This window comes from Notamacropus eugenii, chromosome 4, assembly GCF_028372415.1.
Source record: "Notamacropus eugenii isolate mMacEug1 chromosome 4, mMacEug1.pri_v2, whole genome shotgun sequence".
NCBI lineage: Eukaryota > Metazoa > Chordata > Mammalia > Diprotodontia > Macropodidae > Notamacropus > Notamacropus eugenii.
The window spans coordinates 229,250,243-229,538,600 of NC_092875.1; the positions used below are offsets into that span (position 1 = coordinate 229,250,243).

Below are 288,358 nucleotides of genomic sequence, written 5' to 3' on the forward strand. Positions count from 1 at the left end.
CTTCCTTCTGTTTTTTCCTATTTATGTGGTACATAGCTTGCTTTGTGTAGTTTGCTTGTTTCCATTCAATTGTAAGTTTCTAGATGCCAGGGATTGCCTTTTGCCTTTCTGTATCCCTAGTAGTTAACACAGTGCCTGATACGTAGCAGATGTCTAATGTTTATTCATTGATTCCTATCACTTATTCTATACAAATTATATCTATGTTGTATTCCCCCTTAGGCCTATCTTGCTTTTGCCTTTCTATCCCATTATGTCTTGCATAGTTCCTGGCTCATAGTAGGTATTTAAAAAACATTTGTTGATGGATTGATTTCCAAATTGCATCTTATTAAGGTAAAAAACTGACACTATAGAAAGTTGGTTTATTGTATAAATGCCACATTGCTAATTTATCCCCAAAATATATTCAACATGCCATCAAAAGCTGGAAGAATAGTAGGGTCAAGCTACTGTTTTCCTTAAAGAACCTTTAGCTTGTGTTCTGAAAAACTTGTGCAGCTCAACAATTTCAGTTTTGTGGTAAAAAGTTCTTCATAAATGGTGTCGATAGGCTGTCTTTAAAGATGTTGTTGCAGTGGCGGTGAGATTGCAGACTATGGTGCAAGAGAAAGATACTTGATTTGAAATCAAGGGACCTGGGTTTGAAACTCAGCTCTGCCAATTTATACCTGTATAAACCTTGGGCAAGGTACTTTAGGTTTATTTCTTCACCTTTAAAATTGGACTAAATGACAAAGCCCTTTTTAGTTCTAAGCTTTTCTTGATACATTCAATTGATGCCCTACTTACTCTGTATTTGTTCCATTTTTATTTACATATGTCCATGGCTTCCCCAATATAATACAAGCATCTTAAGAGAAGGGAGTATTTTACAGCTTTTCTGTACCTGACGTACAGGAGGCACATAAATGCCAGTTCAACAGAAGGATTCTTTCATTTATTTTTATTCATTTATATTCCCTTGTAACCTGTCATAAACCTAAATGGAATGAAGGCTATGGTCTCAAGTTTTCTTTTGGAAATGATGAAACCTATGAATTGGCTACAAAAGCAGTAAGTCAAGCTCTACTGGAAAGAACAATGGCTACACCACTCAATCTCAGCATTGATGATTTCATGGAAGAGCAATTGTATTGCAAAGTAGGGTAATAACAGTGTTAAAATGTTTTCTGGAATGTAGATTATGAACTGTCCCTTTTAAAGGCAGGAAAAGTGGTTTCTTTTTCCTCACTGTACATGGCAAATTTAGCTATGTTTTTAAAACCTGATTCTGTATATGAAAAACCTGAATAAAAAGAGCCTAGACATACACTTTCAAGAAATTATCAAAGTAAAATACCCTGATATTCTAGAACCAGAGAGTAAAATAGAAATGGAAAGAATCCACTGATTGCCTCTTGAAAGAGATCCCAAAACTCCTAGGAATATTGTAGCCAAATTCCAGAGTTCTCAGTCAAGGAGAAAATGCTGCAAGCAGTCAGAAAGAAACAATTTGAGTGTTGTAGAAATACAATCAGGATAAAACAAGATCTAGTAGCTTCTACATTAAGGGATTCAAGGGCTTGGAATATGATATTCTGAAGGGCAGAAGAGCTAGGATTAAAATCAAGAATCACCTACCCACCCAGCAAAACGGTATAATCCTTCAGTAGAAAAAATGGAATTTCAATGAAATAGAGGACTTTGAAGCACTCTTGCTGAAAAGACCAGATTTGAATAGAAAATTTGACTTTTCAGATACAAGAATCAAGAGAAGCATGAAAAGGTAAACAAGAAAGACCAATCATAAGAGACTTATTATAGCTGAACTGTTTACACTCCTACATGGAAAAATGATATTTGTTAACTCACGAGACCTTGCTTAGTATTAGGGTAGTTGGAGGAAGGAGAGATAAGATAGATAGAGCGATAGATGGAGGGCACAGGGTGAGTCAAATATGAAAGGATGATATCCTTTATTTTAAAAAATAAAATTAAGGAGAAATATATTGGGAGTAGTAGAAAGGGAAAGATAGAATGGGGTAAATTATCTCACATGTAAGAGGCAAGAAAAAGTTTCACAATGGAGGAGAGGGGAGGTGAAAGGGAATGAGTGAACCTTACTTTCATCAGATTTGGCCTAAGGAGGAAATAATATACACACTCAATTGGGTATCTTATCATAAAGGAAAGTATGGGGGAAGGGGATAAGGAAGTAGGAGGAAATGATAGAAGGGAGGGCAGATTGGGGAAGAGGGCAGTCAGAAACAAACACTTCTGAAAAGGGACAGGGTCAAAGTTGTAAACAGAATAAGCTGGGTACGGGATAGAAGGCAGGGAATTATAATTAGTGACTATTAAGGAAGTGTTTTGCATAACTAAACGTGTATAACCTATACTGAATTGCTTGCCTTCTCAATGAGGGTGGGTGGGGAGGGAAGAAGAGAATTTGAAACTCAAAAGTTTTAAAAACAAAAGTTAAAAAATTGTTTTTATATGCAATTGGGAAATAAAATGTACAGGCAATGGGGGTATAGAAATCTATACTGCCCTACAAGAAAGTAAGGGGAAAGGGAATGAGTGAGTTGACGAAAGGGAGGGCAGACTAGGGGAAGGGGTAACCAGAATGCATGCCATACGGGCAGGGGGGAGGGGAGAGATGGGGAGAAAATTTTGAACTCAAAATCTTGTGGAAATGAATGTTGAAAACTAAAAATAAAGAAATTTTAAAAAAACACAAAAAGACTTTAATTAGTTATTTTTTCATTAGGTTAAGTTGGTGCAAGTGCCTTTAAGCAGTTGATAGTAATACTATGGTAGTATCCTGACTTTGAGAGGCAGACAGGCATATTATATAGAAGAGGGATGGCCTTCAAGTTAGGAAAAGTCTCTGACACATACTAGTTATAATCCATGAGCCAGTAATTTGTCTCCATTGATTGAGGGCATTGATAGGCTAAAAGTTGCAGATTAGTTGCTGCCTTGTATCCAGCTAAAATCCAGCTTAAAAAAAATTCTTACTAATCTAATACTTTCATTTGCCACTGCTTTCATAACAATTTTCTGGCTTGCACTGCAAATCAAGTCCATTAATAAGGACATTTGTCTCCATTCCTCAAATGGTGGAAGATAGGTTTAGCAAATTCAACTTACTTCCTCAAGGTCACACAGCTAAAACTTGATACTCAGACCTAGAATGTATGACTTATAAATCAATATTATTTCCACTATAACATGTGGAAAATTTTGTAAAAAAACCCAAAAATCTTGTGCAATATTTACTAGGATTCAGAAATCTTTATTGCTGTTATGGTCAAAAGTAGTAACTAGTAACCATGACCAAAGTAAAAATGTGCTAATCTACTCTCAAAACTATCACCACAATACTGCCAATACTATCTCTTAATTATGAAGTGTTTAATCTACTCCATACAGTATCACTCAGATAATTTTTTAACTTCCATATTGATATAACCTTCTACTTCCCACTGTATGTTCCCTCTAAGTCATACTTTAGAGCAGTTGGCTTGCTTCTCGACCCTTCGTGACAAAAAAGAAAAACAGTAAAATTTGACCTATTATCTATTACAACAATGTAGATATTTGCCTGAGAAGAGAACTGGAAGTGATTGGAGGGTTAATAACAAGTCTCATCCCTCTATAACAAGCTAAACCCCAGGGTTCTGATCTCTGCCTTGACTATCTGGAGTTGAGCTGCCCTATGATACTCATTCCCTCCTCCTCCCAGGAGAGAACTGAGAATTAAGTCCACAAAAGTATTGCCTCTTTGAAGGAAATGCTAAGCTAAAGCTCCCTTTCCTCACCAAATACATTTTCTCCACATACATCCATGTCAACCCTATGTACACCCAACCCCTTCTTACTCTCAATACCCTTACACTACGCCCTCTAGTTCTAGTTAACAAATCATTCTCTAGACATGTGCCTTTCCCTTTAAAATAATTCTATGCATTTTTTATATTTAGTCTTCTACATACATGGTTTCCTTCTCACCCAGCCCCATCTAGAAACCTTGCCTTTGCTGGCAAGGATTGTTTTGTTTTTGCATTTCCTGGGTCTAGCAAAGTACTTTGTACTTAAGTACTATGTGCTTAATAAATAATGGTTGGAAGAAATTGGAAAATAACAGCTTTGGATGGGTAACCTCCTTTACTACACAGTGCATTAAGAAAAATGGTAATTCTTCTACAGGAGGTATGTGATAGGGGAGAAAAGGGAAGACTGCTAAAGAGCAAGAAACAGAAAACGTCCAGGGACTTAAGAGGATTAAGAAGCAATACACAGCACACAGCAACAAGGTAACTAAGTCTTGCACCCAACATCAATAGAAAACTATTTACTTCTGAATACAGTGCTTTAAAATAAATACATCTTTATTGACAAGTCATAATCAATGTAAAAATAGAACATTTTCCTCCTTTGTAAAAATGATTATTTACAATAATATAAGAAAAACATGATATATTTCAGTAGTCTTCAACATTAGGACAAAAACAAAATTGTTAAAACACAGCTCAATTTACAATACAAAACATTTACAAAAGTATTATTTTGGCACAGAAAAAAGAGGAAGCTATTATAACAATTTATTTTACACAAACGGCTTTTCAGCTAAACTTTTTCAAGAGCTTCACCAACCAGTCGAATACCAATACTTTTGCCTTCATCTGTTTGAACCACTAAGAGACCTTCGAATTTTCCTGCTGACTTTGGTTTGAATTGGACTGGCATGTTGATATAATGCTGAGCTCTGTATCAGAGAAAAGGAAATATTAGCTGCATAATTGTAATAAAATAAATCATCCACTAGATTTTTCAAAATACCATAAGGCTACAGTAATAACCCAAGGAAAATATGTACTCTTTAATGCCATTATTTCATACATCACTGTCATGGTTTCAAGTATCTTTTGCTAATCCGCAATTATTGTTGAAAAATCAATCAAATAACTGAAATACTAAGATAGTATATGGGCTGAAGGGTAAGAAACTCTAAAAAACATTTATTTCTAGAGTGAAGTATTGATGTTCTGGGCTTCTGAATAAGTTGGGAAAATGGGTTTGCCTGATGGTACACACAGGTAGATGCTATATCTCTTAAAGCAAGTGGCAACCTGCCAGAAGTCAATGTTAAAAGATATTATCCCCAAATGATCTCTTGATAACTTGAACTTAACAAAGGTGTAGCATCCTATGAAAGTACAAAGATAATGAATTAGGAATTAGAAGATCTGTCTTATTCCTAGCTTTGCAGTCACATGACTTCTTTGTGATTCAATTTACTTAATGTAAAATAGACAGCTCAAAGGTACCTTTCAGCTCTAACTTCTTGAGTCTATTAATTTATCTAAACGCTTTTTAAGCCAAAAATTTCAGGCTATATATACCATCTTGATGAAATTATTTCTACACAATGTGCAATTATATTAGAAACCATGTTAACATTCATAAAAATAAGTACAATTACCCTTGCACAAAATAATGCTATACTAAGACCCTATCCAATATCTGTAGTATGGAACTGACTTAGATTTTCAAAGGGAAGCTTAAGGTCTGGCAGTTACTACTACAAGCCAAAAAAACTCTGAATGTGGGTTTAGATTGTAAGTCCCTCAAAAGGACTACAAATCTGTCCTATAAGGATTGGTCCAGTTCAGAAAAGTTCAGCATCGAAAAAAGATTAGTGTGATCAGACAAATAATTATTTTTGACTACAATATCTATATTGACTTATTACTTCACAGACACAAAATGCATCTTTACCTTAAAACTTTCCTACCTGAAGAATTCTCACTTTAGTCTATGCTCAGAGAGACTGAATTGAATTTATTGAATTGATGCCATTCTCCATATATATTGTTCAAGTCTAGGTACCAGCAGATCAACAAAAAAACTGTCAAAAGTTCCTGCCCTTGTGAAGCTTATATTCTACTAGTTTCTCTTCTCTGGATTAGGTTTTAATGATCACAAATGTGAAAAATTCTGTTTTTTTAAAAAATAAGAATAATGTACTATTGTATTTCTAAAACTCATTTGAAATATCTTTTTAAGAGCCACCAGGAAACTTCAAAAAATAGTTTACATTAACTTCAAAGGTCTGTATCACTAATAGTTCAAGTCAGCTTACAGCTTCATTTATTTTTCTATTAAGTGTGTGTTTAACTAATAATATAACCACTTCTTTTCTCACTTCCCCCACCCCCAACCCTATCCAATCTGTCGTCAAGTCTTGACAATTTTAGCTGTGTAATATCTCTCATGTACACTCTCCTCTCTCTTCTGCCATGTCAATACCTTGGTGTGGTAGACTTCCTCACCTCATGCCTGAACTAGCGGAAAAGCCTTCTGAATACCTTCAAGCTCCAGCTAAAGTCCCACTTTCTACAGAAAGTCTTTTCTGGTTTTCCTTAATGTTACTACCTTCCTTCTGTTGATTATCTCCACTTTACCCTGCAGTTATCTTGTTTGTACATAGTTGTTTACATGTTGTTTCACCCAACAGACTGTGAGCTCCTTGAGAGGAAGGACTGTCTTTTGCCTTTCTTTGTAATTCCAGAGCTTAGCACAGTGCCTGGCACATAGCAGTGGCTTAGTAAATGTCTGAAAATAAATAAATAGAACATCAAAGTGGATTTTACCACTTTTCTACGATTTCAGCATTTTACTACCTATAAGAATTTGGTGTAATTTGAAGGGTTTGGATTAGATTTCTGTACTCAAGCATTATTAAATGCTAAAAATAATGAAGCTCTTACTAATTCCTAGAGTATAAAACTACAAATACTTTTCTATCCATCAAATATTCAAACTTTACTGTCTAAGTCAGTTCCTGCTCTTTCCTAGACTAAACATTCACCCCAGAACCACAATAATGTTAGCACTGTCAAAGACAAATACAAGTGTAACAGTACAAAATTTTGTAAAAGAAAATTTTTTTTGAAGCCTAGAAAAATTCTTGCATTCCAGATACAACTGAAGAAAAAATAAAAACTGGAGTAATGCTTTAATAAGCTATAGGTTTAGAATTTTGAAAAAAAAATTTTAATAATTCATTCTAGAAAGAAACTATAAAACGTAATATTGATACAAAGTCTTCATATGCAAATTTTCTATCAACGTAAGAAACAACTTAAAAGTATTATGTTGTTACCAACACGAACTGAATTTAACCACATAATTACACAGATCAGAGAAAAAGGGAAAAATAAAGTGTACTGAACTCCAATGGAAGAGATATAGTTTAAAACCTCTTAACCACTAATGACTAATTTCACAGCAAATACAGGAGCAGGAAATGCAAGAAGAGATGACATAAAAAGCAATCGTTAGAAGTATGCTCTAAAAAAGGGCTTTACAGCCTTCTCTCACTACATGTAGCCATCCCATTTACATTCAAAGAGTTTCTAAAAATCTACAAATCACAAAATGCATTTCTTTTCACTCTTCTAAAAAAAAAAATTTTTCATTAAAAAATGTTTGCATATCTCAAGTAGGAACCATTACCACAAAAACAACAGTAATGAACAGGAAATATTTAAGTCACAACTATCACAAGGAACAAACATTTCATCTGATGTTTTTTATTCCTTGCCCTGCAAATGCTGATTAACTAAGATTTGTACTTAAAAAACAAAACAAACCCTCCCCGAAAATAGGACATCCAATTAAATACCTTTGCAAAAGGCATACATTTATATAAATGAATTTCAACTCATAAAATGTCTTTTTTCTGTCACTCCCTCTTCTAAGTCTTCATTAAGATGCTTTGTCTATTTGCTCTCATTTCCTTTTATATAGTTGTAATAAGTACCTATTTTATTATTCTGGTTTAGCTCTTATTATTTTGCATTATTTCACAAAGGCCTTTCTACCTAACTTTTTTAGACTTTTTTTTAAAATTAATTTAATTTTAGTTTTCAATATTCACTTCCATAAGTTTTAAATTTCCTTCCTCTCCCCAAGATGGCATGCAATCTGATATAAGGTCTACACACACATTCCTACTAAACAAATATTGACTTTAGTCATGTTGCATAGAAGAATTATAACGAATGGGAGAAACCATAAGAAAAATAAAACAAAACAAAAAAGAAAATAGTCTGCTTCACTCTGCATTCCAACTCCATAGTTCTTTCACTGGATGTGGATGACATTTTTCATCCCAAGTCCCTTAGAATTGTTTTAGGTCCTTGCACTGACAAGAAGAGCTAAATCTATCAAAATCAGTCATTGCATACTGCAGCTGTAACTGCATACAATGTTCTGGTTCTGTTCACTTCGTTCTGCATGAATTCATATGTTTTTCCAGGTTTTTCTGAAGTCTATCTGTTCATCTTTCTTATAGCATAATAGTCTTCCATTACATTCATATACCACAACTTGTTCAACCACTCTCCAATTGATGAGCATCCCCTCAATTTCCAGTTCTTGACGACCACAAAAAGGGCTGCTATAAACATTTTTTCTACATATCTTTATAGCCTACAATATTTTAATAATTTTTAATAATTATAATTTAAGTATTATACTATTTTATAACATTAACATGCCAAAATTAACCATTCCCTTATTATTGAACAATTATGTTGCCAGGGATGCTGCTACAAAAATTTCTGAAGAGAGTAAAAAAAAAAACAAAACTACTATGTAACCTCAACAATGTAATCATTAGCCAAAAGATATTTTTTGTAACTTCACTCCAAGACTTTTCCAAAAAGACTCTATAAGTTTGGAAGAAAGGTATAACTATAAAGGTCCAATTACAATTGTTTTTCTTTCTTTGGACATTTTGATAAGTATGAAGTGGTACCTCTGAATTGTCTGAAATTACATTTCTGATTATTCGTGAGATTTAGTATTTTTTCATTTAAGTTATCATTTGTTTTTCCTCTTTTGAAAACTATCTGTTCATATTTTTGATCATTTAAACAATGTGGACTGGAAATCATCTTTGCTCATTTTAATAATTCCTTACTTTTTAAGTTTTTAATCTACCATTTGTCAATTGTTTGCTCCAATCTGTTTTTAAAATTATTTTTTGTTTATATTAAAATAAATTTCTTAAATCTACCTTGTCAATGATACTATCTTATGTTTATTCAATTGGAAAAAAGCCATCTCCCTTTTACAACTGAAATGAGGAAACTATTCTATTTTTTGGTAGTTAAAAATATTTTTTATGTCTATTAGTCAGAGAAAACTCAATGAGATATATGGTGAAATATTATAAACAATGTTCCCAAATGTGTTTGCTAACTAACGAATCTCTTTTCTACAGTTTTATCAAGCAATCTTCTGTTTACATATGTAATATCTCTACTGTCTAGTATTTGGTACTAGCTATTTATATTTGAAGAGAGAAATAAAAAAGGGGGCAATGGCTATAATGGAAGGAAGGATAACAATTTCAGAGTGTCATAATGGCTTTAAAACATTTTTTCTTTTTTATTATAAACTGAAACATCAACAAGAATATTTCAATATAAAGAGAGTATATGAAACTGTGAATTAACAGTCATGTGCTTCTTAAAAGTGCATACATTAAGTTTAACAAGGAAAGAACAAAATTGTCCTCTGTGGTGGTGAGGCTTCTTCTCTGAGAATTTTAAAATGTTTTATTAATGCTCTTTCTTTTCTCTTTTGCATCACTATCATACCCCACTAACTCTATCCCAACTCCCAATGGAATCCCTATCTTGTGAATCACAGGATTTAGAATGGAATGAGCCTTACAGTTCATATAATTCAACCCTTTCATTTTACATAAGAGAAAACAGGCCCAGAATGGTTAAGTGACTTGCCTAAAATCAGTCACTTGACTATAACTAGTAAGTGGCATATCTCAGATTTGAATGTAGGTCCTCGGGCTAAATGGAATGTTCCTTCCCCTATGTAACAATTAATAGGATAAGTTGTTGGGGGTGTAAGCTCAGTTCCATGTGGACAGTCTCGGGCGGGTAAAGGTGAGAACTTCTAAACCTTAGAGTTCTCCTGAGGCCCCCCAGGAAACAGCAGGGAATTGAGGAGTGAGATCTCGTGTATTTCCGCCTCTTCCCGTGAGAACGTGATGGGAGAGAGCATCCCCGCCCTCGAGACTGGCCCGGATCTGGGCACACCTATTGTAATCTAACAGGCACGGTATTCAGGTGCAAACTATGCGGCAGGAGAGCTTAAGTAGGGTCAGGAAAGCCTGAAGGCGCTCTTAGCGCTGAGGGGCCCTTACAGGACAGAAGGCCCCTCTTCCTTCTCTCCTCTCTTCGCTTTTCCCTCTCCCCTCTCTCCCCACTTCCACTTCTGCTTTCATTCTCTTACTGTAAGATCTTTGCCTCCTTGGGAGATTTCTCTCTCTCTCCTAAGGAAGAGTTCCCCCTGCACATGTAACCAGGACCCTGAATAAAGCCTAACCCTTGTTCGACTCCGGAAAGTCTCTTCTCTCATACGTTTATCCGGTTTGGCCAGCCGAAGACCTGCGATAGGTAAGGTAAGACTCGGGTAGCCCTCAGGCCTCTAGGCCTGGCAGTTGGCGCCCGAACAGGGACAGGCGCAGATATCCTGGGTGGTTGGGACACCCGGAAGGGGCTGTGAAAGACGCGAGTCCCGAATCCTAGATTCGGAAGGAGAGAAAGAGTGAGTAGCTTCCCACACCCATGGGAAAAGGGCAGGGATGGGGAATCAATTGCCAGTAATAAAGCCAGAGGAACAGGAGGTCTGGGCTAAGATACTTTACAGGGAATGCAGGGAGGCAGGGGTCACTATAGAGTTAAACGACCTCTGAGAATTTTGTAAAAGGATTTGGAAGTTCTCTCCCTGGCTCGAGCGGACCAGAATATCAAGAGAAAGATGGGGAGCGGTCGGAGAACAAATGACCGCTTATGAACAACAATGCCCCGGGGAGCTGGAGGATTTAGATTTCCTGATATTCGGTGTGATTAAAAGCCTTTTGGAAGGCCCAGAGAGACCAGGGCGGGATTGGAATGAGAGTGGAAGCGGAGAGAGGGGAGGGGAGAACCCTGGCAAGCAGAAAGTTAAGGAGTGTAGAGAAAAAATAGGTTCAGAGCTCCATCTAGCAGATGGGATAGGCGAGGCAGGAGAGCATATACTTCCCTCTGCGCCTCCTTATAGCACGCTCCATACTGGAGCGGATAGGACCTGCCTTAGCGGTCGCTCAGTACCCCGGCACTGGAAGCTCAAAGAAAGCCAGAGACCAGTGTGGGGAATAGGAGGGTGCCAAAATACCTTAGAGACAATGCACCCAGTAAAATGGGAGGCAGAGGATCACCAAGGGACCGTATGGCCGTTGGTGATTCCAGGACTTAGTTTTAACATCTGGGGCAGAGACATCATGAGCCACCCGCGGATGAGGCTATCAAATTTTTAGTAAGGGCCATTGCAGTTGCACTGGAGTCCCCACCCTTGAATTGGAAGTCAGACACCCCGATTTGGGTGGAGCAATGGCCCCTGACTCCACAAAAACTCCAGGCACTACAAATACTGGTTAAGGAGCAATTAGCACCCTGGAATGCTCCTGTGTTTGTTATAAAGAAAAAACCTGTAAAATTCAGGTTCCTTACAGATGTTAATCAAGCATTTGTAAGCACCAGGCAGCAGCAATACCAAAGTAAACAGCCAGTATGCAGCCTTATCAACTTCACCTTAAAGGTGATCCTCGCTAAACAAAAAAGGGGAAGAGGTCGCCTAACACAATCAGAGCTTGATACAGCTGTCTCAAAAAACTCACATACTACTCCAGCTATGAGACATTTTGTGACTATTCCACGACAACCCCGCAAGGAAAGTAATACCCAGGCTGGAAATAAGGAAACATGGGCCATGGTAAAGGATATGGCCTCAGGGAAATGGCAAGGTCCGTATAAGATACTAATATGGGGTCCAGGGTATGTTTGTGTCTCCACAGGAAAAGGGGACACGTGGATTCCCATTAGAAGGATCCGTAGGTGGAAACCGGTGTCAGAGACGACGGAGACGCAGGAAGCGGAGACCCCGGAGACGGACCATGCACCACCTGAGTCTGCTGCTGACAGCTTTGACCTTGCTGCCCAGAGAGGAAGCAGCACTCATCCCAACCACTGCCACGCTGACATAACACTGGGTGCTCCTAACTGACACATTGCTGCCCGCTCCATCTAGGCATCTCCTTTCAGCGGCTGAAGGAGGACTTTGATATCACGAACCCAGGACACATGGGGGGTGACCAACTTTTCGCCTGAACACCACAGGCTTGGCCGTGAGGTCCATTTGCATGACTGAGGGGGTGGTGTAGTGTAAGGCGCCAGCACTGAGCTACTTCTCTTAGAATATGCTTTGGAATTAGTGATTGAACTTCCTCTTGTTGTAATTCAGCCATTTAGTTTCATCTTTGTTTTGTTGGATGCCTCTCTTTGTCAGTTGTGCTAGCTGCAGATTTCTGTGTAAATGAAGTTCTTGTTGTGGGGTACTCATATGCTAAAGGCCTCCCTAACCCACTTAGCCTCCAGCCGCTATTTGCTGTAGGGCCATGTGCGCTCTGCGCAAAACAAAAAAGGGGAGATGTTGGGGGTGTAAGCTCAGTTCCATGTGGACAGTCTCGGGCGGGTAAAGGTGAGAACTTCTAAACCTTAGAGTTCTCCTGAGGCCCCCCAGGAAACAGCAGGGAATTGAGGAGTGAGATCTCGTGTATTTCCGCCTCTTCCCGTGAGAACGTGATGGGAGAGAGCATCCCCGCCCTCGAGACTGGCCCGGATCTGGGCACACCTATTGTAATCTAACAGGCACGGTATTCAGGTGCAAACTATGCGGCAGGAGAGCTTAAGTAGGGTCAGGAAAGCCTGAAGGCGCTCTTAGCGCTGAGGGGCCCTTACAGGACAGAAGGCCCCTCTTCCTTCTCTCCTCTCTTCGCTTTTCCCTCTCCCCTCTCTCCCCACTTCCACTTCTGCTTTCATTCTCTTACTGTAAGATCTTTGCCTCCTTGGGAGATTTCTCTCTCTCCTAAGGAAGAGTTCCCCCTGCACATGTAACCAGGACCCTGAATAAAGCCTAACCCTTGTTCGACTCCGGAAAGTTTCTTCTCTCATATGTTTATCCGGTTTGGCCAGCCGAAGACCTGCGATAGGTAAGGTAAGACTCGGGTAGCCCTCAGGCCTCTAGGCCTGGCAATAAGTGATGATTTGATTTGATTTTTTTAAAGGTAAAGGCTTAGGACAAGAAGAATGAAATTAAAAATGTAAAAAATCCAAATAAACTTGCTACAGATGTTTCCTCTTCCTTGGTTTTCTTTATATGGCACTCAGGAATGTTCAAACATTCTTTTGGCAGTTGTAGGTCTTATACATGCTCCCATGCCTCTAAAGTGTAATTGTCTTAAAAGTAGGATTATATGAGCTCCCTATTATGTATTGTGCAAAAGTTCAAACTTCTTTGCTTGGCATTTAAGACATTATGAAATCTGGTGCTACTCTAAAATCCCAGTCTTTTGGTACACTACTCTCCCCTCCATGTACACACAATCTTGAAACCTGGTAAATATTCCCATTGTGCTCCTGACAAATTTTTCTTCAACTGTCTTCCACATGACTGGGGTTGTGCTATGATCCATGGTACATATGACTAAAAATGCTACATACCACCCAGTGGTTCAAAAAACCTGAATTTTGATATTTTTAATGGATGGTAGAAACTGTAAATACAAACATTTGATCAAATAGGGCAACTATATTTTTTAAAAATATTCATCTAAAAGAAACTGTTTCAAATGTTTAAACCATTGCCATATCTTTCAAATATTTAAAAAGATCCAGAAATCCTCCTGATACTCAATGCTTCCTTGTAAAGAATATTTTAAGTCACTTAAGTTAATATCAATGTTCTTCTCTAACCAAGTAACAGAGACACTGGCAATAAAGTCATTGGCTTTTCTGTCATTACAAAAAATTAAAACTGACCAAGAATTTTTGCAGGTGTTTGGTCAAGCTTTTCATGAAATAACAGAGTTTGGTTATACAGATCATAAAGTTAGATTTCTGTGCTTTTGCACATAAGCTCTGCCTAGTCAAATTTAAGCTAAACAAAATCAACACAATTAAAACTAACAGACTGGATGTGTGACTTGGTGCGGGGAGGGTGGGTTAAAGGGAGTAGAGAATAGGGAACCAACTCCCTTAATCATGGAAGCTGCCACCTTTTCTGTAACTTATGAGAGTTGCCTAGAATGCAGAGAAGATGACTTGCCTACAGTCTCACAGTGTCAGAGACAGAACTTGAACCCAAACCTTTTTAATTCCGAGGACACTGCTAATATGTTATGCTATCTCTTTGGTCCTCTTTGAAAATGAAGGATGAACACAACAATGTTATCTCTCATTGATGGTTTTCCTAAATTTGATTGTAAACACTTACAATAGTTAATATATATTTATGCTACTGTTGTAGGTACTGCTTGAGACAGGAGTATTTTTTGAAGCCCTTCCTGATCAGAATCTCTATCAGTGGTAGATATTTAAGCTAATCACAAGAATATAAAACCTAAAATAAATGAATACTCAACTACAAAAATCTCAAAGTATACAAGAATAATAAGGCGGTAATTATCAAAACTATTTGGTATTGACTAAGAAATAGAAAGGAGGGTCAGAGGAACAGAGCAGATATACAATACATAGTGGCAAATTATTCTAGTAGCCTTGTGTTTGACAAAAGAAAGAACTGTTGGGAAAACTGGGAAGTAGTTTGACAGAAATTGATTATATATCATTATCAGACTCAAAAGGTCAAAATGGATACATGAACTAGATATAAAGTAGATATAAGAAAATTAGAAGAACATGGAACACATTTACTTATCAGACTTATGGATAGGAAGATTTTATAAATGAACAAGAAACAAAGAGCATTGCAAGATGTAAAATGGATAATTTTGACTACGTTAAAACTTTCCGCACAAATAAAAACAATGTAGCCAAGATTAGAAGGAAAACAAAAAAATTGGGAAAAAATTTCAAAGACAATTTCTCAGATGTCTCATATCTCAAATACAGAAAACTGTTAAGTTTATAAGAATGAGTCATTCTCCAACTGATAAATGGTCAAAGGATATGAAGTCATTTTTTTCAAAGAAATCAAAAACTACAGTCATATGAAAAAATGCTCTAAATGACTATTGATTAACGAAATACAAATTAAAACAACTGAGATATTTCACACCTATCAGGATTGACTAAAATGGGAGAAGGGGAAAATGATAAATGTTGGAAGGGATGTGGAAAAATTAGGACATTAATATACAGTTGGTGAAACTGTGAACTCATTCAACCATTTTGGAGCAATACGGAATTAGGCTCAAAGAACTGACCTAGCAATATCACTGTTAAGGTTTGTTTCCCAAGGTAATCAGGGAAAAAGAAAAAGAACCTAAATGTTCTAAAATATTTATGGCAGTTCTCTTTGTGGTATGATAGAACTGGAAACTGAGAGGATGTCCATCAATTGGGGAATTGCTAAACAAGCTTTGGTATATGAGTGTGATGGAATACTACTATGCTGTAAGAAATGACAAGCTAGTTGGTTGTAGAAAAACATGGAAAGATGCATGAAATAATGAAAAGTGAAATGAACAGAACCAACAGAATGTCATACACAATAACAGCAACATTATTCAAAGAACAATTGTGTACAAACAACATATCCTGAGCATTATACTTAAATCAACTAGAAAGGACTCATGAATAGTATGGTTTTACATATATTTATAAATCTGTGCCAAATGGTGACCTTTTCTACTGCAGGGTGGGAAGGAAGGGAGGAGAAACTTTGGAACTTAAAATATAACACCACCACCACCCCCCAAAAAAAGAGAGAGAAAAAAACCAAAAGAATAATATCATATAACAAGTACAGTGCTACAAAACATCAAGACTTGGCCTAATTTTTGGTTTTATTTGCACACAATTTCTTTTAGATGCATTAAATTATTTGTACTTTTCATTATTATTATATTAACCAGCATTTTCTCTCCCTCTTACCCCCTAAGTTGAAAGGAAAAAAAACCTCTAACAAAAATGCATACAGTCAAGCCACATCACTGATGTCCAAAAATATGTCTCATTTGACATGTTGACTCTATTGACTCTTGACTCTGTCAAGAGATGGGTGGCACAAAGCCCTCTGGAGTCATGGATGGTCACTGTACTGTTCAGAAATATTAAGCCTTTCAAAGATGTTAGTCTTTAAAATGTTCTTATTGTATAAACTGTACTCCTGGCTCTGCTCACTTTATTCTGCATCAGTTTATTCAAGTCTTCCCAGGGTTCTCTGAACCTATCTACTGATTTAAAAAAAAAAATTAAAATTTTTTCAATCAGCAAAAATACACCTTCCTTCCTCCCTCTTTCCAACTTCCATTGAGAAAGAAAAAAACTGTTACAAATATGTAGTTAGGCAAAATTAAATTCCATATCAAGCCATGCCCAAATGGGAATGCGTGTATATTTACACACACATATGTCTCATGCTGTACCCTGGAGTCTTTCACTATTATGAGGTAGGTAGCATGTTTTATCATTAATTCTCTGGAACTATGGTTGGTCATTACACGGATCCTAAGTCTTTTAAAGTGGTCTTTACAGCATTTTTGACACTGTATAAATTGTTCTCTTTGTTCCGTTTACCTCTTTTGTATCAGTTCATATGAGTCTTCCTAGATTTCCTGGAAATCATCTACTTTATCACTCTTACAGAATAGTGTTCCATCAGCAATTCCCCAATTAAGGGTATCCTCTTAGATTCCCATTTTTTGCCACCTCAAAAAGAGCTGTATTTCTGTTCATTCTTAGAATCTGTTTTGCTTAAGACTTATCTTTCCCTTGGTGTGCACTCCTAATGCCCTGTTTCCCTCCTATTTCCCTTCAGAGTGAAGTCTATTTCTCTAAAAAAAAATAACTACGTGTATTCATCCCTACTCTGACCAGTTCAGATAAGAATGATGTTCAAGTATCAGCTTCACTCCTTCTCCTTATAAGTACAGACTGTACAGATCAGGAATGCCAACAAGTCCTGTTTCATTAAAAGTCAATTTTTCCCCCTGTACAATTATACTGTTTCAGCGGGTGAGTTATTCTTGGTCATAAGTCTATGTCTTTTACCCTCTAGAATATCATATTCTAAGCTCTCTGTACTCCTTTATAGTGTTTACTGTTAAATCATGTTTGGAATTCTGTCTGTGGTTCCTCAGTACTCGAATTTTTTTCTGGCTGCTTGGAAATAATTTTTTCTTTGATCTGGGAGCTATGAATTCTGGTTATAATGTTCCTAGGAGTTTTCACTCTCCATTTTCTTTCAAGAAATGATTGAGACGCTCTATTTTTATTTAGCCCTCTGGTTCTAAGACATATGAAGTTTTGTTTTGTTTTTTAAGTTATGGAAATATAAAGTTTAGGCTCCTTTTGTTTGGTTCATGATATTCAGTTAGTCTAAAGATTACATTTTTTGTCCTCAAATCTTTTTTTCCAGATTGCTTTTGCTTTGAGATTTTTTTTCCAGTTGTTCTTGCTATGAGATATATTACATGTACTTTTTCCCAATCTTTTGACTCTGTTTTAATATTTCTTGATGTTTCATGATTTGAATTATTCTTGTCTTCTGGGTTTGTGTTTTCAATGTCCCTGTCAACATATCAGCTTTCTTATGATGGGATATTTTTTTTTTTTTGGCTTACACATTAATCCAATCCTCTTCTCAATTTCCAATTTGATATTAAGGTCTGGGCTCTGTGAACTTCTAGAAGTTTAGGCTTGGTCCTATTGCTGGGGTTACTATTTACTTTGTTCTGGTATCTTGGGAATAACTCAGGCTGGGAGCTTGCAAGCTCAGAGTGCTCTAAAAGTCATCTGTTTTAGTTATCTGCTGTCTTTCTCCTTCCCATCTGAGTTCTGCAAGTTCCTGACCTACACAGCATAAACAAAGTGCTCCCAGTTCAGAGTCGGAAACCTGGAAACTTCTTGTTGGTCTGGGATTCCTGCACTATTACTCTGTAGGATTCAGACTAGGTTAGAAGTTGCAGTTGAGACACTGCTGTTTTCCTGAGGTCCAAGACACACTGCTGCTCCTTGCTTCTTGTGAAGGTTGGAAGTTCAATTCCATGTGGACGGTCTCGGGCGGGTAAAGGTGGGAGCTTCTAAATCTTAAGAGTTCTTACGAGGCCCCCCAGGAAAACAGCAGGGAATCGAGAAGGTCAGACCGAGCTAGCTCGGCTAGCTCGGGTATTTCCGCCTCTTCCCGGGAGATACGTGATGGGTGGAGCCTCCCTGCTCTTGAGGCTGTCCCGGATTGGACACACCTGTTGTCTCCTAACAGGCTCGATATTGATATGTAAACTACGCGACAGAGGGCTTAAGTAGGTCCAGGAAAGCCCGAAAAAGCTCTTGGGTGGAGGGGAGCGGAGCGGACAGGACAAGGCTCCGCTTTCCCTCTTTCTTCTCTCCCCTCCCCCTCTCTCCCCGCTTGTACTTCTACTTCCAATCTCTTATTGTAAGATCTTTGCCTCCTTGGGAGATCCCTCCCTCTCTCCCTCCTAAGGAAGAATCCCCTGCACTTGTAACCGAGACCCTGAAATAAAGCTCAACCCTTGTTCGACTCTGGAACGTCCTTTCTCTCATACGAGCATCCGGTTTGGCCAACCGAAGACCTCGGGATAGAGGTAAGAAGACTCGGGTAGCCCTCAGGCCTCTAGGCCTGGCAGCTTCTGAACTTGCTTCTCTCTTCAATACACAGTCTTGGGCTTATGACCCCTCTTTGTCCTGAAATTCTTCCCCTGGATGCAAATCCCTTTCTCAGTCCACCCTGGATCAACCAGCACTGGGTTGTGGATGACAAAGGTGTAAGTTGGAATTGTTCCTATATCTTACATGAACAAGATCACAGTGCTCTGGGATCTCCCATTGTTGTGGGGTACTGCCTCTCCCTAGGTGCTAAAGTGTTCTGAGCAGGACAACTGTGATTCAAACCTATCCCTAGTGTCAGAAGGCTTCTCTCTATATACCAACCTGGACTGGAAAAATCAAGTCTAATGTATTTTTCTAGATAGGTCTGCAGGAATTTTTTAGGTGGAGAAACTCACTGTAATTTTTCTTCCTACTCTACCATCTTGGCTCCGCTGCCATTAAAACACACACTAAAATACACACACACACATACATACATACACACACACTTGCATGCATGCACACTCATATTAAAATAAACTCTAGGTTATCAATGGAGGAGAGAAAGAAAAATGAATAATTTGACATCCCTTTTCTTTGAAAGTTGTTTTTATATTTCCATTTCAATGTGAGTGTAAAAAATTTTTAAATGTTTATCACTTACATCAGACCTGCACAACTTGATAGCAAATAGGGGTCAAAATTAAAATGCTACATTTTGGGCTGCAGACAGGTTTTTAGCAGCTTAGTTTCCAAGCAAAGGTGTAATTAATGATTAAACTATTTTTCAAATAAACCATATTTTTTTTAAGAAGGGAAATTTCAATTAATATTAATAAGTAATAATTTCAATAATTATTACTTAAGATTATACTTCTTGTCAGCAATCAGTTTAAAACTCTGGAATCATGTTTGAAATCGATTTCTTTAGAAATCTGAAAACTAACCTTAGTAGCGCCTTGTTTTCTGAGTTTACTTTCTTGAAAAACCATTGTTCTCCACTTAGATTTTTCAACCATTTGGATGCTTTAATTTGTTTTTCACTAGTGTCCAATTTGCTTAAGTCAATTTGTTTTGATTCAAAATTACAAGGAAGACTGCATTCCTTTGGAAAGACTGTTACCTTCTCAGTAAACAAGGCACAATATGTTGTCTCTTATGTAAATAACACCAGTCCACTCCAAATTAAACACTCTGTGTTCTAATTTGATCTTCTGTTTCTTTTTATTACCCATTTTACAAAGTCTCCTCAAAAATTTTAATGTTAGAACCAAAAAACCTCCACAGCAACTGCTCACATACAAAGAAATACTGAACTGAGTGTGACATTGGAGAGTGAGCCAGACATTCATGTAACTTGGATGGCGGCTGCACAGTGAGGGAGGGGAAGAAGCCTTTGCATTGTTGCCACTCATCACATAGCAGGTGTCAGCTGTGTTGGTGCATCCCTGTACCCTGCTCTGTTCCTGTTCAATGCCAGCAATGACTGAAAACACAGCAAAAAGATACAACTCTCACTCCTCTCAGACTAGAAACAGACTGATGGTGGTTGGTTGCTATAGATCACATGATAAATAGGAAAGTACATGCAGTGGCAACCCAACCACCAAGTTACATGACAGGCACAATGACTAGTGGAAGGAGGGTTAAGTGGGGCACAAACAAAGCATTTGTTACATCTTTGCTTTCTTTTACATCCTCTACATTTTTGGGGGTGCCATCTGAAATCCTTTGGCAGGCTGCAAGCAGCCCATGGGATGTATGTTGTGCAGATCTGACTAATATGCATTAAAGAGATGCCTGTTTAGATGCAGTTTAGCATGTGGTGAATACATATAAAAACTTAAGGCAGGGGATGCCCATCAATAGGGAAATAGCTGAATAAGCTGTAGTATATAAATACAATGGAATACTACTGTGCAATAAGAAATGATGAGCAGACCAATTTCAGAAAGACATATAAACTGATACAAAGTGAAATGGTAAGAACCAAGAGGACACTGAACACAATAAAGATAGTATTGCATGATGATCAACTATGAATGACTTAGTACTCCTCAATGATACAATTATCTAAGACAATTACAAAGGACTCATGATGGGAAATGCTATCCACCACATCCAGAGAAGAACTGATGGACTCTGAATACAGAGTGAAGTATATTATACTCACTTTAGTTTTGGAGGGTTTTCTGGCTCGTTTATTCTTTCACAACATGATTAATATGGAAAGGTTTTACATGACTACACATATATAATCCACATCAATTTTTTGCCCTATATAAATTTCTTAACATCTTAGGAAGAGGGGAGAAGTAAAGAGGGAGGAAAATGTGGAACTCAAAATTCTATAAAAACTAAAGTTAAAAATGGTCTTTACATATAATTGGAAAAAATAAAATACTATTTACAAAAGAAAAAAAGAATTAACAAGTCTTATGTAATAATTTTGAAAAATATTAACTTGAAATTTTTAAAAGCATTTCCTAGGGCCATCCATATTATAATATGGAAAATCAAAAGCTAAACAATATCAAGAAAATTAATAGCATGATAGTTGTCTTCCCAGAACATGGAGAGTATTTCAGAAAGATGAGCTAGTAGTACAACTCAGAATACATGAAACTAATGTTTAAGCATTGTGTGATCACCATTCCTGAACTACTTTTTTTTTTTTTTTTTTACAAAGGACACTGATGATGAAAGTAGGACAAATGCTTAATACTTTTCCTGAATAATGGCAAAAGATTCGTCTACAAATGGCTCATGTGACTCCTCTCTGTCAAACTATTTATAAAAAGGTTGATTAGGGTAAGTGATGATTCATCTATGGTGGAGTGAATAAGAATACTTTTATTTTCACTTTTCCAACCTGATTAATGGGGGAAGTTTAACTGTGTAGTCTTTTACAATTTCATATAATCTAATATAATAATAAAAAGCTCTTAATTCTGTAATAATGATCAAATTTTAGTTGTAATGATCTCTCTGTTTAAAATAGACAAAGTTCAAGCTAAGTTCTCAAATGTGTTTAGTTTCTATTTAAACATTTGTGATAGTTGGATGCATTTGCTCTAAGTTATCTAATTCATCAATGTAATTGTGCATTTTATTATTTAGAAAAATATTTCATATGTATATAACATATGTCCATATACTTAGTTAACTTGAAGAGAGCCATCATCTATGTATAAAAATATTTGTAAAGTTAACAGGCTTTGTATTTCTCTACCTAACAAATGAATTCTTCAATTTAGTCATTAGTTTCTATTCTATATACAGAGTTCTATATTACTTCTCTACAATTATATTGTATTTATCTGCCATATAAAGGTTCTGTGAACTTTCTGTTAAGTGCTATAAGGCATCAACTAACTCTTGTGGCTATGACATGTTGCCATATTTTATGGAACCTTTACACTTGCTTGGGAGGAAAAGGGTCCTAAGTATCTACCAGCAGTACCTAGTATCCAAGTAATCTTTATAGGAGACAAGAGGATAAAGTCACAGTAGGCATTATAAGTCAGCCATACAGTTCTAATTTAATGAAGGACAACCCAGTTGCCAGTTTCGTATATAAAATACATTAACAGGAGCAGTTAGGTGACACAGTGAATAGAGTGCCAGCCCTGGAGTCAGGAGGACCTGAGTTCAAATGTGACTTCAAACACTTGACACTAACTAGTTGTGTGACCTTGGGCAAGTTACTTAACCCCAACTGCCTTGCCTTCCCACCTCCAAAAAAAAAAAATTAATAAACAAAAATAAAATAACCAAATCTTAAAACAAAACAAAACAAAACACATTAACACATGGTACTTCCTGTTACAGGAGTTAAATACTTATAGCCAAATGGCCTGATTAAAATGGAGTTCTAAAGAAAAGATACCTGTCTTTATACTGAGAAAAATATAACTTAATGATTTAAGCATTTAATTTACAATACTGCAGCGGTGACCCAGTTCTGAAATTTAGGACTTCATTTTAAGTGGCTAAACAAAAGATAGGTAAATTATGGCCAAATCCAGTGAGCTATCTGCAGTTGTTTAGCCCTGAGCTTTTAAATAAAGTTTTGTTGTATTTAAAAATATAAAAACTACTCTTAGCGGCCAGATCCAATCTTCTGCTGTAGTTTACCCTCTCCTGGGTTAAACAAATGCAGAGCTAACTTAATATCCATGGAAAGAAAAGGGGAACCACCCTGAGGACCATCACACATATGCCAGACAAGATGAAAAAAGATTAAGCACCTAGCTGGAAAACTATACAAAACTGACTGAAAAAGATAAAAAACCAAATGGCAAAACAATTAGCACAAAACTTTCCAAGATAATTCTAGGGAGGGTATTCTTTTTAATCACAATTAAATCTTCTCTACTTCAAAATATTTATTATTTTGCTCAAATTGAAGAATTCCAAAGCTAAAAATGGAATCTAATGTAAATTTCAGCATGTCCTATTTCCAAGAGAGCGAAGTAAATAAATAAAAATAGGTAAATGAACAATATTATTCTCTAATCCTTTCAGGAAAATCAAAGTATACATTTTTACAGTATTTTTGGAAATCTACAAAATAGGCCCTGTTCTATCTACAACCATGATGTTCTATCTCTGATTAACAGATATACATATAGCAATGTTTGGTACAGAATGCTGGATTGATCATTATCATTGATAAGGACATGATCCTAGAAAGATGGGCGGAACACTTCTACACTGTTCTCAGCAGACCATCAATCAATGCTGAAGCCATTGACCTTCTACTTCAGGTTAATATAGTCTGAGATAACAGTCTGTATAAAGAATACAAGTAGCAGATTATGAGGTTGAAAACATAAGGTAATAGTGACAGACAAAACTACAGTAGTATCTAGAACTAATAGACACTTACATATATTCATATAAAAGAACTCTGAATTAAACAAAATTTTAGTTTATATTTAACTTACCTCAAAGAATATTTTGAATGCTTGACGTAGAAAGGCTCTCTGGGACTTAAAAACTTCAGCTAGAATTTAATATGAAACACTTTAAGAAACAGCATGCAAACTACTTAACAGATACTTGCCATATTTTTAAAAAACCATGCATTTCATAAACTAAAATTTTATTTCAGTAAGATTTCGATACAATCAGAGAATAAAGGCATTGTCAGGCAGAAGTAGCATTGAAGAGCAATTGTTTTGTTTTTTTCTCTAAGTTCTATGAACCAAAGTTATACACAAATTTACTCTAACTTAGATGATCAATTATGTTACTCAGAAAAACCTAGCAATTGTCAGTAAAATTAATTAATGGAAAAAAGATAAAACAAAACAAAACAAAATTCAATATATACATTCAGTCACTTTCAATTTTCAATAAAGTATCAGTGTCTTCCTGTGGATATTTAAAATTTCTTCAAGTGAAGAAATATCTTAAAAATACATTTTTTTTAGGCTTTAAGTTTAAAGTTTAGAAACAAATATCCATCTTTCATTTTATAGGTACAGAAAATAATAAAAATAATCAAACACCCTTTTATCTATTTAGCTTCCCCAAATTCACAGTTCTATGTCAAACTTACCAAGTGTGTAGAGAAAGAATTATTCCGTAAATTGACTTTTACAGTTCTTGTTTCTCCAACTCTAACGGGAAGAAATATGTATATGTCTTGTGGAGCATTTACGCCTCGCTGAGCCAAGTCAACTTGCCTGGTTTAGAAAATGGGGATTAAGTTAACCTACTTAAAATTAATAGGAATTTAAATCCAAATTATACCTTTAAAAAGTTAGTTTTAATCATTTCCTTTATAAGAAGTTAAAAATGGCTTGGAGCAGGTGTGCTAAACTTTAGCAAATGACATCTAAATTGAAATAAGTGCTAACAAGGTTCACTAACTTTCTCATATCAAGTATGCCCTTTCAAGCAATTCCTGTACAATTTCTATGGTTGTCCTTTCCACAGGGAGTACCTCTGAGAGAGCAGAAACTATTTTTTTGCCTCTTTGTATTCTCAGTGCTTAACAGTGCCTGGCACATAGTAGGTGATTATTAAATGCTCATCAAGTGATTAAGAAGAGGTCCATGGGCTTCATAAGACTTCCAAACACAAAGAGGGTTAAAAATTCTTGGAGCAGAGGATAATACAGAGCTCAAATGGTTCAACATTAATATTGACATTGGAAGGGAGGAAAGCAGATTCAGTGAAGGGATAATGGTGGGAGGGCTGGAGGTCAAAATGTGGATGAAGAATATGGTTGAGGACATAAAAGCATGAGGAAATGCAGAATAATAATTATGACTGGATAGTTTGGTTTCCTTTTAATATGCTTTTCATTTACATGATTATAGTGGCGGTATATACTGTTTTTCTGGTTCTGTTTACTCCACACTCTATTAGCTTATTTAATGTTCCCATGTTTCTCAGAATCACTTATATACATTATTTCTTACTGTATAAGGTTTATGAGCTCTTTTTATCATGTTTTGGTGATTGGTCTGCTTCAATTAGACTTGCCTAAGAAATAGTAAATAAGAGTTGAAGTCATTATTTACCATTTTTCAGAGTTGACAGTTTAACTAGGTCATACTCAAGAAACTGTAATTGTGTGTTGTTTCTTGTCATCTTTATTCTTTCTCCCCCTATGTTATGGATTTTGAACCTTTGCTTTAATGATAATCAAACTACATGCTTCTTCTGTATCCAGTATTTTCACACTTGTTAAAATCAGTCAATTTCATTTACTATGACTTTAGTTTGATTATTGTCGTTTCTATTATGTTCCTACTTGCTTCTTCAAAGAAATTAACGACAGATATGTATAATGTTTCTGAACAGTCATTAAGTCCTTGGTCTGTCATTCTTAATTCTGAACTGTATTTTCCAAAACATTTAATGCCATCTTCCCATGTTCGTATTTGCATTAAAACCACTGAGTATCAATGTTTATGTTGACAAAATGTTCCAAATAATTCAAGTTCTTCATAGACTCTATTTCTTTATCCTCTAGAACAAAGAATGGCACAAACAGCTGTGTTCAAGAGTGTTTGCTTATATTCATAACAAAAAAGAAATAAACAGGTTCACAGTAAATTCAACAAGTGATTAATAAATCAGTCATTCTTTAGTAATAAATCATATCGTCTTAGTTCTCTCCACGCACTAATGTACTATACTTTATCTTTCTATACTAAGTGTCAAACTTACTACAAGGGAGTGAGTTAGACATCAGATCTGAGACCAAGTCTCATACTTCTTCACATTCCATACTGCTAAACATAGTACCTTTCTCTATTAAGTCATTTTAAGTATTTTGAGAGATGATAATAAAAAATATTTTTTCCATTTGTTAAAAGTGCTCTGAACATTATACCTAAGGGTTTGTTGAAAAGAACCTGCTTAAAAAAATATGCCATCATTAAAACTGTGTACATGAAATTGGTGCTTTCTATGAACACATGTCTCTGAAAATGTATAAGCATGTCACAAACACATACCTAGGGGGAGGGACAGAAGCCTCAGAGCCAATCCGTCTTCTGGGCCTCACTAGATTATCTGTTTTTACAAAAGCATTTGTGGGAATTCTTTCAGATCCATTTTCTGAACTGACACCCTGTTAGAAAGAAAGATATAAAGAGAAAAAAAAATTTCTTGGTCATGTAAGGACAATGGACTTGTTAGGCAGCTACTTCTTAATACCACTTTACAGCTGGTAAAACATTTTCATACAGACTTCCTAATTTGATCTCGCACCAACACCAAGGTATATAAATATGGTAGTTATTATCCACACTTTTATCAATGGGGAAGCTGATGCTCTGGTAGGTTAAGTGACTCATCCAAAATTGCACAAATAATTAATGGCAAAGTCTATAAATAGAGCCCAGGTTTCCAGATGCCCCAAATGTCTTTAGTACTTCTACATCAAAGCTTTTAAAAAGAAGCAAAGATGTAAAATCTCTCCAACTCAAAGCATTTTAAATGTGGTGCCAATGGATTTATTGCTTGACATAGTTAATACCTTAAAATAATTAAGTCACTAATTATCCTTCAACTCGGTTTTATACATCTTAACAGTACATCTAATTCATCTACTATATATATGCATATGTATACACACATGCACATACATATACATTTTCATTGATACAGCTAATAAAGGGCAGTTAAGAAAACTGCCTAGAAGGAAAGCAATCCTTTCCCACCCCCTCCACACCAAAAGGAACACAAAGAAACTTTTATTAATAGCATCTAAAAACATAATTTTCACTTTTAAAAGTTACTTTATAGGAATTAAGTTACAATATGTGGCCCATAGTAAGCATTTAATAAATGCTTTTTTTTTCATTCATAATACTCACTAGCCCAGATAGCTGAAATCGCAATGTATGTTTCATGTGAGGTGTTGCACTGGGATAACACTCAACATCCCAAAACTGAGCATAATTCCCTCTATCTCTTGGTAAAAAAGTGATGGCAACCTATAAAACAAACATAAAAGCTTTTGTGACATTTTATCTGCTGTAATTACTAAAACTAAAAATTATCTTTCTCTCTTAGGTTAACAATAAGAAGCCTTTATATGAATGTGTAGAACTGGTCATATCTGTCACCTCTCAGGAAAAAAAGCTTGTTCAATTCTATTTCAAGTGGACTAATTCAATTCTGGGTCCAAAATACTTTATATAAATCAACACCTCCAAAAGTACACTGCTGGGGGTGGCTCTGGGGGTGGCTCTCAAATTGCACTACAGCTGATGCGTAGGAGAGCTAAATGAGGAAGCAGGCTGGAGAAGGTCTATTAGATTAAACCACAGAAATATAATCAGGAGTTGGGGATATATTCATTTTATTGTTTTCCTTATGCAACCCTCTACTGGCCAAAAGACAACCAAAATTTAGGTACAAGGTACAAGGTAGAAGATTTTAAGTATGTATATGGCATTAACTATTTTTGAAACTTCACCATATTTATAATGAATTTTGTAACTGACATGACTACTCTGTCAATAAAGGTGCTAACATATTTTTGAACACCTTATCTGTTCACATTTTTAATATCTGATTCCTAGCAAATTATCAATCACAGTACTGTAGGAACTGAACTACATCCACAATGACATTTATTATTCATTAAACCAAATCACTTAAACAAGTAGCATTTTAACAGAAGGGTAATTCATAGGTTCTCCCTGAAAAGGTAAATATAAGAGCCGGTAGAATCTTTTCATCATACACCCCAAAGTTACAAGAAACAACTGGACAAAATATTTGGCCATTTCACTTTACTGAATTGAGTATATGCAAAAATTCATTCTGAAGGATATAATAACTAAGTTATATAATAAAGACTAACAAAAATCTTCCTAAACCAACATACACTTAAATATTCAGTAACAACAATGTGAAAGTGAGTATGGGAAGAGGGAAATGGTGAAAAATCATTTGGGAATCAAGGAACTAAAGAACAAAAATTTACATAGACAACTTAGAAAATTCCTATTTGTATATCATGAACTTTTCCTTAGGCGTCATGAGTCACTGGAAAGTAATAAAAAATAATACATGACAAAATAAGGTTACTTATATTTAACAGAGAAGATGTGACTAGATATAAACATTATAGTTACTTTAGAATCACTGAGTATGCTGTCAAACCACTGGCTGGTTGAAGTAAATATCCAAGTAAACACTTTAAATAAGAGAAAGGAATGATGAGAAGAAACTGAAAACAATCATCACAACTAAAACTGGGGATCCAAAAATGGATAAAAATAAAGGAAAATGACTTCATTACTACTTCCAGGAGAAGATAAACTGACCTATAATAATCACCATAAAAAGCCACAACAAAACCCAGAAATCACATTAATGAGAATCCACATTCTCTAAGCTAATTAGAAAGATATGGCAGGGGCCATAGAATACAAGCACATATGCAAAACACAAGTGAGGGGAAGATGACTTAAGGTTATAGATCACTATTTTCACAAAATAGTGAAAAACGGTGAAATATATAGCCAAGCCAGATTATCCAGAGAAATTCTGTACATGAAATTGGTAAGAAAATAGCTAGTTAGGTGGCACAGTGGATACAGCACCAGTCCTGAAGTCAGGAGGACATGAATTCAAATCTGGTCTCAGACATTTACTACCTATATGATCTTGGGCAAGTCACTTAACTCCCAAAGCCCCCAAAAAACAAAGAAAAGAAGATAGATGGAAAACAGGACCAACATTTTGGGGGTTTCATAATGATTCTGACAATAACTGTGGGAGTTCTCACATTTGGACTCTGAGACCTCTGTATCTAGTTTACCATCTGAAGTAGAAATGGCACTGAAAATGACGATAAAATCAGGAAGAAGTCAGACCTGATTAACAACATAATAAAGAAATCCATCTTCAAATTCATAAACTTTAAATTTAAAGGCAAGTAGACTACTTATGAGGGGACAGTTTTTAGAAATGGGAAAGATTATTAGCTATAATTTTTTTTAAAGGCAAGACATCAACTACTTCTGAGCATGCACCTAATTCTCACCTTTGTAAAAATCATCTTAGGAATAGTCTACATAAACATTCAGATATGCCTGATAAAAATATAAAATATATGGGTTTTTTTACAGGCAATTTTTAACAGTGGACCACATTTCTGTGGTCACTCAACTATCTGAGAACTGTACAAAGTATAATAAGACCCCAGCATGTTTTCTAATTTTGAGAAAGCATCTGACTCAGTGAAGCAAATAAGAATTCATAGCTTTCTTTAAAAAAGCTTTTGTCTCACATATCTATCACAAGATCATACAAAACTCCATTAAATACAGGACTAACATTTCAGTGTTATGCTAAGTTTTGCTTTCAAATGAGTTCTTAAACAAGTTTCAAATATGCTGGTCAGTGTTATAGAAGATGTCCAACCAAAGGATTCCCCTCTGAATTTAGAAGAAACTCAAAGTGATGGCATATCATTTACAAAGTAACTTTGTTGAAATGTGCAACAACATGAAAGATGCTAATTTAATCATTTTACTGAAAAACATAATTAAAACATATTGTCCTAGCCTCTCATAGGCTATGAGAGCAACTAGATGAGTAGACTATTGAATTTGTTCATCAACATGTATATCTTAGACAAGTGCTACATATGAAAAATAAGCTAGTTCTAGAACTAAATTTCTGAACACCTTATTTTTTAGTAAACTAAACTACCTAGTAAACTAAATCAACCGTCGTTCTAGTAGGATAATATCAGGCTACACTGTATTTAGGGAATAACTCAGCACCTACAAAGACTCTAAACCATTCATATCTACCAAAAACTATGTCTAACAGAAAATATTTCTTGATAAACACTACACAGCTGTGAATCACTGAAGACCACAACCTTGAAAGACATCTTACAGAACAATCAGTTATCATGGATCCAGAGCAATGAGTATCCTCCAAGTTGTACGGCATCACTAAGTCTGGAGTTCAAAATAAAAATGTGTCCTTCTCTATAGAGAGAGATGATGAAACCGACCTGTTTTCCAGCACTTAGGCTTTTAAATGGTCCTCCATGTCACTAACTATGCTTTTGTAAAACAAGCTTCTCCAAAGCATGGACCAGCCTGCTTTTGTACTTCTATCAGTAGTCCAGCAGTTAGGTCACAGATGTTGCTTAATAACTATTTACTGACTGTTGATTGAGAACTGACCAGGGTTAGGTGGTATGACTTATGATTATGGGGAAAATATTCATCTGTATGAAGCTAACTGCCCCATACAGGGTCAAGTCTAATGAAGCTGATTTCTTTAACAGTGTGCTCAACAAAGTGATTGGCCTCACTTTTTGTTTTCCATGACCTTGTAATATACCAGAAATGCGGGAACATCTGAAAGCTGCGTAAGTAGCTCTAAAGACATCTCCACTCTCATCAACATCCTACAGAAAGAAAAAATAAAAATTATAAAAATTAAATAGTAACAAAGATGAATTCCACACTAAATTTCACACTAAAAATAACATTTCACATTTGAATAGCATTTTACAAAGCATGTTCATTAAGTCATTTAATCTTCACAGCCATCCCATGTGGCAAAAAAGGAAATCTTAGAAAAAAATAAAATAATTAACAATTAAAATAAAGTTCACTGAGCAGTGAGACTGACTAAAATCCAAGTCTCCAGGCTCTTAATCTTTCTACTGTACATGATTACCTTCTGCAAAACTTCTAAATGGGCAAACAAGAAGGGGAACCCACTGAAATCAAATGACAGAACAAATAAAGCTAGTAGATTGATGTTTGAGCATGTGGTAGGATCAATTTAAAATGCAGCAACAAAAAAATGGAGCTGATAAATTTTCTGGCAAAAAAATAAGAGGAAATAAATAACCTATTTTGTTTACTGTTTCTGACCTTGACATAAGGGGGAGCAAAAGATGATAAATTCCACTTTACTTCTTCATCACCATGGTTTTCAAGTTCTAGATAATTTTCTAGAAGGAAAACACAAATCCTTAAGTCAAATCCAACTCAAGTAAGTTACCCAGATAAGGTAAATACGATGAAGAGATTTTAAGTCACATTTCATTTCTGGCTTCCTCTGAATTGTTAACAACCTTTCCCGAGACCTCACACAGCACTCTTATTTTGCAGTTCTGACGTATTATTTATCAGACAATATTGTGTTTAATAGTTGTGATGATGAGTTATCTCTCGAAGAAACTATTAAACTCCTTAAATAAAGGGACTGTCTCTCATCTGAACTTTTTATCTCTCTCTAGTGTCTACCAACGTCCTCTGCACACAGCAGGTACTTAATGAATGTTGGCTTATTATATCTTTTTCTAAAAGTAGTATTTATTACACAGTACTACTGCAGTTACATTTGCACATATATATATGGATTTTCTTGCAACATCCTTCAAAAGTATGAAGATATACAATATTTCATTTATATATGGGACATACACATTATTAATATAGTAGTTATAAAAGAAAATTATAATTAACATAGTGTTATCCAGTTTGAGAAAGGCAAAGAATAGTGAACCACAAGGTATTTTAAGGAAGAATTTATGAGAGATATGTTACAAAAAGGTTATCTTTTTCCCAAGTCCAAATCAGTATCACTACCATTACCTGAAAAAAATTTAACATCTTTGAAACTGTTAGCTCTCAAATTTTATAAAGATAGATAGATGAAATAAAGAAAAAAAGTCCAATCTGAAAGCTTGGCATGGGATTTAATTTGAAAATGATTCTGATTCTTTAAACACTTTCTAATCTTTAGGCACAATAAAATGGGATTTTGACATTCCTATTCATTACAAAGTTATCATTTCAACTCCAGATTTAAGGAAATAAGACTTGTATGGATAGAAAAATTGTGTTATCATTGCAATACTAGGCAGAGAATAATTACTGTGGTAGAGAGTTCTTAACCTTTTTGATGTCATGAAGCCCTTTATTTTTTTCCTCTGTATCCTTAGCACAAAGTAAATGTTTAATGAAAACTTACTAAATGACTGTGAGTTTCAAAACACACACACAGTATAGATTCCTACATATCTTTCGGATTAACCTTAAGTTTAAAAAATATGGTCTCTCCAAAAGTATCTGAACAGACATAACAGTGCATAATCAACTTTAGGATTCTGGTAGAAAAGGGTGGGGTGGGGGGAGTCAAACAAACATTATAATTACCTCTAAGTAGAATGTTTCAAAGAATTCAACTAAATAAAACTGTTTCTCCACACCTTTTCCCTTCCCTAAATGACTTTTTAAAATTATTTTTCCTCCCCAAAGCTCTGCAATTTATTTTCTAATATTAAGTTACACAATGAAAGAAGCACATTAAATTCTCTTAGGTGATACAACTACAATCAGTGCATGTAGTCTGCTTATATTGCTAACCCATCATTGGTTTATTTTAGGTCTGTGACACCTAGTTTTAGGAGACAAAGCTAGGAGGTCCAAAAAATAGTTGTCTCAGAAGCTAGGTAGGGGTAGGGATGGCTGACAAGGAGGACTCATTAAGAGCAAAATGGTGGACTTGAAAATTCCCCCATGTAGGCTTCAACTTCAAAGTTTTAAATGTTTTAGATTTGACATTCACAAAACAAATGATCCCAGGACCTTCAAGTAAAGTGTGATTTAGGATCTAATATTTAGGTGGATGGTCTTGGCTGTTTGTTCTCTGATTTCACTGCACATTCCATCTGTTAGAACATTTCAGCAGGGGACATGGTTCTAGGTGCAACTATGACCAACATACCAACATCCCATAAGCATTGTTTTGTATCATTATCATCATCCTCAATCCATTAAAACTAACTTCACAGTAACAGCATGAAATACTACTGCAGCATCATTTGGCTAAAAGTTCCAGATGCAGCATGCATTTTGAGTGAGTAGGCAAAATGCTTAAACCTTAGCAGTTGGTTTGTTTCTTGTCACCATATCCTTATGTACTGAACGTACATAAGCATATATTTCTATTAGTTTCCTGAACCAATAGGTGATGTTTAATTATATTTAAGAAATTGAAGTTTCCTTCAGTATTAAGTATATTTATAGTATGTTTAACATTTATTACCATGATAAACATAGCATCTTCGTCATCATAATGCCTAAGATTTATATATAATTATACTATCTATATATTAGGCATTCATCATCTTTTCTCCCCACAACAGTCCTGGGTAAGCACTATTATCCCCATTTTACAGATGAGGAAAACTGAGGTACAGAAACATTAAGTGACTTGCCCAAGGTCACAATTAGAAAGTGGGAAACTCAAGTCTTCCTAACTCCAGGTACACCCTCTATCTACTGAGCCATCATAGTCTTAGAATTCCGTAAAGACCTACTTCTAGCTCTTATAATCTGAATTTCTCTGCCACAACAGATCTGCTATCTTATATAAGTTTTGCTTAATATTTTTGTGGAATTGATAACGATAAGTAGTCATCATCTATCTTTGCTAATATGAGGTTCTTGAAATATCTGTAAATTTCAATTATTTCTGTTTTCCCTGAACCCATTATTACAGATAGCTAGCATTTATATACTATTTTAAGGTTTAGAAAGCACTTTAAATAAATTATCTCATTTGTAACTATGAGGTAGGTGCTTTATCCTTATGAGGAACCTGAAGCTAGGAGAGGGTAAGTGACTTGCCCAATGTTACACAGCTTTTAAGTGTCTGAGATAGGATATAAACTCAAGTCTTCCAGAATCCAAGCCAAGTGGGCAAAACTCCTCAGAGGCCAAAACCAGATTATATGTAATTGGGAAATGTTTAACAAAATAAATTAAAATACAACAGAGTATAGATAATGTTAATTTGTAGTTTTCTAAGTAAATATTACGCTCAAAGGATGTTTCAGTTTTAGTTCGACACAAATGCACTACAGCACCCAATTCCTCTGTCTATCAAGAAATTTGAGATTTCAAGTTTTTTAAATCCCACATTAAGACATGACATAATTTTGATGTTGACATCTCATTCTCTCCACTTCCTCCTCCCAAAAATCCCACATACAAATTATTACGTCTATCACTGCTTTATGCTTAACAACAGAGAACATATAGTACTAAGCCTTTTAATTAAGTGATTTTAGGATTTAATACCTGAGGTTTCACCAGGTTCTGTTTCAGGAAAAGTGATGGTTTTAGTTTTTATTTCAACTTTTGTTGAGGGTGGTTTTGTACCCGGTTTCAGCATATGACTCAATGGAGACTCAGATGTTAAAATTTGTTTAGAGGCCAAGCAGGTTGAAGGACCTTCCTTAGTAATGTCTTCTCGAATCTGTACTTTTACAACCTTTTGAAATAAAAAAAGGTAAAGGAAATAAAAATTTTAAAAAAACATGTATTTGTTTTTAAATTTCAACATGCAAAAGCATGCTAATAAACTTAAAAGAGAGGTGACTGCTTTTAATCATATATTCTTCAAACAGAACTTAGACATCTATGCAAGCATTCTTTCATATAGAGAATCAGTTAAACTATCCCTTCAGTGTTCCAGGGAGTTAATGCATCTCCAAAACTCAATTCTTTTCTATTTTATAGCCTATACATTAATAGATCTCTTAAGATGCCTAATTTACAGAAAGCAATTATTAGATAGAAAACTTATTTTAAGATAACTAAATCTTCAGAAATCTCCCATAGATGCTAAATATATAAATGAGGTTGGTTTTATTTTCTTTAAAGTATATCGTTTTGGTGAAAAAATACATTCAGTTCAACATGTATCAATTCTATAAGCATAAAAGGGAAAATATGGATAGATAGTAGTTATTTTGAAAAAAAGTCTTGGGATTTTAGTGGATTGCAAGTTCAAAGAGTTAAGAGTTAATGTGATATCAGGCTGCACTGAAGTACACAATTTCCACTTTAGTGTGCCCTCATCATACTTCATCTAGAGTACTGTGTTTAATTCTGGGCACCACACTTTAAGGACAGCAATAAGATAGAGTGTTCAGAAAAGGTCAACAAGGGTGGTGAAGGGCCTTAAGTCCACATTTTAAGGAAGTAGACATATTGAACTTTGAGAAAAGACTCAAAGATGTCTTTGAGAAAAGACATTAAATGTCTTCAAGTATCTATAGGGCTACAGTGTGGAGGAGAAAACAAATTTGTTCTATTTGGCCTCAGAGAGTCTAAGTAGAAGCAAAGGATGGAAGTTGCAAAGAGGATAATTTAGGCTTGATATCAAGAAAAACTTAACAATTAGAGCTGTCCAAATGTAGAATGGCCTGCCTAGAATGGTGGTGGGGTTCCTCTCCTTCCAAGTCTTCAAAAGCTGGGTGACCACTTGTATATATTACAGTGGGAATTCCTTTTGGGTATGGATTGAATAATATGGCCACTGAGGTCACTTTTCAACTCTTAACTCAGTGATTCTGCATCCCCTCCTAACAATGGAAGCATTCCAAGGCTCTAATCCTGGAACTTCTTTCTTCTCTACACTCTCTGTCTTGGTGACCTCATCAGCTCTCCATCAGATGAAGACTCCCAGTTCAGATTTACATAACCAGCTGTCTCACTCTCCTCAAACTCCAGTCTTATGTTACCAAATGCCAACTATTATTTTGAATTAGATATCCTAACGGCATCTCAATCTCCATGTTTCTACATTCTTTTCCCATCCCCCTCTTTCAAAGCTATTCCTCTTCCAAACCTTTCTTTTTCTGTCAAGGGCACCAGTATCCTTCTAGTCATCTAGGTTCACAACCTCAGAGTTATCTTTGACTTAATCTTTTACCTCACATATCTAATCAGCTGCAAGAGTTTTTCTTCTACCTTCATAACATCTCTTTCATCTGTTCCCTTATCCCTACTAAAATGGCCATCATAATTTAAATTCTCATCACCTTTTACCTGTACAATTTCCACAACCTAGCAGGTTTCTCTAAATCAAGTCTTTCTCCTTTCCAATCCATCTTTCACATGGCTGCCAAAGTTATACTAGTAAAGCACATGTCTGAACGTGCCATGCCTTTATTATAACATAATAAACTTTAGTGGCTCCCTATTACTTCTAAAGTCAAATGCTAACTGTTTTGGCATTTAAGCTCTTCCTGATCAAGCTCAAAACTATCTTTTCAGCCTTTCCAGCCTTGCACATAATCTAACCTTGCACATAATCTTGCCAAACTGGCCTTCTGGCTGTCGCCCACATTCTCTCGTATCTCTGGTTTTGCATTAGCTATACCCTTCACTTGTAATGTACTCTTTCCTTAACTCCCCACATTCTATGTGAAGATTTTCCTGAACCCCACTCAGCTGTTAGTGTCTTCCTCCCTAAAATTACTTTATATATATTTCAACTGCAAGAGGGTGCTACAGTTTTCAAATAACAAGAGATTCTATATTTAAGACTTCTAGAAGCTAATAAGATGAACTCTGAGCTAAATTATACAGATTCTATGAATATCTGAGCAATTAAACAATTAATATCCTGATTATTACTAATTTCTTTTTAAAGTTAAAAAATATTCCAACAAATCCGGCAGTGGTGGTATCTAAAATGGTTTAGACAACTGCTATCTAGTAAACTTTGACTTACATGTTTAGACTTGACTATATAGAACATGCCTCTAAGAGGCAAAAGAAATATACATTTTTTAAAGCCCATGCATTTGTCTCCCACAAATGAGGTGCATGCAGCACTATTCTCATGTAAATATGCACTAACTTAGGAACCTTAATTTTTATACATAAAAATAATGATCTTATTAGATTAGTTTATTGGTTTTTCTTTCCATACCTCTCAATAATCAGAGAGAGAATAGTTGTAATACAGTAACATAACTGATTTTCATAAAGGCAAAAAAAAAAATCTGAGAAATTTGCTTATGAAGAAGGCTTCACTCCTTAATGATGTTTAACAGTTGAAATGAAGTGGTTTTCTTTTCTTCTTTTGAAAAAAAAAAAAAAAGACTTTTGCGGGAAAGGGAAGTTTGGAAGGTTTACAGGACTGGTAATAATTAAGGACCAAAAGTTACATCCTTTCCCCTGCTCTTTTCTTTTAAAAATGAAGCATATAACTTCTAACAAATGCAAGATTCAATTTTTGAGTAAAAAAAAATTCAAAATAAAATCTTTACAAGTTACCTTTTGTCCATTGTCACAATGTATATAAATCAGACCACTCCATGGAAATGTTGAGGGTTTTGTGGCAAGTGACGAATTAGGACTTACAAGAATTAGCAGTCGACTCCTAAACAAAAAAATTTCAAATACATAAACATGTTCTATACAATAACAACAATAATCACAACACAAAGCCAGGGCATAGACAGCAATCAGTCCTAATCCTGGTAAGCATTGCTTTGAATTATTTTCATTTTCCCCATAACTACTAAAAAAAATTCGGTAAATTCATTCCATATTACAACTCCTACTCTTCACTCAACGCTCACCATGTTTTTATTGTTTTACAATCTCATTAATTTCATAAAAATCTCCAAATAAAAACTGAAGAAAATGACTAAATTTTTAAAATCTTTAAAATAACCTATATACCACAATGTGAAAAATTATATTTAAAAAAATTTTTCCACAACTTCTGAACACAGAAAACAGTGCCAAGAATACACTGAATGCCTCCAGGAAAAATATCCTATGCTGCCAACTCCAAGTTACTCAGTGGCAATATTTCACAATTTCAATGACAAGAAATTCTGCAAGTGACCAGGAAAAATACCTTTAAATACAGAGGAAATGAAATTTGAATAGCACAAGATTATTATGCATCTAGCAGAAACTACAGGAGGGAATAGAATAATATGTCCCAAAGAGTAAAGTTCAAGATGCAATTCAAGGAAACATACCCTGCAAGACCAATCATAACCAGTAATGAAAAAGAGGTAAATTCAACACAGAAAGGTATCTGAAATATTTGTAGAAAGAAAATAAAAAATGAACAAAATTGTTTTTCCTCTAACATCACAAACAATAGAAATACAAGAAAAGTAAACAAACAGAGCAACCAAAGACCACATAATTAAAAAAATAGAGAGTTCTTTCTTAAATTATACAAAGAAACAAAGAATAAAAATGGAAGCCAAAGAAGAGATAAAAAAGGGTCTAAAATATCATGGAGTAAACCTCACATACAAGTGACTGAATTATGGTGAGATTAAACTGCAAAATGAGAGGGTGCATAAAAGAGGACAAAGGAATAAGAAGATATCAGAAAATACATGATGTACTCTAAGCAAGTCAAAGTTTAACAATGAAGGGAAAATAACTTTTTGTACCTTCTCAAGGAAAAAAAATTCTATGGGAGAAGAAGAAAAGAAGCAAAGGCAAGGACTGGAAAAGGGGATGAGAAAAGGGGAAATCTTGTTGTAGTAGTGGGAATGTGTCCCACTGAAGAAATGACCACATTGAGGAAAAGAAAATTTTATAATGATGAATTACAATGAATATAATATACAGAGATTTAGTGCTTTGAAGGACCACTCACCCTGTTTCAAGAAAAGGACTTAGAGCTCTTAGAAGCAAATTACACCAAGAAAAGTGAAAAGGCATGGATCCACGAAGATTTCATGGCAAGTGAGAAAAATGACCATGTAGAAGGGCAAACGGCAGTAATGAACAGTTAGGAACATAGTAAAATTCCTTCCATGGATCAATACTTCTTTTCTCTAATAACCTGGCGGCATTAGTATTTCAAAGAGTGAGGTACAACAGAAAAAGATGACAAAGGGGCAAGACTTACAAGGCAGCATAACATAAATTATATAGAAGAGACAACTCAAAATAGGTACCTTATAAGGTTTAATTTCATAAAGAATACAGGTGCTAAAGAAGGAATAAATAAATGTAAACTCCATGAATCAAAGAATAAAAGTCTAGAATAGATGGAAAGGTAAGAGAAGTAATGAAAACAAGAAATACTTTTTAGAAAAAGGAACAGATAATTAAAATTTAAAACTGAGTGGAATAGGTTTAGTGAAGACTTCTCAGATTGTAATTCTTCTCCCAGGGGTGAGGTAAGACTGAGAGGCTCAAGGTTACTATATTTTTAGAACAGAATAATTCCATATAAGGATATAAAACTGTGTAGTACATTAGGGTCTCAATGATTGGATAAAGTTTACCTAATTCTTCAATGTCTTCATTTCAAAAGGGATTAGTTAGATTTCATGTCTAGAATGTAAGATCATATTCTCAGGTAATGACAATAAAGGTCAGTGGCAGGGGAGGGACTTGCGCTTAGGGTCTATATAAATCACTGCCTTTTCTTTGTCTTCGGCTTTCCTACTCCAGGTTAACTGGTATAGGATTTTCCTGCTTCTCGAGAATCGAATAAATAAACTTTCTGTCATCACTGTGAGAGGCCTCTGAGTAATTGATTTAAGTAGGGATCCGAGCCATCCCACACAAAACTAACAATCCATATAAGTTGAAGAGGAGAAGGGAGATTTTTTGAGCAGAACTCCAACACTACAAAAAGGGCGTTTAAAAAGAGAGGAGGACTTAAGAGCAAAGAAAGAAAAATTAGCTTCCACTGACTTATTTCTTCCTGTGAGATGGAGACACACGAGTTCTTACTATTTGCTCTCACATTGCTTCCTAAGGTCACGCTGGAGTTACCACTTGCCTTATTTCTATGTCCCTACACTGACCTTCTAATATAACCAAAGGACTCCTGGGCTTTGCCACCCATCACAATGAAATACTCTTAGGATTTCTGGTCTATCTGCCCTGCAACTGACCTTTGTTTTATCTATCTCAATTAGAATGTGTGAGCCTCCTTCAAGGACAGCACTGTCTCCCTTTTTCTGTCTTTTCAGCACCTGACAAGCAATGTTTGGTACATTTGATACTTTTTTATTCATTTATCCACAAAAGAGGTAGAATCATATAAATTCTGCTATCCATAGCCATTAACTGCATTTCTTGTCAATAAAATAATGAAGAGATACTTTGGTCAAGTTAATAGTGTAGGAACTACTATGGATTATAAGGACATACCATCTGAACCTTAAATATTTAAGAAGAACTAAAAAAAAAAAAAAAAAAAAAAAAAAAAAAAAGGAAAAGTCTTACATACTCTGGGTCAATAACTCCATGCTGTGGTGTCACTGTAAGACAATGGGCGGGCCAAGAGAGTTCAAATTTCAGCAACCTAACAGAATTATTTAAAATATGCAAATGTCCAGTTTTTGTCATGCTACCTGGTGTATAAAACACAAAGGAAATAGTAAGTATTTAATTTGAGCATTTTTTATTTTTAAAACTCAGTGCTTATAAAATGTAACTGTACAATTACATTAACAAAAGAAATGTTATTTTATCCCATTTGTTGTTGAGAAGGCTGCTCTGATATGGCCAACTCAAACGGCCACATCCAAGTGCATATTTTTACTTCCCCAGGAACAAAATATGGCAACAGCAAATTAAAAATAAAGGGCAGTGGTAATAAGAAGTGTGAAGATTCTCATGCTGTATTACTTCCTCTAGAATGTGGCACAGCTAAATATTTCACTGGCCTAAACTGTTGTTATTTACAACATACATGGAGGTTTCATATCCAAAGGGTGTTAAAGGCAAATATGACATATACCACCAGTGTCTGAACAGCTGAAGAATGGTTACTAGAAAGGTGAGAATCTGTAGAGAGTCTGAAGAGTTAGGAGGGTTTGAAAATTACAATCCACAGTGTTATTCCATCAAACAAATGAACAGAAAGGAATGCTATGACTAAAATCTAAGAAAGAAATCTGTTGAGGAGCTCAGTAAGCTCTTAAAAACAAACACCCAGTATAACACCCAGTTAAAATGAGTATATACATGCAGAGTAAAATGAACCAAAGGAGAAGATATGACTTGATATATCTACTCACAAACAGAAGGAGCTTTCAGAATTAAGTGCTCTGGTTGAACAGTCCATATTTGTTGAGAAATTAATGTATTTTGACCTGGTTGGGCAGTAGCTTGTGAAGGAAGAGGAGGACCTTGAGGTCCTTTAACTGGAAGAACATCCAAAGAAACATTGTTGATATGTCTCTCAGAATTTCTGGATTCACTTTAGGATTTAAGAATCCCAAAGGAGGGGGAAAAAAATGGAAAAATGAGAAAAAAATGCATTAGCTGACATGCTGTACAAAAAACCCCTTTAATATCATGGTGAAAATTCACATTTCTAACAATTCACAATTACACCATTTCATAATACAGACAGTATGCTTCATAGGTCAAAGTCCATAATAAACACTTTGACTTAACACTTATCCTATAATGAAAAGAAATTCCTTTTTGGTCTCAACTTTTAGGAGGAGACACAGTCCTTATTCCAAGATAATTAATGACTACAATACACACTGTTCTCTCTGTTAAGAAATGGCAACCTAAGTTCTGAAAATTCCAAATGAAAATCCCATCAGGCTAATTTGCTTAACTTTTTCCACTTTTAAAGGGAAGATGAGATACTAAGTTAATTTAAAGATTAGTTCAAAAGTAACAACATTAACATTATTAGAATATAAAACACAATATTAGAAATAATTAGGTAATATTACGGACTTTAAGGATTCATTTTATACTTTTAAAATTCTAATAATTGACAATTTGAGTAATTCATACATTGTGATCCTTCAAGATCCTAAATGAGATACTAGATAAAACGTATGATTTGAAAGATTTTTCAACAAAAATAGAAACAAAATTTACAATGAAACTATAACAAATTTTACTGAATTCAGGCTATCCCATTCACCTAGTAGTCCACTGAAGTATATATGTGTAACTATACTTTTCATAATGTAATTTTAGTCAGGTAATTGCTATTTAAAATAATAAGGCCATTATTAGAAGTTTGTCAATATTTTTCTTGAGTTTTGATTTTTATTGTGGCAATATTATTGTACTGATATTTTTATTTATTAAGTTTGTTTTCATTGTAGCAATATTTCTGGTAATGGAATTTAGTTGGGTAAGAGAAATTATACTGCATTTAGTCTTCTGTTTTAAAAAAAATTACTCAACAAGTTTATACTGACCTGAATTGGAAGATTAATAAATAGTTATGTGAATTCTACACTCCTCTCACCTAACTGAATCCTGCTTTTAGTAGTTAAGTCTAAATTAAAATCATAGTCCCTAATATATAGTTCCTAACTAATAAAAGTATCCATCATTAGTACTTTCTACTAACAGAACAGAGTAAGAATTATTAGTAAAAATAATATTAGTAAGTATAAGTGCTTTACAGGTTATAAAACATTACACACACAAAACTGTGAGGCAAATAGTATTAAGTATTTATCCCCATTTGAACAATTAGAGCCTGGACAGTAAACTGAACAAAATAATTTCAAATGTGTAGTGGAGGTATTCTATCAACACAAAAACAAAAAAACAAAAACCAACTCTTCATGCCTAATTAAGAATTATGCTAACTGCAATGGTTAAGAAATTTAGTACCTGAAAGTAATCCTGGGGAGGAGGACCACGGGAATTAATACAACTCTTACTGAGGCTCTATGCTGGGAAACAGTATGGTAACTTGATAAAAAGAATAGATTGTCAAAGAATAGATTGTCAAGAAGCTCAGGTACTTGGAAATGAATTCATTCCTTCCAATGCACAGTGGAAAAGACAAAACTATTTTTTTCAGTTCTTGTGCTTGCTTGCAAAGGCAAACCAGAAATCTTTTTTAAAAGAATCCTGCCCCAATTTCACACTTATATAGCACAGATGTGACTACTGTCAAGACAGATTATGAAAGATGAGTCAAAAAACTATTAGAACTGAGGGGAAATTAATGGAAATCTCAATCTAACTAGGCCAACTGGAAACCAAAAGAAACATTCAAATATGCAAAGGCAATATGTATATGGGGAAGGCGCAAGAGTTCAGGAAGAAAAAAGTAATAGGTTGGGTTTCTTGGAGGGGAGGAGATTAGAGAAGGGGAAAAAAGTTCTCTAGCTTTTATATAGGGTTCGGGCCCTGGGGTCCAAGATTCACACAGTAATAAACATTCAGTGTTAAATCTCAATCTTCCGGGGCTTATGCTGTGCCTTCAAGAATCCAAGATCAACTCACCACAGTAAGGCACCAGAGAACGACTTCAACTGAATAATAAGTAAAAACTACAGACATTGTGACTGAACGACATCAGAAAACTATTATATAGCTACCATAATTTTCTCACACTATCAAGGTCTAGAGAGGATCTTAAAGATAATGTAATGTAAACTCTACCTTTTACAGATGAGGAAACTTGAAGGCCAAAAGAGGTTAAATAGATTTAAACCCACTTCCTCCAAGATTAAATCAAGAGTTTTTGCCATTTCTATTTAAATGAAATAAATCTGAAACATGAAAGAAATAAAAATAATAAAATGGCATTCCCTTCTATCCGCAACCAACATACAATGGAGCTACATCTTATATCAAGAATTATGCTCTGTATTGGCGGCACATCATATGTTGTCAAAATTATAATACAAAGAAAAATTAAGCAAAACCTAAAATGAACATAAAGTCTCCGTATTCTTAGAAAATGGTGGACTTGGGGGGAGGGGAAGTAGCGGGAGGGGTGGAGCCAAGATGGTGCAGTAACAGCACGGACTTTCTAGATAAATACCTGTAAAAAATGGCTCTAAACAAATTCTGAAGCTGCAGAATCCACACAATGACAGAGTGAAGCAAAATCTCCAGCCCAAGACAGCCTGGAAGTTTGCCAGGAAGTTATCTATCATGCCACACTGGGAGCAATGTGGGCTACAAGTACACAGAGGGCACTTGAGCAGGCCTTTGGGGGACTGACTCTCTTGCACCTGTAGCAGTTTCCAGACTTCCTGACCCCAAAATGCTGAGGATAAATTGGGGGGTCAGTGGAAAAAGCCTGTGGGAACAGTGCAGGAGAGTGGAGTAGTCCATCCCCAGATCCAGCGCGTCAGAGGGTGGAAGGGGCGGAGAAACCCAAGGCAGCCACAGCAGTAGCAAGGGCAGCTACAGCCACCATTTCTGGAGCTCTAAACCCACAGATTGTAGGGCGATGGAGGGGCTGATTATACCTCTCATCCCCACTGGAAGCAGAGAACCACCTTGACAAAGAGCTCAAAAGTCAAGTAAATGGCTGGGGAAATGAGCAAAAACTGGAAAAAGAATCAGACTATAGAATCTTACTTTGGTGACAAGAAAGACCAAAGCATGCAAACAGAAGGAAACAAAATCAAAGTTCCTCCATCCTAAACCTCCAAGAAAAATATGAATTGGTCTCAGGCTGGGAAGAGCTCAAAAAGGATTTTGAAAATCAAGCAAGAGAAGCAGAACAAAAACTGGGAAGAGAAATGAGAGTGATGCAAGAAAATCATGCAAAATGAGTCAACTGTTTGCTAAAGGAGACCCAAAAAAATGATGAAGAAAATAACACTTTAAAAAATGGCAAAAGAGATCCAAAAAGTCAATGAGGAGAGGAATGCCCTAAAAAGCAGAACTGCCAGATGGAAAAGGAGATCCAAAAGCTCACTGAAGAAAATAATTCCTTAAAGATTAGAATGGAGCAGATGGAAGCTAATGACTTTACGAAAAATCAATAAATTATAAAACAAAACCAAAGGAATGAAAAAATAGCAAACAATGTGAAATATCTCATTGGAAAAACAATTGACCTGGAAAATAGATCCAGGAGAGACAATTTAAAAATTATGGGACTACCTGAAAGACATGATCAAAAAAAGAGCCCAGACATCATCTTTCATGAAATTATCAAGGAAAACTGCCCTGATATTCTAAAACCAGAGGGTAAAATAAATATTGAAAGAATTCACCGATCACTTCCTGAAAGAGATCTGAAAAGAAAAACTCCTGGGAATATTGTAGCCAAATTCCAAAGTTTCCAGGTCAAGGAGAAAATATTGCAAGAGGCCAGAAAGAAACAATTTTAGTATTGCGGAAATACAATCAAGATAACATAAGATCACATTAAGGGACTGAAGGACTTGGAATAAGATATTCCAAAAGTCAAAGAAACTAGGATTAAAACCAAGAATATCCAGCAAAACTGAGTATAATACTTCAGGGGGAAAAATGGCCATTCAATGAAATAGAGGACTTTCAAGCATTCTTAATGAAAGACCAGAGCTGAATAGAAAATTTGACTTTCAAACACAAGAATCAAGAGAAGCATGAAAAGGTGAACAGGAAAGAGAAACCATAAACAACTTACCAAAGTTGAATTGTTTACATTCCTACATGGAAAGATAATATTTGTAACTCTTGAGACTTTTCTCAGTATTTGGGCAGTTGGAGGGATTATATACATATAGACAGAGGGCATAAGGTAAATTGAATAGGAAGGGATGATATCTAAAAAAATAAAATTAAGGGATGAGAGAGGAATATATTGGAAGGAGAAAGGGAGAAATGGAATGGGGCAAATTAGCTCTCATAAAAGTGGCAAGATAAAACTTTTTCAATGGAGGAGAAAAGGGGGGAGGTGAAAGGGAAAAAGTGAAGTTTAGTCTCATCACGTTTGGCTTAAGGAAGGAATAACATGCACACTCAATTTGGTATGAAAAATCTATCTTACACTACAGGAAAGTAGGGGAGAAGGGGATAAGTGGGATGTGTGGGGGGATGATAGAAGGGAGGGCAAATGGGAGGGGGGGTAATTAGAATTAAACACTTCTGGGGAGGGACAAGGTCAAAGGAGAGAATAGAATAAATGGGAGGCAGGACAGGATGGAGGGAAATATAGTTAGTCTCTCACGTTATGACTTTTATGGAACTCATTTGCATAACTACACATATATAACTATATTGAATTGTTTGCCTTCTCAATGGGGATGGGTGGAGGGAGAGAAGTTGGAACTCAAAGTTTTAAAAAGAATGCTAAAAACTGCTTTTACATGCACCTGGGAAATAAGAAATACAGGTAATGGGGTATAGAAATCTATCTTATCCTAAAAGAAAACAGAAGAGATGGGGATAAGGGAAGGGAGGGGTGTGCTAGAAGGGACGGCAGATTAGGGGAAGGAGTAATCAGAATGCACATAGGTATCTTGGGGTGGGGGAGGGGAGAGATGGGGAAAAAATCTGGAGCTCAGAATCTTGTGGAAATGAATGTTGAACACTAGAAATAAATTAATTAAAAAAAAGAAAATGGTGGGTTTTTCTTTGTGCAATAGAATTCTAACTGTGAACTAATGAGGTGCTGTCATTCCTCTACCTGGCACTCTACTGTTGCCCTGCTGTCCTTCCTTCATGTGATAGAAAGTGAAGCAAAGGTATGGATTCTTCCCCTTCTCTTGCAACTATAACTTTATACAATACTATTTACATACACTTCTCTCTATTATTTACTGAAGGCATACAGTTAACTTTTCATAACTTAAATACACATAAGACACAACTCTCCACTGTGTATCACAGTTAACAAAATCTAATCAGCTCTACAAAACTGAACTACTTTTCATCATCAGAAAGTAGATCATTGACCCATTCAATTACAGTCTTTTGAAAACTCCCAAGTACAAAGTAAATATTACACAAACTCATTGTCTGATAAAGATATTTTTAAATTCAGTTACAGAATTTATACTCATTACCTTTTAGAGGCTAAATTGTGTTGTAAACAATTCTGAAGAGAACCAAGACTAGAACTTGAATCAGCAAAGTCACCAATTACAGAAAGAATAATTTTACGCATGTTTCCATAAAAGAACTGGACATCATTTGGCCGTTCAGGAAGATCATACACTAAAACAGAGAAAGATGTTGTGATGTATACAAATCTTCACACAAGCGCAATACAAGAAGCAGATATTTACAATTTGCCTAGAAGCTATTTATTGTATTGCCAGAGTTATTTTCTTAGTTTGGGGATCATTATTAGATGACCAATAATACTGATTAGCTATAACTACCGAATACCTTTGGGACAGGTATGAGGACAAATCTACAGAACCAAGGAAAGGTATTCAAATAACCCCCAGCAATTATAAATCTGATAATGTAGCAAATCTAGATCATTATACATCAGGCAAAGAAAATCATGGCTCACAATTAGCCCACTGCAGTCCACGTAAATCAAGAATTTCTGTCTTCTTCCCAGGTTCTGCCCCCCAAAATAAGATAATTTGTGCATTTTAGGGAAAAGCAATTCATAACAGGTACACTCTTTCTAGTTTGTTTAGTTCCCTGAAGGACTGAATATAAACTACCTATATGGACAGAACAATATTAAGATTGTAAAACATGCTGCAAACACAGCTTCAAGCTTGATAATCTGATTATATAAGACACTTCATTAAAAGCTTTATCAAAATCTAGGGAAACTCCACTAAATATCCTACTTATCTACTAGCTGTTTGGTAAAACTGACTAAAAAGAAAATGAAGTTATTCTAGTTTGAGGAAACAAAACTATGCTGGCTCTTTGTAATAATGGCTTCCCTATTTAGATGTTTGCAAACCATTACCTTAATGATTCATTCTAGGTTTTTCCCAGGAATCAAAGTCAAGTTCACTGACCTCCATTTTCCATACTCTAAACTCTTTCCTTTTTTAAAAATTGGGGCATTTGTCCTTCTTTCTTGTTTTACACACTCTTTCAGATACTGGCTCAGGAATCATTGCTTTCTACTGTCTTGAAGACCTTGAACTATCAATTACCTTGCCTTATTCCAGTATCTTCAATTTCCCTCTCCTTTTCCTTTGCCTACCAACATCTCTGCTTATCTGGTCTATAAACAAAAGTGCCATCTACCATCACAAATTCTACTGAAATTTTTCATTTCTCACATAGCCATTATTCAAGATCTTCCCTGGACATCTCTCAGAGACTGTCAGAGTATACTGTACAAACAAAGTGCTTAAAAAGTGATTTGAATTTACTTAATCTATCCCCACCAAATAATTTTCATCTTCATTCATATTTCATCACCTCAAAAACTATCCAATCTCTACTCTTCCAAAACATCACAAATACTACTGCCAATTTAGTCTTCCTAATTCACCACTTGATTATGTAATTCCACATCCTAAAAACTTTCAAATGCACTACCCACAAGGTAGTGTCCAAATTTTTTAACTAGATTATAAAGACTCAAATTTAAAATTCTGTGGATTTAATTATTAATGGATTACCTTCCAAAAGCATCTTTGCCTTATAGCTGCCTTAACAGTGGTCAGTGAACAAATATTAAACTCTTACAATTTGCCAATTTAAGTGCTAGAGATACAAAAAGAGACAAAAACAGTCCCCTTCCCTCAAAGAGTTCATGGCCTAATACAGGAGACAATACACAAACAAATAGGTATACAAAGATATGTACCAAAAAATGTAAGCTCAGAGGGAAAAGTATCAGCAGCAGGAGAGACTGGGAGAGACTTACAGAAAGTGGGGTTTTAGCTAAGTCCTGAAGGAAATCAAGGAAGATAAAAGGAAGAAATTACAGGGAGAGAATTTCAGGTATAGGAAGGCAATTAAAGCAAAGGTATAGAGATGGGAGATATAGTGTGTTACGAGGGAAAGCAAGAACGCTGGTGTAGCTGCTGGGAGGTAAACAGAGTGAAAGAACCCTGGAAAAGTAGGAAGTTGGCAGGTTATAAATAGCTCTAAGTGCCTGATGACTGAAGGGAAAAGACCTGAGTTTGTGTTATGCCTATGCCACTATCTATCTAAGCATGTCTCGGGAAGTCATCATCTTACCTTGCTGAGCCTCAATTTTACCTGTAAACTGCAGGTTTGAGCTAAATGGACTCTCCAAGCCCTAATGAATTAAAAGTCAGGTAATTGGGATTTTTCTGCTGCCATTGCAGACAGTATGGGCTCTGCCAAAGGATAATCCTAAAAGTCAATGGAATTTCGGTAAGAATGACAGAAAGGCTTTGGAATAAGAATGATTTAAGTCTAAATTTCTTGGCTGGTGAATGTTACCCTTTTCTTCACTTCTGCAAACAATAAAGTATACATGGGGGCAGGTGTAAATCACAAATTTGAGCAAATGTACACCATGCAAATCAAATACAGCAAATCTACAAAATTTTTTTTAAAAATACTAACTTTAGATACAGTTAAAAATAGCAAACAAGATTTGTCTTAAACTTTTATGGTGCTTTGGGGTTTTTTTGGTTTGGTTTTTAACAAAGAAAAGTGTCTACCTTCAGTTATTAGCTGCTCATCTTGAAATGCTTCATCAAAACAAATTTTCTTCAGCAAGCTGTGTTCTGGAAGTATTTGTTCTACTATTTCTGGCTTATGTAACAGAGCTCTGTGAAAAGATTTTACGTAAGGTATGTTTAACATATTCATATCTTGAAATACATTCTTATATTTGCTTGACTGTTCTTTGAAAGCATTTATGGTCCTCTTTGAGAAAGAAGCACAAACAACAACATTTTTCATGACATTCATAAAAAGAGAGGCAAAGAAAAAAACTTAATTTAAAAGGGTGTAACGTACTGAAATGAACAGAGTACTAGACAAAGGAATTTCAAAGTTTTGGGTCATGAAGAGGAATGGATAATGCAATAAATATAATGCATAAGGATATACATAAGTCCTAATAGAGGTCAGAAAGAGGAAGTCAGTGAGTCACGTTCACTAAACACCTTGGAAAAGCAAGAAAAGAGAGATAAGGTAGGTAGATGACTATACGAAGAAATACAGTAGGATTAAAAGTAGGAGAGGTCCACTGAGTGATGACAGCAAAAGGAAGACCTGATAATGGTACTGAGGAGCAATAATGTGCCTACTATTTCTCTGGGCCCAGTGTATAGGAGAAAACAAGAACACCTAGTACAGAATGAGTAGCCAGGTAAGTAATAGGGTTACTGAAGGAGTCAAGTGTCTATGGTTGCAAAAAGATGAAATAAGTATGAAAGAAAAAGGTTTAGGGTGAAGGGAAGGATACTAACAATAAAATTGGGGTTGAAGAGGTTATAGTGAAAGGAGAAGCAAAATATGGGCTTAAAAACTAGGATTAAGTAAATAGAAATGAGTGGGGATGGCACTGGGAGAAAGTGTTTATTCCTTTTTTTTGCCCTCAAATGAACTGCTGTACCTAACCATAATGCTGCAATGTTTATGGATTTTTACAAAGATTTGTAAACTTCAAAATGCTATGTAACAGCCTCTTAGATTACTATTTATATCAAACAAATAAAGCAGATACTAAGGACCAGGCAATTTTAAGGTCCCCCTGCTCAAAAATCCTGACTACATAGTCCATGATTTAAAGATTAATTTGTATAAGAACTATCTTCTTTTAGGAAAATTTTTTTTGCTAAATGACTAGCAATCCTTATCAAATCCTCAAAAATTTCAAGGGGATGGCTATTTACTATGTGATTATAATTTGTTTAGTGATTCTAATTATGACATTAAGAAGCAGTGTGGCATAATTGATAGAAGGCCAGCACTGGAGTCAGGAAGACCTAGATCCAATTCTCACTTAGCTGTGTTTACCAAAGGTCAGCCACATAACTTCTTGCCTTAATTCTCCAAGAGTGTAAGTTGATTTGTGTTGGTGGAGGGAATTTTCCTAACAAGAGTTCACCATAACAATGAAATCACAGATCTAGCTTCCTCCCCAAAAAGCGATCCTAATAATGGTAGAATTATTCACACATACCACATGGGCATAATGATACAGGTCTAGATTATGTTTCCACAGACATCTAAAAAAGTGTAAAACTTCTCTCAATTGGTCAGCCTTCTAAGCTCCTCACTTATTAGGAGTCTAATTGTATAGGAGGGGCCCTTATATAGCTAACTGCATATAAAAGAACACAGCAGAATAGAAATAATAATAATTAAATAAGTAACAATCTATAGCAGAGATTAGACTTAGGATAAAAAATCATATGTATCTTGGTAGCATCATTCTATCAGGGCAAGTAGTAATTGATTTTTGTGATGTTATGAAAAAGAGATCAGTTCTCCTTCTGGATTGGAGATGTGACTGTAAAGTAGTAAGACTATTTTGTTAACCTGTATCATTTTGTTTAAGCCAGTGAGAGAAGCATCTCATATGTTTAAACAAAAAAAAAAAAAGCTTTTTATTGGAAAATGTTAAAATTTTTTCACTTATAAAGAATAGTGTGTTTTCTGATGATGCAGGTTAAGTGAGGTATTACTGTCTATGCTATATAAATATTGATGAATTTAAAGGAATGATCAACTACTAAAAACCCCAATGTATTATTAGTTTACTGCATATTAGTAGATGAAGGGCAAGTGATTCTGACTCATTACCATTGCTGTTTATAACTCTTCAAATTTTCCAGCAATAATGTTGTATAAACTTTTGGAACTCTTCAAAATCATAACAGATTTTAAACAACAACAACAAAAAAGAAATATCTTCTTTTTAGCTACAACGCCCCTTGGAAGTTAGATTTCATTCACACAATTAAAAATTAAACACTTAATGTTAAATAGATTAAACAACACCTGATTCTTAGAAAAAAGGATCAAATCAACACACACATGGGCATTCAGGAATGAACAGAGGTAAAAAGGAATCAGTAAAAATTTGGCAGTTTGAGGCTAGGCTGAGAGAAAACAGAAGAGCATCAAGGGCAAAAGCTGAAGGGGTAGGAAACCTGCAGCCTCAAGGCCACATGTGGCCCTCTAGGTCCTCAAGTGTAGGCCTTTGACTGAATCCAAACTTCACAGAACTTCTGTGAAAGGGCTGTACTTGAGGATCTAAAAGGCCACATGTAGCCTCAAGGCCAAAGGTTCCCCAACCCTGGATTAAGTATTTTTATAATGTCTAATATGTGTCCTGCACTGTGCTAGGCACTTAAAAAATATTACTTCATTTGATCCTCCTAACAACCCAGTGAAATAGCTGCTATTATTACCTCCAATTTACAGTTGAGGAAACAGAAGCAAACAAAGGTTAAAATGACTTGCCCAAGGTCATACATTGAGGGAAAAAGAAAAGGAAAGATGAGTTTGCCCCCATGTTCTGTCTTCTCTATCTTGAGTAAGAATAAACAACTTTTACCAACCTTCGATATTGCTGTCTCAATATTTCATCTCCACCAAAAAAGTATATCGTTGACAATAATGATGGTGCAGTTTGACAATTTTTCTCCTTTTCAGTTGGATTATATATTAAAGTGATCATCTGATTCCAACAAAAATAGGAACTTTTAAAAACAGCTTTGTGTCAATTACTTTCCTTTGAAAAACTTTCTATAAACTCAAAGAGGTTACATTTTTTCATTGAATGGAAATTATAAATGGTCCCAGTTATGCTCTAGACATCTTCTCACCAGCTGCATTAGCACTATGCCCTGAAGGACTTAACCCTTTAAGCTCTAGGACTCTAACCCTGAGGTTCCCCAATATTCTTATTGGTGAGTGACTCACATGGTTCACTCCTCTTCGGAGTTCCTAATCATCTTTTTATCAACACTCTCAACTCATTTTATTGTTCTGGAGCCATTATAAAATTAACATGGATATTGCTATTGAAAAGAGAATATCAGTCTTCTCTTCTCTCTGGCTCCAATCACAACTCTTGTAACTTTTTAACACCAAAAATACTTCTCCTTAGTCCTCACTACCTACATGTGTTGCCTCCCAAACTCCTTGAGGGAATGGACTGCCTTCACTTTTGTATTCCCACTGCTTATCATCTAATAAGTACTTTTAAAAATTTGATCATTCATGTGTGCAGATATCATTTGTGTGTACTTAATCTCTTATTAAATAAATATCTAGCTATAAAATTTAAGCCTCTTGAAAATATTTTTAAAAATTAAATTTGGAAAAATTAAAGTTTTCATGTGGAAATTACACATACCTCTTGTGCTCTTTCCTTGAGAACAAATTTATCTGGTAAAATTCTCATCACTTGAGGATCCAAAAGAACTTTTCCTTGAGAATCCTTAAAACATACTGCTTTAACATAGGCTGCTCGAGAACCTGTATTTCTCACAGAAAAAACAATTCTACTTTCTTTTCCAGGTATTGGGCTATTTACTGTAACCATGTAACTATCTGAGAGTTTTTTAACATCCTCCAAAATAAGATTACTTGCTCCTCCATATCCAGACAATGGTATCTAAAAAACACAAAATATACACCTAAAATTATATTTTGTAGAATCAGAAGATAGCGAAACAGTCATTTTATAAAACCACAAATCTGGTAAACTTTAAGACACAACAGTTTTTGTTCTTTGGTTACCAGTGAAGACTTAATGCTAAAAGAATCTAAGAATTGCAAAAAATGCACACTGTCATCACTGAGGTTTTGTCCTAAGAGGAAAAATTAAAAAATAATAAAGTGAGTATATTTTATACAATTTGCTAAACAAAGTGATACCCTTAGTTAAAGTAGTCTTCAGAGTTAGAGAGGGGCAAGTCAGATGCAGAAAAAGTCATAAACACAGTCCAAGTTCAACCAACAAAAGCTGGCAAAACAAAGATAGGTCAAATTGAGGTTTGGTGAGGTTATTTGCTGAAGTTGAACAAACTTCAAAAAACCCCAGAGCTGAAAGGAACCTACCTATAACTGATCCTGAGCTGAAGAAGAAATTCTATTTTTCCCTGTCTTTTAAATCGTCTATACCACAAACATTCCCCCTTCTATTCCTTTAAAACAAAGCTTAAGTACCTTCTTTTTTGCATGAAGTATTTCCTAACTACAAAACTGCTAGTGCCTTCCCTCTCCCAAACTACATTATACAACTTTAATATTTATGCTGCATATTCTTAGATAGGTACCTGTCTCCCTCATATATAAGCTCCTTGAGATTAGAGATCATTTTTTTCCCTTTGTGTTTGCATCCAGAGTTCTTAGGACAGTGTGGGTACATAGTAGTAGCTCAATTACTGACTGCTAAATAACTGACACAACATACTCAATATGGCAAATTACAAGGAATCACACACAAACCAGATTTTTCTGCCTTCTAATTTAGGGATCCTCATACATCATAGTGCTAAAACCAGAGCTTATAGTTTAGGAAAAAGTGTTTCCTATGCAAAGGATATTAAAAAGACTACTGAGGAACTATTACTAGTGAACAAACATTTCAAACACTTTTTTATGAGCAAATAAAAAATTGATGGTTCTAATATATTAATAAAATTGGTCCCCCAAAGACCCTCTATAATTTATGTTTTGTTTCTTAGGAGTTAAAATCCCAGGCTTTCGCTTCTTGGCCTTTTTATATTTAATCCACTACACAATTCAATTCAATCCACTATTATATGCTTCTAAATAAGGAAGAAAAATCAGGAACAATAAGGAAACTCCTTCTACCAATGCAGATCCAAACCTTTTCTGCAACTTATAGCCTTACAGCAGCTATGTCAAACTCAAATTGAAACTGATCTCTGTGGCTGCATATTGACTTAGAATCTAAAATCGCAATTTAACTATGCTGTACTGTATCATTATCTATTTTGTTAAACATTTCCAGAGTTTGATACCTCTGTCTTAGAGAATAGCGGTAGCTAGGCTCAAAATCAGTCAGGCATGCCATTGGTGTGACCTGAAGACAAGTTTTCCCAGCTTCCAGGCTGCCTCTTTATCTACCATATCATGGCTACTACCCATAACTATTATATTTTGGGGGATTCCTTTAAATTCCTGAAACTACAAGTTATAACTTGGAGACTTACAGACAAGATAATGAAAGAAGAGTCTAATCTAAGGTGTTCCTCCTTCTTTATTCATTCCAATTATCTGGGAACACACAGCTTAGTGAAAAGTATACTGGCTTTGGAGTCAGATGCCACTCCTAATATTTACTACCTTTGTGACGCTAAATCACAGAACCTTCTTGGGCCTCAATTTCCTTATCTGTAATGTGTTGGATAAGACAGCTCCAGGGATCCCTTTCAACTCAAGATTTATGATCACAAGAATTCTTATGTTTTGAACACCTTAGAGAAAATATGTAGGCTTTCCTCTCCCAAAATTTCAAAGTTAGACAATTATTAGTAAGCAAAAAAATTTTTTAATAAAGACAGAAGAGTATAGTTTAATAATCAGATACGTCAAAAAATCACGAACTTGAATAAAAACCATTTGACTCTATGTAAACTTTCAGAAAATTTGCAATACATCGATTTAAAATGATCTAAATAATGAAAATACAGTGGGATAGAATACTACTTCTAAGGAAATCCTGTAACTGAACTTTCTGCAAAGTGAAAAATCCTAAACCATCTTCCCCCCTAGGCTGGACCATCACATACCAGATTCTACTTAGTTTGGAAGTAAGTTAGTAAACAGGTAAGCCACTGTTAGGCAACTCAAAGAGAAAGAAACTATATTAAAATAAAGTTTATCTTACACTGAACTTAATGCCTGGTTGCGACTGAATTCCTAGTTGTTTAATTTCAAGTTTAGCCAGCATACAAGATATTCGCGTTGGTGCAAACAATAAGAAGATGTTAATATCCTCTTTTGGACGAATTATAATTTCACAGGTACTTGTTAGTCGCTCTTCTAAACCGAAGGTGTTCTGAAGCTACAAATAACAAAAAACCCACAATTTTTATATACAACACATAATAATGCAAACTGAAATTACCGTCATTACAACATTTGACATTTAAAATATAAATAATGAAAAACTAAATTTATTCACATGACGGAATATGGTATAAATATTATCAAAGTTTGTGACCTACATGTTTTTGCTTAATTGTTTTTCTGTCATATGAGAAGGTTCAATGTGGTACAGGGGTGGGAAATGAATGATATAAAGATAAAAGAAAACAAAACAATTTTTATAAACCAGCTAATTCTCCAAAGACTACTGTTACAGATTTTCCTAGAAGTGTTTTTCAAATTAACAAGCGCATTCTACAAACCTGAAAGCAATCCTGATCCTGTCCTCTTATCAGAAGACGTAAACGCTGAGTTGTAGATGAAGAGTTATTTCTGAGTGCCAGTTTCTGAAGACTTAAAAAAAAAAAAAAAGTTTTAACAGGAACTATCGATAAGATAAAGATCGATATATCGATAAGATAAAACTAGAAACAAAAACTTTTCACAAATCCATGCTACTTACTTCCTAAAAAACAAGGGTTTTTAAAAGCTTTAAAAACCTTTAAAAGCTTCTGTTTAAACTTTCAATTCTCATATACAATCATTATCCCTTTACTCTTTTTTTCCCCCAAGGCAATGAGTGTTTAAGTGATTTGCCCAGGGTCAGATGTCTGAGGCTGGATTTGAACTCAAATCGTTCTGACTTTCAGACCTAGTGCCCCATCTACTGTGTCACCTAGATGGCCCATCATCCCTTTACTCTTAACATTTATCTTATGTTACATAAATACCTTTACGTAAAGGAAATTTACTCAAAGGAATCTCAAATAAAGAATTTCCAAATCAATTTGACCAAAAAACACTCCTAGCTTGGGCATATATTGACAGAACCCATGAATACTAATTCCCTCTCCCTCTACCCCAGTCAAAATGTACTTCTGGAAAAAAGCCAGTAAGTTTAAACGAAAGAAAAAGAACATAAAATGAGAAACAAAAGAAACAATAAGATTACAAATGTAAAAATCAATCTGAAGTTGTTGTAAAATAGAGATGTCAAACACATGGTTACCACAACATTCTCAAGTGTCACTCAAACCAGATTAAAATGTAATTAGGAAATATTTAACAAAATAAATTAAAATGCAATAAAACACAGAAAATATTACATTTTTAAACTTAGTCTATATGGGGCTCCTAGGGAATCCTAATGTATGGACTACTGGCTCCTGTTTCTGATGTAAAACATTTTGAAACTAGTATAGTGCCCTCCAAAATTTTAAAATTAAACTTAACAGGGAAATAAGATTCAATAATCAGAAAAACTTTCAGCTGTCTGCTGGAATTCATCTCTTCCACCAAGACTGATTCCTGAAGTAATTTATAGTCATTTTTGTGGTGTTCACTAGTGTTACACCTTTTTGAGCTGTGTACTTAAAAATACCTTGAAGCCAGTGATGTGGTCTCCAATTTCTTTGACCTCTATATATAATATTCATCGAAGTATTAACTTAACTTTTGCTGACTGCCTGATTCAACAACGAGATGTTCAGCCAATAATTAACTTATGATTTTGTGAGAGCTTCCTGTAGTTCATGACTTTTTCATAAGATCTTTTTTAATAAACCCAAAAGGTTATTGACAAGGCAACAACTGAAGGTGAATATACAATTATAACTTTTCAAATAGATGCACAAAATAACACAGTAGAGAAGAATATTAAACTATACTTAAGACTTGATGTGTTGATACTTACTGTGTTCTTCCAACTACTATACCTCCCCATGTCATGAACTGCTTGTTAGATAAAATAGGTGGAACATCTGAGTAGTGAGATGGAGGTACAGGTGTCTGATATTTGTTTCCTGAAGAATCTACCTCACCTTTCAACACTACTTCATACTGAGGCCCGGACGGCTGCACTAGTATTTTCAAGTGGCTATACAAAGAAAAATTTTAACAGCTTGCATCAGACTTAGTAACGTTTATTTAATTAATGATTTCTAAATATATCACACTGAACCGTGATTTTCAACATTTAAGCAAAATGATCCCTATTTAACATAAAAAAATATCACATAGTTTATGATATTCAAAGTATAACAGTAAATGACAACTGGGAAAACACTCCTCTGTGGCTCACTTGGAAGGGTATTCAGTGGACCAAAAGTTTGGAACAAAGGTTTAAAGAAGTTACCTAAGAACTCTGTAAAGAATGACCTACTCGAAACTTGAAGAGAGTCAGTTTTCTGTATGCTTGTTTTGTCTGCTGAGATGTTTTTTTAAAGGGGGGAGGGTGAGGGAAAACCATTAAAATATGAGAAAAATCAATTTGTCTGACCTACAGCCATCAGAATAAATTCCTATTACCTTAAATTTTATAATAAATTATATGATCCCCAACATGGAAGTGATCGAAGGATGTGAAGGAACAGTTCTCAAAAGAAAAATTGCTATTAGCAATCATATGAAAGAATGCTCCCAGTAAGTAGTAAAAGAAGGAAAAAAACAAGTCTAAAAATTTCAGACACTCAGCAAATTGGAAAAGATAGGTGAAAAAAATAGAATAGTCAGTGTTGGAGGGATTGTAGAAAGATAGGCACAATACTATAGCTGTGAAGTGGTCCAACCTTTCTGAAAAGCAATTTGGAGTCATGATAAAAAAAAGTGACCAGGATGTCCATGATTCTTTGGTCCAGAACTCCTGATAATGTGCATTTAGACTAACAAAGTAATAACTGATATGTACCAAAATATTACAGAAGAATTCTTCGTAGCAGAGTTGAGAAAAAAGCAGATATTAACTGACTGTGGAATGGCTAAATCTAATGTCGTACATGATGTACTGAAATATTCCTGTGATGAAAGAAATGACAAACACGATGAGAAAAGAATGGGAAAATCTGCATCAAATGATGCAATGAGGTAAATAGTAACAGAAAAAGTTTTTTAAATAACTAAAACAATATAAATGAAAAAAATCAACCAATCAAAATGGAATATGATGAAATTATAACAGCCATTTTATTTTCCTGCATATAGTTTACTTTGTATAGATTTGTGTCCATATTGTCTCCTCTATTAGACTGTAAGCTCTTCAAAGGCAGAAACTGTCCTTGGGCTTTTTTGGTATCCTCAGCACTTAACACATAAAGTTTGGCACATAGCAGGCTCTTAATAAATGTTATTTGACTGGCTGATGCTTGATGCTGAAGAAGAAATATGAGAAGGGGTAACTCCCCACTTCTTTACAATAGTGTGGGAATACAGGTGAGGAAAACTATCATGTAAGATTTTTTGAGGTGGTGATTAATCTGTGCTAAATTCTCCCTCCCCCTTCTATTTTATTTTTTATTAAAATTCTTTATTAAAAGGGATGACTCTCTGGGGCGTAGAAAGGATATTCTGGAAAATGTAAATCACATAGAAACAAAATGTATATAAAAATGAAGGAGGGCATTTACACCAAATAATCTAAAAATAAAATAAACATTAACAAAATAATTCTAATAATCTCAAAAATGATATGAGGGCTGAGGAAATACTTTACATGTTACACAATGCCTAAGAAAAACAATTTCATTCTTAACAATAATTCTGAAATGGAAAAATGCTTCCTTCTGATCAAAGACATAAGAGAAGCAAGGTATAAAGAAAAGAAGGCTTGCTTTCAAATTCCACTTCTAAGGCTTATTGCCTATGTGACTAGGGGCAATTCATTTACCCTCCCGGGGTATCAAAAAGAGGGACAAAGGGTTTGTACTAGATTACCTCTGGGTTCCCTTTTAGTTTTAAAGCTATTAACTTCTGATTTCAAGCCCCAGAAAGGTAGAGAGGTCCTTACTCTTGAAAATAGATTAAGTAGATATGTGTCTACTATTATTTTTCTGAAGAAGACCTACATGTATTTCTAAGAAGTATGGAGATCACCTACAGAGAAGGAAAGGAGGATCAATGGGATGTTGAAAGAAATCTTGGGTTTGGTGAGGCAAGACAGTTTACTGATTGGTGGCAGTGTAAAATGTCTCAGCAGAAAAGATAACCAAATACTTCTCCTGTAGCCCCCTCACTAATGGGAATCCCAAATGACATTGGCTTATTTATAATAATTTTGTTAATATCCTAACTGGTTCTTTATGGGATATATGAAGGAATCTGTCCTCTTTCAAATTGCTATTTAGAACATAAAGGACCAGTTAGGAAATAAGTAATAGGTTATTCAGAAAGTGGATTAAATTTGGTGTGAACTATCCAAAAATTGAATGGGTTGACTTAAAAGAATGGGTTCCTCTTCACTAGAAGTTTTCAATTCAAAGATTTCATGTAGAGGCTTTGTGAAAAGTGTTTGGATTCAATTGCTCTCTCTTCTATTTTTCTTAAAAGTGGAGGTAAGGATGCAGAGTTTCAAAGAGCAAAATTGAAACTGTAAACCTTATGAAGACATTCCCTTTAATCTAGGTTAACAGTGTAGTTGGGGAGATACAGCCCACCTGTGGCTGAAAAGGGTAGCCAACCACTGAGAAAATATATAGCCCAGGTTACTATAATAGCAACATTGATTAAAAACTGATAACAAATCAGTAAGATCTAACTTCAAGATGAGATTATTATTCTTTGAGCATCTATGAGTCACATAACTGGCTAAGCCTGAGATAGAAAAACTTTCTAACGATTCACAAAAGTATGGAAATAATTAAGCTAAAGCTCGACAGAAATAGACTATCTTGAAAGAACTACATGTTTTGTTAAAAATGTACCAGATACTTTCATTGCTCAAAAAGTTTATCTGCAGTATTTTTAAGATTTAGTTTTTAAAATTATTACAATCAGCTATTACAATAAAAAGGTAATCTGTAATAAATAAGGAGTGGAAAATTGATGGTTTAAGTTAAGAGCTTATTACTATCTGAAACCTTGGGAAAAAATACTTTGTAATTTTTGACTAGGTGGTTGCAGCGCAACACCATTTGATGGTAGCATATTCAAAACAATGGATTCACTTAAAGCTAGAGCTAAAGATTTCAAGTAACAGTGCGTATGAGGCATGAAATATTTTACATCACCTTTCTTCATAGATTCTGAAATCCTTCGGAGTAAATGAAATTGCAATTTCTTGTTCCTCTTCAGGTTTAAGAAAGAGATTCTCTGGGTTTACAGAAAAGTAACTGAATTGATCTGAAATCTATAAAAATGTATATGATTACCAATGGAAGCCACTTAATAGCCTATGTGACTATACTTCTATTTTCCTGGACCATAGTTTTTTTCCCCTGGTACAATCTTTTGTACCTTCTTTTCCTCTACGTGCTACTTTGTACTATCTTTGTGTCTACAGTCTCCTAGTCTGGATGAAAAAAGTTTCAATGGTATCTTCTCCCCAGTTCCCAACCTTTGAATACTACAACACATCTCTACATCTCATTCATCTCTAATTCTCCCTTATATACTGAAACCAAGGTTTTTGGTACTTATATGTAAAATCTTAGGTTCCAACTAATAAGAATATTATATTTTTCAACCAATTCTGAAAACCTACCATTATATATTTAACCTACTATTATCATGCTACCTGACTATACTTATGAAGTGACATTTGCAAAAGTTTACTTTGAAAAACACTATCACCCAGCATTATTAGTAAGTCTTACCTTAATATTTAAGTGGACATCAATATTTCCAGCATTTTTCAAAGGCAAAAATTGCTTTGTTGATGAACCCACACTGGCAAGCAAATGCATACTCTAGGGGAAAGATAGCAGATTTTTGTTTTTTAATGAAGAGTGAGTTGTTACTAAAAGAAAAGCATCCAATGTGTTTGTGTTGCATGAATTCCCTTAACTATGGTAAAACATGGATCAAAATCAAACTAGAGAATGCTATGAAGGCATTGTCACCAGCATCACGAGAGAGAACTGGGGTAAAATAGTGCATATACTGTCCAACAAAGCCAATGGGTCAGTTTTGTTGAACTTCTACTTTCCCATTTTTCTTTTTTAATCTTTGTGTAAGAAAGGGATCAATAAATAGAAGAACTATAATTCAAAATGAATGTAATATTTAAAAAAATAACAAAACACTGAAATGAAAAATCATAATACTCAATTATCCAAAAAAGAAGAATATGAAATTTAAAAATTATACTACTTAAAAAAGATAATTATAGTACCTGTAAGTCTTTTGGAGCATGTATTCTAGCTATTCCTACTCTTGCTCGAAGAGCAACACTTTTAATAACAGTAGTAGGGCTTGGGCTATCAACTTCCACATCAATTCTTGCCAAAAATTCTTCTGCTGCACCCAAGTTCCCTGTAAAACAACATTGACAAGAGAGTTGATTATATTACCATCTCATTTTGGTAAAACTTCCCCCAGTCAAAATCAGAAACTAAAGTTTCAAAGTGACATGACTTTTAACATGTTGCAAATTATCTGACTAAAATCAAACTGAACTTTGGGTAATGCATGAACACTACTAAAGTTCAAAACACTACATATTGTGATTTTAAAACAACAACAACAAAACCCAACAGTTCCAGTCCTCAAGGAGTCATCCTCACTGGGGTATATATTAAAGCTGACCATGGATAACTAGGACTGAAGAAAAAAAAAGCTCAACTACAGAGGAGTCTGACAGTTATCATTTAAGAAAAAATATTTATCAGAAGGTATTACAGGTTAAAGATGTACATGCCCAAAAAGTTAAGAAGAGTAAAGGAGGATCTAAAAAATTCTACACAAATAAATTCCATAGGTCAGAGGAAGAAATACTAATAGAGATGTTAAGATGAATTTTAATTAAAGGACAAAAACTATACTCTTTTATAATTTCACTATGTGAGGGAGGCCAGATATGTACCTGGAAAGAGACAACTCTCAAATAAAGAGAAATTTCTTGGTTTTTAAAGAACCTCAGACACTATATTTAAGGGGCAGACACTATATTTCTTCTGCTCAAGAACAAAAGGATCTTGGGAGAAAATATGTAAAAATTACATAGTAATAACCAAATTGGAATTAATTCATTTGTTTTCAATTTAATAGCTTATTTCAATCTGCATCATGAAGTCACATATACAGGAAACAAAAACTTCAGATATGAAAAAATTTTGAAAAACCAAATAATTTTTTGGATTACCTATCCCAGTCTACTGTATCACAGGAGATATATGAAGAAAGCACACTTGGAAAAGTTTTTTAAAAAAACTCATGCACTGATACACAAGAAAAGCCATATAACCTTTGAATCCCCACTTCTTTTAAAAAAAAATGAAAACAAACCAAAACCAAACACTCCCCTAATCTGATCTTGGCCCATAGCGCAGCTACATTTCCCCTGACTTTAAAGACAAATTGAACTGACTAATTAATCAATAAGCAATTATTAAGTAACTATTATGTGTAATCAGGAACTGTGGTAGGTGTTGGTGACACATCTACTAAAAAGAAACAGTCCTTGTCCTCAAGGAGCTTATATTCTATTATGGAGAAACATGCTCAAGTGTGTGAGTGTGTAAATATTAGGGAATTTGGGGGCAGAGACATTAGCACAGGAGAGGATCAGGGAATGCCTCATGGAGAAGACAGCACTTGAATCGAGTGGAGAAAGCTAGGGATTGTAAGGGTCAAGATAATTAAATTTTGTGATAGGATGTTGGGTAATTAATATGTAGTTAATACAAAGAAATGTATAGTTAGTACAGCAAGAAGAGTTCAGTTTTATTATCAGCTCCAAATTTATACAATTCATTTAACCTCCTTGTACCTCAGTTAGGTATACGTGCCCTACTTATCACATGGGGTTGATGGAATGATCAAATGAAATAATTATAATAAACTGTAAGGCACCATTATGATTAGTGAAAAGTTTCAAATGAATTTTTAAAAAAATCTTTGTAGCAACTTCCAACACACAAATGAATAGCTGTTTTAACATGACAACAGTACAGTCCTAAAGGCAAAGAGTCATACAAATAATTGAACTGAAGTTGCTGGGTACTGGTTGTTTTCACTGATTCTCTGGTACCACTTCAATGAACAGAGTCAACATCAGTTTCTGCATAATGTTGTAAAGATCTTAAAAATGATTAAGTAGGTCTAATGTCCCTCAACAGCAGTACAAGCAGAAGCAGCAGCAACAGGAAACTACAGAAAATGGAGATGTTACTGTTGCCCTTTTTAGGTACAAAGCACATCCTTCACAATAGCTCTGTGATATAGTCAGTCCAAGTATTGTTCCTACTTTGCAGATGAGAAAACAGGCTTAAAGAGATTAAATAATTTTCCTAAAGTAAAAGAGATCTTAAGAGAAGAAGCAGGAATTGGGTGCAAATCTTCTCATTTTAATGACTTCTTTGAACCCTTCTTTTTAGGTAATATAACTTATTAGCAACTTTGGATAAAATTAAGTTTAGCCAGGATATAATTATCACAAATTCAAAATTACTAAAGTAGAGAGTAATGATGTTTTAACTGTAATGATTTCAAAATTCTGATAAAAAAAAAAGTAATTCACTGTCCATGAATATATGTAGCTTTCTTTATCTCTACTTATCCCACTCTACCCAATGCACACAGTCTTAATGTTATTTATTTAAAATGTTCACGCCATCATATATATCTAGATTAAAAAGTCTTAAATTATTCAATAGTGTTAGTAAGAAAATATATAAATTACAACAATAATCTCAACATGCCATTAATAAATACCTGAAGGAGAGATCTGTTTTTTTGGACCATGGAAAATAACCCAAATCTTCAGAAATTCTGGATCCTGGAAATGAAAAGATATTAAACACAGACACTGTTAAGATTATTTAAAGAAAATTATAACTTTGTTTTGTTTTTGGCAAAATGGACATTCATTAAAAATTAATTTGATGAAAGAATTCTTTGGAAACTTTGTCCCCTACTTAAATGTTAAAAACTCCCAACTTACATGTCCATCACGACTGGCATACATCACATGGTTTATAACAGAAGGAGCTGTGAGCTGAGCAATTATATCACTCTGAAGAGCAGTTTCTAAAGAAGCACTAACTGGTTCCTTAGAAAATGTAAAGCAACGCCAAGCTATAGCATTCTGTTTGGAAAACACAAAAACGAATTTCAGCAAGACTAACAGTACCTTCTTCTGTTTAAATGGCCCTTTAATTTCTTTTTTTAAATAGTATTTCATTTTTTCCAATTACACGTAAAGATAATATTTAATGTTCATTTTTTAAAAATCTGAGTTTCAAATTTTCTCCCCCTTCCCTCCTCCCTAAAAAAGTAAAAATCTTAAATACATCATATATGTGCAATCACATAAAAAATATTTCTACATTAGTCATATTGTGAAAGAAACAGACCAAAAGGAAAAAAGTAATACAAAAAAAGATAGAGCTCCTGTGTTTGTCCTTTGTTCATGAAGAAGACCATGACATCAAGATGATGACATGCAGCTGACTTTGATCTGAGTGAGGGAGGGCTATGCAAGGTCACCAACCTTACTTTCTTCCCCAGAGTTATCTGGGTCCAGTAGCCTGATATTCATCAGGACGACTGGAGATGGCCCAGGATGCAAAGTACGACCCTGGTCCTTTTAGGCTAAGGTCTTATTAAATACCTTCTTTGAGTGAGATACACCCATTCAAGGAATAGGCTTAAGTAGTTGCTCACGGGATGGCCCCTTTAATAAAAAAAAAAAATCAAACTGGGAGAAGACCCTCAGGGTTCCTGGATAAAAGAGAAACAGTTACTAATTAGTATTTACAGTTACTAATTAGTATTTACATTCACTCTGCGCTAGGTGGGCAGGGACCTGTTGTCCAGTCTATGAGTAAAGAGCTCGTAGCTCCAGCTGAGATTCTACCTCTATCAATGTACCTGTTACGCAACCTATACTCTTAATAAGTTTCCTGGGAGCAACTAGAGGTCAAATGACTTGCCTGGGATCACAAAACTAACAAGAGGCAAAGGTTAAACCTGAACCCAGGCTCTCACTGATTCTGAAGCCAGCTCTCTACTACACCACACTGCTCTCTACACTTAACATGAGAGTTACATGAAATTCTAATGTCCAGATATTGCTCAACCAAAATTTAATGAATTATTTTGGAGGGTAGGGGAGAAGGTGAAGCAATCAGGGTTAAGTGACTTGCCCAGGGTCACACAGCTAAGTGTAACATGTCTGAGACCAGAACTGAACTCAGGTCCTCCTGATTCCAGAGCCAGTGCACTGTCCCCTATGCCACCTTGCTGCCCCTAATTTAATGGATTTTAAACTATTATTTGCATACTATTATTCATAACAGAATTTTATCACAACTTCAAGTCCAGTTATTTCTAAAATTCCAAAAACAAGACAGGTTCTGAATTTGCTTCAGATATCAGGTATACTTACTGCATTGATGATTAGCCTAACTGGAATAACAGCGTGAGTCTTGTTTACCAACTTTAATGGTAGAACTTTCCAACTTCCATAAGTTAGATCTCCAAAATCAAGGAAGTTTGTATTGACTGGTTCCACCTTTTTTTCACGATAAAAGAAATAACTTTTTTTACACTTTGATACTGAAATGTTGCATTAAGAATTACAATATTATGATAGGCATAGAACCACTGACAGGAGCATCTAATTCACAGACGAAGATGCCATTATGCTTAATTCCCAATAACCTCGGCACAAATAAATAGCCCTTGAATACTTTGCAGAAATTCTAATTTTAAATTCTACTTCTGAAATATTCAAGTGTATATCAAAATTTATCAGAAAAAACTACCAAACTTAGTTTAAATTCAAGGTGTGTCCAAAAAGTCTTAAAGCCGTTTTAAGATCAAAAGAGAAGACAATCTACACTAAGACTTTTTCAACACCCTGTATATATACTGTCATTGTCATTCAGTCGTTTCAGTTTCTGACCCTATTTGGGGTTTTCCAGACAAAGATAATGGAGTGGTCTGCCATTCCTTCTCCAGCTCATTTAACAGATGAGGAAACAGAGGCAAACAGAGTTAAATGACTTGCCCACAGTCATACAGCTACCAAGTGACTCAGGCTAAATTTGAACTCAAAAAGATGAGTCTTCTGACTTCAGGACTGGCACTCTATCTACTGCACCACATAGCAGTCCATATACATACTATTTCACCCTAAAATAAAAACTACAGGTTCAAAATTACATAGTTGCTTTTTGAAGAGTTCACAACAAAATGGAAGGTTCCTTCAGGGCCTGTATTTTTTGTGTTTTTGCACACGATAGTGGGCACATAACTGCCTAATAAATGATTACTGTTGCATTTAATTCTATATCAGAATACATAAAAGAAGTTACTTTTCAGACTTAATTTGCTCCTTAAATACTGAAGGTATTTATTTAAAATGATGACAATCTGAGGTATGGTCACAGCTCAAATCAAAAAGGGAAAAAGTAGCACATGTATGTGTCTGTATATTCTTTTACGATATATGGAAAATAGTGGAAGAAATGATTGCAATTATATTTTCCCAAACACATTAAATCAGATGGGATAAAATGTAGGTTTAAATTCTAGATTTTCCAGAAAAGCATTTTAAAAGGCAAACTTTCTCACCCCAGAATTTCTTCTCATTTCAACTATGGCACATATTGGCACTAAATTCATTTTTTCAAAAATTAAACTTTGGTTATATCACCTCTTACAACTTTTCTACCTACAGGATGAAGTCCAAAATCCTTAACCTAACATTGAAGGGCTTCCATAAACTAGTCCCAATTTATTTTTGCACAACAAATCCTCAGCTCAGGTCTGAATGGCCTACATCTATGAATACATCTTTTGAATTGCTGCCAACCAAGCTGAATTTGTTTCATGCTATTTCGTTCAAAACTGCTTGGTGCCTAGTCAAATCCTACTCATTCTTCAAGGTTCAACTTAAGATTCACTGATATCATGAAGTTTGTGCCAATTATTCCAGCCCATACTAAATCTCCTCCTCTGAGCTCCTACTGTACTTAACCACTCATTGAGCACTCAATCATATACTTCTCTAGATGTTTGTCTATATACAGGACATGCCTCTTCTCAATAATCACTGGTGTGTTTATGCTAACTTTTCTTTTAAAAAAAATTAGAAAGACTGTCAAGGTGCTAAATCCCATAGTATAGTGCCACGTATGCAATAGGTGCTTAAATCAATATTCAGCAAATGAATGAAAAATACCCTTACCACACATGGTAGAAGGCCTCTAACCACTACCGAGAATTTTACCCAACATTTAAATATATACTTAAAGGCAATAAAAGGCAATCAGGAAGGTGGGTTAAGATCTTGAACTGCTTGTAAAACTAACTATGGAATGGCTGTCAATCTTCTCTCAGTACATCTATTCATTTCTCAAAAGTTTGGAGATGCAATGTTTGAGGATAAAAAAGATCAATCTATAGACAGTAATCATTTTAGTCAACTTTTATATATTGGGTTGCTACAAAAATCTTTGAAACAAGAAACCAATTTTATATATTGTCAAACCTGATTTCATCATTCCAATTTTATAAATTCTAGGATCAGATTCTTTGCTTTCCAGTGTCAATAATCCTTCTACCCTAAAAATCTCTCCATATGTCCTAAATATAACACATAGTCATTTAGCAATTGTTGAAAGAAAGAAAAAAAGAAGGGAAGAAAGAAAAAAACAGCTACAGTCTTTTAAAAGGTAGCATTCTTTAACTTTTTTTAGCACTTCCAGAAATGTAAACTACTAAAGTCTCAACTCATAGTTGAGTATTATAGTTCTACATTTAGTATTTTATTTTAGAAGCCTTTCTGGGTTTTCTAGGCTTCTCTCAATCAAAAAGTATATACTGACTATAATGCTGATATTAAATATTTATTGCATGTTGCCTCTCCCATTAAACTGTAACCTTCTTGACAGTAGGGACTATCTTTTGTCATTCTTTGTAATGTAACCTCAGATTCTTTGTAACCCTAGACCTTAGCAAAGGGCCTAGAATATAGTAGATGCTTAATAAATGTTTACTGAATGACATTAATTTCATGTTACCTACCCATATATGTGTATATGCACACACATATACATATACACACATACATACACATTACACACATGCATATGTGTATTTACTTCAGATGGTTTTTATACATAATTCTCCTCATTTTAAGCTGCCTAGGATAAAATGCCAATAATGACATAATTGACCTTCATATAACATTTTTACACTCTTAAGTATTTTCCTCAGAATAACACTGCTATGTAGGTGACAAATGATTACTATTTGATTTTGAGATAAAAAAAATTGGATTGGAAATGAAGTGACTTTCCTGAAGTCTCTTAGTTACTAAGTGGCAGAGATGGAAACTAAGCCTAAGTATTCCAACTAAAAACCCAATGCTCTTTCTGCTAAACCACTAATAAATTGATCTATTTTAAATTGCCTGAAACAAACTATTACTTACCTCCACAACAGGATTTTCAGCAACAGCTGTTAAAACAATCCTATTTGCTAAAGCTTCTGCCTGTGCTATTGCATCTAGATCAGATGAAACAGGCCAGGAAGAAACTCTTAACACACATCTGAAAATCCCAGGGTGGGCTGGCATGAAAAGCACTTTTATCTCTTCTGTAGTATGTGGTCCTATAACAGTTTTGTTCTTGAAAACTAAACAATGGCATGTTGAAAGATCTACCTTTAAGGAGAAAAAAAACATTGCTAAACAATGTCGTGGACTCAGTTTAAACAGTTATTAACTGATAAGAAAAAGTAAAATTAAACATAAGGCATAGCATTCCTACTTAATTACCAGTCTTTAAAAGAAATCCAAATTAATTTACAAATGGGAAAAACAAGCTTTCTTCCACTCTTTACTAACCACTCTAAGTCCCCTTTCAACAACCCCAGAGTACCTTGCTCTCTTCTCGATATTAATCCTTGCCAAGGCATCAACAGTGATTTTGACCTGAAATAGTCTCAACTCCCAATACTCAATAAGTAGAATTGGCAGGCTAGAAAGACAAGGAGACTACTACCTATACTCATGCTACAGTGAGGAAAAATGTACAATGTGTCCCCAAAATTTGAGGTCTCAATACATTTTCCCATAAAAACACTGTCATAAATAACTGTCAGATATCCTAGAGTACCATAACTCAGATACAAAATGGGTAAAATATGTTTTTCTGAGAGAACTAATGAATCAATATTCATAACATGGTTTCTATGAAATAACTGACAAAATAATTTTTGCAATGCAAATTGGTAACTACTTATACAAGCAAGAATTAAATGGAATGGTGGTAAGAACTTTGTATTCTCTTCCATGTAAATATTCATACTAACTGAGGGAAAGTAGCTATCAAAGGACAAATGAAAAGAGGGACATTCTAATGGCTTGTGTCTAAGTTTACTCTCAGTAGCTTACTGGCACTTTTAGTCAAAAATTCAAACTAGATAACTACTACCCAGTAGGAAACTCAGAAAATATTGCTAAACATTGAAATGTATGGGACAAGAAAAATAGAGCCAGAAGTAGGTATTCTATATGAAGGAAATCAGAACAGAAAAAGTAGCTGGAAAGTGAACAGCTGGTTAAGTAGATAGTGTCTAAAAATGAGATTGAGATTTGTGGACCACACAAACAATGGAAATGAGGGTAAGAAACCAGGTATGGATTAGAAAGTGTGAGAGGTCTGTAAGAATATGTCAGAGGTACTACAACTGAGAGATTAAATAAAGCTGGTGTCAACATCTATAGAAACCAAAATTGATTTTCAAAGCTATATCCTGGAAAAGAAAAAAAGCAAAGAACCAGCAAGACTCCTGCATGTCATGGTATGTAGAGAAAAAGCATAATTGTTTAACTCATTTTGTTTTTTCTGACAAAGTATAACTTTTGAACTGGAAAGGAAGAATAAAATGGGTAGTTAAAACCCAACACACATAATAATAGTAAAAAGTACAACTAGCAGTCATTTGATGAGTTCGAGTCACCTGCCCCAGATGAATTACATCCTAGAGAATTAAAGAACTGGCAGATATGATTCTTAAGACACTTTCAGTGATCTCTGAAAAACTGTGTAGAGCTGGAAAGGTAACAAAAAATTAGATAAGGGAAAAGTCTAAAAATTATAGGCCAAGGAATTTGACTTTGCTTGTATTACACATTATTAAGGGAATGATTAGTGATGAAGGTATAGGAAATAAAGTTGTGTAGAAATAGTTATCATAATCATGTTTTCATCAAGAACAGGTCACAGTAGATCAAACTGTTTTTTGAAAGTCTTACTAGACAGATAAGTGGGAGAAACGCAGTAGATATAATTCACTTATGATTATTTTAGCAAAATACTTAACAAAGTTTCTCATACTATTATTGAGGAAAAGATAGAGAGATATGGGCTAGATAAAGATAGTACAACAAATTCAGGTTGGGTTGAATGATCAGACCCAGAGAATATTCATTAATGGTCTGATTCCAGCTAGGGAAAAAGTCTCCAATGGAGTAGGGATTTATACTTGACCCTGTATTATTTTGCAATTTTATTGATGATTTGGATAAAGGGATAAAATAGCAGGCTTATCAAATTTCCAGATGACTGAAAGCTAGGAGAGGTAAGTTAATACACTGAGTCAGGATCCAAAAAGATTTTGATACAGCAGAACACTGGATCAAATAGAGTAATGCTTAAAACATGTGACCATAAAATCAATTACACTAGTATAAAATGAAGGTAGTATGGCTAAGATCTGAAGAATCTTAGTGTACTGAAAGTTTGGTCAGTGTTTGCACAGGAAATTCTTTTACAGGTATGGGTTGGTGTAATGGTAAGGGAATTTGAAGATCTTCCCTGCCCCTTAATAAGCCCATGTAACCTGTTTTGAGCGTTGGCCCAGCCCACAGCCTGAGTCACATGGAGCACATTGTGGGAGGAGTGGTTGTCAAATGGGTAGAGCAGGAAGAGAGAGTATGAGATGGAGCTAGGAGAGAGAGGAGGCAGGGCAGAGCAGAAAAGCTAGCTTGAGTGGGAGAGGGAGTAATTTTGCTTAAGTGAACTTGTTTGTGGGGAGGCCCAAAGGAGGGAAGGCTTGGGGATGGTAGTGCTCCCTTTATTGGTAATGTGTACAAACTTCATTGTTACCATGATGGAATTTGGCTTTCTGGTATCTGAATAAATATTTTGGTTTTGTCTTTGAAAGAAAGTTTTTATTTTGCAAATTTACCTGGAAATATACATGCACATCCATAGCAGCTCCTGTGGGTATAGCACTGGCACTACAGTTAGAAACAGCATGCCAATGCAACATTCACAGGAAAACTGCCAGAAATACTATAATGCAAGATGTACTTCCTAACCCCAAACTTAAGGTAACTAAATAAGCTAACAAGTTAACATCTTATTTTGTGGCCCTGTGATAACAAATGTTTTTTAGCTGGGGCAAAGATATGTCATTGAGTTCTTTCAAATATGAATAACAAACTGAATATCAAGTAGAAAACAGAGCTTATTACTTTCAACAAATGTTACCAGAAAAAGCAAATACTTGAATGATTGAAAACTATGAGTAAGGAAAGAATTAAAATATTTTACTGCCTGTATTAAGAATTTCCTATTTCAAAAGGACAACTTAATACAGTTTAAGACACATAACATAAATAGTTGAACTGAGAAGGAAGAAAGTAAGGATTAATTCCTGACAATCTTTAAGTGATCCTGATGATAGACAGAAAAACTTACCTTTTCACCATCGACAGTAATGCTAAGTATTCCAATGGTGACCTGTAACCAACGGTCAGTTGGATTAAAAATACTAAGATTGGTTTGAGAAGCAATGCCCACACAACATGCATGAGGAAACTTCAACTCTTCTGGCACTCTGACATTCCCTGGATAATGATAAAACATAATAACAGAAGGTATGTGGTTAATTTTTTCCTTCATTTGTCACTTCCTTCAATTCAAAATTAATTTTACATTTTAAATAGGTTCATTTAGTCATGTTATCATTCAACATCAATACAGAACAGTATCTTCTGGTTCCTTATGAGTTTTTAACACTACTTTTAAAAAAGCCAAAACAAAATTCAGCATTACTAAAAACATTTTTTCTTTCTTGGGATATGAGCTTAGAAAATGTTTTAAATCTTTAAAAATTATAAATTTTCATTTAACAATGTTTTGTTTCATGATTCACTTTTCATTTCATTTCTATATCAATGCACAAGGTATAGATAATTTACTACCTTAAAATTTGCAGAGAAGCTATATAATATATACATTAAAACTTCACCAAAAAAAAAAAAAGTTTACCAAAAAAAGTGTCTTAGTTGCTTCTGTTGGCTGTGTTTGTTTGTGTTGGAGAGGGCAGGGGGCACAAAAAAGAGGAAGAGCCTCACTGGGTTTTTTTTAAAGACCAAAAGAGAGGTGAAGCAGTAAAGAAAAGGTACATATAACAATTATGTGTCTACTTGTGTAGTTAGGAGGCACAGTAAGAATGCTAAACCTGAAGTCAGGAAGACCTGAGCTCACATCCGGCTTCAGACTTTCATTAGCTGAATGACCTTTAAGGAAATCATTTAAGCTGTCTGCCTATAACAGCACCTACCTCCCAGGGTTGCTGTAAAGATCAAATGAAATGTGTACAGCGCTTAGTATAATGCCTGGAACTTAGTAGGTAGTAGATAAACGTTTATTCCCTCCCTTCGTCCTCACTGTCAAGAAAAAGTAAGTCATAGTACAGAAAAGGTAGGAGCTCATGGCTTATTAGTTCAGTTATGTGCTTACTGAACACTAGGAAAAGAACAGAGATGAAATGAATGAAAAAGAAATAGGACAAACCAGGCTTCCCTGTGGCTTCCAGATATGGAATGCAGGAAGAATCATTTTATTTATTTTTCCCTTTGTACTTTTCATATCAGTAAACTCACACCAGCTCCTCAGGATAGTCAATTTTAGCAGAGAATGAACTTGGTCAGAGACATAGGAATATATTAAAGCATTTGCATTTCTCAACTAACAACTGAAAGTACAGAAGGCTAAAAAAGGAGGGGGGGAAACAGAGAAGGGTAAAAAGATTGAGAGAGAAGCAACTTGATAAATAGCTTGAATTAACTACAAAAACATCTTGCAAAGAAATCTTCTGCAATTGCATTCAATTCAACATACATTTACTAGCACCCATTTGGAGAATGCTTTCAGGTGGTAAGGAAGAACAAAATTTATACAAGACAAAACTCATTTTCACAGCATTCATTAGCTTTGTCAGGCGGACAACCTAAAAATAAATAAAATTATATAAAAATATATGGAAGATGATCAAACTTTTTGTTTTAACAATGACAGCTAATGACATAAGTGGAATGCAAATTAACCCTGCAGCTGGAGTTGAGCAGAGCTCAATCAACAGATAATGTGTCATATGACAGGGTCAGTATGCACAAAGATCTTAGCACTGGATCAAATCTTAAAAGATGAAACTTAATAGGGATAAGAGTAGTCATTTTTTAATCAACTTACACAAACAGAAAATACAGCCATTTCTTAGTTCATCTGAAAAATATAAGGGGGACTATAGCAGACTGCAAGATCAATGAGTCAGCAGTGTGATATGGCAACCAAGAAAATTAATGTAAACAGTCTACATTTAGAAAGCTATAGTGTTCAAGGATTTGGAAGGGGGATAGATAGCAATGCTATACTCTGCCCTGATCACACCAAATTTGCTGGATATTGCATTTTAGGAAGCATATGACAAAGTAAAGAGAGTTCAGAGGAAGGCAACTTTAACAATGAAAAACCTTAAGATTATGCCATGAGGATCAGGTTAACTAATTGGCAATGTTTAGCTCTAATATAAAAGAGTACTTCTAGAGGTATTTCAAAGATAAACACATAGAAAAGAGAGCCAGAAAACACTAAAGTGATAAATGGAGCCACCTTTAAAATAATAGGTAGCATCTATCTAAAACCATCAACAAGTATTATATGTAATGGGGATAAGCTAGAAGTATTTCCAATAAGACTGAGGGTAAAACAAGGATGTACATTATCATCACTCTTATTCAATGTGGTATTAGAAATGTTAGCTTTAGCAACAAGACAAGAAATAAACTGAAGGAATTAGAATAGGTAAAGAAGAAACAAAGATACTATTCTTTGTAGATATGATGGTACACTAAAAGAACCTAGAGAATCTAGTAAAAAATTACTTGAAATAATGAAACTAATTTACCAAAGTTGCAGGATATAAAATAAACCCACATAAATCATTGGCATTTCTATAATATTACTAACAAAGCCCAACAGCAAGAGATAGAAAGAGAAATTGCATTTAAAGTTACAGAAGACATTCTAAAATATTTGCGAGTCTACCTGCCAAAACACACTCAGGAATTATATGAACACAATTACAAAACACTTTTTCACACAAATAAAGCCTGTTCTAAATAGCTAGAAAAACATCAGTTGCTCATGGGTAGGCCAAGCTAATATAACAAAAATGACAATTATACTTAAATTAATTTACTTATTTGGTTACGTACCAATCAAACTTCAAAAAAAATTATTTTACAGAGCTAGAAAAAAATAATAACACAATTCATCTGGAAGAATAAAAGGTCCAGAATATCAAGGGAATTAATAAAAAGAAATACTAGGGAAAAAATGCTAGAAGGTGCCTAGCTGTACCAGATCTTAAACTGTATCATAAAGAAGCAATTATCAAAACTACTTGGTACTGGTTAAGAAATACAGTGGTGGATCAACGGGACAGGTTAGATATACAAGACACAACTTGTCAATGACTATACTAATCTACTATTTGATAAATCCAAAGACTCCAGTTTCTGAGATAAGAACTTATTATTTAACAAAAACTGCTGGGAAAACTTGAAAATACTTTGGCAGAAACTAGGAATACACCAACATCTTATACCCTATACCAAGGTAAAGTCAAAATGGGTACATGATTTAGTCTGTTATAAAGAATGATACTATAAGTAAACTAGGAGGGCAAGGAATAGTTTACTTGTCAGATCTATGGAGAAGGGAAGCATTTATGACCAAACAAGAGATAGAGAAAACTATAAAATGCAAAATGAATAATTTTGATTACACTAAATTGAAAAGTTTTTGCACAAACAAGGCCAATGCACAATCAAGATCAGAAGGGAAGCAGAAAGCTGGGAAAGAATTTTTACAAGCAGTGTCTACAATAAATGCCTCACTTCTAAAATATATAGAGAACTGAGTCGAATTTTATAAGAATATAAGTCATTCCCCAACTGATAAATGGTCAAAGGATATGAAGAAGTAGTTTTCAGAGGAAGAAACTAAAGCTATCTATAGTCCTATGAAAAAGTGTTCTAATTCACTAGTGAAAAGAGATATGCAAATCAAAATGACTCTGAGGTACATCACACTACCAGATTGGCTGACATGACAAAACAGGAAAATGATAAATGCTGGAGAAGATGTGGGAAAATTGGAACATTAATGCATTGTTGGTGGAGTTGTGAACTGATGCAGCACACTGAAATGCAAGCACCTAAAGCTATCTATGACAGATAGCTTTAGTTTTTAGTCTATATAAATCTTTCCAGGTTTTTCTGAAGTCTGCCTGCTCATCATTTCTTCTATCACAACAGTATTCCATTACATTCATACACCACAACTTGTTCAGTCATTCCCCAAATGATGGACATTCCCTCAATTTCCAATTCTTTGCCATCAAAAAAAGAGCTGCTATAAATATATTTGTACATGTGGGTCCTTTTTCCATTTTTATGCTCTCTTTGGGATAACAACCTATAAATGTGACCAGCAATACCATTTCTAGGTCCATCATTTCTACACTATAACAGTCACTTTATGTGATGACTGACTTTGATAGACTTGGCTCTTCTCAGCAATAAAAGGATCTAAGACAACTCCAAAAGACTCACGATGGAAACTGTTACCCACATCTAGAGAAAGAATTTTGGAGTCTGAATGCAAATGGAAGCATACTATTTGCTCTCCTTTTCTTTTGTTTTGTTCTGTTTCTTCTTTCTCGTGATTCCTCCCATTAGTTCTAATTTTTTACATCATGACTAATGAGAAAATATGTTAAATATGAATGCATAAATAGAGTCTATATCAGATTGCATGCCATCTTGGAGAGGGGGGAGAAGATGGAGAGGGAGAAAAATTAAAACTCAAAATCTTATGGAAATGAATGCTGAAAATGAAAAATAAATAAATAATTATTTGGGAGGGAAAAAAGAGAGAGAGAGCAAGATTCAGATTTGTTCAATCTGACCCCAGAAAGCAGTACTACGCATAAAGGCTAAAGATGGAAATCACAACGAAGAGAAAATTTAGGCTGGATTTAAGGGACAACTGCCTAACAATTATAGTTATCTTAAAATTAAATAGTAGGTTCCCATTCACCAAAAGTCTTTGAGCTAAGGTTAGACTATCACCATTTGCAGAATATGATGTGGAAAAAATTCTTGTTTAGCTATGCTGTGGCTTAGGTAACTTCTGAGATTCGTTCCCCCTAGGATTCTATATTCCATGACACAAATATAAGTATTTGAGGTGGCAAGACGGAAAGGAAACTATGTATACAAAGTTGCACAGGCCCTAGAATTTAAAATAATGATATGATGTGAAGAAATTATCTACAGAATAAGCCACAAGAAGTGGCACCAATAGTAAAAGCATGAGGATTTCAGTTGAAATACGAAGGTTAATGGAAACTTTCCAGGGACCTGTGAAGAGTATAGTATGCTTCAGAGACTATCAAGTATCAGTTATGTACCCACAAATGCCAAATGGGCACCCTATGCGAGGAGAAGAATGTTTCTCTAACTTTTCAGCTTACTAAGGAGAATCAAATGGTTAAGAATGTTCTCAATGCTTCAAGGCAGGGAAAGGAAAAATAATTCAAAGAAGTAACTGGGAAATCTACATATTATTAACTTGAGGAAAGAATGTAAAACTAAGAGTGGAAGGACCATGGAAACTTCAGAGCTATATATACTATGACTGAGATGCTTACTAAATAGAAACAGTGAAACACCTCATTATTCAAGAAATGATAACAACCATTATGATCGTTCATATAGCATTTATATAGGTTGGCAAAGCACTTCTCTTTGAAACAAGTTGGAATCATCAGGGACTACCAGGAACTAAGACACTTATAATTAATTAGAGAAATAGAAAGAATTATGTACAGTGGTTGGGAACATTCTGATGAGGGAAGGACCATGTGTCAACCACACATGAACTCCTCAGTAGTGGAAAAAGAAATCTCCCCAAAATCAATCAAATCTTTAAAAATATGTCTACTTCTGATCCACGTGGAAACAACAATACAGCTGAAGATTTGGTGATCTACAGATAATGACTTATGAGTTAGGGATGATGAACTGAGGTTACAGGTCAAATGACATTAACAAGGAAAAGTAAAATGCACTTGGCTAGGGATTTGGCAAGAATAATGTAAGTTAGGACACTACTTTAAACTGAACATACAAGAAGAAAGCTGCCCATTTGAATCTAAGCAGTCATAAGGCGAAGAGTAGCAATTAGATTACATCACTAGAAAGAGAATTTGGAGTTGGAAGGGATATCAATGACCAGTTAGTGCAATACACAACTGACAAAGAATGTCCTTTACAATGCATATGATGAAATATTATCCAGCATTGCTTTAAGACCTCCACTGAGAAACAATCCACTAACTACAGAGGCTAATTGTCTCTGATATTCTACTTTTGGATAGCTCTAGCCATAACAAAGATTCTCCTTATATCAAGCCTAAATTTTCATTACTGAAACTTCTATCCAAACTCAAAGCCTGTCTTCTTATGCCAAGCAGAACAAATCTAATAGCTACTAGCATTTAAAAAGAACTTTGCAGATATTATCGTTAATCTTTGTCTTAACTTAACAACCTTTTAAATATTTGATACTAAGTTCCCAGTAGTGAGGACTATTTCTTCTCCAGGCTACAGTTCCTTCAACTGATTCTCATATGACATGAAACAAGGCCTTTCACCATTCTGGTTGCCTTCCTGTGTACTCCTTTATAATTTATCAATGTCCTTCCCTAATGACATGAAACAAGGCCTTTCACCATTCTGGTTGCCTTCCTGTGTACTCCTTTATAATTTATCAATGTCCTTCCCTAAGATGTGGCATCTAGAAAGTAACAAGCTACTCTAGATATAGTCAGACAAGTAGATCTATCACTTCCCTACTCCTTGGGTCCAATATCACACTACTAACCATGGATGTCCCACAAAGTTCTGTCCTGAGTTCTCTTTTCTCCTGATGTACTACAGATATCCCTTTCACACCATGACTTTCCCCATCGCAGTTCTGATATATCACGGGTCAGCATTAGAAATAAAATGACAGTTCTGGGGTAGTTTTGTGGAAGTCACAGACAACACATGAAGGCCAGCAGACAATACAGAAAAAGTTCAGAAACTCAGAAATATATATGCATGGTATTGTATAATAAGAACTTTTTTTTATCTTTCAATACCATAATAATTCAAACTTCTCTTACAAACTTTTCTTACAAAGGGAGTGCCAAAAAGTTTTGCATGGATTTTCCAGATCACAGAGGTGCTATGTTCCTAATTTCTGAGATATGGAAAGGATAACTTTTTTCACCTGGTGATCTCATCAGCTCTCATAGATTCAATTATCGCTGTTAATGATTCTCAAAATGATTTATCCAGCCCTAATGTATCTGCTAACCCCTTTAGTCTTCTGTCTCCAACTGTCTACTGAATAACTCAAACTTGGTGTCCCACAGACAGCTTAAACTCAACAAGTCCAAAAGTTAATTCGTTATCTTTCCCCCTAAAGTTTTCTCTCATGCCCTTCCAAACTTCCCTATTATTATTAGAAGGCACCACCCTGGCTCCCAACCTAGGTGCTAATTCTTGAATCCTTATTCTCTCTCATACAAGCACACCTCTTACCCCATATTATCCAATCTGCTGCTAAGGTCTGTTTTATCTTAACATCTCTCACATACTCCTCTCTCTTTTAAACCTGTCACCACTTGGTGCAGGACTTAAATCACCTAATCCCTGGACTACACTGCAAGTGCCTGCCTTTTTGGTCCCCCTGTCACATCTCTCCCCACTCTAGTCCATCCTCCACTCATTTGTCAAACTGATCTTCCTAAAGAGCAGGTCTATGTCATATATACTCCACCTCACCTTGGCCCCCCTTTCCAGCTGCCCCTGCCCACCCCTGCCACACAGAGAAAACTCCAGTTACTCCTTACCATTTCTAGGATAAAATATAAAATCCTGTTTGGTATTCAAAGGAATTCATAACCTTCCCCTGACTTTTCTAGTTTTCTTATACATTATAATCACATCCCCACCCCAGCACTCTTCATTCAGTGACACTGGCTATTTTTCTCACAAGACATTTCTGACTCAATTTTCATCAGCTGTCTCTCACACCTGGGATGCCCTCTCTCCTCCTCCTGGCTTCCTTCAAGTCTCACTTTCTATTGGGAACCTTTCCTGATTCTTTTTAATTCTAATGCTTGTTGATTCTTTCCAGTTTATCTTATATATAGCTTGTTTGTACATGGTTGTTAGCATGTTGTCTCTTCCATTAGACTTTGAGCTCCCTGAGAACAAGAATTATCTCTTACTTTTCTTTGTATTTATTCCCAGTGCTTAGCGTATCTGCCACACAGTAATGCTTAATAAATGCTGACTGACTATATCCCTAACCCACATGTCCTTTTCAAAACTACTCATCAGCCATGTCTCTTACTGTGCCATGGTATTGGTTAGCACTTAAAATGTAAAATTTTTATGTTTATTAGATTCAGCCAACTACCTTGTCAAAATTCTACTGAAGATTTTCTTCCAAGTTTTGAACTATTACTAAATATTCTTTGGGTACTATGAATCTACTAACTACGCAAAAATCTAGTTCACATTTCTCCATTCTTTTCACAAGGAGAACATGAGAACATGCATCATATGCCCTAAAATCTACATTAACTGTCTATTGCATTTTCCTGATCTCCCAGAAAATAACACCTTCTTAATAATGCAGTCAAAATAAGAAATAAAGTTTGTCTGGCATTTTCTTTTCTTCACAAAGATATGATTGTTCTGTGATCAAAACTCCTATTAAAATGTCTCCTAGGTTGTCCATCCTAGAATTTTGGAAAGAAATCAAAATCAAGGCTGTTTGTCCTCCAAGGCAGAGGTGTCAAACATGCTGACACGCAGTTCAATGAGTGTCCCTTAACCAGATTAAAAAGAAACTGGGAAATATTTAACAAAATAAATAAAAGTACAAGAGATATACTACATTTTAAAACTGAATCTAACAAGATGAAATTTGATAAGGAAGGATGGAAAGGCTTACAAATTTGAATTAAAATCAGTTGCACAAGTACAAGAAGGGGGATGGGGAAAGGGTCTTGACTAGACATCATGTACTTTGAAGATCTGGACTTTAGTGAATTGTAAAGCTCAATGAGTCAGCTATGGGACATGGAAGCCCCAAAAGCTGTGATCTTAGACAATTTATTAAGAGAGGCATAACAAGATGACAATTTCTCTCTATAGTCTGCCTAGATAAGGGTACTGTGTTCAGTTCTGGGAGCCAGTTTAAGATAAATATTGATATGCTGTAGGTTCAAAGAAAGGCAACGAGGGTGGTAGAAGTCTGCAACACACAAGGCTACTAGGTTGAAGGAACTGGACAAGTTTAGCAAGAAGAGAAGATGTGGGGAGAAAATAAGATTTTCTGGAACACAACTAGATGACAATAATGTGGAAGAAAAATTAAATCAGAAAAGTTTAACTTTTTTGTAGAACTGAATCCTTTGTCAGTCTGGTGAAGCCTATGTATCCCTTTCATCAGAATATTTTTAAAAAACAATCTAAAATATATAAGATTACATAGAAAACCAATTATACTAAAATCATTTATCAAAAATATTTTTAAAAATAAATTCATGGACATCTCAAGTAAAGAACCCTTGGTTTAGATGCTCAGTTTGACCTCAGAGGGCAGAACCAAGAATAATAGAGGATTCAAAGAGGCAAATTTGATGTCAGGAAAAATTTGCTGTCCATAAGTGGAATGGGCTACCATGTCAGATGTTTGCTCAAGGAAGATTATTCTGGCAGCTATGTGGGCAGATAATAAATTGGGAATGATGGGCATCAGGGAATAAATTAGATACTTATTTCAAGAGTTCAGACAAGTACCGAAAAGAACTTACACTGAGATACACTGGTCCTACCACTGAAAAGATGCCTGGAGTGAGAAAAAACATAGGAGATTGCTTAGCTGAGATGGAATGAAGCCAAAAATAGAATAAAATTAATTATCATAGGAATATATTATAAATTTACTAGGTCAGGAGGAAAAAGAGGATTAGTTCTGGGGGAAAGAAAGATTACAAGTCTATTAATGCTGTATGAGGGGAAGCTAGGTAGCACTGTGGATAGAGTGGTGGACCTAGAGTCAAAAAGACTTGACTTCTGGGTTCAAATCTGGCCTCAGACACTTACTAGGTATAAGACCCTGGACAAGTCATTTAACCCTGTTTTGCCTCATTTTCCTCATCTGTAAAATGAGCTGGAGAAATAAATGGCAATCCACTCCAGTACCTTTGCCAAGAAAACACCAAATGTGGTCATAAAGAGTTAGGTACAACTGAAAAACAACTGAACAAAAGATCTATGATAAAGTAATAATGAAGGACCCCACTTATTTGGTGTTCTATTACAATCTACTATCCCCATTTTAAAGTTGAGGAAACTGAGGAAAACAGACGTTAAATCACTTGCCTGGGGGTCATACAGCTACTAAGTGTCTTAGATGAGGCTTGAACTCAGGTCCTCCAGGTACAGCACTCTATCTACAATGCCTAAAGCTAACAATAGAGAGAAAGGATGATTAATACCCAAATACAATATAAATTGAAATCAGGGATCAACAAACTATGGCCCAAGGGAGAAATGTGGAAGAAGATAAGAATGGTTTTTACATTTTTAAACACAATAAAATATTACTTTAAAATGTAAAAACCATCCTTAGCTCCCTGCAACTATACAAAAAGCAGACAGCAGCTAGGGCAATTTACTGAGATAGGGCAGAGGTGTCAATCTGGTGACCTGTGAGTGCAACCTGAACCAGATTAAATGTAACTTGGAAATGTTTAACAAAATAATAAAAACACAAACATGATATAGATAAAGGTAATGTGTGGTTTTCTAAGTCATTATGTGGCCAGGAGAAATTCATTTCTATTTCGAGGTTAACATAAAACTGATCTAGATTACATAAAGAAAAAAAGGAAAAAAAAATATGTATGTGTATATATATATATATATATATATATATAAATATATATCAGTTAAATAGCATCTAATAATAATATCTAACTTTTTATAATACTTAACATTTACAAAGAGTTTTAATTCCTAGGAAATGAGTCCAGTATAACAGTTATAGCAGTTTCAGAGACCTATGTACTAACGCATAAAGCATGTGTAACAAAATACAATTAAAATGTCAACAATTAAATTATTAGCAGTGGCAAATATAACCACCAAATACATGTGAGCTATTCTAAACACTGATAACTGAAAATCAGTATGCCAACAAGATAAAACTTAACAAGAATCAAAGTATACTATTTAGTTGTGTTTTCAATCAATCAACAGGCCTATTACACATGCCAGGCACTGTAATACCTACTTGGGACAGAAACATGATGAAACAATACCCACTCACAAGGACCTTATACTCTAACTGGGGAGACAACTAGTTTCCCCGATTATCTCTTTTAATGAGGTCTCTTTTTGCTTTTCCTTTGTTTGCAATGATTGCTACCCTTGTTTTCTCTTCAGCTAAAGCATAATAAATTCTGCTCAAGGCCTTTACCTTTGTGTGGGTCTTTATATGTTTCAAGTGTGTCTATCATACACAATATACTGCTGGATTCTGGTTTCAAATCCATTCTGCTATTCACTTCCATGTTATGGGTTAGCTCCTCCCATTCCCAAAGTTATGATTATCTCTATCTTATCTTCTTCTATTTATCCTTCTCTCTATCATGTCTCTCTGACCTCCCTTAATCTACCCTTCCTCTCTTCTATCAGCTTCCTCCCCCATATCTCTTATTCTCTTCCCCTTCTATTTCCCTGTTGGGTAAGATAGACTTCCATATCCAATTGAATGTTTATATATTGTTCTCTCTTTGAACCAATTCTGATTAAAGTGAGGGTCAAGGACTGACCAACTCTTCCTCCACTTACCCCTCCACTATAAAAGTTCTTCCTTGCCTATCTGTTACATGAGAAAATTTCCCCCCTTCTATCTCTCCTTTCCCCCTTCTCACCTCTACATTACTTTTTTAGAGATCATTCCAACATAATCAACTGCCATCCATGCCTTCTATTTAGAATCCTAATTGTCTTAATAATCATAAAATTCTTAGGAATTACATGAATCTTCCCATATAGAATGGTAAACAATTTAACTTTGAGTCCCTTTTGAGTCTTTCATGTTTACCTTTTTATGCTTCTTTTGAATCTTGCATCTGAATATCAAATTTTCTATTCATGTCTGGTCTTTTCATCAGGAATGGTTCAAAGTCCTCTATTTCACTGAATATCCTTTTTCTTCTCCTAAAGGATTATACTCAGTGTTGCTGGGTAGGTTATTCTTAGTTGTAATCTAGCTTCTTTGCCTTCCAGAATGTCATATTTCACACCTTCCGCCCCCTGAACAGGAAAGCTGCTAAATCTTGTGTGATTTCTGACTGAGGCTCCGTATCTGAATTGTTTCTTTTTGGCTGCTTGCAGTATTTTCTCCTTGACATTCTGAGTTTTGAAATCTGGCTCTAATGTTCCTAGGAGTTTTCATTTTGTGATCCCTTTTAGGAGGTGATTGGTGGATTCTTTTAATTTTTATTTTAAATTAAATAAAATTTTTAAATTAATTCTAAATATTGAAATATATTGGATATATTATTACATATATTATATATTTATTATAGTATTAACATAATATATTAAATTATATTAATATGCAATTATAATAATGTGGCATATATTTAATTATATAATTATAATAAAATATTAAATATCAAAAATATTTTAAATTAAATAAAATTTAAACTAAATAAAATTAAATAAAAATTAAATATCTGGATCTAAGATACTGGGACTGTTTTCCTTGATAACTTCTTGGCATATAATGTCTAGGCTCTATTTTTGATCATGGCTTTCATGTAGTTCAATAATTTTAAAATTATCTCTTCTCAATCTATTTTCTAGATCAGTTTTTTTTTCCAGTGAGATATTTCATATTTTCTGCTATTTTTACATTCTTTTGACTTTGTTTTATTGTTTCTTGAAGTCTCACAGAGTCATTAGCTTCCAACTGCCCAATTCTGCTTTTTAAGGAATTATTTTCTTTAGTGAGCCTGGATACTTCTTTCAGTTGGTCAATTTTGCTTTTTAAGGAGTTATTTTCAACAATATTTCTTGTGTGCCTATTTTTCCAAGCTGTTAACTTTCTTTTCATGATTTTCTTCCATCACTGATTTCTTTTCCCAATTTTTCTTCTACCACATTTATCACTTTAACTTTCTTAGGAATTCTTACAGGTCTTGAGTCAATTAGCATTTTTTTTTGAGGTCTGCTTGTGGCTGTTTTCACACAGTTGTCATCTAAGTTTATTGGTCTTCCCTGCTACCACAGTAGTTTTTTTATGATCAAGTTCTTTTGTTGCCATTTGCTCATTCTCCTAGTTTATTTCTTCACTTTGAACTTTATGTTGAAGTTAGCATCTGCTCATATGGGAGTAGAGGCACTGTATCAAATTTTAGGCTTTTTTATGCCACTGTTATCACAACTAGTTCTACTACGAGTCTAGTGCTTTAAATGTGGTGTAGTCACTGCTCTCTTGGTCTGCACTCTGATCTTTATCTAAGGAGTGCCCCTGCTCCCTTTCAGATGCAAGCACTAGCACTCTTCTTGGCCCTGGAATTGAGACCAGGTCCCCTGTTCCCCAGTCACTGCAAATGATGGTGATCTTCTTGGCCCTGAAACTGTGATCATGGTCTGTAACCAATCACAAGCACTCCTCTCTACCCTGGACTGTGACCTGGAATTGCTCATGAGCAACTGCCAATCATGAGTTGTTAATCAGCACCAGCTGTACCCAGTAATCTATTTCTGATCAGCTATCTGATCCCCTTACCTGGCTGACAGCCTCCGAAACTGCTGTTGTCATGCCTACCTCCCTACAAGGCCCACTGCTGGTGCTCCGACCATGCTCTGGACTTGTGTGCATTCTAGTGACACATACCACTTCTGCCAACCTCCTAGGTTCTCTTAAGTAGAAAAAGTGTCTCCCTCTGACCTTCTCTTGACTCTGCTGTTCCAAAATATGATTTGAAGCATTATTTTAAAGTTGTCTGAAGGAGAATGTTGAGAAAGTTCAGCTGGGTTCAGGCTGTAATCCGCCATATTGGCTCCTAGATAGGTTTTCTCAAGATAATTACCTATTCATATTACTGGACACCTGCTGAACTCAGCTTTTTGGGATTTCTCCACAATCACTCCAGGAATGGGTAAAGGATTTGAAAGGAATGATATATTCAGTAAGTGCCAAAACAGCTGACTAAACTACAATAATTATCTGGGTGAGCACAAACAACCTTTTCTCATCATAAAGTGTTTTAAAAAAACTATTCTTGATTACAAGAGAGGGTCCAATGGAAAGTTAAGGGAAGATGTGCTACTAACCTGGGATTATTTATCTAAGATTTAAGGTACCAACAATTTTTTTTTTAAGTAATACTATTAAGAAAAAAAATCACAAAAATATAAGTATTTATAGAAATAAAAAAAGTCACAGGAAAAAAGTTTAATCTAAAACCAAAATATTTTAAAAAACAGATCTGGAAACAGGCTGGCAAAGCACAAAGAACACTGCTTTAAATTTAGATGACATAGGTCTGAATCCTCATTCTGCTACTTATGAACTTTGTGATCTTCAGCAGATCATTTAATTTTCCTGAATAACTCAGTTTTCTCACTTGGAGAAGATAATTAAACTAGATGAATTCCCTAATAGCTATGAATCTATACTCCTATGAAAAACAAAACAATCAGTAATAGAAAACCTGAGGAGTGAAAGGTAAATACAAACCACCACTCATTTACTACAGCAGAAAATATAAACAACAAACACCAAATGGAAAAACAAGTTCAGAAAATGACTATTAAAAATACATAAAAATTACTCATGCTGGGTCAAAGATGATACAAGTACACAGTGGGGAACTGTTTGTTGATCACAATAAATATAGCAGCAGATAATTACATGATCAGTGAAAGGTATAAGAATGGTTGAAATTTTAAATTAAACACTACTTGTTATAAAAATGAAAGAACACAGCCAAGGTGATGACCATATGAAGACTACATACTCACTGACACACAACCATATGAAAATTTATAGTGAATGCAATGCCCATATCACCAGAAAAAGTGAGACTCAAGTTCAGTCTGCTCCTAAAACACGTAGAAAAGAAATAAAACAATATGCTAACAAATAAAGGGAAATAACCAAAATTATATCAGAGTAATAAAACTGATGTAAAAACATTTCAAATCTGAGAAAGAAAGCAGCAAACTCAGTTCTTTCTGTAAGAAAAATATGCTTCTGATTCCTTTATCCTTCTTTTAAAAAGATAAAGACAAAACTAAGAAAAAAGATACTGGCCTAGAATTGATCCAGAATATCAATGTAAAATTATTTAACTCCAAATCAGAAGTATATGAGTTACTTATGACAAACTAGAATTTATGAAATTAAAGTGTAAAGACAGTGTAATATCAGATGATAAATATCAATTACAAAAAAAAGATATCTCATTTAGCCTATAATAAAAGCAGTATACACTTATATTTAAAATATTTTTAAGTAAGAATACTGAAATATGTTCTTGAAACAACAGAAAATATTTTCAACCCTTAACTAATCACAAACACTTAAATCATTCCTATTTAAAAAGCAAGTGTAAAACATGGCTATTTACTCTCTCTAGTCTATGAAAAATTTGAAAAAATAAGTACTGGCAACAAAGATATAACTGCAGGTGATATAATACTATAGGAAATAAAATAGCAAGGTATAATAGAGAGCTGAACTTGGAGTAAGGAAGACCTGTATTCAAATTCCTCTTCTACAACATAATGGATTCAGATGGCTCTGGAGGAGAAAAGTGAGGCTGGTGACCTGCACAGCCCTCCCTCACTCAAAACAAAGTCAAGCGCAAGTCATGTCATCATTTCTCTGATGACATGGTCTTCTTTGGCAACAAAAGACGAATACAATCCTGCGACTAGACACAGCTGGCTGAATGGGAACCCAGCTCCTCCTCTTCTGTCTGCCTCCACTCCCCTTCCTTCTCCTCTCCAAAGGAAGGTAAATTTGGATGGCCAAAAGATGTCCAGTTGACTTGGGTTTTATTGGCTAGTTTCTTTTCCTTTTCCCTTTCCTGTCCTGTCCTTTCACTGGGATGCCAATGGGCCCCTCCCTAAGGGCTCTTCTGGACCCTCCTAGCTTTAGAGTGATTATCAATAGTCACTGTTGCTGTTTCCCTCCCAGCCTGATGTCTTTGTTTTTCTTGGCCTCATTAAAAGGGCCATGCCCTGGCTCCTTCTTAAACAGGACTATTCAGTGAATGGGCATTACCTCACCCTAAGTGAGTACCTCCAAAGACCTTGGCCTAAAGGGCCCAAAGTCTCCCATTGCGTCCTGGGTCATCTTCAGTCATCCTGATGAATATCTGGTCACTAGATTTCAGATGGCTCTGGAGGAGAAGTGAGGCTGGTGACCTGCACAGCCCTCCCTCACTCAAAACATAGTCAAGTGCAAGTCATGTCATCATTTCTCTGATGGCATGGTCTTCTTGGGCAACAAAGGCTGTAATCTCCCTAGGTCCACATGCTGCCCAAAGGAATAAATTTTCATCACAGAAATCAGGCTAGATTTCTTTCTGAAAGAAGCAAAGATTAAACCCAAATCACTGGTTCTCACAGATTGGCCAACAAGATTTGGTCAACAGCAACTGGTCTCAGCCCAAGCTCCATTTAATCATTGTTAGGGCCCTAATCACTCAGAATGGATGCAAATAACAACTGCTTCTGTCTGGGCCAGAAACCCTGAGGGTCTTCCCCTCCCAGACTGATCTTTTTTTTTTTTTTAATTTAGATAAAAGAGGCCACTCTTTGCCACATTTCTTACCTAGCCTTAATCACTGAATGGGCATTGCTTCAAGCTAAGATCGAAGAAATACTTCAACTTAAAAAGGTCAAGGTCTCACACTGCATTTAGGGCCAGCTCCAGTTCTGATCTACCTCTTGCCACTGGACCCAGATGGCACCAAAGGACAAAGTGAGGCTTTGCACAGCCCTCCCTTATTTAAATTCAATTCACTTGCAAGTCATGGCCTCACCATCCTGATGCCATGGTCTTCTTCAAGAAGGACAAACATCATCTTTGTAATCAAAGGCAAGCCATAACCTCTCAACTTACACTGTTTATCCTTCTATTAGATGGGAATAATACCTATGGTAATCTTTTCAGAGGGTTGATGGTAGGCTGAAAAGAGATGTATGTAAAGCACTTTGCAAACTTTAAAGGCCTAGGTTTTGGTTATTATAATTCTCATCGTACAGCGAAAAAGACAAAACAGCCAATAAACACATTAAATGAAGCAATAAATGATATGTGTAAAGTACCTGGATGTAAGAAATCCACAAAAATTAACCTGCATTTCCATGCCCCATTTATTATCAAGGGAATCATGGAAAGGATCAAAGGAAATTACAGAGCAAGCATTCTCCTGTAATGATATCAAATATCTGTGTGTGAAATTACCAAAGTGACACAACGTATACAGAACTGGACTGTGAGTCAATAAGGCTTGCGTTCAAATCCGGCCTCTGACAATTACTCAACTGTGGGACTCTGGACAAGTCATTCTATTTCCCTCAGCCTCAATTCCCACATTACTTAAATGGGGCTATAATAATATTGTGTTGTAAGGATCAAATGTGATAAAACATAAAGAGCTTTGCAAACCTTAAATAAAATATTATATAAATGCTACCTCTATCATTAGAGGGGAAGGAGGAAGAAAAGGAAAAAGAAAAGCATTATGTAGTGTCTACCATGTGCCACCATTCTGCCAAGAGCTTCACAAATATTATTTGATTTGATTATTATAAAAGCAGAGTATCACAGTAGAATATGTACTCAATTTGGAATCAGAAGTCCAGGGTTGAGATCCTAGGTCTTCTGCTAACTCCCTGTGAGACCTTGGGAAAATCACTTACAACCTTTCTAGGTCTCCATTTCCTAATCTACAAAATGACATGGTTAGACAGCATAATCTCTAAAGTCCCCTCCAGTTATAAATGGACCATCCTGGAACAACTTCAAATTAAGCCTCACAATTAACTGAACAGCTGGTGGTATATCCCCTGTTCATGTTTGCTGGGAACAAATGTGGTTAAAAGTTCAAGCATTTTTAAGAACGCTTTTCCTCTTCTGAGTTTTTTAGCTTCTGTTAATTTACTTGGTTCTAACTGTTAAATGCTAATGGTTGTATGTTAAAATTGATTCCTTATTTTCTATGTTATTTCTATTTGCTGATGAATATTAAGTTCAAAGCAAAAAATTTTGCAAAGAAACACATCGGCTGGAACATAACAGAGCACCCAACAATCAAGCCCAATGCACATCTGAAGATGATGCTTGATAAACTCCTTGCCTAAAAAACATTCAGGAAAAGAAATACCATTTCTATTGGTGGGAAAACTGATTGGCTCAATAGTGAAAATGGGTTTAGTCTGCTATTATAAATGTAACCTAAATGTTTTTTTAAATGGGGGAGGGGGAGAAGGAATTTAAATTTCTTTCAGCTATGAAGAGAAACTCATCCTAAACAAACAGTAAAATTATCTAAGACTGAATTTGATTATACAAAGACAAAACATTTTTGTACAATGAAAAATTTTAAAACTGAAAGAACAGAAGCAGATTGGGAACAGAAATATATTCCCACAACAGGACAAAGGTCAAAAGATGAACCCTTTCCAAAAAGAAGAAATACAAATATATAATATTCACAAAAAGACATTTAAATCTGTTAACAATCAGAGATATCTAAAATTAATACAGCTATAACATACTATTGAATAACAACTACAGAGGCAAAAGTAGAAACAAATAGTATTCTGTGTTAGGAAGTTTTCAGGGAGAATGGTTATTATGTTGTTAGCAAAACTTCATGGGCATGACTTTTTTGGAGAGCAATATGGAAAGAAGTTACCTACAACAGTTTTATCATTAAAACTCCTGTCTTTCATCTGAGTCAAGTATTTCATTTACAGGAGAAAAACTGCCTCTACCAATGTAGATTAGCACCTGCTCTCAACTTAACAGACAATTTTGCCAAGGGCATTAAGAAATGAGTTGCCCAGGGTCACATAGTCAGTGTATGTCAAAGAAAAGCCTCAAACCCAGGCTTTCTCAGCTCTGAGGCCAGTTATTCTCAGAATATCATGAAAAGGTTAAAAAGGACCTATTTTTCACTAATATCAGTATCTATAATAGCACTAAACTAGAAATAACACATCTAGCAACTGGAGACTGAACACATAAATTATGATTTATGTAATATTAATGACAAAATATAAGGACACATAAAAATACTAAAAGTGATGTAAAAAGATAAGCAGAGTCAAAATAGTATATATACACTGACTGAGGCTCAATGAAGAAAAAGATAAAATGAAGCAGAATTTCAAGATAGAAACAAAAAGATAATTTTTGTCCACTGTTAATTTGTTTCTGCTGTTAAGATGCACATTAAAGACTTATGTAGTTTTTTCCATATGCTCCTTCTGTTTTGTTAATGATTAAATTCATAATTTAAAAAATCTTAATGTGCAAAAAGGTCTATTTCAAAATAAAAATTCTGTGATTTAGCTTTATAATCTCTTTATACAATTCATTTCTTATCCTACATTAAGCAAACTTATAACAAAGAAAAAAGTTTCTTACCAAACCCTGAGGCAATTCGTGATTCCCAGAGTTCAATTCCGTAAGTTCCAACAGGTGGCCCAGAAAATGGTTTTGTGGTACTTATAAGATTCTGACTTAATGTATTAGAATGAGCATTACAAAGGGAAGTAGGACCCAATAATCCAGAACCAACATTACATCCTAAACACATTCCCACTGCAACAGAATTCTGAATGTGTTCTCCTGGAATGGCAGTACAAGAATATCCTCCTGAATAACCACAAACTGTAGAACTGCCAATATGATATTGAGGCAAAGCAACATTTCCAGTTGAGACAGGTCTCAAATACTGCTGTGCATTAAATGGTGCTGTTGTAATAGAATTCCTATTAAGGAGTGTGGGAACCGCACCAGACAAATCCTGCATTTCAGAAGCAGGTCCCTGAGAGTTAAAGCTGGAAACTGGCACATATTGGTCACTGGAAGTATTCTGAGGCAATGGAATATGGCTACTTAAACCACTCTGTGGCAGTAACACATTTGTAGACGTTAATTCTTGACTTTGGGTCACACAGTCCTGGCAAGACACAGGTATATCTATCTTAGTTGACAAAGGTGGATGGAAGAGACATGATTTACTTGATAAAGACTCAATTACTTGGCCCAACTCATTACAAGAGAATGGCTGGGCACTTCTAAGAGAAGAATGTTCAGAAACTTTAGAGTTTGATAGTGCATCTTCAATTTTGCCACCTGAAGTAGCAGGCTGATCTGTTTCTACGTTCTTATCCAAGCTGCTTGAATTAACACCTGAGACTTTATCACTGTTTTGTAACGGCACCGTCTCTTTGACATTTTCCACAGCCTGATCTTCTAAAAGAGTTGGACTGGATCGAACAATTGTTGTGCTTAGTTCACTGGGAGCATCACTCTAAATGTAAAAAAAAACAAACTTATTTAAAACAAAGTACAGAAATATTGTAAATGATAGAGTCAAATTGTCCTCATATATTTATATGGGTTCCTTAGATAAATATATACGTAATTCCTGTATTAATCAGATACCATCTCCACATTAAAATCTCCAAACTCAAAAAACTAATTTTGCATCTTAAAAAATTTGCATATTATAAAAAAATTCATCTGTGCTGCCATACATGTATCAAGTGGCATGTACAAGAGGCATTCAGCTCATGCCTATGTGAATTGTCTTTTCCAAACCAAATAATTTTCCACATTTGTATTTCAAATGCTTTTCTTTCTCTGTGGGGACTATATATAAACATAAACACACCACTTCCATGATCTTTAAGGTCTTTTCCACTTCCAAAATTCTATAAAGTCTGTGATTTGAAGCACAAAACAGTGATTATGTAACTACCATGAAGCATGCAGACTGATAAAAACTAGATGTATTACCTGACTTTTCCCAGAAATATCACCATCAGCTGTGGCAGGAAAGGTGCTATCACGGACAGAGACATAAGTTAACCTAGCCATAGAAGGACTTGAACATATAGATGGGGGTAATGTACCATCACAGTGTCTCTGAAGATGAACTGATGAGCTAAGAAAATTTGATTCAGGTCTGAAAGAAAAAAAGAAAGCCTAGGTGTTATGAAGTACAATATCTGTTCAATATCCTTAGAATTTCTGCCATTTTCTTAACTAGTCATATTTCAAAAGAAGTATACCTCCTGAATCTTTATAGCCTCTTTAAATAGTAATGAATACAAATTGAAGTAAACTGTGACAAAACTATTGAACCACCAAGTTTTCTTTAAATTACCTCAAAATAAAACTCCCATTACTATGTGGTCTTTATCATATTTAAAAGACTCAACTGAAAGATACAAGGACAATACAAGTAATCTATTTAAGTAAATCAAATGACTTCTTTTTTAGTAAATGCACTTAAAATTTCTATTCTACAACTGAATAAAACATTTTATCTAAAGCTTCAGATTGTCTATAAATTTTACTTATAAAAAGCAATCATTTCATTACATATAAATTAACTATTTATGGCTTTCTAAAAAATCTTTCCCAAAATTATAACATACTGGGTACCAATAAGTAAACCCACCCTCCTATAAGACATTGCTACTATTGAGTTCACAGCGTCAACAGAGATAAAAACCACAGAAACTTGGATAAGGAAAATCTGTTCATCAGTAGCTACTCAGGCAGTAGGCTGGAAAAAACATGTTAATATTAACTGAGCAAGTACAGTATTATGAGAGACTGATCTAATCAACAGAAAGATTAAGACCATTTTCTAAGGCCTCATTTCAAATAGCTTTCTCTTGAGCAGAGAAAATATGTCCATAAATAACTACTGTAAGGTAAAATGCGAAAGTTCAATAGCAGTTCAAAAATATTATAAAAGGGAAAATTGCTAGAAAGGCTATAGGAAGACAAACAAGTTCATTACACCGCTCATCGGGTTGTGAAGTGGTTGAACCATTCTACTAAACAATCTAGCATCACATAAAGGTAATTCCTCAATTGTCTATATCCTTTTCAAACACTTACAGTCTCTATTATTAAGACTATAAGTGAAACTATATGCCAATGAATTTATTGAAAGCAAGAAAAAATGCTAAAGTACCCAAAAAGTGTATAGCTGAATTATTTCTGATAGCAAAAATAAATCTAACTGGATAATGGCTAAACAAATCTGTTGGTAAAATAAAGAGCTTAGACCAGACGGCTTCTGTGGATGTTCCCAGCTCTTTATCTATTATTGAGAAGCAGCTAGGTAATGGAGTAGTTAGAACATTGGACCTGGAGTCAGGAACATCTAAGTTCAAAACTGGCCTCAAATACTTACTAGTTATTTCATGTGAGCTAGTCAATTAAGCTGTTTGCCTCAGTTTTCTTACGGAGAGGAATAATATTAGCACGTACTTCCCAGGGTTGTTGTGAGGATCAAATGACATTAAATGTCTGTAAAGAGCTTTGGAAACCTTAAAACACCATGTAAATGTTAGTTGTTATTATTTTTATTATCTTAAGTTGTGATAGAAACAAAATGGAATACTACTGTGCTCTAAGAAATGACAAGTATGAAAAAATTTTAAAGAAACAAGACATGATCCAAAGTGTGGGAAGAAGAGCTGAAAAGAGTATAACAATTACCACAATAATGTAAACAAAGTCATTATGGAGTGGTAATAAATATGCTGGCCTATTACGATGGTTCTTTAAAAATACTGTCAAAATGAAAGGACAAATGGGGAATATATTTTATAAGGGTATTTGGAATTAGAACAAGCATTTTTAGTTGTTGGAAAGTATTCATCATATGGTACCTCAGAAGAATCTGTATGGTAAAAATAGGTCAAAATCTTTATGTTCACATTTCTAGAAACACAAACAAGGAGAATGTGAATCACATACAGATTCTCAGAACTCAAAAAGACTATCCTCAAAATGATTAGGAAAGATGCTTGCTGATTTTCACAGTCTCTTTTATTTAAATAATTTGTTAATTTTAACTTTGTTTCTTTATTGATTTAACTATCAAAATAACAGCCTGGAACTAAGGAAGATGAAAAGAAATTATTAAATTTTCTTCATATCTGTCAACTACTAGGATAGGCCTCAAAATCAAAATAATTATGTCAAAGACAGGTATGTTACCAAGTTTAATGAAAGGACAACACAGAATAGGTACAGAGCTATAAGAAACCTCAAAGAAATTATCTAATCCAAATTAGATGTGAACAGAAACACACACTATAACAGGTTCAACAAGTGGTCCAGTCTCTTCTACTTTAAAATGTCCAACTACAGAGAACTCAGTTTTCCTTATAACCTCCTTACAAACTCTTACAAGCTCTGTGCAACTTCCCTATGTTCCTTTTCCACTGAGTGATGTTAAGCCAAATAAGATTAAAGCAAGACTTGAGTCTGATTCAAGGCTAGTATTCTTAAAAGATAAGGCAACTCAAACGTTTAATAGTGTTTCTAAAATTTTATGTGCTCATTATTTTGTGCAGTTTGAATGTTCCAAAGTACTTCCTTTTTTTAAAACCTGATACTTTAAAGTTTTATCTATTTCCAAACATACCCTTTTCTCCATTCCAATCTTGCTCACCCCCTCCCAAAAAGAAAACTATGGTTCAGCAAAATCAATAAAAGTATCAACCACATCTAAACAACAATACACATCCAAAAACCCCTACTTCTTCAATGAAGAAAGGGGGTGCCCTTTCTCATTCTTCACTGAGAATAAGTTCAGTTGTATAATTATGGAGCAGTTAGCTTTGTAAATTTTTTTTTATTTACTCTGTTAATCAAGCTGTCTGATTTTTTTCCTGGTTCTTACTTCACTCATATTAATGTACACATTCCTTCCAAGTTTCTCTGAGTTCTTCAAATTTGTTTATATGTGGCAGTAAGATTCCATTATATTCACATATCATAATGTGTTTAGCTATTCCCAATTGATGGGCATCAAGTTTGCTTACAATCCTTTGCAATCTCCCCCCAAAAATTTGCAAATAAAAATTTCATTGTACAATCAAAATATATTTTTAACTGTGTAATGCTGTTTCCTTCCATTAGTACAAAAAATTTGAATTGCTGAAGCAAAGAATTCTATTTATAAAAAAGAAAACTTACAGAGTTTAAATGAAGAATGTTTATGCCTAGCGTTCTCCTTAACAATTTTTGTTGTTGTTGTTCCTTCATTTCAGTTGTATCTGATTCTTCAAGACTTCATCTGGGGTTTTCTTGGGAAAAATACTGGAGTAGTTTGCCATTTTCTTCTCCAGCTCATTTTACAAATGTAGAAACTGAGACAAACAAGGTTAAGTGACTTGCTCAGGATCACAGAGCTAACAAGTGTCTGCAGTCAATTTGAACTGAAGTTCTCCTAACTCCAGGCCTGGTGCTCTATGTCACCTACCTGCAATTTCACAATGCAAAAAAAGGTTCCTCTTTTTCTGTAATCTGCTTAAACTAAAATCTTGACTGCATGTGCAACAATTCTAAATAGAATATATGTACAGTGTTGCTTATATCCATGAAATGATATATGTTGAGGCTGCACCTAAAACAATTAACAAAGAACACTGGGCCTGAAGCATTCAGTTCTCTATTCATGCTCTCAAAAGTTAGTCATTACCATGTTTGGGAACAGATCTACAATAATACAAGGACAGTTTATGGAATCTACTATGAACACCGAAAACAAATTAATTTCTAGGAATCAAACTTAGCTGTTTATCAAATCACTTGATTACTAATTAGGCAAAATTTTCTCCCTTTTATCTTTTACAACTAAGAGATCTGTCAAAATTTAAGCACATTTTTCAATTTATATTCTTAAAAGTGGGATATAAGGATGTGATATACTTAACACTTTAAAAAATACCTACCCTGTTTCAGAAACTTCACTAGGAGAAGAATGAATCAGTGGTGAAGCTGAAGGTCTAAAGCTGAACTGTTCATCTTCTAAACACTGTGCATCCCGTTCAGGAGAAGTGTTTTTCAAATCTGTTAAACAACAGTTTGTTCCTCCAAGAAAACAGGAAAGAAAAACACTATGGAATGTGGTGAAACTGATCACATAACACAAACACACATGTGTATACAGGAACACTTACCAATATTTTGGAGGCGAAATTCAGAAGATTTGTCACTGCTGTGTGGATCACAATTATCCTCATTTTGCCTTTGGGTTTCTCTGTCATGTATTTCTTTACATTCTACAGATGTCCAGTTGAATGTTGTGGTGAAATTTCTCACTGGCAAATAACTACTAGGCTTTGGGGTGCTGATCAGTGTGGGTTTTCCACCTCTACCAACATCTGGTATTTTGGCATTATTGGAAAACATCTTATCAACTGTTTCTCTATCCACGTTAGCAAGGAATGAATTTAGAGGGTTCATGGTTTTGCCTGCAATTTGCTTTAATGAAGAAGATTCAGTTTTGAGTGACCTTTCATTTTCTGTTGTATCATCCATTAAGGATTCTCTTACGTTACTTTTACCAAATGCCAACATTTGTTTGGGTGATAACTGTTTAGCAATCATTTTATCAGGAGTATTTTCTGCACATTGTTTGTTATCCCAGTGTTTTTCAATATTTTTACTTAAATCAGATGCAGCAAATGACTCCTGATTTACTACTTCTGTTTCTTTATTAAAAATAACATCTGGATTTTCTTCTGGTTCCCTAACATTTACACTGGCAGTGTGTAAATCTACTTCAAGAAAATCTTGTGTAGTTTGTTTATTGGATAAGGATAAATCCCAGATACTAGATAACCCAGTTTTCAAAAACTTATCAGAACTGCCTTCATATCCACTAACTTCTGTTTTTTTGAGGTATTTCTCCATATCAAATGAATTGGCTCCATTACTTTCTAAATGATTAGGTAACATTTGATTCACGGAAGAAAAATCCCTCTCTTTATTACTAGCTTCTAGAAAAGTCTTCTGTTTGTTTTTATTTGAAAGTGCCATCATCATAGCAGCTAACTGGGAAGGATCAGCACTCACTGAAGCATTATCAATAGCTGAAGCAATGGTACTTATATGAAGTATAGTATCACTACAATCAGAAATCTTGTCCTCATATTTTTCATCGTTGCTTTTGTTGACCAAAGCGTCCTAAAAAAAATGAAAAGAATTCATATTCAAGGTAAACTAATTCAATTGAGATGTATATGCACATATATATGTAAGTATTATATGATCATTATGAGTGCATCTATTTATCAACTGTATATAACATCTAAGTGGCCCAATAAAACATCAGTATTTATGTATTAGCTTCAATCATAGGCTCTTAAAGGGATTTACAAATCTAAACAACTTCAATTTAAAAAAAGCAATACACGCAGCAAGAGAAAAATGCTATTGAAAGAAAGGTTATGATTGATTCCTTCAATGCTTCAGATGAAGGACAAATTAAAGTAGGGATAATTAAGACCCAGAAGTTTAAAAAATACCCACATCCAGAGCCTGCCATCTGAACAGGCAAAACAGGAGCTGCTAAGAATATACAAAGGTGAGAAGGAAAAAGAGAAGATACTACTTTTTAAATAAATGAATATATTTTTAATGACAGAGACTTAATTTTCCACAGCATGTCACATTTTATTTTGTGAAAGGTCATATGGGTTATCCTGTGTGTCTGAAATCATTCAAATCTACCCTGTACACAATTAGGTAGGAATAAGCCACTAAGTTAAGCAAGTTCTAGGTTTAATCATTAGATAAAATTATGGTAAAAAAAAAATAACTTTCAGGGGTGCCATCATAAACTGTTACAATTAAGCCTAACATAAAAATGAGAAATATATTTTACATTATACAGAAATAAGCATGTTTACAAAGTAATATGTGCAAGCAAGTAACATTCTTAAAAACATGCATTTTGTTCTCTTTGAATGCTAAAGATAATTTTGGGGAGGAAAAAATAAGTATCAGCTATCCCCTCTTCTATAGAAGAGTAATCAGTAACTTTTCTTAAATGTGATTTATTCATAAAAAGATCAAGATACCTCTGCTCTTCCTTTAAAAATCTTATCATTTTCATCTATTTGTGAAGTGGTCTCCAAATTGTTAGTGTTAAATGTAGTTGATCCATTACATACTGGCTCCCTGGATCTGTCTTTTACATCTTCTGAAGACAAAAAAAAACTTTTTAAGATTTACAATGTAACGTAGAAACAACAGAGTTGATATAGTTAATCCATGACAGTAAAGACAAAGGGAAATGGCTACTGCCAAAAATGAAACTTCTATCTTTCACTAAGAACGAACTGAGATAATGAATAAGATAGCAGCTGTTGTTAAGACCTATTCTGTTTTGTTTTGGGGGCAAACTCCTAACTCTACAGTTTGTTACATAATGTGAATTTTAGTTCATCCCCTGAAAAAAGTTTCAAATCAAAGTAATCCATGCTTTACAACTGCTAAGTCTTACACAAACGCAGGGTAAGAATTATGATTAAATCAGAGCACTTTCTTATACACAGGTATTCAACTAATGCTTGATATTATTAACAATGAGTATCATGAAGTTGTAATATTATTTAAATAGAATCACAACCAGTGACTAGAAACAATATAAAGTACATGTAGATTGTAAGCATACTATTCACAGAAAAAGGATGACATAGAAAAATATTCCTAATGAATGCATATAAAAGTTTCTGCTTTCCTTTCCTTTACCCCAGCTGATCTTCTATCTTATTTCACCTACTAGGTTATGAACTCCCTGAAGACAGGGATTACTTACAATTTTATAACCCAAGCAACCATTAGCACAACTAGTGCTCAAATATTTTAAATAAGTAAAATTTGAACTTAAAATAATTTACTTAAAATAAGGTATAGTTTACAGACTCTCACAGCATAAATACAATTTAAAGACCCAATACCTTCTGCTGTTTTCAAGGTAATGAAACGCAAGCCTTCAGTGATGAAGTGCCTTGTTCAAGGTCACAAAGCTTATCTTACTATCAGATCCAGGATCCAATCAGTTTTCTGGTTCCTGTAGTACCATTATACTATGAAGTTTCACTTTTGACTGCATTCCATTCTTCAGTTTGAAAATCCCATTGGCCATGATAGCAACTTGGCTTTTAACTAAATCAAAGTGGGAAGGGCCCTCGCCAAGAATACAGAGGGACTTAGAAATACAGTTCCAGAGGTATCAGGAACCTGACATGGCATCTAGTCCAACTGCCTCATTTTACTGATGAGGAAACTGAAGCCTAGAGCAGTTGAGTGACTTACCCATGATCATAAGTAACTGATCTGGGATTTTAACTCAAGTCTAACGACTCTAAGTTCAGTGAACTTTGCACTATACTACATTGCACAAAATACAGTTACACAATAGCATTTATTAAGGACCTAAAATATATAAAACAAAAGTTCCCTGGGAGGGTTTTCCATTTAAAAAAAAATTTCATTTTACATTCCTGAGTCTAACACTTAGAAGACATTTAATCAAGTGCTAGGCTTTTATCTCTCTCCTTGGTGATAGTTTGTTAGTTGAGGAAGTTTCAAAGCTCTTTTGTTTTCACTTAAGGTAATAAATTTTATTTACTCAGGCAAAACTTCTTTAAGAAACAAAAGGTCTACATCAACCTCAATTGCTTTCTTTTTCCCACTTTCAAGCATCAACAGTTTGATTAAAAGGTTAGGCTGGAGTTGGCTAAAGCGCATGTCCCAGCTTCTCATTTTTATTCTTCTCATTTGGTTGGGAATGACTTTGAACTTTGACTTAAAAGCTAATGGCTTAACGCTGTCAATATGCAATTAACTTCCATACATGTAATCATTGCTTTTCTGTTAAAATATGATCAATTTTCTTCACGTTATTTAGTGCTAACCACGTCTAGCACCTCCCAAATCTTTCCAAAGAAAATGTTCACAATATAGGAGAGATTTCTGTGCAGTCTAGAAGTCTTCAACTTGTTCTATTTCTTACTCCTGAGGGATGTAACATTTTTAGCATCCTCTCTTAAGCATACCTTTCTTTATATCTAAGTTACCAAGTACTAAAGTATATGTTGATTTAGCCTGGAAACTTTTTTGACTTTTTTGTAAAACTTCTGCTGTCTCACTACCCTCTGCCATAGAAACTGGCAAGTAAGTTATAGTTGCCTTCATGGTAGTCTTTTAATAAATGTATCTCAAGACACATTTTAGGAAACTGGAAAAGGAGAAAATTAAAGTTTACTAAGAAATTATGTTTATTTTTTCCTTTAGACATAATAAAACCAATTGTCAAATCCTTTGTCCCTCAAGGAAGGTCTCTGAACCATCTTCTCCGTGCGTGTGTGTGTGTGTGTGTGTGTGTGTGTGTGTGTGTGTGTGTGTGTGTGTGTGTTCGTGTGTGTGTGTTCGTCCTTCATTCCCAAACACCAAGCCATCACACAAATAGTGACATGACTTGCAATTGACTTTGTAGAATGTCAAGATTATTCAAATTAACACACACACATACTCACCGCACAGTAAACAGAGACCTCACATGAATTCTTAAGATGAACAAAAACTAATTCTTGGCATCCTTCCCTGTCTTACTTGTTCTGCCACAACCACCACATAAGACACACAATTATGGTAAGACTGAGGTCCATTTTACATTTTTCTTTGTGTTGGTGGTTGCAACACCAAAGAATCTGCCATCTAATTAAATGGCGGGGCTAATGGATCAACCTCTATTTATCAAGGTACAGAATGCGGGTAACTCTCTGGTACCAAAACTGTAATCTAGCTACCATAATGACTGAAGTCACTAACAGCCACTACAAATCTCTAAAAAGCAAATATGGATCTGGGGGTTGGGAAACCTAAAGGCAAACCTTTCCTGGGTCCAACTAATCAACAAGCATGTAAGATCTAAAGTCCTAAAGTAATCTAAATAAATTTTAATATAAGGAAAAGGAAAATTGAGTATTTTTAAAAGAGAGACTGCTCAGCAGCTATCTCTCCCAATATTTGAGAAAATATGGACCTGAGTGAAAGCAACTATTAAGATTACAATATTAAGAGTTAATTAGGCCCCCAAACTTCAACCATTACCTGAAAAGACAACATGCTGCTCTCGATCTTGCTTTAAATTGTCTGTTGGTACATCAGATTCCCTCAATAGAGCTACAGGTTCTCTTTTTTCTGGAGATGTAATAAAGTAACCAAACGATGGCTACAAAATAATTGGACATGTTATTTTCTTAAATTTTCAAACTGTAATAGTTCTATGAAATTTTACTATAATGCAGTTCATTTTACAAAGTAGTTCATAAATCTTACAGTCCATCATGCCCAACCCTCCAAGAAAAATGTCCTTTAAATAACTCATACCATATTTCATCAAAACATCATTTCAATTTGATATACCTTGCTTTACAGTCCTGAAGTTATGTGCATTTCCTGATGGATTTTTATCTGACAGTTCCTCTCTTTTATCCTAGTTTCTCTACAATATATGTATAACCAATTCAAATAGTACTAGAGAAAAGTGTTTTGTACAACAATACCATTTACATAATCTCACAATTTGATGGACCATAAATGCCTTGTTCATAAGGTCAATAAGAATTTCTTAAAATAATCCCACTTATCTCTATTCCTATTTTGCAGAACACTAATAGAAATGCACGATAGTACTTCTTCCTCAATTTACTCATTCTACCTATTGGTACCTATCTCATCTCTGAAGAACCAAATCAAATGCTACCCCTTTCATAAAGCCCTTCCCTGACTCCAACAGTAGTAGTTATATGTCCCGATGCATTTATAATTTTGTATTCTATTTCATCCATTTAAATGTAAACGAAGTTCAAATAAATCTCTCCTTACAAGGTAATAAAACTCAAATTTACTTGTCATCCTAACTCTCTCTCTCTCTCTCTCTCCATATATACACACACACGCATATATATGTATGTGTATGCATATATGTATGTAGATATATATTTATATAAAATGACACTGTATATAGAAGGCACTTAATAAATTACTGGTTTTATTTGATTGTTAGTGTACCATTTGTCTGGCCCTTAGGGAAGAAAAGGAGAGGGGCGGAGGGACGCTAAGCTAAGTAGTATTCTTCTGTTCTACCAGAGTCATTATCTTTCAAACATTTTATTTCAAATATCCTCATCATCCAAGAGAGGAAAAACCATAACACATATAAATTCATCAAAGAGCAAAAGTGAAACGGTCCGAGGCCATTTCACTCATTTCTCTGGTCCTGCAAACTATGATCATGTAAAGCAATGTATATGCTATTTTTTAAAAATCTAACTAGAAATCCAGTTCTTAGTGATTTCATATGATGTTATAAAATGGTTTTGCTTGGGGAAAAAAAATTTGTCCAGACAACTGATGCCAGGGCTGACAATGGTAATAAAGCCAAGTCTCAAATCAGATCAAGGTGAGAAAAAATGATTGCATGTTGGCAGATAAGTTTTGTGAACTTAAATCAATCTGAGGAGATATTTTATAAAAATAATTCACTCTGCTTAAGGTAATCTGTTCTCTGAAAGGTATGAGCTAAATATTGCCCTATAATTTTACAGTTTGTTCCCGTAGCTATGCGATAGTCAATAAGGTATTTATAAATCCAACCAACTAACTTATCAGTCCAAAGATTTATTACAACATTTCTGGAAATATTTAAGAAAAACATTCATCTTCTAACTCACAGTAGAACAAAAAAACATTCCTTGTAATGAACACTTGTCAATTCAAATATTTATTAACCACCTATGTATGAAAACACAGTATTTTACAAATCTCTCAAATTAACTATTTCTGTAAATACTGAAAAAAACAAAAAAATTATTTCATTTAAGCAAATTCATACAACTTTTTCATGCAATATAACAAGCTTTCATTTTAAGGTTTGGATGCAATAGAACATTTCTGATATTCCTTCAAGTCAGTTAAAAATAGATTACAAGTCACCTGTAAGTCCTGAGACCATGTTTTCACTGTCAGATTTTAGATATAGTTCATAATTTATTTTTTTAAATAGTGAAGTTTACTGAAGTGAACTTTCAATGAATTCTTTTAATAATGCAAAAATGTTTCTACTTTCCAACTTGGATTTTGATTTCCATATATAGGAATTAATTTCCTTCTATGAAAATTCAGTGTAATGTACATTTTTAAAGGTTGTGAAATACAAATAAAGACAAATCTTTTATTATTATTTATATTTAAAAGGTTTGAGGCAAATTATGATCTATTGATAGTATTTAAGTAGACAGCTAAAAAAAGCACAGCTAACAACATAATTACTGCCTACTTTGATGTTTCTTTGCATATTCTTATACATACCCTTTTCACATTAATACCTCCTCCAAGGCAGCCAAGTGCTTCAGATCTCTGACCAAAAAACTCCCCTAAAGAGAGCCACAAATAACTGGCATCATCACCAGCCATATCTGATGTGGTGTGTGATCTCCTTAATAGATTATAATTAACAGATGCACTCCATGATGTATCCCCTAGGGCATCTGAAGAGTTCTGAAGATCTATTTTCTCTTCCTATGAAGAAAATAATTTTAGGAGTGTTTAAATTTTAAAGATCTTTGTAAAGTAATTTGTCTTTTGAAGTCAAAAATAAACAAGAAGAGGAAACCTGAGTACAGGTATATTTAAACTCAATGGCATATAATTTTTTGTCTGCTTGCAAGCCTCAAGATATTGAGTCTTCTATAATCACGTTCATTAATAAAAAAATTCTTTATATAAGGAAAATGCATTAAAATGAAAAGATTTTCTATTTCTAACAGTTAAAAATCAGAGAAATACTATTTAGATCCTTTCATGATAATCTGAACTGAACTGCAAAGAAATTTTAAAAACTCATTGAGGTTTAGTCACTTGTTTATTCTGCAAAGAGAACCCCAAAACATTCTAAGTATAAAGGAGTAAAAGGGGGCTTCAAAAGTACACAGTGTTTGATATTCTACAATAAACATGCAATAAGCATGGTCCAAAACCATACCCCATTAGAAATTATCTTGACTACATTCTAGAAGCACTACAGATGTGGAATCAGAAAAAAAATCTAGGTTTTAATCCCAGACGTTACACTGTGTGATACTATAGGCAAATCACTTAATTTTTTTTTGTACCTCAGTTTCTTAATATACAAGAAGGTTATTATATTTATAATATCCTAAGAAGGTTGTGGGAAAAGTTTTAACTTTTTAAAAAAGTTTAATTGCAAATGTTAAAGCATAAAATAAAAATTTTTATTCATATAGAAATTTAAATTTTACCTTCATTTAGACTAAGACTAGACTAACATTTAGAGAACATCAGGTCCAGAGTCAGGAAGATCTGAGTTCAAATTCAGTCACAGACACTTACTAGCTGTATGACCCTAAGCAAGTCACGTTATCTCTGTCTGGCTCAGTTTCCTCATTGGTAAAATAGTACTAACAACAGCAACTACATCCCAGGGTTGCTATGAATATCAAATAAGATAATAATCATAAAGCTCTTAGCACACAGTAAGCACAATATAAATGTTAGCCATTATTAATGACTTGAAACAAATTACTAACCTGCATAAATCTGTGTTCTCTTTCAAATTCTTCTTCATCTTGAGCAATCAAAGCCATTGCTTCAGCTTAAAAACAGTTTCGCAAAACAATATTAATGGTGATAACAACTATTCATCTATAAAACTATGTTATTTGACCAAGGAAAAAGCTGTGGAAATAAAACTAGTTTCAAGTATCCAAAAAATTCAAGTATCCAAAATATTGTATCTGGCATGTGAAACTGTCAATTGCTATCTTTTGGTTAAACTCTATCATATTTGGGTAAAAAAAGCTAAAGCAGAACACTTGACTAAATTTGGAGTCAGAACGCAATTATTTACAAATCAGTCAATGAATGGCTTTAAGTGAAATTTTTTATAAGTAAATAAAATCACTTTACCTACCTACTTTACTGGAGGCTGCTAAGAATACCTCATATGGCACAGTGTTATGGCCATAAAAGCACATTATAAGCTCTAATATGGATTATTACAGGTTTCCTGTGTAATCCCCCTATGCCTCTGGTTTCCCCAGACTCCAGTTCAACCTATACAATGCCACCAAAGTAATGCGCCTAAAGCATAACTGTGATCATATTACTCTCTTCTCAAAAACATTTAAGTTTTTTAAAAATGAGCTTAATGAGCTTTATTACTGACAAATTTTATTTTAAAAAACATGTAATATATATTTTTTAAATGTGTATAGCTATCCAGTGCCCCCAAAGTAAAATCTAAACTTATTTTTATTCAAGGCCTTCCACACTTTGGTGCTAGTCTACCTTTTCTACTTACCTTCAATTACCTAAGCAGTCAACAAACTGGTCTTATAACTACATAACTTATAACTATACCTTTCCCTTCCTGTAGTTACCTAATGAAATCCATACAAGGTTTAGTTAGATTAGTGCCTACCCAACAGCCAGAATATAACTTTTCATACAGAACTCCTGTAATAGTCCCTCATAACAATTAGTGCATGAAGCTTTACATTTGTGTATGAATCTTATCTTCCTTACAGAAGTGTAAACTTACAAAGGATAGAGAGTTTGTATTATTCATCTTCGTATTCCTGAAGAACTAAGCACACCAATAAATGCTAAAAAAAAAATGCTGAATTTTTGCTTCACTGCTTCAGTGACTCATGGTCTTCATAACAAACTTCAGCTGTAGTAAATGTGCTATAGTGGTTATGAAGTTATTACAATTGACTTGGCTTGCACTTTCATTAATTTGCATCTCCTGCATCTCAAATGAAATATCATGGCTAATGTACCTTTAAATATATCAATAATTTAAAGGAATGATGAGGTTCTTAAAGTCAAGGCCACAAACATTCAGTGCTTATAATTTATCAAGCACTGTGCTAAAGCTTTGGGGACACAAAGAACCACTTCCCTCCAAAAAAACAAACAAAAATACAAAAGGCTTTGCTACCAAGTAGTTCACAATATAACAGGAGAGAGACTACAAGAAAATAATTATGTAAAAACAACACATTTAAAGAACAAACTGAAGATATCAAAACAATCTAATGCAGGCCTGCATACAACACACAGCCTGTGGGCCGCTTGCTGCCTGCCAAAGGATTTTGGGTGGTTGTCACATCAAGTTAATGATAGTTGGTTGCTGTGGGTCACATGATAGTTGCCTGAAACCCTTTGGTGGGCCGTATGTTGTTGAGGTCTGATCTAATGGTAGGGAATGCAAGCAAATAATTATGCAAAAACAAGATAAGTAAAAATTAAGTTGAAGATGATCAAAAGAAAAAAAGCATTAACATTAAGGCGTACTGGGAAAGGTTTCCTGTAGGTGGGATCTTAGCTGAAAATGAAAGGAAACCAGGAGATAAAGAGAAAGAATATTACAGACACAGGAAACAATGAAAAATGCACGGAATTCTTCCTTTGCTTTCTACCCCTTTTTGTAAAAGCTCCCATAATATTAAAAATCTTTTATTTTCAAAAGGAATTTTATTTAACTAAGTCCTGTAAAGTTTAATCTAATTCATATGACATTAAAACTATAAATTAACTTTGGCAGAATTGTCCATTTTTATTGCATTGGCATGGGCAAGCCATGAGCATAAAATTTTCCTCCAACTATTAAGTTTTTCTTTATATCTTAAAGTTTATAATTGAATCACTTTGTAGTTGAATCTATACAAATATTTTGTGTCCTGGCAGAATGACCTCCAAATGTTTATTAATTTTATAGTTATTTTGAAAAGGAATTTCCCTTTCTAATATTATCTGTTGTTTTGTTGTTATATAAAAATGGTGATTTTTGATGGTTTATTTTGTAGTCTGAAACCACAATTAATTAGTCTCAATTAATGACTTTGGATGAAACCCCAGGATTTTCTAAGTAAACGACCACATCATCAGCAAATATGGACAGTTTCCTCTTTTCTTTCCCATCTTTAACACCTTCCTATTGTCTTCTAGACAAGACATAGCCTTTGTATTGTCTTTCTAGACTACATAAAATAATGGTAAAAGTAGGCAATCCAAAACATAAAAGATATAACTCTAATTACATGAAACTGAGAAGCATCTAAACACAATAAATGTACTTAAGAAGTAGGAGGAAAAGATCCATGAAATTTCTCAGATAAGCGCTTAGTATTCAAAATATATAATTAACAGAAAAATAGAAGAACAAAAGTGATTCTCAACAATTAAGTGGTCAAGGGATATGAACAAAGGAAGAATTGCAAATTATTAACGACCATATGAAAGAATTTTCCAAATTACTAGTAAGAGAAATGAAAATTAAAACAACAACAAAGTTTCACCTCATACACTGAAAACCGGCAATGATAACAGATGGCAAGTGTCCATGCTGGAGGAGTTGTGCAAAGAGGGGCACCACTGATAGAACTAAATGAATCAGCAAAACCATTTTGGAGAGTAATTTGGAATTATTCAAATAAAGCGAGTAAAATGTCTATTCCTTTTTCCCTAGAGATTCTGTGCTTACTTCAAGGACAGACACTGATAAAAATAAAGTTCCCACATACTTGGCTAGAAGTCATTTATAAATACTTATGAAGTGTTAAGAAGGTTTTATGCTAGAAGGAATAATAAAGTAAGGATCCAAAAGGATTTGGCTGAACAGGGATAAATATATATTATCCTACACTTGGAGTCAAAAAATTAACTATACAAGTTCAAGATATAGAGAAGTGGCTAAACAACAGTTTCTATGAAAATGTTCTGGGAATTTTAATGAACTGTAATGTCAATAAAAGTATGTCACAAGAGCTAATGCAGCTCAGGCTGCATCAAAAGAGGTATAGTACCAAGAGTACACTCTGCTGATTCTACAGAATATATCCAAAGTATCATATTGCACAACATTTTATGAAGGACATTGACAAGGTGGAGCATATTCAGATAAGAGTGACCATCATAGCAAGAAAGATGAGACCATGTCACACAAGGGAACAACAGCTGACAAAGCTAGAGATGTTTAAACTGGAGAAGACGGAGTAAAAGAGAGAAGGGGAGAAGAGAGCTGTCATCTTAAGCTATTTATTGGTCTGTCCACAAGGACAAGGAATTAGACTTGTTCTATGTGGTTCCAAAGAGCAGAACCGAGGGTTCTACTGAAGGGGTAGAGGTACAAAGGGAAAGCTTTTAATTTAATAATTAAAAAAAAAAAATACCACTTCCTAATAATCAGAGCTGTCCAAATGTGAAAAGACTCTCTTAGAAAGAAGTGAGTTCTCTATTAATGAAGGTCTTCAAGCAGATACTGGGCTACCACTTGTCAGGTAACCTTAGGACTAAAAGACATCTGAGATTCTTTCCAACTCTGAAACGTTCTTCCAAGTAAGATCCATTTTGATCCTGTGAAAATTCCTCATTAAGTAGTTTTCATCACTACTTTTGCCACAATGCTATAATGAAACAACTTAATGAGATCAAGACACCACACAGCTCCCATTCCCCTTTTTAAAAATTTAAAAAATCTATTATTAAAGTTTTTAATATGTCTTAAGAAATCATGTTAATTTTCAGTCTGTATCATTTTTAGAAACTTTTTATTGACCTCAAAATCTTTAGGGGCAGGAACTGTCTTATTCATCTTTGTATCTCTTTGTACATGTTTTGTACACAATGGAGATTTAATAAATGTAACAAATATTCCTGAATTCAAATGGAACTAATTTTCCATTAAAATGCAATTTTTATTTTCTAACAATTTCTCACTGGTGATATGAAAGAAATCTTTAATGTGAATGAATACAATTTCCTTTAGGCAGCAAAATTTTCAGAACTGGAACATATAAAATGACTACGTTTCTGTCAGCTTTAAAACTTTCCTCATTGTAAATGAAAGAGGAGAAGAACTGATTTAAAATTAAAACCTCTTAAAAACTAAAAAGCCCAAAGGCTAACCTTTTACTTCCACTGCAACAAAATATCAAATCTATTAAAAAAACCTTTGAAGAAAATACAGTTAATATGTATCACATTTATCATCTCTAATGACACATAGTGGGGGAGGACAGAGGGAGGTGAGAATAACACATACTTACATCCAGTTCTGAATTCTTCATTTATTTCATTATCTCTACAAAGATTTAAATCTTGTACTTCATTGAAAGAAGTATAATAGGCAAGGTCAGTCACCCATTTACCTTCTTCATTTTGATAGACCACACTATGTGGTAGAGCACCTTCTGAAAAATAATTTGAATTATAACAAAGTCTACTGCCAGAGAAAGTAATTAAAAGGTTAGATCTTTAAAATTCTAGAACAAGTTGAAAAGTTGTTGAACTCTTTAAAAAAAAAAAATGTGAGATTTAGATTGTACGTGGTAAGAATGTGCTTCACAGTAGATGACCTCTGATTGATCCAAGTAGAGTAAGACATTTTCCTTTTGGCAATAAAATTCTTGGAATTAGAACGTATAAAGTGACTAGATTTCTGTCAGCTCTAAAACTCTTTATCACTCCAAAAGAAACAAATAAGAGTACTCTCTCTCTTATTTAAGGAGTAGTTAAAATTAGACACCATAAAGGCAAAACTTGTAACCTGCTTAGTTAAAATATACATAACTAAAAGATCTAGGAAAAATCCTGGGAAAGCCTGTTATAATTAAAGGGAAAATTTTTAGCTTTGTGGTTTTTTACACCCCCCCCCACAAAAAAAAAAAGATTAGTTGAGGATACAAATTGTCAGTTTCTAATTTTCACACAATTCCAATACGTAGTATCAAACAGGCATTTAACCAAAGTTCTGAATTGAAAATGGAATGAAATCAGAACTTTAGAGTTATACCAGCCTTTTTAAAAAAGCAACCTATCAAAGACTTTTTGTACATATCTTGTAAATAACTATAAGAAATGTATATGGTATTAGATTGTAAACCCAGTGCAGTGGCCAAGAATGGTTTCATTTTCGTCCTTTTGTCCCAAGCATCTATAATCATCTTGAAATCTACAAAATTCTACACTTGTTATTCTGGTATGACAGGGGAGAACATAAGTCATCTCTTTAAGGCTCATAGAATTTCTCTATAGTTTTGCATGATATGAGACAAAAAAAAAAATCTATTTATACGCTTCCAACTAAAATGCCTATCAATGAAATATGTGATAAACACGATTTCTAAAACAAACAAAAAATTACCTTTATTATTCTTTTCATTGGAGTTCCAATTCTCGCAAATTCTCCTTTCAGTAGTAGGTGACCAGTAAGCATCAACTGGACTAAATTCATTATCAAGAAGTTCCATAGAATGTGTATCCACATTTTTTTGAATGGATATTTTAGGAGTTATATTATTTTGATGAGCAGACTGTTCCCCCAATTTTAAGGGGTGAAGAACAAAATTTCCTTGATTGATATTTGTGTCCTGAAAATAAAGTAGATCAAGTTTTATGCTAATTTCATCACCTGTTTTCAGTGTAACAATATCCCCTGGGTGGCCATCTTTTTTTAAAAAATCCAAGTAGTGAAACAGTCATACCAACATTCTACCAAGAACTCTTCATAACAAACCATCACAATCAAAACTGCCAATGAATAAAAAAGCAATGGGAGACAAATGGCAGATACGAGTAACCTACAACATATTACCAACGGTGAATTGAGCTCAAGAAAGGTACAAAAACTAATTAAGAAATTTATCAGAAAAGGAAATGGGCCAATCATTTAGCAAAAACAAAAAGATTACCTGAGTACTACACTGGCTCTTACAAAATGCTTCAAAGTCTAAGGAAAGGCCTTGTACACAAAGGTATATATATCTTCTAAGACACTGTCAAGATTCCAAAAAGACATCAATAGGATCACAGATTTAGAAACTGAGCCTCAAAGAGGGAAACTAAATTGCCCAAGGTCCCAGAGGCCCTAAACAGCAAAGTCAAGATTAGACCCCAGCTGGTCAAAGGATATGAACAGGCAGTTTTCAGAGGAAGAAATTAAAGCTAGCTATAGTCATATGAAAAAATGCTCTAAATTACTATTGATTAGAGAGATGCAAATCAGAAAACTCTGAGGTACCACATCACACCTATCAGATTGGCTAACATGACAAAACAGGAAGATGATAAATGCTGGAAAAGATGTGGGAGAGTTGGAACACTAATTCATTGCTGGTGGAACTGTGAGCTGATCCAACCACTCTGGAGAGCAATCTGGAACTATGTCCAAAGGGCTACAAAAATGTGCATACCCATTGACCCAGCAATATCACTTCTAGGACTGGATCCCAAAGAGATCATAAAAATGGGAAAGGGTCCCACATGTACAAAAATATTTATAGCAGTGGTGGCCAAACTGGAAATCAAGGGGATGCCCATCAACTGGGGAATGGCTCAATAAATTGTGGTATATGAATGTAATGGAGTACTATTGTGCTACTATAAGAAATGATGAACAGGAAGATTTCAGGGAGGCCTGGAAGGACTTATATGATCTGATGCTGAGTGAAAGAAGCAGAACAAAGAGAACATTGTACACAGTAACAACCACAGTGGATGAGGAACTTTTCAGTTAGACTGAGTTAGCCCTTCACAGAAATACAAGGACCTAAAACATACCCAATGGACTTTTGAGGGAAAATGCCTTCCATATCCAGAGAAAGAACTATGGAATTGGATCACAGAATGAAGCAGAATATTTTCTCTTGTGTTATGTTTTGTTTTTTTTCTTTCTCATGGTTTCTCCCATTCATTTTAATTCTTCTATGCAACATGACCAATGTGAAAATGTGTTTAATAAAAATGTATGTGTAGAATCCATATAAGATTTCACACAATCATGGGAAGGGAGGCGGAAGGGGGAGAAAATCAAAGACTTATAGAAGTGACTGAAGAAAACTGAAAACAAATAAATTAACTTTTAAAAAGTGTCAATGATTAAAAAAAAAAATACTAGACCCCAGGATCTCAGACTCCAAATCCAAAACTCCCTTTACTACAGAATTTCCATGGATCTGTACTGATGAAAGACCTCTACAATGACAAAATCCACTAAACTCACATACAGCACTGTTTCTCATTTTTTAAAAATCCTTAACTAGACTTCTCATTAATCAGGGTGGTACATCCTCTATTTAGATATACAATAACTTCTTCTCTTACCAGCTCCAAAAAATGCAATTCTTAACCACTTTTCCCACAAATTCTTCAGAACACACATACCCCCAAAGCAACAGAAGGCTTCTACTGGTTATCCTAATTTTCTAAGTAAAACTAAGTATTTTTATTAATAAAATAATACAGTATGAAAAGTAAAAATTTCTAGATAATCAGCTTTCTAAAAAACATAAAAAGCCATAGTATCACCTATCAAATGTTAGGCCAACCTAACTTTTTTATTTTTTCTCTTCCCCCCTTAGCAGCTGCCATTCCTTACTTCTTGTTCTAATGGTGTAGCTGCTTCTATGTCTCTCTGCTCTGATTGGCTGTTTCTAATGTGCTAGAGGACAGAAAGTTTACAACCAACTTACTAATTCATAAGCTAAGAAAAGATAAACCTTGAGTGAGGACATTTCCAATGAAGAAGTACATGAGCTTTAATGCAAGGACTCTGTGACGTTAACTTCAGCTGGCCAAAAGACCTTTTTGCTCAAAGTCAGGTCTCAGACATTAGTGGTGTGGTTGAATAAATAAATACGATTAAAGGAAGTACTAAATAATGAGACAGAACAACAACCTGACATAGGAATGATTAGATTATATAAAGCAAGGTAACTTAGTTATTAGGGAATAAGAAAGATCTGAGTTTTGTCCTCTGGCAAATAAGAAAATCAAAAGCAAGAAAGAACGTGGTTTGTGCATAAAGGGGAAGTAAAAAGTCAAATCATGGAAGGCCTCAAAAAATTCGAACTTGACCCAAAAATTAAGAGCTATTTATTTTGTAGAGAGCCTATTCAGACAAGTAGTAGTTAAATCTCAGAGTCTATATGAACTCTATCATAAAAATGATTCAGTAATTTTGGAGAAGAGAAGCAGCATAATGAAGAATGCTTTAGGAAAATTAATCTAGCATTTATGTAACAGAACAAGGATGGAGGTAACAAAAATTCTAAAAGCTAAAGAAACAAGAATAATCCAATTCAGGCAGGAAATTAGAATGATGCCAAAAGAAATTGGAGAAGGGACCAAAAAGATACTGTAGAGCTAAGGTGCCATAGTAACTAGACCGCATTTCACTGTAACCCAGTTTCATCATACTAAAAATATATGTATCACAAAACTGAACTGAGCATAAAAAGAACACACAAAAAATTATCCCCACACTCTACAAAATAATATATTAGGAAATAAGGTTATATTATTACAAAGATAAAGAATCAAAGTAGAGGTGTATGTACACATATGTGTACATAATTTTAAACACGTTAGGGTTAGAAGGTGAATACCAATGAGATAAAATAAAAGCTGAAAAAGAGGATACCTCCATACCTTTGACCAAGGTGTGCCATTAGTGTTCATATACTCCAAGAAGTCAAAGACTGAATCAATAATTCAATATATAATAAAATATATACAGGAAAACTCTTTGTGAAAACAGTAAATTCCCATTAAATGAGGAATGGCTAAAAAAAACCCAGGGCAAGTGTACAAAGAAATGAAGAACAGAGGGAATTCTGAGAAGGGAAAATTTGTATAAGTTAAAGCCCACTAAAACAAGCAGAATGAAAAGAACATATACAATCACTAAAACTATGTAAATGAAAACATTACTAAAACAAAGTCCAATTTTGAATAACTGGAAAACCAACAAAGGTCTCAGGAAAACTTTGAAATTCAAACATATCTTGTCCATGATCATAACAGAGGAAGAGGACAGCCTAAGAGCAGATTATAGTATACAACGATAAATATAGTCATTGTTTCAGATATTTTTGCTTATTAGATTTTTTTGTTTTTAAGGCAGTAGGAAAGCTTAAATCAGGAGAAAGAGAAGGGTGCTGAATGACTAACAACGACAAAGGCATCAATAAAACATTTTAAAAGGTGAGAGTTAAATATGACTAAATTTTGGACATGGAGGTGCAGAGTGCTGGACTGATCATAGACTTATCCTTTCCAAGCTAAACATTCACATTCATCAAAAGTGCCGCCCCCAAGGCAAAATAACTACCAGAAGAATTAATGTCAACAAATTAGAGCTCTTCTCTGAGCATGAACAGTTTGTTGCTGACTTGGAGGGAAAGTTGAGCCAACACGTAGCTGGCAACAGTGGAGCAGAAAAGGAATGGGCAGCTTTCAGAGATTTGATATAAAGCACTGCATTTGCTCTTCTGGGTCACAACACTGGCAAAAACCAAGAGTGGTTTGATGAAAATGATGGGGAAATTCAGAGGCTGCTAAATAAAAAAGGAGAACTCCACAGGATCTAAGCTCACTTACCTTGGTAGTGTACTTTCTAGGGATGTACACATTGACAATGAGGCTGATGCATGCATTGCCAGAGCTAGCTCAGTGTTTGGGAGGCTTCGAAAGAAAAGTTTGGAAGAGAAGAGGTATTAGACTGACTACCAAACTGAAGGTCTACACAGTCACTGTGCTGGCCTCATTGTTATATGCTTCTGAAACATGGGCAGTCTACCAGCTCCATGCCAGGAAACTGAATCGCTTCCACTTGAACTGTCTTAGGAAGATCCTGAGGATCATCTGGCAGGATAAGGTACCAGACACTGAGGTCCTTGCTTGAGCTGCACTGCCAAGCATTCAAACTATGCTTCAGAAAACACGACTCTGATTGGCTAGCCATGTTATTTGAATGTAAAATGTATGCTTGCCAAAAGGACTATTTTATGGAGAACTTGCATGGGGCAGGTGATCACATGGTGGCCAGAAGAAACGATACAAGGACACTCTCAAGAACTACAGATTTGATTGTGCGACATGGGAGACACAGGCACAGGACCATTCAGCATGGTGTGCCTACATCAGAAAAGGTGCTATGCTTTATGAGCAAAGCAGAATTGAAACAGATACAAGGACACTCTCAAGAACTACGGATTTGATTGTGCGACATGGGAGACACAGGCACAGGACCATTCAGCATGGTGTGCCTACATCAGAAAAGGTGCTATGCTTTATGAGCAAAGCAGAATTGAAACAGCACAAAGGAAATGTAGGATTCGTAAATCTGGAGTATCCACCCCAAATGCTCCCATGGACTATCTGTGCCCAATCTGTGGTAGAGCATTTCAAGCTCGTATTGGTCTGATCAGCCACAGTCAGACACACTGAAACTTGACTTTATCATGGTAATGTCATTTGGTCCTCTTCGAGAACAAAGGACAAACACCACCACAATAACACTGAGTGAAATAGTTTTTAAACTTATTTCATCTGAATGATCTAAAAGAATTTCACTCAAATATTTTCCCCATAAAAACTGAAAAAGAAACCAAGGTTGACAAACCTCACAATATGAAACATTATTCACTGAAGGATCATATACTGAAGTATCATTTTCTTCTCTTGGTCTGTTTTTTTCAATTCCCCATATATTAGAAGGCAACAATGGCCCATCATTTCTATCTCCTTTACCTTCTTCAATACAGTCTTCATTCTCTGCAGAGTACAAGAAAAAAATCAGTGTTGTAAAGCTTAAGTTTCATGCTTAATTTTACTATCCTGTAAAAATTTATTAGTCAGTTGATAATGTCATAATATGCTGAAGGCATAATAACAATAATGGCTAGCATTTATATAGTGTCTTAAGGCTTGCAAAGCACTTTACAAATACCTTGGTTGGTCCTCACAAGAATTCTGAGAGATAGGTGTTATTTTACAGACAAGGAAACTGAGGTAGGCAGAGGTTAACTGGCTTGTTTAGGGCTACACAGAAAATAAGGGTTAGAGGCTGGATTTGAACTCTAGTCTTATGGATTATTCTCTTAAGTCTAGATCTTTATTTTCTGTGTCACCTAGCTGCCTTACTGTATTAATTTCCTATTGCTCTTAGGATTAGGTTGGATGAAGAGTAGCAGGAATAAGTATGGCTTAAGTGTAAGTGGGAGTAGGGACTGTAAAGCTACAGCAGTAATAAACTTGGTAGACCAAAAGATTTGAGAAGCAAGGTCCTTGGGAGATCATATCAGAATTAATAGTACAAATATAACTTAAAATTTATTTTCCAAGACTAAAAACTTAACAGCCAGATACAAACAACACTGGATAACTATGCTAATCTAACTTGATAAAAATAGTGAATGGTAATTTTGCAAAAAATATTGCTACTTTATTTTTTTTCGTAATGTGGCACTATATATTTGATTTAAATAGCCTTATTAACAAAGTATTTAATAATTCAGTACTTAGAGGAATTATCATTTGCAAAGGCTCTTTTTAAAGAAATGTTTACCTTTAAAGTTTTGGCGGTTGCTCACTTTTTAAAAACCCCACAAAAATTTCAGCAATGCCTCTTTTCTTCCCCAAATAATAAGTCACACAATTTGAGCACAAAAGAAAAGCTAAAAGGAATTCTAACAATGAAGGAAAAAATTTCAATACCTACCAGAAACAACTGGATTAAAAGGACTCTCTTCACATTGTCTGGAGTTAAGTTCAGATTTCATAACAATTTGTGTTCCAAGAGAATATACAGAGATGCTATCTTCTGATTTGGGTCTATGATTTTCATTTACCTATTTAAAGAATATCAATGCTTTAATTTATAAATATGTGATTTGATATTTTTTAAAAATCAAACTTGAAAATCCCAGAGGAACACAAAACATAGAGGAAGAAAATGCCTTAAAGACAAAATAAACCTTTTTCCCGCTATAAAGAAATGTCATGATTTGTGGGTTTGTTAAATGCAGTTTTACAAAAAAAAAGGAAATCTTTTGAACAAAACTGTGTGTGTGTGTGTGTCTTAAACAGTCAAAGATATACGCCATTAATATGCTTCTCATTTGAAGAGACACTTTTTTTTTCAGGAAAAACATCAATTTAAAAATGTCCTTTAATATCAAGACACCATGCTCCTTTGACTATTACTAAAAGTGACAGCTTAAAGAGAGGAAGTGTCACTTCAGAGCAGGGGATGTAAAACAGGATCATTTGTGATACAGGATAAAAAAGGGAGTACCAAAAAGCCAGGACACTTAAACCAAAGACTTCCTAATTTCTCCACTCTCTCAGAAATATAAATATGCCTTCAAAGTAGTAAATTACAGCTATTTTTCACTCTCTTGACCTGGGAATTAAGTATCTACACCTAATATATACAAGCAGTAGGCAATTTACTACTGAATTAAGAGCAAATTCTGATTCCCTAAAAGACTGCATTTTATAACACTTATATTTATGTAATAGTCCTTTGAAAGTGGACCGAGGGAGGGGCAGCTGGGTGGCGCAGTGAATAGAGAGAGCACAATGACTGTGAAGTCAGGCAGGACCTTACTTCAAATCCAGGCTCAGACACTTATTAGCTGCAGCACCCTGTGCAAATTACTTGAGCGCATTGCACCCCTTACATACACACCCGCAAAAAAGAAAGTAGACCAAGTTCATAAAATAGGTTCATTGAGAAGTTAGTTGCTCAAAGCTTTTATCAAGAATGTGGTAGGCCTAAAGCAGGCACATATGATATCAAATCTGTGGAAAATAAAGTTTAAAAAAGTTACTTGAACTTCATAAAAACATAAGAGATTTTTCTATAATTTAAGTCAACGAACCAAGTAGTATGATTTAGATATACCTGGCTGGGATGATCATTTGATATCCTTCTAAGAGTTGGGCTAGATTCTGGAAGTTCCTGTTCTTCTTGATCTTCTCTTAACTTTTCTGGAGATGCTAACTGCTGAAAATATGCTTCCAAATGATCATCATAAAATTCTTCATCATCAATATCTTCATCTGATGATAATGCAAAAAAGAAATGGGTTTTAGAAGCTCTTAGAATAAGTGAAACTTATGAGAAAGTGACACAGTTTAATCTATCTCAATGGCGTAAGAAATTTATTTTACCATCACAACTTTCAGAAAAACTGACAAAAATATTCACTGTGACCACATGGAATTTATCCCAAGAATTCAAGCATAGTTCAGCATTACAAAATTCATTTAAATAAACAGCAATGTGAAAACCATTAAATTATTTTATATAAGGGAATACAAATAAAATATAGCATATCAAGGTTTTCTTGAAATTTAAGCACAAGAATTGGAGGAATTTCCTTACTATGAAAGGAAGGTGGCTACTCTCACATTAGTAACACTAAGGCTAAAAGTATTTTTAGAGAGGACATGATTATACACCAAGAAAATATAAGACAATAAGAAAGTTAAGATAATAAATTTATCAAGGCCAGTAGGTACAGATAAAGTCCTTTTGCATTTTGAATCCTAAAAATAAAATCCATGAAAAAGTGAAAGAAAATCATTTGAAAGTCTGAAAATAATCAAAGACTCAACTATTAACCCATGAAGAAAACTTCTATAAAGTCAACTTAAGCAGTTTTGGCAGAAATAAAACAATGATTAGAGGAATGTCCACAATAACCATTATGTTTAAGATGGCCCAACATGGAGAAAATTGCAATACTTCTCAAATTAAATTATGAACTCAACACAACATCAACAGATAGTTTTACAAAAAACAGATCAAACTTATACGAATCCACAAGAAGGCAAAATAGTCAATGGAAACTCTTTCTAGTGGATGAAATACCCTGCTGAATTTCAAAATATGCTATTGTAGATGTAATTATCAATTCTATCTAGAACCAGATTAAAAAAAGCAGAATGATAGAGAAGAGAGTTTAGAAACAGAATTAAATGTATATAAATCAATGGTGCAGGGAAGTTTTAATCTCACAAACCAAAGAGACAAGAGGGAGCTTCAACTAAATAATGTAAATGTTACACAACAAAGAATATAATTTAGATAAGAAAGAAAAACAAAGCTGGAGAAAATCCTTTAAGGTTAAGCATATCTAACAGTCTATAAGAAAATTATACAAATTCATACAAATACCCATGCCCCAACAGTCTAACGATACGAACATATCATTTCATCACCTTAAATAATCACTTCCTCAAGATTTCAAACTCTCAAGAGAAATAGAACACAAATACAATACAAATTCAAGAGAATGACAGAAACAAAGCAAGAATGCCAAAGGTATCATTTTCAATCCACTACAGGAATCTGGATGAAGGCATGAAAAGAGGAAAAAGAAAAGACAATCCTAAGAACAAGAATGAGAAAACAATGCCTTGGTTATCTGCTTAATGCAAACCCAAGTGATTCCTAGAGTCTGAATCCTTAAACATCCCCAAAAGGAGTTAGGGGATAATGATAACCCAGAGTAGTAATGTTATGTCTCAGAAAAAAATACATGATTCTAAAGACTGTAAATTTTTTCAGTTATTTTAGATGAAAACAAATGTTAAGCTAAAAGTAGGCGGCTAGCTGGCACAGTGGCTAAAGCGCAAGGCCAAGAATCAGGAAGACCTGAGTTCAGATCTGGCCTGAGACACATACTAACTGTGTGACCCTGAGCAAGTCACTTAACCCTGTTTGCCTCAGTTTCCTCATCTGTAAAATGAGCTGAAGAAGAAAACAGCAAATCACTCCAATATCTTTGCCAAAAAAAATCCCAAATGGGGCCATGAAGAGTTGGTCACAAATGAAACAACAAATAAGATAAAAGCAATATAGGACCATTACTTATTTTCTTTCTTCTTTTAAGCCTAAGTCAAAACTGGATAAGTATTGGTGAGTACTCTGTATAGAATGCTGGACTTGGAAGTAATAAAAACCTGAGTTCAAATCAAAAACAGAATTATACAGCTAACCACTTGCTATGTAACCCTGAGCAAGTCACTTAACCTCTCATCCTCAGTTTTCTATCTGTAAAATGGGGATAATAACAGCACCTATTTCCCAGGGTGATTTTGAGGATCAAATAAAATAATACAGGTAAGCCTTAAAGTGCTGTATAGCTACAAGCTATCATCAAAAGTCAATAAAAATTTGTTTTATTTAGCACCTACTCTGTGCCAGGCAATATGCTAAGGATTAGGGATACAAAAAGAGGTAGAAAACAGTCCCTGCTTTAAAGGAGCTTACACACTAAAGGGGGAGATAATATGCATACAAATAAAGACAAAGAAAGCTATATAGAGGATAAATGGGAAATAATTAAAAGAGGAAAGGCATTAGAAGATAGAATGGGAAGGCTTCTAATTTAAAAAAAAAAAAAAAAGATATTAGGACTTTAAAAAATCCAGGGCGGTCAGTAGGCAGAACTGAGAAAGGACAGTGTTCCAAGAATGGGGAACAGCTAGAGAGAACGCTCAAAAGTGAGAGACAGAGTATCTTGCTTGGGGAACAGCCAGGAGGCCAGTGTCAAAAGACTAGAAAGGTAGAAGGGGGCTGGGTTTTAAAGGGCTTTGAATACCACAAAGAGTATTTGTATTTGATACCAGAGGCAACAGAGCCACTGGTGCTTTCTGAGTAGCAGACTGAAGTGACTGGACCTGCACTTTAGGAAAATCACTTTTGTGGCTGAATGAAGGATGATTTGGAGTGAGGAAAACACTTAAGGCAGGCAGGCCCTCTAGCAGGCTATTGCAATAATGTAGACAGGAGGTGATAAGGATGATGAATGGTGACAGTCAGTTATTATCACTGTTATCACCATTATTATGCAATCAAGATTGATACTACATTACACAAGAAGGGAAAAAACTGAGGGAAGACTATCTTATTGGCACCATCCTTCAAATAACAGATCATGGCAAATGTAACTGGAAGAACAGTTTTTAAAACCCTCAAGTTCAAAGAGAGTTCAGTTCCAATAAACAGGTTCACCTAACTCGAAATCTAGTTTGTTACTAATCTAGAAACGACCATTGTATTTAGTGAAGAATTCTAGGTCTATACTACAGTGGACCTGAATGAAATGACTGTAAAGAAACGAAGTGAGAATCAATTTGTAATAAGAAAGCAACATAAGCTTTCTGCTGAAAATGGATGCCAGTAGCCTCCTATAAAGTTATCTTTAGACAAAAAAAGGGTCTAATTAGGAAATCTAGAGCAATAGAGAGTCAAAAAGAATAACCACAAAAAGTCCAGCTACTGCCAGGCTAAAAGAACCTTCAAGAATCTGGGTTAATTTTAATTCTTCTGCAAAGTGACTGCAAAAAATGATTAAGACAGAGTGAAAGGAGCAGAACTTTGTACACAGCAACAACCACAGTGTGCAAAGAATTTTTCTGGTAGACTTAGTACTTCATTGCAATGTAAGGACTTAAAAAATTCCCAATGGACTCGAGGCAAAATGCCTTCCAAATCCAGAGAAAGAAGTATGGAATTCAATCACAGAATGAAGCAGAGCATTTTTTTTTTGTATTATGTTTTGTTTTATGATTTCTCCCACTCATTTTAATTCTATGCAACATGACTAAGGTGAAAATGTATTTAATAGGAATATATGTGTAGAACCTATATAAAATTGTATGCCGTCTCAGGGAGTGAGTAGGGAGTGGGGAAGAAGGGGAAAGATGGGGAAAAAAAAATCTAAGATATATGGAAGTAATTGTAGAACACTGAAAACAAACAAAATAATTAAATTTTTTAAAAAAATAATAATAAAATGATTAAGACATTTATAATAACCTAGAGTTCACCTGTATGTTATTTTATAGTCAAGGGAATTTTAAAAGGAAGTTGCAATAAATTGTGGAATTCAGACCATCTAGGGTATCCACTTAAATTATTTCCCACAACCACCACCAGAGAAATTACAAAAGAAAGAAAAGCTTTAGAAACATAAACTGGAAAGATAGTGAGCAAAGCAAAGAAAATGCCCAACCACAAAAATATATATTACATGAGACAATTATGGGATAAGACTACTGAAAAATTCATGGTAATATGACAACTATCCTAACTTGTGAAACACTGGAAAACATACTGGAATAGAAAATTGATATACAGAAGAATGGAAGACATGAGCTGGGCAATATGAGAGAAATACTTTTGGAAGTAGTAAAAAGCAAATACAGTGAAGTCAAGAAATCAATAAGGCACAAAAACAAAATGAAAAAAATGATCTGTAACTTAAGACAAATGATAGTCATGCTAAAATATAACTGATCTCAAATATAGATCTAGAACAACAAATTTCAGAATAACTAGCATTTCCGAAATGGGAATTAAAAATATTATGTTTGAAGAAACAATCTGAGGAAAAAAATCGAGATGATGTTTTTAGAGCTAAGAGATGAGATAACCTCCAAAGCAGCCATTTATCTGGATGACACGCGTGTTTATGCTGATACACAGCCTTTAGCTATTAGCATTTTGAAATCACATTTATTATTTGAGGTTGTCTTGGTAAAGACAATGAAGTGATTTGCCATTTCCTTCACCTGCTCACTTTAAAGATGAGGAAACAGAGGCAAACAGGGTTAAGTGACTTGCCCAGAGTCATACAACTAAATCTGAGGTCAGATTTGAACTCACCAACATGAGTCTTCCTGACTCCAGACCTGGCATTCTATCCACTGCACCACCTAGCTGCCCACATTACTGGTAGTAGTCTCAAAAAAACATTTCTGTGGGCAAGATTTCTGATGGTTAATAAATCTGCTTCAATTCAAAACAAATTCAAATGAAAATGTCATAGTGAAGTTTGCTATTGGAAGTGCATTTTGTTTTACTGATTTTTTAAATGGTTGCAGAAAACGAATCACTTACACTAAAATAAACTCCAAGAAACATTGGAAATAATTTAATGTTGCAATGATACAAATTTTAAATAGGAAGTTATTTTCAGGAGATGCAAGGTATAGAAAAGCTATTTTATCCAGATTTGTTACCATTACATTTTTCAAAAATTAAATTATATCACATTCTTTTAAGTTTAATAAATAGGATGGGTTAGATAGAACTAATATCTTACAAAACATTTTTAGAGGATAATATTTTGTTCCTACATATTTGAGAAGAAAGTACTGCCTCAGGAGACCAGATTCAAATCCTACATGTGATACCTACCTATGATTTTGGGACAAGTCATTTTTATTTATCTGGGTCTTAGTTTTCTCATGTGAAAAATGAGATGGTTTGACTAGACAGCCTATATGTATATATCACGATTTCTTACCTAAGAGTAAAGAGTCAGTTTCTGGGTCAAAAAGACCCAAATTCAAATCTTTCCTCTGACAGATTCTGTGGGGCCATAAGGAAGTCATTTAAGCACTCAGTATCAAACAACTAAGACTGTACAAGGCACAGAGCCACTGCCCATCAGAATCAAAAGGGATTTCCACAGGCAGGCATATTGCTGACATCACAGCTTCAAAATATGTGCCACCTCTTCTCCAAAGTCTTGGAAAATAAGCAGTGCTAAAGATTAAAAATTCAAGTTAATTAAATACATCATTATTTTTAAAGTCCAGATTTACAAAGACAAACAACTTTTTAAGTTTCAAGATAGAAAAAATGTCAACAGTTGAACAAGATACATATTAAGATTAAATCAGATTACTCAGTGGTTCATATTTTAGGAAATACATTAACCAACTAAAGTATCTCCAGAGAAAGAAGAAGGGCACTGCAACCAATATTATAGGAAGAAACGGTAAAAGGAAAAAAAAGGGCGGGGTGGGGAGGCCTGCCTACAGAAACACTCAGAGGAAGCATGATAGTTGTTTTCAAGTATTTGAAGGGGTGTTGTATGAAAGACATGATAGGACTTATTCTGATTGACCTAAGAGGACAGAATTAGAATAAGAAGTTACAGACGAGCAGATTTAGACTCAGAGTAAGGCAACACTAGATAACAATGAGAGCTGTAAAAATTTAAATGGAGTGCTTCATGAGAGAGCAGCCTCTCCATCACCAGAAGTCTTTCTTCAGGCAAAGGCCAAATGACCATATTAGTGAGGTTGCCAAGGAGATTCGTGAGAGGGTTATAGCCGGACTAGACAGTTTTTGAGGTCACAACCAATTATGAGACTCTGTGATGCCATACTGGCTATAAATATGAACAAAAGGCCAAAATCTGAAGGAACTATAAAACAAGGTTAAAAAGCTCAAATGGTGTATATATTATACCAGAAGAGTCTTCCAAGCTTCTAAATGATAATAACTTCTCATTTTCTAAAAGGCTTCTTTCTTCTTCAAATAATGGTCTTCGGGGATCAATCTACAGGGAAAGAACAAGAAAATAATTCTTCTGTTCATTTCTTAAGAAGTGATAAAAGACAAAGAAAGACTACACCACAGCTTTTCCAGGAATGCTAGTAACATTTAATCAACTACTTAGAAGACTCTACTGAAATAAATCAACAAACGTTTATTTAACACTCTCTAGATGCCAGGGATAGATACAAAGCCAAAAAAATTAAAGCATCCCTACTCTGAAGGAGCAAGATATTCTATTAGAGAAGACAATATATATTATGAATAATTGAAAAAAACATTTATTAAGTGCTCATTATGTACAAAGCACTGTACTAAGAGTTAGGGATACAAACAGAAAAGCAAGATACTTCCCGATCTCAAGGAATGCACATTCTAATGAAGGAGACAATAAATGTAAGGCTTCAGCTACAAATCAGATGAAAAGGCTTCATGATCCTTAGCGTACAAACACAAAGCATAGAGTAACACATCTTCATTAATGTTGTTTCCACTGATAAAATCATATCCATTTCTGAATTCAAATTCAGTGTTGCTAAGGACTTTGATGGCTGTGACTCCCAAGTAGGCAAGGCTACTCCCAAGTAGGCAAGGCTGCACCCAATGTTCAAGGGGTCTCAGGCTTACATCCTCATTAACAGCAGACATTAGTGGTAAGAAAGGTGGGTCCCTTTTCCATAAACACTTCTCCCCTCAATGACGGCTGTAGAGCCTAGGCTGGAAGCAAGGCAACTATTCTCAGGGGCAAAGTCCTAAACTTTCTCCATCACGACTGAAGGGAGATAGTAATTGGGTGATGGCTTTGGTTTCACTTGCCTGGCATATGTCGTCTCCATTTTCTCTGCTAGAAGGCCTTGCTGTTTCAACTAAGCTAACTTGCCTATTCTGTAGGATGTAGCCAGAAATTGGTGGGTATAAAAGAGTGGCTTCTCTGAATGATGACTGAAGGGAGAGAGTTGGCTGGACTAGAAAGCACAGCCAGTGGTCCAGAGCGATGTCAAACAAACAGAAATGGGGACCACTAATCAGCATGTAAGTACCCCTATGGGCTGCACAGTGACTCAGTTTTAAAATGTAGTATCCTGTATGCTTTATTTTATGAAATTTTTCTCAATTACATTTTAGTCTGGTTTGGTCATACTTGGGAGTGTTGTGAGCAACATGTAGCCTGCAGGCAGCATATCTGACATCTTTGGTCTAGGAGATACTGCTATCTATGTAAATATAAATGTACATAATGGATAAATATTTAAGAGAAAAATACAAAATAAATACAAGGTATTTTGGAAGAGAAGGCATTACTAGTTGGAGAGATAGGGAAACACTTCATACAGAAAATAATGCTTGAGGTTAGTCTTGAAGGAAGAGAGGAATTCTGTGAGGCCAAGGTGAGGAAGGAGTATTATTCAAATTTCAGAGATGGCCAGTGTATAAAGATATGAAACTAGGGGATAGAAATGTCTTATATGAGGAGCAGAGAGGAAGCCTATTTGGTGAGAAAGGAAATAATGTAAAATGAGACTAGAGAGAGAGATTTGGGACTGAGTTGTGAAGGACTTTAGAAACCAATCAGTAGTTTATATTTTATCCTAGTGGCAACAGGGATTCACTGAGTAGGAGAGTAAATAGGGAACTTTGGCAGAGAAGACAATTTAGAGAGGAAAAATAATGATCTGTCTTGGACATGTTCATGTTTGAGTTGTTGGGAAGTTGCTGGGATTAAAGTCAGGAGAGGGCCTAGGGCTAGTTCAAATTTGAGAGTAAGAAAGACTATATTGGCAATTATGTGGAAGATAGTTTGAGGTAGAGAAGAGGCTCAAAGGAGGAAGATCAATTAGGCAGCCATTCAAATTTAAGGTGGTGACTATGTAAGTAAAGAAGGGAATGAATGAAAAGATGATGTGGAGGTAGCTATTGTAGCTAGGATGGAAGCAAGGCTAGTGAGGCGGTCTGGTAGATGAAAATGGTCTTCACAAGGCTCTTGCGTTCAGGGTCCTGAGCTCAGCAGCTCAAGGAAAAAAGGAAGGCTTCATTTAGGAAATGGTATTTGAGGTGAGCATTGAAGCAAACATTTGTTTATAGGTTTAATTATCTATGCAGATGACTCAAACTGAAGGATTTAGTTAGCTCCAGTCCCTCTCCTGACTCCAATTCTAACAACTGCCCGTTAGATTTTTCGAACTGAATGTGTCACTAATAACTCAAATTTTAACATGTCCAAGACAGCTTCATTATTTTTCCCCTCCCAATCGTCCTCTCTATCAAACCTCCTAATTTCATAAACATCATCATGCTTCCAGGTTCATACTCTTAGCATTATCACTGATGCCTCATGCTGCTTTAACCAATCAATAACCACATTATGTCACTTCTACTCACACAATACTCACTAAATTGAATTCACCTTGTTCCTCCCCAACCCCTGTCCCTCTTAGGACACTATCTATATGCAGTACAGCAAGATAAGGCTTGATATTCGAGGTCAATACACAAGGCATTCCAAGTGTTAGTGATGTTTGAAGATACAAAAACTGCATATATGTGTGTATTCACATAAACGTGAATATATACATGCATGTGCGCATAAGTATATAAGCTATTTATTTGTAGGAACGTTATGGATCTCAATCTTTCTATGAACCTATTCATGACCCTGTTAAGACCCCTCACATCATAACAACAATGAAATCATCCATCACGTGCAATTTAAGGAATATAAGGATCTTGGTGCTTCAATGCTTCCTTTAACCACTTAAAAATAGCAATAAGAAAATTAAAATAGAATAAGAATACAACTAAATTCACTTAGACGTACTATAAGAAAAGAAAGCACTATAAAATCATTAATTTTTGGTTCTCAATTTCAAACTGAGGGACATGATGCAGTAAATAGATGGCTAGACTTGCTCTACCCCAAAAATTCAAAGAAAAGGGAAAAGGGACTATATATATGCAAAAATAGTTTTAAGAGTTATTTTTGTGATAGCAAAGAACTAGAAATTAAAATGGTATTCATCAATTCCCCTCTTAGATCATTACCCTGTCAAGATGGAGGGGCTTACGTAGCTCAATGAAACTATGAGCTATGCCATGCAGGGTTACTCAAGACAGAAACGTCATAGTGGAAAGTTCTGACAAAAGGTGATCCCTGGGAGAAGGAAATGACAAATCACTCCAGTATTTGCCAAGAACACCCCATGGGCAGTATTAAAATGCTAAAAGATATGATATTGGAAGATAACCCCTCAGATTGGAAGGGCATGGCATGCCATGGTCCCCGAGGTCAGGAAGTCACACAACAATAAGTGAACTGAATAACAACATCAATGGGAGAACAGCTTCACATATTATGACATAATGTAATACAACTAAGCTATAAGAAATGACAAAGGGTAGAATTTCAGAGGGATCTAGGAAGATTTATATGACATCTGATACAGAATTAAGTGAGCAGAACCCAGAGGACAATTTATAGTGTCACACCAATTTCAAAACAACTTTAAAAGACTTAAGAACTCCGATCAGTGAATAAACAACCATGATTGTACAGGACCAACAAGAAAGAATGCTACCCACTTCCTGATAGAAAGGTAATGGACTAAATATGGAATGAGTCACACATTTTTAGAACATGGCCAATATGGAAATTTGTTTTGCTTCACTCTTTATACAAGAACTTTTTCTCTTCTCCTTTCTCATTCCTTTTGGAGGCATAAGGGGAGTGGGAAAGAAAATAAATGTTAAATGGAGAAAAAAAAATTGGAATTAAAAAAAGATACTTGGCCTTGAAGACAAGATCTGGGTTCAAATATTGCTAAACATACCAGTTATGTGCCAATATTGACTTACTATCTTGGTACCCTAAGCAGTAAAGGACCATAAATTAAAAATGAGCTGCCAATGTACATTAGTGGAGAGAATTTCCACCCCAGGAGATGGCTTTACCACCAAAACCAGCAGATCTGGAAAATATTCCCTCCCAAAAGGAAAATTAAATCATAGCAAATGTCAAAGCTGCTTTCTTTATAGCTATATTTTTATTTAATACATGAAAATTATTATTATTAAAAAATGTCAAAAGTTTGGTCAAAAGAAAAATATTAAAGACAAAAAACATTACTATTCATCATTAATTTCTGCTAGTTAGCAAAATATTCAATATTTTACCTTGTTTTCTCTGCTTCTCAAATGTGGGAGACACACATCAGTGGATATATCTGTAAATAAATACTAACATTGTGTAACTAGTAACTAAGTTTTATAGACAGAAAAATAACTGACATGTAAGTCAAGACAAATAACTGTTTCTCTCAAACAGAAATATGACAATGTGGCACAAGTATGTGTAATACCAAGAGACTAGACGTGAAGTGTATAACCTGCCTCTGACATTTAACAACTGTTTAACCATGGGCAAATCAAAGCTTCTCTATTTCAGTTTCCTAATCAATAAAAACAGGAATTATTCCACCTCATATTTTATAAGGTTAACGTGGGGAAAGTATAGGTTGAGAACTGATCTGGACCTCAGAGATCCTGCAGTATGACCCCTTCATTTTAAAGAGGAGAAAATTAATGCTCTGAGAAGTAAAATGACTTCCTCAGGGTTACACAGGTAAGTTAGTAACAGAAGATCTAAACCCAGACACCCAATGATAAATCTAGTGCTTTTCCCATTTTACCATGACTATCTTTCTCTAAACTACCAATACTATATAGTTAATTCCCAAATGCCTGCCTCCAGTTCTAACAGCTCTTCCCCATCCCCAACTCAGATTGTCAACTTTAAAGTGCTAAGGACAGGTGAGGTAAAATTTATTAATTCCAGAGAACTCAGCATTTTTTGTTTTTTATTTAACCGCATCACAGGTCACCAAAACTAGATCACACAAAAGAATGTAACATATCTAATGCATACAATATCTCTATGCTAGGGAATACCTTTCACCTGATCCAGTGGTGAAATTCTTCCAAAACTATCTTTTCCCTGAATGGAATGTGCAGCTCTGACACTCTCAATTGGCAATGTGTCAATACTCTCTTGCTGGTAAGACAGTTCTTTCATGAAAATATCTGATATGCCTTGATTTTCAGCAAGTCTACTGACATCTGGCCTAGAAGGAAAAAAAAAGTTTTCTAATTACATTAATTAATCAATATAAACCTAAGTAACTGCTATTGAATTGTTTTACCGAATAATTCATTATCAGATTAGAAGTGGAGTTTCTCATTTAAAAATGGATAAAGCAACAGGAAATACCTCTCATATATCTGGTCAAATGCCAAAAGCAGTGGCCAAATGACCTTCCATGTTAGGCATTTTTAAAAATGTAGCCAGTCTTTTGAGATACTGCTGTACAATCTAGTACTATGAAATAATCATAATCTCATTCAAGTCTACCATCAATGCACCAGGGTAGTCTCACAAACTCATCACTTCCAATATTTTCCAACGCAAGAATTACCCCCCTCCTAATCAAGAATTGCTCCCTCTTAATGGAAATCTTGTTTCTTTCTACCTCAACAATTACCTACCTCTTCCACAATTGTTCTTGGCCCTCCATATGATCTTCAGCCTCTATTCAATTTTGAGCCTACCATCAGCCAATTCAATAATGGCTGACTCCAAGATGGAATCCCTGCTCCCCTTAACCTTTCAGATTTGTCTACTCACAATTAACCCCTGGCATCCCTCCAGCTGCCAACCTTTCCCAAAAGAAATTATGGAATCATATTCAAAAACAAAGATTTGTTATCAAACCTCAACTGGGTCTTCACTATTCCATCAAAATCCTTTTACTTATCTCTTACTGACTTTTCCACTGTAACTATTCCAAACCTCATTTTTCCTCAAGCCCTCAATTTCACCCCCTCCTCTGGGATCAACAGAAAACCCTACCTACTATGTTACTGAAAAGACAGAAGTCATGTGATACGAACTCTCAATTGTCCTCCTCTACTCCTTTCAAACAATCTTACCCCAATCTACTCTACTCCTCCAGTATCAGGGAGAAAAGCTGGCTCTCTTTTATTATTCTTTTTCTCTTTTTTATTTATTTTTTTCTTTTTAGACTTATTTAAGTTTTCAACATTCATTTCCACAAAACCTTGAGTTCCAAATTTTCTCCCCATCTCTCCCCTCCCCCCACCCCACCCCAAAACACCAAACACTCTAATTACCCCTACCACCAATCTGCCCTCCCTTCTAACATCCTTCCCCTTCCCTTATCCCCATCTTCTCTTTTTTCCTGTAGGGCAAGATAAATTTCTATACCCCATTACCTGTATTTCTTATTTCCCAGTTGTATGCAAGAACAATACTCAACGGTTGTTCCTAAAACTTTTGAGTTCCAATTTCTCTTTCTTCCTCCTTCCCCACCCATCCCCACTGGGAAGGCAAGCAATTCAATATAGGCTATATATGTGTAGTTTTGCAAATGACTTCCATAACACTTCCATAAACTATATTTCCATCCATCCTATCCTGCCCCTCTTAGTTCTATTCTCTCTTTTGACCTTGTCCCTCCCCAAGAGTGTTGACTTATAATTGCTCTCTCCTCCCATTGCCCTCCCTTCCATCATTCCCCCCACCCTGCTTATCCCCTTCTCCCCCACTTTCCTGTATTGTAAGATAGGTTTTCATTCCAAAATGAGTGTGCATTTTATTCCTTCCTTGAGTCGAATGTGATGAGAATAAGCTTCATGTTTTCCTTCTCACCTCTCCCTTTTTCCCTCCTTTGAAAAGTCTTTTCCTTGCCTCTTTTATGAGATAATTTGCCCCATTCTATTTCTCCCTTTCTTCTCCCAATATATTTCTTTCTCACCCCTTAATTTGATTTTTTTAGATATGATCCCTTCCTATTCAACTCACCCTGTTCTCTGTCTCTCTGTATGAGTATGTGTGAGTGTGTATAATCTCACCAACTACCCAGATACTGAAAAAAGCTCCAAGAGTTACAAATATTGTCTTTCTATGTAGGAATGTAAACAGTTCAACTTTAATAAGTCCCTTATGATTTCTCTTTCCAGTTTACCTTTTCATGCTTCTCTTGATTCTTGTGTTTGAAAGTCAAATTTTCTTTTCAGCTCTGGTCTTTTCATCAAGAATGCTTGAAAGTCCTCTATTTCACTGAAAAATCACTTTTTCCCCTTTAGTATTATACTCAGTTTTGCTGGGTAGGTGCTTCTTGCTTTTAGTCCTGGTTCCTTTGACTTCTGGAATATCATTTTCCACACCCTTTGATCCCTTAATGTAGAAGCTGCTAGATCTTGTGTTATCCTGATTGTATTTCCACAATACTTGAATTATTTATTTCTAGCTGCTTGAAATATTTTCTCCTTGACCTGGTAACTCTGGAATTTTGCTACAATGTTCCTAGGAGTTTCTCTTTTTAGATCTCTTTCAGGAGGTGATCAGTAAATTCTTTCAATATTTATCTTTCCCTCTGGTTCTAGAATATCAGGGCAGTTTTCCTTGATAATTTCATGAAAGATGATATCTAGGCTCTTTTTTCTGGCCATGGCTTTCAGGTAGTCCCCTAATTTTTAAATTGTCTCTCCTGGATCCATTTTCCAGGTCAGTTGTTTTTCTAATGAGATATTTCACATTGTTTTCCATTTTTCCATTCTTTTGGTTTTGTTTTGTGACTTCTTGGTTTCCCATAAAGTCATTAGCCTCCATCTGTTCCATTCTAATTTTTAAAGAACTATTTTCTTCAGTGAGCTTTTGAACCTTCTTTTCCATTTGGCTAATTCTGCTTTTTTAAAGCATTCTTCTCATCGGCTTTTTGAACCTCTTTTGCCAATTGAGTTAGCCTACTTTTAAAGGTGTTTTCTCTTCAGCATTTTTTTGAGTCTCCTTTAGCAAGGAGACTCGGTTTTAACTCACTTTTCATGATTTTCTTGCATCTCTCTCATTTCTCTTCTCAATTTTTCCTCCACCTCCGTTACTTGGTTTTCAAAATCCTTTTTGAGCTCTTTCATGGCCTGAGATGATTGAATATTTATTTTGGATGTTTGGGATGCAGAAGTCTTGACTTTTATGTCTTTCCCTGATGGTAAGCATTGTTCTTCCTCATCCAAAAGGATGGGAGAAGATATCTGTTCACCAAGAAAGTAATCTTCTATAGTCTTATTTTTTTCCCTTTTTTGGGCATTTTCCCAACTGGTTACTTGACTTTTGGGTCCTTTGTCAAGAGTGGGGTATACTCTGCAGATCTGTAAGATCTCAGTTGGCACAACCAAGTGTGTACACTGGTCTGGGAACAACCAGAAACTTTTGTGCCCAGAATCTATGAGTAGTAGTTTCCTCTCCACAACCACCTGGCCTCCAGTTCTACTAAGCCAGCACTGGTGGCTGAGATTCAGATCAGCTGCTCAATTCCTCCAGGAGCATTTGGTAGGGGCAGGGCCACCACACAGGGCTGAGGTATGTATCAGCAGCTCAGTTCCCCTAGGGACTCTACGATCCAACAATGAATGCAGGCTGCTGTGAGAGCTGCTGCCACCCCATGTGGCCTCTGCCACTGCCGCCTGAGGCCAGAGCTATGGGAAGACCCTCCTCCCTTCTCAGCCAACTGAAAAAACCCTCTCACTGACTTTTGGTGTCTGTGGGTTGAGAGATCTGCAAACCGCTGCTGGGATTCCACCCATGAGGCCTGCTCGTCCTCCTCCCAATGCAGTGCCAGGCCACACAGCCAAGGCTGGGCTGGGTTCTGCTGCGTGTCCAGTGCAACAGACCTTTCTCATCAGCCTTCCAGGTCACCCTGGGCTGGAAATCTCCTCCATTCCACTGTTCTATGGCTTATGCTGCTCTAGAATTTGTTGAGAGCCTTTCTTTACAGGTATTTTATGGGCTGTGGGGAAAGAGCTAGTATATGTGCATCTTTCTACTCTGCCGCCCTCTCTTTTGTTAAAGCTAATAAATGAATCCTCTATATTTCTTCCAATTTTCTCCACAACTGTGCCCAAGCATCCAGTTTTTCTCATGTATCTACTTTCTATGGATTCTTTTTACTCAGCTAATAAACATGGTCAAGCTAGCCCTAACCAAAAAACAAAAACAACCACTACAAAAAAAAAAACAACAAAAAAAACCTTTCCAATGACACTGCTCTTAAGTTATTTTCCATTTTATTGCCAAAGTCCTAGAAAAGATCTCTATTTACTACCTAATATCTGCCTCCCCAATCATTTACTCCATTTTCAGCAACGTGGCATCATTCTACCAATCCAAACTGCTTTTGCATTGTCTTTTTCCTTCAAATCCATTTAACAAACATTTACCAAGCTCTTATTACATACAAAGTACTGGGATACAATGACAGAAATGAAAAAGCTTACAATCCACTGGAAAGATATTATACATATACAAATAAACTATGTGAATTATACATATACAAATAAATTGGAGAGGGAAGGGAAGGGGGAAGGGGTAAAGGGGAAAGGGAAAGGGGGAAGGGGGAAAGGGGGAGGGAAGGAGGATTTCTACAGCACCAACTATGTGTCAGGCATTGTGTGCTCAGCACTTTTACAAATATTATCTCATTTGATCCTCACAACAACACTGCAAGACAGATGCTGTTATAGTATCCTAATTTTACAGTTGAGGAAACTGAGGCAAACAGAGGCTAAGTGACTTGTCCAGAGTCACACAGATAGTAAATATCAGAGGCTGGATTTGAACTGAAGTCTTCCTGATTCCAGGGCCAGAACTTTTATCCACTGTGCCACCAGAGAGGCCTCCAGTGTACTCTGAGCACTAAGAATTAGTCTACAGAGGGCGGAAAAGGAAGGGGCAATCAGAAAAGCCTTCACAAAGATAGTAGCACCTCAGGTGAATCTTGAAGACTCTGAATTCTAAGAGGTAACAGTGAAGAAAAATATTCTAGGCACTGAACATAGCTCCAGCAATCATGGAGAGCAAAGCAAATTTTGCAATGATCTGCATAATTATACTATTGTTGTGGCCAAGAAATAACTAAATGCTCAAGTATAAGTCAATCTCTCTCCAAAAGAAAATGATACAGTGGTACATATAATGTGCACAGCCCAATGATTGGAATACAGTAGTCACTTAAAGAGGCCCATGCTGGTAGAACACTACATATGGGAATCAATCCCTGGTATCCTATAGTGATCAGCTCAAATGCAACTTTCTAGATAAGATCTTCTCCTGATCCCTCCTCCACGCACCCACCCTAACCCACCCATTGGCACACACAAAAAAATTATCTTGCATTTATTTTTTATATTTTTTGAACATACGTACAGATGGTGTCACCCAATACACTGTAAGCTCCTTGAGATTGTTTCACTTTTGTCTGTGAATAGAAAGCTAGACTTGAAGTCAGAAAGACTTGTGTTCAAATCCAGCCTCAAACATTGTGTGAACATGGGAAAGTCACTTAACTTCTCTGAGCCTCGATTTCCTTACCTGCAAAGTGGAGACAATAGAGAAGGGAGGGAGGGAGTAAACATTTATATAGCACCTACTAATATGTGGGAGGCATTGTGCTAAGTGCTTTTTGGCAAAAAGTTATCTCATTATTCAAGGAATCCGCAGAACACCGCATGAAAGAGATCCAAAAAGAGAAACTCCTAGGAACATTGTGGCCAAATTCCAGAATTCCCAGGTGAAAGAGAAAATATTGCAAGCAGCTAGAAAGAAACAATTCAAGTATTGTGGAAATACAATCAGGATAACACAAGATCTAGCACCCTCTACATTAAGGGATCGAAGGGAATGGAATAGGATATTCCAGAAGTCAAAGGAACTAGGACTAAAACCAAGAATCACCTACCCAGCAAAACTGAGTATAATACTTCAGGAGAAAAAATGGTCTTTCAATGAAATTGAGGATTTTCAAATTTTCTTGATGAAAAGACCAGAGCTGAAAAGAAAATTTGACTTTCAAACACAAGAATGAAGAGAACCATGAAAAGGTGAACAGCAAAGAGAAGTCATAAGGGACTTACTAAAGTTGAACTGTTTACATTCCTACATGGAAAGACAATATTTGTAACTCTTGAAACATTTCAGTATCTGGGTACTGGGTGGGAGTACATACCCACACATGCACACATGCACACATACATAGAGACAGAGTGCACAGAGTGAATTGAAGAGGATGGGATCATATCTTAAAAAAAAAAATGAAATCAAGCAGTGAGAGAGAAATATTGGGAGGAGAAAGGGAGAAGTTGAATGGGGCAAATTATCTCTCATAAAAGAGGCAAGCAAAAGCCTTATTAGTGGAGGGATAAAGAGGGGAGGTGAGAGAAAAACATGAGGTCTACTCTCATCACATTCCACCAAAAAGAATGAATAAAATGCACACTCATTTTGATAGGAAAACCTATCTCATAATACAAGAGAGTGGGGGACAGGGGCACAAGCAGGGTGGGGGGGAGGATGGAGGGGAGCACATGGGGAGGAGAATGCAATCCGAGGTCGACACTCATGGGGAGGGAAAGGATCATAAGAGAATAGAAGTAATGGGGGACAGGATAGGATGGAGGGAAATATAGTTAGTCCTATACAACACAACTAGTATGGAAATCATTTGCAAAACTACACAGATTTGGCCTATATTGAATTGCTTGTCTTCCAAGGGGAAGGGGTGGAGAGGGAGGGAGCTAAAGAAGTTGAAACTCAAAGTGTTAGGATCAAATGTAATGTTCTTACCACTGGGAAATAAGAAATACAGGTTAAGGGGTTAAGAAAGCTATCTGGCCCTACAGGACAAAAGAGAAGACGGAGACAAGGGCAGGGAGGGAGGATAGAGGAGAGAGCAGATTGGTCACAGGGGCAACTAGAATGCTTGGGTTTGGGCGGGGGGAGGGGATAAAAGGGGAGAAAATTTGTAATCCAAAATTTTGTGGAAATAAATGTTAAAAGTTAAATAAAAAAAAAAGTTATCTCATTTAATCATCACTGTCATAATAACCCCAATAACACTAGAAAATATCTCATTTGATTGTCACAACAATATTATTACACCCATTTCACAACAGAGGAAACTGAGACAAATAGAGACTTATGTGACTTGCCCAAGGTCACATCACTATTAAGTGTCTGGCTCTGAACTGAAATCTTCCTGACTCCAGATCCAGATCTTATCTATCATGCCACCAGTTGCCTCTGCTAACAGCACCTACCTTATATCTGCTGTGAGGATCAAAGGAAATTAGGTATTTACAGCATTTTGCAAGCCTTCAAGAGCTATAATTAACTACAAACTATTATCTGTATTCCTAACATGTTGCACAGTGCCAAGGACATAGTAGGCACTTCATAAATGTTCGTTGATTGAATAAATGACTGCTTATTGAGAAGTCTTAAAAATTCTGATCAATACAATGATCAATCGTAATTCCAGAGGACAAATGATGAAATAGACAACCCACTTTCTAGAGAAAGGGATGATAGATTCAAGTCAGAGAATGATACATATATACTTTTGGAGATGGAAAATGTGTGGATTGGTTTGGCTTGACTTTAGCAGTTACAAAGACTGTTTTTCTTTTCTTTTTTATAGGAGGGAAGGACAGAGTTGAAAGGGAAGGTAGAGATAGTGTTTAAAAAACAACAAAGAAAAGAGGAGTCATGGGAGAATTTTTTAAAATACACAGAAGACAACAAAAGGAAGTTCAGAAACACACAAGGAGAGCAGCTATTGAAAACAAAACATATAAAAAACAAGCTGTTCATAATAGAGGTTCATAATTTCATGTATAATCTTTTTTTCTATTCCTCTGCAAATGGAAATTTTCATTTTGATGAGTTAAGTTCAGAATTTTTTAAATAAAAGTATTTGTTGAATTGACCACCAACTTAGTCCTTGAAGCTAAGTCTCTCTCTTAATGGAACATAAGACTGCATTAACCTTTTTGACTGTGACATTTTGATAATTCATATGGAACTTGTAAGTTCAGTAAAACCCCCAGATCTTCTTCATAACTCTAATCTAAGTATGTCACTCCATCTTACACTTGTGAAGTTGATTCTTTGTACTCAAGTATAAGACTATATATTTATCCTTGTTGAATATCATTCTGCTGGTTTAGCCTAAGTCTACTACATCTAGTAAATGTGACTAACCCTCTCAGTTTGGTGCCATTTGAAAACTCTGAAGAGCCTTTCGTTTCTAGCTTTATCCAAATAATTAATCAAAAATGTTTAACTGTACAGGACCAAGGATAGATCCCTGGGGCATTCTAGAGACTTCCTTTACACTAACACTGAATCTTTAACAAACACTCTATAAGGCTAGCCATCCAACCAGTTCTGAATCCATCCAAAGTTAATAGCAATATTAGATGACAATCAGCTGTGAATGACCTAGCTATACTCAGCAATACAATTATCAAAGATAATTTCAAAAGGTTTATGGTGAAAAATGCTATCCCATCTCCAGAATCTGAATGCAGGTCAAAATATATTATTTTTTGCTTTATTTTTCTTGAGCTTGAGGGGGTTTTTTGTTCTGTGTTTTTTCTTTCACAACATGGCTAATATAGAAATATGTTTTGAATAACTACACAGGTATCATCTATATCAAATGCTTTACCTTTTCAGAGAGAGGAAAGGAGAATGAGGTAGGGAGAGAATTTGGAAGTCCAAATTTTTTAAATGAATGTAAAAATTTTGTTACATGTAATTGGAAAAAAAAATGTATTTTTTAATGAAAAGCTTTACTGTCTGAATGCAGAGCAAAGCAGACTATTTTCTTTTTTGTTTTTGTTTTCTTTCTCATGGTTCCTCCCATTCGTTCTAATTCTTCTATACAACATGACTAATGTGAAAATATGTTTAATAGGAATGCATATGTAGAGTCTATATCAGATTGAGTGTCATTTTGGGGAAGGTAGGAAGTGGGGAAAATTTAAAACTTAGAGAAGTGAATGTTGAAAACTTTAAAAAAAAAAAAGTTTTACTAAAATCTAGCTCAACCACGACCATAGTGTTCTCATCTACTATTTTAATAATCCTACCCAAAAAAGAAAATGAAGTTAGACATGCAGAGAACATTCTTGTGAAGTCATGGTAATCTTTTCTAAACACCACTTTACCCTTCCTAGATATCTGATCATATTTTAATGATCCATTCAAGAATTTTATCCGGAATCAAGGTCAAGATAAATAAGAGACTAAACAGCACTGTACAAAAAGATACTGGAGGAAAACTTGATAGGGAACATTCAGGTTAAGACCAAAAGGGGAATAAAGTGAATCCATACAGTCAAAGTATAGTACACATCAATTGGACAGAACGGAGAAAGAAACTGGGAAACCATAAGTTTGGCACAGAAACATGATATAGTGGTGATAAAAGACTTCACTGTCTGCCAAAAACAAAAGAACTAATAAGCTCTTAATTTGCCTTAACAACTGCATCTTACAAAAGAAGAAGTTGAAAGGAACTAATACTCTGGAAGAAATGGAGAACAAAGAGAAACTAATGAATGAATTAGAAATAAGAACCTTACAGGGAGATGATTATTCCACCTCAAAATTTCTAAAAGAGAAGAAATACCATAATAAGACATATGACTGAGATTTTGGAAGTTCATATTTCCAAGAATTTAGAAAAAGATAACCACCATTGGGTAATATTCTAAAGAAGTCAGCCCAGAAAAGATACATCTTCATGAATGAAATTTAGAAGACACAAATGTTAATAAGGAAAAAAGATGAGGCAACTATCAAACAGAATGATGCTGACATATAGTGAACACTTTATTTTTAAAAAGACATGTACATTTTAACCACTTTATTCCATTTCAAATTGACTCTTAAGAATTATTGCATTATTTCACAGCTTCACCAACAACTGATTAATGGACTTTTCACAACCCCTCTAGTATTGACTAGTCAAATCTTTTCTCATCATTGCCAAATGGCTGAGTGTTTAATGAAACCACAGAAGTTGTTTTAATATGCATTTCTATTATTAGCGATTTAGGGAAATCTTTCTAACTAGTTGTCAAAAATGTGTAATTCTCCATTTGAAAACTGTTTGATCATTTCATTTAACCAAGTATGCGCTAGAAAATTTCTTTTGTTCTGACATATTTTTGTTAATTCCTACATACCTTAAGAATTAAATCATTATCAGAAATATTTGATACTAAGGCTGTTCTCCAATCAAGTTTTCTTTTTTAAGCCCATTTGTATTTTTCCTTATACAAAAACAGCTCTTTAAAAATTAGAATGGAACAGATGGAGGCTAATGACTTTATGAGAAACCAAAAAATCACAAAACAAAACCAAAAGAATGAAAAAATGGAAGATAATGTGAAATATCTCATGGGAAAAACTGACCTGGAAAAGAGATCCAGGAGAGACAATTTAAAAATTAGGGGACTACCTGAAAGCCATGATCAAAAAAAGAGTCTTGACATCATCTTTCATGAAATTATCAAGGAAAACTGCCCTAAGATTCTAGAACCAGAGGGCAAAATAAGTATTCAAGGAATCCACAGAACACCGCCTGAAAGAGATCCAAAAAGAGAAACTCCTAGGAACATTGTGGCCAAATTCCAGAATTCCCAGGTGAAAGAGAAAATATTGCAAGCAGCTAGAAAGAAACAATTCAAGTATTGTGGAAATACAATCAGGATAACACAAGATCTAGCACCCTCTACATTAAGGGATCGAAGGGAATGGAATAGGATATTCCAGAAGTCAAAGGAACTAGGACTAAAACCAAGAATCACCTACCCAGCAAAACTGAGTATAATACTTCAGGGGAAAAATTGGTCTTTCAATGAAATTGAGGACTTTCAAGCATTCTTGATGAAAAGACCAGAGCTGAAAAGAAAATTTGACTTTCAAACACAAGAATGAAGAGAAGCATGCAAAGGTAAACAGCAAAAAGAAGTCATAAGGGACTTTACTAAAGTTGACCTGTTTACATTCCTACATGGAAAGACAATATTTGTAACTCTTGAAACTTTTCAGTATCTGGGTAGCTGGTAGAAGTACATACACACATACACACACACACACACACACAGAACACAGAGTGAATGAAATAGGATGGGATCATATCTTTAAAAAATGAAATTAAGCAGTGAGAGAGAAATATGTTGGGAGGAGAAAGGGAAAAATGGAATGAGGCAAATTATCTCTCATAAATGAGGTAGCTAAAAGATTTTTTCAGTGGAGGGAAAAAGAGGGGAGGTGAGAGAAAAACATGAAGTTTACTCTCATTACATTCCACTAAAGGAAGGAATAAAATACACACTCATTTTGGTATGAAAACCTATCTTACAATACAGGAAAGTGGGGGAGAAGGGGATAAGCAGGGTGGGGGGGATGATGGAAGGGAGGGCAATGGGAGGAGGGAGTAATTTGAAGTCAACACTCTTGGGGAGGGACAGGATCAAAAGAGAGAATAGAAGCAATGGGGGGCAGGATGGGATGGAGGGAAATATAGTTAGTCTTACACAACACGACTATCATGGAAGTCATTTGCAAAATTACACAGATGTGGCCTATATTGAATTGCTTGCCTTCCCAAAGGGAATGGGTGGGGAGGGAGGGATGAAGAGAAGTTGGAACTCAAAGTTTTAGGAACAACTGTCAAGTACTGTTCTTGCCACTAGGAAGTAAGAAATACAGGTAATGGGGTACAGAAAGTTATCTGGCCCTACAGGACAAAAGAGAAAATGGGCATAAGGGAAGGGAGGGATGTTAGAAGAGAGGGCAGATTGGTGATAGTGGCAATGAGAATGCTTGGGGTTTTGGGGTGGGGGGAGGGGAGAAATGGGGAGAAAATTTGGAACCTAAAATTTTGTGGAAATGAATGTCAAAAGTTAAATAAATAAATTTTTTTACAAAGTCCTACTCTTTTGAGCGTATTTGATGTTCAGAAAAGCTTTTTCTCATCATAACCAAAATCCTCTAGAAACTCCACTTTTTAATGAGAAAATGTAATTCTCATTTATTAGTCAATGGACCATAACTTTATCAAAACAGGTAAGAATATTTTCTTCATTTTGTTTGAGGCAGCTGGCAGGTACTTTGATTTAGTGAATTTAGCTATACTAACAAAGACACATCCCTCATCTATCTCCTTAACTAATACATATTTTCCCTTAACAAGTATATTTTATTTCCTTTGTATGGTCAGTTGGATTATAACGAGCAGTCATCTTTTTTTTTCCCCTTTTCTTCTGTCATATAATGTATAAATACTACTAGCTGAATTGTAAATGACACAGTGGGGTATGTCACTTTGAGTATAATAAAATCTGTTCTTCTCATTTGTTCTGGCTTATTAGTTTTAGTTGGTCAAACTGATAAGAAAATTCATGAAACAACACCCACAAAAACAATTCATTGAACAAAAAATTTCTCATACTGATGAAAAATCATAAATCCTTTGTGATGACAGTTACAAAAAAAAATCAGTTATGTAGTGTCATACCTATGCAAAATTAGTGTGACTTCTTCTACAATTAATACCACATCTTAGTTCTAAGAAAGTAAAATGAAGTTGGCACTTACATCCTGTCCTCCCGGTAGATAAGATGAAAGTTTCCTTTTGGTTCAAAGTCTAACTGACTACTATAAGAAGATTCAGAAGCAACTGAAAATCTTTCTCCTCCTAGGTAAGATGCCTAAATACCATAATGTCTACAGACAGGGAAAAGTGTTTGTTAAAATTAGGTCAAGGTTAAACTTTAAATATGCAAATATTTTATTAAATAATGTTCTAGTGAAGATATAATCACAGAGGTTCAGTAACACAGACCCTCAAAGTTGCACAAACCATTTTTTTGTATTTTATCATAAAAGCCTCACAACTGGACTGTCTGTAAAAATGTCATGGTAAAAGTAAAAAGAAGAATCTCTGTCAATAAATTTTGAGTAGAGGAGGAAGAAGGTAAAGCAACTGATAACCACACAGACATGGGCAAAATTTACCAATCTGACACATGGATTCCATGAGCAATGGATCTATTGCATAGACCCCATTTTCACATACAAAATATTTGAGTATCAAGTAATGCAAAGAAACATCTGAGCATCAAAATTAAAAAAATTAAGAAGGAAACTGAGAAAAGCAACTAAAGACTACAGAAGATCATACAGGTAGATAATCAGCAACATGGAGGTGTGCAAAATGGTTTGAAGCTCAAAGAGTTATCTTTCAAAACAAAAATTTAATCTGGTTGGAAAGGAGGACCCAAACAGAAAGGGAGCCTACTAATAATGTGAAATAAAATGGTTAGTAGAAAACCTGAGTCACACAAATAGCAGTTTTGTTCAGCAGGTAACCTAAGCCATCAGAACAACCAAAATACATTGATCAGTCACAACCAAAAGTCTAAATTAAGATGAACTTCAGTTTTGTAATATTTTGCTGTAGATAAACATCATCATCAAAATCATCATCATGCTGCAAAGCCCAAGGTTGACTGAAAAATGTCAGTAACATCAAGAGATCTCCCTGAATCTAAAATCCTGGGCGGCAGCAGGTACAGTAGAAAGAGCAGAGGATTTAGAGTCAGAGGGTCTGGACAAAATCCCACCTTTCCACTTACTGTGTAATTTTAAGCAAGTAATTTCATCTCTTTGAACCTCCATTTCCTCATATATAAAATGAAGAAACTGAACCAGATGTCTCCCCATCTCTAAATCCAAGATATTATTATGATACTTTACGTAGAAATTCCTACCACTTCACCATTTAAAAGGATAAAAACAAATATGGACAGACCTTTAAAAAAAAGAAATGTTGATAATTTATATATAGTACATATTTTCTACAGGAATGTACCATCAGAAAGATTAGAGATTTAGAGTATACTTTTGCTAACAAGCAAGAACGACTCTAATGTCTCTGTGATGAAGAAGAGAACCCAGATTATCTCTCTACAAGCTATGCCAACAGAACTTTAAAAATTCTACACCAATGTAGAAAAGGCCTGGTGACAAACTTTTATATCAAAGGATAGACTAATGTATAGGGACCTCAACACTGGAAGGTTGGTCAGCAGGTCACATTTCTTGCTACCATAATATAGAAAACTGACAAAAAAATAGAACAGCTCTCCTAACTTGGGTTGAGCCCAATATCTTATTCTCAAAAGATAGCTGCACAGTTGTGGAAAAGTAAAAAGTGATAAAAATTACAAAATTCTTAAACTATTGTCTGTGGGTGATCTGTGAGTACTTAAGTGACTGATCTTTATCCAACAATCAATGAATGCACACTACTACAAAAATTTTTGTGATAGCAAATGTTGTTGCCCTTCATCTTCCAAGAGGACTAAACTGACATCACCATGATAAAGTGAAATTTCAGTGTGGCCAACTATGGCTGATCAGACCAATACGACCTTGGAATGCTCTACCACAGGTTGGGCACAGATAGTCTATATGAATATTTGGGGTGAATATCCCAAATTTGCGCATCCTGTGTTCACTTTGTGCTGTCTCAATTCTGCTTTGCTCAAAGAGCACAGCACCCCTTCTGATGTGGGCACGCCATCCTGAGCGGTCCTGTGCCATTGTCTCCCATGTTGCACAGTCAAATCCAAAGTTCTTGAGAGAGACCTTGAGAGTGTCCTTGTATTGCTGCTTCTGGCCATTCGAACAATGTGGCTAGTCCATCAGAGCCATGTTCTCTGAAGCATAGTTTGAATGCTTGGCAGTTCAGCTCAAGCAAGGACCTCAGCGTCTGGTACCTTATCCTGCCAGGTGATTCTCAGGATCTTCCTAAGACAGTTCAAGTGGAAGCGATTCAGTTTCCTAGCATGGTGCTGGTAGGCTGCCCATGTTTCAGAAGCATATAACAATGCGGTCAGCACAATGGCTCTGTAGACCTTCAGTTTGGTAGTCAGTCTAATACCTCTTCTCTCCCAAACTTTTCTTCGGAGCTTCCCAAACACTGAGCTAGATATGGCAACGCATGCATCAGCCTCATTGTCTATGTGTACATCCCTAGAAAGTACACTACCAAGGTAAATGAACTTAGCTACACATTCAAAACTTCTCTATTTGTTGTAACTGATGGTTTCACCTATGGATGGTGTGGTGGTGGCTGCTGGAGCACCTGGGTTTTCTTGGTGCTAATTATTAGGCCAAAATTAGTGCAGACAGCAGACTATTTGTTGCATCTCAGCTTCAGAGGTTGCATTGAGTGCACAATCATCTGCAAACAGAAAATCATGCAGCAACACTCCCTCCAACAGCAGAGAATTTGTTGCCTCTCAGCTTCAGAGATTGCACTGAGTGCACAATCATCTGCAAACAGAAAATCATGCACCAACACTCCCTCCACTTTGGTCTTGGCTTGTAGCCTTTTCAAACTGAAGAACTTGCCATCAATACAGTAGTTGACCTTGATGCCATCTGTGTTCATCCTCATTGAAAGCATTTGTCAACATGGCTGAAAACATCATGCTAAAAAGCATGGGGGCAAGCACACAGTCCTGTTTCGCTCCATTGGTGACTAGGAAGGCACGAGAGCACTGTCCATTATCCAGAACCCAGGCAAACATGCCATCATGAAATTGGGTTTTGCAATCAAAACTAATCTAATCAGCAAGCTGGTATGCCTACCAAAAGGAATGAATGACAGGCTCATGATAATGCAATTGCTACTTACAGGAAAGGGAAAAGAATGCAGCTTCTGCCACTACCTTGCTCCTCCTCTTTGGAAAAGGTTTTGCCCTTTTTCTACCCTTACTGCACTTTTCCCCTTCCCATGCCATACCCCTTTAGGTAGAGTTCTGTATTTCCTTCTCCTTTCCTTTCCTGCTTTCATAAATATGCAAACTTCTGTATGGATAATGATCTCTTTGGGTTCCACATGCACGCTCATTTCTGTTATAATAAACCTAGTTTTCACATAAGTTTCATGATGTTGTGATTGCCTGTTGATACCTTCAATCCAGAGTCATGCCCAAAATTTATCTTCTCTGATTCTACTTCTTACGTACTAAATAATGCAAGATGAACTCAAGAAACTTAAAGACTAAACCCACAAAAATTCATGTTCTCTAACCTCAACCAGGTTCTCACGGATCCACATATGACAAACCTTTTACATCTCTCAGGCAATTAATATGGTCCCCAAAATAGGTGTTCCAAATCTTCTGTTCAAATCTTTAACTCCAAGTCCACCTAGATTACTAGATGATCTCATCTCCTACTATGCTGAGAAACTAAAGCTATCTCCTTTGAGAGTTCCCTCATTTCCCTTCCTCACCTCAAAACCTCTAGAACTTATCTCCTTCATGGCTCTAGAGCAAAGGAAGAGGTAGCCAAGGCTAACTTCATCACCTATGCTCCTGACTCTTTCTTTGGGTGAATGGTCATTCTATCATTACCTTTCTCATACTCATGTTCACACCATGAGGCAATGAGTATTCTAAAGTCTTCCCTATGCTTAAAGAACTTTTGCTTGGACTCCACCTCCTCAAGCTACAATGTTCTTTCTCTTCCTTTTCACTTCTCTATCAAAAAACAGCAATTACCTTTCAATTGTGTTCCTCTTCAGTTTCCTATAATAGCAGTCTCTCTTCCCCAAGTTCTGTCTCAGACCTTTTCTTTACCTTCTCTCCTTCAGTGAACTCATTTACTTCCCTCTCTCCTCTCTCTCTATCCACATGGAGAATTATACCCTTACATGTGGGTGCTCTGCACAAAGGAATATAAATTTTAATCACTTAAACCTTGCAAGATATCTTGGGGTTTAGAGGCTAAGATTTTTTTTTCTTCTTCTCTACATATTCATTCTATATTTTTTTTTTAAACTGGGACAATTAAGTTTTTTGCCCCATGTAGCTTCATTTATGATTTCTTGAAAGAGAGCTCTGGAAAACAAGGTTTTAATTAATAAAGTTCACTGAGATTCAAATGGAGCTACTTGACTGTGCCTTAAACCCAAATCACTCTGGTTCTCACTGATTGACCAGTAACAGGTCCCAGCCCAAGCCTCACTTTGTCATTGTTTGCATTTTTATGGCGAAGAGTGAGGGTAAATAGTCATCTGTTTCTGTTCTGTTCTTCCCCTCCCAGATTGAGTTTTTTTGGGGGGGGCAGGGGGAAAGAAGAACTAGGCAAACTAGGCCATCTTTTACCTCATTTCTTACCTAACTTTACAGAGACCTGGAGAAAAACCTAAGCTTAAAAAGGTGAATGTCTCCTCCCACTGCATCTGGAGACACATTCTACGTCTTTCCACTGGATTCAGACGACTGCAGAGAACCGTGAGTTGACCATGTGGGACTGGAATTTAAGTATGACATCAGGGCTAGATTTATAGATATGGGAGTCTCATGTATGGAAGTACTGTTTATTGTTGTTCCACCTTTCTTCTTATAGAGTAACAATGACATCAGGAGGGTGATGTCTTTACTTGGAAGTGAATTGGACTTAAGTGAGACTGGGCTATACGAAGTTATCAGCCTCACTCACTTCTCCAAAAAAAAAATAAAATAAATGGAACATTAGTATTCCTCCAAATTTTCCCTTTCACTCATCTTCCCTGTTCATTGATCAGATCACTATCTCCTCAGTCACTAAAACTCAAAAGCCTATTAAGTTTTCTTTAAATCTACCCTCTTTCTCACATTCAGTTCTGTCAATTGTGCTGTGTGTGACACAATTCAGTTGTGTCAACTCCACAACATTTTTCACATTTCTTTCCCTCTCTCCACTCGTACGGCCACCATTCTAGTTCAGGGCCCTTACTATTCACCTCTACAATTTGCTTAAATAGGCCTCCTAAATGGTTTCCTGCTTCCAGTTTCTTTGTTCTCAAATCCATCCTTTTCTACACCATCATAATAATTTTCCTTAAGGACAGACCATTTCAAAAACAGACCACTCAAAAACCATCAACAGCTCCCTATTAACTCTAGGGCAAGGTAGAGACTCCTAACAAACTATATAACCCAGCCAAATAGTACTAACTATTCACCAATCTCATCTCATCCTCTTCACTTCAACAGCCTGTCTCTCTATACCTGAAGTATACTATTTTCTCAGTTCTAATTCTGGAATCATTCCATTCCTATCAAGACCAATGCAGGTGCCAGCTCTTCCATGAAGCCTTCCCCAATCTCCCTAACTGGGGAGGAAAAAAACAAACAAACAGTGGTTTCCCTCCTCACATCTTTCTAGAGAATCGTGCCTTGAATTTCTCCTTGGTGTCTACAATACATACATACATGTACATTCTTATATATACATATATATACATCTGTAGAGATTCTAATTCTCTCCCCTTCATTGTTCCAATGAAATGTAAACTTCTTAAGGGTATGTCATGTTTAATCTCTGAATTACCAGTACCTTGCACATAATAGCACTTAAATATTCGAAACACTGAATAAAAGCATATTTTCCAGTTAGGACAGTTCATTCATTTCAGCTTTTCCAATCATCAAAAATACACTGTATTTGTAAGGGAGAAAAAAAGGCCTTACCTATCATTATGACAATATCTATTTCGAGCAACTGTCGAAACAGCAACAGGTAGGCCAAGATTTGAAGAAATGCTGATATTTTCCAAAATCCCGCTCTTGTTACTGGTCAGTGAATTAGTTAATGAGCTTGGAAATGACTCATCAACTATGCGTCTAAAGTTTTCCATCACACTGTATAAAATATTTTAAAAATCAAGTTACAACATTCTTCCAATAATTAAATGACAAGTTTTAGAAAATCAAAAAGAGCATTTGCTACATATATCATGAAAAGGTTTATTCTCTCAAATATTTCCAAAAGAATCTTGCACGAAAATGCATATATTTTTACGTTCACTAGCTATACCAAGTAATCTTATATTTAACAAACCAAGCCACTGATTTAACTTTTTGCAGAAAATAATGAATTACTACAATAAGAAATTACTAGAGCATGCAATCTTCACTTAAAGTATTCGTTGTTCAGTATTGTACAACTCTTCTGGGGTTTTCTTGGAAAAGACATTGGAGTGATTTGTCATTTCCTTCTCCACTTTATTTTACAGATGAGGAAACTGAGGCAAACGGGTTTAAGTGACTAGCAGGATCCCACAGCTACTATGTGTCTGAGGTCATATTTGAACTCAGGTCTTTCTGACCACGTTAACAAATTATTGTTCTCTAGGACTAATTTTTTACAGGACCACATTTCCCTGAGTAATCCTTAGTAGCTGGCTGACTTTAAAAAAAAGTAAGACAATTCTGTTTTAAAAAAAAAAAATCTTACCAAATATGCACACAATAATTGTTTTCTCTCTCTACCTAGCATCTACTGAAAGTATTAACTTGAAATTTCAGATCTGTATCATTTCAGCACTTAATTATTTTCAATGTTTCTTCAAGTTTGTCATATTTTAGCATAACTTGCATAAATAATTTCATGCAGCTATGTATTAGGAACACACTTTAAAGCTTCTAACAGAAAACTCAAGCTCCAGAAACAACCTTTCCAACAACTTATTTGAAATATTATAATTAAGCATGCGTTAAATCAGACCCCACCTTAAATTCTACCCACACAATTCAGGCGGTAGAAGTGGATTTTTCAAAAATGCCACCAGAAGGTAAAATCAAATGGTAACAGCGAAAGGAAATTCGTCAAGACGGCCACAGGTGTCATCCAAAGGACTGCTTAGCACGGGACCTCATCCTTACCACAGAAAACCTGAAAAGAGGAGATAAGCTTTTTATCTGTATTCCCACGCAGTAAGCGCTTCATAAAAGCTTTCATTCACTCAATCTCACGTCTCACAAGCTGGTTTATGTAACCATTGGGGTCAAAATGTTGCCAAGCAGTTACCGAGCCACGGCCTCTCGGCTGACACCCTCAAACCCCAGAGGCTATGAATGACACCCCTCTCTCCAAGCAGGGGAAAACAACAAGCCCACGCAAACGCCGGTCTCGGGCCCGCGTCTCACCCAGCAGGGGGCCGCAGAGCGGGCCCCGAGCTGGGCCGCGAGCGCGGGGAAACGACGGCGGAGCCGGCCCCTCCGAGACCAGCGCCTCTCGGGGGCCCCGCCGCAGAATGGGAAGGCAATGGGGAGCCATCCAGACTCACGTTTTCCTAAACGCTCTCAGATTTACAAAGCGCTCTCCTCGTGACCACCCGGGGGGATAAGTGGGGTCGTCACATTAGCTGAGCAGCGCCGAGCCGAAGCGCCGGGGAGAGCCAGGAGGCTGTGACGCCCGCGTTCCACTAGCCCCGCCCCCACGCGAGAGCGCGAACCCCGCCCCTCTCCCTTGCACAGCCGCGGGCAGGCGCGGCGGCCCTCACCGACAGCTGGCCCGAGATCGGGCGCCCGGCAGTCAGCGCTACACGGAGCCTTAGGGCCAGGCGCCAAACCGACAGCTGGAAACGGGCCGCGTCCTTCCCTTCCCTCCCCTTCCCTCCCCTGGCCCAGAGCTACAAGGAGACCTCGGCCAACTTAACCGCCCCTCGCTCCGCGGGCGGCCTCTCCCCCACCCCCGCCAAACGGGTAACGGCGAGCCCGGGGGCGACGCTTGGCCTACCTCTAGTCTACCCGAAGCCCGGGCAGAGACGTGGAGCCAAGAGTAGAAGGGAAGTAAAGCAGTGCCCTGAGGCGGCCGACCTCCTCGTCTGTCCCTCGTATTGTGCTCAGTAGCGGCAGGAAGATTGACCGACGATAGGGGGAGAAAGATGAAGGCAACAGGGAACTGGGTCATTGTGCGCAAGCGCACAAAGCTTCTTCGAGACTCCCCCAGTATTCTGTGATACGAGGCCCGCCCTTTCCGCCCGCGATACGGTCAAGCCCATCGAAAAGGCTACCGGTTGGCTGGCGCCCGGGGAGGGGCGGGGCAGTCGGTCGCCCGCGATGCCTCCTGATTGGACAAAGGGAGCACAGCTGTGGTATTTGAAGTAAAGTGGAAGCGCGCCCCCAAAGGAGGGAGACCATAGTCTACCTCGAGGAATTTGGAGCGCCGTCCTTCTTCTTTGGGCGGAGACTTCTGGTTGTAGGCCAGGCTAAGTCTCCGCGCGGCGTAAAGAGAGCGCATGCTCCTCCAGTCCTTGCTGTAGCGCTCCTCTACCGTACGAAAACTCCGTAGTTTCTGTGAGTGATCTATCCAAGCTGTAGTGTTATTTTAAATAATGCTTTTTACTTTACAAAACAGTAAACCACTTCCGACAAGAACCCTGTGAAGTAAGACAAAAGAGGAAAGTTCACATGGAAAAGAATGCAGCGATCTGTTACAGGGGCTAGTGAGTGATAGATACATCATGATTAAAACTTCCCGAGTCTCTGGACCAATGTTTCCTCACTGAAACCAGTAGAATAATGATTCTGGACCACAGACCTGCCTGCGCTGGGCAGTTCATTAGGAACCTTACCTTTCAGCAGTTCAGCTCGAAAGGAACCTAAAGTGGGAGGCGTACACGCGAGGCTCACCTGGGGGCCTTGAAGGTCAGTGTGTAAACTCTGGGCGGTCCTGTTGTGCTGGAAAAGCTTCCACTCAAAAACCACTTGTTCAGAACCTATTTGGTGCCAGGCACGTAGCTGAACCAGGGACACAAGGACAAAAGTGAGAGTCCCTGCCCTGGAGGAGTTAACATTCCGAAGGAGGAGGAAACATTTACTTACAAAGAAATGTACACATGTCACACAGAGGTGGAAGGAACGTGTGCCATACATGGAGGGGGCAGCGGAGGCGTGCAGCAAGACGGAGGAGAGGAGAGATTAAAAGAAAGGAACTGGGCTCCGAAGTGATGTGTGTGAAGGAGGATACCAAGTAATAAGACCAGAAGAGTGGATAGGAACCAAGCCGTAAAGATCTTTAAATGCCAAAGGGATTCTATTAGAGGCTAGAAGTGATAGCCACAGAATTTTAAGTAGGGGGTGACATGGTCCTACCAACACTGTAGAAAAACCATTTCAGCAGCTGTACAAAGGATGAATAAGAGACCAGTTGAGCAATTGTAATTTGAGTTCCTGAACCTAAGGCATCTACAACATAATGAAAAAAAAACAACTGGTGTGAGAGATGTTGTGGGGGAAGAAACTACAGGATCTGGCATCTGACTGGAAATGTGGGGTGAAGGATACCACAGTCAAGGATGGCACTTAGATTGCAAACATGAGTGAGAAGTGGTGCCTTTAACAAAAATGTCAAATATTTTTTCAGAGTGAACTTTTAGGGGGAAATAAGACCCATTTGGGATATGTAGATTTTGTTATGGTCACCCAGTTTGAAATGCACAAGGAAATTGTTGAGGCTAGATTGTGACAAAGAATATTTGGACCAGATATATAGACCGTGGAACCATCAACATAGTGATAATTAAACCCATGGGAGTTGATGAAGTCATCAAGTTACAGACTCTCAAGGGTGGAAAAAAGACAAGAATAGAGGCTTGAGGTACATTAACAGGTGTGCATTATGGATAAGCAAAAGAGAAAGAGAAGGAATGATCGGACAAGATAGGAGAATCAAGAGTACAGTGTTACCAAGAAAAAAAAGTTGAGAATTCAGGAGAAGATAGGGAGGCCAAAAGTGTCATGTAGTGCAGAAATACAATCAAGAATAAGCATCATTGCAAACACTGAAGAGAGCAGTTTCGGTGGAATGATGAGGTTGGAAATAACCTGGAGGCAGCAGATAACCTTTTCAAAGACTTTGGGTGAGAAAGGGAGCTATAGAGGAAGACAGTTTGAAGGGATTAGTAGGTCTAGCAATATTTAGCCATGTTTGTGGGCAGCAGGGAAAGAATCAGTAGATCAGAAGAGAATGAAGATTAGAAAGAAAAGTTATGATTATAGGGAGAATCTGCAAGAGAAAACTAGAGGATGCATGTAGCAAAGTTGTTCCCATAGGCCTAGTGAGATGGACAGTACATCTGTAATCAGATGACCAATCTACCCAAGTTTGGAATGACATCATCAGGGTTACCACATAATGAATTTTTCAACCTAGCCATTACAATACAGGAAAGCCATATACTAAATTAAAGAGATATGACGCGATTAAAGGTGCACCCACACTGAAGAAATTACAGACAGCTGAAGTATAGTTAACAAGCACGTATTAAGGTAAGTGCTAGAAATACAAATACAAGAGGGAAAAACAGCCCTTTTGCCCTCAAGAAGCTTATATTCTCCTGGTGAAGACCACACATAAAAGGTAAGGGAGGAGGTGAAAGAATGGTGAAGTCCAGAGGAGTGCAGCCTGGTGGGAAATGAGATGGTTATGCAGGGTACCCTCTTTAAATGGAGTATCTGGGAACCTCAATTAAATTTGTAATCTTATTTTGATGATGAGCAACCTTTTAGTTCTAATCTTAACTACTGTAACTACAGGAAGGCACTTCCAAAGTAATTCTGAAAGTTTTCTGCCTCCTTAGCCCCTTGGATCATTGCCTATCAATATAATTCAATGAGCATTTATTAAGTGCCTATTCTGTTACATACTATGGATACAAAGACAGAAAAGTCCTCACCTGAAGGAACTTTAAATTGTAAGGAAACTAAACCATATTCTTCAATTATAATAATATATTAAATCCTCATTACCACCTTCCATTCTTTGGCAAGTTAAAGACATCCAACATATAACATCATAAGTAAACATCCTCCTTTCTTTATATCATACCAATAGGTGAGTCACTGCTATGTAACTGAGTACTCCCCTAACTGAAACCACTTTGTTGGACGCATATTACCTGGCCCTGAAGGAGGCAAGATCTTTTGAAATACTTGAAGTGTAGTGGTACATGCCATTTATCTCTGCTGAGGCTCAGAGTGGTCTATCTCTTGAGCTTGGAAATTCTGAGCTGCAAAGAGCTAGATCAATGCACTAAATTTGGCATTAATGTGGTAAGTCTCCCACACACACACACACATAGTAGGAGCTACCAGTTTGCTTAAGAAAGGGCAAACTGGCCTCAGGCAGAAAGAGAACAAGTCAAAGCTCCCAAGAAGAAAAGCAGGGGGTATTGGACCCATAAATATACTGCCCCTGCATTTCTGGCCTGGGCAAAATGGAGGGACCATCTTAAAATATAACAAAGGGACCTCAGAAGCTGTATCATGAAAATCATATCTTAGACAACCATTTCCTCTATAACCTACCTTGCAAGTGGTCATCCAATCTTTGAAGATTTCCAGAGTATGATAACCTACCATCTTCCAAAAGCAGTCCATTCCCCTTCCGGATAGCTCTAATATTTTGCTTTGCTTTACTCCCTTAAAACCTTTATTTGGCTCTTTGACTTCCACCCATCATTTTTAGTTCTGCTTTCTGGGGCAATGCAAGACAGATGATAATAACAGTAATAGCTAGCATTTATGTAGCACCTACTAAGTGTCAGTCACTATGCTAAGTGCTTTACAAATATTATCTCCTTTGATCCCTACAACAATGCTAGAAAGTAGGTGCTATTATTATCCCCATTTTACCTTTGAAGAAAAGGAGAAAACAGGTTAAATGACTTGCCAAAAACCACAAAACTAATGAGCATTGAGGAGGGATTTCAGTTCCACTCCTCCTGAATTCAGATCCAGCAGTCTATCCACTCCACCACCTAACTGTCTCTAAATCTTCCCTATAACAGCTCTTTATGTTGTTATCATGCCCTTCATGTAAGTTTTCTCCAAGATGAACACCCCAAGTTCCTTCAACCAATCCTCATATGACATGATCAAGGTCCTTCACCATCTTGGTGGCCATACTCTGGACACTTCAGTACAACATCTAATTGATGGCCTAACTAACTTCTAAAATGATGGTGCTACTTTAGAATGCTCACATTCTGGAACTATCAATTTTAATTAAAATTATATACATCCCCTAAAATCTAATGTCATATGAAACCAGTGGATAGTAAGAAATGCATTTATTGAGTAATGAGATCACAATTATAAAATTCTATATTTATGCTTAGAGTGGCAGCTTCTTTAAAAAAACGACCAAACACTACAAATTACGTTTTGCTGCATTATACACAGGAATGGTTTATTTTGTTTAACTAATCAGTTCCAATACCAGCCTTTAGAATTCAAAAACAATTCCTAATATACGTTGCAAAGGCATGTTGAACTTTATAATTATACACTTTCACACGAATGTGACAAAGCAAAAAATCAAGACTGTGATAATAAACTATGTACAAAATAAAATGTAGAAGACAGGCACTTTGAAGTAAGCTATTTTTCCACATAGCTTTCACAGTTGATAATGCTTGTACATGTCATATTTCATCAAAGGGTATCAACCAAAGAAGCAAACAGTCCTTTGATGCACAAGCACAAACATATTTAAATTCAAAATTCTGCATCCTATTTGCAATACATGCAAGAAGATCCCTGAATTGAGAAAATATCTGGAAAAAAATGAAGGAAAAAAACAAGCCAGGAATGAAAACATTTACAAGCATCTGAATAAGGCCTTTTAAATTTTTAAGTGAGTGTTTTAAACCCCTTCATTCTCAGGTAAGGGATTAAGAGGCCGAGAGATATATCGTCTGCGAGGGTGAGGATACTGGAGATTGGCAGTGTCAGCATCGCAAGAGTGCTCTATCAGAGGAGGAGGAGGAGGAGGAGGAGGAGGAGGAGGAAGGATCTGGGCATAACTGGACCATCTCGATCCAGCCCGTGGGGAATCCAGAGGGGGAAAGAAATACCTGAAACAATGAAGACAGGAACAAAACACCAAAACAAACAAACAAACAAAAAAAAAAACAGAAGAAAAAAGAGAAAAGTAGTAAATACAAGGAGAACCAAAGAGGAGAAAAGACATGCTGGAAAAAAAAAGCTTTAGTATATCCATGCCAAAACTAATAGAACATAATAGCAGAAATCAAGGCCCTAATTCAAAATCAAGATTGCTTAAGCAAATCTGGAAACTTTAAAAAAAACACATACACACACAAAGTACAATCTTTTAAACAAAATGCTTTTTAAATCCCAGTACAGGCTTTTTAAAAAAAAAGATAATCTTGAAAATTTAAAGGATTTTCTTGTCCAATTACCCACACCTTATTTGATGCTCACTTAGCTGAATTTGAGTAATGCTTCATTTGTAGCAGCTGCATGAGGCACACATTTTATGCAAGTGCATACACAATACTAAGAACCAATTAAAAAAACTTTCACATAATATAGGTAGGTATCACAACACTTTAATGACTATCTCTCACAGAAATACAATCATAATGTGTACTTACATGTTTTTCCTGTAAAAAACACAGTATAGCTACAGATTTTTAAGTGAAAGACTGAAAAAATTATGCCATATCATGTTGTATTCTCTCATTTTATTATAACTTACCCGTAATACTTATGCACTTTAGTACACTTGAATTATAGATATTAAATGTAAGACTTAGAACTCTGGGGAACATTTACTGAATGGAACAGCCAAATAAATAAAAAAAAAATCCTGGGTCATGCCACCTTGAAGCTTCATATTTACATGCTGCACTTTTAGTGGAATTTTAAGTGCTTCCCAATTTACAGTACCTTTTAGAATTTGTACTTGGAGGAAACCTTACTCCATGGAATCACACCATAGGAACATACAAGCACATGGTAAAAAAATTCTCTTTAGTGAACACTAATAAAAATACTTACAAAAGCAGTTTTATAATATATAAATGAATACCAAACAATTTAACTATCAACTGTACAGTTAAATTACTGTCAGTGCATTATAACTCCTTTAATGCTAACAAATTTTAAATGTTACAAACTAATTAATTACAAGTTATACCAAATATTAATATAGCTAAATCAAGACTACAAAGTGTAAAACAAATTAGCACTCAAAACAATCTTTATGAAAATTGATGATTTATTCAATCTTCAAATTTAAAAATTATAAAAATTCACCATCCTGTTTATATTGTTTTGGGAAACAAAACCAACAAAAGAGGTCTATTATCTTCCAAATGGAGTAATGTGGATTCTCTCCCCCCACCACACCCACAAAGACCAACAATCCTTTTTTTCTATACTCATAATATTTAGTTTTACAAACATTCCAAAGAACTTTAGTGAAAATGTGTCTCAACAAGAAGCCTCTCCATTTAATTTTCAAAAGTTCCATTAGTGTCAACAAATGGCACTGGCTAGTACAGAAACAGTGTATTTTTTTAAAGGCCTTTAGGACTGCGTTTAGGAGTGAGCAGGCTGCTGGTGTATCTTGGGAGAGGTCAAATGGCGCTGGGGAGGGGAAAAAGGAGCTTGCTTCCCATTCCTGTGTGCATGCAAGAAGCAGCAAAACTGCAAAGTTACTCCAGTTAAGCTTGAGATCAGCTGTGCTTTCTGTTAAAGGACATAATACAAATGGAGAAGGGAAAATGCATCACAGATCTAAACACACATGGTTATTACTGGCACAATAAGACTATAGACTAAAATTTGAGAGTTACTGACAAGCTTAAAATTAAAACTACACAAAAGGACTGATAACCACTCTTGCTTAGTCATCATTAGACCTTCACACTTGGCAAAGCCACCTTCATGAATGAATCTCACGCTGAAATTAACCTTACTTTTGGTGAAATTAAAAATAAACTCCAGAGTCAAATCATATGGCTTTTGGATATAACTTTTGCAATGTGAAAATTGTTATAAGCTAGCTTACAATTAATTAAATTGCACTTATTTAATAAGGCCAAAAAATAACCAGATGTCAGGTCACTAAAGTTATATAATCTGACACCTATCTTCACAAGGGCACAATTTAAGCAATAATAAAGTAATATCCTCATTTCTATTTAATTTGGAATATGAAAATAATTATTCCTCTTCACAGAGCATTAAGCATTATCAAAAATTCAATAAAATGGAATCATCAGATATGCTATGTGAGATACCAGGAATATTCTGTTAGCTACTAACATTCTAAAACTAGGAATTAAGAAATCAGATTTTCCCTGCTCTCTCCTATTGTAGTTTCTACTCTAGTTCCTTAGCAAAACTAAAATAATTGAGTTCAAAAAATAACAGAAAACCCTACCAACTCAGTACCTCTACAAGACTTTAAGTAATGACATTCTTTTAAAAGAATAAGTTAATCTGCCTAGGTTCACTGGCAATACAAATAAATTCTCTATAACAATAGTACTAAAGCCATCGAGGACTACTTCATTTTTCTTAATATTTCAAAATCAAAGTAGTACCTTCAAAGTAAGCCATTTAATTCCTAAAGACAGATCATTAAACTCCTAAAGTTAATTCAGTTTACTCTGTAGCTGTGATAACTTTATCAACTAAGTACAAAATATGTTGGAATAGTCATATTATTAAAGATTAATTTCTAAACAACAAATGAGTAATTTTGAGGGTTTTTTTAATTCCATCTTCAATATCATAAAACAAGCATCAAATTTCTTTTTAGTACAGCTACTAGAATGAAGATGTGAGAAGAAACTACTAAACTAACGTAAGAAACAGCCTACCTGCTAGCCGATGATCCATTTAATGAATTTTGTAGATTTGGATTGTTTGACCCTAAAGAAGCATTTGAGATTCCCTGCTGAGAAGAGGTCCCATTGACTGGGCTCCCATTACCTTTCAAAATACCAGTGCACTTCCAATTGTCCATATAATTAGCTGGGAAAAGAAGATAAAATAACATTAATATTCAATTACTCTGGAGGACAAATTAATTTCTCTCCTAAAAGAGTACATCAAATAGACAAAAGTACAGATGACATTTACTTTAAGCCTAAGCATTAATAATTATGATGAAAAGAGAACAAATTCCCCACCAAAATTTTAAAAAGTTGATAGTTCATGCTACTCATTTACCATTACTCCAAAAGATACTAAGTGACAAAAATTAAACTACAATAGCTGGGAATTTCTATAAATATTTACTGTTAACTAAATGAAGCAATATAGAAAATTGGGTTAAAAAGACCATTTCCAAAAAACTAATGATAACTTTCGAGAGAAATTATTTTTTCTATTATGTTAACAACCAATTATTAAATTAAAATTAAGGCTTTTTTCTCTTTTATTTCCTCACTCTGGGTCCAGCCCCTGTAGGTCAATCAGTCTCTGAAGTACATGGCTAACAGATGAGATGTCCTACCAAACTAGGAGACCTTACCTCTGTTTACAAGAGGTGAAAGAATATAATCTAGGCAAATTCTTGCCCCAAGGAAATGAGCCCCAGTTCTAGAACCCCTTTATTAGAGTTTAGGTGAACCAGATGATAAAGGAGAAAACCAATGAGAATGGTTTGGATGAAGATTAACTCCCCTGTCCAGATTGCTGGAGGTGGCTGAGTCTCATGAATCAAGCCACATTCTAAGAAGCTGAAGACTTCTAGCCCACTTGCTCGTTAAATGAGTTGTTGACTTCCAATGGTCAGTGGCACTCCCTTTCAAAAAAATATTTAAGGCATTCAGTGTGTCCATTAGGGGTCCCCAAAATCTCTCTCTCTCTGGTTTTTCATTCATCACACTTTATTATGCTGTCCAGTCATTCAATTTCAACTCTGTGACCCCCATGGACCATGCTGTCCATGGGGTTTTCTTGGCAAAGATACTGGAGTAGCCTGCCATTTCTTTCTCCAGTAGATTAAGGCAAACAGGTTAAGTGACTTGGTCAGGGTCACACAGCTACTAAGTGTCAGAGGTCAAATTTGAACTCAAGTCTTTCTCACTCCAGGTAGCACTTTATCTACTGAGCCACTTAAAAGCCGCCTATTTTTCTTATTATAGATACAGTATATTTTGTAATAGTTTAGCCCATTCCTTTGTTTAATAGAAACTTGGTAAAAAATTCTTTCAGTTGTTACTGCCTCTTAGGTATGAGAAATAACTATAAAAAGATACTCTATTCATAATGTCATTAAATGAAATCTTACCTTTCCACAATCTTACACAGCCATCATCTCCAGATGATGCTAGTACTGTCCCTGTTATATTCCAACTCACTCTCCAAACCTGAGAGTTGTGATTATCAAATTGAGCTACTATATGAATCTCAAATTTTGTTGGTCCACCAGAAGAAGTTAATTCTTTCCTATTAAAGAAAAAGTCTTACTGAGGCATTCTGCAAAGGGATTTAAGAACATGCTGTTCAAAATGAAAAATCCAAATTACCCAAAAATGTAAAAGATTACATCCCAAAAAAGATTAAAGAGTTAAAAGGATTAACAAAAAAAAAGCTTCAGTTAAAATATGCAGTCAACTTCTTGACTTTCTGCCATAAATTTATTAATACCTGAAACTCAGAATGAGTCTAATCATCAATGGATATATGCCTAAGGAATTTAAACCACTGAAATAACTATACTAAGCAAAATATATGGAAAGTAAATCTACTCCCCCACTAAAAATATGATGCATTTCTACAGAATTTAAATTTTCTTTTAATTACTGTTTCATATTACCAGTACTTATATCTTACCAACCAATTGTAGCAGCCTATTTAAAAACAGCTTCAAAAACTCACCTTACAGGTTTTAGCGTGAAAATCCTCACATCTTTAGTTGCTACTGCTAGGATATGGAATGATCTTCCCAAGTTTGGAGCAAATGAGATATCATGTACAGGATCGGTGACTGTCATAAGGGATTCTGCTTTTGCATATTTTCTAAGAAAATTCAAATCATTTGCATGAAGTACTCCATGAGAAAAATAAAATCTTTACTTACATATCATGTTTTATCATTTCAGACTTCAAGCACTCTGTAACAGAATTATTTCTTATAATTATTCTCTTCTATAATCAACTAATATTTAATCTAGATTACCAAATGGCTTCCTCTATGATTTAAAGTTTAATTTAACACACTTCAAATAAAATATCCAGAGTAAAACTACATCAAAATTGTGTCTCAGTTTAATGGTCACTAATACCTGTTAATATGAGAAAATTTCTCAAGAAGTATAAATCATACAGGTCTTTCAAGATCCTATCATCACTCAGTACTGTAACAGTGCAGGTACTCATCAAGACCACAATCTTATTTAAACTACAAAATAACTTTCTGACACAAACAGAACAGGTTAATTTGCTAATTCCTGTTTCCTGTAAATGAATTGGGTTAATATTTGCTAAAGATCAACTCTGCACTGCCAACAAGATGAGGTACAATATAAATTATTCTCAAGTTTTTTTTCAGGGAGCTATATTACCTACACACTAGAGTATAAATAGACATGATTGATTCAATAGTCAGTCAAATATCATTTACTTAAGCAAAAACTCTTTAAAGATAAAAATGATATACAGATCAAAAAGTAAAGAAAAGCAAATGTGGAGTCTCTAGACTGATTAGCTTACCTGGTGTTTTCATTATATTCATAAATCTGAACCTTAGCAGACACATTTGGACTATTGTCATCACTTCCTACAGCTATCATAGGGGAATGAGCACGAGAACTAGAAATGAAAAGTAAACAGATTACTCACACAGACAGATTATGATCATAATGATAACAATGACTGCTAACCAACTTCATGTATCCACTTTCACCTCATTTGGCAAAACAGAACTTGGACATACTTAGAGTTAAGTGTCTACATAATTAAATTATAGAGCAATTACCTTGTGACCCGTCTGGGATTCAACTATCTTTGAGGGATAGGATCTTGCAATGAAATTTAGGGATATATTTATTGATTTTAAAACAGGTTACTGGGGCAGCTAGGTGAAGTAGTGAATAGAGAACCGGCCCTGGAGTCAAGAGGACTTGAATTCAAATCCAACCTCAGACACTTGACACTTACTAGCTATGTGACCTTGGGCAAGTCACTTAACCCCAACTGCCTTGCTTCTCCCCTCAAAATAAAAAAAATGTTACCAATTATGAGCTATGGAATGTAATAGATACAAAGATAATACATAATATGTATTTTCAAAAATTTACAATCTAGTTAATAATTGTAACAGTTCTTTGGGATATCTGAAGTGATATAATAGAAAGAACACTAGATTGGGGAGTCAAAGGACCTGAATACATGTAGTGCTGCCACTTTCTACCAGTGATGGGAATAATAATAGCACTACACACCTCCCAAGAGCTGTTGGAATGGCTTAGTAAATAATTAAATACTATAACCTATTATTACTACCTCATTCATATCAGATCTTTCTGGATTTGCCTTTTCCCACAAAAAAAAAAGGCTTTAAATATTTGACAATCAAGAATAGAAAATATAAGAATACGAAATACTTTCCTCTTATTAAGGCGAAGGACTTGATCAAATCAACATATCATTGTAAGCAGCCTTTTATCCCCCTCCCTTCTTTGTGGAGATGGGATTCCATGGGTGTAGCATACTGCATTTACTGTCAGATACAGCTGATGTATTGTTTGGTTTTGATTTTTAGTCTTTGTTACAAGGAATGAGTTGTTAGGGAAGAGGGGAGGAAAATATTTAGAAATGTTAGGTTATTAAAAACAAAAGCTATCCATAAAATAAGATTTTAAAAAGTAGACTCTTAGGATACAGACAAATTGTGAAAGTACACAGAAATAAACTAGCTATTTTGGCAAATGAGAATCCAGATCCAAGAGCAACACCAGTAGACACCAGAAAACAGCCTCCTTCCCAGATGTCACTCTTAGTTCCATATTTATCCTATGACCAACTGCACTTCCAGAAGGAAGAAGGGGAATTCAATTTAATCAACAAATACTGAGTACACACTCTGCTAGGTGCAATAGGAGATTCAAAGACAGTTAAGACATAGTCCCTACCCTTAAAGAGTTTACACTTTGGGAAGCATGCTTCTATTCAGGGTACCATTTGTTATGAATTTATAGACCTTCACTTTTGTATCTTCTCCATAACTAGATTCTCAAGACATTTCTAAAAAATTCAATACCTTGGCTTGATTTTCACTGACTTTCCTGCCCCTTAAAACTGAAAACAAAATGGTGTCATGAAAGTCAACATAAATGAAGAAGCTGCTTGTTCTATCCTCAATTAATAAAGGCATAACTAATTTAAATAGTCAAATAGTTTTAAAATTGTGGAGGTAGATTGTGGGGTACCAGGTCTGATTCACAAAATCAGTATATGTTTTACTTCTCACACTGTCAATCTATAAGAACGTAAATTACATTTACAAACACATCCTATGAATCACGAAACTAAAAATTTTAAAAGGTTGACTGTTAAAATGCCATGCTGTTATTTCTTAGAGCATGGTTTGAAGAAAAAGCTCTTTAATTACAAAGCATTTATTATAGAGAATCTAAAGTGCTAATATTAAAGGGCAAGTGTCTTTTCTACTATGAAGATGTGACAAGTTAGATTGCTGATTTCCACACCAGGTCATTCAGAAATTAGATTTTCTAAACTTAAATTTTTTTTCTAGATTTTCTTAGACAGACAAAGCAAATTATCAAATCACTGCTTTCTTTAAAAAATTAAGGGACTAGGATATGACTTACCTTGAAGGATTCCATGAAATACAACTACAGCTTAGCTTACATGAGATTTCATGCTGCAGTGACCACTGACTAAGATTCATAACATCTGGAGCCTCATATATTCTCACTACACCATCTGCTGAACAGGTTGCTAACATAAGACCCATATGCTTAGGAGCAAACTTCACATCAGTAACTGATGTTCTGCTATCCACCAAAGTGGTCCTCTTAACCTAAAAGAAATGAATTAACAAATCACTAAAGGATATCAAGTCAACAAGCATTTTATTAAGTGCTTACTATGTGCCAGGCAATGCACTAAGCACCAAATAACCTTTTATTCTCTATATTTTCCACAAAGTCCTAATTAAAAGGTATGCAGGTGACCCTTGTTTCTTAAAGGCCGGGGCAGAACTGTTACTGTTAAGTAAAACCATGCTGCAAAAGCTTCATGTTCAGTCCTGGCAACAGACTGAATCTTATGTCTGAAAACAAACCCAGATAAATAAAAAGAAACATCTCCAAAAGGCTGCTGCTTGATGATAAACTCTTTGAACACAAGTATCTGTAAAACAAGAAGACTACAAAAGCAGCCCTCAGTTTTGTGTAATCCTTTTCCCTTTCCACAATAATAGTGGTAGAATAGTGGCAAAAAAAGAGGACCAAGACTACAAAGAATCACAGTTTTTAGACCAACTATAAACATTAAGTACTCTAAATGTGAGATCTTTGCCAAATATTGGTAAATGGAGATACTACTGGAAAACTGAACAATACTGATAACTTTGATAAAAAACAAAACGAGGACAATAAGAAAGTGGTTTACAGTTTCTCCTTGAAGAGGAGAAAGGAACAGAGAGAGCTGGTTTCACTATGTATGTACCCAAACGAAAGAAGAAACATTATTTCCTGGGACACTAGATGCAGTGTTTGAGATAGGCATAAAATAAAAAGATGACTAAGGAAATAAGTGTAGCTTATGTACCAATAGCTTTTATAGAAGATAAAGAAGTAGAGAAATTCTATGAAAACCTTGAGAAGATCCTCCCAGTCAGTAAATATTTGGATACTCCTTAACTTCAGTGTAAAAGTAGGCATAGAGAAGAGTTTAAAAAAAAAAATATGGAGTAAGTTTGAAAAAAAAAAAGGACAAAGGCTTGTAGAGTTCTCAGAAGTCTCATACCTATTTATCATATTTTCTTTGAAATGCAAAATGGATGATTTTGGTCAAATCGAACTGAAAATTTTTAACCCAAAGTCAATGCAACAAGAATAAAAGGAAAACAGTAAGCTAGGAAACAATTTTTACACCCAATGTCTCTGATAAAAACTTCACTTCTAAAATATACAGAGAACTGAATCAATTTATAAGAATACAAGTCATTCCCCAGTTGATAAATGGTGAAAGGATATGAACAAGCAGTTTTCAGAGTCTCTTGGTTAACATCACAAAAACAGAAAAATGATAAATGTTGGAGAAGATATGGGAAAACTGGAGTACTAATGCATTGTTGGTGGAGCTGGGAACTGATCTAACCATTCTGAAGAGCAATTTGGAACTACACCCCAAGGATATAAAATTGTGCATACCTTTGACCCAGCAATACCATTTCTAGGTCTGTATATCATAAAAATGAGGAAAGGACCCACATGTACAAAAATATTTATAGCAGCTCTTTTTGTGGTGGCAAAGAATTAAAAATTGAAGGGATGTTCACCAATTGCGGAATGACTGAACAAGTTGTGATATATGAATGTAACGGAATACTATCATGATAGAAGAAATGATAAGCAAGTAGACTTCAGAAAAACCTGGAAAGACTTATATGAACTGAGCAAAACCAGGAGAACATTGTGCAGTGACTAACTTTCATAAACTTGGCTATTCTCAGCAATGCAAGGACCTAAGACAACTCCGAAAGATTCATGATGGAAAATGCTATCCACATTCAGTGAAAGAACTTTGGTGTCTGAATGCAGATGGAAGCATACTATTTGCCGTCCTTTTGTTGTTTTGTTTCTTCTTTCTTATGATTCCTCCCATTAGTTCTAAGTCTTCTTTCATCATGACTAATGTGAAAATTTGTTTACTATGAATGTATAAATACAGCTTATATCATATTGTACGCTGTCTTGGGAAGGGGAAAGGAAAGGCAAGAGGAGAAAATTTAAAACTCAAAATTTTATGGAAGTGAATGCTGAAAACGAAAAATAAATAAATTATTTTTAAAAAACTTTTTAAAAAATTTTTAAAAATTTTTTTAAAAACGATTTTCTTCCAGAAACAAGTCCAACTGGACAGTTATTGAACATGGTGAGTGAACACTAATTACAAAAATAAAACAGACTATCTTAACACCAAAGAAATAACTGGTTACTGATATGGAAGTCAGATCAGAATCTGCAGTCTATGAGTAGTTAGACTATCAACTAGCTACAGCAGAGATGAAAATTAACATCAAATTAGAAAAAAAAAGATGAAATGACCCCCCCTAAACAATCACAGCTTCAACTAGATCTATCCAAATGGACCATTAGTGCCAAAAAATGAGAAATGTAAAAAGGCAAAGAGATTTACCACCATTTTGTCAGGAGTTCAAATGATGTAAAACAGTAACTACAGGGAAGACCAAAAGTCCAGAAACCAACTTAGCCAATAAAGCCCTGATCTCCTTGATTGGTCTTGCTCTTCCATGAACAATACACAACAAGTTGAAAAGTGAAGAAAATGTCAGGAAGATTAATCAGAAGGTGAAGGATGAAAGGAAGGAGGAAAGGAGGAAAAGAAGGAGAAGGAGAGGAGGGCAGTGTGTTTTAATGGGGTGTGGTAGTGTCATAGATAATAATTTGCAAAGCTTCACATCAATGCCATGTGATCTACTAGCACATGACTCACCCAATGACTCTGTCCTCGAAGTTTATCATTGGATTCTCCCACTATTTCTTCCCAAACAGCAGCAGTTCTGTCAAAAGAACAGGAAGCCAAAACCTGTCCAAATTCAGGATGTGCCCATGTCACACGCCACACAGAACCACTGTGAGTCTGAAAGAAAAAAAATGCATTCTAAGAGGAAAAAAAAAATTTATAACAATATTCCCAAATTTTTTTTGCATAAAATTACTACCACCACCACCCTTCCTCACCCACCCTCCACTGTGATTCAGCACCAACACTACTGAGTAGGAAGGCCATTCTATTCCCTCACCTCCTTCCTCCCCTTCAGCTCCTATGCTCCCAAGAACAGCCAAGCCTATTTTTTTTCCTGAAAAATTGATCTTACTCTGGTCCTTTACACTCCCAAAGAAACACTATCATTTTCTATATGTACCACTATATTTCCCTACAGAAGCTACATGGGGGAAAAAAGAAAAAGGAAATGTGAAGAGTTTTCTATTTTTGTTTTCTATTTTTGCTAATGCTCAAACCCTTGAGAAACCTCAAAAGGATTGTATGTGTGCTTCAGAAACTGAAGAATAGGGGAGAAACTCAGATACTGAACTCCATTTCACAGAAGCTAGAGAAGACAAAACTACTCTGATTAGATAAGTGAGGCCAATCAATACCTGGCTCTCACTGAGAAGTAACTGAAGTAGGATGTCCTAGACTGGCACTACTCTTAAAGAGTTTTATGCCTCTTCAAGAGTCCCTGTCCTTGATACCTTCTCAATCCCACTGGAGTCATCATTGCTACTTGGAATTAGAAGAATCTTCAGTCTCACTGTATAATGGAAAGTGACAAGAGGGAGTTCTTGATGCTGCTGCCAAGACTGCAATATGCAGAAGGGGGAGATAAGGGGAGGAAAAGGGGGAAGGCATGGTCTTGGCATTCCAAGTAGGATCTCTGAGTGCTGTTTCCCAAAGTAACATCATTATATACTGGGCTTAGGTCATAGAGTACAAATACTATGCTTGAGCTAAAAGTTAAAACTTTTGTGTTCTGGTCACGGAAACTATCATCTATAACAACATTGTTTTTAATCGGAAAATGTATTTACGATTCCATATAACTGACTTACAAAATTATCTTCTGGAAGAGAGTCTAATTCTAGGTTGATATGTTTCAGAATTACAGACATAAAGCTTTTTCACATTAAATTACAAATCAGAGCACTTCACTTCATCCCAGTATTTCCTACAAGATGCAACTGCCATCACTCAAAGCTGAACAAGCTATCTTTACTTCACGTCTGGTGATCATTTCATCTAGGAATTGACTAGTACTTTAAAAACAAAAAACACAGTAGGACCGAGACTTTGCCTATATATGTAACTTTAGACATTACCCAGAAAAACTGCCCTATGAAAAGAGATTCTCTTTAATCTTAATACCTTCCCTTTGAGACTACCCCCAACTTATCCTGTTTTCAGCTTGTTTGTACAAAGTTGTTTGCATATTGTCTCTCCAATTACATGGTGAGCTCCTTGGGAGGAGGTATGGTTTTTTGCCTTTCTTTGTATCCCACACTTAGCATAGGACCCAGCACAAAGTGGGCACTTAATAAATGTTAGTTGACTACCTGTCTATAAAATGGTAATATTAATTATCCTCCTAATAGACAAATCAATCTTTTCCTAATCTTGTGCTCATACATTTTTAGTTTTTTCCTTTCACTGTTTTAGATCTGCGTACTGAGACATGGTAAAGAACAGGATAGCTTTATTACATCTCATGACTACTAGGATGGAATTCAAAACACTGAAAAAAGTCCCACAAATATTCTCTCCAAGGAATGAACAGCAACACCATTAAGTCAAAGTTAAATATTTAAATTTAGCACAGCATGGCAAAATAGTATCCAAAATAATAAAAATCATTTTTAAAAATTTCACTTAAAATCAGTATTTACCTTCCAGCTAGCAGTACAATGCCAATCCCCACTTTCACTTTTGTCCCAGACCTGTAAGAAAATCAAGATTTATCATCAACACCTATATACCTTCAGTAAGAAAAGTATTTTAAAGAGAACAAATGTCAAGTGAATACAAAACACACTTGAATGATGTCAATGTAGTCAGGACTTATAATCAGAGGAACTGGATTTGAATACCAAAGTTCTGCCACTTATTACTTTTGTAATTTTGGGCAAGTCACTTATCTAGACCTCAATTACCTCATTTGTAAAATGGATTTAGATTAAATAACTTCAAGGTTATTTTCAGATTTAAATCTATGTTATTATAATCTTTCTTTGAAAACTTTGCATTTGTCCTATGTACTTCTTTATAACGCAAAAAGAAAAAAAAGATGTGGTAAGATATCCCAAGTTACTCAATTATTCTAAATAATAAAATGAAAATAACTTCTACCCTCTGAAACAACATTTGACACCATTAGTGTATTATGAAACCAGTATTAAAAGTTACTACTTTTTAAGAATCTCGATTATATGTCACTACACGCGCCAATAGATAAACGGTGAAATCCAAGCTATTAACAACCACCAAATGAAGAAATGCTCCAAATCAATAATAGAGAAATACAAATTAAAATAATTTTAAGGTATCACCTTACGCCCATTAGACTAGCAAAGACAACAAAAAAAGAAAATGAGAAATGTAGAAGGTACTACAGGAAAGGGACTCTAGTGCATTGTTGGTAGAGCTGTGAGTTGGTCCTGCCATTCTGGAAAACAATGTGGAACTATGCCCAGAAAGCTACTAAACTGTGCATACTCTTTGGCCCAGCTATACTACTACTAGGACTATGACCCAAAGATATCAAAGTTAAGAGGAAAATACACCTATCCAAAAATATTAGATAGTAGTCAAAAAACTGGCTACTATCAAACTGGAAACTAAGGGGCTTTCCTACTCTTCAAAAATGGCTAAACAAATTACAGTGTATGAATATGATGGAATATTATTGTGCCTTAAATGATGAAATAGGCAGTTTTAGAAGACACTGGGAAAACCTCTGTGAACTGAGAAAGAGCAAAAGAGTAGAACTAGAAGAACAATTTATACAATAACTCTGTAGAGAAAAACTTTGAAAGAATTTAGAAGTCTATGCAGTGACAAAACAGGAATCCAGAAAACTAATTCAACTGCTGCCACAGAGATGATGAACTTAAAATGTAAAGAGATATACATAGGCATATTCCAGTTTGAGAATCTGTTTTCCTGGACTGCATGTTTATGATGAGGGTTATATGGTCGCTGTTCAATGATGGAGATGGGGGAAGACAAGATTAGAGGTAATGGGAGGGAGAAATTACAAATGCATGTAAAAAAAGGTTTTTTTTAAAATAGAAAAATAGTATGGGTAGCTAGGTGGCACAGTGGATAGGCCTGAAGTCAGGAACACTCTTCTCCCTGAGTTCAAATCTGACCTAAGATACTGTGTGACCCAGTCAATTAACCCTGTTTACCTCAGTTTCCTCATCTGTAAAATGAGCTGGAAAAGGAAACAAAACCTCTCCAATATCTCTGCCAAGAAAACTTCAAATGGGGTCACAAGGTCAGACAACTGAAAATGACTGAACAACAAAGAAAATAATATAAGCAGATAACTGAGAAATCTCTTAGAATAAGAAAAATCTAGATAATCCTCCATTATGGACACCATAGAAAACTAAATTATGTAGAAAAAATTAGAATTGGAAAAGACATTACAGGTTAAGAAAAAAATCAGCTATGCTCAAGTGTCCTTCACCTGGATGTACGTATTACTAATCTTCAGTCCTATATCTGGTAAGTTCTGAAACTTTAAATATAGGTGAGGATTCAACACAATTTTGTCACATTAACTTTAGTTATACCGGCAGCATATAAAAATTCTGCAGTAGTCAAGCTCATAAAATTAGAAGATCTCTAGGACACACTTCAGATCATATTTAAGTAATAAATGTCTTCGCATCAAAGAACTGGATTTTAAAAGGAGCCTTGGAATCATAAATTCACCTGTATAAACTTATTTACTTATTTTTTTCAGCATGAAAACGATATTAACGAGATACAAATGGAGTAAAAGTTTCATAACAAAGATTCTTCTGTTCTAAATCGGAATATCTGACTATTCTAAACCTTTTCCCTTAGTCTCACCAAATCAGTCTTTAGTTATGGAAGCCTACTTTATACATATATGAAACCTAAACAGACAGGTCTGACGAGTTTCCTGAACTGGACGGGAAAAGGTGGTCCCTTCTAACCCCAACAGGCAATAAATATGGCCACTATAGGTATTGGAATTAATCTCATGAAAAAGAAATTCTATTAAATGAGGGAATATATCGTTGTGTAACTTCGCACACAGTCCCAGTTCTCGTTCTTTGATGAACATGACATCCACAATACAACGCGTTTCCTTGGTCTGGGGAGCAGCTCCTCTTTCTGAAAGAAAGCCCTCCTCTGTGGCTGAAAAAGCCGAGGCCTGAGCAGGTCTTAGTAACTTGAAAGTAGAGAAACGTCCCAGCCCGCATCCAGTGCGGGAGGAGCGACAGATACTCCCTGGGATCACGCAGCAGAGCCCACCCCGGTGAGGGGCTCCCAGGCGACCTCAGTCCTACAGGTCTGGCGGAAGCCAGAGCAACAATGTTACCCCGAGTTCTCCCTCCCCGCCCCCATGCCGTCGCTTCTGCGCACGCGCCCTGAGCGCCCGCGGTGGGGCTGCGCCGGGAGGTAGCCCGAGAAGCGGCACAGAGTCCGGCGGACTGAGGTCCGCGCTCCCAGAGCGGGCAGGCCGGCGCTCCCAGAGCGAGGTTCTGGCCCCACGCCGCCGCCGCCGCCGCAGCCTAGAGCCGGAACTCATTTCTCTCTGCCCAGTCTTTTCCCTCAGGCCTCTGTCCCTCACCTTCACACTCTGGTCACTGGAGCAAGTTGCCATCCGCCGCCCGTGGAAGTCAAAGGACACATCATGGATTAGATCTTTGTGATCCGCCGCGATACTGCGCGCTACGAACATCGCTGCCGCCTCGGCGGGGTTTCCGCCTATTCGGCCCCTGCCCGGAGCCTCAGACTTCCGAAGGCCGTCCCAGGCGCACGCGGGCCCTCCATACGCTGGGCGTCCCGAGAGGCGCGCAGCCCGAGGAAATGCGCATGCGCGCTCCCAGCCCCCACCTCCTACGTGGGAGAAAGAGCACTTCCCGATAGTGCCAGCCTGGGGCGCTCTCGCTACCCAGAGTCTGGCGCGGGCACCTCGTCTCCTGCAGCTTCCCTCCTCCCTTCCCCCCAACTCGGCGAGCTAGGGGCTAGAAAGGACTGGAGTCTGTATTGTTTAAATTTCCTTTTTCGTGATGAACCGAAAAACGGTCAATAAAAACGAACCTTTCCGTACGCAAAGAACAAGGAAGACGTTTGGATAAACTCAAGTTCTGATTGTGCTTTTTTTTTTTCAAGGAACAAATATATACGCGAAAATGAAGGCAGCCACGCCACTGCTCAGCCTTACCCTTTGCGCTCTTCTGTTTTCTTCGGGGCAGCTTCTTGTACAAGTGTGACCCGTGTGAGCGATGTTCTTGGCTGTCACGGTGACCCACCTGGGTCAAACATTGGCATATGCCTGACATTGGGCAGATTATTTAATCTCTGAATGCCCCACGCGGCTCTGGGAGACTGTGAACTGCAGGTGTGCCAACCTGCTGTGGTGGAGGGAATCTCCTCATCCTGGAGTCTCCTCTGCTCTCCCCTCCCAGTGAAACTGGAGATGGAGACCCTAGCCTGCTATTACCCTAACCCTTCAGTGGAAAGACTCCGTTGTGATACTGTGTGTAAGCAGTGTGTGTGGGATGGCTCAGGTCCCTACATAAATCAATTCCTCAGAGGCCTCTCAAAGTGATGACAGAAAAGAGATTTATTCGATTCTCCGAGAATCTGGACAATCCTAGAGCAGTTCACCTGGAGTAGGAAAGCCGAAGACAAAGAAAGGGCAGTGATTTATATAGACTCTAACGCAAGTCCCTCCCCCCCCACTGACCATTACTCTCATTAGCTGAGAATATGATCTTACATTCTAGACACAAAATTTAACCAATCCCTTTTGAAATGAAGACATTGAAGAATTAGGTAAACTTTATCCAATCATTGAGACCCTAATGTACTACACAGTTTTATATCCTTATATGGAATTATTCTGTTCTAAAAATATAGTAACCTTGAGCCTCTCAGTCTTACCTCACCCCTGGGAGAAGAACTACAATCTGAGAAGTCTTCACTAAACCTATCCCACTCAAGTGGGAGGACTGCCCGCTGACCCTGGAGTCCAGAAGCTTCAGATCCAGCCTCCAACACTTGCTAGCACATGTGTCCCAGGCTCAGTCACTGGGTTCAGTTTCTTCACCTCTCTTTTAAAGTTGTTTTCCTTCATTTTTTTTTTTTGTTGCTGTCTTATAAATTGTTCTACTCATGTTACTACATCAGTTGGTACAAGTTTTTAAAGAAATAACATAGGAATTGTATAGAGACCACAAAATGACTTATTTAGAATTCTAAGGAACTGTTGAAAACCCAAGTTGCCTACTTAGGGACTGGAAAGGCTGAAGTGCGTGCCAGGAGTTCTTCATCAGAAGCCCAGGGATAGACTTCAAGGGATCCAGGAACTTGGAAGGGGAAAATATTGAATATTTATTTTCACTAACCTTTGGTTTACTTTGTAATCTTATTTATGTATTTAAAAATATTTTGAAAAAGAGTCTATAGGTTCCACCAGACTGCCACAAGTGGTCCATGACCTACATGCAAAAGATTAAGAACTCTTGGTCTAGGCGAGGGGAGAACTTGGAACTCGATCAGTATTGGAAAACAAATAATGTATGAAACGAAATTGTACGGACAAGATAAGATATTTATGCTAGTTATATAATCATATGTCATGTTTGATGATATATATAATATGTAATAATACAGTAATGATTTAAAAAGTTATCTAATCTCCTACCCTATTAGTAGCAAGACCTACCAAAGGCTTCTATTTAAAGTCAAAGAATACACCAAGAATACAATCAAGAATAACATCCTCCAGAAATGAATTTAATCCCATGGAAGGGGAAAGAAAGAATGAACTTTTAGTGGAATAGAAGACTTTCAGACCTTCCTGATGAAAAGATTAGAGTTGAGGAAAGGTGGAGATCAGTTTTTAACTATTTCCAAAATTCCCATACATTTGTTTTTATTAAAAGTACTGTCCCCCGCCATACCTAACCCCTCACAGACAATTGTTGGAAAGGCTGTGGAGGGAAAAATACATTAATGCACTGTTGCTAGAGCCATGAACTGACCTAGCCATTCTAGAAAACAATTTGAAACTACACCCCAAAGTCATTAAAATGTGCATATTCTTTGGCCCAGTCATAGATCCCCAAAAGAAAGAGGAAAAGTATCCATATATACAAGAATATTTATGATAACTCTTTTTGTTATAGCAAAGAATTGGAAAATAAAGGAATGCTGATAAATTGAATGGTTGAACAAGTTATTAGGTATATAAATAAGATTTCTTGTACCACAAGAAATACAGAAGTGATAGTTTCAGAGAAACCTGGGAAGATTTTTATGAATTGATGCAGAATGAAGCGAGTAGAACCCAGAGAATGATTTACACAATAAAAACAACATTGTAAAGAAAACAAAACTTTGAAAAACTTAAGAACTCTGATGAATGCCATGACCAAAGGACAGATGGTAAGGCCTTTATCTACCTCTTGACAGAGAGGTGATAGTTTTTAAAGTATAGAATGAGATGTATTTTTGTTACATGATCAATGTAGGGATTTGTTTTCTTTGCAACCATCCCTTTAAGGTACCACCATTCACGTGGAGCAGTTTAGTGCTGAAAGAGACAGAAAAAGTACTTTTGAATTAGAAAGAGAGTCAACAGATAATGTGGAGGTGTGGCCTTCTAGAGACTGCTGGTGGTGGAGTGGATAGAATGCTGGGCCTGAGTTCAAATCCAGACTTAGACATTTGCTAGCTATTTGACTGGGCAAGTCACTTATCTCTGTTTGTATCAATTTCCTTGACTGTAAAATGGAAATAATTATTATTCCTACATGGGAGGATAGTTGTAAGGATCAAATGAGATAATATGTATGAAAAGCACTTAGCATAGTAATATAAAGGATGTAAGATGATGCCTCATTTGAATGTGAACAGTTTATTGATTTAAAGAACTTTTAACTTATTAAATATTGATAATGTGAGGATGAAAAAACACAATTTAAGCACACAAACTGAAGCAGTAGAGATCAGCCAGCTATTTCAACACATAGCTGAGAAAAGTCAAGAATATTATAACATTTTTTATTTTCTGATATGCTTGACATTTTTCAATTATTCCTTGATCTTTTCCCTTTAAACCTATAAAAATGTGAAACTATGATATATATAATTAAGGCAATGCTCAGAGCAATCCGATTTCCCTTTTTAAACAAAATATCTTATTGTTTCTGTGCCTGTGACTAGTTGCCTGGTTGTTTTGTTTATTTGTTTCTGTAACAATCTATTAACAGCCAAATCTCATAGCCTTTTCTCAGTCTTGAGTCTTTTTGACTTCTCTGTAGCACTGGAAACTATTGGTCACTTTCTTCTCCTGGATACTCTCTTCTTTATGTTTTCATGACACTGATTCTCCCTTCTATCTACCTTTGCTATCTTAATTTTCTTTGCTGGTTCCATATGCAAATAGTCATTAACTGTGATTGTTTCTCAAAACTCTGTCTTGGCCCCTCTTCATTGTTTTTTGGGGGTTTTTTGCTTTATACTATCTTTTTGGTGATCTCATTAGCTTCTATGTATTTAATAATTTATCTCTATGAAGATGATTCCCAGATATATATATCTAGCACTAGACTTTCTCCAATGCTAGAGTCTCTTAAGATTGACATGTCCCATAAATATCTCAGACACAGTATCTCCAAGAGTGAACTAATTAACTTCACTCCAAATTCTCCCCCTCTTCCATACTTACCTAATATCAATGAGGCCATCATCATCCTCTCAGTCAATCAGGCTTTTAACCTTGGTGTTATCCTTGACTCTTCACTTGCACTGACCCAACATATCCAATGTGCTGTCAAATCTTACATTTCTGCCTTCAAATCTCTCAAATAAACCTTGTTCTCTCCATTCATACAGCCACTGCACTAGTCCAGGTCCTCATCATTTTCCATCTGGATTATGGCAATAGCTTCCTAAATGGCACTAGTACCCCAAGTCTAATCCACTTCTAATACATCTTTCATTTAGATTCCAAAATGATTTTTCTTTTTTTAATTAATTTTTTCAAGATATTGGTCTAAATTTGTATAATGCTGATTTTCTTTCCCTCTTCTTTGATAGTTCTTTTTCTAAAAATTTTTTAATTTAGTTTTAGTTTTTGACATTCATTTCCATAAGCTTTTCAGTTTTCAATTTTCTGCTCCTCTCTCCCTTCCCTCATCCCCAAGAGAGCTTGCAATCTCATATAGGCTATACATATACATTCATATTAAATATATTTTCATATTAGTCATGTTGTAAAGAAGTATTTAAACAAATGGGAGGAACAACGAGAAAGAAGAAAGGAAACAAAACAGCAAAAGAAAAAAAGAGATCAAATAGTGTGCTTTGATCTACGTTCAGACTTGATAGTTCTTTCTCTGGATGTGGATACCATTTTCCATCATGAGTCTTTTGGAGTTGTCTTAAATCTTTGCATTGTTGAGAAGAGCCAAGTTTATGAAAGTTAGTCATTCCACAATGATGCTGTTACTATGTACAATGTTCTTCTGGTTCTGCTCACTTCACTCAGCATCAGTTTGATGGGGTTCAGACTGTGGGAACCTCCTTGAATTCTCCTTGAATCTTCCCATTTGATCCAGTATTTTCCAGAAGGCCATGGGCTTTTCCTTATCCCTGTACCCAGTTCTCTGTTGCACTCCCCACCCTTGATCCTATCAAAACCCCATTCCCCAGGCTGCTGACCACTCCCATCAAGATATTTTTGTACATGTGGGTCCTTTTCCCATTTTTATGATATCTTTGGGATAAAAACCTAAAAATGATATTGCTGGGTCAATGGCAAGATGAAGTGTAGGTCTGACCATGTAACCTTCCTTCTCAGTGAGGTCCAGTGGCTACTTAATTACTTCCAGAATCAAATATAAAGTCCTCTTTTTGTCATTTAAAACTCATAATCTGTTTTCTTCTTATCTTCCCATTCTTCTTACATTTTCTGTCATTAGTCCTCTTCATGAATGAAGACTCAACAACAATAACATGGATTCTACAGGAGATCTCTGCACAGAGAGAAGGACTCCCAGAGCAGGTGTTATATGTTAAACCTTATCACACATATTTCTTACACATGTGCCTGACTAGTATTATGGTGTAAGTCAGGGATGGGGAACCTGCAGTCTAGAGGCTACATGTAGCCTTCTAGGTCCTTGGGTGTGGCCTTTTGACTGAATCCAAGTTTTACAGAAAAAATCCTTTTATTAAAGGGATTTGTTCTGTGAAGTTTGGATCCAATCAAAGTTGCACCTGAGGACCTAGGGGGCCACATGTGGCCTGGAGGCTGCAGGTTCCCCTTAGATCCTTGTTCTAAGTTTAAGCTTATTCCTCTCATGGATACTGTATTTGTGAGAAGGATTAAATCAAGTTCTTAGGAGAAGGTTTTCTATTAACTGTTTTTACCATGTTATCTGAAAGTTACTCTCTGGAGAACAAACCTGCCAATTTGGACAAAAGTTAGGAAATGCTATTTTTTCTTCTTTTCCTCATCCTTTTTATTCTTTTTCTTCTTCCTCCTCTTATTGTTATTATTTTTTTCAAAAAGCTGGGACAATTTTCTAGTGCGAGTTTTCTCTGCCCTGGGTCCTCTGTCCTTCTGGTTTGCCTCTGCCACAGTAGGAGGAATCGCCCTTACCTATTTTCCTAGCCTCAGGTGTTATGAGACTATTTGCCCCTTCTTCTGTCCCCACTGATCCAGGATTTTTCTGGGGAAATATTTTATGGTTCTTTCACTGTCATCAAGTGGGGAGGAGAGAGCATTTACTGATCACTCCGCCATCCTGGCTCCTGGAAGTTCAAGTAGGTGAGCTGCTGCGCTGATATCTGGCGCTCAGTGGCTCTCCGTGGCTCAGTTGGACTTGTCTCCCACCCTCCGTGCCACTCCGCTGGTTCCGCCCGCCACTGTCAGGTTTCTCGGGTCCCTTTCACTCCTCTGCGCTGACCGGGCTGCGCTGTGCGCTGGGGGCTCACCCCATGGAACATATCCTTCCTGTGGACCTTCTAGTCTAACCTGGGCTCCGAATCCGTCACAGTCTGTCTCCCACTGGATTCTGCACCTCCAAAATTTGGTCAGATTCTCTTTTCAGAGGTATCCGAAGGAGTTTGTTCAAGAGCTTAAGTGAGTCATTGCTCTCACTCCACCGTCTTGGCTCCACCCCCTCTGGGACAATTTTCTTATTGCCCTGGGTAGTTTTCCATTTTTGATTTCTTGAAATATAGCTCTGAAAAAAAGGCTTTAAAAAAACCCATTATGTTTTAAATGGAACTACTTGGCTACCCTTTAAACCCAAGTCATTCTGGCTTTTATTGAATGTCCAATAATAGCTCCAGCCCAAATCTCTGGCTCATTGTCTAGGTTTGATGACTTAGAATGAGTATAAAAAGCATTTGTTTTCTCTTGGGGAAGGGGTAGAAACTCTGAGGGTTTTCCCCTCCCAGATTGATGTCTTTGTGATGGTAAATTGGGCCATCTTTTGTCCCTAGTCATTGAATGGGCATGGCCTCAGACAACCTGAGACCTGGGAAAGGCTTTAATTTAGAAAGGTCAAAGTCACGCACTGCATTTGGGGCCATCACCTGTAATCTTGACTTTTGTCTTGTCACTGAGCTCTGATAACTCAGGAAGACAGAATGAGACTGACGGTATTCTTTGCAACTTTGCATATTTCTGCCTCACTCAAACCCTATTCATGCACAAGTCAAGATATCACCCTTGTGATATCATTGATTCTCTTCAAGAACAAAGGACAAGCAACAACATTTCCTGTTCTCCATGAATTCTGTTATGCAGTTACACTAGCCTACTTACATCTTCTCAAACACAATGTTCCATTTCCCATCCTTGCATCTTTGCACTGACTGTTGCCAATGCCTGGGATGTTCTACTTCTCTCACCTTGAGTTCTTGGTTTCCCTGCCCTCCTTCAAAACTGAGTTCAAGTTCCATCTTCTGTAGAGGCTTTTCCTAGCCTACCCTTATAGAAGTGCTCTTATGTGACACATGGTAGGCACTTGTTGGTTGATTGAGAGTATATCACTTGATCCCCTACCATCCTTATGAAGTAGGTACAGATGTCATTATTCTTATAAAGAAACTAGGATTCAAAGAATTTAAGTGATTTGCCTATTTATCACATGGTCATTATATGTTGGAAGCATCTTTGAACTCCTGGGGGATAACCTCCTCTTGCCATATAACCTGGAAAATTTCAGTCAGTTTTTGTATGAGCAATGGTTCCCCTACCTTGTAAATCTCAGTTGGAATAGAATCAGCACCAGGTGCTTTGCCACATGAAAGGAGCCTAATGATCCTTAAAACCTCTTCTTCAGTTGGAAATTCAGCTAAGGAGGGATTGACTTCAACCTGAGGTAAATGGTCAATGGCCTCAGCATTGATTGATGATGGTTTGTTCAGAAGACTACAGAAGTGTTCAGCCTATCTCTCTAGGATCATGTCCTTATCACTAATCAATGTGACTCCATCAGCACTGAGTAATTGTGATGCACCATAGGTTTTTGGTCCATCAATAGCTTTCAGGGAATCATAAAAGCACTTTGGATGGTTACTGTCAGCAAAAACCGAATTTCATCTGCCTGCTTTCTGAGCCAGGAATCCTGCATCTCCCTAAGCTTTGCTTGTACTTTGCTTTTGGTGAAATAAATGCTGCCTTCTTAGAGGTGGTTGAACTATTCTGCTGGTAAATCTTGTGGAGTTCTTGTTTTTCGTTTAGCAGCTTCTGAATTTCCCCATCATTTTCATCAAACCAGTCTTGGTGTTTGCAAGTGTTCTGACCCAGCTGAGCAAATGCAGTGCTGTAAACCAGATCTCCGAACACTGCCTACTCCTTTACTGTTCCACTGTTGCCAACTGTGTGTTGGCTCAACTTTCCCTCTAAGTCAGCAGCAAACTATTCATGCTCAGAGAAGAGCTCTAATTTGTTGCCATTAATTGTTCTGGTAGTCATTTTGCCTTGGAGTCAGCTCTTTGTTCATCTCTAGAAAGGTAAAGGGAATAGGATGTCCTGCGACAATCACAGGGGGATCTCTCTCTTAGTTATTTCTGGCAAAATTCTTGCTAGAGTCCTCCTTAATAGGCTGATCCTTCACCTGGAAGATGGTCATATACCTGAGAGTCAGTTTGGCTTCAGAAAGGGCCGAGGAACAGATGATATGGTGTTTGCTGCCTGACAACTCCAGGAGAAATGCCAGGAGCAGAACAGAGGTCTGTACACAACATTTGTAGATCTGACCAAGGCCTTTGACACTGATAGTTGTGAGGGCTTTTGGAAAATTATGTCAAAATTTGGTTCCCTGGAGAAGTTCATCAATACTGTACATCAATTTCATGATGGCATGTTTGCCCAGGTTCTGGATAATGGACAAAACTCTTGTGCCTTTCCAGTCACCGATGGAGTGAAACAGGGCTGTGTGTTTGCTCCCATGTTTTTTAGCATGATGTTTTCAGCCATGTTGACAAATGCTTTCAATGAGGATGAACACAGATGGCATCAAGGTCAACTACTGTACTGATGGCAAGTTCTTCAATTTGAAAAGGCTAGAAGCCAAGATCAAAGTGGAGGGAGTGTTGGTGCATGATTTTCTGTTTGCAGATGATTGTGCACTCACTGAAGCCTCTGAAGCTGAGATGCAACAAAGTATGGATCAATTCTCTGCTGTTTGTGCTAATTTTGGCCTAATAATTAACACCAAAAAAACACAGTGCTCCATCAGCCACCACCACACCATCCATATGTGGAACCATCAATTACAACAAATGGAGAAGTTTTGAATGCTGTGGATAAGTTCACTTACCTTGGTAGTGTACTTCCTAGGGATGTACACATTGACAATGAGGCTGATGCATGGATTGCCAGAGCTAGCTCAGTGCTTGGAAGGCTCTGAAGAAAGGTTTGGGAAAGAAGAGGTGTTAGACTGACTACCAAACTGAAGGTCTACAGAGCCATTGTGCTGACCTCATTTTTGTACGCCTGTGAAGCATGGACAATCTACCAGCGCCATGCCAGGAAACTGAATCATTTCCATTTGAACTGTCTTAGGAAGATTCTGAGGATCACCTGGCAGGATAAGGTACCAGACACTGAAGTCCTTCCTCCAGCTGAACTGCCAAGTATTCAAACTATGCTTCAGAAAGCGCAACTCTGATGGGCTGGCCACGTTATTTGAATGCCAAATTTATGCTTGCCAAAAAGACTATTTTATGGAGAACTTGTATAGGGCAGGCTTACATGGTGGCCAGAAGAAACAATACAAGGACACTCTCAAGAACTTTGGATTTGACTGTGCAACATGAGAGACACTGGCACATGACCACTCAGCATGGCGTGCCCACATAAGAAAAGGTGTTGTGCTCTTTGAGCAAAGCAGAATTGAGATAGCACAAAGTAAATGCAGGATGCACAAATTTGTGATATCCACCCTAAATGTACACATGGACTATCTGTGCCCAACCTGTGGTAGAGCATTCCAAACTCATATTGGTCTGATCAGCCACAGTTGGACACACGGACATTTCTCTTTACAATGGTGATTTCATTTTGATCTTCTTTGAAGATGAAGGACAACAACCAACCAAATATCATATGTTAGAGACTTGATTTGAACTCAGGTCTTCCTGACTATAGATCTAGAGCTCTATTAGTGATACCAAGCTAGCTATCAACATAAAATATAGCAACTTTCCAATCATTCTCTCTAAGTCTCTATCACAATTCATTTTTCTTAATTTATTCTCATTCCTTTTTTCTAATGCAAAAGGTCTTTGGTCTCACCCACATAGGGCAATGAGTTTAGGAGATTAAACCCCATGAAACAAATAAATCCCCAAACTATTTAACCAGATATTCCAGGTTCCACATTCTGCTCCTGGTGCTGAATGAGAACTGACTTGTGGGGGGAAGGAGGAGGGTATTGGGAAAGCCACTGTAAAAGTGACTGGTAGGATGTGTGATAAGGGCTGTTAGACATCAGGATATCTTGAGCAGGGTGATAATATGAGTCAAGGGATGATGGAAATGTTCTGACTGTGAATCATGGGCTGGACTTAATCTGATTGATGACCAGGATGATGTGGAAAGAAGAAAATAGAACACTCTCCCCCTCCTTTTCTTCTTCTCCAGGGAAAAGCCAAATGTCTATGTGTGCCATTCATCTTCTTTCTTTCCCTACTCTTATTTTGACCTTGCTAGCTTATTTAAGGTGGATGTATGGGAAAGACTAGAGGTAGTGACATTGGTGAATGACCTTTGTTCATTTATCAAATGTTTACTTTCTGTATTTTCATGAACCCTGTGATAAGATTGTTTGGCACTAAAAAGACTCACAGTGTTTGAACTATTAATTAATGCGAAGATGGTTACGAGGAGGAAAAGAAATGTTTCCCTTTAAGAGATGAAAATAAGACTGCATTGGAGCTGGAACCACAGAGGCAAAGAGCAAGAACCATTTCTATTTTCTACAAACCTTGCTAAACTACCCAAGACAAATATATAAAAAATAAATTGAGTCAGAAGCAATGTGCTGTGGGGAAAAAATAATAAACCACTATCACTTCAATCTGAGAGGCTTGGACATCAGTTTTGCTACCTACATTTTGAAAGCATAACCTCTAGGGGAAAGAGGAAGAGTCAGGATTCAGTATATGTATCCTATAGTTTGAGGGTAACTACAGATGCATGGTTACCATAGTGATTCTACCACAGAAGCCTAGCAATTTTCAAGGTCTTAAGCAGCTCACACTCTCCCCCTGGTGGATAGTTTCTTATATGATTCTAGTTAGTGTTGACTGTACTGTCTCCTGGTTCTGTTCTTTTTGGTTTTGTTCCTTTATTCTTTGCATAATTTCATAAAAGTCTTTCCAGATTTCTTTATATAACTCAAGCCCACATATTTTCCTCTTGTCCATTTAAATTATTGTTCCCCCCCTGCCCAGGTCTGGGAGATCTTGGTGATAATTTAAAGAGAGCAAATGGTGATAAGGATAATGATAATCACCCTTCTCCCTCTCTTATTAGGAGTCCAGTATCTGATTTTTGTTATTTTTTTCACTTCCCAGGATTAGGAGAGTATATGATTACTCTGAGTCAAGCCAGTTGGGAAGACGAAGACATGATGAAGCCAAGATATGGAAATGCAGGATTGGATGCTTTTCTCTTTCCTCTTCTTAGCCTTGAGATTCAGATTTTTTTCCCCTTCACCATGAAGGCAGTTACCAGCTGTTGCTATGGCACTGAGGGGAGCAGAGGGAGAGAAATTGTTAGGTTTTGTTGTTTTTGACAGGATGAAGGGGTCCTGATGGTGGTGGTAGTCTCAGAAGTTGGTAGGATATCTCAATCAAACCAGGAGCCAGAGCAGTCAGGGGCTTAGCCAAGTCTGGACCAGTTGGAGGATCAAAGAAACTTCCAAAAAACCTCAGGAGCTGATGATAAGGATCATATATTGTTCTGACTCCCCAGAATTCACCCATTTCTTTGTCAGATCCTGGATTCCTGCCACTCCTATTCCCTTTTCTAAGATCTGTATGTCAGGGAGGTTATTTTGAGAAATGCTTGGCTAAAGACTGATAAGAATGTAGCATTTTACACTTTCTTTGAAATTTTGCTATGTTTAATAAGCTATGTGCCCCCAAAAGATGATGATTGCTTATATAATATTAATATAAATATAAAGATAGGGACTGGTCCTCTGATTTTTTTGCCATAGGGAACTCCCAGATGACAAAACTACCTCCTATCAATGTAGATTTGCTCATTTCTGTAATTTACAGTCTTAGAATTTTCTAAAGTACTGAGGTTAAATCACTTGCTCAGAGTCAGAGGCAGAGGGGTCAAAAGTGAGACTTAAACAGAGTCCCACACCCATCATAATCCCTTCCTGCTTCCAAGATCAGCCTTCTATCCACTCTGCAACTCTGCTTCATAATACAGATAAAGTGGTTCAAAACTGAGCAAAGAAGTTTTCCAGTGGAGGGGTGAAGTCAATACAAACATTTTAATAATCCCAAATCTTAATTTTTTTATAATCCTTAAATCAGGGATTCTTGATTTTTTGTGTGTTAGGAACCCCTTTAGCAGTCTAGTGAAATTTATGGATGCCTCAAATTATTTTCTTTAAATACAAAAAATAAAATATACAAGATTACAAAGGAAATTAATGATATTGAAAAATAATTATCAAAATATTTTTAAAATAAAGTTTGAATATAATTTATAGACCCCCTGAAATCAGAGTCTTTGAACCTCAGATTAAGAACTTCTGGAGAACGGTGCCAAGATGGTGGAGTAGAAAGATGCACATACTCTAGCTCCTCCCCCACAGCCCATAAAATACCTGTAAAGAAAGACTCTCAACAAATTCTAAAGCAGCAGAAGCCACAGAAAGACGAAGTGGAGGAGATTTCCAGCCCAGGGTGACCTGGAAGGCTGATGGGAAAGGTTTGTCACACTGGACACAGAGCAGAGCCCAGCCCAGCTTTGGCCATGTGGCTCTGGGAGGAGCAGGACCAGAGCAGGTCTCAGGGGTGAAATCCCCAGAAGCAGCAGAGGTTCACAGATCGCTCAAACCACAGGCACCAAAGGTCAGTGAGAGGGCTTTTTCAACCAGAGCAAGAAGGGAACAGGGTCCTCCCCCAGCCCAAGGTGGGCAACAGAGGTGGCAACAGCAGCGGGAAGCAACAGCTTCTGGTGGCCGCAACATGTAGGCAGCAGCCAGGGTCCATTGTTCTGTTGTTAGAGTGCTCAGAATAAAGCCTCTGGGGGAAATGAGCAGCTGATATGAACCTCACCCTCGAGCCCAGCTAGGGAGTAAACTCCTCTCCCTGGTTGTACCACCTTGGAGGAACTGACAACTTGCAGGTACCCAGAGTATACCCTACTCTTGACAAAGGACCCAAAAGTCAAGTAACTGGTTGGGAAAATGCCCAAAAAAGGGGAAAAAAAATAAGACTGTAGAAGGTTACTTTCTTGGTGAACAAGTATTCTCTCCCATCCTTTTGGATGAGGGAGAACAATATTTACCATCAGGGGAAAGCATAAAAGGCAAGACTTCTGTATCCAGAACCTCTGAAATAAATATCCAATGGTTCTAGGCCATGGAAGAGCTCAAAAACAACTTTGAAAATCAAGTAAGAGAGGTGGAGAAAAAATTGGGAAGAGAAATGAGAGAGATACAAGAAAAGCATGAAAAGCAAGCCAACAGCTTGCTAAAGGAGACCCAAAAAAAATAATGAAGAAAATAACACCTTTAAAAATAGGCTAACTCAATTGGCAAAAGAGGTCCAAAAAGCCAATCAGGAGAAGACTGTTTTAAAAAGCAGAATTAGCCAAATGGAAAAGGAGGTTCAAAAGCTCACTGAAGAAAATAGCTCTTTAAAAATTAGAATGCAACAGATGGAAGCTAGTGACTTTACAAGAAACCAAGAAATTACAAAACAAAACCAAAAGAATGAAAAAATGGGAGATAATGTGAAATATCTTCTTGGAAAAACAACTAACCTGGAAAATGGATCCAGGAGAGACAATTTAAAAATTATGGGTCTACCTGAAAGCCATGATCAAAAAAAGAGCCTAGACATCATCTTTCATGAAATTATCAAAGAAAGCTGCCCCGATATTCTAGAACCAGAGGGAAAAATAAATATTGAAAGAATTCACCAATCACCTCCTGAAAGAGATCCAAAAAAGAAACTCTTAAGAATATTGTAGACAAATTCCAGAGTTACCAGGTCAAGGAGAAAATATTGCAAGCAGCTAGAAAGAAACAATTCGAGTATTGTGGAAATACAATCAGGATAACACAAGATCTAGCAGCTTCTACATTAAGGGATTGAAGGGCTTACAATATGATATTCCAGAAGTCAAAGGAACTAGGATTAAAACCAAAAATCACCTACCCAGAAAAACTTAGTGTAATACCTCAGGGGAAAGAATGGTCATTCAATGAAATAGAGGACTTTCAAGCATTCTTGATGAAAAGACCAGAGCTGAAAAGAAAATTTGACTTTCAAACACAAGAATGAAGAGAAGCATGAAAAGGTAAACAGGAAAGAGAAATCACAAAGGACTTACTAAAGTTGAACTGTTTACATTCCTACATAAAAAGATAATATTTGTAACTCTTGAAACTTTTCTCAGCATCTGGGTAGTTGGTGAGATTACACACACACACACACACACACACAGCACAGGGTGAGTTGAATAGGAAGGGATCATATGAAAAAACAAACTTAAGGAGTGAGAGAGGAATATATTGAGAAGGGAGAGGGAGAAATGGAATGGGGCAAATTATCTCTTATAGAAGAGGCAGGAAAAAGCTTTTCCAATAGAGGGGGGAAAGAGGGAGATGAGAGGGGGAAAGTGAAGCTTACTCTTATCACATTTGGCTCCAGGAAGGAAGAACATGCACACTCAATTTGGTAAGAAAATCTACCTTACACTACATGAAAGTAGGGGAGAAGGGGATAAGCAAGGTGGGGGGGGGGGTGATGGGAGGGAGGGCAAATGGGAGGAGGGAGCAATTGGAAGTAAACACTCTTGGGGAGAAACAAGGTCAAAAGAGAGAATAGAAGAAATGAGGGGCAGGATAGGATGGAGGGAAATGTAGTTAGTCTTACACAACATGACTATTATGGAAGCCATTTGCAAAACTACACATATATAGCCTATATTGAATTGCTTGCCTTCTGAGTGGGAATGGGTGAGGAGGGAGGAAGGAAGAGAAGTTGGAACTCAAAGTTTTAGAAACAACTGTTGAGTATTGTTTTTGCGTACAACTGGGAAATAAGAAATGCAGGTAAAAAGGTATAGAAATTTATCTTGCCCTACAGGACAAGAGAGAAGATGGGGATAAGGAAAGGGAAGGGTGTTAATAGGGAGGGCACGTTGGTGGAAGGGGCAATCAGAATGCAAGGTGTTTTGGGGAGGGGGGAGGGGAGAGATGAGGAGTACATTTGGAACTCAAAATTCATTTAGTATCAGTAAGGATTTTTCTTTTTTTTTTTTTCTTAACATTCTGCAAATGACTTCCATATTTCTTTCTCTGAGTGTGGAAGGCATTTTTCCTTGGAAAACCACCATTGGGATTTTTTTTTAATAAGTTCTTGCGTTATTATGAAATTCCAAGTCTACCAGAAAAAACTTTCACACACTGTGGTTGTTGCTGTGCACAATGTTCTTCTGGTTCTGCTCCTTTCACTCAGCATCAGATCATATAAGTCCTTCCAGGCCTCTCTGAAGTCTTCTTGTTCATCATTTCTTATGGCACAATAGTACTCCATTACACTCATATACCATAATTTATTCAGCCATTCTCCAATTGTTGGGCATCCCCTTGACTTCCAGTTTTTGGCAACTACAAAGAGTGCTGCTATAAATATTTTTGTCCATGTGGGACCCTTTCCCATTTTTATGATCTCTTGGGGATATAGTCCTAGTAGGGATATTGCTGGGTCAAAGGGTATGCACATTTTTGTAGCCCTTTGGGCATAGTTCCAAATTGCTCTTCAGAATGGTTGGATGAGCTCACAGCTCCACCAACAATGAATTAGTGTTCCAACTCTCCCACATCCTCTCCAGCATTTATCATTTTCTTGTTCTGTCATGTTTGCCAATCTTATAGTTGTGATGTGGTACCTCAGAATTGTTTTGATTTGCATCGCTCTAATCAAAAGTGATTTAGAGCATTTTTTCATATGATTATAGATATTTTTAATTTCTTCCTCCGAAAATTGCCTGTTCATATCCTTTGACCATTTATCAATTGGGGAATGATTTGTATGGTTATACATTTGAATCAGTTCTCTATATATTCTAGAAATGAGGCTTTTATCCCCGAGCTTAGCCATAAAAATTCTTTCCCAGTTTACTACATCCTTCCAAATTTTGGTTGCATTGGGTTTGGTTGTGCAAAAACTTCTCAGTTTAATGTAATCAAAATTATCCAGGATTTATTTCTTACTGGGCCTTTTGAAACCAATGATTTTACAAGATTGGGCTGCCTGCACATATCCTTAGAGGAAAGCTTTTTCTTCAAAAGAGTCTTTCTATGACTTCCAAACTGGTTATTGGAATAGCACATGAGCTGGTGGGCAAAAATATAAACTGGAGGCAATGATAAAGTGATACCCAGTCTGTCTATAAACTTAAAGAAGGCAGGACGTATGGACTATTGAAATCATTGCAGTACTGTTACCTGGGATACAGGATGTAAGGAGTGTTCAGGGAAGGCTAGCACCTCTGGTGTAAGGGCTTGCTGGGGCCTTTCCAGGGCTGCCCATCCACCTTTGGTGTCTACTTCTGTAACACCAATGCGATATTCACAGCACCCACGGTAGTCATGAATATCCCAGTGCAATTCTTAATTGTGAAAAACAAGAGACTCTCCACACGGAAGATAGAACCAAAACATTTATTCAGACACCAGAAAGCCAAATCCATCATAGTAACAAAAATCTATACACAATAACAATACAGAGAACAACATCATCCCCAAGATTTCCCCCTGATAGTCTTCCCACAAACCAGCTCCACTGAACAAAGCACAAACAAGCTCTTTCACTCACATTAGCCAGCTGCCTGTTTGCCTTCATCCTTTCTAGCTCTGACTGCTCTCTAATCAATTTCCTCTCAATTCTGTTCTAGCTCTGCCTCTTCCTGTTCCACCTATTCAGCAAACTCCTCCCACCACAGTTATCTTCACGTAACTCAGACTCATGTGACTCAGGCTTCCATGTGACCCAGGCAGGTCACATAGGCCTATTAATGAAAGGGAAAGATCTTCCCATTTGAATTACCATTACAACCTCTCACCCAACTTTCTGTGACTCTAAGAAGCTGTAGTGTGCACAGTGGCCATACCTTAGTAAAACCAGGTTGAGGATAACTGACAGGTCTCAAACTCATAAGTGAGTTTCAGAGATATCTATTCCCAGCATTTGAAGACTTCCCCAGCATAATGGGAGGATGAAAACTATTTATTCCAGTGGTCATGAAGATGGCTAAGGCAGGCACTGTGGAATGCTTAGAGCTTGGTCAGACATGAAAGACTCCAAGATCATCCACTGCATCCAGACCTATTACCAATCTCTTGACTTTTGTCCTGCCACTAGACTTCTATGATTTTGGAAGACAGAGGAAGACTGGCAACTTTGTACAACTCTGCCTCACATAAATCCAGTTCATGCACAAGACATTACCCATGATGTCATTGGTTCTCTTTAAAAATGAAGGAAGAACAATACCCAGGATACCCACAAAGTATACATGTAAACCTCTACTAGTGGTGCATTTGTACCCCTCCTACCTGTTAGTACAAACTTTTGTTATTGTATTTCATTACGTTGGACATGTAAGTTGCTTTCAATTTTTTCGTATTATATATGTATACATACATATGTAAGTATGTATACACACATATGTATATGTATATATATATAATACTACTATGAAAATCTTAGCCTTTTTGAGTTTTTGAGAGCACTTTCAGGGAATATTTACACCAGTAGAATTCTTGGGTCAAACAGTATGATTATTTCTGCAATTTTTATTGAATACTGCAAGATTGTTCTCCAAAAAGATTCTAAAACAATGAATGAATGTTCGTGTTTCCCCATGATCCCATCAGTCCTGAGTATCATTTATGTTAAGTATTTTTGCCCTTTCAATGAGTATGAAGCAGTCCCTCAGAATTGTTTAAATGTGTATCTTATTATCAGAGAAGTTGAGCATTTTTTCAAGTGATTGTTAACTATAGGGTTTCCACTTTTGAAAATTTTCTATTCATATTCTTTATCCACTTACCAATTATAGACTGGAAGTCAATGTTCACAAGTGTATTTGTTAAGTGATTAACATCTTGTCCCAGTTTTTCTTTTCTTTTTTTTATAATGTAATTTATTTTCAATTTCAACATTCACTTCCACAAGATTTTGAACTTCAAATTTTCTCCCTATCTCTCCCCTCTATCCACCCCAGGACAGAGTGCACCCCAACCACCCTTTTCCCCAATTTGCCCTCCCTTCTCACACACCCTTCTCCCATACCTCTCCTCTCTATTTTCCAGAAGAAAAGATTGCCTGCACAACTTATTTCTCAGTGGCATGCAAAAACAATTTTTAGCATTCATTTTTAAAGCTTTGAGTTCCACATTCTCTCTCTTCCTCCCTCCCCACCCACTCTCATTAAGAAAGCAAGCAATTTGATATAGGTCATACATGTATAGCCATGCAAAACACTTCCATAACAGTCATCTTGCAAAAGACTAATCACATTTCCCTCTATCCTGTCCTAGCTTCCATTTATTCCATTCTCTACCTTGACCTGAACCCCCCAATAGTGTTGCTTCTGATTACCCCTTCCCCCAATCTACCATCCCTTCTATCATCTTCCCTCTCTTGTCCCCTTCCTCCCTGCCTTCCTGCAGGATAAGATAGATTTCCATACCCAATTGAATGTGTGTTATTCCCTCCTTCAATCAAATTTTATGAGAGTAAGACTCATATTCCCTCTCACCTCCACCCTCTTCCCCTCCATGTTGAAAACTCTTTCTTGCCTTTTATATGTGAGATGATTTACTACATTCTACCTCTCCCTTTCTCTTTTTCCCAGTACATACCTCTCAACACTTAATTTTATTTTTTAAGTATCCTCTGTTCATATTCAGCTCACCCTGTGCCCTCTGTCTATACATATATACACACATATATATACATATACACATATATATGCATATATGCACATATATATGCATACACATATACCTATGCACATAAAATATACACATACATACATACATACACACACACACATATATATTCCCTCTAACTAGCCTAATACTGAAGTCTCATGAGTTACAAATATTATCTTTCCATGTAGGAATGTAAACAGTTCAACTTTAATGAATCCCTTATGACTTCTCTTTCCTGTTTACCTTTCCATGTTTCTCTTGTATTTGAAAGTCAAATTTTCTATTCAGCTCTTGTCTTTTCAACAAGAATGCTTAGAAGTCCTCTGTTTCATTGATATTCTATTTTTTCCCTGAAGTATTATACTCTGTTTTCCTGGGTAGGTGATTCTTGGCTTTCATCCTAGCTTCTTTGACCTCTGAAAAATCATATTCCAAGTTCTCTGATCCCTTCATATAGAAACTGCTAAATCCTGTGTTATCCTGATTGTGTTTCCACAATACTTTAATTGTTTCTTTCTAGCTGCTTGTAATATGTTCTCCTTGACCTGGAAACTCTGGAATTTGGCTACAATATTACTATGAGTTTTCCTTTTGGAATTTCTTTTAAGAGGTTGTTGGTAGATTCTTTCCATTTCTAATTTACCCTCTGGTTCCAGAATATCAGGGCAGTTTTTCTTGATAATTTCTTGAAAGATGAGATTTAGACTTTTTTTTATCATGGTTTTCAGGTATACCAATTATCTCTCCTGGATCTATTTTCCAGGTCAGTTGTTTTTCCAATGAGATATTTCACATTGTATTTTATTTTTTTTCATTTTGGGGGGTTTGTTTTATAATTTCTTGATTTCTCATAATGTCATTAACTTCCATTTGCTCCATTCTAATTTTTAAGGAATTATTTTCTTCAGTGAACTTTTGGACCTCCTTTTCCATTTAGCCAATTCTGCTTTTTAAGGCATTCTTCTCCTCCTTTTGACCTCTTTTGCTATTTGGGTTAGTCTGTTTTTAAAGTTGTTATTTTCTTCTGCAACATTTTTGGGGTCTCCTTTAGCAAGCTGTTGACTTGCTTTTCATGATTTCCTTGCAATGCTATCATTTGTCTCCCCATTTTTTTCAATATTTCTCTTACTTGATTTTCAAAATATTTTATGATTCTTCCTTGACCTGATACCATTTCATATTTTTCTTGGAGGCTTTGGATTTAGCAGGCTTGACCTTACTGTCTTCCTCTGGTTGTATACTTTGATCCTTCTCATCTTAAGAAAATACTTTTTCACCAAAAAGTAACCTTCTATAGTCTTATTTTTTTCCCTTTTTAGTCATTTCCCCAGCCAATTACTTGAATTTTGAGCTCTTTGTTAAGTGAGGGGTGTACTGCCCCAAGTTTCAGGGTTTTGTGCAGCTGTTTTCAGAGATTTCTCTAGGGACTTGTAAATTCTCAGTTACTCCAAAGTGGTATGATCAAAGGAGAGATATTACTCCTCCCCTGGCCTGCACTCTGGTCTGTGAGCAACCACAAGCACTTTTTTTTGCCCTGGAACTGTGAATAGTATACCCTTTCCACAGCTGCCACCAGCTCTGCCATGCCAGCGCTCCTCCCCAGGACTGCTACCCAAGACTGTGACCCAGATAAGCTGGTCTATTCACCCATTGTCTATAGGTTGAGAGCTCCAGAAGCAACTGCTGATGCAACCCACCAGGCTGTTGCCACCCTAGGGTTGGGGCTGGGGTGGGATCATGTTCCTTTCTCACCCAGGTGAGAGAGCTTTCCCACTGAACTTTGAAGCTGTCTTTGGTGTTTATTGTTTGACAAATCTGGAAACTACTACAGCTGCCAGTGATTTAGTACCATGAGGCCTGTTCCAGTCCTCTCTGTGGTGGCTCTGAGCCTGGCACAATAGACCCTTCCTGTTGGCCTTCCAGATTGTCTTGTGCTGGAAATCTGTTTCACTCTGTCATTTTGTGGCTTCTGCTGCATTAGAATTTGTTTAGAGTAATTTTTTACAGGTATTTTGAGAGATTTGGGGGGAGGACTCAGTCAGGCCCCTGCTTCTACTCTGCCATCTTGGTTCCACCCCCCAGTTTTTGTTTTCAATTAAGTTTATTAAACAATAATGTTTTCTATAAATATTTGGGTGGATAGTTAGTGTATCTATTCTATTCCACTGATTTATTTCTCTAAAAATTTTTTTATCCCAAGAACCAAATAGTTCTTATGAAAACTACTGTCCAGGTTCCAATAGGAGCAGAAGAAAGCTAAAGGACAGAGTGTAGGTAGCATAGGTAGGAAGACCAAGACCACCTTTTTGTTCTTTTCTCTTCAGTGTGCCCCTTGCTATTATTGCCTGTTTGTCTTATATTTTTTTGCTCAACTCATTTACTGCCTTCATTAAGTTTTGGTTGAGATGGTCAGTTCTTCTGGGTGTACTAGTATGTCATTTGAAAATAACGATAATCCCCACATCTTTTTCAGGCCAAAATTTATTTTTAACTGAAATGTAAGACTTTATCTTGGTCAACAAGCATTTAATAAGCATCTACCATTGCCAGGCATTGAGCTAAGAACTAGGGTTCCAAATAAAGGCAAAATATCCCTATGACATTTATTTCTATTAATTTTCTTCATAATAGATATGCCTAATGATCTAGACTGTAAATATCTTTTTTAATCTGGTTTCTGATATCAGTTAGTTAGCCATTCCTATTCTTTCATGTACAAAACTGAAAAATGAAATGATATATCTTGCAAAGTATGAAAAAAGTATATATTTCTATGTACATAAAATTTTCTGTACTATATTAACTTGATACAATTAGCACAATGTTGTCTAGAAACAAGAATATCTAGAAGATTTCTCCACCTCAACAGACTACATCTTTACCTACTACAAGCTACATCATTAGTGGGAGAGAGCATGTGTACTTTCTACTGCTGTGTAGTAGTGGGGTGATTTGGTTGGATAGGTAGGGTGGGAACAGATAATGAAGAACTATGAAAGGCAAACTGAAGAATTTAGTTTTTCTTTGGCAACAGAGAGACACTGGAAATTCTTCAGCAGAAAAGTAACATGAAGAAGTCTGTCTTTTTTATGTAAATAGTACTTAACTTTTTCCAGTTACATGTAAAGACTTTTCAACATTCATTTTTTCATAAGATTTTGAGTTCCAAATTTTTTCTCCCTTTTCCCTTGCCCTTCCCCAAGATGGTAAACAATTTGATACAGGTTATACATGTGCAATCATGTAAAACATAAGGAAATTGGTCTTTTAGGAATTTCAATTTGTAGCAATGTATGGGACAGATTGGAATAAGAAATAACTAGAGGCAAGTATATGACTTCCTCCTTTAGCACTCTTTAAAGAGATGTCAAAATAGAGAACAGTAATGCTTCATTTCAAACACAAAATGTTCCTGGAGCTAGGTTGAAGGAAAAAGAGAACAGGACTATAAAAGTAGACTTTACCTTTTTCCCACATAGTCCTATTTTGCCAAGCCTTCATTGTACATATATGAATTTTCACCTGTCTTTCCATTTCATATTTTTTGGTTTAATGGTTAGAGAGTATATCTCCCTAGTAGTTCTGTTACATAGGCCTAGCTCAAATGTCATGTCAGAATGGGACTGCTTGACCTGAAAAAAGAAAATTGAGTTTTAACTTAATAACATATTCATTGTTCCTAGGATCTGGTTTTTTAGGTCATGTGATACATACTAATATAGTCAAGGGAGATAGAGACAATTTCCTGTAAGTCACCTTTAAGAAAGTTTTCATTCCAAATTGCAGTAGAGGTTTAATAAGGCTTTAGATATCCAAGTGATAACTATAATTTGATGGTTAGGACTGACACTTTTAATTGAGCAGGAAGACTTCCTTCAAGTTTTTCCAAAGATACAATGTTTTTTCCTCCATCTATTGGGTCCTGAGTAATGAAAAAATTTTCAGTTCCTGGTCTTCCTCCTTTGTCTAGATTGCAGGGAGGAAAGAATAAGTGGATTAACTGATCATCAAAGAAAAATGATACTAGAAATTTTTTGTCTTCAGAAACTGTCAAGGCTTTAACTTTAAAAGCTCATATTCCCTAGAAGGCAGCTAAATGACACAGTGGATAGATCAATAGGCTTGCAGTCAAGAGAAGTTGAGTTCAAATGAAGCCTCAGGCACTTATTAGCTGTGTGACCCTGGACAAATCCTTCTGTCTGCTTCAGTTTCTTCAACTGTAAAATAGGGATAATATTGACACCTACCTTGCAGAGCTGTTGAGTGGATCAAATGAGACAATTTTGTGCATATTAGTGCATATTAGGCACTTAATAAATACTTGTTCCTTTTCTTACTAAAAAAAAAAAAACCCTATTAGTTACAGGAGACTTTTTTTAGGGCTAAGCAAAGTATAGAGATTTCTTGGGGAATTTTTTCAAACAATACCATTAGCAAGAGCCCTAAAACCCTGTACTTCCTAATTATCTCTAAGCCTGAGGGGATGAGGGGTGAGTATGGCTCCATCTCAGAGTGAGTCACTGCCAGAACAGGGCTTAAGGAAGTTGACCTAGGCAGTTCTGGCCAGCAGGTGGCACTGGAGGGCCATTAACTGCTAATGGAGAGTCCTTTGGATTGTGTTGGAAATGGGTCTTGACCGGGGTGGAACAGGTAGAGAAAATATGTAAAAGGCAAAACTGAGGCAAGTAAGCATCAGGGAATGAAGGAAGTAGATTGAAGGGAAGAAGGTTCTTAGCATCTGGATCTAGAAGAGATCTCCAGATATCACTCAATCTATACCCTCTCCTTTTACAAAAGAAAGCTCATCTATCAATTGGGAAATGGCTGAACAATCTGTGAAATACGGAACATTATTGTACCGTGAATGAATGGATGGATAGGTGGATGAAAGAAGTATTTAAGTATTTACTATGTATAAAACACTGTGCTAAGGATTGTAGAGGCGCAGATAGAAAAGTAAGATGGGTCCCTGTTCTTAAGGAGCTCATGCTCTAACTGGAGAGATAGAAGATATGGAAGGTTTTAGTTGAAAAGTCCAGTGAAAAGGTCTATTGTTTCTTAGGATATAGCAGTAAAGTAGATGGTAATGCCTCTGTTTTACTGTCATTTTCACTGATAAAATCATATCAGCTTCTGCTGCTGATTCTTCCCAGCCATCCAAGGAGTGGGAGAAGCTGTCTGCTTGGGGTGACCCTAAGTTACGGACCCTGAGGCTGCATGAACTCTGACCAATGCAGCCACTGTAACTTCTCTCAACTCTACAGTGTCAGATACATATTTGGACCAGAGAAGGAAAGCACAAGAGCCAAGAAGAGAAACTGAATAGGGGGCCAGCATATTTGTATGGCCATACTGGGCCTGAAAGAAAGGGGACTGAATCCAACTAGGGTCAGATGTGTTCTCTTAGAGACTATATTGGGCAGGGACTAATACTAGTGAACCATAAAGCCCCTAACTAGAGTGGATGCTGAATCAGCTTTCTAGTTTGTGTGACACATCCCCACACACCCAGCAAAGAGGGAGGAGTTACAAAGTGAGTGAGAGTGGGGGTGCAGGAATTGAAGGAAAAAAGGCTGAAACACCAAAGATTTCAAGAGGAAGAAAATTCAGTAAAATCCTAAAGAATATGCAGATAAATCAACAGTGAAAAGTCCTACAACTAGAAGGATACACACTGAATATTATAAAGTTCAAACATTACAAAACTCTCTTTATAAAGTGTAGAAAGTATTCTCTGTGTCTCACTATGGTAGAACCTGAAGAGTTTGTGGATGTCTCTACTGCCAATGGCTCAAATCTGCACAGGCTATGTATGTTCTCAGCTGTTAGGGGCTAGTAAATAGCACTCCCTCTTTTTATTTAAATATTTAATATCAATTTGCTTTGAAAGTTGTTGTTGTGGTGATGGTTGTTGTGTTTGTCCTTGGTTCTCAAAGAGGACTATGACATCAAGATGATGACATAACTTACAGTTGACTTTAATTTGAATGAGGGAGGGCTGTGCAAGGTCACCAACCTCACTTTCTTCTCCTGAGCCAGGTGGATCCAGTGGCCTGATATTCTTCAGGAGGGCTGAAGATGGCCCAAGATGCAATGTGAGATCACATTTAGCCTTTCAGGCTAAAGTCTTACAGCATTCTCACTCTGAGCGAGATACACCCATTCAATGACTTGGCTTCTTTATGTAGTTGCTCAAGGGATGGCCCCTTTAATAAAAAAAAAAAAAATCAAACTGGGAGGAGAAGACCCTCAGGGTTCCTGAGTAAAAGAGAAACAATTACTGTGTATAGCTTTGAAAGTATGTTTGCTTTGAATATGTATTAGAATTAGGTGCAAACATTTCTGAACAGTATCTTGGAGGCATACTTTCTCTTACATTACTTTGGTCTCTGGGCAGAGTGGGCTCAAAACAGTTCAGTTTTTACATCACATTGATCCCACTAAATGTGGCATTTATTCCAGACGGGTCTAGAAGGTCATTCCTTTGTAGCACTGAGGCTGACTTGGCCGTGAAACCCAGACACCAGGACTCCAGGATGCTGCTCTCCTTTCATCTGAAATGACAAAGAACAGACATGAAGGCAAGCCAAAAGCATGGCCATGGACAATGACAGCACTGTCTCTCCATAAACATATGAGTGAAAGAGTCAGAGGTCTACCAGGGCTGAATAGCTAAAGAGTAATGGCAGGAAGATATTAGTCCAAGGTTGACTCAGGCCTTTTAAAGACACTTCCACTTGCAGCTATATAGTCAATCAAAATGGCTTCTCTTTTATCACATGGTTAGCAAACCAGAACCAGTTATAGAATGTATATGCAAACTCAAATATCTCTCCAAGGTAACTTAATTATGCTTCATGAGAAGCGGGTTCCACAGGTTCTTCATGTAGGGAATTTGTATCAGTTAAGCAAGCTGACGCACTCTGTGCATGCATCAGTATTACACAAGACAAGTGAAGCAAAATCTGATGAAGCACAGAATCCTATTGAAACTATGAGAATATAAATTAACAGGAAGAAATTCCAAAACCATTCTATGGAGAAATGAAATATCTAAGAAAGGAAATTAGGAGTAATTATGTCAGAGGTGTGGGAAACAGGAAGCAAGTTTCATTTCCACACTTCCAATTGATGGGGGTGGGGAGGATGTAACCTAGTACAGTGAGGTGAAGGTCAGAAAACGACTGCCCATGCTCAATAAGTTGTTTGAGGGAAAGTCAATTACAGGAGAACAGGAAGCCACATGGCCAGGGGACAGGATCTCTGGACATCCGAAGTTTGTATTCCACAAGGGTCCTGTCTCATCCTGACCTGGTTGTAGTCCTTCCAGTGGCCATGCTGTAAGCTCCCCATTCCTTCAGGGTGAGGAACACAGAAGGCCTTCCCTCCTCTGAACTCCATTTTTAATAAATTTTTCTTGATACCTTTTTGTGTGTCAAGTTCATCTCCAACAAAAATGATGCCCAATGTGGAGCACATTCAAAAGGGGAAAGGGGTTCCTCCAAACATGGGGGCTGGACTTGCTGCCTTAGAGGAAGCCAGATTAAATTTATGGGAATGAACACTCCTGTAAAAAGGTTTTTTTAGAGTCCCTGTAAGTTAGATCTACTCCAGTCCAAGCACACGACATCGGACAGTGGTCAGGGAGTTCAGAGGAAGGAAAGGAGAAAAATTTGCTGGCACACCAGATGAGTCAATATATTGAGCAAAGATCAGGTCACCCCCTGGGAACTTTCAGTCTGGATTGGTCTTTTACTGAGGAAGTGGAAGTTCGATGTGGCAAACTCTTTGTTGGTCTCTTTTCTTATCCAATTTCTTATTGGCATTAAGCAAATAGAGAACTTGTACAAAATTCTGGGAATTCGAGTCATGGCAGGAAGGAGAGCTCCTGGGGATATCGGGAGGATGCAATTGGCTCCCAGGTCAAAAGAACTATGGTGGTCCCTAGGATTCAGGGACATTAGTCCCAACAGTGACCAATGGGCATTTCCCTAAGACATGTGGTGTCAGGACCTCTAGGTGTTTTTTTGTCACAGAAGGTGGAGTGAACTTATTAGGGAGGAATTTAATCCTTAGAATTGGCTAGAAACCACAAGTTTTTGACCAGGCTTGAATTCAAATTCAAAATTGGTGTGCACAATGTTTTGTTAAATGTTTGTGAAGTATTTCATGGTTGTGTGTAAATGTAGGCAGCCAACAAGTCTTCCACATTATCTTCCCCTTCTTCCATCCCCATCTGGAGCAGTTTCAGAGGAGTGAGTGGGGTTAGACAGAGGGAGAGAAGGAAAAGAGAAAAAAGAATCTTTCTTTCTGTATTCTTAACCCTGACCACGTTTTTGAATGTGAAAAGAAAGATAAGGGAAAATGAACCTCAGGCAGTCCACAGCAAAGACTTGAGTTTTGATTTGATGAGATCTCAGAGCTAAAATCTGTACTTTAGGTGTGAATTGGGTCAATGTATCTGATACCAGATAGTGTGTTTAAAATTGCAAGTTCACTTTGGAATTTCAGTGATTTCTTTTGGGGGCATTGACTCTCTCCAGAGTCTGAAGGATGAAGACAACCTTCTGCTTGGGAAGACTAGGAGTCTTAAATTAGGTTCATTGGGTCTCTGCCTGGATTTTGTGCTAACCTGCGGAAAGCAGGTGGGATTTCAACTCTTTGTACAAACTAAAATTCCCAAGGCAGAAGGATATGGATGGGACAGCAGTGCCTAGACCATGTGCTCAGGGGAGGTTACCTCCTCCCCCTCCCAGTCTGAGTTAATTGGGAAAGCTCCTTGTCTGGTGGGCCTCAGAGTGGGGAAGGGAGCCAGAAGATGGCATTTCAACTCTTTAAGGAAGTAGAGTAAAAGGAAGAAGGCTATTCAGAGCTGAAAATGGACCACAGCTACGTGGTCCTTCAAGGGAAATTTCCTTTTAAGTAGCAAGAGTATTTGACTTAAGGAAAAAAAAAGGTTAAAATATTTATCATTAGTGATTATAAATCCAGGTTTGATATGATTCAAGTTAAACTCTGTCCTGAAGGAATATAAAGCAACATCTGAGAATGCTCTTCCTATCGGGATTCAGCAGAAAAAGATATTGTTATTTGGCATTTATGACTGTAAAGCACTTGACACAACGATGGGCATATGTTAGATGCAGCATTAGTCTAGTGAAATGGTTACATAATTTTCAAATTTGGATTTCGTTATATATAGATTGGGATTTTAAAAGGACGTGATAGAAATTTGATAATTTGAAACTTATATTTGATTAACTTGATTTAATAGTTAATAGCTCAATCAAATTTGAGATTTCTTTATCTGATCAGGTGATAGAGTGTGCCCACATGGTGGTAAGGAGATGAATTACTGTGCAATGTTAAATTAATGATGAGTTAGTTAAGTAGCTGCTATGAATTTTGTGTAAGAGTTTTCTTGTTGTAGAATTTTTATTGAGAAAATGAGAATCCTTTAAATATATATATATACACATGCACACACACATATCGGTGTGATTTTCAAACCTGTTCTATCTAAGGATGTTTTAAGTATGTTAAAAAGTTTATTTCTGCTATTAAGAAGGAAGCTCTAACTAAGATTGTTTTTGTTATAAATCAAGCATTTAAGGAAACTGGTTGAATGTACAAAGGCCTTGGTTTTAGGACTTTTCTTGTAATTTTTGTCAATTAGGTTCAAGAGGGTTATGTGATAAATTGTAAACTGTTCTTAAGGGAGGAAAATATTTGTGGTATGAAGAAATACTCTGTAAAATCTTTTACATGATTTTTGGAAGGCCTACCCAATTTGTATTTGTAAGTTAATTTGTTGTATAAAGGTTTTATGGGAGTTGGAAAATAAGAGACAAAGACCCCATTAGGGTCAATCTTCTTCAATCCCCAAAAATTCACTTTTGGGTTTGCCTTTTACAAAATTGAGAAAAATTTAGTTTCTCTAAAGAATTTAAAAAGAAAAAGCCCATGTTCTTTTGTGACACTGTTTGACCTCAGTATCTCCTAGAGGGCCACAAAGCATGGCCCAATTTTGGGACTTGAAAAATACTCTTTTACAGTAAGAATTATACTGTGGGTCTAGAAGGAAAATGGGTAGAAGTTTCCTATATAATGGTCAAACTCTCAGAACCCTGTTTTCAGGAAAGATTGTGAGATGCTCATAGTTAGAACTGCCCCTCAAAGGAGCAATGGGGGTCAACCAGACATTTTTGATGATCCCCCTTCTTATGGCCCTCAGGGCTTTTGCCCTTGCCTCTCTCCCTCCTCCAGCCCCAGTCACTGGTCTGGTTGTGGTGTGACCTTCTGTAACCCCTCTCCCTGAGGCAACCACCACTTAGGCTTCAGGCTCCACTCCCACAGCAGTCTCTGGGTATCTCCCCCTCTGACCCCTTCCTCTTCTCAGGTGTCAGCTGATCTTTTCCCTTGCCAGTCAGATCCCCTGGCCTTGCAGCCTAATCCAGTTCAGGCAGCATTTACCAGCCCCTCCCTCACAAGAAGTGGGGCTTCCTATCTCTCTAACCAAGCCCCCATCCCCACAGGGCCATCAGGGCTTTTTCCCCTGAGGGAAGTGCCTGCTTCCAGTGGGACAATTAGAGTGCATGTTCTATTCTCCATCTCAGAACTCATACAAGTTAGAGAGAAACTGAGGAGATACTAAGAAGACTCCACTTCCTACAACTGGAGTTTTCTTGGGGTGACAAGCCTGAAAGTTTGGGGATCATTTGACTAGAGATGACCCCACAAAATATCCCCCAGAGTAGCTGCTGTTCCCACTAGTTCCCTATAATCCCATCCAGGATGGGATTATCAGAAGAGTGAGGATAAGGGAAAGGGAGATGATGAGATAATTTACCTGTTAGAAAGTCTAAGAACTGCATTTCAAAAGCAGGTAAGTTTAAAAAAAAATTTAGGGAAATTACTCAGGGAGAAAATAAAAACCTTGCCCTTTTTCAAGACCAAATAATAGAAGTTATTAAAAGCATACAAATTCGGATCTTGACTCCATAGAAGGGGCAGTAGCTACAGCCTGGAAATATCTAGATTCAGCACATAGCCGTAGCCCGGGTAGGAGGTAAAGGGGGATGGTTCAAGATAGAGAAGCCAGTCAGACACTGCCTGCACTTGGCAAGATAGCCCATACTTCTGTCAATAATTTTTATATGATTTGGAAATGCAACTGATGTCATCTGAAGTTTATTGTTCGTGTTTACGGCTAAAACAATTTGGTTATCAATTATGAAAATTCTAAGTTTGCTGTTTATAGTTTTAATGCTAAAATCTAAAGCTGGTATACTATACGTGTATGTGTGGAAAAGAGCAGTCCTCAGGCTAGTCAAAAAGTACAGCCCCAGAAGCTCTAAGGTGATTGTAGAAAGAACTTGCTTTGGTGAGAATTGGAAAATGTATAGAAATGATCTCTAGGCTTTTAGGACAAATTTAAGATCTAAGATGTAAGTCCTGGTAATATTCTTGATTAGTGAAACCTGCCATCAAATACAAAGTCTCTGGGATCATTACAAATTGTGTTCTGTTACTCAGAGGGGAATGTGACTGTTACAAGCAGAAGTTTGCCTCAGGGGACAATTGTGTCCTTAGCCTAGAATGAGATCCTTGTGGCTCAGTTTCCCCATTTTGTTTCTCTGAAAAGGGATGTTTTCCCCTTTGGCTATTGCTGAGTCTGGTTATAAGGTGGAGATGATATCTAATTAGGTCCTTGATTTTCATCTACATGGCATGTTTCCATAATCAAAGCAGATAATTTAAGGTGTAAGCACAATGCAAGTAGTGGAATCTTGCTGTTTTCAATTAATTGGGTCAATGGGTACTCTAGTGTGAAAAATAAAATCCCTGAAATAGAACGTGCTTTCTAAATGTTATGGGAATGATTAGACAAAGGAAAGGAAACCAAAGTATAAATGTGATGTTGTGCCATTGTTCCATAGAACAGGATTGGGATTTAAAATTTACTGTAATGCTATGGAATTATTGAGATTAGGGGTGCTTGGGACCCAAGCGACTTGGGACCCAAGTGACTTGGGACCCAAGTGACTCACTGGGTCCTGCTCAAACGAATTCAACCCAAACCTTTTTTCAACTAAAAAAGGTCAAATTTTGTTGAGATTTCTTAATATTGGGTGGACTTTTAGGGAATCTGAGCATTTGTAATGCTAAAACAAGATGTATCTTACCTACAGAGGGACTCTGGGGAAGGAGTCTGGGGGTTCCAGGGATGGTCTTGATGGGAAGGGCCAGTAACTTGGAGATTTGGATTGATAGAATCAAAAGTTGGAAATAGAACAGAGATTTGGGCATAATGATAGGGAAAAGTTTATGGACCTCTAGAGAGTCAGTTCATGTGGGGATATCTAAAGAGCTCTCAAGGTAAAGTTTTCCAGGGCCCTTTTAGACAAATGGAACTAAAACTCTTTTGGGGAAATGAACAAAGGTCCCAACTTGGAATAAGGTCTTTACATGCTACAAAATGATGTAAAAGCAATTGGTATTAAAACAATTGACTGAATTAATTACTGAGACTAAATCAGAGACATCTTCAGTTTGGAGAAAAAGAGTTTCAGTCTAAGTTTCTTAGAGGCAGGTAACTTCTGGTAATATTTTGCATTGATGGAGAAGTTAAATGTTTCTGTTTTGATTTGAATTCATTTCATGAACATAAGTTGAAGTTAGTGTTTGAACTTATATGTGTAGCTCATTCTTTCAAATTGAGTAGGGTTAGAAAGGTATAGGGAAGCTTGGGAAATAGATGTAAATCTATTAAAGCAATAACTTATGGTTTTAATGGTAAATTTGATTTCATGATTGTTTCTTAATCAGGAACTAGAACAAGTATAGAAGGCATGTAAGCTACTTAAGACTTGCTTCAAAAGATGTTTCTTAGCCAATGTGAAATTATAGTCATATCTGAAACTGATCATTGGAGCTTTCTGTTTTAAGATTTTACGGGACTAATAACTGACTGTTCTTCTGAGTCTAAGTCCAGGTGTGGATAGTAAGAAAGGTGGTCTGAGCCACTTATTCATGATGGCAGTGAGCCTGTGAGATGCTGGTATGAATTGCAAAGGAGTGATCTCATGGGAAGGTTGGGAGAACTGCTGTTCAGCCTGAACTGAAGTAGGATTCTCCTGACTCAATTTCCCACTGATACCTGACAGACTTTAAGCCTGGCTGAATGTCAGTTGACAGTCTCTACTCCTGCCTGGAACTGACATGAAGTTAGGGAGATGTTTCCCTGAAATGTCCCTACACTTAATGGCAATTTCCTATAATCAAAAGTTTTATAAGCATAATACCAGATCTATTAAATAATAGATTGTTGGTAGGGGAACATTTGAGGTTAAGTCTAAAATTAAGCTATTAGGCTTAGGATTTTAGAACAACAACAAGTGTCCTTTAATTTTTAGTAATAGCATGGAAACAGATTGAGGACCTATGAGGTTAGCATACATAGTCATTAAGAGTGATTATTTATTGTATTTGTGTAAGTACTGGAGCCTGTTATTGATTCCTTAGTGAAATCTCATCCTCCTGATAGGGGAAATAAATAGGGAATTAATGTAAAATGTAAAAGTTGAGTTCTAGTGTGAATTTCTTAAATGTGACAACTGGCTAAAGTTCCAATTTTGATTTTGCAAGAATGATAAGTATATAAAGCTTAGAAATGGTAATCTAAAATTGTACCAAGGTCAGTTTTGTAGGAGAGTGGACATCTGGATTTCTACAGGAAGATAAAGGGAAGAAGATGCAGAGATGCTATGCTGAAGATGACTTGAACAAGCATCCATACCAGAAAACTGCATCAGATGGTGCTCCTCCCCATACTGCTAAAAGGACAATTCATTAATTTACCTTTTTCTTTTGAATCTCTGTATCCATACTTATAACAAGGGAACTGCCCCCTTGTAATTTGTCAATGCGTCGGTCAACTTTGCTCCCTTTCCATATTCATATAAAGGGGGGATAGATGAAGGGAAGAATTCATTTGGGAAATAAAATGATGAGGTATTGATTGGATTTAGGTGTGGAAACAAAAATTTTAATAAAGAGAAAAGGGAGGAATTTGTGGGAAACAGGAAATAAGTTTTATTTCCACACTTCTGGATGATGGGGGGGTTGACCTAGTACAGTGAGGTGAAGGTGAGAAAACTACTGTGCATGCTCAATAAGTTGTTTGAGGGAAAGCCTATCTCAGGAGAACCTGAAGTCACCTGGCCAGGGGACAGTATCTTGAAAAATCCAAAGTTCAGAATTCCTGCCCCATCCTGACCTAATTGTAGTCATTCCAGTGGCCGTGCTGTAAGCTACCCATTCCTTCAGGTGGAGGAATATAGAAGGCCTTCCTTCTTCTGAACTCCATTTTTAATTAAATTTTCTTGATACCTTTTTGTGTGTCAAATTCATCTAACAGAAGTCATAATAATTACTTCAATGCAGTAATGAAAAACTCAAATAGTAGACTAGAAAACTTAAATTTATGTTAGAAAATTTCTCCAAAGAAATTGAAGAGATTAACAAATTTGAAATTAAAAAACATTGAAACAGAAGAAAATACAGCATAAGAGAAATGGAAGTCAACAAAGTTAAATAAATAATCTCTATACAGTCCAAAAGCACTGACCTTGAATACAAATGTACAGAAGCAACTTAAGGATCAGAGATCTCCCAGAAGAAAGTGACAAATAAAAACACTTGTACACCAGAGGTTTTAACCTTTTTGTATCATGAACTCCTTTCACAATCTGGAAAATCCTATGGATTCTTTCTGAGAATAATGCTTTTGAATACATGAAATAAAATAGGTAGAATTAAAAAGGAAACCACTTATAATAAAAAAGTAGACTATAGACAGGAGGACTATGATCATGTTTGATTTAGCAGCAATCTAATAACTACATTTCACAGTAATGATAAGCACAAATGACATTTTGAGATTTACAGCAACTATAATATTATATAAAGATACCTGTGACATCCACTGGTGATGAAGATATAAGTACTGCTAATATTAATGGGATTTTTTGCCTACATTCATATTTGAAGGAAATGCTAAATTTTAGTTAGAGGTTAGTGATAATAAAGATGTAATGTTTGTCTTGTCAAAGTTCCTATACTCCCTGAAATCTATACAGGTTAAGGACCCCTAAAGTAAACTAGAATGAAAGAAATAACTAAAGAAAATTACTTGTAACTTCTGAATATATCTTTTAAAAGTTCCAATAGAAAGAATCTTTGGATTATCTGCAGAAAAATCAAAACAAAATAAAAACCTATACTTCAAACTCCAGGACACATAATGTTTAAATTTAATAGTTCCAAAGCCAAAGAAGAAATTCTACAAATAGTCAAATATAAATGGAAAGAAACTCAAACAACACAAAGTTACTTCATACTCAACAGAAACCCCAGGAAGAAATAAAATGTTTAAAAAAAAATAAAGAAGCTCAAGCAGAAACTAAAAAATGATATATCCTATACACATGAGCCTAATTATCAACAACAAAAAGGATAGATATTAAACAAAATAGAGGCATTTGAGACATTTCTGCACCACAGCAACAAAAGAAAAAAATGAGAGCAGAACATTCAACTTGCAAGCACCTCAAAATGAGAAAGATAAATAAGCATAATTACCAAAGAAGGAATAAGTAATTAAAAAAACTACCCTATGTATTTTTTTAAAACCCCAAGGTTTTTCAAGGGAAATAAATTGAAAGATTGACCTCTATGGTAGAAAAAATAACAAAAACAACAGTGATCATAAAGATAAAAATGCAAAAGAGGATAAAGATGTAAATAGATTTTAAAGAAACAGGAAATATGAAGGTAAAGAAACAGAATTGAAGTATCATGGACCAAACCTCACAACCTATGTACAAATTACTCAAGGTATTTTATAGAACAAAATTGCAGAGTGAGAGGGAATATACATGGGAAGAAAAGAAGTAGAGATCATGCAGGAATGGATAATGTCCCTTTATCAAGATCATGGCTGAACATCACAAGGATAATGAGTCTTTTAGTCTCTTATTAAGTAGAGAGACTGCAAGAGAATGGAAGAGGCAGTAAAAAGGAGAGATTCAAATTGAGATAATAAAATGGGAAGTCTGAAGTAAAAGAGTAGAGGAGAGGACCACTGGAGAGTACTTTTTGTTGAAGAAGAGATATATGCATATGCTGAAAAATGTGGTCCTCATGATGGGTTTACTCTGGGGGTAGTTGGTGCATTAGGAACCACTTTCTCTGAGATAGAAAGTGCCTCCATGGATAATATCCTGATCCAGTAGAAGGGATATATGAGTTCCCATGGGTAGTTGACCCTTAGAAAAGTGAGGAAAGCAGGAAACATGGAGCTAAAAATGACATGGCAAGTGGGAAGGAGAACAATTATTTAGTAATAAGAAGATAGAATTGAATAATGCAATTTTGGACATAGGATAATTTTTACCCCAATATATGATATCTATCCACACTACTTCCCTCAGTAATTGATACTTTTAAGAATAAGGTGCAACAGAAAATAGGTCAATAACATAGAAATTAGTTAAAAGAGAAATCCAATATTTCAGAAGCTTTAAGGCAGAAAAAGAAGAGATTAAAGAAGGAATAAATAAGGACATAGACCATAAATCAGGGAATAAAATTTCAGAATAGTTAGGGATGGAAGAATATCAGGGAAGAGAACAAAACAAAAACATTATTTGAAAATGGTGAGGAAAATTAACAAATGAAAAAGATTGGAGAGGAAGAAAGATTGGGGGGAGGGCAGATTTTGACTAAATCACTTACCTGACAAGAAAAGATAATAAAAAAAAATTTTTTTAAGAAGGCAAAATAGATAAATAAATAAAAGAAACATAAATAAATAACTTAACTGAAACCCTCAAACTAAGGAATGGATGGAAAAACTAGAATAGGAGGTGAATGGGTGGAAAAGAACCAATGAGAATAGAAAAGGGTTGCATCAAAGTAACTTACATTAATCTAGCAATGGGGTCAAAGTATTGAATTAAAAGAGAAAGGAAATATATACATATACAGATATGTGTGTATATATATAATACTATAATTAAATGGAGGAAAACATATTAGTAGCTCACAAAATTAAATGTTGATGGATTAAATCAATCAATTGAAAGATTGACAGACAAGAAAAAACCTTAACAATTTGTTGCTTACAAGGAGAATGCAGAATCAAAATAAGAGACTGAAACAAAAGTTACATGTGTTATGTAAACATATTAAAAGCAGGAGTTGTAGTCATGCTGTCAGACAAAGGAGAAATAAAAATTTCACAATACCAATAGAGATAAACAATGAAATTATATTGTTCTCAAAGATAATGAACCATTTTAATGCCAAACATATATGCACTAAATGATATAGCATCTAAATTTATAAAGAAAAGTTAAATGAATTACAAAAAAATTTAGATTACAATTCAATAGAAGTAGGAGACTTTAATACTTTAATGTCCTTTCAGAGATGGACAAATAAAACAAAAAAAGGGGAAACATAGAGCTAAACAAACTGTTAGAGAATTTAGAATTTAAAGACTTGTAAGACCATCTGAATGGGACTTCTAAGGAATGTAGATATTTCTCAGCACCATATCTATAGTTTTACCAAAATTTATGTATGTATACAAGCACATATATACATATATAATACATTTTTGTAATATATGTGTGTATATGTATATTATTTATATGTTTTATATATATACACATATATATACATATATCCTCGATGTGTGTGTTTGTGTGCAACTGAATGAACAAAATAGAAGAGAGGATTAATGAACTAAAACCTCAGCCCCTCCAAAATGTAGAAAGCCAAACAAAATAAAGGACTTTAAATGTAGAGGAGTTTGCTTTTGATTCTAGACATAATAGAAAGTTACTGAAATTTATCAAACAAGAAAGTGACATGCTCAAACCTATACTTTAAGAAAATCACTTTGTCAGCCATGTTGAGGTTGGATTGGAGGAGAAAGACTTACAGGAAGATCAGTTAGAAGTCAGTCAGTCAATACATATTTATTAAGTGCCTACTAAGTGGCAGGCACTGTATTAAGCATTGAAGATACATAAAAAAGCAAAACACAGTCCTTGCTCTCAAGGAGCTCACAGTCTAATGAGGGAGACAATATAATAATAGTCATTTAATATAAATTTTGGACTTTAATAAGGGTCCAAGCCTGAACTAATCAATCAGACTGCTTTGCTTTGTTGTAAAAATGCCCTTTTCTGTGTCAGCAATTTCAAAGAACTGTTTATGACAAGATGCCTGCAACCAGAGTGGTGGGATTTTTTCTTATCGTGTCACAGAGACATATGCTATATAGAGGAAATTCACACATCCTGGAATCATAATTCCAACTGACACTACTTTGTTAGTTGTCTTGTCTCACTAAATTTACAACTTGTTCAACTAAGAAAGTTTGTTTCTCACGATAAAGTGTGTTTAAGCCTGATCATTCTTGTATCAGACAGTCAGAAATTTTTCTGGCTCCGTGATCATACAATCACTAAGTTTAAGGGAATAAACTGTATGCATTTAGCCTGTTTGACTTTTCTTAACCAAACTTTGAGATCGACAGTACAAACAATTATGTACAAATAGGTTAAACTGGAGATAATCAACAGAGAGAAGGCACTAGAATTAAGAGAAATTGTAAAGGCTTACTGTAAAAGGGGAGTTTTGGCTGAGACTTGAAAGAAGCCAGAGAAGCTAGGAGGTAAGGATGAAAAGGGATACCATTTCCAGCATAGAGGACAGTCAGTGAAAATGCCAGGAATCAGGAAATTGAGTTTCTTATAAAAAGAACAGCAAAGAGGGCAGTATCACTGAAACAAAGAGTATATGGAAGGATGTAATACATAAGAAAACTGGAAAGATATGGGGAGAGACAGATTATGAAGGACTTTGAATGCCAAAACAGGATTTTATATTTAATTTCAGAGGTAATAGGGAGCCATCACAGTTTACTGAATAGGGGAGTGACATGGTTAACCTAAACTTTAGTAGCATCACTTTGACAGCTGAGTCTGTTGCTATACATGAGGCAGAAGATGATGAGGAACTGAACCCAGGTGATGCTGTGTGAGTAGAGTGAAGGATATGCGTGGGAGAAATGTTGAGAAAGAAGTGACAAGAATTGTCAACTGATCAGACATGCATGGTGAATGAGAGTGAGAAGTAGGTGAATACCCTTGATAGAAGGAAAAAAACCACATTTCTTAAACACCCATTATATGCAAGGCACTATATCAGGTATAACAATGAAACAATCTTACCTTCAAAAAACTTACATTCTATTAGAGGAATACAACAGGTACAAGGTAAAAACAAGGTAATTTGAGAAGGGAATACCAGGCTTATCTTAAAAGTACTCAGGTTTCAAATTTTAAAAAAATTTTTTATTCATAAAGCAATGATGGCAGTAAAGGACTTGTACCTGAGCTCCTAGAGAGACAAGCAATGGCTGCACCTTTTTAGAGCTACCTCTGTCCTATGCCCAGAGATTTGCACTCTTTTCCCATCCTTGCCTCTTAGAATCTTTACCTTCTAAGCAGAAGAGAGAAGGAAGGGAAATATTTATATAGTGCTTGCTATGTGCCACTTTATTCTGTCCCTTATCAACTCAAGTCTTGATTACTACAACAGCCTGCTGGTGGATCTGCCTCAAGGCTCTCCCTACTTCATTCCATTTTCCACTCAGCTGCTAACATGATTTTCCTAAAACACAAGTCTGATCTCATCACTCTCCTATTCAATAAACTCCAGTAGCTCCCTGTTGCCTCCAGAATCAAATTCAAAAAGCTCTATTTGGCATTCAAAACCCTTCATAATCTAGCCCTCCCCCCCCATACCCTTCCAGTCTCCTTACACCTTGTTCTCCTTTGATCCAATGACACTGGCCTCCTGGCTGTTCCATAAACAAGACACTTCATCTCTCAGCTCTGAACATTCTCTCTGGCTATCATCTGGTTGTCCCCCATGCCTAGAATGTTTTCTCTCTTCCACTCTGACTTCTGATCTCCTTGGTTTCCTTTAAGTCCCAGACAAAAACTCACCTTCTACAGGAAACCTTCCCTAATACCTCTTAATTCCAGTGCTTTCTCTCTGTTAATTATTTCCTGTTAATCCTATACATAGCTTGCTTTGTTTATATTTGTTTGCATGTTGTCTCCCCCATTAGATTATAAACTCCTTTGAGGACAGGAACTATCTTTTGCCTCTTTTTGTATTCCCAGGATTTAGCACATTGCCTGGTACATAGTAAGCTCTTCATAAATGTTAATTGAATTGAATTTTTATAAATATTTATAAAGCACATTTTTAAAATATTGTTTTTATATAAAAATATTTTAAAATTTTACAAATATTATCTTATTTGAACCTCACAACAACCCTACAAGTTGGGTACTATCATACCCTCATTTTACAGTTGAAGAAACTGAGGCAAAGAGAGGTTTACCGAGGATCACACAACTATTGTCTGAGACTAGATTTGAATTCAGTTCTTCCTGACTCCAGGGCCACTGCTCCATCCGCTATGCTATCTAGCTGCTTCAAGGCTTCTTCAAGATTTAACTCAGGTCTTACTTCTTCTGTGAAGTGTTCCCTGATCCCTCAAATTATTAATATTCTTTCTCTTCTCAAATTATCTTGCTTTTTATCTAGATGTATACATGTTGTATACTCCTAGGATTGAATCCAAATGTTGAATGGGAAAAGTCATATTAAATTGTATGCTTCCTGTCATTTCCCTGAGATTTTCATGTGTAGCACTTGGGATATTCTCCCTCTTACAGCGAGATCCCCAGAAAAGCTTGTTCAGGTTTGATACTCAGAGGGTCCACATCCAAAAAAAAGTACAGTTCAGAAACCTCCATCAATGCATTTACTTTTAGTAATCTTGAACATATAATTCAAGTCAAAAGCATTTAACAAGATTGCAGTTTTTAAAAAAAGTGATGGAATTATTTCCCCCATAAACATGAGATTTACTCTACCACAAGTATATACACAATCAGTGAAAAGAATGAATATGTCTAAGAAATGCATATGGAGAGGAATATAAATAAGTAATATGTAGCCAATGTACATGTTTGGAGGGACGACTTAGGCCTCTGATCCTGCAGGGCTAAACAACCAAATGAGTCTATGACCGTACTCTCTTAGGACACTATTCTGTTATACAACTCTGGTACACTTAAGGTTTAAATTGCATCCAATTCTAGAACTAGCTGCTAAAATTCTCTAGCAAACTTGCTGATGTAACATAGTTAAAATGCCACCTTCTTAACCCTGAGTAGACATTCCTGGTTAATTTTTAAGGGCTCCCTCCTTTCTGCTTCTGATCCTTGTTTCCTGACCCCCATTGCTCTTCTGGCAATGTGACAAATCCCAGAGCTGGCCTTTTGTCTGAAATCCTTTTGTAGACCTGGACTCTAATGGTCTCTATGCCTTCAGTCAAAGAGTATATCCCACCACTTGTCCAGGTTTTACTGTAATGTGGTTGGGGCAAGGAAGTATATATATGACTCTATCTCTGACCACATCTTTTCATACGCTCCTATGCTGCACTTGGCTATGATTATTGATAAAGCATTCTGACCTTTCCTAGTATCTAAGCATTCACCCAAATTGTTGCCTAAATTTTCATGGCAAGGAGCCCCTGATGTCTTCTAGTGACTTCATGGTTCTGCTCTCATTGGACCAGCTTCTCCATCATCTTGCATTGTAGGTCACACGATCTCTGCTGGGTGGTGCTCTCACTGATCTCATAGTCACTGTTAGTCTTTGCTCTGAAGACATGTGTTTGTGAAGCTTTTTGCTGCTTCTAGCTTCTGTTTTTACCTGCAGTCTTTCACTGATATGTTTCTTCTTCCCCATAAAAGAAGTATACTCTACCATCTCTCTTTTAGCTCAGAGTCTAGAGGTTTAAACTTCAGCTCTTTTAGTGAATGAGTCAAGTCTTTCATAACCCTGTATAAGACAAGGGAAAAACCCTTAACCATTTTCACTTCATTAATGGGAGGATACGTCCATTTCCAGAGTTTAGCTGTGTGTGGCTTTTATCCCTAAGGGTAGAGTTATTTTGGAACATGGAGCATGGAACCAGCTAGGAAGAAATAACAGGCACTCAATTTATCTTTGTACTCTCTGTCTAAAGTTGGTTGGCAGTTCATTTCCCCAGAAAACCAAATGATTATGATTAGTATAACTGGAGGGGGTGGAGCAAGAGGGGAAAGAGGTGTGTGACTTGTCCAATAGGCCCAGTACTTAAGAGTATTTAGAATACTACTACTTGATTGATTCCCCACATTGAATAGGTTGGAACACTTGCTTCCAGGAGTCATGATCAAATGTAATGGACGTGCCTGGGAGAGACTTTGAAGCTTATGCAGATTTTCTGTAACTGGTTCCAGTCTGCTGACCATGTTTTGGAGAGGAGCCTTTTGATTGACTCTGGATACAGATTTAGAACTAGAGAGACATTCAAAAGGCCTTAGTCAGCCTTGGCCTCACCTCCGTTTGGCACACCTTCTCTTCAGCTGACTTCCTCCAGCCAGGAAACATCTTGTGTGAGACAATGCTATAAAGTGAGTTGCTCTTCAATATAGTTCTTTGACTACCTTGGCATTTTTTCTTTTGCTTTAGGTAAAAGAGCTAAATTGGACACTATGTTCCTATGAGTTTCAAAAGTTCAGAAAAGAATGTTGTCTGGTGGTCCAGGAATTGAATCTATGCCAGGTTTTGTTGCCAGCTCAGCATCAATGGATGGAGTAGTGACCTTCAGGAGACAGTGCATCTGGAGCTAAGACAAGGATTCATCTGACAGCTATGCCACATTTAGATATGAAATTAGTGAGATCAGTGCTATATAGAAACTGACTTACATCTGAGCCCAGACCAAGGTGGCATAAGAGAAAGTACGTTCTTCAAGGTACCAGGGAGCAATGTTTATACTTTCGTTCTTATTGTTTTTTCTAAATATAAATATCCTTTCTCAAAAGCTTATTGACATAACTGGTTAAAAGAAACTGGTGTGTTAATCATTGGTGGCTCACATTGGGGGCTCAGGCTGACAGTTTTAGGGAAGAGATACCCTAACCCCTCAGAGATATCCCTTGATCTTTGAGGGGAAGATGTACCTAGCCTCTCCAATCATCCAGAGACTATATTTAATACATTAGAAATTCATTTTATTTCCCATTTAACCTCTCAATGTGAATTCTGTATACTCATACCATTTCTCAGATGCCCCCCCCCCCCCCACACACACACACACACAAATTTTATAAAATCTGTAGGGGATCAGGCCCAAGGGGTTTTTCTCAATCCCTCAAGTTCCTCCAGTCTTCTATTCAAATGAAAGTGAATAGGGTAGGAAACTCAAGTGGATCTATGTTGAGGCATTGCCTTCTATCTCTGTCCAGAACATATGACTAAATAGCATCTGTAAAGGAAGTGGTGAATACCAGAGCCTGCAGGGTGTCATGTTGTCTAGGACAGGCCACGCTAAATGAACCTTTTTCCTTTTTTGACATGGTGACTAAACTAACAGATCAGAGAAAGGCTATAGATACAGCTTACTTGACTAACAGATCAGAGAAAGGCTATAGACATAGCTTACTTGAGTTTTTTCAGTAAGAAAACCTTAAGTTTTAGAAAAAACATTTGATAAAGTATATCATAATATTCTTGCACAGAAGATGGAAAGAGGAATTGGATGATACAGTTAGATGGATTTGTAATTGGTTGAATGGTCAGATTCGAAGAATAGACTTAATGGCTCACATCAGTTTGGCAGGAAATCCCCAGGGGAGTGTCCCAAGGTCTTGTGTTTAGAGTTATGATATTTAACACTTTTTATAAGTGTATTGAAGAAAAACATAGGCATCATGTTCATCAGTTTGCAGATAACACAAAACTGAGAGGGTTAGTAACTCACTGGATGACAACAGAGTAAGGATACAAAAAGATCTTGACAGGCTAGAATATTGGGATCAATATAATAAGAGGAAATTCAATATAGATAAATGCAAAATATTAGATTTGAGTCCAAAAGAAATCACCTTTACAGTTACAAGATGAGAGGCTTAGATAGTGATTTTTCTGGAAAAAAAGAGCTAGGGGGTGGTGGTGGATTAATGGACTTTAAAGTCTAAATGCAATCTTGGGCTGCATCAAGAGAGAAATAATTTCCAGGAATAATTAGATAATGTTCTTTGCATATCCTCCCCAGGTCAGATGAGATCTGGAGCATCATGTTCAGTACTGGTTTCCACAGTTTAAGGAGGTCATCACTAAGATGGAGGGTGTCCAAAGGAGGATGAACCAGTATGGTGAATTGCCTTTAATCCATGCCAAATAAGAATACATTGAAGAAGACAGAGAAGAGTAAATTCAGGAGAGAAGGGACATAATAGCTTTCCTCAAGTATTTGAAGGCTTATCATATGGAAAAGTGATTAGATTTTATCTCTTTGGTCCTAAAGGGTAAAACTTGGTGCAATACAGTTGCAAAAGGATGAATTTGGGTTAATGACAATAAAATGTAGCAATTAGAAATGTTTAAAAGTGAAATGGGTTGACTTTGAGGAGTTGTTGGTTTCCCTCTTATTAGGTTTTTGAGGTTAGATCATTGAGCCCTAACTAGATAGTCACCAATTGAATATATTTTAGTTCTCTGATGACTCTTTTGGGAGTATGAAGTGGATAAGATGGAGCCGGAAGTTTCTTCCAGCACTGAAATTCTGTGAAATTTCTACCTTTATTATGTTTTTGCACCTGACAAGTCTTCCTGGCTTTGAGCTGTTCTACAAATGTAAAACCTTCCTCTTCCTCTTCTTGTTTGTCCCTCTTTCTAGAAAAGAACCAATGACATCAGGAAGATGATGTCATGACTTTCAAGTGAATTTGATTTAAGTCAGGGCAGGGCTGTGCAAAGTCACTAGCCTCACTCTCTCCTCGAGAGCCACCAGGGTCCAGTGGCAAGATATAAGATCAGGACGACTGGAGATGGCCCCAGATGCAGTGGGAGACCTTGATCTTTTTAAGCTAAGGTCTTTCCCAGGTCACAGTTTGTCTCTGGCAATGCCCATTCAGTGATTAAAGCTAGGTAAGAAGTGAAGCAAAAAATGACCTCCTTAAACTAGTTTTAAAAAATCATTTTGGAAGGGTTTCTGGCTGAAAACCTAGATCTTTCCAGACAATATGATGTCCTGGTTTTGATTCTGGTCTATGTCTATCTGTGCTAGGTTTGGTTCTCTTAATGTTATATGGAAAAATGCTTCAGGACAAAATTATGTTAATCTATTGAACTCTCAGATTTTGCACAGTGCTGGTGGAATGAGTGGGTAGAAAGTATGCTAATGTGAGCCTCTTGTTTTATAGTTTCTAATGTGGATAGAGGAGTCCCAGTTTCCGTCCTTTCAAACCACGTACGTCACTCGCTGCTGATTCAGTTCCTTGGGGTTGGCTTGAATCAGGATACTCCTAAGTACAGTAAGTATAGTCCTGGGCCACAAGAGAATAATTTGCCAGACAATTATTAAGCGTTTTCCGAAAGTGATGTTGCTTTGCAAAATGTGTTTTAAAATAAATTGAATGTGCACTTCCATTTAAGCATGGAGAGAGGTATATCATTTGGTTTCACTTAACAATGATTTAGATGGTGGTAAGAAGAGCAAATAAATTCCAATTAAGTTATTGATTTCTACTATAATAAATGAGAACTACAAAGAGGATAAATGAGATATTTTTTTCCCATCAGAATGACTAAATTTTAATTCTTAGAAAGTGGTATGGAAAAATGAGGTCTTTTTAAACAAACTGCAATGACTACAATGATAGGGGCATTATTGTTTTACAGTATTTGTAACGTACAGAGCTCTTCATGACATAATTATGATATGGTCACTTTTCTAAGGGACAATGACAAATTAATGGATTTCTTAAGCACTGCTCATATTCCTTCCAGTTCAGTACTGTGATCTGATGGATGTTTTCCAGGCAACTTATAAAATTTGTTAAGAATTACTCAAGATTCATTGAGCAATCTATAGTAACAATGAGGTTCAGTTAGAAAAGAAATCCTGTCCACACACATTCCATTCAATTCATCAGCAGCCTGAGAGCATTCTTCACACTTGACTAGTTTTAATGTGGATATTCCATAGGATTTCATGCAGGGAAAAATCTTAATTTAGTCAGGAAGGAGCAAGCCTTCTAATCCAAAAACATGCAAGTCCATTTCTGCAAATTTGCTTCCTAGTATACTGAATGTGTGTTGACCAGAATGATTATTTCATTCGTGTCAAGGGGAAAGAGAGCAGTTTCAAGAGAAGGAGACATCTCACAGATTCAATATTCCCACTTCTGGCCATGCTAAAGGCAATTACCATTAAGGTTTCTTACAATTCACTACACCCAGGTTGGTGGTGAGGAAAGATTTATGAACCAGGCTAAAAGGTATCTTGGCAAACATAAAACATATGTTGAAATCATAATAAAGTAGGGAAACTCAGGGCAAGGTATCCTCTTTTCCCCTAAATTATCAATCACTTGTCATTGCTTTCCAGGCTTCACTCCAAATGTCCTCTACCATGTCCCAGCTCTTCATTCTAAAGCCTAACTCCAACCTTGGAATTCTATACTGTAAAGACTCTCCTTTATGAGGTTTCTCCTCTGATTGGATGACTCCTCCTCAGAATCTCCATTTAAGGAGGGCAACTGAGCCAGCTATGTCTCATATTTCTTTGGGTTGCACTCTACCATGAACCCTTCTTTTACCCCCCCATTCTCCAAACAAAAGAGTAAAGAGAAATGCATGACAGAATAGGTAGGATTCAGGAGAGGATATTTAGCCTCAAGTGGAGAAGACCCTAATGTAGGCTTGCGTCTAAAACCAAGAAGGATATACAGACATTCCAAATCTGGATTGATCCTTACGGGCATCACCTCCCATGGATTTAACTATCATCTCTATGCTGATGATTTTCAAATCTACCTTTCCTGCCACAGTCTCTTTGTTGACTGTCAATCTTGAATCTCTAATTGCCTTTCAGGCATCTAAAACTAGATATCCACTAGACATCTTAAATTCAAAATGTCCAAAACAGTACTCATCATTTTTCCCCAACTTCTATTTCCCTCCCCACAACTTTCCATAGTACTGTAGAGGGCAACACCATCTTCCCAGTCCCTAAGGCTTGCAACCCTCACTGCATCTCATCTTCCATATCTAAGCACTTGCCAAAACCTGTACCTTTGCAATCTCTCCAATATGCCCCCTTCCCTCCTCTGATACTGCTCCCATTCTGGTGCAGGCTCTCATCACCTCATACCTTGATTATTGCAAAAGCCTGCTGATGGGTCTACTTGCCTCAAGTCTCTTCACATTCCAATCCATCCTCCTTTCAGCCACTAAAATGATTTTCTTGAAGCAAGAGTCTTACTATGTCACATGCACCTCCACAATAAATTCCAGTGGCTTCCTATTGCTTTCAGGAGCAATACAGAATACTCTGGTTGGTATTTAAAACCCTTCAAAACCTAGCCCCCTCCTACCTTTCCAGTTTTCTTACCCCTTACTCTTCAGCATATGCTCTTGGATCCAGTGACATAGGCCGTCTGGTTATTCCAAGAATAAGATACTCCATCTCTCTGTTGTGAATATTCTCTCTGACTGTCCTCAATACCTGGGACACTCTTCCCTTCCTCCACTCCACCTACTTACCTCCCTGGATTCCTCTAAGTCCCAGCTAAAATTCCACCTCATTACAGGAAGCCTTCCCTCAGCCCCTTTTAATACCAGTGGCTTCCGTCTGTCAATTATTCCCTATCATTCCTATATAGAGCTTGCTTTTTCTATATTTGTTTATAATTTTATTATAATCTCCTTAAGGGCAGAGACTGTCTTTTGCCTCTTTTTGTATCCCCGGCAATAAATACAGTGCCTGGTACATAATAAGCTTTTAATAAATGTTGATTGATTGGTTGATTGATTTTGCACCCAGAAAATCCCTGGGTGCATCAGAGTATTAATAAAAACTCATTTTATACAGCACTTTAAGGTTTTTATAATACTTTCTTCACAGTCTGTATAGTATTCCATTTGGGGATGGGTCTAATTATTAGGAAGTTATTCCTAACATCAATGCTACATTTGTTTCTCTTTAAATTCTGCCTATTGCTGCTAGTTTTGCCTTCTGGGGCAGAATAAAACTAATTTTCCATGTGAAAATCCTTCAGATATCTGAATACAATTGTTGTGTCTACTCCCCTAGATCTTTTCCACTTGAGGCTAAATATTCTCCACACCTTTAACAATTCCAGACATCTCCAGCTGTGCTGTCTTCACTTAGATCATCACCTCCATTCCCTCTCCAGTAAAAAATTGTATAGTTTTGGTCTTATTGTGATTGGTCTCAGGCCTCTTTAAGCACATCACTAGTCATTCCATCGTGGTTGTCTGCTCCCACCCCTTTACAGTTCCCCTTTATGTATTGTCTCCTTTGTATCCTTAGCCCTTAGCACATAGTAAGCATTTAATAAATGCTTTATCTATCTACCCATCCATCAATTATCTTTCTATATGTCTTCCTACTTTTCTATCTATCATATAATATGACCTCAAGGCCCTCTGTCATCCTGATTGCCTTTCTAGTTTATCAATGTCTTTCCCAAATGTGGTGCCCAAACTTGAACATAATTCTCCAGCCTCAGCAGATTATAGTAGAACTGCCACTAACCAAATCCTGAAGCTGATTCTTCTCTTAGAACAGTCTAATATCACATTGGTTGTTTTGGCTATCACATTAAACTGTTGACTTATCAAGCTTGCAGTAATAACTAAAGGGCCCACATGTTTTCCCCCCTGTTAAGTCACATCTCCCACATCTTATTCTATAGAAATTAACTTCTCTAATGTTGGTGTAAGACTATGCAATTATCCCTATCGAATTTCCTCCAATTATATTTGACTAATTGTCCTCAGTTGTCAATATCTGTTTGCATCTTGACTCTATCATTCAGGTGGTCAGCTAGATCAACCTGAAAATTTGAAAAGTATGCCATCTGTGTATTTAAGTTATTGATGAGAATATCAAACAGCAAAAAGTCAATGAAAGGTTGCTGAGACAATTTACTAGAGACTAAAACTGAAATAAGCAAGAGAACAGCCAGGAATTTTCCTCAGGCCTTCTAGAAAGTGTCCTTCTTCCCAATTGCCAACCCCTACCTCCATTGAACAGCCTGCTATCACCCTACCATAGTTTATAACATACATGATCATTTGCCCACTAAGGCAACTTTTCTCCAGATACTCTGGCTGTTTTGGCAACCTACCATCATGTGGCTGAAATGTTTGAGATTAATGGAAGGGATATGATGGGGATCTGCAGAGAAGATTGCTACTGATACTATGTCCTACCCTCTTTAGTAAACTCATGCGCGCGCGCGCACACACACACACACACACACATTCATTGTCTCTGGCCCTGGAACTCCAAGTTATGGTTCTTGTTGCTGGGTTCTGAACTTATTAGGAGAGCAAAACTACCAGAACTACCCACTTCCAAATGACTTGTTTAAATTTTTTTAAAGACTCAAAAATGAAAAAAAGAATAGTTTAAATAAAATGAAGAAATACTATATATTAAGAAAAATGAGAGAAGAAATGATCAAATAAAACTGAGAAATAAGAAGTATCAACATAAGCACTAGAAATGAAACTAGAATTTTCTCAGGACATAGAAAAAAGAATATGAATACACTGAAAGCATTGAAGGAAGAAATATAATCACAAACATACATATATTACATGTACACGTGTGTGTGTGTGTGGTGTGTGTCTGTATCACTGCATGAACTTTAAAAAAAGGTGACAAAAATCTCAGGATAAGATGGTGATGAAATGCAACATTTTAGTAACATCTATGGAAAACATATACAAATGGTTGTTGAAACAACAACAACAAAATTATTTCCCTGGAAGACACAATGACATAAAGAAACAAGAAAATTTTTAAAAAAATACAATAAACCAAAAAAAACTTCATAAGAGAAAAAAATGGACACTATTAACTAACAATCAGTAAGTATCAAACACTCTAGGTGCTAAGAAATACAAAGACAAAAATAAAACAGTCCCTGTCACAAAGGAGCTAACATTTTATCAGAGGAAACATCTACATGTGTAAATCTATACAAAATATATATAAGGCTGACTAATGTAAACTTGGATATACCTGGTCCCAGAAAGGAGATGGAAAAATGTACCTCCCTCCTCTCATCGAAGATACAGGGAGTATTGTATATGCTATCAGGCATGGTCTATATATTTGCTCACTTTACTGAACTATTAAAAAAAAACAACTTTGTTACAAGAAAAGGGGAGAGATAGAGATAGAATTGTATATTTGTAAGTAGATGTAATATAGAAGCAAAAGACATCAGTAACACTTTAAAATTATTTATGTATTTATTAATTTTAATAAATAAAAATTTATATTCTCTCCCCATTTCCTCCCACATTGAAAAAGATAAAAAGGAAAAAGGAAACCCTTATAAAATGTGCATAGTTAAGCAAAAAAAAAATCTGCAATGTAAAAATGTATATCTCATTCTATGTGTCAAATCCATCACCTCTCTGGTAGGAGGTGGGTGGCATTCTTCATTCTCAGTCTTCTGGAATAGTGGTTAGTCATTGCATTGATTGGCATTTTTAAGTCTTTCAAAACTGTCTTTGCAATGCCATTAATATATAAATTCTTCTCCTAGTTCTGCTCACTTTATTCTGTATTAGTTCATATAAGCCTTCCCAGGTGAAATCAGTCATTTACCAATTAGGAAATAGTTATTTTTCTCACATATTTGAATCAGTTCCTTATTTATCTTGGAAACAAGACCTTTATTGGAGAAACTCTCTGCAAATTTTTTTCAGCAAGGTATTTCTCTCATAATCTTAGCTGCATTCAACCTACATCCTCTTCTTTAAACTCAAATTAATTTTTTTCAATGGATGAAAATCTACCTTCTCTCCCCCTCACTTCTGCCCCCTCTCCTAATTATTCTTTGAAAAGAAAGGAAAAACAAAACCCTTGCAACAAATATGCATAGGCAAGCAAAATAAATTCTTGCATGGGTCATGTCAAAAAAATATGTGCTTTGGTCTGAGTGCATCATTTCTCTGTTAGGAGTGAGTAATATGTTTCATCATGAGTGCTCCGGAAAAGTGGTTGGTCATTGTTGACCAGAGTTTCTGGCCCCTCTTTATAAGAATAGCAATATTGTTTTAAGATGAACTTTGAGCAACTAAGTCATTTTCACTATTATAAATATCCAGATAAACTACAAAGAACCTATGAAGGAAGATGCTATCCGCATACGATAAATAGTCATATGCCTAGAATTATTTTACATATCTATACATATACGTGTGCGTATATGTGTGTGCAGATACACACATATACACACATATTTGTGTTTTTGGTAGCCATCTCTAGGTGACGAGGAAAGAAAAAAAGGAAGAAGAAAATTACATGATAACTTTATTATATATTCAAAGGAACACTAAGTTGTACATAATAGATTTGTAGTTTCATGTGCAACCATCTTTTTTCTATTCTACTATGTTATGGAAATGCTTGTTTTATTTCTTAAGCTCAGAACAAAATAACTAAAATTAAAATTAAAAAGAAGGTGGTGAGAGAGGAGTGTACCCAGCACCAGTGTTCTGTTTGATTAAATCTGCTTCTGCTCACTTGTTCATCTTCTCTTTCTCACCCAGAGCCCAATGACAACTTATCATTTTTTTCTTTCTAGTTAAACCTCTCTTCTTGACTCATTGTCCATTATTACAGTTTGTTTTGCTCAGGATAAATTCCTTCCTTGATTTCCCTTACTTCTCATTCCCAACTCTCCTTTATCTCCTTTTTATTTGTTTTTTTCTTAAGTGAAATACATTTCTGTGCCCAACTCTGTGTGTGTGTTGTGTTTGTCTATGTGTGTGAGTGTTCTTCCTTACTTTTACTATTCAACTGAAATGATATCTGTTCAAATGATATCTGTTCCCCCCAATTCCTTCCTCTTTGTGTATTCTTCTACTTGCACATCCAAACTATGTGACATAATTTCTCTCACCTTTCCTCTCCACATCCCCCTCTCCATTAGTTCCTTTCACTCCTCTTTTCTTTTCTTCTTTTAAAAGCATCAAGACATAACAAAAACACTCCCAGGCTCTAATCTTATTAGACTCCCCTTACGTTCCCTGACAATGATGAGGTTCTGAAAAGAAGCATGTATCATCTCTTCATATTAGAGGGTAAACAGTCCATTCTTGTTTAGTCCCTTTTGAGTACTAGTTCACATTTATTTTTTTATGTTCCTCCTGTATTTGTATTTCAATGTTTTTACACAGTTTTGATTTTTTCATCAAGAATATATATAGAAATATATTTCATTAAAAGTGTATTTCTCTCTGTAAGAGATCATGCTCAGTTTTTCTGTATAAGTTATTCCCAGTCATTAGTCTAAGCTCCCATTTCCTTTTAGGTTATGACTACTAAATTCTGTGTCACTCTGGCCATGGCTCTTTGATACTTAAATTATTTCTTTATGGCAGCTTGCAGTATTTTTCTTTTACGGATTAGCTCTAGATTTTGATTATAATGTTCCTGGAAGATTTTATTTTGGAGTTTCTTTCAGGAGGTGACTGGTTTTGTTTTCATTTTGTCTTCTGGTTCTAAGAGATCTGGGAAGTTTTCTTTTAAGATTTCTTGAAATATGATAGGTAGGGTTTTTGAGTCATAGAATTCAGGTAGTCCAAAGAGTCTTACATTTTTTTTCCTCAATCTGATATCCAGGTTTTGATATGAGATATCTTAAGTATTCTTCTATTTTTTTCCAGTCTTTTGACTAATATTTCTTTTTGTCTCATAGAGTTACTAATTTCTATTTGGTTCATTGTAATATTTTAATAACTCTTGGTAACTTTCAGTAAGTTATTTGGGTAAAATTTTGTACTTCCTTTGGTGAGTTAATTTTTTTCCAATTCTTTTTTTCAATAGCTCTCACTTCTTTTCCAACTATTTTTTCTAACACTCTCATTTAAATTAAGTTCTTTTAAAAAAAAAAACCCTCTGCTTCATCTCTTCCCGGAGTTCTAGTTGAATTTTATCCAAGATTTAATTTCTTTGAGGCTCTTAAAATAGATTTTTTGAAATCATTCCATTCTTCTAGGTTTGTATCCTGAATAGCCCTCTCACTGTAATAGCTGTTTATGATAGAATATTTTTTGGTCACTCATTTTTCTAGCTTTACTTCTTGGCTTTTAACTTCTTGTCTTAGGGTCAGGGTCAGATTCAGCTACTACTGTTTTTTTCTGTACTTACCCCATAGCACACAGCCTAGGGCCAGTGTCCATTCCTTGCCCAGAATGCAACTCCTAAGTCTTATCCTGTCAGGTGATCTTCAGAATCTTTCTAAGACAATTCAGATGGAAGTGATTCAGTTTCCTAGCATGGCGTTGGTAGACTGTCCAGGTTTCACAGACATACAACAATGAAGTCAGCACAATGACTCTGTAGACCTTCAGTTTGTAGTCAGTCTAACAGTTCTTCTCACCCACACTTTCCTTCAGAGCCTCCCAAACACTGAGCTAGTTCTGGCAATGTGTATGTCTACCTCATTATCAATGTGTACATCCCTAGAAAGTATACCACCAAAGTAAATGAACTTATACACAGTTTTCAAAACTTCATTTGCTGTAACTGATGGTTCCATGTACAGATGGTGTGGTATTGGCTGATGGAGCACCTGTGTTTTCTTGGTGTTAATTGTTAGGCCAAAATTAGCCCAAGCAGCAGAGAAACAACCCATGCTTGGTTGCATCTCATCTTCAGAGGCTGCATTGAGTGCACAATCATCTGCAAAAACTCCAAAAAACCAAAAACATGCACCAACACTCCCTTTACTTTGGTTTTGGCTTGTGGCCTTTTCAAGCCGAAGAATTTACAATCAGTGTAATAGATGAACTTGATGCAGTGTTTGTCCTCCTTGAAGGCATTTGACAACAAGGCTGAAAATATGCTTTTTAAAAAGATTTATAAAAGCTGTCATTTTATTAGGTGGCTTTCCATTTATTATAGGTCATTTTATATCTCACAAAATAAGCAGTGAGTTCTGTAGCATAGTATGCTTATATAGCAGAGGTCCTTTTTATCCTCGAACATGAGGCATTCTCCTCTATTCAATTTATTTCCATTTTCATGGAAAAGCAGCACAAAGTGTACCTTGGCAACAAAACTGAACCACTTCTGTACTGTTACTTTTTCATGAGGTGGGACCATCCGTGTTGTTTACATGCAAATTTCCTTGGTGCTCATGGGTCACTTTGTGAGCTAACCCCCTTGCTATTTTTCTTTCTTTTTCAAAACTATTTATTGTTAGTTTTCAATATTCACTTTTATGAGATTTTGAGTTCTAAATTTTTCCCCCTTCCTCTTTTTCCCTTCCCTGAAAACATCATTCTTAAAAAGCATAGGGGCAAGCACACAGCCTTGTTTCACTCCACTGGTAACTGGGAAAGCATGAGAGCATTATCTGTTATTTAGAACACTGGAAAGCATGCCATCATGAAATTATTGCACAATGCTGATGAACTTCTCTGGGCAACCAAATTTTGACATAATTTTTCGTAAGCCCTCATAACCGACTGTATCAAAGGTCTTGGTCAAATCTACAAATATTGTGTACAGACCTCTGTTCCACTCCTGGCATTTCTCCAAGAGTTGCTGGGCAACAAATACCATATCGACCATTCCTCAGTCCTTTCTGAAGTCACGCTGGCTTTCAGCTAGATGACCATCATCAAGATGAAGTATTAGTCTATTGAGGAGGACTCTGGCACAAATCTTGCCAGCAATGACTAACAGACAGACTCCCCTTGTGATTGTCATGGGACAATCTGTTTCCTTTACTTTTACAGAGATGAACAATGGAGGCATCCTTGAACTCTTGGGGAATAACCTCCTCTTACCATATAACCCAGAAAATTTCAGTTGGTTTTTGTATGAACAATGGACCTTCCACCTTGTCTCAACTAGAATAAAATCAGTACCAGGTACTTTGCTACACAAAAGGAGCCTATTGGCCCTCAAAACCTCTTCTTCAGATGAAACTTCAGCTAGGAAGAGACTGACTTCAAATTGAAGTAAATGGTCAATGACTTCAGCATTGATTTTTGATGGTCTGTTGAGAATATCGTGGAAGTGTTCAGCCCATCTTTCTAGGATCATGTCCTTATTACTCAATGTGGCTCCATCAGCACTGAGTAGTTTAGATATACCATAGGTCTTTGGCCCATAAATAGCCTTCAGGGCATCATAAAAGTGTGTTGAATTGTTACTATCAGCATAAAACTGGATTTCATCCACCTTCTTTCAGGTTTATTGGATTTTGTGTTGTTTATAAGTGTGTGCACATTCCATGTACTGATGATGAGTGGAATAGTCTTTGCAGAAGTTTTGGTACGTTATTTTGTGTTTCAACTACAAGGTGAGATTCCTGCTTGCCATTGTAATCAGGCCGCTATTGGGTAAGCAATTGGGTAAGCAAAATAAACCTTTCTAGCCCCTTCCTCACACCAGGAGGTGAGCAGTGCAATCCTTAAAAGTCTGCTTAGAAACCCAGGGGTTGCCAAATCCCAATGCTGTTTCCAGTGAGAAGATAACCCTGTGGCCTGGGCTGCCTGTGTGCAGGGTTGTGACTACAGATCCCAGTTTATCCATACCTGCTGTCTCATCACTTGCCTGTCACCATAGAATTTTTAGATAGGTAAAAATGGTAAAATGATATGGGTGATGTCTTATGATTCTGGTGTAAGTTGGATTTAAGTGAGACAGAATTGCATGATGTTGTCAGCCTAACTCTCTCTTCCAGAGTCATCACATTCCAGTGGATGGACACAGTCAAGACTGCTGATGGTGGCTCCAGATGCAGTGGGTGACCTTGACTTCTTCGATGTCTAACCAAGCTTTAAGTGCTTCACAGCACCTACTTCAACTGCCTTCATTGCCTTTGGAACAATTTATTCTTATCCTTCCATTCCATCAGGGAGTCTTCGCATGTGTGGGGCAGTCACCTTCCAACTCACTGATGGGTTTGAGAGCCCTTGATTACCCTCAACCTGGTTTAACCTGGCTGCCAAAATGGTTTATGGGGGTGTGTCTGTTTTACATGCTACAGCTTCTTGGAGCCACAGGTAGGAGTTTGGTGGATCAGGTGGACACCAAAGTGGGAAAGCATTCCTGAAAAGGGCTCAGCAGTCCACACACTAAGAGTACTAGTCTTCCCTGAACACATCCTTCACTCTAGGAGCCTGAATATAACACCTCTGAAGAATTTATGAGAGGACATATATAATAGTCACCCAGGATGGAAAGGTAGGGATGGAGTGCAATCTATACATATGGAGGCATTATTTTGATAGATGATGCATATCCATCAAATCACTAAAGTTTCTTCTCTCTCCCTCCCCTCCTTTGACATCTATTACAGATTATCAGTTAGTTCCCACTTTTCTGATTTATAGTGGAAAATGCTCAAGGGTAGAGGAACTAAAATTCTGGTTCATCATCAAGAACAGGAGAGATAGTACATCTGTGATGGAGGGGCATATAACCCTCAAGCCAATAACATGTTAGGCTAGCTGGGAAAAAATATAACAGGGGACTGGAATCCCACCCTTATTAGTATTTACAGCATTATCAGCTTAATGCAATCCCCAACATGGACTTCAGAGTATGTATAGGTAACCTATGACTGTTTCTGGTCTGCTTACCATATGATGGGGAAAGGAGTCTTGATTCTGAGCTAGAACTGAGTATGTGTATAAAAGGCCCAATGACTTGACCTTGTTCTCTTTCTTTGCCTGGATATGGTGGTGTGAAGAGAGAAGGATTGCTGTAAACATCTGGTTAAGAAAAGAAAGCAATAGAAATAATGAACGCCTCTCCCCACCCAAATGGACATGAAGCCGTGAGAAAATGACCCTCCTGTTGCTTTAGTCCCTGGCATGTCTATATTTTCTTGCCTTAGGTGAAGGAGTATCTGGAGATAGAACAGACTTGTCCTTCTTATAGGCCTTTTGAGCAACAAAAGTTCAAGAAAATAGCTAAAGGTCCAGAAACTAGTGTACATGAAAGAGTGTGTGAGCAACCAAATTTATTCAACCAAGGAACAACAAGGAACCAGCCTAGCTTTGGATTGCTACCCTACCTCCCAACCCCTGCAGCCAAGATGGCTGCTCCAGTAAATACTGGGAAGTGTACTTGGGGTAAATGCTTTATAGCAACCACTTTATGTTTGAATACATTCTCTTCAGGGACCAAAGTTATGTGGTAGAGAGTGTGAACCAAATTCAGAGGCAAGTTTATGCTTCTGTTTTTGGTATATCTTCTCATTAATTAGTCTGTTGTAAAAGTTAATTAATGTTCATTGATGAAGAGATGCTAGTTACTGAGTTAATGAATGAATTAAAATGTACCTGTAACAAAACCTAGACAGTCTGTTTTTTCTGTGAAAACTTCTAAGTTCCAGAAGAAACTGAAGTGGCCTGGGATAGAAGAACTATATTTTATTTGCCAGTATGACACTATTTTCATTTAATTTTTCATTCATAATGTTTCCATGTAATTTTCTCTTTTTTTTAGCTACAGATAGCTAGATGGTGCAATAGAGCAGAGATTTGGAGTCAGGAAGACCTGAATTCAAACCCGTCCTCAAGTACTTACTAGATGTATGACCCTGGAAAAGTTGCTGCTACAACTGTAAAATGGGGATGATAACAGCACCTATCTCCTCCCAGGATTGTCATGAAGATAAAATGAGATAATATTTGAAGCAGTTAGCACAGTGCCTATTCCATAGTGGGCACAATGTAAATGCCAGCTATTATTATTATTTACTATATCTTTTTTTTAGATTTACTGTATCTTTGCTAGGTTTCTTTCACAGCATGACTCCAAACAACCTTCCCAGGTTAATTTAACCCTGTCCCCTTTGTTCATGTTCAAATCAAATGGGATTGGTAGTTGTTTCTCAGTCTAATCTTATAGCTTCCTGAGTCTGCCATTGGGATAGACCCCCATGCTAACCCCTTTCCTGGAATGTGGTCCCTACACATCTCTATTAATTGAAATTCTTTTTTTACAAGATCTTTTTTTACAAGATTTTTACAAGATAGTGTCAACTCTCTCTTGAAGTTTCTCTGAGTTTCCTATCTGAGAATGATCTCTACCATCACAAATGTATTATAATAATGTGTCTAGACTTCTAATTTGCCTTTATTACATTCTACTTTATATTATTCTTATAGGTTTATCTGTTTGATTTCCTTGATACCACATATAATTGTAAAATCCTTAAGGACAAGGACTATGCCATTTTTATCTTTATATACCTAAGACCTACCTGGTATTATGTTGAATAAGTTGAATTAAATGAAAAGAACAGTTTATGTAGCATAAGTATCATTTCTTGGGATGATTAGAAGAATTCACAATTAAATTTGTTAACTATCAATTTTATTTGTATTTTCAAAAAACTCTTGGTTTTATCACTTAAATTTTTACTTCCTATTTTACTAACTTCTGCCCTGATCTTAAGATGTTTTCCCTTTTCCTGTTTTCCTTATTGTTTTTCCTTGTTCTTGCTCTAATTTCTTTAAATATAGGCTAATCTTCTTAGAAATTATTTATTTTTAGCTTTCAATATTCCTTTCATAAGCTTTTGAGTTTTCAATTTTCTCCCTCTTTCTTCCCTCCTCCTTCCCCAGGATGGCATGCAATCTGATATAGGCTCTACACATACATTCAAATTAAACATATTTTTACATTAATTATGTTGTAAAGAAGTATTAGAACCAATGAGAAGAGCCATGAGAAAGAAAAAGCAAAAGAGAAAAAGAGATCAAATAGTAAGTTTCTATCTGTGTTCAGACTCCAAAATTCTTTCTCTGAGTGTGGATAGCATTTTTCATCATGAGTCTTTTGGAATTGTCTTAGATCCTTGCATTGCTGAGAAGAGCTAAGTCTATCAAGTTCAGTCATTGAACAATGTGGCTGTTACTGTGTACAATGTTCTCCTGGTTCTGCTAATTTCACTCGGCATCAGTTCATATAAGTCTTTCCAGGTTTTTCTGAAGTCTGCCTGCTCATCATTTCTTATGGAACAACAGTATTCCATTACATTCATATACCACAACTTATTCAGCCATTCCCTAATTGATGGGCATCTCAATTTTCAATTCTTGGCCACCACAAAAAGAACTACTATAAATATTTTTGTACTTGTGGGCCCTTTTTCCATTTTTATGATCTCCTTAGGATACAGACCTAATAATAGTATTATTGGATCAAAGGGTATGCACAGTTTTATAGCCCTTTGGACATAGTTCCAAATTACTCTCCAGAAAGGTTTGATCGGTTCACAAGTCCACCAACAGTGCACTAGTGTTCCAATTTTCCCATCTTTTTCAACATTTATCATTTTCATTTTTTTTTGTCGTGTTAGCCAATCCAATAGGTATGATGCGGAACTTCAGAGCTGTTTTGATTTCCATTTCTCTAATCAATAGTGATTTAGAGTATTTTTTCATGACTATAGATAGCTTTAATTTCTTCATGTGAAAACTGTCTAAATACAGGCTAATCTGAATGTAACACCAATTACCTTGGATCCCCCTGGTCTCAAGGCCAGATATGTTACATTTTACGCCCTACTCTAGGTTCTTCAGTAGCCTTAGTAGGGATTGGGAGATGTCTAGGCTATCTGCCTAGAGGTTGAGACCAAACTAAGAAATATTTTCAATAACATAATGCATATATTTTGAGATCTCTGTAAATGACCCCAGCACCCACCAAAGATTTTCCCTTAAGGGTGAATTGGGTCCCTTTCACCTCAGTTCTATTTAATCAGTAACAGCTAGATTAACTTTTACAAAGAAATAATATACAAAAGGTATAATAACAAACATACAAATTTATTCTACGACAAGTAGGGCTTAATCTCCCTCTCCCTTGCACCACTTTCCCCTCTGAGAAGGGGTTAAATTTGTAGTTTATTTCAATTCCTATAGAGCATAGCCTTAAGTTCCAAGTCTAAAACCCTACATTGGGCCCAGGTTCCAGACACCCTGACTTCTCTGGACTTTTCTGCTGGGCTGGTTGGCTGCAACATCCTACCTAGAATCCTGCCTTCAAGGTCACCATAGCTCAAAATTCCAGATCTAATGGGGATCACCACAGGCATCTGAAACTAAGAAGGACAAATGAAACAGAACAGAGACCCCAGACTCATTTTTTTGGAACCAGGGTAAAACAGCAAAAGGGAAAGAAGATATTACCTTCCCAGTTCAGTTCACAACCTATGCTCTAAGGAAACAGTATGTGATCCTTACCCTCTGGATTCAGCAAGAAAGAGAGATTGTCCCAGTCTAGAAATTTTAAGAGTTCAGCCTGTTCTGGCTACACAACCAGTCAAAGGAGGCTGCTCCCACCCATGTGGTAGGGAATGCAGAGAAGCATGATGCCACCATGTTAGGTGTTCTGGTCATGTGCTAACGTCTTTATTACATTCTTTCCCCATTTTCTTATTATTATAGACGTTCAGAACCACAAACTTGGTTTTGACTATTTCTTTGGCAGTATTCCACAGATGATGATATACACTATGTTCTTATCTTTGATGTAATCTATTACTGCTTTTTACTATTTTCTTTCTCCCAAATACTATTTAATAAATCTTCTGACCCATACCTTTTATCTATGTCACTATCACGTACGTTTAGTTTTATTGTTGTATATAAAACATCTGCCTTTCTAAAGTTACTTAGAACTGCTCTGTAACCAAATTTTTGTTCAGTCATTTTTTCAGTCATATCCAACTCTACTTGATCCCATTTGGGGTTTTCTTGGCAAAGATACTTGAGTGTTTTGCCATTTCTGTCTCCAACTCATTTTACAGATGAGGAAAATGGGATAAACTGGGTTAAGTGTTTTGCTCAGGGTCACACAGCTTGCAAGTGTCTGAGGCCAGATTTGAACTCATCAGGATGAGTCCTCCTGACTCTAAGCCAGGCACTCTGCCCAGGATCATGGCTACATGATCAATTTTTGTAAAAATTCAGTTGCCCATTTAGGCAGAGATCCCATTGGTAGGCATATACTATACGGCAATCAAAGGCAGAAAGAAAGGTCACATACTCCAAAATGATCATAATAGCACTTTTTGTGAAAACAAAGAATTGGAAGCAAAATAGGGACATTTTGAATGACTAAACAAATTGTGGTATAGGTTTGTGATGGAATATTGCTGTTCCATAAGAAAATATGATTATGAAGAATTCAGAGAAGTATGGGGAAATGTACGGGAAAAATGATTTAGAATGAAATTAGGAAAAACAGGAGAGCAATATACACGATGATGACAACAATATAAATAAAAAGAACAACCAATGCAGTGTAATTATAATGATTGAACTAAGTCCTGGAGAAAATTAAGAAAATTGCATCTCTTTCCCTCTTTTATAGAGGTGAAGGACTTATATGTTTAGAACACAGTTTAAGTTCCAATTAATTCTAGTTCACATAATGAATCCCATAAGTGTTCCCATTATTCAAGTCTCACTATTTGAGATTATAATTAGATATAAAATAGAGTGACTGATTCCAACCCAGTGGAAATTTACAATTAAATTTTTATTGTTTTTTTTTAAATTTGCTTATTAACAAAATTTTTGATTCAAGTTTATTATGAAGTAATTTATTGATGAAAAAATTATGAATTATTATGAAAAAATTTATTATGAAATCATAAGACAGAGTCTTGGTCCAGTCACTGACTATCTACCTCCACCATCACTCATTCTATATACAGAATGCTCAGTCATGGAAGAAAAATGAACTGGTGCAAAAGGTCAAATTGACTGAGCAGCCTAAAAGATATGATGACATGGCAGCCTGCACAAAGTCTATTACTAAGCAAGCAGGTACATTATCCAGTAAGGAGAGGAATCTTCTCTCTGCTGCTTCTGTAGGAGCCTCAAGGTCATCCTGGAGGACTGTTTCAAGTATTGAGCAAAAGATGGAAGACGATGAAAAAAAAACAGCAGATGGTCCAAGAAAATAGAGAGAAAACTGAGACCAAACTAGGAGATATTTGCAATGATGTAATGACTCTTGGAAAAGCTCCCGATTCTTAATGCTTCACAAGCAGAAAGCAATTTTTCTATTTGAAAATGAAAGGACATTATTACCATTATTTGGCTGAGTTTGTTGCTGTTGATGACAAGAAAGGAATATTGACTCAATCACAACAAGCATATCAAAAAGCATTTGAAATCTGCGAAAAGGAGAACCAACTAACATATCCTATAAGGCTGCACCTGCCCCTGAACTTCTCTGCATTCTATTATGAGATCCTGAACTCTTCAGAGAAAGCTTGCTTCCTTGCAAAAGCTTCTGTTGAATCTCACACTGCACTTGATACATTAACTGAAGAATCATATGAAGTCCAAAGAAGAATCATAGACTTATAACTCGAAACATGGACATGGGACATTCAAAGAAATAAAGCTGAAGCTGGAGAGGGAGGGGAGAATTAACCAGCCTTCCAACTTTTGTCTGTTTCATTCTAAAATTTACACAGTATACAATTTGTCATCCATGCTATCACACAAAGAGTTTTTGTTTACCACTTACGACAAGTTTATGTCACTTGTCTTTGGATTTCTATATTTCCCATGGGGTTTTAGGTTTAACATTTGGGGAGCAGAGCCAGCTTACATTTGGGTAGATATCTGTTGTCATTTGAAGTGGTCATCATGGGGATGTGGAGTTTTTATACATGTTTTACATGTTTGGCATAGTACTTTTGGTACAATGTGATTTCACAATGTTAAAGCAGCTTCCATGTTTAAGCAAAGAAAGCTGCCTACGCACTGGCCTGTCATGGTCAGAGAGAAAAGAAATAATGAGCTCACATGGGAGCTTTAGAGATAGAACACTCATGGTTCTATGATAGAAACATAGGTCTCATAGAAATGACAAGTCACAAATACTATGTACATATATGGAAAACACAATCTTAATGTGTACACTTTTATGAATACAGTTGCAAACGTGTTTCTTAAAGCAAAGTTTTAACTAATTTAATTTACTTCACAAAAGGCCCAAAATGGTTCACGTTTCATTATTAGTAAAGATAACTGCTAGTTGCTTTCATTAATTTTGCTACTCTCATTTTATTTAGGCAACCTAAGAACACATATGCAAGATGCAGTGAAAAGAAATTTCTTGGTATTTATTAAGTCACTGTTTATCAAGAACAACAGTAAATCAAAAAACCCATGTATTTAACTCTTTTAGGTTTTTTGCCTTAGCAATTTCGTTTTTGATAGCTGCCTAACATGACACATGCTATAAAAATAACTAACAGAGAAATAACTTGAAATGATGACTAACTTTGTTTAATGTCTTTTGAAATTTTTGTGAACAACCCAAGCATAATTATTAACAACATGTGTATTAAGTTAATATAAACGGAACCAACATTTTATGAATGGGGATAAAACCTCAAAGTAATAGAGTAGGTATGGAAAGCAAAATTCAGAAACTTTTAAAATTGTGGAATTTCATCTCTAAAAATACATTGATAATATGATGAAAATGCTATTGTCATTTAAAATATTTTATCAGTGTAAACTGAACTGTATTCCCTCTCTCTAAATTTTCATATATATGCTGGCAGGTACTGAGAGTTTTATACATGCCTAAGTGAATTTGCATGCTTATATTCTCACATAATGAAACAAGTGTAATTGGATGTCCTAGAGCATTATCTAGAATTAATAAATCTTTAAACTTGATATTTTTGTTCTTGTAATAATTTTCAACTAAATTGGGCTAAAATAACTTGAAAACCAGTCTTCAAAGACAATTTTGCTCACCTACGTTTTTTTACTTGACTTTTGAAGAACAGAATAGTTTTAGCCTTTCAAAGCTCAAGGATTTTGAGTTATAACAATGATTGATTTTCATTAAAAATCCCTTTTTGTATTATATCCCAATGAAAGGTGATCCTTAGACACTTTAAATCCCTGGTTATGTATGTTCTTTCTTAGAAAAGTAAGTTCTGGAAAATATTCTTTTCCAGAATAAGCCTATTTCATTCTCATTAAAAAATTTGTTGACCAGTGTAATCAGCTTCTTTGATAATTTTCTCCAAAACATCAGAATATTTAGTGTACATCTGCACTAGCTGCCTCAGCTAATTTTTACATTATGCAATTGAACTTATTTTTTAACACAATCAAGCCAACTAACACTTTCAGCAAAAGTTTCTTCACTATCCATTTATTTGTCATTCTTTTCACCACCATAAATAAACGTAAAATCTTTCCTTGACTGGCTCTTTTGCTTAGTGCAATACATTTTTTTCATTGCAATCTTTAATCCATACAGCTAAAAGACACTCCATTCCTATCATCACAATATTTTTATTCCTTGTTTTTGTTGGTAGCAAACCACAAAAAATGGACACAACTTTATCTTTTTCTTTTATTTCACTGATGTTTTTTAAAAAAATAATATTCCATGCCATATATTCAGGCATTCTCATTCTATTTTAGAGTTTCTATGGACACATTCATGCTGTTCGATTACATAAAATTTTTGTTCTAACGTTAATAACAGGGCTCTTTTTTGGTACCGGCAGTGTTTCCATCTAAAACATTCTTCCTTTTGCCCATTTAGTTAAGGGGTTTTTAAAAAAAATTAACACTACAGTTGGTAATTTTGTATGCAGCAGCTTACATATTTGCATGTGATAATAGGCAAGTGAAGATTGGTGATGTGGCAGCTTGTTAAAACTCTCAAATCATTCACACTTGTCACAATTGAATTTTGATTTACATTAAATAAGACCTCATATCATTTTATAATTTGCACTAACTAGTATTTCGCATTATTTGAACTCACATTGTGACCTAGCCTTCCAGAATAAATGTCCTACATATATATGTATATATATAATGTCAGACATAGTAGTTATGTTGCTTGGTTTTGCTAAACTTTTATTTTTACTCTTTCTTTTTAAAATATTTTAACAAGGGATGGCTTGTTGGACAGAGTATGGGGGAAGGAATATATTTAGAAATAAAACTGATATAAGAAAGATATAAATAAATTGTTTTAAGATTTTACATATTATACATAATACACACAAGTATATGCCTTGTGGAGCCCTTATGGGACTCTCAGGATTTTTATACCAGCTTGCACTCTCACAGAAGAGTTGAGTCTCCCAGATCAACTGTTTTAAAAGGTTTGAGAGATATAATTTCTGGATAATTTGATCATTTTATTAATAATGCCAGTTTTTTAATAAAAGGATGGCAATTTGACCTCTTCCTTAGACCAAAGATAATCATGATGGCAGGCTCATTGTTAATATGCCCTTTCAAGAGCAGGTGTTCCTGAGGGTGGCAATAAACTCTGATTGGTTAACAGTTAATGAGAAAATGAATATTACAATGGGGAGTGAACATGAACTTTAATTATGTCATTTGCTTCTTAAGTCACCCCTTATCCTTGGGCAATCTTTTCAAAAAATTTATCTCCACCCAAACCTGAGTGGAAAAGAATGGCTGCTCCATCTGGTTGGGGTTTAGATAGAGAAGTTTATCTCAACCTTCAGAGACTGAGGTCTTGAAATGAAGATAAAAGAAAAAGGAGGAAATCTGAATCTCCCCAAATCACTGGTTATTAATAATCATTTCTTTCACAAGGGTGAAAGGTTGTGAGTGACTTTCTCTAATGCTATTGTCTTGAGCCCCTATTCTAGTGTGTATTCCCCAATATCAATTACCAGTGACTAATGTCCCAATATCATTCCACCAGTAAACATCTATTAACTTTTATGAAGGATTGTTTAATATAAGGATATAACGAGAAGTTATAAGACATTCCCTCCTCCCCATCCCAAGACTTGGAGGATGCACTCTCCTCTATATTACCTCAGGCTCTAAGGAGAGTGGGCTCAAACTTACAGCAGTTTCTATGAAATATTTGTCCCCACCAAGTTTATTTTCAAATGTGGGCACAGCCTCTGGGTTTGTCTGAAACTCAGCTAACACTGGGCTGTCAAGCAGGTCACACTCATCAGAGGCCACTGTTGCTGTGGCCTGTGTTCAACTGTCTGCAAAAAATGACCCAGAATCCAGCTTCCAAACTTACAGCGCTTTCTATTCCAAACTCTTTTTTTTTTTCACACTTCAGTAGTATATTTATTGGTTCATATAACAAGCCTTTTGATCATGTGGCCAGATGTGGCCAGATGATGCTGTGGCCAGAGTTGAATTCAACAGAAAAATTCTATCCACCAAGGCGGCTAATTACTAAGTGGGCACAGCGATTCATATCATGTTGATTGAATTTCTACAGAATATTACAGGTCTTTCAGGTCTTTTTGGATGTCCCACAAGGTATCTGCACTCTTCTTGAGTTGAGCTACCTCATCATCTTTCAGCTTCTGGTTGATAACGCTGGTCAGTCCTCGGGCATTCAGAATGCATGGAAGGCTAAGGAAGACTTCATTCTCGATGCCATACATCCCCTTCACCATAGTGGATACAGGATGAATCTTGGAGAGATTTTTTAACATGGTCTCAATTAGATCAGCAACACTTAATCCAATAGCCCAGTTAGTGTATCCTTTGAGTTTGATCACTTCATAGGCACTTTCAATCACCAGCTTATGAACCTCCTTCCAGTTTTCACTGTCATTGTCAGTTCCCATTTCTGGATTCAGGTCTTGGAGGGAAACACCTTCCACGTTCACTCCGCTCCATACAGCCACACTTGAGTCCCCATGCTCTCCAAGGATCCAGCCATGGCAGCTGCTTGGATGGATGCCAAGTTTTTCAGACATAAGATAGCGGAATCTAGCAGAATCCAGATTGCATCCACTCCCAATCACCCGGTGCTTTGGAAGGCCACTCAGTTTCCGGGTGACATATGTAAGGATATCCACTGGGTTGGAAACCACAATTATGATACAGTCTGGGCTATACTTTACAATCTGGGGGATAATAAACTTGAAGACATTCACATTCCTTTGTACCAGATTGAGGCGACTCTCTCCCTCTTGCTGGCGGACTCCGGCAGTGACTACAACAATCTTGGAACCAGCAGTGACAGAGTAATCTTTATCAGCCACAATTTTAGGAGTTTGAAGAAACAAGCTCCCATGCTGTAGAACCATCATTTCTCCTTTGAGTTTGTCTTCCAAAACATCAACAAGGGCAAGTTCATCCGCAAGACTCTTTGCAAGTATGCTGATAGCACAGGCCATACCAACTTGTCCAACGCCCACAACAGTAATCTTATTGTTTGGGGCTGCTGCCTCCTCTTCTGCAACTGGAACAATCAGTTTTTCTTTAAGAGTAGCCATTTTGTTCTGCCTAAAGAGTAGGTGACTGCCTGGGATGAAGTTTGTCCCGAAGAGAGAACAGAACTCCAAACTCTTGAAGATCACAGAATCAGAACTATCAGGCCCAACAGTAGGATCATGTGCTCCTAGCTTCATGAAGGTTCTATGTTGGAAAGGACTCGAGGCCACCTACCTCCCTTACTTCCCATGAAGCTTAAAGCTTCAGGTTCTATTCACTTGAATATAGTCATTCAAGAAAAAGACAAACTTATTTTGATTAGTTACAGACTTTTGAATGCACTTAGTTCCAACTAAAGCAGCCAATCAGAAGTTTATTGCTTCATCATGTGACTAGCAGACTAGCACTAGTTACTGAATATCTGTACATGCTCCAAAACCTGTGTAGAGATTCCATCATATTTCACATGCTCGTAAGGACTGGGGTCATGGGTCAGTCCTTCCATTATATTTGTGTTTTCCTTATGGTTGTATCCAAATGTATTTATGAAATCCGAATTTGTTTCACATCTATTCCAATTGGTAATTTCTTTCTTATTTATCTTTTTTTTATATGTGATAGTAGTCTGTTAAAATACTTTTGCTAATATCAACTTGCATATTATCTGTTGCATGTATGTTCAAAATTGATATACCCTTTGTCAACAGGGCCTTTAAGCATGTCATGTGTTCTTTTTTATCTCTTAACGCTTTCTGGTTTGAATTTAAGGTTATCTGATATTGATATATATTTAATTTTTCTTAAGCTAGCTGTACATGATAAATTTTTATCCAGTCTTTTAATTTAAATCTTTTTGCATTAGATGGGTATTTTGTTGGTTTCTGTTTTTAATCCATTTTATAACCCTTTATCTTTCTTTAAGAGAGTTTAATCCACTTGTATTTGTTATCATTATGAAATTTGAATAGTCAATAATCAATAAAAATTTGTTAAGGCGTACTGTGTGCATTAAATGTTGGGGATACAAATACAAAAAAAAAGACAAGAAAAGGAAAGAAAAGAAAAGAAAAAAGAAAAAGAAAAAAAGACAGTCCCTGCCCTCCAGAAGCTTATAATCAGGAGGGCACATAAAAAGAGACTGAAAACTAGAGGCATGGAAGAAGGTACCCTGCTTGGAGGCCTGGTGAAGAAGTCAGTCAGAAGTGCCAAAGGAGTTCAATCAGGTGAGAAATGAGGAGGTGTCTGAGCTAAGCTCTATCCTCAAATGGATATTTGGAGTTCATGGCCCCACCCTCCAATCAAAGAGGCAGAGTGTAGTGAAGTACCAAGGCCAATGACATTATCTGAATCAGGCTTCCTAGGGCCTGATAAGAGTCAGGCAAGTCAGTCAGACAAGTCCCAAAATAATGCACCCTAATGAAAAATTAAATTATCTTCTGTCATTCTCTAATAATTGGATTATTATCTATTTGTCAATTCAAGTATGGTCACTATCTCATTTCTACTGCTAAATCAAACAATAGTAAATAAAAGTTCCAAATTTTATTTTATGCTATTACATTTTAAAGCATTTCTATAACTTAGCTTCTCACTCATTTTCCCTTTACCCTTTATTCCTGTTATCCTCCTCCCTAACTCCCTAACCCTGCTGGCCGAAGATAAAACCTTTGAATTAGGATTACTATGATCTCCTGGTTCATACTCTGTCTCCTAACTTAAAAAAAAAAATCTGTAATACCTTTTTCTTCTGTTTTCCTTATTTTTTGTTTCATAGCCTTACATACATAATGTTATATGTATTTTGCTTAGTGTTTCTGTATGGAATGTTAAATTCATTATAAGACAATGTTTTATAAAACTAAGTACTACAAATAATATATATTTCTCCAAGCACCTAAGTTCCTTCCCAATCATAAAAACCTTTCTTTGACCACAAACTCAAATATTAGAAGCAGATGGAATTGTTTTCCTTTATAGTTCTCATCAGAAATGCCCCTTTTCTTCAACGTTGGAGAAAATCTATATGTTGCACATAAGAGTTTCCTGCTGTCATAAGATCATGAATTTAAATCTAGAAGGAATCTTAAAGACCATTAAATCCAACACTCTAATTTTATCTATGAAGACTTGCCCAATGTCATAAAAATAGTTTATGTGAGAGGTAGGATTTGAATCCAGTCTGTCTGACTTCCAATCTGGCGCCTCAACCACTACTTAGCATTACCACTTATCTCAGTAAAATGGCTTTCAAGAAAGCAAAAATACCATATCACACATTAATAAACTGCTGGATCCTCTACTAGTCTTTTTCAATGACCATTTCAACTTCATTTTGTCACTCGCTCTGTTCTAGCTTATACTACCTTCCTATTGACTACCATACCAAAATCCTACAGTCTAACATCGCCCAATTGTCATCTATCCCAATACTTCTTTAATCTCTTATTTTTTTTTCATTCTCCTTACAACTTAGGTCCCCTACTCCAATTAAGCCAATTTACCTATCTTACTTTTCATGAAACTTTACACCTCTATGCATGCCATTCCCACTCACAAGAATTTTTTTCTACTCATCTACGTTCATCATTTACCCTAGCAAGAACTGCCTTGCAACAGAGCTACATTAATTGTACTCTATGGGGATTGAATTAATGCCTCTGACCTAATTATTACTGTTCTCTAACCAAATGGGTTAAAGAGTCATACATAAATGCATAGTAAATGTTTATTAACTAGGAGGAAGTGTGTGATCCAGTACAGAGTGTTGGATTTGGAATTAGAGGACCTGGATTTGAATATTACCTCGACTGCTTAATATCCTGATTAAGACAGTCAATGTTTCTGGGCTTCAGTTTCTTCACCTGTAAAAGTGGAAGGATGAAACTTCGAGATACTGAAAAATTGATCAATTGCACAACCAACCATGACTTCAGAGGACCAATGATGAAGCACATTACCCATTTCCTAACAGAGCAATGATAGATTTATGATGCAAATACATTTTCAGACATGACCAATATGGGCATTTATTTTGTTCAACTATGCTTATTTCTGAAAAAGATTTTTTTTTCTTTTTCACTGAAGAGTGAGTGAGATGTGGAAGGAGGATAATGATAGGGTTGCTAAAAAAAAAAAAATAGGCTCATGGAAACATTTTCAAAATGCCAGAAGAGAACTATAGGAAGGTCAAAGGGAAACACAATCAAGACAGCTTTGAAAGGTACAAGTTTATTTTTTTTATATAAAAGCAAGCTATATATAAGTAGAATTCACAGTTTCATGTATCATCCCCTTTTTCTATTCTACTTTGTATACACAAATGTTCATTTTATTTGATATTAAGTTCAGAATTTTTTTTAAAGGATAAGATTAAACTAGACAACCTCTAGGATTCCTTCCAACTCCAAAACCATTATCTTCTGATCCTAATTGAAAGATGTTAATTATAATCTAAAATAATAATACACTGACTGTCATTGCTAGACTTTCATTATGATTTATGATGATTCAGATTCCCTACATGAAGTTATATTCTCTAGTTATTTCCAATACCACTTTAAGGAAGAAAATTTAGCTTGAATTTCCTAGGGAATGATATGAGGGATATTTTCAAAACTCCATTTCCTAGGATGTGTGTTTTTCTCAAGTTTTCTCTTTACTAAGGTAAATGGAATGACACTTTGCATTTGAGTAGAATTTCTTTTAAGGACAGCTTCTTGTGCATGAAATAATTTTCCTGGTTTTGGTTCAAGCAAAACTTATTGAGTGATGCATTCATGTATGAGAAACAAACAAACAAGAATAGCATACTTAGTTTTCAATTTAATTGATTTTTCAAGCAGCCAAGAGAGGCATAAACCCTGGTGACCAGTACAACTTTGGGGAAAATAACTTGTTGGCATTTAAAAATTAAAATAAGTTAAAATAACTTTAACAGTCAACATGAGATGATATGTTTACCCAAATAGAATGCTTTAGTTTCTATTTTCAAGGCAGTGAATAACTCCTAGAAATCATAACACAGTATTACACACATACTGCTTAAATATTAGTTGAGAATGACTGCCTGAGAGCTTTCTTTGGATATTCTCTGTCTTGGGAATGAAACTATGATTATGAATAGGACCACTTTCTGGGCCCCAATGTGAATAAAGATGTTATGACAGACAGTGTCAAACCATCTGCACACATCACCTCATCTTTTTAAAGTATGTGTTATACTAGATTTAGGTAATCATACAGATGCCTTGGACATCTATAATGGTAACTATTACTTGGGCAATACACCCACATGCCCACAACAACTTGAAAGGATGTTGATATTGAGACCACAGAGGAAAAAATGTACTTCCCTTCAGTCTGTGGTCCATGCTGGCTTCATGGAGCCTTAGGCTTGTTTGATTTTGTTTTTGTTTGACTTTATTGCTTTAGCTGCTTGGCACTTTCAGTGCATGGTTTGTGGTTTGGCAGGGACTTTTTTATAACCTTTGTTAACATTTGGTTTGGCATTATGTTTGCATGTGGGCAATGGTAAGACGGGACACTTCTTGAAATAAGGGAATGTAGGGGAATCTTAGGAGCTTTTTTCTTTATCAAGATGCATTAAATTCTATAAAACCAGAGTTATTTTAATATATTACAAAATTCTAGGTAATAGAGTCTCTGGCAATTAAAGAATTAATTTACTCCACTACTAGATATCATAAAGTCACTAATTCTAAATTTTAAAATTCTAATTCTAAAATTCTAAAATCACAGAAGATTGAATGAAGTGGAGTGACTTTAAAGAATTCTTATAATAATGTATGTAGGGTAGCTAACCAGGGGATCCCTGTTCAATCAGCTACTCCAAAGCCCCATTGATGAAGTCTCAGAATGTAAGGGAGCAGGTAAAATAGACAACAAGGTGTCAAGATTTTAAATGAAGCATAAATAAGTCAAGCTTGATGGAATTAAAAGACAGTTATCCACTGACTCCAAAGGATTTGACCACACCCTGTCAGCCCTTTAAAAGGTGGCATGTACTCTTTAAGCAGCCAGTGAACACACACACACACACACACACACACACACACACACACACACACACACACACACACACACCATCCCACCAGGAACCAGAAGAGAGAGTCAGCGATGTATTCAAAATAGAATTAGCTGGGGCAGTTGGGAGTCAAGATGCAGAGAAGAGCACTCAGGTTTATGTGGGGAATGTTTTGTAACTTGTTCGCTCTATGCCATCTTAGTAAATGCCATTACTCTGAGCTAGTGGTATCTGCTGGATGATTATAAAATGGAAGCATACTGGTGGGATCTCACTTACAATACTTTTAAGAATAACGGACCCACAAGGTACTCTGAACTTGGGGTACCCTCTGAAACCTCTAAAGTGTGAGTTGTAGAATAACTTAGAGGGAGTGGTACAATAGGAAAATTAGAGATAATGCAGTCTGGGCTAGGAGTGAAAGAATTAAAAATTGTCTCTTGGTCTCTGAGTTAGTCCCAGAAGAAACAAATTTTAATAGGTGGAGTTGCAGGTGGAGGAATCAGAAGTCAGCAGGGGGAGATGGCTTCAGCAAAGGCACAGAAGGCAGAGAAGGATGAAAATAGGTGACTCATAGTAGTCAGTTTCGTTGGAACATAGTAATATGCACAAAAGGGATTAGCATAAAATAAGACTGGGAAGAGGGACTGGAGCTGCATTTGGGAAGATCTTAAATGAACAGAAATTTTTAATTTTTATTCAGTTGGCAAGGGAGAGGTACCAAAAGTTTTTGAATAGAGGGGTGACATATTCAGAATAATTCTTGGGGTTTATTACAGGGATCTAAAGGAGGATTTGCAGAAGAATCAGATTGGACAATCAGTCTTGGAAACAATAAACTTTTTATTGGGCATCTTTAAAGGGAAAGTCCCATGATTTAACTGGAAGAGGGGGCAGAGGCAACAAAGAAAGGACATTAGGAGAACATACTGCCCCCCCAAATAGCTAACATTACCAAAGTTAGGTGGCCATACTGTCACCTCCAAGGTGATGGTGATGACCAAGGAATGGATAAAATCAGGGATTTTGCCAAAGAGAATAGGTCACAAAGTTCTCTAGATCCTGGAAGGAGGAGGAAATCCACTATTGTCTTGTAAGAACCTAACCTCGAGATATGGCACAGTGCTCCTGTTGAATGATGGTTGAGACTACCGGTTCTATCTTCATTCAAAACTTCAAGGCAGCTTATACAGCTGGAGAGGGTCAAGTATTTAAGAAGAAGGGATGAGATTCCACTATGGTGAGTCTATTTGGCAAATTGGAAATTTCTAGAATGGAAAGTCCCAGTAGTTACAGAAATGGGCATGAGAAGTTCTGGAGAAGGGGCCAGGTAGAAGGGAAGGGTTACCACAGAGAAGAAGGAAGCATGGCTATTCATAACCCTTTGGACAGAGCGACATTAGTTCTCTTCCTATTGGCCAACCTAAAAGTTCTCGACAACATAAGGAAGATTATTGGTCAGCTGTATGAACAATGCGGTATAAAATAACCATTTAATTTGGAATCATAGTATCTGGACGCTAATCTGTCTTTGCTACTTATCTGCGTTGCTGTTCAGTTGTGTCCTACTCTTTGTTACTCCTTTCAGGATTTTCTTGGCAAAGATATTGGAATGATTTGCACTTCCTTCTCCAGTTAATTTTATAGATAAGGAAACTGAGACAAATAGGGTTAAGTGACATGCCCATGGCCACATAGCTAGTAAATATCAGAGGCCAGATTTGAACTCAGGAAGATGAGTCTTCCTGACTCCAGGCCTAGTACTCTATATATTGTGACACCTAGCTGCTCCTATTATTTATATAACCTTAGTTAATTCTCTTAACTTCTCTGGCCCTATTTTCATCTCAATCTTATTTATTCAATTCAACAAAAATTTATCAAGAGCTTACTATAGTCGGACATTGTGTCAGATGCTAGAGAAAAGACAAAAAAAAAAGAGAGAGAGAGACAGCCTCTATCCTAAAGGAGCTTGCTTATATTCTACTGAGGGATTTAAATATATACAAATAAGTAAATACAAGATAGACACAAAGTTTATTTAAAAAGCAATTGGTTGGGGGAGGGGAAAGTCACTAACACCTCAAGAGCTCAGGAAAGGTTTCTTGAAGGAAGCAGCCTTTGAGCTGAATGAAGGGAGCTAGGGGTCCTAAGAGGAAAAGATGAGGAGGGAGAACATTTTAGGAATGGACTGGGAAATGGAAAGGTATGTACTTGGAATAAGTAGGCTAGTTGGACAGGAATGTGGAGTTTGTGAAGTGGAAGAATATGTTATCAGCCTGGAAAGATATATTGGAGTCAAACCATTATAAGCTTTAAATGCCAAACCAAACAGTTTTTGTATTTATTCCAAGGCAATAGGGAGTCAATGGAGCTTCTTAAACAAAAAAGTGATTATGTCGTTAGACCTTTGTTTTAGAAATTTTCATTTGGCAATAGTATGGAGGATAATTTGGAAAGAGTGGGGTGGGGTAGGGTCGGGGGATGCCTGAGGTTTAGAGAGGACTTGAGGCAGGGAGACCCATTAGAAGGCTTGAGGGTCGTGTATATGAAGAGGAAGGGGTGAATTCAAGAGGTATTGTAGAGGTAGTCAACTTGGCAACTGATCAAAACATCAGCTAGCAAGTGCAGAATAGGAAAGCATATTAGGTAGACAGCAGTTTTCAAGAATAGTCAAGATGTCTCCATTTTCTGCAAGCTTAATAGCAATCAAGAGAGTAGTGTAAGTGCCAAAAAAGCAAATGCTGTGTGAGGTTGTATTTACAAAACCATAGTATCCAGAAAGAAGTGGATGTTTATCACCATTCATGCCAGTACTAGAGAATTGTGTTTGATCCTAGGCATCCTAAAAAGAAACAAAATAGAAAATTATCTAGGAGATCGACCACGATGGTGAGGATACTCAAAAATTTTTTTAAGAGTAATGGTAAAAAACAGATTGGTTGGTTTATTCAACCTATTAAATAGCCAGGTTTGAGAAAACTACAGGCGGTTAGAATGCTACCATAATAGTGTGGGTAAGAAGAGATTTTTCAAGGCAAGTGTAAAGGAAGGGATGGTTACAAGAGATAATGCGTAGATAGACTTTCTATGTGGCAACTAATATTCATAGAATAAACAAGTCAGAGTTGGCTGGCTGGTAGGATCAAAAGAAATATAAAAGTTATTTTATTGGTAGATTTTGGGGAAAAGATGAGATCTTTTAGACACGTTATTTAGATTTCAGCTACAGAGGCATCAGCCATAAATCAGTTTAACTAAATTAAACAACCTTTTTTTAAATGATATTTCTACATACATGAGACTGGTTTATTTAATATATTCTGTTCTTACTGAAGTTTCTGAGTAGCTTTCAAGGGCAGCTTTAGACAGTGATGTAGTAAACCAATTTATATGTAATGACTATTAAACAAGGATAGTAGTTTTGATTTCATCAACAATCAGGACCCTAAGCCATGACTTTCAATCAACCAGTCCTGTGTCCCTATCACTACATCACTGTAATGTCTTAGATTTTTTCTTATCTATATAGGAATGTGTTTCATTCAGTCTCTGGGTCTTTACCTCTTTCCTTCCTTAGCATTTCCTCAAGTTGTTTAATTTATCCACTTTTGCTCAAACTCATAATTTAAACATACAATTTAAATATATTAGTAAATACATAATAAAAACAGAAGCATTCATCACTTAGAATATGAACTGTATATTCCATTAGTTTCATAGATTTAGCTCTTCCCAAGGCAGAACCCTTTATTAAATATATAATTTATTTTCACTTTCTTCAGTCTCTCAACTGCAGAGCTGCAGAGACAGCTGTTCCAGAAGTTTTCACTGGATGTCTCCAATGCCTAAAATGCTCTCCCTCTTCATTTCTGTGACCTGGCTTCCACTATGTCTCAGTTAAAATTCTATATTCTATATAAATTCTATATAAAATTCTACATTCTATTTCTTAATTCTTCTTAATTCTAGTGCCATCCCTCTGTTGATTATTTCCAATTTATCCTATATAGCTTTGTGTGTACTTTGTACATAGCCATTCGTATGTTGTCTCCCTGACTGGTTTGTGAGCTCTTTGAGAGCATGGACATTTGCCTTTTTCTTTTTTTTTTTTTTTTGGTATCTCCAACATTTAGCACAGTGCCTGCCAACTGCAGTCATAAAATTAAAAGATGCTTGCTCCTTGGAAGGAAAGCTATGGTAAATCTGAACAACATACCAAAAAGCAGAGACATCACCTTGCCGACAAAGATCCATATGGTCAAAGCTATGACCAGTGAGAGTTGGACCATAAGGAAAGCCAAGTGCCACAGAATCGATGCTTTCAAATCATGGTGCTGGAGAAGACTTTTTAGAGTTCCTAGCACAGCAAGGAAATCAAATCAGTCAATACTTAAAGAAATTAATTCAAACTACTCATTGGAAGGACAAATACTGAAGCTGAAGCTTAAATACTTTGACCACACAAAGAGAAGACAGTACTCATTGGAAAAGACTCTGATGTTAGGAAAGATTGAAGGTAAAAAAAGGGGACAGTAGAAGCTGAGATGGGTGCATAATGTCATAGAACAAACATGAGCTTGGACAGACTTTGGAAAACAGTGGATGATAGAAGGGTCTGGTGATATTATGGTACAAGGGGGTAGCAAAGAGTTGGACATAACTAAACAACAACAAACAGATACCAGAAAATGCCTGACAATGCCTCAGGGATAATTTTTGGTTTAAAGTAGGACAATTAGTGAGCAAAAAAGAAGAAAGGAACAGAGAAAGGTAAAGTGTTGAAGTTAAACTATAACACCTTGGTGAGTTTTAAAATAGACTTTTTAACATGATGCAGGGTTGGGATGGAAGGGGAGAGCACTCAGCTGTATAAGCCCTTTGATGTACTTGCCTACAGTTTTTATATGGGCAATGAGAATACTGTACTTATCTTTTTTTAAGTTTTATTGATGCCTTTTGTTTTTTATCACATTGGTTTCCAAATATAACCTCTTTCCCCCATCTACCTAGAAATTGTTGCATTGTAAACAAAAAACAAGTCACTAGTTCAACAAAACCATTGATTACATCTGGCAGCATCTGCATCATTTAATATCAGAGTCCCTTACCACTCCAACAAAACCAGGGTCCAACTTGGTCCTTATACATCTTGAGTTTCTATTTATTTATTGGGCATTGTTATAGCCACATATATATATATATATATATATATTGTTTCCTGGTTGTGCTTACTTCACTCTGAATCTTGTACGTTTTCTTGTGTTTCTCTGAATTCCTATGAATTCAGACTATGGTCTTCATTTGATATGTGTATCAGTAAGCAACCCAACATACATGGGGGGCCTGTTACAACAGGTTCTTAGATCTGCATTCATAAAAGGAAAGCAGCTTTCAAGGGGTTAACAATCACTTTAACGAAGCACAGGTATCAGAGAAAGTCAAAATCAAAATTTCAGAGAAATCAAAAACAAATCAACAGACAGCACTTCCAAACTGCCTGATCATTACATACATACACAGTTACCAGAGAGGGAAGCATCAACTTCTGGGTTTTAGCTGGGGGATTCGTTAACGGCTTCCCAGATTCTTTCTGGCCAAAGAAACACTTCCAGTCAGTAAGCCCCAAAGTAAAACCTCACCCCCTGGAATATTTATATACTTTTTAGAGCAAGAGAGCATGACCCTCCTACAAAACAACTTCCCTAATCAAGCTTCCCACAATGGGCAGGAAAGATCCTCCCCAATCACATTATTCAATCAAAGGCACTTTTGGTAAAACAAAAACAGCAGAAGATTCTAATTTGATTGCCATTACAATATGGTACAATATTATTTCATTACATTCATGTAACAGCAGTTATTTAACCATTTCCCAATCAATAAGCAGGGGAATGTGACATTTTACAATGTTATAAAACTATTCACTTTTTGTTGTTCTCCACCCCTTCCCAAATAGGAAGTGAAGATTTTTTTTCTAAAAGAACAAACATAGATATAAGATTTTTTTTTTACAGTAAACTGTTCTAAATCAACCATCAATGGATAGATAGAATGAGATCTTATATTACTTCTCAGTGTGTAAGTGGAAATGTGAGCTGTTGCTGAAGGAAATTTTCTACAAAAGTTCCCCTTTTTCTTTCTCATGTTTCCATCAAGCATACCTTCTGGAATCTTTTTTTGTTTGTTTGTTTCTTTATTTTCTTTTATTTGAGCGGGGGTAGTTTGATTTGGGCTTGTGATTTTATTGTTGTAAGCTCCTGATGGGTAACCTCCCTTTACCAATGCACATAGTTTCCTTGTGATTTTACCATATTTAATAAACCATGATGGCCAGGGAAATGATGATTGTCTATGTAGTATTAACATAGGGATAATATAGGATCTGTGATTTCAATCGTACATGGAATTTTTAGATGAGGAAACTCACTCCTACCTATCCAGGTTGACATTTTCTCTGTAATTTATTGTCTTGCAGATCAGTCTTGGATACTAAAAGTTCAAGTGACTTGCTCAGGGTCATATAGTTAGTATGTATAGGAGCTCAGACTTGCACTCGAGTCTTCCTGACTTTATGGCTGGCTCTTTGTCCACTGAGTCAAGCTACCACTTTACCCTCTGTTACAGCAGCTGAAGAGCTAAAATGTGAAAAGGAAAAAATATGGGGGTTGGCAACAAGTGACCTGGATCCAAAGATATGCTTTTAATACTTTAGAAATTATGTGGCAAGTTGGAGTCTTATCATTCAGGAATATAGAGCCTCAATGTCTTTCCTAAAGCATTTTTTTCAAGGACCAGGACAAGGAGTACCAATACAGTAAGAGCTACCAGACATCAACAGGCAGAGAGTAGGACTAAATGACCTCTGAGGTCACTTCCAGCTCTGATTTATGATCCAGTGATCCCACGGTAGATATCATAAAACCATAAGTGTGCTAGGTCAGGATAACCAGGGATTAAGTGAGGCATGCATAACTAGACTGTTCTCAGGATGACAGGAAAATCTACAACAAAAAAGTTTGAACTGGTTATGTGCAGAAATATGCCAGTATAACTCAGAGTTCAAACTTGGCATACTGGCATAAGTCTCTTCTCCCTGGTGATGAAAATGACTGCTTGAAAATGTGTAGCTATATTAAAGGTAGGGCTTTTGAGTACTTGGAAAAAGAAATATTTCTTTTTGCTGGTCTCTAGATACAAAACTGTAAATACTAAATAGTAACTGTTTCTCTTTTGGCTAGGAACCCTGAGGGTCTCCCCTTCCCAGTTTGATGGTTTTTTATTAAAGGAGCCATCCCTTGAGTAACTACTTAAAGAGGTCTATTCACTAAATGGGTGTTATCTCACTCAAAGTGAGGACCTGAAAAGACCTTAGCCTAAAAGGGCCAGAGTCTCCCATTGCATCCTGGGCCGTCTCCAGTCATTCTGATGAATATCTGGTCACTGGACCCAGATGGCTCTGGAGAAGAAAGTGAGGCTGGTGACCTTGCACAGCCCTCCCTCACTCAAATCAAAGTCAACTGCAAGTCATGGCATCATCTCCCTGATGTCATGGTGCTCTTCAAGAATGGAGGACAAACACAACAGATACAAAACGCTTGATTACATGATCTCATCAGTGAGAGGGAGGAGAGGAAGGAAGAGAAGGGGGAGAGAGAGAGACAGAGACACAGAGAGATAGAGAGACAGAGACAGACAGAGAGACAGAGAGAGGTAAAGACAGAGACACTTTAGGAAGAAGCAAACATGAAGAGAAGCTAATGCCTTGAAAAGTCCCTGATTTCCACCTTGCCATACCAGTGGCTTTGGGAAATTTCTCCCAGGGTGAGATCAGGAATTTTCTTTCACAGTTGAGCTAAGTCTATCCCAGTGGGAGTGCTCATTCTCTTCATGTATGGTCTAGTATGTTCCAATCTGGAAATCTTCTCTGATTTCTATCCGCTTGGATAAATCAGCTTATTCTCTGTTTGCTAGTTATTATGGCCTTTGTGTAACTAGCATTTGGTGAAATATAAATGGATATTTCTTGGGGTACTTCTTTCCTGTTAAGGGCTAGCAGCTGGGAAAGAGACTTGAGTCTAAACATAATATCCCCTAGACTAGCAATCTTTAGGGGGCAGAACTACCATATTGAAGAAGAAATATACTTGTTCTGCTTGACCTCAGAGGTCAGAATTAAGAGTAATAAGTAGAAGCTGCAAAAAGACAACTTTAGTCTTACTGTAAGGAAAAATGAGTGATATTGAGGTAGATAAAGCATTTAAATCCTTTCTACGTACAAGGTAATGGGCTAAGAATCTGAAACAACTGAACAACAACAAACATCTCAATAATAAAGCAAATATTTTAATTAAATTAGAAAACAGATATAGTAATATCAAAAACATAGCAGACATAATTACCTCCCCAGATCACAACTGTTCTCCCTTTGCACCACTTTGGCTACAAGTGGTTGGGTTGTCTCAAGCTGAGTTACTATCTCAGAATAACTCTCCTTCTAGGCAGAGATTCGAAATCTTTGTTGTGTCATGGACCTCTCTGGCAGTCTGGTGAAACCAATGGACTCCTCAGAATGATATTTTTAAATGCATAAAATAAAATGCTTAAAATTGGTATGGTTGTTGTCCTTCATCCTTGAAAATGATCAAAATGACATCATTGTTAGAGTCAAGTTACAATGTCTCTGACTGTGGCTGATCAGACCAATGCAAGCTCGGAATGCTCTACCACAGGTCAGGCACAAATAGTCCATGTGAACATTTAGGATGGATTCTCTAAATTTGTTCATGCTGCTTCTGAGATACTTCAATTCTGTTTTGCTCTTGGAGCACAGCACCTTCTCTGATGAGGCTACACCATGCTGGGCAATACTGTGCCATTGTCTCCCATGTCATACAATCAATTCTTAAAAGTTCTTAAGAAAAACCTTGAGAGTGTCCTTGTATTGATTTTTCTGACCACCACATGAATGTTTGCTTATGTGAGTTTTCCACAAAATAATCTTTTAGGCAAGCATATATTTGGCATTCAAACAAGGTGGCCAGCTCATTAGAGTTAAGCTCTCTGCAGTAGAGTTTGAATGCTTGGCAGTTTAGTTCAAGAAAGGAACTCAGTATTTTAATCTACCAGGTGATCTTCAGAATCTTCCTAAGAGTTCAAATGGAAATGATTCAGTTTCCTGGCATGGTGCTGGTAGATTATTCATGTTTTACAGGCATGCAACAATGAAGTCAGCACAATGGCTCTGTAGACTTTCAGTCTGGTAGTCAGTCTAACACCTCTTCTCTCTCACACTTTTCTCCCAAACACTAAGTTAGCTCTGACAATGTGTATGTCAACCTCATTATCAATGTGTACATCCCTGGAAAGTATACCACCAAAGTAAATGAACTTATACACAGTTTTCAAAACTTCTCTATTTGCTGTAACAGATGGTTCCACGTAGGGATGATGTGATGGTGACTGATGGAGCACCTGTGTTTTCTTGGTGTTAACTGTTAGGCCAAGATTAGCCCAAGCAGCAGAGAAACAATCCATGCTTGGTTGCATCTCAGCTTCAGAGGCTGCATTAAGTGCACAATCATCTGCAAAAAAAAAAACAACAAAAAAAAACCATGCACCAACACTCCCTTCACTTTAGTCTTGGCGCGTAGCCATTTCAAGTTGAAGAATTTATGATCAGTGTAACAGCTGACCTTAATGCAGTGTTTGATATCATTGAAGGCATTTGACAAAATGGCTGAAAGTATCATTCTAAAAAGCATGGGAGAAAACACACAGCTTTGTTTCACTCCATTGGTGACTGAGAAAGTGCAAGAGTAGTGTCCATCCTCCAGAATACACACAAGCATGCCATGGTAAAATTGACCAAATTTTGACATAATTTTTCCATAAGCCCTTGTAACTAACAGTATCAAAGGCCTTCGTCAGATCTATAAATGTTGTGTATAGACCTCTGTTCTGCTCCTGTCTTTTCTTCTGGAGTTGTCTCACAGCAAATATCTTCTTCAGCATTTCTTTGGGTCTCCCTTAGCAGGCTGTTGACTTGCTTTTCATGATTTTCTTGCATCTCTTTCATTTCTCTTCCCAATTTTTCCTTCACCTCTCTTGCTTGATTTTCTAAATCCTTTTTGAGCTCTTCTATGGTTTGAGACCACTGAATATTTATTTTGGATGTTTGGGATACAGAAGCCTTGACTTTTATGTCTTTCCCTTGTGGTAAGCATTGTTCTTCCTCATCCAAAAGGATGGGAGAAGATACCTGTTCACCAAGAAAGTAATGTTCTATAGTCTTATTTTTTCCTCCCTTTTTTGGGCATTTTCCCAACTAGTTACTTGACTTTTGGGTTCTTTGTCAAGAGTAGGGTATACCCTGTAAGATCTCAGTTCCTCTAACATGGCACAATCAAGCCTGCACACTGATCTGGTAGCAACCAGAAATTTTTGTGCCCAGAATCTGTGAGTAGTAGAATTTCCTCTCCACAACAGTCTCACCTGCAGTTCCACCACACCAGCACTCAGGGCTGAGGTTCAGATCAGCTGCTCAATTCCCCCAGGGGCTTTATGATGAGACCTCCAACAATGGAGGCCTGCTGCCTGCCATGGGAGCCACTGCCCACTGAAGCCTCTGCCACAGCTACAGGGGGGACCCTGCTCCCTTCTCAGCCATCTGAAAAAGCCCTCTCACTGACCTTTGGTGTCTGTGGATTGAGGGATCTGCAAACCACTGCTGCTGCTAGTGATTCTGTCCCCCAACCTGCTCTGGCCCTGCTCCTCCCTGCACCACATGGTCAAGGCTGGGCTGGACTCCACTCTGCCTCTAGTGCGACAGACCTTTCCCGTCAGCCTTCCCAGTCACCCTGGGCTGGAAGTCTCCTCCACTCTGTTGTTCTGTGGCTTCTGCTGCTCTAGAATTTGTTGAGAGTCATTCTTTACAAGTATTTTATGGGCTGTAGGGGAAAAGCTAGAGTATATGCCTCTTTACACTCCATAATCTTGCCTCCATCCCTCCTTGCAGCAAATATATCAGCTGTTTCTCAGCCCTTTCTGAAGTCACACTAACTCAGAGGTAGATGTCCATCTTCCAGGTGAAGGATTAACCTATTAAAGAGGACTCTGGAAAGAATTTTCCCAGCAATGACTAAGAGAGAGACTTGTTTATGATTGTTCCAACACAATCAATTTCCTTTATTTTTACAGAGATGGACAATGGAATTGTCCTTGAACTCCTGGAGGATAACCTCCTCTTGTCATATAACCTGGAAAATTTCAGTCAGTTTTAATATGAGCAATGGAACCCCCACCTTATAAATCTCAGCTGGAATAGAATCAACACCAGGTGCTTTGCCACAGAAAGAAATTAAGTTATATTGCATTAGTCATTCAAATACATTTTTTAAGAACCAAGTTTACAAGTGGATATGAAAAATGGCAGTGATGGGGGCCCAGTCTGCCTGTTGGTATTTCTGGGTAATATATATGTCACTCATCAATAGAAGTAGTTTTTAAGAAACTTAACTCATCAAAATATTTCAGATAAGTGGAAGACAGACAGTGAAACATTTACATATGAAATAGGAAACTCCTGATTCTTAAGGGCAAACTTTGCATGAAGAAACAAAGCATTACCATGAATCATATTGCCGGGCAGATTACCAAAGAAGATTTCCTTTATTATGTACTATGTATGTATGGAAGGAAGCAATCTGAGAGATTTGAATAGAAAAGTTAAGTTAAAAAACTGCAAAGCTAAGACTGAACTTCTTGGAAGTTATGATTCAAAGAAACAACTTACTACTGAAGATTCATGTTATGGAAATAACCCTAACTTTGAGACTGTGGATGAGTAATATATTAGATACCACAAAGCATTTTTGGAAAAATCTCATTAAGGTGCCCACTCTTTATTGTTAATGGTCAACAATCGATATTGACTTCAAAACGATGCATGCAAGAACATCATTATTTCTTCAATTTATTTAATGTTCCTATTAAATTTTAATGAAGTTAAACTTAATTAAATTTTCTTTTAAAAGATAATGAAAATTAGTCATTATTTTTGAAGAAAAATATTTGGTTAAGTCAATTATAATTATCAAACTAGCTAGATCTCCTAATTTGTGCCTCAAATTTTAAAAATGAATTAAATAGAACAAACTAAAATTTGCACATGAAACCTAAGAAAACTTAATAGCATATTCATTTCTTAACAATGTCTGATAGATTTTGATTAAAAACTATTTCAATTAATTGGGATCTTAAATGAAAGGTAATGAAAGCATTCACTTTCATGTCCCACGTGGGGGCATTGTGAAAATTTAAATAAAAATATATGTTAGTGCTTCAGCTATAGTTTAGGCTTTATAGCTTAACAAGGAGCAAATATCCTTTCTATTCATTCTTACCATCCTTTAATATTGTGGCTAGCTGTTAAAAAAATACAATTCCAGCCATGGAAATCTGTAATGTGAAATACACACAAATACACACTTTAAAGTAAGAGAATAAAGGATGATCGTGATTTCTCTGATTAACAAGAGACATAATTTATGTAATTAATCTTTAAGATCTCTTAATCTCTTGATCTTTAAACAAAGTGTCCCAAAAGGTTTAGTGCCATCAAGTCATTAAAGCTTTTGGAACACTCCGTACTTAAGAATTTTGTTGAAAATAAAAGTTAGTTTATTGTCCTTGGAATTATTATCTCCCTAAAATTTTAAGTTTGTAACCAATCAACATTTGGACAACATTTGGCCACATTTTATCTAGCATTTGCACTATGTTATGTCATAATCACTTTGAGATTAGAAATTATCTTACTTTCAACATTACCTGAATCTTAATATATACACAGGCATGGATAGTGAAATAAACTGAACATTTGGCACCAAAAGGAGCAATAATTGCAATAAAATATATTAGGGCTAAAATATAATACCAAAAGAAATTTGGAGTATGCTAGTAGTTTTTTGTTCATTGGTGTTTAACAAATTTGTAGGATGTTAGTCATAAGAATGAATCCCAAAATCTGAAATAGTTTTAGAAAGAAATTTATTAGGTCATTTACTAGGGGAAGAGCTGGAAACAAGGAGTGGCTCCCTCTACAGTCTCCTGAAAGCTGATGATAATTAACTAGGAAGTTATATTTTTAAATGGAGTTCTGACAAGGTCATATGGATGTTTGCCTGATCGGCCTCATCCACCATTCCTCAGAGATGGTTACTTTAAGATGTGCATCAACAAGTAAGTCAATTTAATTGGGGAACCTAAAATATAAGCTTTGGGTAAGCCTAAAACACCCAAACAGATCTAAAACAAACATTGGGTAAGATCTAAGCATTCCTTAGAGCCATCCATCTCCCTTGGAGTGTCTGTGAGGTCAGACTGACCTCTCTAGCAAGCTTTTAGGTTAGACGATTTTCTAGCCACATAAAGCTAGGTTCAGACAGCATTAATAAATGATAAATAATAAAATAGTTTTCCGCAGTACAATATCACATTGAAGGAGCTGTATTTTTTAATTTATTTGGAAGCTCCACAAAATTTAATTGTCTTAAAAACAGAGAAATATGTAAAAACAAACAAGTTCAGGAACCTCAGGCTAAAAATCTCTCATTTAGAGGGATATAGACTAGGTTGCCTAGGACTTGCCACAAACACTGCCCACAGACATGATTTCTCAACTCAAGTCCTTAGTGTTCTTGAAGTCACTACATTCTATGTGAATGAGTGAGATTTTAGGGAATTAGGAGTTATCAATATCCTCACATTTGTGGTAGGTTGAAATAGGAGTGTCTCTCATTTGGCTTCTCTGATATGTTATGGGAAAAAAAGAGGCTGGTGCTGCTACATGACTCTCAGATGAGGGTTAGGAAGAATAACTTTTACTGTTGAATGGCTGCAAATGTTTTTTGGTCCTATTTCAAACATTCCTATTCTCCCTCTTCCTCTCTCCTTTATCCTCTTTTTCATTTTTCAGCCTGACCAATCCAGTTTCCATGTTTTGGATGTTAAGTATAGCTGGAGGAAGGGGCAAACTAAACTGTACAAAAGCATGAAGTTACTGACAAGGTTTTGGAATGCCCCCTCTTTCTATTAGAGTAAGAAATACATGAAAATTCCACTTAATTTAGTTCAACATACGTTTATTAAGTGCCTATCTTATGCAAGGCATTATACTAAGCAGTGAGAATAAAAAGACAAAAATAAAACTGTTCCTGCTCTTGAGAAGTTTGTGTTCAGATACATCAGATATACTGTATACACAGATAAATAAATACAAAGTTTATAAAAAGTAATAGAAACTAATTCCAAGTGGGAAAAATCACTAACAACTAGAGGAAATTAGGAAAGGTTTTGTGTAGGAAGTGGTACCTGAGGTATGCTTTGAAGAAAATTAAGGAATCTACAAGGTGGAGGTAAGAGAGTATATTCCAGATGCAGGGGACCATCTTTTACAAGGACATGAAGGAAAAAATGAAATATATGTACAGAGAATAGTTAGTAGGCCAGTTTTACTACAACAAAGAATTTATTTATGAAGGGAAGTAATATGAATAAGACTAAAAATCTAGGTAGGAGCCATATGACCAAGGGTTTAAATACCAGGCTGAGGAGTTTTTATTTTATCCTAGAGGCAACAGAGAATCTCTGACATGAAAGAAATGAATGTGTTTATTGAACAATTCACTTTTGTTGATATATACATAGGACAGTAAGAAAAATGGTCACGCTCTAGGGAATAAAGACAATAAATGAATGCAGAAAACTAACATTTGAGTATTTTTTAATTTTAAATTAATTTTGTTTTTTCAGTTAACAAAAATCTGTTTTCTCTCTCAAAGGTCCCTCTTCTCTCTTATTCAAAAAAGAGTGCCCAGTTACATTTCATGAATTCAAGTAACCTGCCTCAAATGAACTAAATTTTCAGGAACTGAAAAAAACTGGTAGATTGCTAAATCACCATCAGTAATGTCTGAAAGTTCATGGAGAAAGGAAGAAGTATAGCAGGACTAGAAAAGAAGAAATATCACAATTTAAAAAAAAAGTAGAGTAGAATCTATAAACAATAATCCTGTGAGTTTCAATATGATTCCTAAGAAAATTCTAGAATGTATCATTAAAGAGAGAGTTAGTGATCATCTAGCAAGGAACAAAGTGATCTCAGAAAAGCTGGTATGAGTTTAGCAAGGACAAGTTATGCCAGATTAATACTATTAGATTTTTGCAAAGCATTTTATAGAGTATTTTATTTTGCAAATATTGTGTGTAGTGTAGGCACAGAAAGTCACTCCCTCTCTCTAAGCATTCCCTTTTTGAATTAGTTCACTCATTTCAACCTGCATTCTTATTAACAGTTCAGGAGGGTCTCAGGGGGGTGGGGTGATGGCACACTTGTGTAACGTTAATATCAGGGACCTATATGTCTGCTACTCACCAGTCTAGCTCCTTAGCCCCTGTTAGTATGTTTCCCATTTAACAAATTAACCAAAGTGACATCATTGGTTCTTAATCAGAAACATTTACCAAATAGAAAGCAAAGCAAGAATAATTACAATGTAACAATCTGCCCATAAATCCTGGATCACATTCTCCCACCAGTGCATATATAGTGTGTCCCTAGGGAAGAATGAACATAAACTTACAGAAACCAGAGCAGAGAGTAGGGAAAACCGATTATTCTTCCGATCAGTTCCCAGTCATCATGATGATGATACTAGCATTTATATAATGTGTTCAGGTTTGCAAAGCACTTTACATGTTATTTCATTTGATCCTCACAACAACCCTGTGAGACAGGTGCTATCATTTTTCTCATTTTTGCAGAAGAAAAAACCGACATTAAGAAAGGATAGATGACTCACCCGGAGTTACATAGCTAAGCAAGTTTCTGAGTTAGGATTATCAACTCAGTTCTTCCTGACTCCAAGTCTGGAACTCCATCTACTATGACACTTAGCTGCATAGCCTTTCTTTTAATCAACTCGACTTTTATCAGCAGATGCAAAATGTGTCTTCCTCCAGTTAACTAAACAGGTTGGTTCTGCAGACTCTAAGCTCTTTTCTCTTCTCTCTGGGCTATTTTTCTGTGAGCCATCATCTTACCTGGGCTTGCCTGGGTTCAGCTCCTTTCAAGCAGCAGAAAAAAGTCTCAGTTCCTAGTGTTCCACTCTACAGTCTATGTTATGTCATGTTATGTTATATTATGTTATGTTATGTTGTTATGCTATGTTATGTTATGTTATGTTGTTATGTTATGTTAGTATCTGTGTTTTCTGCATTGTATGGCCTCTGATTCCTACATCAAAGTGGGGTCTTCTTGTGTGACATAACTCCTTCCTATCTTAGGTTGAGACACCAAAACTCACATCTCTTCACACATGCCACAAACAGGCAAAATACAATTGTCACATATTTACTAAAGAAGTTCTAGTTATGGGTTTCTCAACTATCAACCTCAAAGTCTTCATAATAGATATAAGAAAATAAACTGCTAAGAAAGGAGACATTTTGACCATCTTTGCCTTCAGTAAATACTTTTTCTCTGAGAAAATGGTTTTTTTAATTAATTCTGAGTTTAAACACCCCTCAAAAAAAACATTTTCATACATACACAGAAAGCAGAACACAAAAACAAAAGCCTAGTTCCTACCACTTGCTTTTAAAAATTTAATAAATTCTATATGTTCCTTTTTCTTTTCCTTTTAATGAACAAAGATTTACTTTCTTTGCCTCCCCTATCTCCTTACACCCTGAAAAAGGAAAACAAAACCCCTATAACAAATATGTGTAGCCAAGCAAAATGAGTATTTTCAGTAATCATATCCAAAAATATTTCTCTGTACCTTGTTTCTATCACCTCTCTGTCAAGAGTAAATTTCTACTATTATTAATATTGTTGAGAGGTTTTCAAATGGTAAAAAATAATTTTTATTTAGGTTACAACTTATAGGCAAAGGAAATCTTTGTGAATAAGAACTGTGTTGAAGATGAACTGTTACTGCCCCTCCCCCCCATAGTGCCAATCTTTTGAGATTACTGTCTAAGTACAGTTTAGTCATATCAGCAGAACTGAATAAGAAAATCAGGAATATACGGTGATGAGAATCCCAGTCTGGTTCTATAGAGAACAATAAGTGATGAGTAGTTGTTTAGTAATGACAGCTAATTCTTTCTTTTGCCAGTTCATAACTTCTCTCCTTATTAAGTTTCACTTTACCACATTTTAAAGGATGTAGAAATGAAAATAGAAATGGATTGTATGGGTCAAAGTTGTCATAAACACAAAAAAATTCCTGTGCTGTGGAACCTGATGTCCCTGCTATTACACAGTTCCTGTAAAACAAGATAATTAGGCTTAAAGATGCATCCATAGATGACTATTTCAGTTATGTTCAAAACTCTGCAAGTTGAACAAAAGAAGTATAGCTAGTCATACACTTAAAAACAAATGTAAGGTTTTTATAGAATAGCCTATTTATTGTAAAACCACTCAGAGAGGATATCATCATAGCTCCTTATAATATGTAAAAGTCCTCATTGCCACCACAAATAACTGTTTTCTCTTAGTATCAAAATGTTTCCCTATAAAACATGTAAATATCCCCACTAAGTAACACATTTAAGGATGATTGGGTCATGCTTTTAGGAGTCCCTATGGATAGGGAAGTTTATCAGAGGGATGGGTGGATTGCCTTCTGTTGAATTTGTGAGTTTTCTTCTTGGGGGGTTGGGGTGGGTCAGGTGGGGCCAACCATTGTACAGTGTTATAGAGGCTGGGGAGGCTTACCAGAAAGGAAAGGAGAGTTTTGATTGTATATGGCCTCATGTGAAGGTTCTTTATATTTTGCATCATCTGAATTTTCTCTTTTGTTTGATGTGTAGTTAGCTTGAGGGCCATTTTACCTCTTTTTCAGATTTTTAAACACAAGTTATGTATTGTTATTACAAGGGAGAACTCATACAGAAAAAAAATGAGGTATATTTTTCTGTAGAGAACAGACCTCTGGATACAGAGTTAAAAAAGAACCTCATGTTTCAATGTTACCTTACACACTAGCTCTGTGATCTTAGGCAAATCACTTAACCATTGACTGCTTCAGTTTCCTCTTCTGTATAATGGAGATTATCACAATTACTCACAGAATTGTTGTGAAGATCAAATGAGATAATATTTGTAAAGCACTTAGCACTGTGCCTGGTATAGAGTACGTGCTCATTAAAAAAAAATTTTTAATGCTCTCAGAGGAAACTCTAGGTAGGACCATGAGTTAAAGAGAGTGTTTTACTAGAAGTTCTTAAGAATGAATCCAGTCTATATAAAACCAAGGCATCAATTCTAGGCCATGGGTTATATAACAATAGCGCAGGGCTTGATTTGTGTCAAAGCTTTTAAATGCAACAGATTTTCAGCAGTTCTTTTGGGAGCCAGGCTGTTGACGTCACAGCAGTGTTTAACTGAGGGATTAAATAGCTTAGCAGTGCGGGAATTACTCCTGTGATATCATCTGTGTTCTATTGCCAGTAAATGTGCTGAAAATACCCTGCTCCGGAAAAGCTATGTCTGTAAGAGACAGATCAGTTTTCCAAAAGAAAAACTCCAACTACCCCAAAAGAACCACAACAAAATATACCCACATCCAATCCACGTGAGCCAAAGATCAATACACAAAGGTTATGTTCATGTATACAAAAATCCAGATACAAGTGCTATTTCATGCATAATGCTACATTATATCAAAACGGATCTGATCCAATACATTAATGGAAATGAATCTGATTAGATATGACATTCAGTATCATTCTCAATTCAGAAGAATTCATTTCTGGTATATTAGGAATACAGTTTTAAATTAAAAGAAAGGACTTGGAAACATGAGATTTATTTTTTTAAAAAACACTGCTTCTTTGGACTTAAAGTACACAAGAAAGTGTAAAATTTAAAATTTTGTCAAGTTTAAAATTGTGTACTAAAAAACCATTTACTACTTTAAAAGGCAGAGGTAGCATAGTGTAGTAGAAAGTGTGCCAAACCCATAGTTAGGAGCCTGGGTTCAGGTTCCCATTTTGACACAAAAACCAGGCCTGTTACTTACTAGTTGTATGACCAGGAGGAGGACCTTGAGTTCTCAGAGCTGCCATGACTTCATTTGTTAGATGGTGATAATCATGCCTGCACTACGCACCTTAAAGGGTGTTGTGAAGAAAGCTCCCTACAAAACCTTAAAAGGCTGTTAAGTGAGTTATTGTTATTATAAATATTTTCTTAACAAATTTCTTTTTAATCTCTGTGAGATATCTAAACCAATTTTCTAAAAATCCTAACCACCCTCTAAAAACTATAATCCCCATTTTTGGTGATAGAGCTATTTGATTTTGTTTTTTAAAGCATTCCAAACAATATTAAAGGGAACACTATGAAACTTTTTTTTTTTTTTTTACGAATTCTAATTCTGACTATTTTGGTTAAGAAGATCATTGCACATTTCCTGGAACCCTTGCTTATTGCTGTATTGTTGTGATCAGAATTACAAAAGCATAATTCCTTTTGCATGTGCAGTTTCACAGAAGTTAGTCCTAATTTGACTTAAGTGAAGGAACTAACAGCACAGGGAACAAATTTGAATAAGAAATTATATGACTAACAAAAACATATATTATAATGTATTTTTTGTTATTGAGATGTAACTATTTAATCTGATCAGTCATTATCGGGGCAGGCAAGGAAAGACACTTAAGAAGGGATGTAACAAAAAATACTTTAAAAAGATTACTTTTTCTAACTGCACAGATGGTTAGTGCCGGAAAATTCCACTCTGTAAATCACATGTATTTATTTTGGGATATCAATTTGCATGTGTTAAGTGACAGCTCAAAGTCTTTGACAGACAGAAATACACAGGGTGTCCAGTTTCCAAATCTTACTGAGGGAAGTCACTCAAAAATGCCTCATTTGTCCCAGCTCTGGTTCTCTGATCCCCTTCTTTTTTTCTGTAATCTATTATTCAAAACTTGCCAACATTTTTTTAACTAAGCACAGCCTTGGGGTACCCAGTGAATATGTGTAAATATGCCATTAGTTATTCCTGATGACTTTGTAGAATCTCTGTTGGCATTTTGTTCACAACAAAGCGCATCATCTTGAACAATGAAAGGAAAGCTTTTACTCTAGGAGATGATATTGCAATAGCCATCTCTTACTTATTTGTGAGTGGGTGGCACATACAATGGCAAAGTTTTAATCCAAGCTGCTTTCTCCCTGCAACCCAAAACACAGCTGAGTCATTTTATAACAGTTCACATTTATGTAGCACTTTACAGTTTACAAATTGCTTTCCTCACATCAATCCTGTGAGGTAAGTAGTGCATCATTATTGCCTTCATTTTATAGAATTAAGGCTGAGAGATTACTAAGGCTCTGAGAATTTAAGTAATGGCCAGTAAGTGTCAGAGCCTAGACTAATACGCATGCCTTCTACAAAGCTAGCAATTTTCCTACCATATATTTCCTTTCCCTCCAATCATCAATGAATATGAATTTAGGAAATACAATTTAATTGAAATTACAAATTGAAAAATATTAATTGAGATATTAGCGAGATTCAAATATGAAAGTAACTCTGTTGCTTGATAAGAAGTAAATCACATACATAATTTACAAATGGGAGAAATGTTGTGGCCCCTTTCCACCAAGTATTATATACATGTATACTTATATATTTATATATAATATCCCTCCCCAATAAAATATAAGGTCTTTGAGAGCAGGGACTGTTTTTTTTTTTTAATTTTATCTTTGTATCCCCTAGGCTTAGTATAATGCCTTGCACATAATAGGTGCTTAATAATTGCTCCTTGGTTTGAATTGGATTGGATTGTGTGGCTCATTGAGGTAGGTTTAATATGATCATTTGTCTATACCAGAGCAACATAATTTGGTAGAGAGAGAACTGGACCTGGAGTTAGGAAGACCTGAGTTCAAAAATGGCCTCAGCCTTTTCCTGGTTATATGATACTAGGTAAGTCATTTAACTTTTATAGCCCTCAGTTTCCCTATCTGTAAAATGGGAATAATGTTAGCACCTAGGTTTTGGGATAAAATGAGATATGTGTGAAGTGTTTGGCAAACCTTAAAGCACTGTACAAATTCAAGCTAATATTTCACTGAATACTAAATAATCTAGGGTCTTTTGATATTAACTATGATTTTGCACTGTACAGAGTTAGAAAACAGCCTCAAGATCTAAAGGTAGGCTCTATGGATATGAAACATTGCATATAATATCATATTTTTTCTATGTATTGGTTATTTTTTCTGAATCTTCTATTCTTTCTCTTTCTTGTTTTAGAAAATTCTTTGTCTTAAAAAATGGTTCTCTGGAGAGGGAGGGGTAATTAAAGGGGGGAAATGTAGGTGACGGAAAAACAATCAATAAAAAATCTATTTTTCAAAAGAAAAATCCTCAAGGATGCCTCTGGATTATAAATACAACTTTTAAATCAATCTATCTCTGTCATTTCTCTCTCCATCTTCAACTTCTCTCCTGAGATCCAAACCCACATCTTAAATAAAACAATGTAGTTAAAGTGATTTGTAAGGTTATATTATTACTTGTCAGATTTTGGTTTGCTTATTATTGGACATATGTAGGGAACTCCCAAAGAGAAAACTCCCACTATAAATATAAGTCAGCAATCGTTAAGCAATTTAGAGTTTGAGACTCTATAGAGTTATCAGTCAAGTGACTTGCCTAGAGTCTCACTACCAGAATTAGCCAGAGACAGCTTGAACCCAGGTTTTCCTGACTGAGAATATCTCATTGTCTACTACATTAGGCTGCCTCTCATGTCAGTTGTTGCCAGTGTTATTTCTGTCATTGTCATCATCATCATCATCATCATCATTATTCCCATGATGTCCATTCACAGGGTATTTTGTCCTAGATGTCTGACTGTCACTTTAAACTCAAAATGTCCACAACCAAGTTCATTGCCTTTCCTTCAAAACCTGCTCCTTTTTTTGACTTCACCACTGTCAGTGATACTACCTTTTGGCCTGTATTCAAGATGTTGGCAAGATCTTTGATTCTATCCTCTCTTACCTTTTATATTCAATCAATTATCAAATCCAGTTGATTCTAACTTCATAATATCTTTCACATCAGTTTTCCTCTATTGTTATTGCTGCAACACTAACATAGGACTTCGCTGCCATCTACCTGGACCATCAACCGTCCTCCTAATAGGTTTCCCTACTGTTTCTCTATTCTCCCATCATTTTTTTTATATCATTGGCAGACTAACCTCAGGCAACTTAAAGCCTAGGAGGTTTGCTGCTGATTTCATATCCATAATAAAAGTTGGAGTATGAGCCAGATGCTTTTTAAGCTTACCTTTATACTTCCACAGATGCATTTGCATGGCAAGACCTACATTACATAAAGTTATGCTGTCTCATATCCACGTAGTCCTTTGTTTTTGCTGGAAATAGTCTGAAGGGGATGTATGTTAACAATCTGAAATAAATAAAATTATGAGAATTTTCTAATCTTATGTCAGATAGAGGCTTGGGACAGAGATGTCTACCTTCTACTTGTAGAAAGAGGTTGAATGAACAGATAATAGTTAAGAAAAATGTCCATCTACTGCTCTGGACCTTTACTGAAGTATGATGTCTCTGTTGTGACTACAGAACCATGAGCCAACTTTTATCAAGGGAAAGTTTTCTAGTTATTGTAGCCTAGCAGATGTAAACAGAGATGATCAGCTGATTGCCTAAGATGAAATTAAAAAGTTAGGAGTCGAAAAGTTCATCAACATTGAGAATAGTGAATACATGCAATGGATGAGCATCAGGGAGGCCTCATCCAGTGGAAAGCAGCAGTGATACAGCGATATATCCAGGGGAAGCAGCCTTAGTAGAGGGCATCATCAGAAGGCATTGAGGGCATTATCTCTCCTGGAATGTTCCCCAGACATATACGTGTTTAATGTGTTCCCTTCCAAGTGGGTATCCTTTTATGTGTGTGCTCCTCCATCTTGTGTGTTTTGTAGATAAGTCCACTCTTGTCAATGAGGTATGCGTATCTGTGGAAAATGGTGCCCTAAGGTTATGGAAGGAAAGAATGTTGAGGTGGGAGCCAACTACTATTATTTTTAATATGTTCTTTTAGTAAATACCTTTGCTTTGTTCTTTTAATGATAAGTGAAATACAATGTTGGAGGCTCTTAAGCTATGGTTTTGAGTGGATATGGATACACCAAGTATTCTTAGGTAGTACCCTTTGCTCTTTGAGGTACCCCACAAGAGAGAAGAATATGTCCCAAGTGCAATATTTCTTTATAAAATCATCTTTCTTCTTATTATTACAATGTTTTTCTGAGAATTAATCTTAGTATCCTAAAATAATATATCCATTAAGGCTATGAATTCTCAAACAGGACTGAGACTGACTGGTATTAAGAAATATGTTAACCATTCACTAACCAACTTTTGTTATATTTCTTTGAAGGTCCATTGCTTCGGATAAATGACACTTGATAAACTCCTAAATGTTGTGTTATAGTTTTATTGTCTACATTACCATTATTCATGATCAACAATTTCTCTATTATGACATATATCTCACTATTTAAATGCTAAACCTGAAAGCTGAAAATACATGAAGGAGGGAAGTTGGTTGCTGGAGCATAGTCCTAAAGGATGCTGAAGGGGAAGGGATAAAGAGCAAAATTAGAACAATTAGCCTTAGCAAGGGATAGGTAGGGCATTTACTCTAAGCCAAGAAAGAAGAAAAAATGAATAGTGCTATTTCTGAAGAGTGGAAGAAAATTATTGATGGCATTCCTGTTGGAAGGTCTCAGTCTCACCAAAGTAGGTTGTCATTTGCTGAATGTACAGGGAATGAGGGTGCTACCCAGGACTTGAGAAGACAGAGCAATTTAGAGAAGGAATCAGTACAAGTATTGCAAAGATTTGATAAGCAGTAGTGAGAGACCTGCTAGCCCATTCAGCATTAAGTTAATGTGGGTGAAATCAAGTTGATTTTGTGACTTCCTCAAGCAATTCTCAGAAAGCTGGGATTAGGAGCAAGACAGGGGGAATTAGATGATGGTAGTTATTCTGGACTGAGGACAAGACAAGGGGCAAAAGCTAGCAAATCTTTAAAATGACATGGAGTCAAGTCTTTGTATGAAGGCAAAGTAAAGCAAGAGTGAACTAGGAGAACGAGGTGGTGTCAGAGCATCCCAGAAAAGATCATAGATTCTGAGGTAAAGGTCAGTTTGAGGATGAAGGAGGACAGGTTTATTAGCACAAATGGGAATTGTAACCCTTGCTTTTAGGCTAGCATACTCCAAGCACTGTCATAGAGAGACGTCAAGTCAAGATGCATTATTAAGTGATTACTATTTTGCCAGGCACTGTGCTAAGCACTAGGAACACAAATGCAACAGAAAGAGACAATCTCTGCCATTGAGGAGCATCATAGATAAAGTCTTGTGGAGAAATGTCAACAGTGTGACTTGGTGGAGAATGAAGACATGGTTAATGTGAGCCTCCTCCTTAAAATGGAGGTTGTAGGAGGAACCAACCAATCAGAGAGAGAAGCTGAATGGTGTAGGAGGGTACTTTCAATGAGAGAGGTAATCCTGGGATGGAGTGAGTTTCAAAGGTGAAGAGATTTCTATGGCATGGTAGAGATGACCCAGAAAAGGAAATGGTTAGAAACACGCTTTACACTAATAAGGCATCAAGGAAAATTTATTGCAGCAGAGTTCAGAGGAATGGAATGCCTTGGCCAAAGTGGGCTCAACCCCTGCCCCCCTTTTAGGAAGGAAGAGCCCTGAATACTGAAGCAAGATGAACTACATACCATTAGTTCAAGACAGATCTTCCCACCAGGAGATGGATTGGTCCATTCTCCATTAGGTCACCATCTTCTCTACATGCCCATTACATAACCACCTTTAGTGTGATCCCCCTTCCCAAACATGCTTTAACATAGGACCTATGATCAGAAAATGGAAGGATAATTTTATGTGGGGTTTGTCTGCTTATACACATGAGATTCATTAAGCAAGCACAGTGAAGAAAAGCTTTCTCTAGGTTATTCTAGGTCATTTTCCCTGACTAGTTTAAGCTAGTTTTAGATTTTGTCCCTTTATCAAGAACTTTGTAATTTTCTGAAAGCTACTCTCTGTCTCCTGATTGGTTGAGCCCACCTGCAGTCTGCTGACTTTCTTATTATCTGACTTATTCCCAATGACTTCATCAACTAATAACTGCTGTGGAAACTTAACTTTTTCCTGTCTCTCATGGAAATGAACAGATTTTGAGCCAGAACTGAGAAAGAATCAGTTGCGTGGTTTACCAACCAACAACGTCAGATAGGATCTTTAAGTACATTCTTCCCTAAACTCTGGGACCCCATGCATTTTTGTTGTAGAGGATGATTGTTGGGAGCTAAGGAGTAAATAATTCTGAGAAATGTCTTTCTATATGACATGACATGCCTGAGGAGTCTTCTGAATCTTCAACGGAGAACTTCTACTTCCAGCAACACCCTCACCTTTTGAGCTAGCTAAGAGGAGAGACAGTCAGAGGCACAGAGAAAGGCAAAGAGGCAGAGACACAGAGATAAAAACAGAGAGACAGAGATGGAGAGAAACAAAAAGACAGAGAAAGATAGAGATAGAGAAAGAAGAGCTAAAGAGAAGACTTTCCTTCTCTTTCCTTCCAAGGCTTAATCAAAAGGGAATGATACTCAAACTCACTACCTTGTCTAAAATCCTTTTCAATTTTTATGCTGTCATTTATTCTAAATTTTTAAAAAGCAGAAGTTCATCAAAAAAAGAAAGCCAAGTTTGTGTGATTAACGATGGAAAACAAATAGAGATTTGGGAGAGGAAAGAAAGCACTTTTTTTCTTCTTCTTTCCCTGTCTCCCCACAAAAGGAAAAGGAGACAATGTATAAATCCAAATATAGCAAGTATGCTTTGGTCCATTATCCCAGAGTCAGGATGTTACATCTCCCTCTAGGGGGAATAATTGAAGGGTTTGAAATATTTCTTTTATGATGTTATCAGCCCAAGCCCTATCAGGAGAATCACAAAAAATCTGTAACTAAAATTTTGCTCAAATCTATCTCCAAAACTCAAGAGAGAGAGAGATAGTTTGTGTATAAAATACCACCTGTTACTACCAGGAATTATGGAATTTTGGAAGGGAAACTTGATAATCATGTATGAAGAAACATTAAGGATATTATTTTTCACCTGTGTGTATTGAGATAATCTATATTTTGTGGCATTTCATACAACTATAAAATATCATAATGTAGAGACTGTCAGTGCTAATTCTGTACAAGTATTTAAGAAATATTTATCAAGTTGAATTTAATTTTCACTTGCAAAGTCTTAATAGCCTTTTCTCTGTTAATAAATTTCTGATGAGGTGTTACAGTGGTTGCACACTGATGACACATGTTTAATACTGCTTTTAAAATTCATAGCCAAAGGACAGAGTATTATTTGTATCTGAGTAACTGCCTACCCTTCTACCAGGTGGCCTACTTTAACAAACAGGCAGTATGCCACTTAGACAATATTCTGGTGTGATGGGACCAGTGTTTTCCTCCCACTTACAACATGGAGACGTTTCACCTAAAAGAAGGCGAAGCTATTCCAGGACCTGATTGATCTCAGCTTCCTTTTCTCCACTTCTCTTCCAGATAATATGAGCTAGGCCCAGGACAAAACTGATTGTTTGCTTCCTGTCTATCTAAAGGCACAAAAAAATCCCAGCTTTGTGGAGTCAGACTTGGTGAATGCCTAATATCACAGAAGTAGCCCTGATCACTTGCTTAAAAGCATGATGTAGTGAGAGAGACCTATATCCTTGTTGCATATCCTTGAAACAACTAAACCTTGCCAGGCCTAGAGGCCTGAGGGCTACCCGAGTCTTCCCTTACCTCTATCGGAGGTCTTCGGTTGGCCAAACTGGATGCTCGTATGAGAGAAAGGACGTTCCAGAGTCGAACAAGGGTTGAGCTTTATTTCAGGGTCTAGTTACAAGTGCAGGGGGAATTCTTCCTTAGGAGGGAGCGAAGAATCTCCCAAGGAGGCAAAGATCTTACAATAAGAGATTGGAAGTAGAAGTATAAGCAGGGAGAGAGGGGGAGGGGAGAGAAGAGAGAGGAAAAGCGGAGCCTTGTGTCCTGTCCGCTCCGCGCCCCTCCGCCCAAGAGAACTTTCAGGCTTTCCTGATCCTACTTAAACCCTCCAGCAGCATAGTTTGCATCTGAATACTGTGCTGTTAGATAACAATAGTGTGCCCAGATCCGGGACAATCTCGAGGGCGGGGAGAGCTCTCTCCCATCACATTTCTCACGGGAAGAGGCGGAAATACACGAGATAGCTCGGTTCACCTCGATTCCCAGTCGTTTCCTGGGGGGTCTTGTGAGAACTCTAAGATTTAGAAGTTCCCACCTTTACCCGCCCGAGACTGTCCACCTGGAATTGAGCTTCCATCCCCAACAAAACCTCCTTTTTGTCAACAGTTCAATGACTTACACGTGCCTCATTTTGTCCCCTTAACTAAGAGAGTGCGACCATTAGACCCTTGACTCCGACATCTAAAAAACAGTAGAAGGAAGGAGAGGATTAGCAAATCTAGGGAGGCCCTTGTCTGCAAGTTGCTTCACCAACTTCACTACCCAAGGCCACCTGTTGCAATTTTGATTGCTCTGATTCTTATTATTAGTTTATTATTATTAGTTTTTTCCTTATATCAAGTCTTATGGCTGCCTCATAGAATTCACTTCCTTTGAGACTCAGTTCAAATACTACCTTCCACCTAAAACCTTTCCTGATCTCCTGAATGGTTTTTCTTCCCTAACTTGAATTTAACTACAATGTTATTTGTTTAACTACTATGTATGTATCTGGTATTTCGGTTCTTTAGACTTACATTTACATGTTGTCTCCCATTCTGTTTTTTGTCGGTTGTATTTCCAGTATCTAGTGGTATGCGACCTTTAACAAGTACTTAACAAATTTGTATTAATTGATTCAGTTTTTTTTGCCTCAGTTTAATTATCTGTAAAATGAAATGGTTTCTAGATAGCCTCAGAGTCCCTTTGCTGAAGACTCCATTGAAATTGCAGAATCTTTTCTACTCTCCTAACGGAAGAGTGGAAAAACTCAAATGGCTTATGAAAAATGGAGCAGCAAAGAGCTCTACTAGTCGTAACATCTATGATTTGGGAATGGCAGGAGTGCCCTTAAAGGGAGATATAGATGCTGGTGCCCAGGACAAATATCACAAAATGCTCCTGAGGCAAGCAGCAGGAAACGTCTTCAAATCAACTTTTAAAAACAAAGCCAGCTGGGAGAGTAGGAGGAGGGATCCTTCAATTAGCCAGAAGCCACCCTCAGGAGGCTGCCAGGAGTTGGGGAGACTGGTAGTCTCCCATTTTATGTATAGTCCCTCCCCCCAGGAAGACTTGGAGTGTCCCCTGAAGAACAGTCCTATGACAGTTATGTGCGTACAGAGAAGATGGGAGTCCTGGTGGATTGAGAGAGCAGCGGAGAGAAGAAAAAGGGAAAGCACAGAGAAGTGAAAAAATCAGGATAGAAACTACCTCCTTTGGCTCTGGTGCCTTGACTAGGTGCAAACGCTCTTTTATTAAATCAGACAGTCAGAACTGACTTGAACTGGGCCTGTCTTAACTACTCAAAAAGTATTTATACTAGTCAACGCACCAGAGCCAAATGGGGTGGTTTCTATCCCACTCTTACAAAAGACATAGACTTTGAAGTCTCCAGAGCCAGGGCACGTAGGGAGGAGCCAACACCACCCTTGATTCCCAGCATCTGCATCCCCAGAGACTGCTAGGAGTAGACTTCTCAAGTGAGATCATTCTCTCCCCTGTAAAGCTGAGATTTCATTTTGCTTCTGGGTCACAGAATCCCTGCACCTATATTCTGTTGTACTGCTTCCCTGAGTGCTGTTTTATTGTTTGATCTGGTAAATATATTTCTCAATATCTATGATTGTCTTTTGAGTAATAAGTACTTGTTGGGAAAAGAAGATTAAACTGCTTGAGATGAAGTTTATTACCCTCTGGGTCTGAGACAGATCTGCTCTCCTACTACCTACTCTGAGACATCAGAGAAAGTGGCTTTTTTCCTGAACTCTCCCAAAAGAAACACATCCTGATACTTGAAACACCTGAGGCTGTAATAGGCAGATGTAATTCCAAGGCCCACATTCCTCCTTGAAGACAGAAGACCAAGGGTGTGATCTCTCAGCTACTGCTATCTTCTTAATCTCGAGGGAGTTGGAACTCTGAGCAGAGTATGGCATTGCAGACCTCTCAACATGCCTCCATTACATAGTGCCCCAGGATCTCTGCCACAGAAGTAATTATTTTTACTACGTGGGTACTAACCTCAGTGGTTTTAAAACTGCTGAAGTGGTGTCATGGTTGTCAGTGCTTTCTAAATCCTGGTGCCTGAAGCAGAGGATTTTGCTCCTTTAATGTTATCTATCTGAAATTATTGAAAGAAGTAGGAAATTCTCATTTGTTTCCTGCTTCTTCAAATGAGTTCCTATTGAACAGAACTCTGGACCTAAAGTCAAATCCTGCTCTTCCCTTCACTCAGGCTCAGTTTCCTCCTCTGTAAAATTAGGATAATAAGAGCATCTACTTTAAAAGTTTGTCCTCAGGATCAGATGTGATTATGTATGTAAAACACTTTGCAAACCTTGAAGCTGTCTATAAATGAGAGCTACTCTTTTTTTAATTGTCATCAACATTTCCTTTAGAAGTTTTAAATTCGATCACTCACCAATTTAAAGATACCCTTAGCTCCCTCCAGCTATTGCTAGTAATTTCTACAAGGAATTTTTCTCATTCCTTTCTTATAGACGCTGCTATGTCATGAAATTCTTTCAGAATAGGCAGACAAAATGCCCAGAAAAGGGGAAAGAAATAAAACTATTGAAGGGTACTTTATTGGAGAACAGACACCTCCTCCCTTCCTTTCTGACGAGGAAGAACAATGCTTACCATCAGGCAAAGACACAGAAATCAAGGATTCTGTGTCCCAGCCCACTCAATGGGCTCAGGCCATGGAAGAACTCAAAAAGAATTTTGAAAATCAAGTTAGAGAGGTGGAGGAAAAACTGGGAAGAGAAATGAGAGGGATGAAAGAGAAGCATGAAAAGCAGATCAGCTCCCTGCTAAAGGAGAACCAAAAAAATGTTGAAGAAATTAACACCTTGAAAACTAGCCTAACTCAATTGGCAAAAGAGGTTCAAAAGGCCAATGAGGAGAAGAATGCTTTCAAAAGCAGAATTAGCCAAATGGAAAAGGAGATGCAAAAGCTCACTGAAGAAAATAGATCTTTCAAAACTGGAATGGCACAGATGGACGCTAAGGACTTTATGAGAAAGACAGATATCACAGAACATAGCGTGAAGATTCGAAAAATGGAAGATAATGTGAAATATCTTATTGGAAAAACAACTGACCTGGAAAATAGAATCAGGAGAGACAATGTAAAAATTCTGGGACTACCTGAAAACCATGATCAAAAGAAGAGCCTAGACATCATCTTCCATGAAATTATCAAGGAAAACTGCCCTGAGATTCTAGAACCAGAGGGCAAAATAAATATTCAAGGAATCCGCAGAACACCGCATGAAAGAGATCCAAAAAGAGAAACTCCTAGGAGCATTGTGGCCAAATTCCAGAATTCCCAGGTGCAAGAGAAAATATTGCAAGCAGCTAGAAAGAAACAATTCAAGTATTGTGGAAATACAATCAGGATAACACAAGATCTAGCACCCTCTACATTAAGGGATCGAAGGGAATGGAATAGGATATTCCAGAAGTCAAAGGAACTAGGACTAAAACCAAGAATCACCTACCCAGCAAAACTGAGTATAATACTTCAGGAGAAAAAATGGTCTTTCAATGAAATAGAGGATTTTCAAATTTTCTTGATGAAAAGACCAGAGCTGAAAAGAAAATTTGACTTTCTAACACAAGAATGAAGAGAACCATGAAAAGGTGAACAGCAAAGAGAAGTCATAAGGGACTTACTAAAGTTGAACTGTTTACATTCCTACATGGAAAGACAATATTTGTAACTCTTGAAACATTTCAGTATCTGGGTACTGGGTGGGAGTACATACACACACATGCACACACGCACACATACATAGAGACAGAGTGCACAGAGGGAACTGAAGAGGATGGGATCATATCTCAAAAAAAAAAAATGAAATCAAGCAGTGAGAGAGAAATATTGGGAGGAGAAAGGGAGAAGTTGAATGGGGCAAATTATCTCTCATAAAAGAGGCAAGCAAAAGACTTATTAGTGGAGGGATAAAGAGGGGAGGTGAGAGAAAAACATGAGGTCTACTCTCATCACATTCCACCAAAGGAAAGAATAAAATGCACACTCATTTTGATAGGAAAACCTATCTCATAATACAGGAGAGTGGGGGACAGGGGCATAAGCAGGGTCGGGGGGAGGATGGAGGGGAGGGCATGGGGAGGAGAATGCAATCCAAGGTCGACACTCATGAGGAGGGAAAGGATCATAAGAGAATAGAAGTAATGGGGGACAGGATAGGATGGAGGGAAATATAGTTAGTCCTATACAATACAACTAGTATGGAAATCATTTGCAAAACTACACAGATTTGGCCTATATTGAATTGCTTGTCTTCCAAGGGGAAGGGGTGGAGAGGGAGGGAGCTAAAGATGTTGGAACTCAAAGTATTAGGATCAAATGTAATGTTCTTACCACTGGGAAATAAGAAATACAGGTTAAGGGGTCAAGAAAGCTATCTGGCCCTACAGGACAAAAGAGAAGACGGAGACAAGGGCAGGGAGGGAGGATAGAGGGGAGAGCAGATTGGTCACAGGGGCAATTAGAATGCTTGGGATTGGGGGGGGAGGGGATAAAAGGGGAGAAAATTTGTAACCCAAAATTTTGTGAAAATAAATGTTAAAAAAAAAAAAAGAATAGGCAGACAAATCAGCACAATATGTGACAAATATTATAGGAATAAAAAATTTATAAGGCAAGAACAAATTAGAATATCTTCAAAAAGTGAGATACAAAATAGTAATTAAACTGCTTCTGTATTGCTTGAAGTGTTGGGGGTAAAAGGCCCAAATATATTAGTCTCTAATATTCCCCAAACTCTAATACCTAAACTATTTTCTTCTTAAAAAACCAAAAAGGTGTCAAAAAATAACCTTAGCACCTATAAGAAACACTTTAATTACCCAGGGGATCTGAAAATGGACCCGGCAAAAATATAATTTTTTACATTTAGCTAGCACTTTAAGGATTGCAATGTACCTTGCATATATGATCTCACTGATAAGATCTCTGTGAGGTAGGTATCATTATCCCCATTTTTCAGATGAGGAAACTTAAATTCCAAGAACTGAAGAAACTTGCTCATGGTCACAGCAAGTGTCATTAGTGAGATCTGAGTCCAGGTATTACTGATTCCCAGGCCAGCATTTCATGTACTGTTGCAGATTAGATGCTATTGTCAGAAGTAGAATGTCTGGTTATTCACCAGCAATTACAAATAGGTACATTTTTAAATTTTGGTTTTCAAGAAAACTGTATTCTAAAAAATTAAAGTATACTGCAAATGTGGCATAAGAATCAAGTAACATGTCATAAAAGTATGTTACATACAATTGCAAACTACATAGCAAAACAGGAAAATAATCTATTATATATAAACTGGAGTTTCAGATGTGAGAAATTTCTCTACTAAAATAGGGAATAGTATATACTGGCACCTACTAGTGAAACGTGGTACGGCAATAAGTCCTAATATACAATGAAAATTCCTAAGCAAAAGAAATGAGTTGTTTTCACAGATTCACAGAGCTGGGAGGGAAGTTATCTAATATAGTCTTCTCATTTTATAGATGAGAAAACCAAGACTCAGAATGGTAAAGTGACTTTCCTGAGATTGCACATGTAATAAGTGACTGAATAATGCTTATGAACCCAGGTTCCCTGACTATAAAGCAGTCTTTATCCCTCTGCATTATGTATGGGTAAACAGAACTCTTTCTAGCTGAATTCAACCATCATGGCTAACAAAACCATTTGGAATTATTACAGCTTGCATCAAGTAGAAATCAAAGCTAGAATCTCTCCTTGTCTTCATAATTCTGTAGGTTCCTCTGATAGACTCAAGTGAGCTTTCTTTTACAATTGGTTATTAGATTTCAATACTTAGAGCCAAAGGCCATTACCAAACTTATAGAACAAGGATTAGATGCAGTATATTCTTCTGAAGAGGTTCTAAAGTTGAGATCAGAAAAAAAGGAGTGTGAATTCTAAGTATGAAAATATAAAACATGTTAAGAGTTGATTTAAATGAGAGTAATGAAACCAATGCATCACTTTTTTTCATCTTTTTTTTTAAAAGAAAAACTTTCCACTCTGATTTCTGAAGTCCCCAGCCCTACAGCTGACAATTTAAAAATTAAAAAGTAATTTACCTTTTCTAGAAATGTTTTTGAATATATATGAGCCTCAGAATTACACTAGTCAATATCTAGCATGGTTCTTGAAACAGAATGTAAAATAAAAAACCTGTAAAATAAAAACCCTGCTTCATCCAAACCTGGGTTTCCTCAGTTTCCTATGGAAATGAACTGTTGTACTTAGTAGGTAGACCAAGGCCATTGGGCTGCTCTCAGGAACAGCCCCAGACTTGGGAGGGAATTGGGACAACTTTTAACTTCAGAAGAGTTCCAAGAGAGCATTTATTAAGTGCCTGTGATGAGAAAGGTGCCAGGGATACAAAGATGAAAAACAGTAGTAGTAAGGTCCTGCCTTGTGCCACCCAACAGTTTACATCTGCTCAAGAACCTATCTATTATACTAGAGATAACACCTTTAATCACAGCAGTATAGTCTGAAAACAATTAGCTGACGCCCTTTACAATTCAAAACGAAACAAAACAAAATCACAACTTCTCCCTATAAATAGCTAAGGAGGTACTGTTTCTTTCTTTCTCTCTTTCTTCCTCCTTCCTCCCTCTCTCTCTCACTTTCTTTCCTTCTTTTTCTTCCTCTTCCTTCCTTCCTTCCTTCCTTCCTTCCTTCCTTCCTTCCTTCCTTCCTTCCTTCCTTCCTTCCTTTCTTTCTGTGAGGAGAGTGGATATACTAGCAATAAATTAAACCAGCCAGAGCTAGCTTGAATTCTTTGACTTCCTTTTTATTTGCTGGTATGAAGAAAGCAAACATATCTGACACTGATCTCTTTGTTATGTTGTAATTTAGATCTCTTTCCTGAAGCATACCTATGACACTATATTCTCATCTCTATCTTGGCTAAAATCACAAATCCTCCTAATTTAGAAAGTCTATTTATACCTCAAAAAAAAGTATTACACAGCAGAGGAAATACACAAAATACAAAATAATCCTCGGCCAATTTTCCATATCATTTTCTGGGAGATTACATACAATGGCTATTGCTTAAAATGCAAATTTCCTGACATCAATTATCCTATAATATATTCCTCTCTAGTGTTGTATTGATGCTCATAATATTCTTTAGCTGGTTTGGAAAAGGTTTGCTTCAGACTGACCCAACTATCAGATACCTAAAATTAAAGATTTATTCTTTTAAACCATTCGTCCCAGTGAACTATAAGAAAATTATTTTCTGAAATCATTTAAGAATTACATACAGATGGTTTAATTTTAACAAATGAACCAGGTAATCTCTAATTTATCACTTTGTAACTTATCATAAGAGTTAAGCACAGGATTATACAATCATTGCTACGCCTGTAGCATTTCCCGTATTGTTGATATCTTGGTATTTAATATTTAACCCTTGGGTCTGTTGAAATCACTCTTTTGTGAGACTGATTCTGATAATTAAAATACAACATTTAAAAAGCATAACCTAATTCTTTGAACTGTAGTTTTGAATTTGGTACATTGAATTGCTCCTTCCTCATAAATAATTGCATACACTATAATGTTAAGTGCCCAGAAATGAAAGATTGCTTCTATTAATACAATCATTTTGAAATTATCACCTTTAAAGTTTCATTTATATTATTTACTATTAATAATCCTTGTTACTTATTAATATATCTTATCGTTATCGATGCAATGAAAATCTTTCGGAATATTGTATTTCAAAGATTACCCATAGGGCTAAAGTAGGCAAAGTTTGTCTTTGGGACCTAACCCCTCCCTTAATTCACTATTCTCCTTATATCTAAAGTTCTTCTCTGACTTGGCTTATTTTCCCCTTCATTGAAAGACTCAAATTTCTACCTCTGAACGTAATGGAGGTTTGTAAAATACATGCATAGGTATTTTCGACCTTCCTTCAGTACACCCTGTGAAAGTTTGAGGGAAGGAGGAGGAGTGCTACTTCTGGCCCTGAATATGGTCTTACAAGAATTCCCTGGGCTGCTAAGCCAGAAATCAGTACAAAAAAGGGGGGCATGTCCTTCTATCTCTCTCATTTCTTTTCTGGCTTCAAAGCATGAGGACTATTTTGAACTGCATCCAGAGAATTTAGTGGAGGAAGGACAGCTGCCCTACCTCCCATCTGGCCCCATCTGACAGTACACACATGTCCTGCTTAGGCAAGCTTATGTCTGGAATAGGGTGGGACTCTCTTATTTCTTTCCTTAAGTAGGTAGCCTTGTGAATTTCAAAAAAAAATCTGAAAATTAGTAATTGCAGCTGTAGTACTGTCTTTCCCTGGTATGATAATGAAAGCAATACCCACAGACACAATGGCAAGCCATGGTGTCCACCAGACTGATAGTAGGGGAAATATCTGCTTTGCCAGCAGTCTTTCATCACTGGAATATTAGGACAGTTCAAGGGAAAAGTAAAATACCAAAATATCTAATTGGTAGTCCTGAATATTATATTATCTCCTAATGAGGCTTGAATATCAGCCTCCCAGGAGAGGTACTAGTTATTGAATTCTAGCCTCAGGGCCTATAGTACCCGTTACTGGGGAGGCTGACGTTAATGGATCTTTTGAGCTCAGGGGGTCTGAGTTGCAGGAGGGTAAGCTGATTGGAGATCTATTAAGTTCTGCATTAACTTGGGGGATGACCCTCTGAGAGCAGGGGAGGAAAGGCAAGACAGTTCAGGAGAGAAGTAGAGCAAGTCAGAGTTCTCCTGCAGATCATAGTGGAACTGGGAAGTGAATGACCCCCTGCACTTCCATCCTGGGCAAGACAGGGAGACCGGGTGTTTTAAAAATGAAAAAAGTTACCGAATTCTATAAAATGGCTCTGTTCCTACATGTTATGATTCTTATTATGGTTATCATTTCTTTCTGCATAGAAATAAATTCTTTTGCCTAATTCTTATTGTGCACTGAATACCTCTTTTCCTACTCTTCTTTTTGGGAAGTCCCTGGAAACGAGCCAAAAAATAAAACAATTTCCTGGATACTGGGATAGGACTTTACTGAGCCAATGAGTGTGAGTACAGGGTTGAATCCCTCTAATTAGAGGTAAAGTTTCACCAGAGCTGAACCCCAGCAAACATCAATGACTAGATACAGAATAGGGAGTGGTTCAGATCACCAGCCCCCATTCTTTCTGCAGCAGCAACTCCTCTATACTAGATTAGGTGTCCTACGCCTGCCTACCCAGGGCCCTTTTACAGGTTTCAAAATTATGCTTTCTCATACCCACCCCATCAAAACTCCATTCAGTCAGTGGTTAATAGGGAAGTATCTGTTGAACTTAACTCACATTAAGTTATGAATTACTGAAATTTAAGGTAGTTAGATTGCAACAAGGGTACCTTATTATCTGAAAGAAATAATACTCTAATGCTAGAATTTCAGCAGAGACGCTTAGGGCATGAAAGACCTCCCTGATGGCCTTCAAATTATGCCAGATCAGCTTTTTCACCCACAATGATGCCAAAGTCAGAGAAGGAAGCTGTCTCCCTAAGACAGAAGTCACATGTCAAAGGCCTCAAATGCCAAGAAGGCAGTGTTTTAGGTTGTCCAAAGCCTCAACAAAAGAAAAATCTACCTTCTGAAACTGGCTTCAAAAACAACCCAAGGTCCTTCAGAAAAGTCCCTCTTGGAGTAAAAAGCTTGACCACTATGAAGTTTCCCTTGATCACTGAGTATGTAATGGGGAAGAATGAGGACAACAATGCTCCAATATTCATTGTGGATATCAAGGCCAATAAACATCAGATCAAGGAGGCTGTCAAGGAGCTGAATAACATTGATTTGGTTAAGATCAAGAAAATGACCCAGTTTAATGGAGGAAAGAAGGCTCTCTTTGTCTAACTATAGTGCTTTGGATATTGCCAATAAAACTTTACTCAACTAAACCAGAGCTTCTAAAACTTTTTCTATTATGACCCCTTTATGCCTGAGAAATTTTTGCATGACTCTAGGTACATAAAATAGGTATACAAATCAAACATTTACTGATAATAAATCACAAAGAAATTTATTTTAAAACAATTCTTTGGTATACATATCATTTTACCATTTATTAAAGATGAAAGCAAATTTGCATATTAATGAGATGGTTGTGCTTACTTATTTTTAGACAAGGAATTAAATCTTGGCAGAATATTTGATACTGCAGAATATGGAGCATCTTCAATATTTTTCAGAGTTGACCGATATTTTGATTTTATATAATTGTCAATGCTGAGAATGCTGTTTCACATAAATACATGGTACAAAATGGCATAAGTATATTTAGGGCCATTTCAGAAATTGTTGGAAATTCTGTCCTAATTCCAAACCAAAATTCATTTAATGATTTTTTTTTTGGAAACTCAAGTTTTAAACCTGTGTTGCTTGACAACTTGGCAAATTCTTCTTGAACGTGTAATGGCAGATGACTGACTTTTTATTTCAATTGAGTATGCTTTATGAACCCAATTTAGTTTTTTAGAATCAAAATTTGAAGGGAACTATTTCTGAAACTGGATCTCCAGGCACTTCAGATGATCAATTATAGCTCTTACAATGAAATCTTTGGGAAGGTTATTTTCAATTATAAAATCATCTGTGGCTATAAACATTTCTAAAGAGACATTTTCTACCCTATTCTTCCATATGTTAACTTTTTAAGTAAAACATTCAAGTTTATCCTTTAACATAAATTTGTTACAATTCTTTCTTTGAAGCAACATGTTTAAATCATTGAGTTTTTTGAAAATATCTGACAACACAGCTTTCAAAGTCATAATTCATTACAAAAAAATGGACAAAATCGGATTTCTGCTCAGTCAAAAATATTTCATCTTTCAATTCGATAATCTGTTTAAATTATGCCCTCTTGAGAGTCACCATACCTCTGCATGTAGTAAAAAAACTTTTGTAATTAGAGTCCATGTCTTTCCAAAGTTTTGAAAACAAATGAATATTAAGGGCGTGGCTTAATGTGTTAATAATGAAGTTAATGACTTTGATAGTATCCACAAAGCACAACATCTAACTCTAGTGATATTTTTTTGGCTACAAGTACACCCTTATGGATCATGCAGTGAGTAAAAGTAATATGTTCATTGCCACCAGCTTTAACTTTTGCTACAAATCCAACATTCTTGCCCATCATTGTCTGTACAGACTCCAATGCAATTTTTCCACTATAAACCTTCATTTCTGAAAAAAAATCATCTACTTTAAGATATATAGCTTTCCCTCTTGTGTGCCCTTCCAAAGGGCAACAAAACAGTAATTCCTCATACATGCTTCCTTCATAAACATAACATAAAGTAACAATTGTGCCATGTTAGAAATATCAGTTGTTTCATCTAACTGAATTGCAAACTTTGGGCTGACCTTAAACCTGGTTATAAACTGCTGGAATTGATCATTCCTAATTTCAGAATTTCTTTTGGAAACAGTATCATTCAATAAAGGAATTTTACAAATTTCATTCCCATATGTAACAACAAGCAAAGTGGGATCTTTTGCTGTTTTTGTTTTAGTATAATCAAGTGCCTCTGATTGAATAATGTGATTAAAGAAGCTCTTCCCCACTCATTAATGGGCCTAGGAAGATTTGTAGGAAGGCTTGGACCTTTTGTTAATGAAGCACTGTTTGTCATGAGTTGTGATGCCCTTTGGCTCTAAAACGTGTTTAAAGACTCTGAGATGAGGTTTTTACTTTGGGGTTTAGTTTTTGGAAGAAACTTTGTATGCCAGATGAGACTCTGGGAAGCTATTAATCAGCCCTCCCCCCCCCCCCCCTTTGAAAACCCAGATGTTGGTGCTTCACTCTCTGGTAACTACCTAAGTGTGGTCAGACAGTCGCATCTGTCTGTTGATTTGTGATTATGTATTGCTTACTGTAGTTCAAAAGCACTGTCTGTTGATTTAGATTTATCTGTATTTTTTCTGAAGTTCAGGGTGCTGACTTTTCCCCCTAAACTAAGTGAATGATACATGTACTTTATTAAAGTGAATTGTTGACCTCTCAAAAACTGCTTTCCTTTTAGAAAAGCAGATCTAAGAACTTGTGATAGCAGGCCCCTCTGTGTATGTCTGGGTGCTTACTGACGTGCCATACTTTTTCCATGAACTATTTCTAATATTTTAATAGCACAAAGTAACATCTTCTCCTATTGTATAGGGCTTTTTAGTTTTTGCAATTAAATAAGAAGTTTCATAAGATACAAGTCAATACTTTTCCTTGACAATAACAAATTTCTCAAAACACTACTTTTCTTTATTTGAAGATATTAAACTTGTTCAAAATATTCCCTTGGTTTATTGAAGTATGCTGCATGCTTGCTATTAAGATGTCATTTTAGTTTGGCTGGTTTCATGCTCTCTGCAGCCAAACTTTCTTTACAAATTAAGCAAAGAGTATACCATTGTCATTATTAGAAGTAAATCTATAATGCAAAAATGATTCAATATAATTTTTTTCTTGTCAATTTAGGTGTGCTACAATCTGATAGTGAAGACACTGCTTTGTTGTCATATTTTTACCTCTTCTGTCTAAATTTAGTTATCCATAACCAAAAAATATTTTTGTCCTAAAATATAACTAAACATTGCTAATAATCTGTCAAATAAGTACTAGCTTTAGTGCATGAAATTACATTTGCTTGTGCTTAATTTTAAAAACTGATATTCACATTTACATACACATACAATGGTGATGGTAGAGAAATATTATCTGAGGGCTTCTGTCTTTACTTGCTGCAATTAAACACGTTTCTATAAAGGGGAATAACAGCAATTTTAAAAATCAAACATTCTAGCACAATGCAATCCAAAGACATATTAATTCTATACTTACATGCTGAGGAATGATGGTAGGAAAATATTAAGTCTTTATTTTCCATAATTAAACTATTATATTTCTGTAAGAGCAGAAACTTTGTATGTACAGTAAAAACACTGCAATTCATAACATACAATAGTTTTGAATCTAAGTTGAGGTGTTTTTGGCATTATTCCTTGGCATTGAATGGCATGATGTGCAAAGTTTGCATGTTGTATATTCAGAACAAAGGCTTCAGTGAAGTTGTATAATGCAACACATATGCAAGCAACTGCTAAAAACACCTCAGATTCATTACATGTTTGATTTTGAATTAATTTTTGGTTGTTGTGCATTCAGAAACCTTTTACTGTTACCAAATTTTTTGTGACCCCCACATTCAGTTATGATCCAAAGTTTAAGAAACACTGATCTAAACTATATGCAATTAACCTGGTTTGTAGATAATAAAGGCTTCTAGTATATGTATTAAAAAATAAATAAACCAGGACAGTCACCTTCTCCACTTGGATATAAGACCAATCCCTCATACATATATAGTCAATTTACTGTTTCCTTTCCTTTCCTTTCTTCTTTCCTTTCCTTTATTATATTCTGAACAGTATTTCAACTACAACCTTGACTTGAGCCACATGGCTGAAAATGAAAGATAATTAAAACAAACAAACAAACCAACAACCTTATCCAAGGGGAGGGTGTAAGCCTAAAGTTATCATATTTAGAAGCAAGAGTCTGAATTGAAAAGAAAAACAGAGAACCATTTTAATTTAAGTACTGGATTAGAACTCAGAAAAGCTGAGATCCAGACCTTGTTCTGCCACCTATTAGTTGAAGGACTGCAGTTATGACCTTATTTGAAAGACAACATTTGTAAAATGATTATAATTACTCTCCTCCTTGTAACGTGGGGCTCAAACAAATGCTGGGAGGGGGCGGAGCCAAGATGGCGGACTAGAAAGACACACATACGCTAGCTCCGAACCCACAGTCCATAAAATATATGTAAAAAAGAACTCCCAACAAATTCTGGAGCAGCAGAAGCAACAGAACAACAGAGAGGAGGAGATTTCTGTTCCAGAGTGCCCTGAAAACCTCTCACAAAAGCTCCGTCACGCTGCGGACCGGGAGCCGAGCCCAGCCCTGCCTTGGCCGCGTGGCGCCAAGAGGAGCAGATCCGAGCAGGCTTCAGGGATGGAATCTCCAGCAGCTGCGTGGGTCCCTCCACCCGTGGGTCCCTCCACCCACGGGCCCCAAAGGTTGGTGAGAGGGTCTTCTCGGTTTGCCGAGAGGGGAGTGGGGTCCCCCATAACTCAGGCCCCCTCAGGAGGCAGCAGCGAAGGGAGGAGCAAACAGGGGTTCCCCAAGCAGGCAGGAGCCCGGATCCATTGTTGAAGGTCTCTGCATAAACCCCCTGAGGGAACTGAGCCCCAGTGGTGGCCCTGCCCCCCACCCGAGCAGCTGAACTTAATCTCACACTGAATAGCAGCCCTGCCCCTGCCCAAAGCCCTGAGGCTGGGAAGCAGCATTTGAATCTCAGACCCCAAGTGCTAGGTGGGCAGATCTGGAGGCAAAGTGGGTGTCAAGAGAATATTCAGAAGTCAAATCACTGGCTGGGAAAATGCCCAGAAAAGGAAAAAAAAATAAGACTATAGAAGGTTACTTTCTTGGTGAACAGGTATTTCCTCCCTTCCTTTCTGATGAAGAAGAACAATGCTTACCATCAGGGAAAGACACGGCAATCAAGGCTTCTATATCCCAGCCCACACAATGGGCTCAGGCCATGGAAGAGCTCAAAAAGGATTTTGAAAATCAAGTTAGAGAGGTGGAGGAAAAACTGGGAAGAGAAATGAGAGACATGCAAGTAAAGCATGAAAAACAAGTAAACACCCTGCTAAAGGAGACCCAAAAAAATGCTGAAGAAAATAACACCTTGAAAAATAGGCTAACTCAATTGGCAAAAGAGGTTCAAAAAGCCAATGAGGAGAAGAATGCTTTCAAAAGCAGAATTAGCCAAATGGAAAAGGAGGTTCAAAAGCTCACTGAAGAAAATAGTTCTTTCAAAATTAGAATGGAACAGATAGAGGCCAATGACTTTATGAGAAACCAAGAAATCACAAAACAAAACCAAAAGAATGAAAAAATGGAAGAGAATGTGAAATATCTCATTGGAAAAACAACTGACCTGGAAAATAGATCCAGGAGAGACAATTTAAAAATTATGGGCCTACCTGAAAGCCATGATCAAAAAAAGAGCCTAGACATCATCTTTCATGAAATTATCAAACAAATGCTGGATATGAAAATACTTTGCAAATTATAACGGACTATACAAATGTGATCACCGCTGATTTTCATGCTACCTTATTGTGCACATCCTAATTCAAACCCTGGAGCAACAAGGAGGCTCAGTAGACAGAGCTAAGGGCCTAGAGGCAGTTAAGACCTGAATTCAAAGCTAGTCTTAAACACCTGCTAGCTGTGTGACCCTGGGCAAGTCACTTAACCCTGTTTGCTTCAGTTTTCTCATTTGTAAAATGAGCTGGGGAAGGAAATGGCAAAGCCCTCCAGTATCTTTGCCAAGAAAACCTCAAATGTAGTCATGAAGAACTGGACACAACTGAAATGATCTAAAATATAGGCTATTTAATAGTTTCCATTTTTGTGTCATGTTGCTTTAAATTATGTTTTATTTTTAACTATAGTTCTTTAATAATTTTTTAGAAATGGATAAAAACAAATACATTGAAGTACAAAGAATAGGTGTCTCAAGGTTTGCCCTCTTTTGGGCACTGAATACTTAAAGCATCACAGTTCCCAAGCTCAAATTCAAACCCATCATTCCAGCAGCTCCAAGGAATGGAAGGCTTCAGCCACTAACATAGTCCTTCTTCTTCACTAGAGGTTCTGACTTGACTGTGCAGAGCTGTTATTGCTTAACTCTCTTCACCTATATTCTCCACTCTGTTGTAAAGGCTGCTGATTGCCCAGATCCCAACATGCCTCTCACTTCTCACTGGGCTCATTAGGCATGCACTCCTGGGTCAGGATGCCAATAACATCAAGGTTAAATAATGTCTGGCCTCAAGTTTCTCTTTCTTCAATTACTGCCATTTTGTCTCTCTACTATCTCTAACTAAAGTAAGAACCTTACTGGCATCCAGGTCGTTTTCTTGGGACCTCTCCACCTAGATGACCATCCTATTGGCCCCATTTTTCTGTCATCACTGCCCCAGTTCTGGCATATATGAATGTATATGTAATCCAGGTGCATACTTGGTATATCTACATAAGACTCTCATCATTAGTAGAGAGAATCATTAGTTAGTACTCCATGTCTCTGTGAATGGTAGAGCTGGCAGAGCTTGGGACAGGAGAGATTTCTTTCTTTTCAAAAAAATATTTATGATATCTTTTGTTTTAATATCAATTATATTTCTTCCAGTATCTTTTCCCTTTACCCCTCTCCAGAGAGTCACCCTTTATAAAACTATTTTAAAGGAAAAAAAAAAGAAAAAGAGGAAGGAAAAAATAAGTAAAACTAATCAAAGCATTAAAAAGGTCTGAAAATCTATGTAATGATCCATTCCCATGTTACCTGTTCAAAAGAGAAGAAGGAGATATCTGCTATCTCTTCTTTGGGGTCATGCTTGTTCTTTGTAATTTTCTAACGTATGTTTGCTTTTTCTGTGGTCATTCTTCTTTCCATTTACATTGTTGTAGGAGAGATATCTTCTGGCTTCCAGCATCGAATGAAGAAATATATGCTTCAAGTTCTCTTCAGGGAAAGATCCCTGAAGGGAAAGAAAAACTGAGAAAAGGCAAACATGTAGAAGAGTTAAAGCCTCAATACATCCCTGATTTACAGCTTGCTACATTAGAGATTTTAGGGAATGTTGCTTAGGATGAGATTGAGGAGTCTCTGTTACTCCCAAAAGGAGAGCTCATGTACTTTGTATATTGTCTATTATATTCTAAACTTTATAACTTCTGACTTGTTTGCTATCAGCTATCAAATAAAGAAGTTTATTTGATATTCACTAGTTGTGATGGTCTTGGTGTTACTGGGATTTGATGGGAAGGGAATCAAATCTTTGAATATAGCTTGGAGCACTACTTCTCCACTAAGGGTTGGTGACCTGGAAAGTGGCTTGAACTTAAAAATAATTTCTTACAGCAATATTGGGGGTGGGGGGAGGACAAGAAGATAAAATTCTAATTTGGCATCCCTTCTTTCAGGAAGGAAGGAAGAACATAAGCATTTATTAAGAGCTTACAACGTGCCAGGCATTGTAGTATGTGCTTTACAAATACCATCTCATTTGATCCTCACAACAAAACTATGAAATAGACCCTATTAATATCCCTATTGCAGTCGAAGAAAATGAGGTAGAAGTTACATGACTTGCCCAGTCATCACCCAGCTAGTAAGTGCTAACATTTAGTAGCTGGGTGATGCTGAAATCTGCACTCAAGTTCTAAGTTATCTATAAGTAATTAATCTATAATGGTGGCATTGAAGACACCAGAATAGATTGGTGAGACATCTGGGATAATGATAACAATGATAGGTGGCATTTACATAGTACTTCAAGTTCTGCAATATACTTTACAAATATGAATTCACTTCATCCTCCAACAAACCTGAGAGGTAGGTACTGTTGTTATCCTCATCTCACAAGCGAGGAAACTGAGACTTGGCCAAAGTCACATAGCTACAAAGTATCTGTGGCAAGCTTGGTTTGAACTCAGGCCTGACTCCAGGTCCAGCCCTTACCCCTCTCACCGCCTCCAATCTGGGGTTAGAGAGGCTTTTCCTGCAACCCTCAAATCACACACATCA

General features: G+C 36.3%; 1 protein-coding gene and 1 pseudogene across 1 annotated transcript; both read right to left on the reverse strand.

Annotated features, from left to right (window-relative positions):
• Window positions 1-4,358: 4,358 nt before the first annotated feature.
• CEP192 (centrosomal protein 192) lies at window positions 4,359-171,800 on the reverse strand. Its single transcript, XM_072606604.1, has 55 exons — window positions 171,564-171,800; window positions 168,622-168,672; window positions 166,670-166,816; window positions 163,795-164,006; window positions 161,675-161,773; window positions 160,841-160,981; window positions 160,251-160,408; window positions 158,833-158,986; window positions 155,843-156,051; window positions 152,288-152,380; window positions 151,063-151,259; window positions 150,504-150,742; window positions 148,880-149,050; window positions 130,370-130,542; window positions 129,596-129,645; window positions 125,342-125,432; window positions 118,970-119,127; window positions 117,782-117,911; window positions 116,684-116,835; window positions 111,425-111,650; window positions 110,328-110,471; window positions 105,804-105,868; window positions 104,566-104,775; window positions 102,304-102,424; window positions 99,264-99,385; window positions 97,359-98,367; window positions 97,131-97,269; window positions 93,163-93,331; window positions 91,783-92,674; window positions 72,370-72,518; window positions 69,093-69,323; window positions 66,039-66,164; window positions 64,593-64,736; window positions 64,364-64,427; window positions 61,824-61,963; window positions 61,306-61,398; window positions 60,721-60,839; window positions 57,414-57,596; window positions 55,984-56,074; window positions 55,461-55,637; window positions 52,956-53,216; window positions 52,156-52,274; window positions 49,300-49,409; window positions 46,744-46,894; window positions 41,032-41,213; window positions 40,239-40,362; window positions 37,289-37,394; window positions 34,298-34,490; window positions 31,079-31,158; window positions 30,508-30,603; window positions 27,035-27,154; window positions 26,171-26,286; window positions 24,259-24,385; window positions 23,642-23,700; window positions 4,359-4,753 (listed from the first exon to the last, which is right to left on the reverse strand). Exons 1-55 carry the CDS (start codon window positions 171,672-171,674, stop codon window positions 4,615-4,617), a joined length of 9,333 nt encoding a protein of 3,110 aa, XP_072462705.1. The 5' UTR covers window positions 171,675-171,800; the 3' UTR covers window positions 4,359-4,614.
• A 65,399-nt stretch (window positions 171,801-237,199) lies between these two features.
• Window positions 237,200-238,260, reverse strand: LOC140498363 (L-lactate dehydrogenase B chain pseudogene; annotated as a pseudogene).
• Between the last annotated feature and the right edge of the window lie 50,098 nt (window positions 238,261-288,358).

Excerpts from the sequence above, each read along its gene's own strand:
- CEP192 (XM_072606604.1), bottom strand. The coding sequence starts at position 171,674 with ATGTTCGTAGCGCGCAGTATCGCGGCGGATCACAAAGATCTAATCCAT. Across the intron at positions 61,964-64,363 it reads AAAACAGATCTCTCCTTCAG|GGAACTTGGGTGCAGCAGAA; the intron begins GTATTTATTAAT and ends GTTGTTTTACAG. Across the intron at positions 60,840-61,305 it reads ATGTCCACTTAAATATTAAG|ATTTCAGATCAATTCAGTTA; the intron begins GTAAGACTTACT and ends ACATTTTTATAG.